The sequence below is a fragment of the Chiloscyllium plagiosum genome, unplaced genomic scaffold, assembly GCF_037043375.1.
Source record: "Chiloscyllium plagiosum isolate Xiang-an unplaced genomic scaffold, Cpla_swu_hap1 HiC_scaffold_50, whole genome shotgun sequence".
Taxonomy (NCBI): Eukaryota; Metazoa; Chordata; class Chondrichthyes; order Orectolobiformes; family Hemiscylliidae; genus Chiloscyllium; species Chiloscyllium plagiosum.
The window spans coordinates 35,162,442-35,450,799 of record NW_028270188.1 but is presented as its reverse complement, the minus strand read 5'-3'; positions in this window follow the sequence as shown (position 1 = coordinate 35,450,799).

Genomic DNA, 288,358 nt, shown 5'->3' with positions numbered 1-288,358 from the left:
ATTGGAGACGAGATGTGGGGAAGGTCCAAGATAATTAAGTTAAAAGAAGATGAAGGGGTTTTGAGGTGTCACTGAAATGAATTGTTTGGTCTTTTCTTGATCAATTATCTCTGCAACACAATCAGATTGGGAGTTTAATGTAGAGCGTCAGTGTGGCATGATTGGCATTTTGAATATTTAGATCAAAATGGCGGTTAGTAGAGGAAAGTTATGCAAAAACAATGTAAAAGATTTGATTCCAAATACATCATTGATTTTAAATATAGAAAGATTCAATTCGTTTAAAATGGATATATGAATAGGAAGGGTGAAGAGGGATATGGGCCAAGTTCTGGCAAATGGGATTAGATTAGGTTGGGATATCTGGTCGGCATGGATGTCTTGGATCGAAGGGTGTGTTTCCGTGTTGTTCATCTCCATGTGAAGAAAATAGGTAAAGGAGAGAAAATAAAAAAAAAATACGTCTGCCAGTTTGAACGTGTTTGATTGGATAGGCGTAGTGAAGATTATTCAATTTATAGGAGTTCATCATTACGAAGCATAAATACAAAGATTTAGAAGAGGTAATCGTTTATTCTAAAATATGCCAAAGAGTAAGAAAATCTCCATGGGATGAACACACAATCCTTAAATAATTATATAGGTTAAAGGTAGAATAAAACTTAAATGAAAATAATATAATGGAGGAAGATGAGAAGGTTGGACATAATGTTTTAAAAAATCGGAAAGACTGACCAAAAAATAATTTGGAGAGGAAAATTAGAGTATGAGTGAAAGGTAGTCAGAAATAAAAGAACAGAGCTTTAAAGTCATTCCATATATTGCTGTGGTTCTGTTCGCCGAGCTGGAAGTTTTTGTTGCAAACGTTTCGTCCCCTGGCTAGGCGACATCATCAGTGCTTGGGAGCCTCCTGCGAAGCGCTTCTTTGATGTTTCCTCCGGTGCTTATACTGGTCTGTCCCTGCCGCTTCCGGTTGTCAGTTTCAGCTGTCCGCTGTAGTGGTTGGTATATTGGGTCTAGGTCGATGTGTTTGTTGATGGAGTTTGTGGATGAATGCCATGCTTCTAGGAATTCCCTGGCTGTTCTCTGTCTGGCTTGCCCTATGATAGTAGTGTTGTCCCAGTCGAATTCATGTTGCTTGTTGTCTGCGTGTGTGGCTACTAAGGATAGCTGGTCGTGTCGTTTCGTGGCTAGTTGATCTGAGTTCATCTGAGTGGGATGTCTGGTTTGTTACTTGAAATTATAACAATTTTAGATAAATAGAAAAAACACACCGGATCATCAACGCCCCACTCACAGGAATCCGATTCACAAGAGAAGAAGAAAAGGATAGCCAACTCCCATTCCGAGATGTGATGGTACAGAGAACACCAGACGGAGAATTCACTACAAGAGTATACAGGAAAGCCACACACACAGACCAAGTCCTAAACTATGAAAGTAACCACCCCAATACACACAAACGAAGCTGCATCAGGACACTATTCAAAAGGGCCACAACACAGGGCAGTACACCAGAACTGCAAAAAGAAGAAGAGGAACACCTATACAAGGTATTCGCCAAAAACGGATACCCGCGCAACTTCATCAGCAGATGCCTAAGAGAAAGACCACGGACCGAGGACATACCACAACCAAAAGGACTATCCACACTACCATACATCAGGAGCATCTCGGAACTGACTGCCAGACTACTGAGATCCCGAGGACTCATAACGGCACACAAACCAACAGCCACGCTCAGACAACAACTCACCAGAACAAAGGACCCGATACCCAACATGAGCAAGACGAATGTAGTGTACAAAATACCATGCAAGGACTGCACTAAACACTATATAGGGCAAACAGGAAGACAGCAAACAATCCGCATACATGAACATCAACTAGCCAAGAAACGACACGACCAGCTATCCTTAGTAGCCACACACGCAGACAACAAGCAACATGAATTCGACTGGGACAACACTGCTATCATAGGGCAAGCCAGACAGAGAACAGCCAGGGAATTCCTAGAAGCATGGCATTCATCCACAAACTCCATCAACAAACACATCGACCTGGACCCAATATACCAACCACTACAGCGGACAGCTGAAACTGACAACCGGAAGCGGCAGGGACAGACCAGTATAAACACCGGAGGAAACATCAAAGAAGCGCTTCGCAGGAGGCTCCCAAGCACTGATGATGTCGCCTAGCCAGGGGACGAAACGTTTGCAACAAAAACTTCCAGCTCGGCGAACAGAACCACAGCAACGAGCACCCGAGCTACAAATCTTCGCACAAACTTTGATCATTCCATATATTTTAGAAAAGTTAATAAACTGAGTGTCTTTCCCATAGTAATTAAATGTGCCCATGTCATGACGGAAAATAAACAAAATCTATTAATTGGACAGAAATTTGACATTGCTCTTCATTCTAGAGGCTATTGCTAAAAAAATGTCATAAACCAGGAAGTGGCAGAAAAATTACAAAATTGTTGAATAGTTACTTCGTAAATTGTTGAAATTGCGGACTGCCAAATACCTGGTGTTGATAGACTTCATCCTCAGGTTTGAAATAGCAGCTAGTAGGATCCTTGATGTATTAGTTTTAATTTTCTGGCTTGTTTGATTGAGCGAAGATCTTAGTAGATTGGAAGATAGAAAACATAATTCCTCATTTCATCAGATGATGTGAGAATTTGTGCAGTTTAGCAGTAAATGGGAGAATTGGACTATTGGATGGGAGAATTAGAGAAGCGCACCCCTAAACGGGAGAATTGGGTTTGCGAACTCTGTCAGTTCTCAAACAATCTCGCAGCACTGATTCTTTGACAAGTCACTGCCTCAGGACGAAACCTCAGACAATAAGACTCTTCATCAATTCTGACCATCTGGCACTGAAACAATCCCTCAGTAATAAACCTCTGATAATGATGCAACATCACAGTACTGACCCTCTAATTAAGAAGCACTCCCTCAATTGTTGAATATGGGTCAGTTATGGCTAGCCCTAAGCCTAACTCTAACCCTCAATTCTGAACCCATTAAAAGAGGCACTGGCTGAGTATTTACTCGTTATTACTAATGCACTCCCTCTGTTCTGTGTGATTGTTTGAGTACCCAAGTCTGATTCTCTCATTTAGGAGTGGTCTACTCTAATTGTCCCATCCAATATCGTCCTTCACCAATTCTCCCATTTACTGCAAAACTGCACAAATTCTGACCCCATTGCAAAAAGGCAATTTCTGAGTATTGACCCGCTGTTCTTAATGCACTTCCGAAGCGCCTCCGTGGAATGAGGTCAGAATTCAGGGCTGCGTCATGATTAGAGGGTGAGGACAAAGGCATCTCTGAAGCACCGTCGGAGGGTTTATACTGAGGGAGTACTTCCTTTTCAGAGGGTCATAACTGAAGGAGTGCCTTATTGTCAGAGTTTCTGTCTGGCACTAGTGAAATAAGTGACATCCTCACAATTAAGTGATCAGTACTTTGGGTACTACAGCTTTACCATCGGGTCAGTCCTGAGGGAGTTCGGGAATAGCAGTACTGAAGTATTGCCTCTTTTAGGGAATCCCTCCAGTGTGGAAACAGGCCATTTGGCCCAAGAAATTCGCACCAACCCCCGAAATAATAACCCACCCAGCAAAGGTTCCCTATCCTATTAGTAAACATTTACCACTGACTAATGCACATAACCTATACATCCCTGAACACTATGCGCAAATTAAGAAAGTCAATTCACCTACACTGCATATAGTTGGATTGTGGAAGGATATCGTAACACGTGGAGGAAATCCAAAAACAGACACGGTGCAATTGTGCACGGTCCACGCAGACAGTCGCCTGAGGCTCCTTTTTTATGTTGGTCAATAATGAAGGGGTGCCTCAATGGCACAGAGTCAGTTTCGGCAGTGTCTCTTTTTTTACTGGTTTCGTAATTACCAAGTCTCTCGTTGTCACAGGGGGGAGAAATAAGGGATTGCATGAGAGACAGGGTGTCAATACTCACCCAGTCCCTCCTTGTAATGTAGTCAGAATTGTCAGATTCAGCACCAATGAATTGCAGCACTGTCAGAAGTTCGGTCCTGAGGGAGGGCCTCATTGTCAGCGTGTCAGACCCGAAGAAGTGCCTGATTAAAAGGGGGTCAGAACTGAGGAGATACCTCACCATTCTAGAATCAGCACGGAGGGACCTCCTCAGCTCCATCACAGGGTAGATTCTGAGTTTCTCGTTGTCAGAGGGTCAGTTACTAACAATTGATTACGTGTCTGAGTGTCAATAATAAGGCATTGTCTCAATGAAAGGGAGTCAGAATTGAGAGTGTCACACATGTAAAGCGTCAATTGTGAGGTACTGCAGCTCTGCCAGGAGGCCAGGATTCTGGTTGTACTGTACTGCCAGAGGGTCAGTACTGGGGACAATGCCTTAGGATCAGACAGTAAATACTGAGAAGCTGCATCATTGCCAGAGACTGAGTTCTCAGAGTACATCATATTTTCAAACTTTTTCGTCTGAGGGCGTGCCTCGATTTAATGGGGTCAGAATGGAAGGAGTGATGTATGATTATAGGCTTGAGGACTAAGGTAAAGCAGCACTGGCAGTGAGTCGGTTCTTGAGGGCGGGCCTGCTTATCTGCGTGGGTGCCCTGAGGAAATGAATCATTTTAAATGTGTATCAAATGAGAGTGTGTCTCGTGATTTGATCGTCAGTACTGGGAAGTTGCAGATCGATCAGAGGGTCAGTACTGAGGGGCTGCCTCTTTGTTCGAGGTTCACTTCTGAGGGAGAGCTTCATTATCAACATGGCAGTGTTGGGAAAGGGAGTACAGTATTGTCAGATGACCAGTGGGGTAATGAGGTCAGATTGATCTTGTGTCTCATGAATAAAGATCTGTACTGAGGTGCTGCAGCTCTGTCAGAGAGTCAGTTCTGAAGGAGAGCCTCATTGTCAGAGGATCACGTTGAGCCGGTGTCTCATTTGAATTGGGTCAGAATTGAGGGAATGCCACATGTTTCTCGGATTAGTCCTGAGGTCGTGCAGCACTGTCTGCCAGTCAGTCGTGAGGTAATGCCTCATTGTCAGAAGGCTGGTTTGAGGCAATGCTTCTTTGGCAGAGGTTGAGCACCTTTAGTGCTGACCCCCAGACAGTGCAGCACTAAATCAGAACTAACTCTCTGTCAATGAAACACTCCCTCAGTAATGAGTCTCTGACAGTTCAGCACTCCCTCATTATTGGCTCTCCATCAGTGCGGCTCTCCTCACAACTGACTTTTCGACAGTGCAGCACTCCCTCAATACTGAAACTCCGATAGTGCAGAACTCCTTCATTACTGAGTCAGACAGTGCAGCTCTCCTTCAGTGCTGAACCACCGACAGTGCAGCACTCCTTCATTACTAGCTCTGACAGTGCAGCACTCCCTCCGTACTGACTCCGGCAGTGCAGAACTCCCTCTGTGCTGACTCTCTGTGAGTGCAGCACTCCCTCAGTACCAATTCTCTTACAGTGCAGCACACCATTAGTACTGAGTCTCTGAAAATGCAGCATCTCCTCAGTGCTGACACCAGACCCTGTGCCACTGTCAGAGGAACAGAACAGTAGGAATGTTTTATTTCGAGCGGATACGTGCTGAGGAACTGCCTGATTGTTGAAGGGTCAATTCTAAGGTAGTTCCTGTTTTCCAGAGTGTCAGATCTGAGGTAGTGTAAAAGTCAGAGAATGTCAATAGCTTGGCTCAGTATTTAGCACTGCTGCCTCACAACGCCATGGACAGTATTTCAATTCCAGCCTCGGAAAACGATCGGTGTGGAATTTGTACCTTCTCGCCATGTCTGCGTGGGTTTCTTTAGGATTCTCATAATCCAAAGATGCACTTTTGGTGAATTGGCCACCCGAAATTCTCCATATTATTCGTGGTACTATGGGATATTTGCATTCTTCACGGTTAGAAATAGAGTAATAGCGAAGCGAAACGGTTCACGATGGGTTACTCTTCGGAGAGTCTGTGTGGACTTTGTTGGGCCTCATGGTCTGTTTCCACACTGAAAAGGATTCCATGAATATTGAGTCACTGCCTCATTCTAAGAGTGTCAGAGGGAGCTAAACAATTATAAGGTCCGCACAAGGGATCTATCTCATTGTCTGATTGTCAATACTGTGGCACTGCCTCTGTACTAGTGTCACACGGAGGCAATGTCATCGGGGACCCAGAGGATTTGGTGGAACTAGATTTCGAAAAGTCATTCGACAAGGTTTCAACGCGAGACTGCTGCAAAAGATACATATGCATGGTTCTAGGCGTAGAGTATTAGCGTGGATAGAAGATTGGTTTACTGACAGGAAGCAAAGAGTGGGATAATGTGTGCTATTCTGGCTGGCAATCTGTGACTAGTGCTGTGCCTCCGGGGTCAGTGCTGGGACCACAATTATTTACAAATTATATCGATGGTTTGGAATTGGGTATCACATGTAAAAAATTGCCATTGACACTAAGATGAGTGATAAGTAAAGTTTCCAGAAGACTGTGAATCTTTTCAGAGGAACATAGATACGTTGAGTGAGGAAGCAAATGGAATACAACTTTTGTAAAAGCGAATTCATACTTTTTGGTCGGAGTAACAGCAAAATAAGTTAGTACACGAATGGTAAATGTTGTAACATGCTGTTACGCAGAGGGACTTGGGTGTTATTGTTCATAACTCACAGGAGATTGTTCGGGAGGCGCAACAAGTAATTTGGAAGGCAAATACAATTTTGGCCTTCATTATGAGAGGGGTTGAGTTTAAAAGCAGAGAGGTAATCTTTAGCTGTACATTGTGCTGGTGAGGACGCAGCTGAAGTGGTGTGTGCTGATTTGGTCTACTTATTTATGAAAAAAGGTGGCACTTGTGGGGGTGCAAAGGAGGTGCACTAAGTTGATTCAGGAGTTGAGTGGTTTAGTTTATGAGGAGAGGCTGAGAAGATTGAGATTATGCTCATTGGAATTCAGGAGAATGAGGTGGAATCGTATAGAAGCATATAAAATTATGAAGGGAGTGGATAAAATTGAAATTGATAATAGGTTTCTACTGATGAGTGAAACTAGGACGAGAGGGCATAGCCTCACGATTAGAAGAAGCAGGTTTAGAACTGAACTGAGAAAGAACATCTTCACCTAGAGGATTGTTAATCTATCTAATTCCTTGCCCAGGAAATTAGTTACCACTACTGCGGTAATTACTTTTAAAGTAAGGTACGTACTTTGTTTGGAAAATAATGGAATTTAATGATATGGTAAAAAAAGAAACTCAGTTAGGTGGAGGTGAGTCCATAAAAATGATTAGCCATGACCTTATTGAGTGGCGAAACAGGGTTGAAGGGCCGGACCGCCTACTGCAGCTACTAGATCTTATGTTCTTATGTTTCAATTGGAGGGTCTGGACTGATTTGCTGCTTTTTAGTTCTGTCAGTTGGTCATTACTGAAGGATTTTCTCATTGCCAAGGCGCGAGCATTGAGTTATTGAAGCACTGTCAGAGCACCGGTACTCAGGCATTGCAACACAATCAGAGAATCAAAGCTGTAGCACTGCATAATTGCCAGAGATCAATACTGAGGCAATGCCACATTGCAAGAGTGTCAGCATTCACCGAGTGCCAAACGATAACGTGTTCAGTACTAGGATGTCACAGCACTATCAACAGGTCAATTGTAGGTCAATGCCTTGTCAATAGACAATAGACAATAGGTGCAGGAGTAGGCCATTCTGCCTTTCGAGCCTGTGCCACCATTCAATATGATCATCGCTGATCATCCTTAATCAGTATCCTGTTCCTGCCTTATCTCCATAACCCTTGATTCCACTAACCTTGAGAGCTCTATCCAACTCTTTCTTACATGAATCCAGAGACTGGGCTTCCACTGCCCTCTGGGGAAGATCATTCCACATAGCTACCACTCTCTGGGTGAAGAAGATTCTCCTCATCTCTGTCCTTATTTTTAAGCTGTGTCCTCTGGTTCGGCAATCACCCATCAGCGGAAATATGTTTCCTGCCGCCAGAGTGTGCAAACCTTTAATAATCTTATATGTCTCAATAAGATCCCCTCTCAGTCTTTTAAACTCAAGGGTATGCAAGCCCAGTCGCTCCAGTCTTTCAGTATAAGGTAACCCCGCCATTTCAGGAATTGACCTCATGAACCTACGCTGCACTCCCTCAATAGCCAGAAGGTCTTTCTTCAAATGTGGAGACCGGAACTGCACACAGTACTCCAGGTGAGGTCTCACCAGGGCGCTGTACAGCTGCAGAAGAACCTCTTTGATTCTATACTCAATCCCTCTTGTTATGAACACCAGCATTCTATTTGCCTTCTTCATTACCTGCTGTACCTGTATGCTTACCTTCATTGTCTGGTGTACAAGAACACCCAGATCACTCTGTACTGCCCCTTTACCTAAATTGATTCCATTTAGGTAGTAATCTGCGTTCCAGGTCTTGCCACCAAAGTGGATAACCATACATTTATCCGCATTGAACTGCATCTGCCATGCATATAACCACTCACCAAATTTGTCCAGGTCACCCTGTAATCTCCTAATATCCTCATCATATTTTACGCTGCCATCCAGATTAGTATCATCAGCAAATTTGCTAATGTTATTGCTCATACCATGTTCTATAGCATTAACATATATTGTAAAAAGCTGCGGTCCAAGTACTGATCCCTGCGGTGCCTCAATGGTCACTGCCTGCCATTTTGAAATGGAGCCGTTTGTCACTACTCTTTGTTTCCTATCAGCAAACCAACTTTCAATCCAAATTAGTACTTTGCCCCCAATACCATGCGCCTTAATTTTGCTCACTAACCTCCTATGTGGGACTTTATCAAAAGCTTTCTGAAAGTCGAGGTACACCACATGTACTGGATCTCCCTCGTCCATCTTCAGAGTAACATCCTCAAAAAATTCCAGAAGATTAGTCAAGCATGATTTCCCCTTCATAAATCCATGCTGACACTGACCTATCCTGCTACTAATATCTAGATTGTCGTAATTTAATCTTTTGTAATAGACTCCAGCATCTTCCCCAACACTGAGGTCAGACTAACTGGTCTATAATTTCCTGCTTTCTCTCTCCCACCTTTCTTAAAAAGTGGTATAACATTAGCCATCCTCGAATCCGCAGGAACTGATCCCGAATCTATCGAACTCTGGAAAATAATCACCAATGCATCCACGATTTCTCGAGCCACCTCGTTTATTACCCTGCGATGTAGACAATCAGTCCCTGTGGACTTATCAACATTCAGACCTAACAGTCTCTCCAACACCAATTCCTGGCAAATATAAATTCCCTTACGTTCGGGTCCTTTAGCCACTTATACCTCAGGGGGATTGCTTGTATCTTCCCCAGTGAACACAGATCTGAAGTACCAATTCAATTCTTCTGCCATTTCTTTTTTCCCGTAATATATTTTGCTGTTTCTGTCTTCAAGGGCCCAATTTCAGGCTTCACCCTTTTTTTGCTTTTCACATACCTAAAAAGGTGTTTACTATCCTCCTTTATATTATTGGCCAGTTTACCTTCGTACCTCATTTTTTTTCTCTGCGACTTTCCTTCTTAGTAATCCTCTGTTGTTCTTTTAAAGCTTCCCAGTCCTCCATTTTCCCACTTATCTTTGCTATGTTATACTTTTTCTCTTTTAACTTTATATGTTTCTTAACTTCCCTCGTCAGCCACGGCCACCCTTGCCTCCTCCTGGGATCTTTCTTCCTTGTTGGAATGAACTGATCCTGCAACTTCTGCATTATACGCAGAAATATCTGCCATTGTTCCACCGCTGTCATCCCTGCTAAGGTATTGCATCATTGAATTTGGCCAGCTCATCCCTCATTGTTCCATAGTTCCCTTTATTCAACAGAAATATTGTCACTTCCGATTGTACCCTCTCCCTCTCAAATTGCAGATTGAAGCTTATTGTATTATGGTCACTACTTCCCAATGGCTCTTTCACTTCGAGGTTCCTGACCAATTCTGATTCGTTGCACAATACCAGATCAAGAATGGCCTTCTCCCTGGTCGGCTCCAGCACCAGCTGTTCTAAGAATCCATCTCGGAGGCACTCCACAAAGTCTCTTTCTTGAGGTTCAATACCATCCTGATTCTCCCAGTCTCCCTGTATGTTGAAATCCCCCTTAACAACTGCGGTAACATCTTTGCGACAGGCCAATTTCAGCTCCTGATTCAACTTACATCCGACATCCAGACTACCGTTTGTGGGCCTGTCGATGACTCCCAAAAAGGTCTTTTTACCCTTAGTATTTCTCAGCTCTATCCACACTGACTCTACGTCCCCGCGCAAGGGACTGAATATCATCCCTTACCATCATGGCCACCCCACTCCCTCTGCCGGTCAGTCTGTCCTTACGATAGCACGTGTATCCTTGAATATTCATTTCCCAGGCCCTATCCAATTGACGCCACGTCTCAGTTATCCCTACAGTATCGTATCTGCCAATTTCCAAAAGAAACTCAAGCTCATCCATCTTATTTCTAATACTTCGTGCATTCATATATACTATTTTTAATTTGTTACTGCCCTCACGCTTTCCTTCAACTCCTATTTCACTCAACCTTACAGCATGGTCCATTTCTGAGTCTTCTGCCCCATTGATACAGTTGTCTTTCATGACTTCTCTTGTTCTAACTTTCCCTTCAATTTTCTTCTTAAACATCCAGTTTGTCCCCCCCGACCCCCACCGGCTACTTAGTTTAAACGTAGCTCTGTTGCAGTAGCAAACCTGCCTGCCAGAATGCTGGTCCCTAACCTATTAAGGGGCAAACCGTATCTCTTGTAGAATTTCTGCTTACCACAAAACATACCCCAGTGATCCAAGAATTTATATCCTGGCTTCCTGCACCAGTTCCCCAGCCACACGTTCATGTCTATTATCTCCATGTTTCTGGCCTTATCAGCCCGAGGAACTTGAAGCAAACCGGGAATAACCACCCTGGACGTCCTGCTTTTCAGTCTTCTTCCTAGTTCTCCGAAGTCCCGGCTGTAGTATGTGCCTCCTCCACTTCCCGACAAAATTTGTGCTGACATGTACCACAACCTCTGGCTCTTCACCTTCATCCTTGAGGATTTCCTGCACTCTGTCTGTGATGTCTTTAACACTGACACCAGGAAGGCAACACACCATCCTTAAGTGCCGTCTGCTGCCATAAAAACCACAGTCAGTTCCTCTCACTATGGAGTCCCCTATTATCACGGCTCTGTGCGATGTCCGACTCTTGCGGACTGCCTCTGTGCCAACTTTTGATTGACAGACCCGGCCGCCTCGTGGATTGGCAGTGTCATCTGTCTCAACTGTTTCCAAAATATTCAACTTGTTCCTGACAGGTGCTTCTCCTCTCTGCCTTCCCCATTCTAATAACAATCACTCACCTTCCCCACCTGCTTTGCGCTCTGCCTTCACTTCCGCCCAGCTCCCGCCGCTCTCTGATGCGAAAAGACCGTTAGCATCGAGGTAAGTTCATAAATAATGTCAGATGGTCATTACTAACAGTGCCTCTTTGTAGACTCACAATACTGATGTGTCACATGTTTTGAGCATTAGTCCTGCGGCAGACTGTCATGTCTGAAGAAGATCAAAACTGTGGGAGAAAGTTTACATCATCCCCTGCCAATGAAGCATTCCCTCAGAACTAAGTGAATGCAAGGCATTTCCTCAGGACTGAGCATCTGGCTAACTACTATTACGTAATGATCAGCGTGTCAATACTGAGAGAGTGCCTTATTGTTAGGTTTCTTCCCAAGGGAGTGCCTTATTTTCAGATGATCCGTTAAGTTGCATTGCCTCTGATATGGGGTCAGAAATGACGGAATGCTTCATGATGAAAGGACCAATACTGCGCTGTTGCAGCACTGTAAGGCAGTCAATTCTGAGGCACCTTAGTCCTGGTTGTCTAACTGTGCTGGACTATCAGTACTTGCCCATCCTCAATTCTGATCACCATGCAGTGAGGCACCACGTCAGAATTGACACTCTGACAAAAAGGCTTTGCCTCAGAGTAGACAAAGAGGAACTCCCTCAGTGCTGACTGTCTGATAGTTCTCCAAAATCTCGGCACTGACCCACTTACTGAACCACGAATTGTGGAGCACACTTTCAATGTAGACTTCTAAGTTTCGAGGCAGTGCCTCAAGATTGGTGCAGTGCAGCAGTAAACAGGTAAATTAGAAAATTGTTGCGGATTGCAGATTAATTAAACAATTGCAGCAGAGCACGTTGAATAGGAGAATAGGCACAAGGAACGCAGTGTACCAATACGTTCGTTTTGTGAGTTGATATAGGGCTCGCCAAAAAGAGAGAATTCTGTCAGCGGACTACTGCATGGTCGCATTGTTTCAGGGAAAAACTCAAGGGAAGAACTGGTGCACAGTCGAACTAAGTTATAGAATTGAGGCATGGCGCCAATTAAATGGAAGAATTAGAGGAGAGCACCCAGAAATGTAGATTTGGGCTAGGATATCATTAACTGTGAGAATGGTTGACAGGGTAACAGTGATTGGGAGAATTTTTGGGCATCAGTAACTATGAGATTTATTGCGCAGTACCAGTACATTATAAAATTGTTGCGGATTGCAGATTAATTAAACAATTGCAGCAGAGCTTGTTGAATAGGAGAATAGGCACAAGGAATCAGTTAAATAAAGAGAGAAATGTTGCAGCATCAGTAAAGAGGAAATTCGGTTCAGCTTACAACGAAATGAAACAAAAAGTGTTTCAAGCAACAACTAAATGGGAGGATTGATATGGGGTTCCAATTATTGGGAATTTTGTGCTGGGGCCACTAAATTAGAGAATTAATGCCTCTGCCACTAAATTAGAGAATTGGTGCACTAAGTAGGATAACAATGGCACGATAATGCATAGTTGGTGAGTTACTGTCAGAAGAAAGATTTGTGAATAATTGGCAATTGGGAGAATGGATGCAGGGAAGCAGAGCCCGAAATGGGAGAATTGTTGCAGGAACTAATAAATGGAATAACTGCACAGTAGAACTATCACAGAAAAATGCGGTATTGCACCTCTAAAACAAGGAATTACGAGTGGCACTCCCCAATTGGGGAGAATTGGGCTAGGGTATCAGTAAACATGACACTTGGTGCCGGGCAACATTGAGTGGAGAACTTACTCAGGGCATCGCCAAATGGGATATTTCTTATCAGACAACAACGAATTGAAAAATTGGCGCTGGGCATCAGTAAAAGGGACATTTCGAATGGGACAAAAATGAATTGGAAAATTGGTGCAGGACATCAGTAAAAGAGGGCATTTGTGCAGGGGGACAGCAGTTTAGCGGTTTCGAGCAGGGCATGTGTAAATGTGAGAACATGGGCAAGGAATCACGAAATAGGACAAATACTGTGATGGAGTAGTAAAGTGGAGATTCGCTGTAATGCACCACTAAATGAGCAATTGTTAGGGGGCAGCATTTTGGGGAAATGATTATCAGGGAACAACGAAATGGAAGAATTGGGGCAAAACAATTTTCACTGGGAGAGTTGGTGCAGTTCGCCACGAAAGGCAGAATTTTTGCAGGATTGGTAATTGGGAGTTTTGATGCAGGAAACACCAACATTAAAGAGTTCTGGCAGCAGACCACTAAGTGGGAGAATTGCTGCAGCGAAATACAACATCGAAAATCTAGTGCAGAGTGGAACTAAATGAGAGAGAGGGGGAATTAAAGTAGAGCACTTCTAAATGGGAGAACTGGGCTACAGCGTCAGTAAATGAAAAAAAAAATCAGTGCAGGATTATGAGTAAATAGTAGAATTTGTGAGCATCAGTAAATGGGAGATTTGGTGCACTGTGCCATTACATTTGAAAACACACGGCAGCAGTGCCAATTAATTAAAGAATTGAAGCAGAGCAGGTCTAAATGTAAGAATAGGCGTACAGAATCAATAAAAAGGAAAACATGTTGTCACAAACAATAAACTGGCGTTTTGGTTCAGCTCACTATTAAATGAACAAACGCAATTAGAGAACCAATATGTACAAGAAGTGCATCAGAGAACAGTTAAGTGGACATCAATAACTGTAGAATTGCAGGAGCATGTGAGAGATAGCTTGTGGGTACACAAATGAGAGAGTGTGTGTGCATGCACGAGTGAGAGCATGTGCATGCAGGACTCACACACTTAATAGTGGTGTCCTACGGAGTGTTGCCAAACAGAGATTTAAGGCGTGCAGGTACAAAGTTCTTTGAAACTGCCCTCACAGGTTAGCAGGATCGTGAAGCAGGCGTTTGAACGCTTGCCTTCATCGTTTAGAGCACTGTGTCCAGGAGTTTGGGCGTCATGTTACAGTTGCACAAGGCATTGCTGAGGTCGCATTTGGAGCACGACATACCATCCTGTTCGTAATGCTATACGAAGGATGTTATTCAACTGCAAAAAGGTGGAAAATAGGTTTACAAGGCTGTTTTCCAGACTGGAAAGCTTGAGTTCTAAGAAGAGGCTGGGACTCTTACTTTCCGAGAGCACAGTCTTGACCGGACAGACGGTTAGAAAATTATGAAGTGCATACGTTTATGATGAGATGGAAAAAATGTAAATGTGACCTGAGACGTAACTGTGCAACACAGAGCATGGTGTGAACATGGAAGGATCTGCCAGAGGAATTGACAGAGGTGAGTAGAATTACAAAGTTTAAAATACATTAGATATATGTGAGAGAGGAAAAGTGGAAATGGGAACTGGCTCAGGTTAGGAAAAGTGGTTGGCGTGGCCCTATTTCCACGATGTATTATCGAACGAGATGGAGGAATTGAGGGCATTCTGGCTAAGTTTACAGATGGTAGAAACATAGTTAGATGGACAGGTAGCACTGAGGAGGCAGGGATGCTGCAGAAAGATTTGACAGGTTATGAGAGGTAAGGGTTACGGTTCGGGTTAGGTTATGAGAGGGGGCGAAAAAGTGGCAGGTCGCGTAGAAAATGGAAAAAATGTGAGGTATGCACTTTTGTGTGAGGAATAGTAGCATGGACTATTTTGTAAATGAGCAGAATATTCAGAAGTCTGAAGTGCAAAGAGACTTGAGTGTTCCAGTTCTGGATTATCTCAAAGTAATCCTGCAACTTGGTTTTTGAGTTCGGAAGGCACGTATTTTGAAAGGGGTGAATTTCTAAGGCTGCAAACTGCTCTGGTCTGGCCACATTTGGAGTGCTGTGTACCATAACGGACGAAGGATGTGCTGGACCTGGAACGTGCTCAGAGGAGGTTCACAGGTGATGCCAGGAATGAAAAGCTTGACATATTAGGAATGTATTTGAACTCAGGGTCGACACTCGATGGAGCTTAGAAAATCTAATAGGAACTTATAGAATACTGAATGGCCTGGAAAGAGTAAGTGTTAGGAAAATCTTTCCATGGCAGGAGAGACTCGGACATGATGGCACAGACTTAGAGTAACGGGAAGACTTTGTTTTTTGAACAGAGGTAAGGAAAATCTTCTGAAGCCGGAAAGTAGTGAATGGATGGATTTCACTGCCACAAAAGACTGTGGAACCCACGTCACTGAGCATGTTGAAGATGGAGATAGATCTGTTGCTGATTGTAAACGGGATCAAGGTTTAATGGAGAAAGAGGGTGAATGGGATAAAGAAACCTATCAGACATGAATAAATGGTGAAGCAGATCCGATGGGTTGAATGGAAAATTTCTGCTTCTATCTCCTTCTCTCTGACGCCACATTCACCTCCAGAAGAAGGTTCCAAACTGGGACCTCGCCTTTTTATTTGTCGCAAATGAGTGATCGACAGCTAGTCTGACCAATGGAAGCTGGATACTGGGCTAAGACTCGCCCTAAGGATGGGGGCGGAGTCTGCAGGCAGCGAGGCCTTGCTCTGCACTCGGGCGTCATTTAATCCCAGAACCACCAGAATGTCCATGAATTTTCTGCGATATTTCAGCTGTCACGGAGGGAGTGTTTATTTTAAATACTTCCTGTGAAGTTAAGAGAACGGCTTCGAATTAATCAACAAAGTATTAATTTTCAGATACACTGAGAAGGCTCAATCTTGGCCTCCTCTGCAGTGAAATCAGACGGGGTGAGAAACAGGAAGTGGTTTGAAAGCTGTGTCCAAACTGCATTTGCAGGAATCCAGGCAAGTAGCTTCGGAATTTGACAGAAACTTTCACAGGGGTGTTATCCGAACCCAAGAACGAACTGAAGAATAGAATTAAGAGAGCGAGAAGTCGGTACGATAAAGCTTTTGGATTAAGGAAAACACGAAGGCGTTGTAAATTTACGTAAGGAAGTAGGGGGTGGCCAGAATGAGGATGGTACCAAACAAGGATAGCAGGGGGAACTTGCGGCTGGAGTCAGAGGAGGTAAGTGAGGTACTTAATAAATAATTTATTTCAGTATTCACTACTGAGAGAGACTTTTACATCTCTGAGGACAGCTTGAACAGACTTATTTACTAGAACAGGCTCTTTTAGGAAGAAGGATGTGCTGAAAATGTTGAAAACCATAAGAATAGATAAATTCCATAAGCCAGTTGGGATATAATCTTGATTACGAGAGGAAGCAAGGGAAGAGATTGTTTTGCCTTTGGCGAATATCTTTGCATCCTTCCTGTCCACTGGGTGATTGGAGAATAGAACTTGTCATTCCTTTGTAAATGAAAGTGAATATTTATAATCCTCAGGATTACAGACCAATCATTCTTTCGTCAGTAATGGACAAAATATTGGGGTTGTTTCTGAGAGACATGATGTATGATTATTTAGAAAATGATAGTTTGATTAAAGATAGTCAGCATGGTTGTGTTACGTGAAGGTCATGTCTCACAGACCTTATTGATTTCTTTGAGGATGAGACAAATTATGTTGACGGGCGAACAGTGGATGTGGTCTATATAGATTGCATGAAGGCACTTTACAAGGTTCCCCGTGGCATTTGTCTGTCTTGATACAGATTTGTTGGTCTACAGAATGCAGAGCGTGGCGGTAGGTGGAAAGTATTCATCCTGTAGCTCAGTGAACAGGGCTATAGCGCAGGGATCAGTTCTGGAACATCTATCTTTAAGATTTTTACAAATGACATGAATGAGAAAGTGGAAGAGTGGATTAGTAAGTTTACCAATGACACGAAGTTTGTTGGAGTTGTGCTTTTGTGTAGGGCTGTTGTGGGTTGTTGAGGGGCATTGGCAGTCTGCGGAACTGGGCTGATAAGTGGCAGATGGAGATCAACTTGGAAAAGTGTGAAGTCATTTTCCTTGCAAGGCCGAAATTCAATACACAATACTGCAGCTCTGCAGCACCTTGGTTAGACCACATTTAGAAAATGGTGCTCAGTTTTGTTTGCCTCATTACAGGAAAGTTGTGGAAGCTTTATCGAAGGTGCAGAGCAGACTTACCAGAATGCTGCCTGGAGGGGAGGGCATGTCTTGTAAAAAAAAGTTTGAAGGAGCGAGGGCCTTTCTCATTTGAGCGAAGAAGGATGAGAGATGACTCTGAGAGACATGGATAGAGTGGATAGCCAGAGATTTTATTTTTCCCAGGGTAGAAATGCCCATCACGAGGGGACATAATTTTAAGGTGATTGGAGGAAGATTGAGGGGAGATGTCAGAGGTTGGTTCTTTACACACAACTTGGTGAGTAGAATGCACGGCGGGCAGTTGTAGTCGAGTCAGATACCTTAGTGAACATTTAAGTGACTCTTGGATAGGCACATGGAAGATCGTACAAAGAAAGATAAGTAGGCGCGTCTCATGTTCTAGTTGGATAAAAGACCATGACAACATCAAGTGCTGAAGGGCTGGTACTATGCTTTACTGTTCTATGTTCTATTTAAACCGCTCACTCTGCTCCAGGTGTGCAATGACGTGAACCTTATACAGTTACAGTTAAACGTCTTGCCTCTTTAACTTCAAACCTTTTGAATTGAGAGCCCACGTTCCATGAGCCGCCTTAGTTAACTGTTAAGCCTGAATTGCAAGTTTGTGTGTGTGTTCCGCTTCCAAGACATTAGTTTGTAAGTTTCTGAAGTTTATCTCCGTTTAAATTGCAATCGTTTCTTCTGTTCTGCATTCCAAAATGAGCAACTTGTCTTTTTCCCACATCACACTCCATTTGACAGCTTTTTGCTCCATTATTTAACCTATCAATATCTTTCCGAACTGTGTTTATTTTTATCTCAAATTGCCTTTACACTTTGTTAAAATATGTCAATTTCCAGGACATTGGCTTTCTTCCTCCAAGGAGATATATAACTTGAAAAAGAACCCCTTAGCCCCACACTCTTCTTGCTGTCCAGTTCTCAATTCTCTTTTTATGCCAATATAATGTCATCAAAACTTTGTTCCCCATAACTGCCTCGATTCCATTTGAAAGAGTCCATATTCACTTCGGCCTTTCTATACAGAAAACCCCCTTTTTAAACTTATTCATTCACCCGTTGATGGCGTCACTGGCCAGGCCAGCATTTGTTACCCATCCCTTACGAACCAGTGGGCAGTTAAGCATCAACCACTGCTGTGGGTCTGGTATCAATGTTGGCAAGTCCAAGAGAGAAAGGTAGTTTCCTTCCCTAAAGGACATCGGTGAACCAGATGGCTTCTTTTAAGTCGTCAATCCACAGTTGTCATCATTAGGCTTTGAATTCCAGATTTTAGTTTTTAATTGAGCCCAAATTCCAACATACTCCAACAAATCATCAGAACACTAACTGGGTCTCTGGAGTTATAGTCCAGCGATGATATTCCTCACTAGTTTCACCATGTTATTTACTTTCTCTCTCTTTACCTTTATATCCCTCCTTCGCAGAATCGACTAGTTCTTAACTTTTAACTTAACCTTTTGTGAGGTAACTTGTCGAATGCAATCTGGAAGTCCAAATACAATATATATACCGCTAAGATTCTATCCAGTCCAGTTGAGACTTCCTGAAATTTATCAATTACTGCCACAGTTTTGTTATTCCACATTATCTTGAAAACACAGGCCAATGGGCCAACGAATAGCAGGTGAAGTTTGGATAAGTGCGAGGTGCTGCATTTTGATCCGGGAAAACAGGTCGGGACTTGTACAGTTAATAGTAGCGTTCTGGGAAGTGTTCCCGAAATGAGAAACCGAGAGGTGTATGTTCACATTTCCTTGAACGTTCAGTCGAGTGGAGAGGGTGCTGAAGGGTGCTGAGTCCAGAGTGAGATGCTGGAACTGCAGAGCAAGTCAGGAAGCATCTGAGTAGGAGGCGAAACGATGTTTTAGGCATAAGCACTTCATCAGGAATGAGACCTGTGTGCTGGGGGCTGAGAGATAACTCGGAGGAGTGGGTTGAGGGGGAATGCAGCTGAGAAAGCGCAGGGTAGATGAAGGTGAGAGAGGAGGTGATCGGTTGGAGAGGAGTCTGGAGCAGATAGATGGGAACAGTGATGGACATGTAAGGAGATTGTTTCTAAGTTAAAGACATGGGACAGGGATAATGTGAGTGGTGGCAAATGAGGAAACTGTTGAAATCCACATTCATCCCGTGTGGTCCCGAGACCGAATATGAAGCCCTCCTCCTCCGGGGTCGGGTAAAATCGCTTTGGCGATGAAGGACTTCCAGGACATGCAAGTCCTTGATGGAGTGGGACGAGGAGTTGAAGGCTTCAGCCATGGTCTGGTTGGGTGTGTGGGACCGATGTTCCAGAGAGGTTCTCTGAAATGACCTGCAAGAAGGTGCCCTGCCTCCCCGATAGGGAGGAGGCCACACGAGGTGCAAACGATGCAGTAGATGATATTGCTAGAGGGACACGTGAATTCCTGATGGATGTGGTAGAATCACGTGGGGCCTTGGACAGAGGTGAGGGGATTGGTGTGGGCGCAAGTTGTGCACTTCGTAAGAAGCAGGGAAAGGTGCCAGGAGTGCAGTGTGGGATTGTGGGGAGTGTGGACCTGACGAGGGAGTCAAGCAGGTTTTTTAGGAATTCTGGTAGGAGTGGGGATGGAAATATATCTCTGGCGGTGGGTTTCATTTGGAGTTGACAGAAGTGGCGAAGTATGCTTTCTCACATGTGGAGGTTGTTGAGGGAGGAGACAGTTGTTTGAGAAGACGTAATTATTGGGTCAGTGGTGACATCACGAGGGCGAGTGGTGTTTGTGACTCCGTTAGCAGAGGCAGAGGAGGCGTCATGAGCAGGAAGACAACATGACTCGTGGGTAGCTGGCTGCTGACATCGCCAGAAGCGCGTGACGTCAACGACAGAGAATACCAGTCATCACCGCCCTGCTAGTTGTCTCTATCATTGACGTCACTTCACCTGCCAGTGAGATCAGCCGCCAAGCAGCCAGCAATCATTGCCTTTCCTAACAAGACATCACTTCCGCCCCTGTAACCACAGCCATAAACACAACTTCCGCCACGTTTGTGAGTGTCACTTCCCTTGGTGACGTCACTACTGGCGCTATAACCGCACCCACTCAAGCAACTGTCTACACCCCCACCTCCAACTCCAGCCTGACTCCAGTTCCAAACTCTCATCACATCGCGAAGTCCAGCCCAACTGCAGGTCCATGCTCCCAACCCTGCTGTGTCATCACCATCCCCCCAGGCCTCCCGCTCACTGAGGACGAATGTTTGGTCTTCATTAAAGGCCTCACATTAATCCCGTTACGATCCTTGCTAAATGAGTTCGACACACACTGAAAACTTGAACGTTTCTTCCACCACTTCTGCCTCCGTGCCTTCTGTTTTAACCAAGACACCCGCTCACCCACCGACAATCACTTCGCCCGCCTCCGACGCACCACATCCACCTGTACAGCCCGTCCTGTCCTGCTACGCACTCTTGACATCTTCACTTCAAACTGCTGCTGTGATATTGAACACCTCAACGTGTCAAACTACCTCACCCACTCCAACATTTCGCCATCACAACGGGCCATCTTCCACTCCCTCTGCTCCAACCCCAACCCCACCATCAAACTGGAAAACTAGGGAGTGCAATAGCAGTCTGGCACACTGACCTGGACACTGCTGAAGCCTGGCGCCAACTCTCACATCCTTCCTCCTACTGTCCCCTTGATCACGACCTCACCTCTCATCACGAAATCATCAACTCATATACCATCCACAACCTCATCACCTCTGAGGATTTCCCATCAACAGCCTCCAAAATCATTGTTTATGATTCTAGCACTGCCCGATTCTACTTTATACCGAAGACTTATAAATTTACCTGACTGGTTGACCCATTGTCTCAGCCGACGAATGTTTCCCACCTAACTCTTCTCTTCAGTTCATCTTCCACAGTTACACCGGTACCATATCCAACCGTTACTCTGCTATCTCGGTGAGCTTATCGGTACTGCCTTTTGCTCCCACAAGGAGGGTGAATAGCTCATCAACTTTGCCAAGACATTCAAACCCGACCTCAAATTTACCTGGACCGTCTTGGACACCTCCCCCCACCCCCTTCCTGAACCTCTCCATCACCGTCTCCGGCAACGAATATCCATTGGCATATACTACAAGCCCACCGACTCCCAAAGCTACCAAGACACCATCTCATCCCTGCTTATCTCCTGGTAAAAACGCCATTCCTTATTCATATTTCCTCCAGCTCCACTGCATCCTTTCCCAGGATGGCCAATTCCACCTCAGAATATCCAGTTAGCCTCCTTATTCCACGTTCGCATCTTCCCTTCCCACTTGCTTTACCATGCCCTCCGTTGCATTGCTTCCACTTCATGCATCACTGCCCTTGAAACCTCCCCCTCACAACGCAGCAAAGAACAGAACTCACGAGTTCACACCTTCCACTCTACCAAACCTCGCTAACAATGCAACATCCTCTGCCACTTCCGCAACCTCCAAACGGATCCCACCACCAAAGATATATTTTCCTCCCTACCCCATCAGCGTTGCGAAAAGACCTTCGGCGACTCACACGGCAAGTCCACCACCCCCACTAGCCCACAACTCAAACCGGTCACATTACTCTGCCACTGAAGGAAGTGCAAAACCTGTGCTCACACCACTTCCCTCACCTCCATCCAAGGCCCCACGGGATCCTTCCACATTCATCAGAAATTCACCTCTACCTCTACCAAGGTCATTCATTACATTCTTTGCACCCGGTGTGGTCTCCTCTCCATCGGGAGACAGGACACGTTCTTGAGGATCGTTTCAGGGAACATGCATGGGACACTCTCACCCACCCACCCCACTGCCGCGTGACTGAAGACTTCAAATGCCCCTCACACTCCATCTAGGGTATGCAGGTCCTGTGCCTTCCCCTTTACAGCTAACATTGTTAGAGTAATTGGACATGAGGAATAAGATCAATAGCAGGCGATGACAACATTCCACCCAGGCAAGGTATTAAAAGTGTTGTAGGTGTGCCCTGTACCTTTCAGAGAAAGTGAAAGGCGGCAACAATTGAACAAGCACATAATGTGCCAACCAGTTTAAAACTGTAATAGTTGGCTGTGAAGCAAATAGCTGAAGCTTAGTTACTATGTTACAAAACAAATTCGCATTTCGTTTATCAGTTTAAACTATGCCACAAGATACCAAAATCGAATCGAATTTGAATGGTAATGCTTTGATTACATCAAATCAATGAGTCGATCCGACGTTTTGACATACAAAACAGGACATGTGGATTAGTCAGTAAGAGCAGCAAAGAGCAGGAACAAACACAGATGGCCCACAGAATCGCTCTCTTAAGGGTACATATTCATATGAGATCTGTGCAATCAGGGAACATGAGATGAGAATGTTCCAAGAATAGATCAGAACCAGAGAACATTGGACAAGAGTGTTCTAACAACTGATCAGAATCTGTGAACACCACACTGGAATGTTCGGACAATAGATCAGAATGTGAGTACAATAGACTGGAATGTCTCAGCAATGGATCAGAATCTGAGAACATTATGTTGGAATGTTACAACAATGGATTGGAATCTAAGAATATTAGAATGGAATGTTTGGGCGTTTCTATACTAATTACTCAAAACCTGCACCTCCATTCTAACTGATTAAAGATTTAAAAGCCAGCTTAGTTGCATACAATTCATGTGCATGAGTTGTACGATCCTCCGGAGGTTTCCTTTTAAATTCTGTGTCAATGTTCTTCCTCCCTTTCTTTAACACTTGGCAACGTAGCCGTTCCCTGAAAGCTAGTATTTTCAAATAAGTGAGTCGGAATGTAATCTGGTTTGTGTGATTTTTCATCTTTACGATCGCTGTTCATCACTGGTACCTCCACATCCTGGCTATTATTGGTTTGCTAACGCTGTCTCCAAGTAAATAAGTTTTTTTTTCCTACCGCCATGAACTCTTTTCTTGAATATGCAGAGAGATCTCTCTGTCCATGTATAGAGACCCCTGAGAGTTGCCACGCAGGTTGGTAAGGTTGTTAAGCAGGCAAACGTAGTGTTAGCTTTGGTCGTTGAGGGATTGAAATTCGGAGCGACAAAGTCATGCTGCAGCTGTACAAAACTCCAGTGTGGCCGCACTTGCAGTATTGTGTACAGTTCTGGTCAACGCATGAGATGACGGATGAACACTTGGAAAGTGTTCAGCGGAGTTTTTCGAGGATTTTGCCTGGTGTGCAGGGAAGAACTTATGGGAAAAGTCCGAGGAACTTGAGGCTGTTTTCGATGGAGAGAAAAAGATTGAGAGGTGACTTAATTGACACATATAAGGTGACCAGCGTTTTGCATATGTTGGATATTGAATGCCATTTTTCTCGGATGGTGATGGTTAGCACGAGGACACATAGCCTTACTTTGAAGTGTGACAGATATAGGACAGATGTCAGAGGTAGTTTCTTTACTCAGAGATTAGTAGGGGCGTGGAATGCATGGCATGCAACAATGGCAGGGCACCAAAATGATCAAATATATGAACGAAAATGTAACAGCGTAGGAGAGTAAGGCTTCAGATTGGTTCAACAGGTCGGCGAACATCAAAGGCTGAACGGCGTATTCTGCGCTGTAATGTTCTGTATTCCATGTTCTGCTGTTCCCATAGAACAGAGACAAGACTGAATTACCTCCTTATGATCACAGAAGGTATTAAAACGCTTCTGTACCCTTCTGTTCTTGTGCAACAGACTCAATGGGCTGAATGGTATTATCCTAGTGTGACAATTTCCAGTCATTTTTGGCCTAGTCCAGTTTTTGCGTTCCACCATTGTGAAGGCTGAATTGCCTCATGTTGATATTGAGCAACAGGATACACCATGGTCTATTGTGGGTCCTGTGTTGTAGTGTGTAGGGACTGATTGGCCTCTTCCTGAATCGGTGTATCAGGATCCAGAAAATAAACAGCCTCTTCCTCGTCTGCTACAAAAGGGCAAAGGAAACAAATTCTGCTGCTCCAGGTTCGAGAATTGGAACGGATTCTTGAATTTGCAGTGCAATTGCTCTCTGTTGCTGAGCCTTATAACAAGTTCCTCTGTCATTCCTGTAAACTTTAATCGGTATTGAATCAATCTGCTCATCCTTCCCCCATAAGTTAACGTGACACTCTTGTTTAGTTGGTTAAAATGCCTGCTTTGCAAACATGTCGATCGGCGGCTCAAAGCCGAGAAGTTCCTGTTCGTCACGTTAACCATTCCTTGTTTAAATTTCTCTGAAATGGCGTGTAGCTCTTCCATTGGGTTTTGATCCAATCTGGTGCTGTGGAAGGAGGCAAAACGTGATTGGTTGAACGGGATTCTCGTGTTCAAAGGAAACATTGCCTTCCACTCCTGTTGCCTGAGTTTTCCTCCTTTCAGAGAATGTTGAATGCAGTTAAGATAATGCCGCTCTGGTATTATCACTTCGCTATGCAGCTAGTGATGCAGTGATGTCCTCGGGAGCTGGATTCAAATTCTGTTCATGTGTTTAATTCAGTGTGGTAGCGTGGCTGAGCCCGCAACGGTGCTGGATTTAAGCTTCAGTATGAATTGACGTGTGGATTTGAATTCCACGACTGCCAGATGCGCTGATAGGTGTTATCCTGAATTTTGGTCTGAGTGACTTCGGTCTCAATTGAACACGTCAAAATGTGATCTGTTTCTTGCAAAGTGATCTATGATGAGTGACAGGACAGAACGTTCAGAGAGTCAGCGTTCACACTGTGTTTCTGCAGTATCGTGGTGATCACATTTCACCTCATATGTCAAAGGTCCCTGGGCAGAAACAAGGTGGTGCTGCTGCTTCATGCGGAAGGCGAGTTGTCATACTTACACTGGTTAGCTCAATGGTTCACACTGCTGCCTCACAGCACCAGCGATCAGGGTTCAATTCTAGCCTCAAGTGACTGTCTGCGTGGAGTTTGCACAATCTCCTAGTGTGGGCATGGATTTCCATCGGGAATCCAGTTTCTTCCAAAAGTCTCAAGATGTGCAGGATAGTTCTATTGGCTATGCTAAATTAACCATAATGTACGGGGATATGCAGTAGTCATGAAAATTCAGGATTACAGCGATTGGTTAGAGTTTGCGTAAGCTTTTGATGATCTTTGACTGATCAGTGTGGTGTTCATGGATCAAATGGCCTATTTCCACGCTGTAGGGTTTCCATGAGGAACAACTTCGTTGCACAAATCAGTTGATGGAACAAACACCAAGTTAGTTCCAAAATCCTGTCTTCACGGGCAGAGATTATATTTAAACACATTACTCCAGATGTGATCTCACAAAGGTTCTGTATAGCAACAGCAACACATTACCAGCTGCTGGAAGATTCCAACCCTGCTTACAACAGTCTCAGCTGTCGGGGGAATGCACTGCATTGTTGAAATATCATTGTCCTTCTCTATCTGTCAGCACAATAGGATATCTGGGGAAAATGTTATAATCATGCTTGAGAAAAACGGATAAGTTGTGGCGAGATAAAATTAATGTTGAGATATGCCTCGCCAAGCATCTCAGCCGATTCTACCCTTAATCTCCTCCGAGCCCACGTTGCTCATTTCCAGAGAACCTGTTAAGGTGGAGTTGAGAAACAACAAGGAGAAGGAAACATCGATGGGAGTGAAATTCCAAACACAAAGCTTCTACAAATGTTGGGGATGTCACAAAACAGGGAATTAGAAAGGAAAGATTGTGAATACGGCAGTAATGGTGGATAAAGTGAAATTGCATGAAAACTGTGATAATACGAATGAATGTTAATGCTGGGAAAATTGATTTCACGAGTGTGTATGAGCTGGCTTCCTTTAACCATATGTGAGCACCGAGCTTTCTGGTTAAAGGAAACTTTATGGTTAAAGGAGCTCACCGATCAGGCACTTTTTGAATTGGTGTTGTCTGATCAGAAGAGGGCATTGAAAACCTTGTGATAAATTAGCGTTTGTGAATACTGATCTTAATTTATTGATTTTTACATGATGTCATTAATAAATCAGTATATTTTTCTTCATTTTTCGTATATATTGGAGTCGTGGAAGCCCTGAAAGTATAAAGAACAAGGTGATTTCAGTGAATTTGGAAAGTACATGAACATGATTTAAAGGAAGACAGGCAGTATTTGCTATTCATACAAACACTAGAAGATGTAGATTATACGTACATCCTCCATTGTGCACACAGCAAAAGGTTAAGGTGACTCCACCATGGTTAAAAGAAGATAGAAAGTGGATTAGATCAAGGAATATGGCTCAGAGAAAATACAAAATATTGTCGATTCATTGGACCGAAGGAGGGCTAAGAAACTGGTAAGGAAATTAAAGTGAGATCAAGAATGCTAACTAACAAGAAACATAAAGACTTACGAAGACCTTTTATTAATATTTGAAAGAAAAATGAAAGCAAGGTCAAATGTGGATCAGTGAATGTGTGGAAAGGGTAAGTTATTGTTGAGAGCAGAGAAATGACGTGAAACTAATCAGTTACATTCTGACTGTCTTCATGGAGGAAGGTACAGAACATCTCCCAGAAATGTAAAGCGACCAAGGGACTTGTGTTATTGAATATTAAAGCTATTCATATTAGTGATGAGGTAGTGTTTGAAAACATAACCAAATTGAGGATTGATAATTCTGACAGACCAGATATACTTCACACTGAGATTTCAGAGAAAGCAGAAATGCAAATATTAATTGAACTGAGGAGCATTGTATTTGTCATTAATCAATTCGGAACTTTAAAAATGTATTCCAACGATTCAAACTGGGAAGAAGAGGAAGAATGGAGAACAACGGACCAGTTAACTCGTCATCCAAATAAGGGAAAATGTTGAAATGTATTATAACGAATATGGTATTTGTCATCTAGAACGTAATAAAAAAACTTCAATAGAATGATTCTGCATTAATGAAACAGATGTTATAATTTACAAACCTATCGGATGTAGGTTTGCTCGCTGAACTGAAAGGTTCATTCCCAGAAGTTTAATTACCATACTAGGATACATCTTCGGTAGACCTCACTCGAAGCAATGTTGAAACTTCCCGCTTTCTATTTACGTGTTCGGGTGTCTTGGTGTTGGTGACGTCATTTCCTTTGGTGATGTTATTTCCGGTGGTGAAGTTACTTCCTGTTCCTTTTCTCAGGGGGTGGTATATGAGGTCGAACTCGATGTGTTTGTTGATAGAGTTCTGTTTGGAATGCCATGCTTCTAGGAATTCTCGTGCATGTCTTTGTTTGGCTTGTGCCTTTCAGCTCAGCGAGCAAATCCACATCCAAAACCTCAACTTCACCTACAAATGTTCTCAAAACTCGTTACAAACTTATTGCTTGAAGATATCTCTGGTCGACATAAACAATGGAGAACCAATGAATGTGATACAGTTGGATAAGCAGGAGCTCTTTTTCTTAAGAATTCAGACAGTAAGGTATTTGGAAAAAATGCAACGTGTATTGGGAGGTACATGTGCAAATAGGAAGATAAAAGGCAGGTTTGTCTTCTTTGAAAGGGAATCGGAATGTAAATGGCGAAAATCATCCAGATTAGAAGCGTTAGCTTGCTCTCTCTCCATGGGTGTTGTCAGACTCGCTGTGATTTCCAGCATGCGTTGTACTGCAATAATTTACTTCTTCTAAAAGTCAATCTGTCCTGCACCACAATCACCAAATGTTAGTAAGATGGTACTTGGAGTATTGTGGACAGTTTTAGTGACCTGATCTAATGAAGAATATATTGACCACATATACTCAATGGACATTCTCTAGATTAATCCCTCATATTGCCAGAGTTTTGGTGGGTAGGAGAAAGTCAGATGGAGGAAAATCAGACAAGCTTGGAGGTTTTGTTGGGAAAATAACAGAAAGGAGAGAGTGAGGACTGCAGATGCTGGAAATCAGAGCTGAAAAATGTGTTGCAAGAAAAGCGCAGCAGGACAGGCAGCATCCAAGGAGCAGGAAAATCGACGTTTCGGGCATAAGACCTTCTTCACGAATAAGGAAGATGTGCCAACAGGCTAAGATAAAAGGAAGGGAGGACGGACTTGGGGGAGGGGCGTTGGGAATGCGATAGGTGGAAGGAGGTTAAGGTGAGGATGATAGGCCGGAGAGGGGGTGGGGCGGAGAGGTCGTGAAGAAGATTGCATGTCAAGAATTCGGTGCTGACTCCGAGGGGTGGGACTGAGATAAGGTGGGCGGAGAGGAAATGAGAAAGCTGGAGAAATCTGCATTCATCCCTTGTGGTTGGAGGGTTCCTCGGCGGAAGATGAGGTGCTCTTTCCCCAGACGTCCTGTTGCCATGGTCTGGCGATGGAGGGGTTCAAGAACCTGCATGTACTTGGTGGAATGGAAGGGGGAGTTGAAGTGTTCAGCCACAGGGCAGTTAGGTTGGTTGGTGCAGGTGTCCCAGAGGTGTTCTCTTGAACGTTCCACATGAAGGGCGGCCTGTCTCCCCAATGTAAAGGAGGCCACATCGGGTGCAGCGGATGCAGTAAATGATATGTGTAGAGGTGCAGGTGAATTTGTGACGGATATTGCACCTCCTCCCACCCTGCCCCCTGTAAAATCGCCATCCCACGTTCCCAATTCCTTCGTCTCCGCCGCATCTCCTCCCAGGAGGACCATTTCCAATACCGAACAACCCAGATGGCCTCCTTCTTCAAAAGTGCAATTTCCCCCCAGATGTTTTTGACGATGCTCTCCACCGCATCTCCTCCACTTGCCGCTCCTCTGCCCTTGAACCCCGCTCCTCCAATCGTGGCCAGGACAGAACCCCACTGGTCCTCACCTTCCACCCCACCAACTTCCAGGTACATATTATCATCTTTCGTCATTTCGGCCACATCCAAACAGACCCAACCACCAAGGATATATTTACCTCACTTCCCCTATGAGCGTTCCGGAAAGACCACTACCTCCGCGACTCCCTCGTCAGGTCCACACACCCCACCAACCCAACCTCCACCCTCGGCACCTTCCCCTGCAACTGCAAGAAATGCAAAACTTGTGCCCACACCATCCCCCTCACTTCCCTCCAAGGCCCCAAGGGAACCTTCCATATCCGTCGCAAATTCACCTGCACCTCCACACACATCATTTACTGCTTCTGCTGCACCCGATGTGGCCTCCTATACATTGGGGAGACAGGCCGCCGACTTGTGGAACTTTTCAGAGAACACGTCTGGGACACCCGGACCAACCAACCCAACCATCCCGTGGCTGAACATTGTATCTCCCCCTCTCTCTCCGCCAAGGACATGCAGGTCCTTGGCCTCCTCCATCGCCAGACCATGACAACACGACGCCTGGAGGAAGAGCGCCTCATCTTCCGCCTAGGAACCCTCCAACCACAAGGCATGAATGCAGATTTCTCCAGCTTTCTCATTTTCCCTCCGCCCACCTTATCTCAGTCCCAACCCTCGGACTCAGCACAGCCTTCTTGACCTGCAATCTTCTTCCCGATCTCTCCGCCCCACCCCCTCTCCGGCCTATCATCCTCACTTTAACCTCCTTCCACCTATCGCATTCCCAACGCCCCTCCCCCAAGTCCCTCCTCCGTTCCTTTCATCTTAACCTGCTTGGCGCACTCTCCTCCTTCCTGAAGAAGGTCTTATGCCCTAAACGTCGATTCTCCTACTCCTCGGATCCTGCCTGACCTGCTGAGTTTTTCCAGGAGCACATTTTCCAGTTCAAAATAACAGAAAGCCCAATGGAAGCTAGAAAGCTGAATCAGAGGTTGATTGAGGACGAAGTGCAAGGTCAGTCAAGTTTATTCAAATAAGCCCGGAGTAGCAGATAAAGAGATTACAATATTAAGGGAAAACGGATCCTCTCAATCTGTGATGCAGAAGGATGAGGAGATCTTTACTCCTGAGGGAATATTGCCTGAAATGGTACTGGTAACAAAAATTCATGGTAGGGAAATTGCTCAGCTGTATAACGTGAGGCTAGAATGTCCAGGGAAGAGGGGAGAATTTGTGGTTCGAGTCCTGGGCAAACTCTCTGTTCCAGTGATGCAATTTGTCCTTGCAAATGATGTACCTGATTAATCGGTAGGCATGCTGCCTACTGTATTTAACATGCCAGAACAGAGTCAGGCAACGGAAGCATTGCAGGAGCCTTATTGGGAAATCTTCCCAGATTGTGCCTTCACGATTTCACAGAGGCACAAGTTGAAGCAGAAGAGATCAAAGGATACAAACCAGAAAGCAGAAATTCCTTTGTTTGAGAATGCTTTGATCAGGAAAGAGGGACAGAGCAGGAGCAAATCGGTTAAGGTGCAAGTATCTTAACTGTGCTCCATCTGGCTTTCTCCTGCACCACCAACACTCTGATATTGTGCGGTCCGCGTTACAACAACAAAATCACCGGAGCTTTTGCTTTTTGTCCCCTTCAAGGATTTCTTTCTTACACTGTGGTAAGCTTATTTAAGACTAAATGGAATTATTTGAGGAGGTGACAGAGTTGAATGATGGCTACAGGGCTTCAGATGGACTTTAGAAGGCGTTTGATGAATTTCCCCATGGTAGGCTGATGGAGAAAGTGAAATTGCATGGGATCGAGGATGTTCAAGCAATTGGGATAAATAACATTTTGGGCAACAGGAAACAGAGTAGAAGTGGAAATGTGTTTCTCAAAATTGGGACCTATCACCAGTTGTGTTGCACAGGGATCCGTACTGGGACCACTACAGCGGAAATTTTCAGATAGCACTTAGACTGGTAGAGTAGCAGGTAGTGAAGGGGATTATCAGAGAATACAGCAGAATACAGAAGATGGGCAGTGAAAAAGCAGATGGAGTCCAATCATGGCAAATGCGAGTTAATGCATTTTGGAAGATCCAGTTCAGGAGCGAACTATACAGTAAATGGAAAGGTCCTGGTGAAAATTAACGTTCAGAGAGACATTGGTGTCCAAGTCTATTGTTCTCTGAAGGTGGCAATGCAGGTCAGTAAAGTGGTCAAGCCTTCCTACACTGAACAGGGCAATGAGTACAAGAGTTGGCAGATCTTGTTACAGTTTAATTGGATTTTGGTTCGGCCGGACTTGGAATACAATGTAGAGTTCCGGTTACCAGAAGGAAGTGCATGCTTCCAATACGGTGCAGAGGAGGTCCAGCGGGATGTTGCTTGTCGTGGAGGTCGCTAGCTATGAAGAGAGATTGAGTAGATTAAGATAATTCCCATTAGAATGATTGAAGTTGGGAGGACCTGATTAAGATCTTCACAATCATGAGAGGTCGAAACAACGTGGATGGCTAGAAGCGTTTATTTCCCCAGAGTGGGATCTCACCCATCGAGCAGGAACAGTCTGTAAGGCAGTGGAGTGGGGGAGGCCGAGTCCTTCTGAGGACTGTGGGCCCGGTTTGTCCAGGCGCTTATGAACTGTTCTTGAACTTGCAACAGTGTTCCTGTATTTTCCAGCTTTGTATCAAGATTCTGTACGTTGCGGGGGGTGTGAAGTGAGAGTGGAACTTGGTACATAAGATTGCATCACATGTGGCGACTTGTCTTCTTGCGAATACATGTGACAATAAAGCTAATAAATGGAATCCGTCCATTGTGGAACCACACATAAATGGCTGTTTGATTTGGAAGGCGTCATATTTTCGAACTAATTTATTTTTTGCCCTTAATCTACTTCTAGAATATCATTACATTTTCCTTAACTTTATCAGCCAAACCTATCTCATGCCCCCTTTTTGCCCTCATCATTTCCCCGGTATGTGTACTCCTATGCACTGTATGTTCGAGGGTTTCACTTGATTGAAGCTGCCTCTCCTCGTGCTAGCATTACTTTCCACACTGACAGGAAAATGCTCTTCCTGAACTCTATCTCGCTTTTGAAAGCCTCCCATTTGCCTGACGTCCTTTTACTTGCGACCAGCTTCTCCCAATCATGTTTTTAAAGTTCCTGCCTCGTAGCATCACAATGAATCTAACCCCAATTCATAACGTTTAATTTGTGGACCAGGATTATCCGTTTCCAGAACGAATAGATTTACGGTCACTGGTCCTAATGTGCCCTCACTCTAACAGCCCAGTCCCTTGCCCTGCCCTATTTCCCAAGAGGAAATAACGTTGCAGCCTCGATCACGTCAGCCATGGTCTTATTGATTGTAAATGCAGGCTTGAGGGGCCAAATGTCGCCAAATACCTGTATATTTCTTGGTGTGTGTGTGTGTGTGTGTGTGTGTGTTTGTGTGTGTGTGTGTCTGTTAGTGTATTACTGCAATGCGTGTAACTTTGCTTCTCTGAACATTTGCGATTCTGTTGTTTTGGGAGTAAATCCATTGAAGTGGGCAACCAAAATGTCCCTTCTCGCTCCCTCAATCTCTCTTTGTCTGTCTGTTCCGTCTGGCTTTTGAAGTGACGTAATTCCACCCTCTCCTGGACGACCATGGCACTGCAGCATTGTTTGGAAAAGGCATCAAAGACAGTCACTCTCATATGTTTCAATTGAATTGTCTTCATTGTCACGTGCATTCTAATGTGTGCAGTGAAAAGATTGCAATATTTTTTGTTTATGGCGCCAGGTCAAGTGCAAGAAATCTTGGTACAGATAGTATAGTATTGTATGCAAAATTGAATGAACCACAAATGAATGTCCAGCAGAAGGATAAAAAATGAACGAACTCGAAATACAGGCCTTTCGACCTCATTCTAGGCCAGCACTGAATCTCTGGAAAACACCAGGCCAAGTCTCCAGATCACGACAGGGCTAGTCTCCAGACTGTAGACGGCCCAGTCTCCAGACTGCACTGGGCCCTGTCTCCAGGCTGCGCTGTGCTCAGTTCCAGGCCGGGACAGGTCCAATCTCCAGGCTGTGCTGGGTCCAGTCTCCAGGTCGCTCCGGACCCGGTCTCGTGACCGTGGTGAGCCTAGTCCCCAGATTGCTCAAGACCCAGCCTCCAGATTGTACCGACCCCGGCCTCAGTCCGTACTGGGCCCAGTCTCCCGACAATGTCGGGCCCAGTCTCCAGGCTGCGCTGGGACCAGATGTCAGGCCACAACAGACTCAGCCTCCAGTCCATGTCGAGCCGAATCTCCGTGCTAGGCCCAATCTGCAGACCATGCTAGGCCCTGTCTTCACACCGTGCTGGACCTAGTCTCCAGATTGCACCAGTCCCAGTCTCCAGACTGTGATAGGCCCAAACTCCACTGCATGCCAGGCACTGTCTCCAGACAGTGCTGGGCCTAGTCTCCAGTTGTTGCCAGCCCAGACTTCATACCACACCAGGCCCAGTCTCCTAGCCAAGCTGGATCCAGTATCAAGGTCATGCCGAACCCAGTGTCCAGATCAGACCAAGCCCAGTTTCCAGACATCTCTGGTTCCTGTCTCCAGACCACACTGGGCTCAGGCAACAGACCACGCCCGGCTTCATCTCCAGACTGCACTGTGCTTTAAGTCTCGAGGCCTCGCCTCCAGTCTGAGACTTATCTCCTGCATTAAATGTTAAAAGTTTGCAAACAGAAAACCGAATGCAAATCAGATAAACGAAGTGTGGGCAGAAAAGGGAAGTTTCAGCTCGAACATTATGACTCTGCAAAAATCTTTCGGACAGCTCACGGCTGTTTCTTTCTTCAAAAAAAAAAAATGCCTTAGAGACTTAGAGTTGTTTTGTCCAATTTCTTGCAATGCTGTCCCTCAGTTACGAATAGAAGGAGATGAACACGGCCGTTGCTGACCCCTTTGCTGCCATTGAGTTTCATTCAGCATTGTACAATCCATTCTCACTGTAATTTGGAGCATGCATCCAAATCATTGAAAGTTAAGAAAAATGAAATAAACTTCACATGAACCTCTTACAGGGTGCGTCATTCAGAGTGGCCTGGATATAGTTGCACTGCTGGAGTCTGCATAGGTCCCAGTGTTGGACAGATATGTAATCCGAGTTTATAGTTCAATGCACTGCTGTGGTCTGCACTGTTCCCACTGCTGGATAGATATCTAGTCTGCCTTTATAGATCAATGCACTGCTGTGGTCTGAATAGCTCCCAGTGCTGGACAGATACCTAAGTCCGAGTTAAAGATAAATACCCTGCTGTTGTCTGCATTGATCCCCGTGCGAGTCAGATATCGATTTCGGGTTTAAAGATGAAAGTCCTACTGTGGTCTGTACAGCTTCTGGTGTTGGATAGATATCTCGTCCGTGTTTACAGAACAATGCACTGTTGTGGTGCTGGACCGACACGTAATCCGGATTTATGGATCAATGAACTGCTGTGGACTCCATATCTCCTCGCGCTAGACAGATATCTAGTCCGCGTTTTTAGCTCAATGCATGCTGTGGTCTGCATTGCTCCTGGTGCTGGACAGTCATCTGGTTCGGGTGTTTAGATCAATGCATTGCTGTGGTCTGCATAGCTCCCGCTGCTAGACAGATACCTAGTCCGTGTTCTTGATGAATGCACTGCTGTAATCTGCACAGGTAGCCGTGTTGGACAGCTGTCTTGTCCAGGTTTGTAGATTAACGCACTGCTGTGGTCTGCATCGTTTTCTGCACTCAGCAGATTTCTGGTTTGCATCCCGAAGAGCTTGATTCACAGTTTCTGAGCTGAAAGATATCTCCTCTGGGCTAATGGTTCTCTTTGCTGGATTGACAATGTGATATAATTAACCATATCAGCTGATCTGACAATGTGTTTTTTCTCATTCTTGTGAGTGGACCCTCTGTTTCTCACTGCATTAATATTACAGTGTAGCCATACACAGTACATCATGTTGGTGAATATTAACTGTCCTGGCAGCAGGCGCAGCCTCTTCATTCAGATCGTCTTCGGGTCGCGCCATGAAAGGAAATGATGCTGTTTCGGATAAATGCTATCCGCTTGAATCGCGACTAAAAACACATTACCAGTCCCCAGCGCCAAACAACCACATCAAAATCTCTCTCCATTGATGTAATATACAGCCTTTTTAGTGTTCCCGAAAAAAATCAAAATTTCACGGTTACCCACGTTATATTGCTGCTGCCAGGTTTTTGTTCATTGCTTGTCCAATTCGCGATTCTCGACTGTCTCTTGATTTCTTAGTTTACTGTCTAACATAGTGAGAATATATTTGTTCCATTTGTCTAAAACGTTGGTTTAGTTGCAAGTAACTGTGCTCCCAGCATTGCTCACTGTCTCACTGCAGTCGACGTTTTGTGTTAAACTTATAAATTTCTCCTTAATTTATCCCTGCTCCCGCCTCAGGCACCAATCCTCCACGTATTCCTATGTTGCAGATTAGAAAGGCTGAGAGAGCCCAACACTTTCCTATGGAACAGACATGAGAGATTGAAAGATCTGCACCAATTGCTGAGTAACAGTCCCCAATGGTTGAATGGCCACATTGTTTACCTGTTTAAAACTATTGATAGGTGGAATCAGTTAACAGCCGAATACTGACTTTATGATGGAATGAAGGCCATTGATGCTGCAGCTGCACACGGCCCAAAGTTCCTCATGGATGCCCACTTTGAATTTGATCGGTCCTTCAGAGGTTTGCCTTGATTCACAGGTGCTAGAAACACATAGTATAGTGGGCAGTATCTTAAATATGAGGATGAGACTTCCCTCTGCCAGGACTGTGTGCTGTCTGCTCCTGCAGATAATATTAGGGACAGATCTAGATATGACAAGTAGTTTGGTGAGAAAATTTCTCTCCTGTTGATTCCTCCTTTACTTCTCACAGTCCAGCTGCTGTGTATTTGAGGCCTTTCGATGCTGAGTCAGTGGAGACACAGTTGGTGATCGACCTTGAAGTCCCACACCCAGAGAGCGTTTTGTGTCCTTGTCACCCTCAAAGCGGACTTCGATTCATTTACAAAATCGAGGGGATCTGAGTTATTGCGAAGGATTGATATGGGAGGCAAGAGATGTCCATTAGCAGGTGATTTACTTGACTGTCTTTGAACTGTAACCGTGATATGTCTCAGGTTCTGGAAGCAATTTTGGGGATGCAGGGTATCTCCTTCCTTGACCGTATCCCCTGGTGTCCCCACCGTGGTGTCTATCCTGTTGTTGCAACAAGATGTAATCAGGAATAGTATTTAGTCTTCATGAAATCTCATCAATCAGATCTAATTATGTGTGTATGAAACTCCCATACTGTTTCCGGACTGGGAGTGTGGTGCAGGAGAAGCAAAGCAGTTCCGGCAGCATCCGAGGAGCAGGAGAATCGACCTTTCAAGCATGCACCCTCTGTCAGGAATGAGACTTGTGGGCGGGGTGCTGAGAGAAAAATGGGTGGGTATGGAACTGGGGAAGGTAGCTGATAATGCGAAGGTAGATGAGGAAGGGGAGAAGTGATTGGTTGGAGTGGAGGGTGGACTGCATAAGTAAGTTCGAGGCTTGGTCATGGGAGAAGGATGTGCAGGGGAAAGGAGGAAACTGGTGACACTCATATTAATCCAGTGTGGTGGCAGGGTCCCAAGGTGGAAGTTGAGATATTCTTTCTCCAGGCTTTGAGTCGTAAGAGTATGGTGATGTAGGAGGATCAAGACCTGAATGGCCTTGGTGGATTGGAAGGGGGAGTGCAACTGTTCAACCTAGCGTCGGTGGCGTTGGTTGGTGCATGTGCCCCAGAGATGTTCTCTGAAATGATCCGCAAGTTGGCGTCCTGTCTTTACGATGTACAGGAGACCACATTGGGAGCAATGGATACAGTAGATTACATTTGTGGAGGGAGAGATAAACTTCTGTTGGAAGTGGAACGTTCGTTTGGGGCATTTCACGGAGCTGAGTGAGAGGTGTTGGCGCAGATTTTGTACCTTCTGTGTGTCAGTGGAAGCTGCCAGGATTGGGGTGAGTTCTGGTGGGGCGCGTGCAACTGACATGGGAGTTGTAGGTGGAATGGTATCTCTGGAACACTGTTCGGAAGTGGGACGGAAAAGAATACCTCGTGTAGGGGTCTGTTTGTCGTTGGCTGAATTGGCGGAGGATAATGTGAAGTATACAGTGATAGTGGGTTGGAAGTTGAGGATGAGGGGAGTCTATCCTTGCTGCGTTTGGAAGGGTGGCATTCAAGGGTGGAGGTGCGGTAAGTGGAGAGGATGCACTGGAGGGAATCATCAACCATGTGCAGTGGAAAATTGCAATCCCTGTTAAAGGAGGCCATCTAGGATATTCTATGCCAGAAATGATAATCCTGGGAACAAATGCTGTGGACGTGGAGGAATTGGGTAAAAAGACATGGTGTTTTCAGAGGAGTTAGGATGGGAGGTGATGTCGTCCAGACAGCTTTAGATTACTTACAGTGTGGAAACAGGTCCTTCAGCCCAACAAGTCCACACCGACCCGCCGAAGCGCAACCCACCCATACCCCTACATGTACCCCTTTTTACCTAACACTACGGGCAATTTAGCATGGCCAATTCACCTGACCTGCACATCTTTGGACTGTGGCAGGAAACCGGAGCACCCGGAGGAAAACCACACAGACACGGGGAGAATGTGCAAACTCCAAACAGTCAGTCGCCTGAGTTGGGAATTGAACCCGGGTCTCTGGCGCTGTGAGGCAGCAGTGCTAACCACTGTGCCACCGTGCCGCCCATAAGCCTACTGACTCCAGCTGTGGAGTCAGTAGGCTTATATTGGGTGTCCGTCATTAGTCAGTGGCTAGAGATTGAGATGGAGTTGGAAAGGTCGAGGAAGGGGGGGTAATGTGTCCAGAATTGTCCAAGAAGGCGGTGAGCGGTCTGCGTTGGTCCAGGAAGGGGGCGGATGTGTCCAAAATTGCCCACGCAGTGGAATGAGATGTCCGAAATGGTCTGAGAAGGGTAAGGAGGTGTCCGAGATGGTCTTGGAAGGGAAAGGAGGTGTTAAAGATTGTCCAGGAAGGGCAGAGAGGTGTTGGAGATGATCCGTGAAGGTTAGTTTGGTGTCTAAAATCGTCTATGAAAGGGAAGGAGGCGTCCGAGATAGTACAGGAAGGGGAGGGAGGTGTCTGAGATGATCCATGCGAACCTGAGGTCGAGTGGAATGCGTTTGTGAAGTTGATTAACTGTTCAACCACCTCACGTTACGTGGGGCTTATACAGTCATCGATGTAGTGAAGGAAAAGGTGAGGAATGATGCCGGTGCAGCCGCGGAAGATTCCCCAAAACATTTTGTACCCAACATTCTATAACTGACATTCCGCGGAACATTCTGTACCCAACATTCATTGTCCGACATTCCCCAGAATGTTATATCCCAGACAATACCTGTGAACGGCCGACGTCAGTGAATTGTATAAGCGATTTGATCCCGAAGAAATAGATTCCGTTCGCGGGAGGTGGTGCCACTGTTCCGAAGTCCACTCAGGTAGTTAAAGAGACGAATGCATTTTCCCTGAATTTACATTTTTTTCACGACACTGGATAGACCACAATTGGGGAAAAAATATAGAAATTTCCAAACACTGTTTTTCTACAAGGAACTGGGAGATAATCCTTCAGGAGAGCAACTTTTCACGATCCGTATTAGGAAATGGGAAGAAGTGGCCTGTGTCTGCTCTCGAATGATCGAGTGTGTGTGAATGTTCTGAAAAACCATCTGTTCTTATAGATATGTCTCTCTGTGTTGGAGAGGAATGGATTATTTTTTTATGACATTTTGTTCAGTAAGTCAGACCTTCTCATTGATTACTTGAGCTCCAATTATTTTATTAAATCTCTGAATACAATGACATACTTGAAAATCTCACTGGGTCCTCAATCAAACTGGTCACTTTACCTCAAGGCTGAAGTGTATGATGTTCCTTTTCCTTCCTTACAGTTAACGTAATGACAATCTGTGTCCTGCTTTATAAAGATTGTGGATTGTCGCCATGTGTTAGACGTTACCTGGGGGCTATGGCAGTGGCGGATCTACTGGTCATAATCCTCGACCTGATAATGAGACACAGTCCCATTGTTTATAGGGAAGAGTTTTATTTCCTGAGGCGCTCCGTCCCCGTGTGTAATATCCACGCTGTTCTGCTTTATTCAGCCACTGACTGCTCTGTCTGGTTCACCGTCACTTTCACCTTTGATCGGTGTGTAGCCATTTGTTGCCAGAGGCTGAAAAGTAAATATTGCAATGAGAAAACAGCAGCTGTCGTTCTGGGAACAGTGACTGTGCTAAGATGTTTAAATAAAATTTTCTGGTATTTTATGGTCACAAGTCGATATATGCTGGGAAACACCCCCTTTTTCTGTGGTATCACATACGCTGTTCGATGCTCCCGTGTCTGGGCCGCAATCGAATTCCTCCATCACATTCCGACTCCGACTCTCCCATTTGTCCTGATTCTTCTACTCAACGTTTTCACTGTCAGACACATTTTAGTGACCAGCAGGGTCCGCAGAAGTCTCCGCGCTCACCTCAATGGAGACGCTCAATCTGACACAGAAATGAGAAACCGAAAAAAATCCATCATTTTAATGTTTGCGATCTCGGCCAATTTAATCCTGTTATGGTCAACGTTAATTGTGTTTTCTATATCGAAACGCATATGGGATATTGGGCATGGGTCTGTGTATCTAGATTACTTTGTGCGCGAACTGGGATTCATGCTGCAGCTCCTCAGTTGCTGCACAAACATAATATTTATGTGGTGACCCAGACTAAGTTCAGACAGCAGCTGGTGAATATACTGAAATATCCCTTTACCCAAATTCATCAATTAATAAAGTACACACATCAATCAATCCACCCAGGATTTTCTCATTTCAATTCAATGTTTCAGCGATGAAGCAGTCAGTCCCTTTGGTAACGGACTGAGGATAGCGCTGGTTTGTCCAACCTTATCCCATCGGAGTGTTATAGGGACACATTTCAATGTACCTCGCAACTCAGGGGCCAGTGACAAAAGGCACCATCCCATTCACTGTATCAATATCTTCCAATTGTTAAAAATAAAAATGTTCATTAAAAAATGCCACACAGCAGAGTGAACAAATATTGTTTGTCTTTGTGTTGAAGGAGATGAGCTGGAGAGACCAACTCAGCCCCAAGTCCGGGATTTCAAAGAAGGGCTGGGCACCGGGCCCAGAGGTCAGGAGTTGGGTTTAATTCCCTCTGTCCTTGCTTTCACCACTGGATGTCACTACTCCAAATTGTGCGGGGGAGTGAACGTGACGGTGGGGCAGTGTGTGGGTGACTCTGTGTGACAGTGTGGCACAGTGGAGGAATGTCATGGCAATGAGCATGAGTGTGGGGGAGAATGCGGGGGCATGAGCGTGACATTTGGAGAGTGTGGAGGGTAGTGAGAGCGACAGTGATTGAGGGAATGGGCGGGTGACAGTAACAGTAGGGTTTATTCAGCGGAGTGTCCATGATGGTGAGGGTTTGTGTGGGGCGCTGAGATTGACGGTGGAGGAGTATGTGTGACTGTGGGGAAGTGTGCGGTGGAGTGAGCATGACGGTAGTTCAGTTTGCATGGAGTGAGCAAGATTGCGGGGGAGTCTGCAGGACAGTGAGCATGAAAAAGAAGGACTGTGCGCTGCAGAGAGCGTCAGGAGGGTTAAGTGAGCAGGACAGTGAGTGTGACAGTGAGGGAGATTGCAGGGGAGTTAGCATTAAGTGGTGGAGTAGTGCAGTGGAGTGAGCCTGATGATGGGGTGGTGTGCAGTGTAGTTAGCCTGACAATGGGAAGTGTGCAGCGGAGTTAATGAGATAGTAGGGGAGTATGCAGAGGATTAAGCGTGAAAATGGAGGGAGTGAACGCGAAAGTGAACATAATGGTGAGGTGTGTGTGGGTGAGTCAACATGATGATGGGAAGTGTGTGGAGGTGTCCCTCGATTGTAGGCACTGTGCGGTGGAGTGAGTGTAACAGTGATGTGAGCATGATGATGGGAACTGTGCGAGAGTGAAATCATGGTAGGGGACTGTGCAGGGGTGTCAGCAAAACGGTGGCAGTGTGAAAAGCAGTCAGTCTGACGGTGAGGAGCGTGTGGGGTAGTGATTGTAACATTAGTGTGATGTGGGAGAGTGAGCACGGCAGCGTGGGAATGTGTGGAAGCATGAGTATGACAGTGAGAGTTTGCAAGGGAGTGAGCGTGTCGCTGGGGGAATGTGTGGGGGATGAGGACGAATTTGGAGATGTGTATGCGAGAGTGAATGTGACAGTAGGGTGATACGTGGGGACTGAGAATGATGTTCGTGCGGGCAGGCGTGCTATTATGATAGTGGGAGTGCGTGCAGGGGGGTGAGTGTGACAAGCAGGAGTGTGTGAGTGTCTGAATGTGACAGTGGGAGAGTGTGTGAGGGAGTGAACGTGATGGTGAAGGAGTGTGTGAACGTGTGAGCGTGACAGTGGGAGAGTGTGTGGTGTGAGCATGATAGTGAGTTGGTTGTGGGAAAGTGAGTGTGCTGGTGGGGAGAGTGCGGCCAGTGAGCATGTCGTTTCAATCGTGTGAAGCAGACGTGAGCAGGAGTCTGGAGGAGTGTGCAGGAGAATGAGTGTGACAGTGGGGTGGAGAGCAGCAGAGTGAACCGGATGTTGGTTGGTGTGCGAGAGAGTACTGGTGCGAATTGGGGAGTGTGCAGGAGATGTGTGTGACGGTGGAGGAGTGTGCAGTGGAGTGATTGTGACGGTGGGTTCGTATGTCGGGGAGTGAGTGTTTTGGTGCCCGAGTTTGTGAGCAGGTGAGATTTACCGTGGGTATTTGTGGATGCAAGTGAGTGCAATATTGAGCGAGTGGGTGAGACAGTGAGCGTGCCCGTGGGGAAATGTGCATGGGAGTAAGTATTACATTCCGGGAGTGCCTAGGAGAGTGGGCGTGATGGTGGGCTTCTGTGGGTGGGAGACATTGTGACAGTGAGTTGATGTGCGGGCAGTGAGCATGATGATGGGAAGGGTGGGGATTTCATGTGACAGTCTGGTCGTGCGCAGCGGAGTGAGTTCAGTGGTGTGTGTGACACTGAGGGACTGAGCAGCGAGTGAGATTGACGGTGGGGACGTGTGAGGGGAGTACATTTGTCAGTGTGGAGCGTTCAGGGGTGGGGGCATTACGGTGGGGGCATGTGCCAGGTACTGATCATGATGGTGTGAGAGCGTTCGAGGAGGTGTGTGTGACAGTGGGAGAGTGTGCAGGGAAGTCAGTCCGACATTGGGGGAGTGTGCGGCGGAACGAGAGTAACGGTGGGTATGTATATGATGGTGGGGAAGTGTGCAGAGTGTGAGAGTGACAGTGGTGGAGTGTGAAGGTGAGTGAGCATGAGTTTGAGGAAGTGATTGGTGGTATGAGATTGTCTGTGGTGAAGTGTGTGTGGGCTTGAGTGCAACACTGCCGGAGCGTGTTAGGGAGTGGGTGTGATGGCGGTGTGGATACGGGTGAGTGAGCATGAAGGTGGGGGAGTGTGATGGGTGAGTGTGTGGGTTTCTAGTGTGAGTGGGTGAGTGGGGTTGGTGCAGGGGACCAAACGAAATGGGGCAGGGAAGGTTTCATGACAGCGGGAGAGTATGCAGTCCTGTGAGCATGGCAAAGTAGTGAGAATGATGGTGGGGGATTGCGCGTGGTAATGAGTGTGACAGTGGGGAAAAGTGTGCGGGAGTGAGCGTGATGGTGTGGGAGTATGCACGCGACTGAGCACGAGAGTGGGGGAGTGGGAGCGTGACATTCAGTGAGTATGTTAGGGAGTCAGTGTGATGGTTGTGGAGTGTCCAGGAGTTTATTGTGACAGTGGGCGAGTGCGATGCGAGTGAGTCTGAGAGTGGGGAAGCGTGAAGGGGAGTTACTGAGACTATGTGGGAGTATGCGTGCAAATGTTAGTTAGAGTTGGGGAGAGTGTCGTGGAATGGGTTTGTCATTGGGCGAGTATCTAAGCAAGTGAACGTTACGGTGGGTCAGTGGACTCGGGAGTGAATACGACGTTGAGGTCTAATGTGGGCGAACGAGTGCAACAGTTAGAGTAAGTGCCCGGTGGAGTGGCGTGATGGTGGGTGTGCATGAGAGGAAGTATGACGGTGGGGAATTGAGCAGGGTAGTGAGTGAGATGGTGGGCGAGCATGCAGGGGAATGAGGGTGATTGTTGGGGATTGTGCAGGGGAATGAGGGTGACAGTTGTGCCGAGGAGGTAGTATGACGGTGGGAAAGGGTTTGGGTGATTGAACATGACGGTGGGGGAATGCGAGTTGAGTGTGTGAGGTAGTGGGCGAGAGTGCGAAGGGGTGAGCACGACTGTGATGAAATGACAGGAGAATTGAGACTGCCAGTAGTGGGCAGTGTGAAGAGGAAGTGTAATAATGGGGGAGTGTAAAGGGGATCAAGAGTAATGGTGGTGAGCATATTTGGGAGTATGAGCGATCGTGGGGTACTGTGATGGGGAGTGAGCGTGAGGCTAAGGGTGTCCGCGGAAGAGTGAGTGTCAAAGTGGGCGAGTATGCGGGGAGTGGGGCTGATATACTGGGACTGTGCAAGGGAGACAGTATAATAGTGGGCGAGTGTATGGGGGCTGAGAGTGATGACTGGGCATTGTGCATGGTAGTGAAAGTGACTATGGGGTATCGTGTATCGGACTGAGTATGATGGTGATGAGTGTGAGGGATGTTGTGGATGAGAGACTGCGGATGACGGTCTGATGGTGGGGGATAAGCACGGGAGTGAGCATAGTGGTGGGAGTTTGTGCAGGGGACATACCATGATGGTGGCAGAGTGTGTGAGGAAGTGAGATTGACGGTGGTGCAATCCGCAGGTAGTGACAGTGATGGTGGCAGAATGAGTTGGCAAGCGAGAGTGAGGGTGGGGAATGCAGGAGAGTGGAAGTAACAGTGGGGTTGAGTACGGGGGATGTAAGTTGACGATGCGTACTGTGTCAACGTGAGTGTGGTGGTGCAGAGTGAGCAGGGGAATGAGTGTGATTGTGTGGGACGGTGCGCGAGAGTGCGTTTGACAGTAGTGGTGTGCCTCGGGGATTGGGTGCTGCGGTGAGGAGCGCGTTGAGGAGTGACTGCCACATTGGGGTAATATACAGGTTTGTGAGAGTGACAGTTTGATGCAAGGCAGTAGGGGTGACAGTGTGTTAGTGGGATGTTGTGTGAGTATGATGGTGGGGCAGTGTGTGGGGGAGTGACTTTCACTGTGGGAAACTGTGTCCCGGTAATGTGTGATGGTGAGTGTGTGTGTCGGGAGTGAGTGTAGTGATGGGTAGTGTGCAGGGGAGTGAGTGCGATGGTCGGGGAGTGTGCGTGAGAGTGGGTGGAATGGAAGAGATGTGTCTGGGTTGTTGAGTGTCCCAATGGGGGAGCATGTTGAGGAGTGAGTGTTACATTGGGGTAGTTTACCGGTTTGCGAGAGTGACAGTATAATGCAGGGCAGTGGAGGTGATGGTGGGTGAGTGTGGGGATGAGCGGGTATGATGGTGGGCAGTGTGCAGGGGAGTGAGGTTCACTGTGGCAAACTGTGCGGCGGTAGTGAGTGTGATCGTGGGTGTGTGTATGTGGGAGTGAGAATAACAGTGGGGGAGTGAACATGAAGTTGGTGAATTGAGAGGCGGTGTGAACATAACGGTGGGGAGTGACTGCCACAGCGGGGGCTATGCGGGGGACTGGGCGTGATGGTGGGTAGTGAGCAGGAGATTGAGCATGTGTTTGAGGAAGTGAGTAGCAGTGTGAACGTGACAGTGGGGGAGTGCGTGTGGAAGTGAGTGTGACAGTGGGGGAGTGTGTGGGGTTGTGAGCATGATGGTAATGGAGTCAGTGGGGGATTGAGAGTGATGGTGACGAGTTTGTGGGTTAGTAAGCGTGATTGGGTGCACTGGGGGAATGTGTTGGGGAGTGTCCGTGACGCTGGAGTGTGTGTGGTGAAGAGGGAATGATTGTACGGGAACGTTCGTTGGAGTGAGCGTGACGATGGACAACGCAGATGGGGCGTCGGTGTGATGTTTGGTCGCGTGCGGGATTTAGAGGATGAGGGTGGAGTAGTATGCGGGATTGTGAGCCGTGACAGTAACAGAGTGTGCAGTGGACAGTTGGTGACGTTAGACGAGAGCCTGTGGAAATGAAGCTGACAGTGGGGGAGTGAGCAAGGGAGTGAGAGTAATTTGGGGGGATTGTGCTGGCGAGAGAGCGTGACAGTGGCAGAGTGTATGGGCAAGTGAAAGTGATAGTGGGGGTGTGCGTGGGGGAGTGACAGTGGCGGCAGTGGAGCGTGTGGTGGAACTGAGCATGACGGTGGCGAAGTATCTGGTGGAGTAACCGTGAGAGTTGGGGAGTGTGCATGGGAGTGAGAGTGACAGTGGGGAAGTGTGCAGGAGAGGTGAGAGTGACGTTGGGGGAGAGCGTGCAGGGCAGTGAGAGTGACAGAGACGTGGTGTGCGGGCACGTGAGCAAAATGGTAAGTATTTGTGCAGGGGAGTCAGCGCCATGGTGGCAGAGTCTATGGCACATTGAGTATGCCTGTGGCGGGGTTTGCAGGGCAGTGAGTGTGACAATGGTTTGGTATGTTAGAGAGTGAGCATGATGGTGTAAAAGAGAAGGGGGAAAGTGAGTGTGACAGTTGGGGAATGTATGGGGAGTGAAGGTAATGGTAGGGGAATATGAAGGGGAGTAAATGTGACAGAGAGGACTGTGCAGAGGTGTGTGCGTGTGCGTGTGTGATGACGGGCTGCGTGTGGGAGAGTGAATGTGACAGTGTCGCAGTGTGTGGGCGAGTGAGCATGACAGAAGGGAATACTGCACAGGAGTAAGAAAAATGGTGAGGGATGTGCGGGTAAGAGAACATGACAGAGGGGTGTGTGCGGAGTACTGAGAGTGACGATGGGGGTATGAGTGGGCGACTGAGAGTGATAGTGCGGGAGGGCGCGGGGCAAGTGAGTACGAAAGTGGGAGAGTGTATGGAGGAAGGAGTGTCATGTTGGAGAGTGTGTGGGGGACTGAGTATGATGGTGGCAGAGAGCACGGGGTTGTGAGATTGACAGTGTGGAGAGTACGGGGAAGTGAGTGTGACTATGAGGGATAGTGTAGTGAGCAGGTTTCAGTGCAGATGTGTGTGTGGGAGAGTGAGGATGATGGTGGTGAAGTCGGCTGGATAGTGAGAGTGACGGTCAGGGAGTGTGTGGGGTAGTAAGAGTGATGTTGTAGGAGAGCGTACGGAAAGCACGTGTGATAGTCGGCGAGTGCATGTGGGGGTGAGCGTGACGGTGGGGAAGAATGCGGAGCAGAAAAGATGACGGTGGGGGAGTGAGCGGGTGAGTGAGAGAGCCAAAGGGGATTGTGTTAAGGAGTGAGAGAGATGGTAGATGAGTGAATTGGGGTTTAAGCGTGACAGTTGGGGATTGGGCTGGGGAGTGAACGCGACAGTGGGTGAGTGTGCGTGGATGTGAGAGTGGTGGTCGGGTATTTGTGGGATAAGAGGGTGCGAAGGTGGGGGAATGTGCGGGGGGGAGAGTGTCATGATGGGGGAGTGTGTGGGGAGTGCACATGATTATGAGATTTCGTGTGGGAGAGTGAATGTAGCAGCTGTGGAGTGTGTGGGGAGTGAGAGTGAGAGTGGGAGATTGTGAAGGGGAGTGAGCGGAACAGAGGAGGAGTGTGCAGAGGAGTGCACATTATGGTGGGTGTGTGCGTGGGAGAGGAAGCATGATGGTGTGAGTGGGTGCGGGAGAGTGAGTGTGATAGTTGTGGGAGCATGCGGGAAAAGCGAGTGCGACGGTGGGGGACAATGTGGAGGCATGAGGTTGACAGTGATGCTGTGTGTGGTGGAGCGACAGTGACAGTGGCGATGTCGGCAGTGGAGGGGGAGTGATATTGGGGTTGTGTGTAGGGCAGTGAATCTGACAGAGGTTTGGTCTGTTGGGTGTGAGGATAATGGTGTGAGTGTGTGCAGGAGAGTGTGCATGATGGTGCATGAGTATGTGGCGGAGTGAGCAGGGTCGGGAGAAATGTGTGGGGGTGTAAGTGTAACACTGCGGGAGTGTGAAAGTCAGTGAGTGTGGCAGTAGTTTGGTACGTGGAGAGTGAGAATGATGGTGTGAGTGTCTGCAGCAGAGTGAGTGTGACGGTGGCCAGTGTGCAGGAAGGTGACCGTTTCAGAGGTGCAGAGTGCGGGGGAGTGAATGTGTCGGTGGGAGCGAGGTGGAGGAGCAAGTGGGACCGTGGGGGAGTGTGTTCGTCAGTGAGGGTGCAGGTGGTGGACTGTCTGTGGAGTGAATGCAATAGGGGGGAAGTGTGTCGGGGTGTAAGAGTGACGGTAGGGCAGAGTACACAGGGGTGTGAGTGATGGCTGTTGGAGTTTGCAGAGAGTAGACATGACAGTGGGGAAGTGGGCAAGTGTCCAGGGGAGTGAGCTCGCTTGTAGGTGGTGTCGGGGCAATGACATAAATGGTGTGGAGAGAGTGTGACAGTGGGGGATTGTCTGTGGTGGTGAGCGAGATGGTGGAATAGTGTGCCGTGGAGTGATATTGAGGGGAGTGGGCAGAAGAGCCAACATGACACAAAAGGATTGTGTGGAGGAGAATGCCTGTCTCTGGGGGAGTGTGCGGGTGAGTGAATGTGACAATGTGGCAGTGTATGGTGAAGGGAGCGGGCCAATGTTTGAGAGTGCAGAAGACTGAAGGTGATGCTCGTGGATGATGGCTGGGCGACACCGTGACAGAGGAGGAGTGTGCACGACAGTGGGGGCGTGTGCGGGAGAGTTAGTGTGGCATATGCAGGGAGGTAAGCATGACAGAGGACACGAGTGCTGTGGAGTGAGAGTGGCGGTGGATAAGTGCGTGGGGAAAGTGAATGTCATGCTGAGAGAGTCTGTGGGTGAATGAGCACGTCAGAGTCAGTGCGTGGGGCAATGAGATTCACGGTGGGGGACAGTGGAGGTCGGTGTACGTGACAGTGGGCGAGTGTGCAAGGAAGTGAGAGTGGCGTTGGGGCTGTGTGCAGCGCAGTAATTACGAGGGTGGGTGAGAATGTAGGGAAGTGAGCTTGATGGTGGCAACATGTGCAGTGCAGTGGGCATGACGGGGGGGTGAATGTGGGGGAGTGAGTGTGACATTGGGGGTGTCTGCAGGGCACTGAGTGTGACAGTGGTTTTATGCGGGAGAGTGAGAATGATGGTGTGAGTGTATGCCGGAGAGTGATCATGACAATTGGGAAGTTTGCAGGTGAGTGAGCGAGAGCGGGCCACGTGCAGAGAAGTCAGCGTTGTAGACGGGGATGTGCGGGGGAGTGTGCATAATGGTGTGTGTTTACGCAGGAGAGTGAGTGTCACATTGGTCAGTGTGTTGCGCAGTGAATGTGACAGAGGTGGTGAGAATACGGGAGTAAGGGTGACAGTCTGAGGTATGCAGAGGTGAAAACTTAACAGAAAGGAGATGTGTGGATGAGAGGTTCTGACCCTGTGGGAGTGTTTTGGGGAGTGAGCATGTCAGTAGGAGAGTGAGCGGGGGAGTGATTGTGACGGTGGGGCAGTATGCCGTGCTTGAGCGTGATGGTGCAGGAGTGAGTGGGTAGTGACCGTAACGGTTGGGGAGTCAGCAGTGAAGTGAGGGTGACGGTGGGGCAGCGTCCAGAGGTGTGTGGATGACGATGTTGGAGTTTGAAGGGAGAGCACGTGACCTTGAGGAGTGTTTGATTGAGAGAGTGAGAGAGTCAGAGATTGCGATGGTGGCAGAGCGTGCGGGGGAGTAGTTTTTACAGTGAGGAAGTGTCCCGTCGAGTGAGCGTGAAATTAGGGTAGCTTGTAAGGTGGTGACTGTGACGGTGAGTATTTTGGTTCCAGGGGAGTGAGCATGCCAGCGTGGGAGTGAGTGTGACAGTGGATTACTTTGCAGGGAATACCTGCGCCGGTGGGGAATTGTGTGGAGGAATGAGTGTGAGGTTGCTGGTGTGTACGGGCAGCGAGCCTGACTGAGGAGCAGGGTGCAGGTGAGAGATTCTAATTTCTGGAACAGTGAGTGTGACGGCGGGAGTGTCTGGAGAAGTGAGGGTGACACTGGAATAGTGTACAGGGGAGTGAGCGTGATGGTCCGACAGTGTGCACTGTTTGAGGACAGTGAGCGTGACAGTACTGTAATCTGTGTGAGAGGGTGCCTGATGGTGGGGAATGTGTGACAGAGTATGCGTGATGTTGGGGGTCTCTGTGGAGGAGTGAGAGTGATGGCAGGTGAGTTTACAGGGACGTGAGCCTGATAGTGGACAGTGAGCGGGGAGCGAGTGTGACATTGGAAGATTGTGTGAAGAAGGGAATTGACAGGGAAGAGTGTACGGGGGAGTGAGCAAAACAGCAAAACAATGAGCAAAACGGTGCAGAGAATGCAGTGGAGTGAGCGTGATGGTACGGAGTGATGATTGTGATTGTGGGGCTGTGTGCTTGAGAGCAACCATAACATTCGGGTATTGAACAGGGGAGGAGGTTGAAGTTGGAGGAATGGGTGGGGCAGTGAGCCTGGTGGTGGTCTAGTGTGCACGGGAGTGAGGGTGTTTGTGGTCTTGAGTGCAGGGAGTGAGCATGACGTTATGCGAATGTGGGGGGAATGAGCATGACAGCGAGGTACTGTCTGGGAAGAGAACATGGCAGTGGAGATTTTGTGGAGGAGTGAGTGTGACAGTGGTGCTTTGTGTTGGGAATGAGCGCGACGGTGGGCTATTATGGAGGAGTGAGAATGACAATGGTGCAGTGCGTGGGGTAGTGAAGCTGACGGTGGGGAATGTGTGACGGAGACTGTGTGATGTTGGGGGACTCGGCAGAGGAGTGGGAGTGACCGGAGGTGTGTTTGCAGGGGTATGAGCATGACTGTGTAGCAGCCTGCGGGGATTTGCGCATGATGGTGGAGTAGCGTGTGGGGGAGTGAGTGCGATGGTTGTTGTGTGCGGGGGAGTGCGTGAGGCAGTGGGGCAGTGCCTGTATCATTGGACAATTGTGCATTGGAGTGAATGTAGTAGTTGGGGGGGGTGTGAGCGAGAGAACGTGACAATGTAGGACTCTAGTGTGGAGAGAGCACGATGGAGGGGTAGTTTGCGAAGGAGGAGGAATGACGGTGGTTGAGTATGCTTTGGAGTGAGTATGCCGGTGTAGGTATGTGTGGGGGAATGAGCATGATGGTGGGGTGAGAGCAAGGGAGTTCGAGTGACGGTGGGGGAGTGTGCAGAAGTTGAATGTGTCAGTAGTGGAATATGTGGAAGAGTGAGCACAACATTGGGGGATTTCACGGCCAGTGTGAGTAACGGCGGGGGAGTGAGGTGTGGAGTAAGTGTGTCGGGATAAGTGTGCTGGGGAGTCAGAGTGACGGTGGGGAATAGTGAAGGGGATTCTGGATTAGTGGTGCTGGAAAAGCACAGCAGTTCAGGGAGCATCCGATGAGCAGTAAAATCGACGTTTTGGGCAAAAGCCCTTCATCAGGAATACAGATCCACCGTCACGTTTACACAGCCCCAAATCCATGACCATCACATTCAATCTCTTGCCCACTCCCACATTGTCAGGCAAACTTCCGTATACTCTCCCACACCACCTCGCACTCTCCCCAACACTATACCGCACCGTAATGTCCCCTTGCCCGCACTCTCCTTCACCATCTGACTCAAACACATGTGCAATCCCGCTCTGTCACGCTCAACTCACTCCTCTATCCACTTCTCTGTATTCCAGATGAAGGGCTTTTGCCCGAAACGTCGGTTTTACTGCTCCTCGAATGCTGCCTGAACTGCTGTGCTTTTCATGCACCACTAATCCAGAATCTGGTTTCCAGCATCTGCAGTCATTGTTTTTGACCCAATAATGTAGGGGAGTCAGCATGTTAGTTGGCGTGTGTACAGCGAAGTGAGCGTGTCACTGGGAGAGTGACTGTGATAGTTGTCCATTTTGGACGGGAAGGAGTGTTCGGATGGGGGAGTGTGCGTGTTGGTGGCGGAATGTGCGAGGGTAACTGTGGGGAGAAGTGTGGGGGACTGACCGTGATGGTGGGGAATGTGCAGGTGAGTGATCATGGCTTTTTAGGAGAGTGCACGGAAGACAGCGTGATAAAAGGGGATTGTGTCAGGGTTGTGAGGGCGATGATGGGGGAGTCTACGGGAGTGTAAAGGTAGCGATGGGAGAGTGTCTGGGAGAGTGATTATGACGGTGTGGGAGTTTTTGGGAAGTGAGCACGATGATGGAGGTTTGTGCAGTTGAGTGAGAATGATGGTGGCGGACTGTGTGTCTCAGTGGAGTGGTGTGAGTGTGACTGTAGCCCAGTGAGCGATAGAGTGACTGTAACAGTAAAGAGTGGACAGGGGAACGAGCGTGATTGTTGTGGTGTATGACGGGGAGTGAGCGTGATGGCAGGGAAGTGTGCAGAGGAATAAGTGTAATGATGTGCATGACGGTGGGGGACTGAGTGTGAGCTACCGAGGAAGCGTGACAGTATTGGAGTGTGCCAAGGAGTGACAGCGACGGTGAGAAAATGTGCCGAGGAGTGAGAGTGATGATGGTGGTATGTACGCAGGAGTGTGGGCGATTTGGATGGTGTGCATGGGTGTGTGAGTGTGCTGGAGTAATTCTGGTAATGGTGTGTATGTGAGAGATATGTGAATGTGATGTTCGCGGTGTGTGCAGGAAATTGAGCACGACGACGGTAGGGGAATGATTGGATGAGTGAGTATGATGATGGGGTTGTTCGGGATAGTGAACATTTCAGTGGGTGTGTGTGCAGAGGAAGTCGGCGTGAAGATGACTTCACGGGAGAGTGATCTAGATGTTGGTGGTACATGTGGGAGTATCGTCATGACGTGGGTGGGCATATGGGGGAGTGTTCATGACGGTGGCGAGTGTACAGTGATCGTGACAGTGGGGTTTTGTGCAGGAGAGTGAGCGTGCTGGTAGGGGAATATGCATAACATTAAGGATGACAGTGAGGGAGTCAGGGTAACAGTGCCCTTGACTTTGGAGGATTTTGTGCAGCGTGACTATGATGAAAGGGGAGTTGCACAGCGGAATGAGCATGACAGTGTCAGAGTGTGAGGGGTAGTGTGTATGATGGTGAGGGTCTGTATCTTGCAGTGCGTGTGAGGGCAGGCGAGTGAGTATAACAGTGGACCATTGCGCAAGGGAGAGAGCACAACAGTGGGAGATTTTCCGGGGAGTGAGCATGATGTTGTGAGATGCTGGGGGAGTATGCGTGGCAGTGCTGGTGTGTGCTGTGGAGTGAGTGTGAAGGTTGTGCAGTATGCAAGTATACGTGCGTTATGGTGAGGGTGTGTTGGGAAGTGAGCGAGAAAGTGAGGAAGTGTGTGGTGCAGTGAATATGATGTGGGAGAATGTATGGGGGAGTGAGCTTATCAGTGGCAGTGTAACCGGGGGAGTGAGCGTGATTCTGTGATGAGCGTGGGGGAGTGAGCATGGCGTTCGGAGAGAATACATGAGAGTTGGGGTGTGAATCTGATGGTTGTCCCTTGTGCGGTGAAGTGAGCGTGATAGCGGAGCAGTGAACAGGAGAGTGAGCGTTATGGTGGTGGATTGTGCAGGGGGTGAGCATGACATTCAGGGAGAGTGTGTGAAAGTTGCGTGACATTGTCGGATTGTGCTCTGGACCTTGACATTAGGGGAAGTGTGTGGAAGTGTGAGTGCCATCGTTGGGGAATTAGTGGGGGTGAGAGTGTGACAGGGGGAAAGTGTGTAAAGAATTAGTGTGATGGTGGTGGAGTGCGTGTGGGAGCGAGTGTGACATTAAGGGAGGCTGTGGGTGAGTGACTGTGCTGATGGGAGAGTATTTAGAAGAGTCAGTGTGTCGCTGGGAGCGTGTCCATGGGTGTTAGTGTGTTGTGGGAGGAGTCTGCAGCGTAGTGAGCATAATGGTGGTGGAACGTGCGGTGGTGTCAGCATGATTGTGGAGGAATTTATGGGGGAGTCAGTGTGAGGGTGAGGGAGTGGGTTGGGGTGTGAGAATGATGAAGGTGGAGTGTGCAGTGGAATAAGCGTGACCATTTTGGAGCTTGTGGGGAAGTGTGTGTGATGGTGAGGGACTGTGCACGGGAGTGAAAGTGACGGCAGGGAGTTGAGTCTGATGATGGAACAATGTGCAAGGGAGTGAGCATGATATTGGGGGAGTGTGCAGGGGAGTGGGCGTGACGTTGGGACAGTGTGGAGTGGATTATGCAGGAAGCTGCAGGAGTGTGTCGGGGAGTGTGTGTGACAGAGCAGGGTGTGTGCTGGGAATGTGTGTGATGGTTGTCCAGGGTACGGGTGTATGAGCGAGATGGTGAGAGTGTCTATGGGGAGTGAGAAATGCGGTGGGGGAATGTGTGGTGAGGTTTACATGATGTGGGGGCATATGGGTGGAGTGACAGTGTACACGTGGTAGAGAGCGAGATTTGGTCTTGTTCGCGCGTGAGTGAGCATGACGGTTGGAGAGTGTGTGTTTGGGTGGGAGTGTGATTACGATGGTGGTCCAGTGTGCAGGGGTGTCAGCGTGAGGGTGGTGGAGTGTATAGGGTTGTGAGCATGATGATAGTCGAGAGCGCAGGGGATGAGCATGATTGGTTGAGTGTGTGGGAGAGTGTGTATGACAATGGGATTTTGCCCTGTGGAGTGTGTGTGACAGTGGGGATGGAAGTGGAAGAGTTAGTGTGATGGTGGTGGAGTGTGCGTGGGGGCGAGTGTGACATTGAGGCAGTGTCCAGGAGTAAGCAAAATGGTAATGGTTCATGTGACCAAGTAAGTGCGATGTTATGGGAGGGTGTTGGGGAGTGAACGTCAAAGTGGGATAGGGTGTGGCAGACCGAGCGTGATGTTGGGAGAGTCTGGGTTTTGAGTATGATGGTGGGGGAGTGCGCAGGAGAGGCAGCACGATGGTGTGGGAGAGTGCGGGCCAATAGGCATGGTAGTGGTGTGTTTGTGGCACAGTGAGCTTGACTGTGGAGGAATGTTCGAGAGAGTGAGCGTGATAGTTGGGGCTTGTGCGCAGAAGTGAGCGTAACAATCGGGGAATGTGCGGATGAGAGAGCATGACCCTGTGGGAATGTACAGCGGAAAGTGTTAGATTGTGGGGGAGCTTGTGTTATTGGTCCTAGATTGCAGTTGACAGCGGGCAAGTGTGCTGGCGAGGGTAACTGTGATGGTGGGGTCTGCGCAGTTGAGTCAGCGTGGCGGTGGCGGGGTGTGGACCAGTGTGCATGATATGGTCTGACAAAGTAGGGGAATTAACGTGACGGTGGGGGATAAATCAGGGGATGAGTGTATCATTGGGGACTGGACGGGGGAGTGAAGTTGACAGTGGAGGACTGACAGCAATTGTAGTGAATTGTGCGCGTTAGTGAGCACGACGGTGGGGCAGTGTGAGGGGGAGTCAGCGTGATGGTGGGTTATAATGCAGGGGGTTAGCGTAACAATGGGGGAGAGCGCGGAGGAGTGAGCATGATGTGAAGGACTGAAGTTGATGGTGGGCTACTGTGTCGAGGAGAGAGCATGATGGTTGGGGAATGTGCGGTGGGGTGAGTGTGGCGGTGCGGGATAATGCAAGGCAGTTAGTGTAAGAGTGAGGGAGTTGGCAGGGAGTGAGCATGACGGTGTGGGAGTGTATAGGGGAATGAACGTGATGGTGTGTTGTGCGGCGGATTGTGCGCGATGATGTTGAGGTGTGCGGGAAATGTGATGGTGAAAGAAAATTCAAGTGAGTTAATGTTACGGTGGGGGAGTGGGAGGGGAGTGAGCATGATGTTAGGAGACTAAAGGTGGGGTCATGAAGATAATGATAGGATCGTGTGCAAGAAAGGGAGTGCAATGGTGGGGAAGTGTGCAGAGAATTGACTGCAATGGTGCAGGCTGCCTGGGGTAGTTTGCGTTATGGTATGGGGATGTGCGGGGGAATGATCGTGATGCAAGTGGTTAATACAGCGAAGTAAGTATGTTGATGGTTGAGTGGTGGGCGTGAGCTTGCTGGTAGGGGACTGATGGTGAATTTGGGAGAGTTTGCAGGAGAGTGATTGTGATTGCTGTTGAGTGAGCATGACGCTGCTGGAGTGTGTGGGGAAAGTGAGAGTGAAGATGGGGAGTGTGCGGGTGAGTGGGTGTGACAGTGGGATTATGCAGGGGAGTGACCGTGGTGGTCCTGTCACGTGTAGGGAGTCAGTGTGATGGTCGGAGATGTGCAGGGAGTCACTGCGAAGTGTGGGATCGTGCTGAGCAGTTTGTGGGTTATTGAGGGTGATCGTAAGTGAGCGTCTGGTAGTGTGCATAATCGTGGGGGTGTGTGTGGGACAGTGACTATGACATGAGGAAAGTATGTGAGTGGAGTGAGAATGAAGGTGAGGCAGATTCTGAAAGTAAGTAAAATGGCAGTGGTTCATGCAGCAAAATGCGTGCAACCTAATTGGAGTGTGTTGGGGAGTGAGCGTGATAGTGGACGAGTGCACAGTGGAGTGATCATGATATTGGGATATGTATGTGAGAACAAATAGGACAGTAGGGGTGCATGCTGGGGAGTAAGTATGATGGTAGGCGTGTGTGCAGGGCTTGACCACCATGCTGTGGAAGTATCCAGAAGTGTGAGTGACGTTGAGGAAGTGTGTGAGGGTATGAGGTTGACGGTGGGACTGTGTGCAGATGAGTATGTGGGGCACTCAAGTGTCTGTGCAAAGCGTGTGGTGGTGTGTTCCGGCAGAGATCGTGAGAGTGGGAGAGCGTGCGGGGATTGTAAGTGTGACAGTTGAGGAACGTGCAGAGGAGCAAGAGTGCTGATGGGGGAGTATTTGGCTGAGTGAGCATTATGGCGGGGGAATGTGGAAGATGGGTGTGTTAGTGGACTGGTATGTGGGGAAGTGAGAATGATGGTGGAAATATGTGCAGAAGAGTAAGTGCGACGTTTGGACATTTTACTGTGCAATGAGTTTGATGGTCGTGGAGTGTGCTGGTGAGTGAGCTTGACAGTGGTGGAGTTTGCGAGCGACAGAGCGTGACAATGTGTTATTTTGCGAGGGATTGAGTATGGTCTGGAGAGTGCGGGAGTGTGAGTGTAAATGTGAAGAAGTGTAGGAGTAGTTGATGTGACATTGGTGCAGTGTGTAAGCGAGTGAGCATGGCGAGTGGGCCTTTGTAGTGCAGCAAGCATGATGGCGGTGGAGTGTGCGTGACAGTGAGTAAATGTGAAAGGATGTGCTGAGATGTGTGCAAGGAATGAGTGTGTTGTAGTGGAGTGTGTGCAGTGGTGTTGGACTGTGCTGGAGAGTGAGTGCGATGGTGTGGCAATGTGAGTTAGAGTCAACATGACTTTCATGGAGAGTGCAGTGAAGTAAGCGATTTGAAGGGGGAGGGTGCGTGATGACGGGGTCCTGTCTGGGTGAGTAACTAGGATTAGATTCGATCCCATGCAGTGTGTAATCAGGCCCTTTTGCCCAACAAGTCCACACTGTACCTCCGAAGAGTAACCCACCCAGACCCATTTTCCTCTGACTAATGCACCTGACACTATGGGCAATTTCGACTGGCCAATTCGCCTGGCCTGCACATCTTTGTGAGGAAACCCACATAGACAATCACTGAAGGCTGGAATCGAACCTGGGTCCCCGGCGCTGTGACGCAGCAGTGCTACTCACTGAGCCAGCGTGCCGAATGATGGGGGAAAGTGTTGGGTGAGGGTGACGGTGCGTTTGTGAGAGATGAGTGACTGACGGAGTGACGTGCCCGGGAAATCGAATGTGAATGTGCAGGTGTGTGCGGATGAGTGTGTGGATGGAAGTGGTATGTGTGGGAGAGGTACTGACAGTGGGAGCTAATGCGGGAAGTGAGCATGACGGTGAGGGACTGCGAGTGATTGTGAGGTAGTGTGTGGGGCAATGACTGACAGTGGAGGAGTGTGTGGGAGACTGGGTGTGACTGCAGGATAGTGTGCGTGAAGATAGCAGGATGGTGGGGGATTCTGCGGGGAGTGAGCGTGATGGGTGAGGTTGCAGCGGAGTGAGCATGCGCTGGACGTGTGTGCAGGCAGTGAGTGCGACAGAAGGGGGGTGTGTGAGGAGTGACAGTGACGGTAGTGGACTGTGCAAGCGTGTGAGCATGCACTGGGGGAGTTTGTAGGATGTGAGTGCAGTGATGCATGCAGGTCTGAGAGCATGATCCTGGGGGAGTGTGTGGGTCGTGAGCATTATGATGACTGTGCGAGATAAGCGGCTGTCCGGCCCCATCTCCGGCACTTTTATTTCCCTTCCCAGGAACAAAGACACGGAGGAGTCTGTCCAAAACTTTTCATTCAACTTTGCAAAGTCGGGTGCTGTTCCCGCAGGTACACACACAAGCATAGTAATCTCCACGCATTATATACACGTATATGTGGGCTGGGGCTCCTACTGCTGTCTTGACCAATGAGTGCTAGGGTTCCCCACTGTTTTCCTTATTTGGGTTCTGGTGCCTGCGATTATTTTGTTATTCACTTGGCCAATTAGTGCTCGAGCTCCCCGTTCTTTCCTTATATGGATGATGTTGTACAACTGTGGTTAAGGGCGGTCTCTCAACTATCGAGGAAAGCTGTTACAATTGTTTCATTCATAAAAACGTGGGGAGGTCCGGCAACAGTTTCGACTGTCTGCTTGTGTTTACTATAAGGTAGAAAAGACTAAAATGCAGCTAACCGTTTAAAAATTACACTACCCCCTACATGACGTATTGTGTGTGGAGTGAGTGTGATAGTGCGCTTGTGTGTAGATGCATGAGCAAAACAACAGGGGTGCATGTGGGGCAATGAGCATGGCAGTGCGCTGGTGTACAGGGGTGAGCATGATGGTGAGGGTGTGTGCTGGAGCGTGGGCATGACGGTAGTGGAGGGTGTGGGGCAGAGTAAGTTTGATGGTGATGGATTCTGTGAGACAGTGAGCGTGACAGTGGAGGAGTGTGTGGGGGGGAGGGCATGCGGGGGTGAACTGTGCTGGGGTAAGTGTGACGATTGGGGAGTGTGCAGGAAATTGAGCGTGGTGGTGAGGCTGTGTGCGAGCGTGGACTGTGGAGGAGTGTGCTAGGGACTGAACACAATGGTGGCGGAGTGTACGTTTGAGTGAGCATGAGAAAAGGGGAGTGTGCAGGGGAGACTACGATGGTGAAGCAGTGCCTTGAGGAATCTGTGAGATGGTGGGGGAGTATGCATAACGGTGAGGGAGTGACGTTGACGGTCGGGAAGTGTGCGGGGGAGTAAGTGTAATGGTGTGTCAGTGTACTGTGCGTGAGTGTAACGGCGAGGGAGTGCCTGGGAGTTTGAGTGATGATGGATCACAGTGCGGGGAATTGAGCGTGATGGTAAGAGAGAATGTGGGGTATTGTGTATGACAGTGGGATAGTGAGCAGGGCAAAGATCTTGACGTTGGGAGAGTGTGCGGGGGAGTAAGTGTAATGGTAAGTATGCGTGTGTTGAAGTGAGCATGATGGTGTGAGAATGTCCGGGAATTTGCGTGGTCGTACTTAACTGTGTGCCAGAGCGAATGTGACCATGGTGGTGTGTATGTTGGGAGAGACTATAATGTTTCGGATGTGTTCTGGAGTGCGTGTGATGGCAGAGAAGTCTCTCGCCATGTGGGTGTGTGCGGCGGGAGTGAATGTGACAATGTGGCATTGTTCAGAGAGCAAGTTTCACGTTGGGAAATTGTGCATGTGAGTGTGTATGATGGTGGGGGAGTGTTAGGAACAGTGATCATGTTGGTGGGGAATCGTGTGGTGTTCTGAGCAAGTTGGTTCAGGAGTGTGCGGGGGAGTGAGTATGATGGTGCTGTAGTGTGCGCAGTAGAGTGGGTTGGGGACAGTGCGTGCAGTGAACATGATCAGGGGAGAGTGCTTGGGGAGTGAGCATGTGGGTGGGTGAACGTGCAGGAGAGTGAACGGGATGGTGGGAGCGAATGTGGGAGAGTGAGCGTGATGGTGGGGGAGAGTGCACAGTAGTGACCATTACAGTGGGGCAGTATTCAGCAGAGTGACAGTGAGGGTGGGTAGATTGCGAAAAGTGTGCACGACGATGGGGAAAGTTCTGAGGAGAGTGCGTGACAGAGTGGGAATGTATAGGGGAGTGAGAGTGATAGTGTGGAACTGTGCGGGGAGAGTGAGCATAAACGTGAGGGAATGTGTTGGGAAGAGCTTATTACAGTTTGGGCGTGTGTGGGTGAGTGTCCAGGAGATTAAGCATGACAGTGTGCGTGCGTGAGAGTGGGAGTGAGCGTCACAGTGCTGCGGATAGAGCAGGGTGTGAGCATGATGGCGGGGGAGGGTGACAGTGAGGTGGTGAGTGCGATAGAGACAAGGAGACGTTGACTGAGTGAGTGTGACAGCGTCAAGTTGGCAGTGATGACGTGAATGGGGGGATCAGGGTGGTGGTGAAGGAGTGAATGTTCGGAGGTCAGGATGACGGGGATGCAGTGAGGGTGATGGTGTCAGGATGACATTGATGGCGTGAGTGTAAGTATATCAGTGCGACGGTGACAGAGTGATTGTGAGGACGTGAGTGTAATAGTGATGGAGTGAGTGTGAGGAGGTCACTGTGATGGTAACGGACGGAGTGAGGGGATCAGGGTGTTGGTGACGGCTTGACTGTGAGGACATCAGTGTGACTTAGACCGAGTGAGTGTCAGGAGATCATGGTGATGGTAACAGAGTGAGTGTGAGGAGGTCAGTGAGACGGTGATGGAGGGAGTGTGAGGAGGTTAGTGTGAAAGTGATGGGGGATTGTGAGGGGGTCAGCATGACAGTCCCAGCATGTGTGTGAGTGTGTTAGTGTGACGGTGAAAGTATGAGTATGACGAGGTGCGGCTGACATTGAAGGAGTGATTGTGAGGAGGTGGTGAAGAAATTACTGGAGTGAATATGAGGAGGTCAGTGTAATGTTGAAACAGTGAGTGTGAGGGGGTCAGGTTGACGTTGACAGAGCCCGTCTGAGGGGAAGAGAATGACGGTGGTGGAATAAGGGCGAGTAGGTCAGGATTAAAGTGATGGAATGAGTGTGAGGTGTTAAGTTAATGGTGGCGGAGTGAGTGTGAGGATGTCAAGGTGACAGTGACGAAGGGAGAGTGAAACGCTCAGTGTGATGGTGATTAAAAGAGTTTGAGGTGGTCATGGTTGCAGTGGTGTAGTGAATGTGAAGTGGTCGGGCTGATGGTGACAGAGGAGCGTGAGGGTGTCAGGGTGACTGTGATGGATTGTGTGAGAGGCGTTCAGGGAAATGTGACGGAGTGAGTGCGGGGAGATCAGCATCACTGTGATGCAGTGAGTGTGAGGGCGACAGCATGATTGTGAAGGAGTGAATGTAAGTGTGCCAGTGTGACGATGATGGACTGAGAGTGAGGGGTCAGAATGATGGTGACAGAGGGAAAGTGAGGACGACAGTGATGGAGTGAGTGAGAGATGTTCAGGATGAATGTGATGAAGTGAGTGTGGTGAGGTCTGCGTCACCTTGACGGAGCGAGTGTGAGAAAGACAGGGCGATGGTCATGGAGTGAGCAAGAGGGGGTCAGGATGCGGTGATATATTGAGTGTGAGGGAGACAGAGTGATGGTGACAGAGGGAATGTGAGGTTGTCAGGGTGACAGTGATGGAGTGGGTGAGAGGTGTTGAGAATTTACGCGATGGAGTGAGTGTGGGGAGGTCCGTGTAATGGTGATGGAATGAGTGTGAGAGCATCAGAGTGATGGTGATGGAGTGAGTGAGTGAGCGTTAGGATGAACAGGAATAAGTTTAGTGAAGCTGTCAGGGTGCCGGTGACCGAGTGAGTTTGAGGCTGACAGGGTAACAGTGATGATTTATTGTGAACGGGTCAGGGTGATGATGAGTGTGTGAGTGTGTGGGAGTCAGGTTAATGGTGATGGAGTGAGTGTGAGGGAGTTAGGGAGACCATGACAGAGTGAGTGTGTGGGGGTCAGGTTGACAGTAACGGAGTGAGTGTAATGGGTTAGAGTAACGCTCACGGAGTGAGTGTGAGGGTGTCAGCGTGATTGTTATAGAGATAATGTAAGTGTGCCAGGGTGACCCTAAGGAAGCAAGTGTGAGAGGATCAGGGTGACATTGATGGAATGGATGTGAGGGTGGTCAGGGTGAGACTGACGAAACAGTGTGCGGGTGTCAGTCTGATGGTGAACGAGTGAGCGTTACAGAAGTAACTTGACCGAGACGGAGTGGGTGTGATGTTGTCAGGGTTGTGGTGCGTGAATGAGTGTGTGGGGGTCGGGGTGATGGTGATGGAGTGATGGTGAGTGGGTCAGGGTAACTGTTTTGGCGTGAGAGTGAGGGTGTCTGAGTGATGGTCATGGAGTAGTGTAAGGGTGCCTGGGTGACAGTGGCGGATTTTTGTGAGCGTGTCGGGGGTGATGCTCAGAGACGGATTGTGAGGACTGTCAGGGTGATGTTGATTGCGTGCGTGTGAGAAGGTTAGTGTCATGGTGAGGGTGAGAGTGGGAGTTCGGCAGGGTGACGGGATGAGGGGTTCAAGTTGTGGGTGACGGAGTGACTGTGATGGGTTCATGGTGATGGTGACTGCGTGTGAAAGGGTTTGGGTAATATTGATGGATTGAGTGTAAGAGGTCAGTTTAATGACTGTGGGGTGGTCAGTTTGACGGTGATGGAGAGAGGTTGAGAGAGTCATGTTTACAGTGCTTTAGTGACTGTGAAGGGGTCAGGCTGATGGTGACAGAGTGAGTGTGAGGACGTGAGGCTGATGGTGACAGACTGAGTGGGAGGAGCTCAGTGTGGTGGTGATGGAGGGAGTGTGAAGGGGACAGGGTGACGGTGATGGAATGACTGTGAAGACGTCAGTGTGACACTGATGGAGTGAATTTGAGGAGGTCAGGATGACGGTGATGGAGGAAGTATGAGGAGGTTTGTGTGACGGTGATGGAGAGATTATGAGGAGGTCAGTGTGATGGTAATGAGAGCGTGTGAGAGGGTCAGCATGATAGTCACTGACTGAGTGTAAGGGTGTCAGGGTGACGGTGATAGTAAGAGTATGAGGGGGTACGGTTGACGGTGAAGGTGTTAGTGTGAGGAGGTGATGAAGAAATTGCTGAAGTGAGCATGACGAGCTCAGTGTCATGTTGATACAGTAAGTGTGAGGGGGTCAGGCTGACGTTGACAGAGTCAGTCTGAGGGGTACAGAGTGACGGTGACGGAATAAGTGCGAGTAGGTCAGGGTGAAATTGATCGAGTGAGCGTGAGTGGTCAGGTTAATGGTGAGAGAGTGAGCATGAGAATGTCAGGGTGACAATGATGAAGAGAGTGTGAAACGATCTATGTAATGGTGATGGAAAGAGCTTAGATGGTCATGATTGCAAATGGTTTAGTGACTGTGAAGGGGTCAGGCTAACGGTGACAGGGGAGTGTGAGGGTTTCAGGGTTACAGTGATGGAGTGTGTGAGAGGCGTCCAGGGTTATTTGATGGAGTAAGTGTGGGGATTGCGAATGAGTGAATGTAAGTGCGCCAGTGTGACGGTGATGGAGTGAGATTGAGGGGGTCAGAGTGATGTTGAGAGAGGGAATGTGAGGGTGTCAGGATGACAGTGATGGAGAGTTGACGTCCACACAGTCACTCCATCACCGTTACAGTGATCCCCTCGCACTCCCTTATCACCACCACACTGATCTCCTCACACTCCTCTGTCACAATCAGCCTCATGTCCTCACACTCACTCTGTCACCATCAACCTGACCCCTTCACAGTCATTCACGACTGTAATCATGACCCTCTCAAACTCTCTCCATCATTGTCAAACTGACCGTCTCACACTCTATTCGTCACTCCCAGCCTGACACCCTCACACTGGCTCCATCATTTCCGCCCTGAACTACTCACACTAATTCCGTCACTGTCACTATGCGGTATACAGGGTTAACGGTAGGGTCCTTAGTGTGGTGGAGGAACAGAGGGATCTTGGGTCTATGTTCATAGGTCTTTGAAAGTTGTCACTCAGGTGGGTAGAGCTTGTAAGAAGGCCTATGGTGTATTAGCGTTCATTAGAAGAGGGATTGAATTCAAGAGTCGTGAAGTGATGTTGCAACTGTACAGGACATTGGTTAGGCCACATTTGGAGTACTGTGTGCATTTCTGGTCGCCTCACTTCAGGAAAGATGTGGAAACTTTGGAGAGGGTGCAGAGAAGATTTACCAGGATGTTGCCTGGAATGGAGAATAGGTCGTACGAGGATAGGTTGAGAGTGCTAGGCCTTTTCTCATTGGAATGGCGAAGGATGAGGGGTGACTTGATAGAGGTGTATAAGATGATCAGAGGAATAGATAGAGTAGACAGTCAGAAACTTTTTTCCCAGGGTACAACAGAGTGTTACAAGGGGACATAAATTTAAGGTGAAGGGTGGAAGGTATAGGGGAGATGTCAGGGGTGGGTTCTTTACCCAGACAGTGGTGGGGGCATGGAATGCGCTGCCTGTGGGAGTGGTAGAGTCAGAATCTTTAGTGACATTTAAGCGGCAATTGGATAGGTACATGGATGGGTGCTGAAGCTAGGACAAATGTTCGGCACAACATCGTGGGCCGAATGGACTGTTCTGTGATGTATTGTTCTATGTTCTATGACGCCCGCACACTCACGTCATCACAGTCACCCTGAACAACTGACACACGCTAACTGATCCCTTGCACTCAATGCATCAATGTCACCATTTCCCGATCACACGCAGGCACCATCACCATGAACCCATGACACTCACTGCGTCGCCCATAATTTGATTCCCTCAAACTTGCTCGCTGTCACCCTGCCCGTCTCCGACTCACACTCTCACCATGACCGTGACTTCTTCACACTCACGCCATCAGCACCACCCTGGTACTCCTCTCATTCAGTCTCTCAGCACCACCTCGACCCACTCACAAAAATCCGTCACTTTCACCCTGGCGTCCTCACACTCATTTCATCACTGTCATCCTGAACTCCTCACACTTACTTCCTCACGGTCAACGTTACACTCTCGCACTCACTCAGTCACCATCACTCTGACCCGCTTACTCTCACTCCATCATCGTCGCCCTGGCTCACTTACATTCACTCCATCACAATCACGCTGACACCCTCACACTCACTCCGTGACTGTTCCTCTAACCCAGTACACTCACCCCGTCACTGACAACCTCACCCCCTCACATTCACTCGGTCATGGTTACATTAACACTCTTTCACGCACACCATCGCCATCACCCTAACGCTCTCATACACACACCATCACCGTGACGCAGACCTCCCCACTCTCACTCCATCACATTTATCCTTCACGCCTCTCACCCACTGCATAAATGTCACTCTTACCCCCTCACATCCCCGCAGTCACCATCACACCGCCCACCTCACACTCCGTCGGAGAGGGTCAACCTATCTCCCTGTCAGTCGCTCCATCACCATCACTCTGACGCTCTCACACTCCCTCCATCACTGTCACAATGACCTCCTCACATTCAGTCCATCACTGCCACATTGACGTCCACACAGTCACCCTGTCATCATTACAGTGACCCCCTCACACTCCCCTATCACCACCACACTGTCCTTCTCACACTCACTCTGTCTCAATTAGATTCACGTCCTCAAATTCACTTTGTCGCCATTAGCCTTACCCCTTCACAGTCACTATTCCACTGAATTGATGACCCTGTCAAACTCTCTCCATCACTGTTATCCTGTTGATCTCATATTGTAATCGTCACTCGGTCATCGTCACCCTAACTCCCTCTCACTCACACCATCACCATCACCCTGACGCTCTCACACTCACTCCATCACCGTGACGCATACTTCCCCACGCTCACTCAGTCACATTCATCCTGAACGCCTCTGCCCCACGCAATAACTGCCATTCTGACACCCTCAGATTCACTCTGTCACCATCACTCTGACCACCTCACACTCACTCGGTCATGGTCACCGTAACTCCCTCTCACTCACACCATTACCATCACCTGATCCTCTTACACTCACTCCATCACATTGATGCAGAATTCCCCACTGTTACTCCATCACGTTCATCTTGAACTCCTCTCACCCACTCCATCACTGACACCCTCACATTTATCTGTCAGCATCTCGCTGAACCCCCTCACCCTCACTCCATCACCCTTACTCTGACGCTCTCACACTCACTCCATAACCGTGACTCTGACTTCCCCACACTCACTCCGTAATATTCACCCTGAATGCCTCCCACACACTCCATCACTGTCACCCTGACACCCTCAAACTACTCTGCCACCATCAGGCAGACGCCTTCACAGACAGTAAACCACTGTAACCATGACCATCTCAAACTGTTTTCATCATCATCACACTGACCGTTTCACACTCCCTTCGTTACTGTCACCCTGATATCCTTGCACTCACTCCCTCACCATTAAGCTGACCCCTCGCATTCACTCCATCACTTTCATTACGGTCATGCTGACTCCATCGCGCTCACTGATTCACCATCAAACTTACCCACTCACACATTTTTGTCACTCTCACCCTGACCCCCTCACACTCATTCCATCACTGTTACCCCTGTTCCCCTCACACTTACTTCATCGCGGTGACACTTACACTCTCACACTCACTCAGTCACCATCAACTCTGAACGAATCACACTCACTCCATTACATCACACTGACCCGCTCACTGTTACTCCATTATCACACATTACCAGCACACCGACCTCCTCTCACTCACTCTGTCACCATCAGCCTCACGTCCTCAAACTCACTCTGTCGGCATCAGCCTGACGCCTTCACAGTCACTACACCACTGAAACCATGACTGTCAAATTCTCTCCATCACCTACAAACTGAGGGTCTCATACTGTATTCGTCACTGCCACCCTGACACCCTCACATACACTCCTTCACCATTAACCTGATTTATCACATTCACTCCATCACTTTTATCCCGACCTACTTGCACTTACTTCATCACCGTCACTCTCTCACACTCAGAAGGATTCAGTCAACGTCACCATGACCCGCTCACACTTACTGCGTCTCCAATACACTGACCTCCTCATAGTCACTCCAGCAATTTCTTCATCACTTCCTCACATTCAGTCCCTCACCGTCAACCTCACCCCCACATACTGAAAATCTCAACGTCACCCTGACCCCCTCACTCTCACTTCGCGACTGTCTTGCTGACCAATCACACTCCTTCATCACTGTCACACTGACCTGCTCACACTCACTCTCACCATCACCCTTACGTCCTCACACTCACTCTTGCTTCCATCACACTGACCTCCTCACATTCATTTTCCCGGTGACAGAGTGACTGCATGGACGTCAGTGTGATACTGATGGAGTGAATGTGAGGAGGTCGTTGTGACAGTAACGGAGGGAGTATGAGAACGTCAGGGTGATGGTGATGGAGTGAGTGAGAGGGGTTAGGGTGCCCATGAGCGAGTGAGTGTGAGGTGGTGGAGCGTGAACAGGTCAGAGTGATGGTGATGGAGAGAGTGAGAGGTATTCAGAGTGATGAGGACTGAGGGAGTGTAAGAGTGTAAGGTTGACCGTGATGAAGTAACTGTAAGGGGATCAGGTTGACAGTGATGGAATGAATCTGAGTGGCCAGCCCGAAACTGACGAAAATGTGTGAGGGGGTCATTCTGATGGTGAAAGAGTGAGTGTGGTGAAGGCAGTCTGACCGTGATGGAGTGAGTGTGATGTGAGGGTTGTGGTGCGTGAATGAGTGCGAGTGGGTCAGGGTATCTGTTTTGGCGTGAGTGTGAGGGCGTCTGAGTGACGGTCATGGAGTAGTGTGAGGGTGCCAGGGTGACATTGACGGATTTTTGTGAGCGGATCGGGGTGATGCTAAAAGAGTGAGTGTGAGGAATGTCAGTGTGGTAGTGATGACGTGAGTGTGAGGAGATCAGGGTCATCGTTAGGGTGTGAGTGGGACAAGGGCGGGGTGGCAGCGAGAGAGTTTGAGGGGATCAAGTTGTGGGTGACGGAGTGAGTGTAATGGGTTCATGGTGATGGTGACTGGGTGTGTGATGGGGTAAGGGTGACATTGATGCATTGTGGGTAAGGTGTCAGTGTAATTGTTACGCATTGAGTGTGAGGTGATCAGAGAGACGGTGACAGTGTGAGTGTGCGGGGGTCATAGTGACAGTGACAAAGATAGTGGGAGGGAGTTGTGTTGATGGGGATGGAGTGTGTGTGAGCTGGTTAGGGTGACAGTGACGGAGTGAGTGTGAGATTGAGGATGTGAAAGTTACAGTAACGGAGTGAGTATGAGGGGGTCAAGATGACATCGATGGAGTGAGTGTGAGATGCTTAGGGTGACAGTGACAGACTGATGTGTTTAGCAATAATGGTGACGATGAAGGAGTGTGTGTGAGGGGGCCAGGGTGATGGTGACAGAGTGAGTGTGTGGGGGTCAGTGTGACAGTGATGGAGTGAATGTGAGGTATTCAAAGTGATTGTGATGGAGTGAGTGTGAGAGTGGAATGGTGACGGTGATGGAGTGAGCGTGAGAGTGTCACGTTGAAAAAGTGAGTGTGAGATTGAGGTTTCAAGATGACAGTGACGGACTGTGTACAAGGGGGTCAGTGTGACAGTGACGAGTGAGTGTGAGGGGGAATGGTGATGCCGATGGATTGATGGGTGACGGTGATAGTGTAAGTATGAGAGGGTCAGAGTGACGGTGATGGAGTGAGTGTGCAGCGATAAGGGTGACAGTGATGGAATTAATGTAATTGTGTCAGGGTGAAATTGATAGAGTTAGTGTAACGTAGTCAGGATAATGGTGGGGGAGTGAGTGTGAGTGGGTTAGACGAATGGTGTTTGTGTGAGTGTGAGGGGATCGGAGTGACTGTGGCGGAGTGAGCGTGAGTGTGTTGATAGTGAAGCATTTTTGTGAGCGAATCAGGGTGACCATGACAGTGTGAGTGCAAGGGGTGTCGGGGTGATGGCAATGGAGTGAGTCTGAGAAGGTCAGTGTGACAGTAAGGGAGTAAATATGAGTTCGTCAAGTGTGGTGAGCGGTTCAAGGAGATGGAGATGAAGTGAATGTGTGGTGTCTGGGTGAAGTTGACGGAATGAGTGTGAGGTGTTCGGGGTGAAGTTGATGGAGTGAGCATGATTGTTTCACAGTAACGGCGTTGGAGTGAGTGTGAAGTGTTCATACTGACGGTGATGGAGTGAGTGTGAAGCGGTCAGGGTGACAGTGTCGGAGTGAGTGTGAGAGTGAGTCTTCGTTTTGACAGTAACGGAGTGAGCATGAGGGGTTCAAGATGACATTTATGGAGTGAGTGTGAAAGGGTAAGGGTGACAGTGACAAACTGAGATGTGCTGGGGTCAGCGTGATGGTGATGGAGAGGTGTGAGGGGGTCATGTGGACGATGAAGGAGTGATTGTGAGGGGGTCAGGGTGATGGTGATGGAGTGTGCTATGGGTTCAGTGTCAGATTGAGTGTGAGATTAAGGGTGTCACAGTGACAGGAAAGAAGTGAGTATGAGGAGGTCAAATGACATTGATGGATTTAGAATGAGATGGTTAGGTTTACGCTGACAGACTGATGTGCGAGGTATTCAGAGTGATGTTGATGGATTGAGTGTAAGATGTAATGGTGATGGTTATGGAGAGACATTGAGGGCGTCAGTCTGACAGTGATGAGTGAGTGCGAGGGAATCAGGGTGAGAGTGATCGAAATTGTGACGGTGATGCAATGAGCGTGAGGGTGTCAGGGAGACCGTATTGGAATGAATGTGTAGTAGTCAGTGTGACAGCGACCAGTGAGTGTGAGGGAGTCAGTGTGAAAGGCTTTAGAAATGTGTGATGGTGATGCAGTGAATGTGAGTGCGTCAGTGTGATGGTGATGGAGTGAGAGTGAGCTGGTCAGGGAGATTTTGATTAAGTGAATGTAAGGTGTTCGGGGTGACGGTGACGGAGTGAGTGTGCGTGCTTCATTGTAATGATGTTGGAGTCAGTGCATGGGCCTCATAGTGACAGTAATGTTGTGAGCATGAGGGGATCGAGATGATATTGAGGGAGTGAGTGTAGGAGAGTTAGGGGACAATGACAGACTGATTTGTGAGGAGATCAGGGTGACAGTGATAGAGAGGTGTGAGGGGGTCATGGCGATGGAGAAGTAGTGAGTGTGAGGGGGTCCGTGTTACAGTGACGGAGTGAGTGTAAGATTGAGGCTGTGAGGATGACAGTTGCTTTCCAGCTTTCAGCTTTCTTTCTCTCTTAAAGGTACAGTACATGCCTTCCGCTTCATAACAGTGCTGGTTATATCGATGACCTGGTGAGTTTTAGTCACGCATGGAAGGAACATTTGCAACATTTGTCAGAATTGTTCAATTGACTTCGGGAGGCAGTCTTGAAAATAAACCTGGCTAAAAAAAATGACATTTCCATTTTCCAAAGCCCTTGTCTCCTTTATACGCCATGTTATTGGATATGAGTAAATGGCCTCACAGATTGCAAAAAGAAGGTAATTGGACAGTTTTACAACCCATCTACAAAAGGACTGGTGTCATTGTGCCTGGGATTGAGTGAATTTAATGAAAATTTTGGACCAAATTTTAATTCTGTGGATGCTCCACGCACTGAACTGCTGAAGAAAGGCAAGGCGCTTCGGTGAACAGTGGACTGTCAGAAGGTATTTGACAACCAAAAATCCATGAAAACCACTGTGCCTGTATTAGCCACACGTAATTAGTCAAAGCCAATGAAGTTGGCTAATGATGCGAGTGATATGTGTGTCGGGCTTGAGCTCGTGCAGGAAGCTCATGAGAAGATAAAAGACCCTTCGGGTATTTCTCAAGAAACTGAATATTCATCAACAAAAATATTCAACTGTAGAGAAGAAGACGTTGCGCTCGTTTTTGGCATTACAACAGTTCAATGCTTATGTAATCAATAATGTATCTTAGACAATTATATTCCCTGATCGTAAAACATTGAATTTTGTGGAGAGATTTAAGGACAACATTACCAGATTGTTTACGTTGTTACAGCAATTCAATCTGAAAATTATGAATGTAGCACAACGAGAAAACGTGATTGCTGACGTATTTTCGAGACTTGGATGAGAAATGGAAGCATTCGATGAAGGGAGTAAACCAGGCTGCAATAGAATGCATTGTGCATGTTTGTATGTTTATCGTCAATGTCATCTATATGGGTGTTGTAGTATACTGAAGAGTTCCGATTATTGAGTTCTAAAATGAAGCCATCTTTTGGTATACGGGTCATACTACAGAACATTGACTACCGGGTTATCAATGAAACCCTACAGAGTAGGAACAGGGTACTCGGCCCAACAATCCCAAGCAACGGTGGCATAGCAGTTAGCATTGGTGCTGCACAGCGCCAGAGACTCGGGTTCAACTCCCGCCTCAGGCAACTGTCTGTCTGCAGTTTGCACATTCTCCCCGTGTCTCCCACAGTCCAAAAATGTGCAGGTTAGATGAATTTGTCATGCTAAATTGCCTGTAGTATTAGGTGTAGAGGAATGGGTCTAGGTGGGTTACGCTTCGTCGGGTCAGTGTGGACTTGTTAGGCCGAAGGGCCTCTTCCCACACTGTAATTAATCTATAAAAAATAACTCGAGAGAGTTCCATCCTGACCTATCACCCTACCCTATTCCCATAACCCTGCATTTCCCATGCAATACACCTAACCTACACATCACTGAGCAGCTCAAGCGCAACGAGAAACAAGCAACAAGGCCAGCCAGCCATGGTCACACCCCATATTACATTAAAAGAAACGAGCTCACTGATGGTTTTCACTGTCCTCCGTATCAGTCCATGCACTCTGTGGGAAGACCAGAACAGAGTGATATTGCTTAATATTAAACAGCGCACAACACACCAGTCCTGTTGTGCACATAAGTACACACAAACACATAGAGATTCATGCACTCTCTCGCTTACAAATGCGCATAACCACAAAGACAGACATAACAATAGGCGCACAGATAAAAAGGAAAGCTAAAGCACTGACATGAATGCAGATATAGGGCGTCTCAGTATTTCCCTTGCATTGTATTGAGTTTTCCACTATTTCACTTCATTCATCAGATGTGTGTCACCGTTTCTGTTGCTCAGCTGGCAGCCTGTCATTATTTTTGGAAGTGTGTCAATAATTCAGTCTCTCTATGTGAAGTGGTTCAGTGCATAACATGCTCACACGGATGACTGCGCCAGGGTTCACTTATTGTGTGAGGAATGTATGTATTTTACAAAGCCAAATCATAGAGATGAGATCGAACCTGGAAGAATTGTCAAGTGTGTGGAGGGCAGTGTGGAACTCCAAAAGGACAGTGACAAGTTAATGCAATTTTCATATATATGGCAGATGAAGAACAATGCAGAGAAATGTGAGGCGATGCACTTTCTTAGGAAGAACTTTGAAAGATAATTGAAAAATGTCTGTACCATCATAAAGTGGCTAGATGAGCAGAGATCGCTGGGTGTATATGAGCACAGATTACTGAAGATTTTACAAGTGGGGAGAGCAGTAAATGTTTCAGGTTAGTTTCAAGACCTGAGCTGTTTACCGGAGGAAGTGTAGGGGGAGACTCTGTGCTCCTATCCTGGGAAGTGGTGGAAACGATGTGTTGTGGGCAAACCCTGCTGCCCACCCAGACCTTGGAGATTCCCTTTGTTCCAGCTCGACACATAAGGTAAATGGTATCAGGGCCATGGCTTCTAAGTTGTTCCAGTCTGCCAGTCGATTTAAAGTGAGAATTGTCCTTCTGATTACTCAGTTGGTGGAACGTGGCTGTTCCCTAACTCCAAACGAATCGTGCTGGTCAACTCCGACTCGTGCCAAGTTTCTTCCCATAAGAGGAGGGAGGGGTTTGACGGAACGGGTATCGGGCACTTCACCACCTGGATGAGCACTTGCTGTCCTATTCCCGGCTGTTTCTCCTGATTCAGAGAAAGGGAGGGAGACAGTGGGTGGCCCTGCTTTTAGTGCTGATGCCGTTGAGGAGAAGGGAAATGGTAAGGTGTCTGGAGGGAGACAATCCACTGTGTTGTATTTATGCAGTGTTATTCGTGTGGGGGTTATATAGCAGACAAGAGAGACAGAATGTGAGAGACAGAAGGTGTGACGCGCAGTAGTGATGTTGGAGATATCCAATGAGTGTGAGGCAGCAGAGACAATAGGGTGACACTTATCCTGAAAGAGTGGAGGAAGCTATAGATGCTTATCTTATATTGCTGGACATTTCTTCAGATCGCAAATACTGCACTGAGCACAGACCAAGCTTGATGGGACTGGTGGTGTGACCTCTTTTGTGAGGAGAATCGTCCACCTCTGTACAAGCCCATCCAACAAGCCCTCCATGCCCCTGTCGATACATGGTGTTTTAATTGTACCTTATTTGCTTTGTTCGGACTCAATTGTGCAGGGCAGCTCCAAACTGATAAAACTCAGCCGTGTGCCAACTGGCGTTTAAAAGAGAGTATCATTGCCCGGGATCACACAATATCAGGGGCTTTGGGGCGATGTTGAATACCTCCAGCTGTGATGGTGAGAGAATCAGTTGACACTGAATCAGAAGGACACCATGGTGTGAGGTGAGTCGTTCACGAGGTGAGTTTGATAAGATAGCACATGGAAACTAGCTCGGCCTCCGACAGACGATCCCTCTATCACCCTAAATGAAAATGAGACTGAGACATTTGTTCGATTCAGCTCAATGAGGCAAAGATTCTGCTGAACCCATTTCGAGTCTCAAAACTGCAGAATAAATGATTATCCAATGCTCTCCATTACCTGAACACACACCAAAATCCTATTTAACAATCATTCCTGGAAACACGGGCCCGTGTTGCAAGATGCTAACGAAATGTCTACATTTCAGCATTCTAAAACCCGTGATGCGTCCTTGCATGGCATTGTCTCTCAGTCTACCTTCTTCTGTCTACATCCCAAATCTATACCATTTGATGGTATTTAACCTGATTCCCACGACATCTCTCTTTGCCATTATTTTTCAAACCGACAGGACCCCTTCTTATGGAATAATGGAGGTATGAAGGTATAAATGGATGGGAGCTGCATGTTTTCCCACGCTGGCCAGCGATTGAAGATATTGTTACAGAACAATGCAATCGTGTGGCAGTGCTCACAGCTCTTTATTTTGCGAGGATAACTGCCTCTGAGCAATTATTCAGTTATAACATAAATATCAGTCCCTGTTGTTTTGGGCTCGAGCAGATCCACTCAAAACATATGAACAAGGGAGCCTCGGCCCACAGGTTTTCTTGTTTTGAAGATGAATGCGAGAATTGGTGTTCCAGATGCAATTCGATTGGTTACAGTACTCGTCGCTTAGCAAATACAACAAAAGATATCTCCACCTCCACACAGCTACACAGGGCAGGGAAAAAGGCTTTTGGAACGCCGGTCTTACTTATTCAATGCATTGTGTATTAAACTGGAAAGTTACATGGCAGTAGTACAGGATGTTGGTAAGGCCGCACTTGACATACTATTTTCAGTTTTGAGATGTTGCTAGAGGGAGGATGTTACTAAATTGGAAAGAGTGCCAAAAAAATTACAAAGACGATGCCAGGATCCAATTGTCTGCGTTGTAGGGAATGATATGTAAAGCTCCTTAATGTGTACGGCAGTAAGGGGGACATCTTAGAGAAATGTATAAAATTATGAGAGGCGTGGATACGGTGAATCCATTCACTACCTTGCACAGGGTTGGGGAATCGAGGACAGGAGGGTATCATTTTCAGGCTAGAGGGGAAAGAGCAAAAGGGATCCTGAGAAGCAAGCTTTTCGCACAGAACATGATGCACATATGGAATGAATTGCTAGCGGACGAGTGATGGTCAATAATGCATTAAGTAACAATTAAAGGACATTTGGACAAATATATGAATACGAAACATTTAGAATGATTTGGGCCAAATGCTGGGAAATGAGCTTCGCGTGGGTGGACTTTTCGCTCAGCATGGACCAGTTGGGGCCAAAGGGCCTTTGTCTGTGTTGTATAATTCTGTGGCTCTAAGTACATCTGGTCCGTCAGACTGATCAAGACCTGATGCAACTATGTTTTAAAATGCTACGTCGCTTCTGATATGAATAATTTTCCTCTATAGTTATGACAGTCCAATTGCCACTTAGTGTTTCTCAGAGAATTTCGGAATCTTCCACCACATTAAAAGCAGAGAAGTAACCTGCAGCTGTACTTTATGCTCGTGAGGCCACTCCTGGAATGCTGGGTGGTGTTTTGATGTCTTAATTTGAGAAAGGATACATTGCCACTAGACGGGGCTGCAGAGTAGGATCTTTAGGCAGTTCCGGAACTGAGGGGCTTGGCTTTTGGGGAGAGACTAAGTGGATTGGGGTTATCTTTGTTGGAATTCTGAAGAATGGGAAAGGGCGGGTCTTGAAGAAGCACATCAAATTTTAAAGGGAAGAGAAAGGATAGATGCAGGGAGAATGTTTCCGATCACAAGTAAAACGAGGGCAAGAAGATATATCCTCAATCATAGAGACAGCAGTTTTAAGCTGGAATTGTAGATCAACTTCTTCACCCAGCGGGTGGTCTATCTGTGGCGTTGCCGACCTCTGTAATCTTTTATAAGGCTAAAACAACTATTTTCTTGAAGAATAAAGGAATTAAGTAATACGGTGAGAGCTAGTTGGAGTGGCGTTCATGAAAAGATCAGTCATGAACTTATGGAATGTTTGAGCAGACATGAAGGGCCAGATGGCCTTCTCCTGCTTTTAGTTCTTTTGCTATTGTGTTACGAAGATACAAACAAAAAAGCTGATTCGTGTCGCTGCAATTCCTCAGTTCTGTAAAATAAATTATCCTGTTTGCCCATTCACCGTAACACATTTGAACTTGTGTTTAGTATTTATTTGTAAATATTAGCAGAATCTTTTCGGCAGGCGTTATATTTCTTGATAATTTGTGATTTGTTTTTTTTTGGTATTTTCATCAGTTTATTGGTTATCCTTTGCACGGTCCTAAGTGCCAAGTAATCTATGTCTCCCCACATTACCTAGCATTTTTTCTCAACTGCTGCCTTTGAACTCATGAAAAAAATATCTTATTTTGTTCACAATCGTTGAGTCAACTTTCCCTTTTGCTGTTTCCATCTTGGAGGGACATATGGACACAGGTCAACGAACAACTTTTCTATGACGAACAAACATTGCCCAAATTCCGTTAAATTTGTTTCAAGTATTTTACAGATTCACTGAAGCCAACTTGCCCCTCATGCCTTCATGTCTTGAATGACTCAGGCGTACACAGATAATTCTTTCAAACAAAACCGTTTTGTTTCAAAAAATCTTTTAAAATTCAACATTTTATGAACACGACTCTCAACATTTCCTTTCCAGCAAAATTTCAATTAGCACTCTGATTACAGAACACCAATTCTAAACCAACCTGATCTCTATACTAGTGTGCAACGTCCTATTAAATGAGAGAAACTATTTCCCCAGAATTAATATTCATTTGGATTAGCACAGTTTCGATGCAACATGAAATCGTCTACTTTTACTGCAGTACTCACAAGCCTGAATTTGGATTTCTTGTTTCATAGCATGTCAAACGTTTACATTGCAGTTTTCACTTTTATACATTAACTCAAATCGATGCTTGCTTCTCATTGTGGTTCCTAATCTCCATCTTACCGGATGCTGTGCACTCAGAAAAAATGGAAGGCCTTTGATGGGGAACCACAATGCGGGCTGCTCTGGATGGTAAAATAGCATAGAATCCGGTGCTGCTGGCAAATTGCTTACGCAATTTTCTTTATGGGAAGGAGCCAAGAGCAACAGTGGAAAATTCTTCTCGGACTGGAGGCCTTTGAGTCGTGGAGAGTCTCAGGGGCTGCTGTTGTGCCCATTACTGTTTGTTATCTATAACCAATGATTTGGACAAGAATGTACAAGTTATCATCAGTAAGTTTCATATGACACTAAAATAGAGATTGCAGTTTGTTTATTCTGGATCACGCTGATGTAAGGAGAGAAGACGTTTTGGGTCGGCTAAAGGATATTAAGTAAGACAAATGCCCAGGAACGGATGGGAGCTATCCCAGATTGGTATGGGAGGCGAAAGGGGAAATAGCTGGGGCCCTGAAAACATTTTGCAGCATCCTTAAACACAGGTCAACTGTCTGAGGACTGGAGGGTTGCTCATGTGGTCCCCCTGTACAAGAAGGGTAGTAGGGATATTCCAGGTAATGACAGACCAGTGAACCTGACATCAGTGGTGGGAAAGTTGCTGGGGAAGGTACTGGGGGATAAAATTTGTTAATGTTTAGAAAAGAATGGGCTTATCAGTAAAAGGCAATCGTGTTTTGTACGGGGGAGTCTGTGCCTTCCCAACTTCATAGTGTTCTTTGAGTACGTGACCAAGTTGATAGATGGAGGAAGTGCTGCAGATGTCATAAACATGGACTTTCATAAGGCGTATGGTAATGTTCTCGACGGCAAACTAATGGATGAAGTGAAGTCACATGGTTAACAGGATGTTCTAGCGAGGTGGATAAAGAACTAGTTGAGCAACAGGAAACAGCAAATTGCAACTGAAGGAAGTTTTTCGAAGTGTGGAAAAGTGAGCAGTGGTGTTCCACAGGGTTCAGTATTGGGGTCACTATTACTTGTGATGTATGTCAATTATCTGGAAGAGGGCATTGTTCGCAGTAAGTTCGCAGATGGACGAAGATTGTTGGATGAATACAAAGTATAGGGGACTGTCAAAGATTTCAAGTGTATATAGATAGACTGGAGAGTTTGATGGAGTTTAATCGAGGGAAATGTGAGGATATGTATTTTAAGAAGTGTTATTCTACAGCCACCTATACTGTCAGCGGATGAGCCTTGGGGAAAAAAACGTTGATGAGCGGATAGATCTGAGAGTTCAGGTTTATTCTGCACTGAAGATGGCTGCACAAATGGATAGAGCGGTCATGATGGCGTATGGTGTGCTTGCCTTCGTTGGCGAGGTATTGAATATAAGAGCTGCCAAGTCACGCTAAAATTGCAAGAGACTTTAGTCCGTTTGCACTTCGAATACTGTGTACAGTTCTGGTCGCCACGTTACCAAAATGATGTGGACGCTTTGGAGTGGTTTGGAGTCGATTTTTGAGAGTGCTGCCTGGCATAGAAGGTGCTCGCTATGAAGAGATTTAGAATATGTTAGGATTATTTTCATCAGAGAAAAATGAGATTGAGGTTGAACTTGAATGAAGCTTAAAAAATCATGAAAGGCATAGACAGGGTGAATAGACATAAGACTTTTTTTTTCCCAGGGGAGATGTTCAATAACGAGAGGTCACGCGTTCAATGTGACAGGTGAAAGGATTAAGGGAGATACACGCAGAACGTACTTTCCAAAGAGGGTGTAAGTGCCGGGAACGTGTTGCCATCATAGGCAGTCGTGGCAGGAATGCTAAATTACTTGAAAGGGCGATGTATAGATGGGGAGAAGAGGGATACAGATCCATAGAGTTTAGGTGATAGGTTTAGACAGTGAATCTGGATCGGCACAGGCTTGGAACGGTGAAGGATCTCTTCCTGGTTTGTAAATTTTCTTTGTTCTTCTTGGTTCTTAGGCGATATCATAGACAGTGTGGAATGTTATTAGAAACACAGCAGATCTTTCATCAGTTATAGCGATCTTGGGTGTTTTCAGTATGCAGATAGACTGAGAGAAAGAGTTCAGTAGTGGATTGCAGGAAAAGGAACCTGTGGATTGTGGACACGATGCTCTTTTGGGAGCAGCTTGTATTGGACCCCGCTGCGGAACAGGCGATATTAAATTTAGTGTTGTTAATTCAGGCAGATGTGATAAGGGGAGTCAACGTGAAAGAATGCTTCACGGCCATTGATCATAACATGATTGAACTTGCTGTGCAATTTGAAAGGCTGCAAGTAGAATCAGTGGTCATGGTATTACAGCTGAATAAAGGAAATTATTCGAAACATAATGGAGTAACTGTGTTAATATAAGTCGTAGACGAGCCTTGCAGGAAAATAAAACAGTGGAATAACAATGAAAGGAGTTTGTGGGCGTGATTCAGCAGACATGGCAGAGATTCACCCAGAGGAAAAATAAGCATGACTCAGGGAGTGTGAGGCAAGTATGGCTGACCCATTAAGCCAGGACAATGACTAAATCCAAAAAGCAAGTGTATAATGTTGGGAAAGCCGATAGAAAATGAGAGGTTTGGGAAGCCTGCAAAGAACAATAGACGGCAACAAATAAATAAAGAGGGAGAAGATTAAATATGAGAGTAAGCTAGCCAGTAATATAACAGGAGACTTCAAGAGTTTCATGATAGATATAAAGGGCAAGAGAGGCAGAAGTGGACATCGGGCCGCTGGAAATCAACGCTCGAGAGATCGTTGTGGGAAACAAGTAAATGTCTGAGGAACTGAAAAATAACTTCGTGTCAGTCTTCATTGTGGAAGACACGGGAAATATCCCAAAACTTCAACAGAGTGAGAGGACAGAGCTGAGTATCGTGGCCATAAACAATGAGCAGGAGCTAGAAAAGCTGAATGGCTGGAAGGTGGATAACGTACATGGGTTAGATTCACTACAGACCTGAGTCCTAATGGAAATTGCTGAATTGCTGAGACAGTGGAGACCTTCGTGGTTTTTTTGAGAAATCGATCAAATCAGGCAGGATCTCAGAGGACTGGAAAGTCGCTAACGAGACTCCTCTGATTTAAAAGTGAGTAAGGCAAAAGATAGAAAATGACAAACGGATTAGCCTAACCTAGGTCACAGAAGTGAAGAATGAAATTTTTCAATACTTGGTTTCATTAAGGGGAGGTGATGTCTCAAAGCTGGTATAATTCTTAGAAGAACCAACGAGCAGCTTAGACCAAGGGCAGTCAACGCTATACTTCAAGAAGTCTTTTGACAAAGACCTGCATGGAGCCTACTGAGTAAGCGGAAAGGCCCATGGTCATAGAGCCAAATTACGAGCCTGGATAGGCGATTGGCTGTCTGGCAGAGAGCAGAGAGTGGTGAGGAAAACTGTCTTCCTCAGAATGGCTGCAGCTAACAGGTGGTGTCCTGCAAGGTTCTGTGTCAGGACGACAACATTTCACTTGATACATTAACAAGTCATATGAAGTAGTGAAGGGCATTCTGGCTATGTTTGCAGATGATGCATCTTACAACCATTCAAATCGCCTTGGAGGGAGTTGCGTATTCGGACATCCCAGCTGGTAGACAAGAGATTTTCAATCCCACGTCCAATTTTTCACAAATGTACCTTTGAATCCTTGCTTTTTGAGATTAACCTTGGTTACTCATTCCAGCAGTAGCATCATCGCATTTAAAGTGAGACTTTCTCTTGTTTGGTTTGATTAATGTCGCAGTAATACATTGAAAAATCAACACCCACCACCAGAAGTAGTGTCATTTGACATTTTGCGTGGCATAACGTGTACTGTTAGCTATTTTGGGAACAACAGCTGGATTTTTGTTTGGACTCAAAAAGGAAATGGAACTCTGTAGTGGTTATAAAGTTACATAATGAGCTAAAATTAAAATAATTAGCAAAAATTGACACGGGAGTCTGAGGCAAAACCAGAAGACAACGTACACTGATTTATTTAAAATGTTCAAGTAGATTAGCGCTGCACATGATCAACTTCAAGATATTGAAATTAAACAGATATGTACTGTGATAAAACACATGCAGGAACAATTATCTTTTGTTTTATAATCCGAGCAATCTGCCACATTATATTTGATGATGAACGGAAGATCTACCATTTGGTATTCATAACGATATAATATGACGAACAAGAGAACGGAGGCAATGGGTAACTTTGGTAAGGAATGTATTTACCAATTTAATAACGTCACACTCCGTCCATAGTTACAGAAAAGCAAATTAATACAATACGATTCGATCGTTCAAGGGCTGCATCTAAACCCAACGTGCTGCTGAACGTCTGCTATCTACAAAATAGTAAAACAATGTGCAGGTGTAATGTTGAAATGTGGAGAGAACATACGCAGAAAGATGAATGACAGCAGAGAGATGATCAAAATTTTCGTTTACAAATGTTAAAAATTATGGCATGAGGAGAGACCGATGGATCTGGAGAATGATCATCAGACTGTCTGAACATGTTGCGTAAGTCTGTTTCCAACCCCAATCAAGAACTTATCTCTCCCTTCCACGAAGTAAGGAGAGCGGGATCTCATCTTCCATGTTGGGTCTTTGCTAAAGCCGGCCATCCTACTGAGGCACAAGGAGGTGTGATGAACTCTAACGCAACTATTTTGGTAGCGAAGAAGAGACTCACCAGCTTAGAAGAATCACAAACAACTGAATTGCTCAGAATTATCACAATTTCTAAACTAAACTGATGAGGTCTCACATATTCTTGATTAGCCAGTAGGATAGCAAAGATTGAAGGATAAAATACCAAATATTGACAGAGAAACAATAACTCCTGGAATAAAATTAGAGAACGATACAGACTATGGAGAGAAAGCAGGCACAGATTTAAGTCCAGTGACCCTTCTTAAATCTTGCACTCCAATTCCCTCTGCCATACAGCCATACGTGTTCAATTATCTGCGGCTCTGTTAAGTCACATGTAGGCTCTCAGCCGAAACTTACGACCTAGAATAAACATTATCAACAAATAACGAATCCGCCAATAGCCAAGAAGGACAATGTTCAGCAGTTCCATTGGTGTGGCCATGGTGAAATTTCTCACAGGAGGAGAAAATGTTGTGAACTCTGCATTGACAGTGAAGGTCTCCCAAGAAAGCACGCCGTAAGCTGTAACTAATGTAATATATCCCTTTTAGAGTCTAGAAATACGAAGAAGGTTTAAAATCTGCCTTACCCAAAACTACCAGATGCGTGTGCAACTCTTACACTTTTTCACGATTGTGCAATAGGTGTCTGCATCAGATGCTGAACACGGAGAGACATGAAATTGTTTTGGCGTGGAGTTTATAGCTAGGACTAAAGATACTGACTTCAGTATTCCCGATTTTTACTGGTTAAATTATGGAAATTTAGCAGTGGAAGTCACACACTTCAGTTAAGTGTGTGACTTGAAAGTGAATTTGGTAACAACGTTATTAACATACACCTGCTCGCCAGGATAATTAAAGCAGATTCAGGATGTGTTTCTAAAATCCCTCTTTGGAACCCAACATAACCATAATCTCTCCCAATATCTCTCTCTTTCGCTCCTCTAATCAACACCACAGCAAATATTATCCTTCCTTCCTTGAAAGATGTTTGTGGACAAATCAAACAGCTTTCAGGCAGAGCTCAAATGGAATTTTCTGTTTTGGCGGACATCTCTCATGCACTTCTTTCTCATTTCAGTCACGTTCACAGGATCTTGGAAGTGGAGAATTTAACATTAGGAAATGCAAATCAAATATCACATCAGAATCTCATAGTGTTACACATGTCTGGAATCCTGAATGTTTTGGATTTTGAAAAGAAAAGTTAAAATCACCATTTACAGTGGGCCGAAACCATTATTTTGTCCCCTAGGTGGCAAGATTCTGTCGATGGCCAGACACAAGTGCAGTCATATCAGAAAGTGTGGTGATGAAAAAGCAAACAGGTCAGGCAGCATCCGAGAAACAGAAGAATCGAAACTTGCGGCATATGCCCTTCATCAAGAAGGGTTTGTGCCCGACAATTCGATTTCCCTGTTCCTCGGAAGCTGTCTGACCAGCTACGTTTTTCCAACATGCTTCACTCGACGCTGATCTCCAAATCTGCAGTGCTCACTTGCTCTACTGTCATATTCGGGTGAAACTGTGTAAATATGTTGGTTGTGGAAAGCGAATCAATACCCATCTGACCTGGACACATATCGGCGCAGTCACACTGTAGAGAGGCGGTTCACCTGCGCAGAACATGAGAAGGGATTCACTAAGTTATCCCACCTGACGGCAAATCAGACAGTTTCCACTGAGAACAGATCATTCACTCAATCAGAGTGTGGGAAAAAAAGTACTCAAGCAACACACTCACTAAAACAACAGCGAGTTCACATTGTGGAGAGATCATTCATGTTTTCCGAATGTGGAAAGGGATTGACTCAGCCATTCTACCAACTGAAACACGAACAGGTTCACAGTAATGCAAAACAACTTTAACTGCTGTATTTCGGGAATTGATTTAAATATTCGGCGGAACTTGTAAGCCGTTTGGATGCTTCCACTGGTACTGGTTCACCAGCAAGTTCACACCATGTAGATGCCAATCAGCCGCCCCAAATGCAGAAAACATTACTTTTTTTTCTAATCTGCTAAAGCACCAGCATATTCTCATTGAGGAGAGACATTTCGCCTGCTGCAAGTGTGGGGATTGTTACTCTCAGTCATCAAATATTCAGGCATGAGCAAGTACCCAAATAATTACCATGATTGAATGTTGTTGTCACTGGCAGCCTGGATTGAACCTTGTTAACCAGGATCTATCTCTGCTGATTATTACTGCCTCTAGGCGAGCTATTTGTGTTAACATTATGGACAATGAGAAATCAGTCTGCTTTGTTTTAAAATAATGCAGATGATAGAGGCCTGAATGAAAAATAAACAGCTTGCCGGAAAAGCTCAACAGGTCTGATATCATCAGTGGAGAGATAAACGTATTAAATGTTTTATGTCTGATCCGACTCTGCTTTTGCACTGAAGTGGAGTGGAAATTATTATGGTGTAGCAAAGGAGGAGGTAGAGAACGTGAAATATTGTAAATGTGCCGAGAAAGCTAGTGGTTGTATTGGGATGTATAAATTGATAGTCACTGTGAGAGGTCAGTTTACAGAAAGAAAATAGGTTAGTTCTGCTGAGAGCAAACGTAATATCCATGACACTGGGTAGCTCGCAGGTTGAGTGTCGAGAGGGGGTATCAGTAGAGGGAAGTTGCCGAGAGGGAGCGTTGAAAGAGAGGTGAGTGGTAACTCAAACAGGGTAATTCAGAGTGGAGGACAGAGTTCCTAGTATTTAGTTTTTGAACTCAGTGTTGAATCCTGAAGACTGTTCCTCCAGCTTGCGTGTTAACTGTAGACGATGCCGAGTTTTTTTTTGGTATCTCAGATGGCAGGTTGTCTTTTTGAATTGCTCGCCTTGTCTCCTCCATCGTCACTTCCAGCAACAAGAGCGAGGAGCTCATGGAGCTTTGCTGACAGTGAAATGGAAGCGATCTGATCAGCTGCTTCCCTCCAACCACCCATCATTGGACAATGTCCCTAAATTACCTTTTAAATGTACGAAGTCCTGAGAAAGACACCAGGTCCCACAGTATCTGTAATGTAACATAATTCTAAAGAAATGTCATGCTCAGCACAAAATAATCACTCTGTTTCTCTCATCAGAGATTCTGCCACACCGAATTTCTCCAGTATCAGTGTTTCTAGTTTAGATTTCCATTATCGGCAGCATTTTGCTTTCATTTGAGTCTCTGGAATTTCATAAAAGACCTGCACATGTAACTTGATCCAGCAATGTCAGAGCTCATCTTGAACAAATTTACTGATTTGCTTCTTTCCACGACACTGCTAGGAAGTGGAGGAGGCTGGTACAATTGCAACATTTAAGAGGCATTTGGATGCATATATGAATAGAAAGGGTTTGGAGGGATATAGGCCGTGTGCTGGCAGATGGGACTAGATTATGTTGGGATATCTAGGCGGCATGGACGGGTTGCACGGAAGGGTGTGTTTCCATGCTGTACATCTCTATGACTCTATGTCTCTGTGATCCAATTCCCCCATGTTCACTGATATTGTAATTGTCCTCTCTCTGTCTTCTGGTACAGTCCTTCCCTCTTCGAGATTCACAGTCAACATCCATCCTCAGAAATAACCGCGTTCTCTCTCGTCCACACAGAGTACTGACACATCTGCGACCTCCCTTTCCACTACTTGTACATGGTGTCGCCAAGGATTAAGCCTTTGTTTGTCCTATTCCTCATTAACACGCTTCAACTGTTTGAATCACACCATGCGCTGCTCGTTTTCACATTACCACTGAAATGACGTAGATATACCTCACCATGCCCCATCTCCATTCTGGCACTTTATGAATATCGTCCACTTAAAACTCAGCGAAGCAAAGCTGTCTTCTTTGTTTGCCGCTGAATGTTCCTTTCGCTAATGTCCAAGCCTTCTCCCATCCTGGAAACTGTCTAAAGACGAATCAATTTGTTCACAATCTCGCTGTTGTATTTGCCACCAGGATCAGTCTGTGATAATGGTTCCAAAGGAAGAAAATGAGGACTGCAGATGCTGGAGATCACAGTTGAGAATGTGGTGTTGGAAAATCACAACGGTGCAGGCAGCATCTGAGGAGCAAGAAGGGCTGATGCCCGAAACGTCGATACTCCTTCTCCTTTGATGCTGCCTGACCTGCTGCGCTTTTCCAGCAACACATTTATAAGCTCTGATCCCCAGCATCTGCAGTCCTCACTTTCTGCTAGGACTATAAGGTTTCAGGTATAAGCCTGCATTTCTGGTAAAGGGCTGATTCCCGAAACATCGACTCTGCTGCTCCGTGTTGTGATTTTCCAACGCCACACTCTCGATAATCTGACCGATAGTAGACACAGCTCAGAGTACCTTCTCTCTCAAAGAAACTCTGGCTCCATTATCTTATATCCTCTTGATGTGGAGAACAGTGGGGTTAGTGCAGGACAAGCAAGTTCCCCCATACAGTCACCCGTTCCTATCCCTATGATGTGAGGAATAGAGGAGTGAATACACACCATGCAGCATCATCCCATGGTCCCATCTCTCCCTATCCCCGTGATGTGGGGAATGAGGGATAAATTGTCTTTCTGTAACATGAGCCATGGACGAATTTCAATGACAGCACGCACGAAATTTGAAGCAAATTGTGCATCAAATCAAGGACTGAGGGGTAGGGAGCCGATGCGGTTTCCACATGTTTTTGAGGTTTAACTTGGTTTCAAATATTGTATCAGCATGCCAAACATAAACTGGACAGGGAAGAATCGTATCAAGGGTCTTAGATTGGAGTTAATTTTCTGTTGAAACTTCCCGAGTTGGCGTAGTGGGCAGATAGGACGCAGAAGATGTCCAATGCAGTATAATATGAAGACTGAAAGGTAATGTAAAATATGATGTACAATTCCAACGATGGTGTAGGAGTGCAAGGACGTGGATGTCTACATGCCTCACTAAAGTTGACAGGACAGTTAGAGAGTGATACATTAATGAAACATCCAGTGTGTTCAGCTTTATCACAGTGGCACAGAATACAAGAGCATGGAGATAACGTTGAATTTGTTCACTTTGCTATTCATATAATTCATGCCTCACATGATTTTATAAACCCCTGTATGGTGACCCCTTAGCATCGTACATTCACAACCAGAACAAAAAAAATAACGCAGCATATTCAGGCTTCCCTTGTCGCTCAATCCTGCCTTTCCCGCCAAAACTCTTGTAAATCTTTTCTGCAACCTCTCAACTGTAGGAGAATCTTATGTGCAACAGGGAGAACATCACGAAATGCAATATTCTGACCATGACACCCAAACTTTCATACTCTATGTGATGACCAATGCAGCGAAGCGTGCCAATTGCTGACTTCACAACGCTGTCCACCTGCAACTCCAATTTCTCGGAAATATGTACCAGCGCTCCAAAATCCCTTTTTTGGTAATATATCCCATGTTCCAACCATTATCTGTAAATGTCCTGTCCTGATTTCACTTACCAAAATATAGCACCTCACATTCATAACAATTAAATTGCATCTGTCACTCCTCGGTCCATTTGCCCATGTGATCGTATTCCGTTGTTCTCTCAGATCACCTTCCTCGCTGTTCACTGCACCACTTATTTTGATGTCAATTGTAAACTTAATATCGATTCCTCTTATCTTCTGATCCAAATCATTTATATTAATTCCGAAAAGCGATGGATCCTGCACTATCCTTATAGCATAGGACTGGTTCCAGGCCGGGAGACCAAATCCCAATCCTCTACCACCACCATCTCCATTCTGCCTTCAAGCTAATTGTGAATCCAATTTGATTGGTCCCTCTGGACCTCATCAAGTCTGAGGTAACTAACCAGTCAACCATGCAGATCCTTCCTGGTCATTTGCTGAAATCAATAGATAATATTTACAATTATGCCCTTTAAATCAAAAGTTTTACCTTTTCAAAGACGTCAGTCCTGGCAATAACTTCTTAAGGGCAAAGCTATGCTGGCTATCTTTCATCAGTCTTTGCCTTTCAAAATGCATGAAATTCCTATGTCCCAGAAATCTCTCCGATAATTTACCCACCACTCATGTTCGGCTCAGCGGTTGAAGTTTCAGTGGTTCTTCCTTACTACCTATCCTAAAGAATGGCATCATATTAGCCAAATTTCAAGCTTCTGGACGCACAGCCGTGTCTATTGAAGATACAAATCTCTCACAAAACTCGCAACCATCTGTGAGCTTGAACTTGAAGAACTGAGAGACACTTTATCAGATAAATTAGTTAGAAGCTTGAACTGTTCTTCCCCAACAGAATTTAAAGTCTACTCAATGATAATTGAACATCTGGTGCTGAAGGACCTTTGCTAACTTATGGTATTCGGGGACATGGGGCACAGATGAACCTGACAGCTCGAGATTTCCAGATCTCAACAACTCTCTGTTTTGGTCCAGAAACATCTGAGTTCAATGTTGAGTCCAAAGTTGTAAAATGCTCGATAAAACTATGAGCTGCTGTTCTGACAGCTCCGACTTAGGTTTATTGGTATAATATCTGGAGATCGTGGATACACAGGTCAGAGTGAGAGTGGCAGAGAATTAAACGACAAGGGAACAGAAGCTAAAGCTGATTCCTGACGAAGTGCTTATACCTGGAACGTCGATTGTGCTGCTCCTGGGTAGCTGCCTGTTCTGCTACGCTTTTCCAGCACCACAATCGCAACTCTGATGTCCAGCATCTGCAGTCCTCACTTTCTCCTAATTGATTTCAAACTGACTGCGAAGCCTCTTCCAAGGATGCCGACCGTGAAGATATTCTCCTCCTCTCTCCACAAGCAGATTCATAATGAAGGGCTAATGCTCGAAACATCGATTCGCCTTGTCCGTCGAATTTCCCTGACATGCTGTGTTTTTTCTAGCACCACTCTCTCGACCAGAAACTAAGAGTCAGCCGACAGAATAAATGTAACTTTTCCACAAAGTGATCACCCAACCCCTATTTGATCTTCCGAAGGCAGATCATAAGAATTAGGGAGGAGAAAGTGAGGTCTGCAGATGCTGGAGATCAGAGCTGAAAATGTGTTGCTGGAAAAGCGCAGCAGGTCAGGCAGCATCCAGGGAACAGGAGAATCGACGTTTCGGGCATAAGCCCTTCTTCAGGAATCCTGAAGAAGGGCTTATGCCCGAAACGTCGATTCTCCTGTTCCTTGGATGCTGCCTACCTGCTGCGCTTTTCCAGCAACACATATTCAGATCATAAGAATTAATACAGGTCAATAAATTACAAGAATTACAGACAAATCACGCATTTCTTTCAACTCCAAACTTTTGGTAAAATGCCCTAGAAAAAGTCCTTTATTGGCTGTGTGGGTTATATAATCATGTTATGATTTGTTAGGCTATAGGATTAATATCATACGAGGTAAAGAAAAAAAAATGCTGAATTGGTGAGTTCTATGCCAGTTAGTTTTGTTTTAGTATTAGCAGAATTTAACGTGAATCTCTCAATGAAAACTTGATTCAGTCCTAGAAATGATTGATAGGAAAATCCCATCATGCAGTCATAGCAGATCACCACTGATTTCTCCGTGAGGCGGATGTTTGACGAAACTATTTCGCAAATGCTCTGAGCAAGCGAAGAGCCTCTCTGCAATGTGAATCGTTTGTAAATATCATGGGAATTATGGTTTTTCCCATGGACCAGTTGCTGTTGTCCTTCTGGCAGTTGGGGATTTGGGAGAAGGAGAGGCGATAATGAGCAATCCAATCTACTGACACATCACTGCATTCACACTGGGGAGAAGCTGTTTTCTGTTCCATATGCAGAAATGGATTTCCTCGGTCATCCCAATTTCAGACACATCAATCCGTTTATACGGTATAGGCACCTTTTCAGTGCTCTGACTGTGAGAAGATATTTATTTTTTTTAAATCAGCTGATATCATAGATCTGACACTGGACAGAAACAATGCTACTGTTCTGTGCATAGGAAGTTTTTCACATAGTTACCCAGCTGCCTGATAAACCAGCGATTGGACAAGTGATCACAGGTGTTTGCTGCAGTGGCTTTTGTCACTGATCATCACGGTAAGTATTGAATCCTTTCATTCTCACAGGTTAGGTTCATATCTAATGACTTTGAAATAGAAATACGAGTTGCTGCTTAATATTGTGGTTTACTGCCAAACAGAATGTCACCATTATTTCAAACACATTGATGCAATTTTGTAATTCTTCCACCCGAGTGTTTGACACCATCAGGAGTGAGATCAGAAAAGACAAACTGGCGGAACGATCATACACTAAGAACAGAAATTCAACCATGTCACGTTCTTTCAGTGGAACACTGAGAGCGACAAGCAGCATTTTATGTGGATAAAATGTTGGATAGCCGATATGTCCAATACGTTCTGGCGTTGTTGAAGGTCAATTTGTATGATGTGAAAGGGCAGAATGGCTACAACAGTTATTCCAGATCCTTTGTGAATCAGTGTCTGGTTTCTGTTCAGTAACCATCATACCATTCCAATCTCCACGACACAGCTGTATTTCTAGGCAAGGAGAATGGATACAATCTGTGAAATCAGAGATTGGTGCAAATCTGTGCTTTGTTCTTCACGAGAAGTCCATAAGTTATATGAGCAGGGTGACGCCATTTGGCCACCATGTCTGATCCACCATTTAATGGTCGTTGATATGTTTCCCAAACCCATTCATCTTCTTTCTTATCATGACTCTTAATTTCCATTCCAATCCACAATTACCTGTTGGTGCACTGATCACGCTGAATGAATTGATGTCGAAACGTTTCTCTCGCAGTCAGTTCCACTGATCAATCACCCTCTGACTTTCTTGTTAAGTATCATCTGCTGCTTTGCAAAGCTTACCAATCCTCTCGCCTCCACTGACTTTCACCACCTATTATGCTTCAGCTTTTGTTTTGCCCCTGACTTTCATTGTCATGGTTGCTTCATCCTCCCGTTATATATTTTCCTTCTGTGGAATGGATGTCTGTTGTGTGTCTTCAATTATCGCAGCAACTCCTGCCATTGGCGCTATATTCTCTTCCGTGTTAGGCGCCCATTACAATCAACGCGAGTCAACTCCTCTTTCATGTATAACCATTACGACTGATTCAGTTGTTTCTCCCAAACTGCAAGGTGAATTCTGTCATCTTGTGGCAACTGCCCCGCCGGGCCTCCTGCAACTTCAGTGCCCAATTCAAACCAGTTCGTGATCACCAAATCCGGAATTGCCAGTTCCCTTATGAGCTCGATCGTAAGATGCTCTGAAAATAACATCTTGTGCAAATTCCACAAATTCGCTTTCCTGAGAACTGATAAAAACGTAATTTCCCCAATTCACCTCCATTTTGAAGACGGTCATAATTATTGGAAAGGTGAATGTTCTGAATTGCAAAAATTAGATTTGCAGCTTTAACATGGCAGTGATGACTTTTGTGAAGACTCTAACATGTTTTTGTGACCCTCCAGAGCAACCATTTTTGACAACCATCAAAAACTACTAACATTGCACTTTTATTATCCAGTAATAACTCGTCAGAGGCTGAAAATTCCTCAATGAGCGACTCATCTCCAAACCTGTAACATCGACCTTTCGGAAGGACAATCGCATAAGATGCATGCAAACGCAGCACCTATATGTTGCACTGCAAGAATTCACCATCGTGAGTTAGAAGGTATGTTGCCATTTCTTTGTTGTTGCTATGTCGAAATCCCTGGAACTCACTTCCCGTCAGCATTGTGAGTGTCAATATACTTCATGGACTTCTGAAAAGCAACATATTGTCACAGTTTGCAGACCAATTATGAATGGACGATAAAAATGGCTGAGCCAGGATGTCGACATCTGATGAATGAATAAGAAAACGTGACGAACTAATGCACTTAAATCGCAACCCGAAGAGTTCAGAGGATCTGGTAGCTGTTGGTACAAGTACAACAACTGTTTGATGTGCAAATAAAACAGGATCTGCAGCGTGTTATGAGGAATCCCCCGTTTTATTGATGTGTGCATGTCAGTTATCATATAGTCGCAGTAGTCCTTCGTTACCTGTCAATTTGATCATCAGTCCATAAAGAACTAAAGCAACTGACGACTTCCTCATGTCTTCTTCAGTCAGCAAATGTTTCCAAGACTAAATGAGCTATTGTAACATAATTTGTTAAAGTTAAGTTTCTATTTGCAGTTTAGTGTCAGTCTGTTTCAAGATTTCAAATTGCAGTTCAGATTTCTAATACCCAAGCTCTTGTAAATTATTAAGAACAGTAGGTTCAGGCTTACACCTCGGAGAACATCACTTGCTAACATTTGGCTGTCTTGTCTAGCTGAGCTTAATTGCTACACACTGATTTATGTATTGTATCACACTTGCCATCCATCACTGTCTGGCTAATCCGCAGGCTAAACGTAGTCAGGCTATGTCAACTGAACAGGCAGACAGCAGATTGTGTGGAAAGCTCAATACAAAATCACAGAATTATTTCGCTGCTGAAAGAGGCCTTTTGGACCGTTGCATCTGTCTCGCTTTCCAAATGAGGAATATAACTTAATTTCATTCTCATGCCTTCACACCTCGCCCTGCATATTGCTCCTGTTATCATGACTATCTGATCCAGTCTTGAACATCTTAGTTACAAATTCTACCACCACACGTCCAGGCAGCATTATTCCAAATATTTGCTGTCACAAAGTTTAACCAACTTACATGTTTTCCTTTCTTTGTATTTTAGTCTGAAGTCATTCTCTTTGGTTCTCGAGCAACATATGTACAGAAAACGACCCCCAACCTCCTGAGTGTAGACGTTCATAGTTTTGAAAACTTCAAAACCACCTCCTTTCAGCCATCTCTTCTGTAATGAAAACGGTCGCAGTTTCTTCACATTATCCGTATTAGAAATTCCTCCCCCTTCGAATCATTCCTGTAAAAAAAAATCACTCTCTCTAATGAGTTATCATTCGTCCTGTATATGGTGGAGAAAGTGAGGTCTGCAGATGCTGGAGATCAAAGTTGAAACTTTATTGCTGGAACAGCACAGCAGGTCAGGCAGCATCCAGGGAACAGGAGATTCGACGTTTCGGGCACAGGCCCTTCTTCAGGAATGAGCAGAGAGTGTTCAGCAGGAGAAGATAAAAGGTAGGGAGGAGGGACGTGGAGGAGGGGCGTTGGAAATGTGATAGGTGGAAAGAGGTCAAGGTGAGGGTGATAGGTCGGAGTAGGATGGAGGCGGAGAGGTCAAGAAGAAGACTGCAGGTCAGGAAGGCGGTGCCGGGCTGGAGGGATTCGGCTGAGACAAGGTGGGGGGAGGGGGGATGAAGAAACTGGTGAAGTCCAAGTTCATCCCCTGTGGTTGGAGGGTTCCCAGTCGGAAGATAAGACGCTCCTCCTCCGACCGTCGCGTTGTTGTGGTTTGGCGGTGGATGAGTCCAATGACCTGCATATCCTCGGTGGAGTGGGAGGGGGAGTTGAAATGCTGTGCTACAGGGTGGTTGGGTTGGTTCGTCCGGGTGGCCCAGAGGTGCTCTCTGAATCGCTCCGCAAGTAGGCGGCCTGTCTCCCCAATATAGAGGAGGCCACACCGGCTGCAGCGGATGCAGTAGATGATGTGGGTGGAGGTGCAGGTGAATCTGTGGCGGATATGGAAGTTTCCGTTGGGGCCTTGGAGAGAAGTGAGGGGGGAGGTGTGGGCGCAAGTGTTGCACCTCCTGCGGTTGCAAGGGAAGGTGCCGGGAGTGGAGGTTGGGTCGGTGGGGGGTGTGGATCTGACAAGGGAGTCGCGGAGGGAGTGGTCTCTACGGAAAGCTGATAGGGGAGGGGAGGGAAATATATCCTTGGTGCTGGGGTCTGTTTGGAGGTGGCGGAAGTGACGGCGGATGATGCGCTGTACATGGAGATTAGTGGGGTGGTAGGTGAGGACCAGTGGGGTTCTGTCCTGGTGGCGGTTGGAGGGGCGGGGCTCAAGGGCGGAGGAGCGGGAAGTGGAGAAGATGCGGTGGAGGGCACCGTCGACCACGTCGGGGGGAAAATTGCGGTCCTTGAAGAAGGAGGCCATCTGTGTTGTACGTATTTTGAACTGGTCCTCCTGGGAGCAGATGCGGCGGAGACGAAGGAATTGGGAGAATGGGATGGCGTTTTTACAGGGGGCAGGATGGGAGGAGGTGTAGTCCAGGTAGCTGTGGGAGTCGGTTGGTTTGTAGTAGATGTCCGTGTTGACGACCGAATCAGCAGGTCATTGGACTCATCCACCGCCAAACCACAACAACGCGACGGTCGGAGGAGGAGCGTCTTATCTTCCGACTGGGAACCCTCCAAACACAGGGGATGAACTTGGACTTCACCAGTTTCTTCATCCCCCCTCCCCCCACCTTGTCTCAGCCGAATCCCTCCAGCCCCGCACCGCCTTCCTGACCTGCAGTCTTCTTCTTGACCTCTCCGCCTCCATCCTACTCCGACCTATCACCCTCACCTTGACCTCTTTCCACCTATCACATTTCCAACGCCCCTCCTCCAAGTCCCTCCTCCCTACCTTTTATCTTCTCCTGCTGAACACTCTCTGCTCATTCCTGAAGAAGGGCCTGTGCCCGAAACGTCGAATCTCCTGTTCCCTGGATGCTGCCTGACCTGCTGTGCTGTTCCAGTAATAAAGTTTCAACTCCTGATATATGGTACCGAGAACAGAAAAAGATATCCAGCTAAAGTTTCATTTATGACTTACAGAAGCTCAGCATAACTCTTCTATGCCACTAATAGCAAAGTCTCGAATTCTGTGGGCTTCACCAATGACTCTCTCTACCTGTCCTGCTGCCTTTCATAGCTTGTGCACATCTACATCCATGTCGCTCTGCTCAAGCTATCTCTACAGTAGTCGTGCTTTATTTTATACTTTTCATGTTCTTTCTGCACTTTATCTGTTATCTATCCGATTACTTATCCAACTTGTCAGTGTCGTCACAGCTTAAGCAGTAAAATATTATAAAGAAGCATAGAAGTGGAGGCTTTGACGCAACCAGTCTATTTTGACAATGTTCCCATACTGATTGAGTCCGACCTGCCTCTCCAGTCCGTACCTATCCATGGATTTATCGACATTTCTACAAAACATTGTCACTTTACCCCCATCCAACACTTTCTCTTGAAACTGTGCCTTGGCCTGGAAGTTCTACATTATTCTGGGAAACTGAGATCGTTTTACCAATTCCTGTGTTACCGCAGTAATTTATCAACACAAAACATTGACCTGATTGAGGTCCCTGTGCAGAATAGCAAAATTTAACCTGATGTTCCTAACGTACTGTGCACAGATCCAGTGAGCAATTGCAAAACACAGAATTACTGAAGTACAGAAACGGGCCATGCCATTTTTAAAATGGACTTTCCGACGTTTCTCCATTCACCTGACTTTTCCTTGCAACCTTGCAATTTTTAAATCTCAAATAAATGACTCATGACCTTGGTAAAACCTACCAAATTCACAGTTCCCTGATTTTTATTCTAGATGTATCTGCTTAATTTGTGAAGCCTTTTTCTCTCCTCACATTTCCGTCTCTGTAATTTCGTTGAAACTTACCTTTTATGCTTTTAATACTGTGAACAATTTCACACTGTCCACCTTGTACAGAACATTTCTGATTTTGAAAGCTTCTTTTAAAATTCCTTTTCGCCTTCTCTATTTTAACTTTACTGCTGAAATTTCCCCACTGCTAGAGTCACTTATATAAAGATGGTTTCTCCAACCTTCCTCGTGTTCACTTTTTTGGCTCCTCTCCCGCTGAAATTAACTTCAACCCGGAATAATATATTTTCTGCTTCCTGACTGTCTTTGTGCTGAACAGTTAATTTCAATTAAACAGTGGAAAGAATTGAGCCAAATTTTCCAGTCCATGCTCCAATCTGAATTCCTAATCATTTCCTCCATCCTACTCTCTTGTGACTTTTTGAGATTCAGCTATGCTGCCCAGAATTTGGTGCTGAATTTGATACCGATGGTAGCTTCTGATCTCCTTTGTATGTTAACACGAAGACCCCCTGGATCCACGTCTGTTATTGGGCGGCACGGTGGCTCAGTAGTTAATACTGCTGCCTCACAGAATCAGGGATCCAGGTTCGATTCCCGCCTTGGGCCACTGCCTGTGTGGAGTTTGCACAATCTTCCCGTGTCTTCCTTGGGGCTTCATCCACGTGTTCCAGTTTCCGCCCGTAGTCCAAAGATATGCAGATCAGGTGAATTGGTCATTCTAAATTGCCCACAGGGTTAGGTGGATTAGTAATTGGGAAATGCAACTGGGCAGGTTATTCTTCGGAACGTTGGTGTGGCCTTACTCGGCCGAAGGGCCTGTTTCCACAGTGTAGGTGATCTAATCCAATCTAATCTCATTTCAGCCTGTCTCTCTCTCTCAGTGCATCTGCTGCTGCAACACACATTCATTTGTTTCTTACCTCTAGGCTCGATAGCTGAAATTCCGTGCTCAAAGATAGTCCATATTGTTCTCTCCAAACTTGATATAATCTAAAACTTTGCAGTTATTACATTCCAACAGTTCTCAATCCTCGATAACTACCCTGCAGACTGATTACACTAAATCCAATTCAAGCAACATCGAGATTTTAGAACGCTCAGCGTTGTTATCAAATTACTCCATGGATCCTCCACACTTTATCTCTGTAATATTTATTTCCGATAAATGTGGTATTTTCCCATGCTGGCCTTTTGCACATCCCGTACTTTCATTGTTGCATAATTGGTGACTGCACCTTAAGTTGCCTCAGCCCCAAGATCTGGAATTCTCCCTCTCATTCTCACTTTCGTCTTTCACACATAGTTCTTTTCCAATGTGTTTGTTCAACTACCCTGCTGTGACCTCATGTAGGCTCCATGAAAGAAGTCGTTTTACCTTCTCCCTCTGAAATGTGTGAGAATTTTGATTCAGATCACAGGTGCAATGCAATTAGAGAAGTTGCGAAATTCAACCGTGGCCTCCTGCTTCATTTTCCCACACACTATTTGTTGCTTATTTTTCTAGTCTGTTCTTCAACCGGGTTTGTTAACACCTTGAAGACGAAAGTTGTGCTGGCACGCTATAGGACTGTGCCCTCACCACAAAGCTGGTTGCAGACAAAAACAAAACACTGCAAATGCTGGAGCTGAAAGAGACAGGCAGGAGGCTGGAACAACACAGCAAGCCCGCCAGCATTAGGAGGTGGAGAACTCGACGTGTCAGTTGAAAACCTACGTTGGTGTTGAGCAAGTGGCATATAGAGGGGTGTGGCTTGGGCAGGGTGGTGAATTGCAGATAGTTGAAGACAGATTGAGGTTACGATCTGATCTGTCATTTAGAGGAATGAATCCATTGGTGGTAAGGAGCAGTGGAATGAAAGAAGACGGAGTCGGAGAGTGAGGAAAGCGATTATGTGAATTTGGAGTTCTCCGAGCTGCAGGCTACAAGGGCGAAGATGAGTTGTTGTTCCACTAATTTGCACTGTCGTTCGTTTTTGGGAATGGCAGAGAAAAACTGTTGTCATATCAGAAGGGAATGGTGGGGAACAGCATTGGACGATGACTGGGACGTCGATTGGCTCCTGTGGAGCTGGCTGCAATGCTCGTTGAACTGTTCACAATGCTTACATACGGTCCCTCCATATAGAGAAGGACTCACTAGAGCACCTGATGCAATAACTAGTTTGAAATAGAGCCAGATGAATGATTACCTCACTTGTAAGGACTGTTTACGGCGCTGAATTGAGGTGAGGGTGTATACATAGCGGGTTTCACATCTTTTCCATTTGCAGGGGTAGGTACATGGGTGTTCTGGAAATTCAATGGGGAGACCTGCGCAAAACAAGGAGTGTCAAATCAAATGGTCGTTGTGGAATGAAATTATTGGTGGGGGAGTGCAGGATGATCTTGTTGGTGGGTTTAAGGTGGAGTTGGTGAATGTGTGGAATGATGATGCATTGGTTGCAGGGACCTTTGGAGTGCTAGTTGAGGACCGGGGTCTCTATCTTTGTTGTGTTGAGAAAGGAGAGCATCAGAGCAGTGGAACGGGGAATGGAGGTGGTGTAGCAAATGGCTATCTGGATGACGGGGTGAAGGAAAAACACGTCGCTCAAAATAGGTGAACGTCTAGCAGGCGCGGCAGAGGCAGACGAATTGGGAGAATCAGATGGAGCTCTTGAGGAAAATAGTGTGCGAGGAGGTGTAACCCAGGTAGTTATGTGAGTATGCATGTATGTCGTAAACGTCCATCTGGAGACTGTGGCCGGAGAGAGAAACGATAAGATCAACAAAGCGGACGGATGTCTCTGAGACGGACCAAGTGAATTTGAATGTGGGGTGAAAGTTGTCAGTGGAATCAAAGAACTGCTCCAATTCAGCCTCAGTACAGGATGTGGCACCGATGCATTCACCGACTGCTCCATCTCACTCTTCAGGGAGGAGAAAGTGAGGTCTGCAGATGCTGGAGATCAGAAGGTTATTGGAAGAAGGGCTTATGCCCGAAACGTCGATTCTCCTGTTCCCTGGATGCTGCCTGACCTGCTGCGCTTTTCCAGCAACATATTTTCAGCTCATCTCACTCTTCACTCCAGTAATGTGTGTCTCTGCCACCGTGAGCACCGTGTCTCACTTCAGTTATATACAATGCAAGATCAGCTCTCTCTTAATTGACGCAATTCTGACCAATAGGAAAAGACAGTCAAATTGAAAGTCCATAAAGCAAAGGCTGGTGCTTCAATTAATAAGAATTATTGGATGGCGAGCCTGAGGCCTGTTGATGGTTTGAACTGGTTAGAGAGACGTTTCACTCTGTCCTCATTCAGAACAAAACAGACTGGAAAACAATTCGTCCCAAAGACTGCATCTGTGAGGTGTGAGGTGGAGCGAGTCCAACATAAACAGTGCGATAGATTTCCAATAACCTTCAGGGAGATTGTGAGATGATTATCCAGGTACTGAAGCTATGAATTGATACCACTTTCTGTGTGTCGTAGCTGTCGATGAGTCAAAATTGGTCTCCTCGTTCGATCGCCCGCATCGCAGCAGGAACAGAGTACTTGGCTCGTTGAGCCTGCTCTGTCACTGATATGATGAGGAATAATCATTCTACTTCTTTCCCTTTTCCCACTTTCGCCCCACCCAATCGGTTCCCGTCCAGCTGCAAAATTTCCATTGATACAGCAAATTAAACAAAAAGTTGTCCAGCTCTGTTGTATCCAAAAAAAGCATGACACTTATATTACTTCCAGTTATCATCCTTTCTTTCTACTCTCTTAATCACTGATGGCAGTGAAAACAACCGTACCATCAACCGTACTCACTCGGCAATAACCAGCTCACGGATGCTGTGTGTTCCACCAGGGCCACACAGCTATTAACCTCATTACTCCATTCAACTAACATGGGCACAGCGCTGAAGTCGGGTGACATCATGAGATAACCGTTTTTTTTTTAGCAAGGCAGCATTTGTCTGCTTAATTCAGACCTAGGAGCTCTTGCTAAAATTTCAGTCTGTAGCAATCAAAGGAAACCTTTCCATTGGAGATTGCACGATCTGATGTTGAGGATGATGCGTCGATGTGTGGTAAGGGTAACTGAAGCTATGTAAAAATGTGTAAGACTGAATCAGAAACGTTTACGACATTACAGGAATGGAAAAGATGGTATGGGGTTTGCGGTGGTTTTGAGCTGGATCAAGTTAATGAATGTATGAAAGCGCACATTGTGGCTTTATATGATATCACCTAGCGCTAGGATCCAGATGAGAATAGAAAGGGCCAGGGACAGATTTTTGGAAGACACCATGTTCCAGCCGTTTGGAGAGGAAAACGAGTTCATAGATGATTTCAAGATTGGTGTGCAAAAGAAGGATTTCAAGTTAGAGGGCCCATCACTTGGAAATCATGAACGACTAACAACTTCAGTGACCAGACATCTCCTCAAGGCCATGAGAATCATTCACCCTGTTTTGATTGAAATCTGCGAGTTCCTGACCCTCAACAGGATGTCATCTTGCAGCCTAAAAGACTTTGGTTAGGCCACGCTTAGAATATGGCATTCAGTTCTGGTCACCACAGTACAGGTAGGATATGGAGGGCTTGGTGTCTACCTGGATTGAAGTGTATGAACTTGTTGTTGTCACCTGAGCAGCGGAGGCTATGGGGAGACATGACAGAAGTATATAAAGTTATGAGATGCCCAAATAGGATTGGCAGTCGTAATCATTTTCTCAGAGTTGAAATATCTCAAAACTAGTGGACATACATTTAAAGTGTGAGTTAAATGGAGATGTGAGGGCCAATTTCTTTTTTACACAGAGGGTGGTAGGAGTGTGGAATGCGCTGGCAAGGTTGGTGGCGGAGACAGATACAGAAATGACGCTTAGAAACATTAAATAAGCACATGATTATGCCTGAAATGGGAAAAAAATGAAACAAAGACAGGCAAAAGTCACTAGATAAATTAGCGTCAGGTTTGGCAAAACCTTTTGGGTTGAAGAGTCCGTTTCTCACCTGTATTATTCTGTGTTCGATATCTTCAGTCCCCATCGCTCTGAATGATGATATCCTTTCATTTTCGAAATCCAAAGATATTCAGGCTGCAAATAAACTGTGCGACTCTGTCAGATGTTGAAGTTATATCTGCTTTCTCGTCTTCAGACTGAAAACCTTATTGCTTTATTGTCCTGTGAAATTGGTTGAAAATAGACAAAGGAGAGTGAGAGAGAAACCAACATAAACAGGGCAATATGTATGCAATACCATTCATTAAGCGTGGTCTCGCCATTCAATGAAATCAGGGCTTAGATGGTAAGACACGACTTCCATTTCCTCTCCTATCCCCAAACCTTTCATTACCCTACTGATTCAAAATATGTTGACCTCAGCGTTGTATATACTGAAGAGCCAGTCTCTAACGTTCTCTGCGGTTAATAATCTCACGGAATCAAAGCCCCAAAGAAGAAGTTGTTCGGAATTTCAATCGTAGAGAGGTGAACACTGAGTTTGGTCCTCGCCTCTGAAACAGTGAAAAACAATTAGCATGAATCTATCCAGTCAAGCCCCCAAGAACATGTTATCATTTAATGTGTTTTCCTTTCATCCAATCAGGATATGTTTCCATATTCTGCACCATTACCATTAACTTTCTTTGAACCATCTTGCCCAAAATTGGGGACTAAAGCTGTCCTGAGATTTCGAGGTGCGATCTGACTGGTATTTGCACACTTTTCGCAAGATTTCCTTATGTTTACGCTCTATCCCTTGAAGTGATGAATATTAGAACATTTGACTTTCTTGTGAACTTCTGAACGTGGACTCTTTCATTTTGTCTTTCAGACACGACTATCCACAATTCTCTCTGTGATTTGGATTTCTGTATTTTTCTCCACAGTTACAAGATATTCATCTCTTCGATCATTCCGCGAAAATGCATAAACCTCCATCTTTCTCACGTTATTTTCCGGCTGCAGAGTCTTTGTCCACTTGTTTAAGATACCTTTTTAACAGCAGGCTCATGTTAGCATCCTCATGACTCGGCTCCCCATCAGTATTTCCCATCGCCAAACTCAGCAACATTACATACACTGGTAATTAATGATATTCGTAAGGATTGTAAATAGAGTCAGACAGATGTCCTCGAAGAAAGTCGACTCTCCATTCCAACTCAAGCCTGCCAATCAGATATTCTAAATTAATCTAATTCCATTTGCCACCATTTGAATCATATCAATTTAAACCTTTCCTGTTCATGCATCCGTCCGGAAGCCTTGTGAACGTTGTTCTTGTACCAGCCTCCACGACTACATCTTGCTGCTCATTCGATAAATGCATCAGTCTGCCTGAAAATGTTGCCTCTTTGGTTCCGCTTAAATTTTTCCTCTCTAACTTTAAACCTATGACATATAATGTTGGACTCCCTTATGTGGGGAAAACATCTTGGCTATTCTATCTTTCCAAGCCCTTGTTAATCTTATGAACCTTTATAATGTCACCAAACAGCCTTTGAAACAACAGAGAAAAGAGTCCGAGCCTATTCAGTGTTTAACTGTAGCTCACACCCTCTAATCCTCACAATATTGCTGTAAACATTTTCTGCACCCCTGGACGTTTCACAACATATTTCCTATAGCTCAGGAATGAGAATTGAATGCAATATTCCAAAGGTTGTCTCACTAATCTTCTATATCATAGCTGCATGATGCCCCAACTCCGAGATGCAGTGCACTGACCAATAAAAGCAAGTGTCCCAAATGTCGACGAAACGACTCTTTCTACATACGATTCTACAGTTCAGGAAAAATAAACATGTAAACGAATACTTTTTTGCTTCGTATCTTTCCCCAGGCTTATTTCATTTCGTGTATAAATTCTGCCATGAGTTACTTTATCAAAATGCAACACCTCAAACTAAATGAAAATCCATCTGACACTAATCGGCCTACCTGATCAAGGTGCAATGTTTTCTTTTGAGATAACACTGTCCACCACACTGCCAATTTTACTATAATCTAGAATTGAACTGACTAGACAATCAATATTCGCATTTGAATTATTAATATAAATGACAGAAGCAGTGAACCCAATGATGATCACTGCATTGTATTGCTGTTCCCTGGACTACAGTCTGAAAAGCAACACTCCCCTTTCACACGCTGTTTTCCATGTCAAGCCAATTCTGTAAATGGTGGCGAACGCTCCCTGGATTCCATGTGATCTAACCTTTCTTCAGTTTACTATGCGGAAACCTATTGAACGCCTCGCTGACATCTATGTATTTCACGTCAACAGCTCTGTTCAAGCACCAAGATTAGATTAGATTACTTACAGAGTGGAAACAGGCCCTTCGACCCAACAAGTCCACACCGACCTGTCGAAGTGCAACCTACCCAGACCCATTCCCCGACATTTACCCCTTCGCCAAACATTACGGGCAATTTAGCATGGCCAGTTAATCTAACCTGCACATTTTTGGACTGTGGGAGGAAACCGGAGCGCCTGGAGAATGTGCAGACACGGGGAGAATGTGCAAATTCCACACAATCAGTAGCCTGAGGCACAGAATTGAACCCGGGTATCTGGCGCTGGGAGGCAGCAGTGCTAACCACTGTGCCACCGTGCCGCCCACTTTTCATCAGATCTTCACAAAAAATCTAATCAGTGAGATAAGATTTATGATGTTGACTATCAGTAATGAGTTCTTTCCTTTCCAAAAATATGAATATGCAGTTCCTCAGAATCCCCAAAATATATGCACCATCTATGTCACATTCACTGGTCAAGAGGTATCTGAATTTTCCTTACCACGTCTTCTTATGAAAAAAAAGGCACACTTCCGTCTTCCAATACCTCGCTCGTGACTATCAATGACACAACTGTCTCACCAAGGTGCCCAGCATTCACTTCCCTTGTTTTGCACAATGTTCTCGGAAACACCTGGTCAGGGTCTGAGTATTTATTCGATTTTGAAGGCATCCCGCGCCTCCTCCTCTCTAATGTGAACACCTATCAAGTTTGCACTATTTAGTTCTCCAAGTTCCCTTGCTTCCATAGCATTCGGCACAATAATTACTGACACAAAATGTGAGTTTACAATCTCATCAATCTCATGTGTTTCGATGCTTAGAGAGCCGTTTTTGATTTTTAGGGGCCCTATTCTGTCAAGTTACATTTTTGCACTTAATGCAATTCTATAATCCCGTTAAATTATTTTGAATGCTATTTTCCAAAGATATCTCATGTCCCATTTTTTCTCGCTTACTGACCCTATTATCCTTGAGCGATTCAATCAATCCCGCTGGCCACAGCAAAAACAGGCCTCCTTCATTTTCTTGACCTCAATTTCAGTCGTCATCCAGTACAGTGAGTGCTGATAAGAGGGGAAGAGAAAGGGGAGAGTGGCGTGGAGAAGAGGGATGGAGACCTCACCTAAATACAGACCAAGTGAGTTACATTTTCCCTGGGTGAACCCGCTAGTTTCTCTTCAGATCACTGGAACATTGATCTGCCTCTCTGCGGTGTGAACTCACTGGTCTTTCAGCAGGTTGTAGAGCAGGGAAATGGGCTTTCTCCGATCTGAAATTGCAAGTGTTAAGTGAATTTGAATGGAGTGTGGAACCAACTGTAGTTGTGGCTACTCGTTCTTTAACACATTATTTCCCAGGAACGTTTTAAATATTTCCCACACTCTGGGGTTTTGAAAATTCTCTCATCCACGTAACCACGCTGATGTTTCAATAGGATGAGTGGCATAATAAAATCTCCCACACTCCAGGCAGGGGAACAACACTGGCTTCTCAGTTGGGAATGTATATGAATTCCTACAATCCGCACAATTCCAAGCTTTAGTGTGGCTGTCAATGCAATGATGTTCTGATAGAACAACTGACTGATTGAAGCCTCTTGCACACACACAGCATGTACATGTTTTCTCCCCAGAGGGAGTGGTGCCCTTTCCTGCCAGGATCACAAACTGAGTGCCCAGCTTACAGTAGATTGGGCGATTCATTAATATAATGCAATGTTTCTTGAATGGAAATTGCTCACTGCACCTCCAAGACACAAGTCAACAGTGTGATGGTTAATACCACAATTTTCTGGATGAGGGTAGCTACAGTAACACTCAAGAATCTTGACAAAATCCAGGTCAAATCAGCCCGCTTAGTTTGCATACATCCACACGCATCCACTCCCTCCATCATGGACGTTCAGCAGCAGCAGTGTGTACCATCTACAAGATGTTCTGACGAAATTCATCTAAAGTCTCCAGAGAGCGCCTTGAAAACGCACAACCACGACCATCGAGAAGGACGAAGGAAGCAGATACAGGGGTACACCATCACATTCAATTTCCTTTCCAAGCCACTCACCATCTTTACTTATACATATGCTGCCATTCCTTCACTACCGCTGCGTCAAAATCCCGGAATCACCTTGACAATGGATTGAAAACACGGTTAAAAAACTTTTTTTTTTCCTGCAACATAGCGACAGTAGTAAGGGAAATAATTCCCAGAGCAGCGCGAGTGTAAGCTTTGCCCGTACCAGCACAATCTGAAACGAGGTGAAGTGAGCAATTGCCATTCCAGAAACATTGCATATTATTAACGATCAGCGCGAGGAGAAGTGAGTTCAGTAGTAGTGCAACTTACCTTGGTGCAGCTGAATACCTGGCTGAACTGACTGGAGGCATGGAGTGGAGCGAATCTGTTGTTGGCCTTGGACTTGGTGTGGGCGGTCAGACCACCTGGTCTCTGTGCTTGGACAATGCAGTTGTAATAATATCAATCTGGAACTATTTACTGGTCTGCAATGTCGATTATTCAACATTGATATGATGATTGTACCTTACTTCTAACCTATTTTAAACTCTGTAAGTAATGCTACTTTTTAAAATTTGTATCCCTCTTTTGTATCTGAGATGCGCACCTGTAAATTTACCACTTCCAAATTGATATGCAGTACTCTTTTGAAACGTCTGATGAAAGCCAATGACACAGCTATCCCCCAGGCAATGCATTTTACTCTTAACATCTTTCTAAATAAAGACGTTCTTCCACATCTTACTCATCATTCTCTTGCTGGCAATCTTGTAACTGAAATTCAAATATCCACTTGTCCTGGATTGGCATCAGTGTTGTTGCACAGGGTACAGGACATTCAGCTACTCTCAGTGTGGGAGGAGATTTGCTCGGTCGCCCATGAACTGGAATATCAGTGCATTCTCATTGCGAAGAAACCTTTTAAACGTCATAATAAAGGAAAGTCATTCAAAAGGTCTAGGGACCTGATATGCCATCAAAGTTTTCACATGATCATAAAACCTTTAAATGTAGAGACTTTAGGATATTCTATAAACATTCAAGTGAACTGATGTCTTGTCAATGTGGTCACACTGACAAGAGGATGTTCAGGTTTCTGTGTGTTGGACTCAGTACACGCCATCAATCCAACGTGCAGTTCACCAGCGAGTTCAGACAAGGGAGAAGACAGTCATGTCTTCTTTGCAAGTTAAGATACTCATTCAAACAATGATCCTGCTGAAACGTTACCGCGTACACACTGACAACACATTATTCAACTGCTCCAAATACAAAAAGCGATCCGTCTTCCAAACCATTGGCCAGGTTTCTTGGGGTGGAGACGGTTCACCTGCTCTGAATGTGGTAAAAGATTCGTGCAATTTCCCAACCGATCTGCAACGACTTCACGCTGGAAAGTGGCCTTTCATCTATTCTGAGGCCTCCCACCATCTGAAACATGAGCGAATTCACATTGGCCAGAGAGCATTCACCTGCTCCGAGTATGAGACAAGATTTATTGAATCATGCATCAATAATGTCTGACTGGAGAGTAACCATTTGTCTGTTTGAAATGTGTGATAGCACTTACATAGCCAAACCAATGACCATTCTTTTACTTTCTCCACTTCAGTATTGAATTTGAAAGGGGGTTCCAAGCCAGGTCGGTAAGATGGTAAGCCGTTGTGAGGATCAAATTCTTCGATGATCCACTGTAATAATAATATGTGGATGGCGTCACGAAGAAAGGTGTGGAATCTGTCTTGATGGCAGTTTTCTGTTTGATATGAGCTCTGTATTCCGAAATTGATGACATGTTAATTCAGGAAATTCAGAAACAATGACCGTGCATTACTATTCTAAATTCGATAATGAAGCCTGTTTGTTTTTCTTCACTTCTATGGAATCCAGTGGATTTATTCTCTTAACAGATGCTCAAGATCTGAACTTTTCGTATACTTTAAAAAAAAACTGGAAATCAGAATGAAGTACTCAAAAGAGTTTTCCTGAATAAAACTACAATGTTTGAATCAGTTCAACTTTCTGACACGGCCATCATGGAAAGGTAAAACCGTAAATTTGTTTCCAAAGTAATTACCACTGCCCCAATTACAAATTCTTCAGTGCATCTTATCAGTCTCAGTGCATGCTTAGCATTAAATGATAAGATTCTATCCAACACCGCTCCCCTATCAATGTTGAATTCTTTTTGTGACTGAGTTCCACTTTATAGTCACAGAGATGCACAGCCTGGAAACAGACCCTTCGGTCCAAACCGTCCATGCTCAACAGATATCCCTACCCAATCGAGTCCCACCTGCCAGCCCCCAGCCAATATCCTTCCAAACCGTTCCTATTCATATACCCATCCAAATGCCTCTGAAATGTTGAAATTGTACCAGCCGCCACCACTTCCTCTGGCAGTTCATTCCATACACATAGCACCCTGTACGTGAAAACGTTGCCCCTTAGGTCTCTTTTATATCTTTCCCTTCTTACCATAAACCTAGGCCCTCTAGTTCTGGACTCCCTGACCCCAGGGAAAAAAAAGTCTTTGCCAACTTACCCTATCCATGCCTCTCATGATTTTGTAAACCTCTATCAAGACACTCCTCAGACTCCAACACTCCAGTGAAAACAGCCCCAGCCTGTTCAACTGCTTCCTGTAGCTTAAATCCTCCAACACTGGCAACATCTATGCAAATCTTTTCTGAACTCTTTCAAGTTTCACAATATCTTTCCGTTAGAAAGGAGACTAGAATTGCACGAAATGTGCCAACAGTGGCCTAACCAATGTCGTGTACAGCCGCAACATGACCTCCCAACTCCTGTACTCTATACACTGACCAATAAAGAAAAGCATACCAAACGCCTTCTGATATGTCCTATCTACCTTCGACTCCATTTTCAAGGAGCTATGAACCTGCACTCCAAGTTTTCTTTGTTCAGTAACATTCCCGAGCACCTTATCATTAAGTGTATAAGTCCTGCTAAGATTTGCTTTCCTAAAATGCAGTACCTCGCATTTCTCTGAATTAAACTTCATCTGCCACTTCTCAGCCCATTGGCCCATCTGGTCCAGATCCTGTTGTAATCTAAGGTCCCTCTTCGCTTTCCACTACACCTCCAATTTTCGTGTCATCTGCAACGTTACAAACTGTACCTCTTCTGCTCCCATTCAAATCATTTACGTAAATGACCAAAAGTAGAGGACCCAGCAGCGATCTTTGTTGCACTCCACCGGTCACAGGCCTGCAGTCTGAAAAACAACCCTCCACCACCACTCTCTGTCTTTTATGTTTAAGCCAGTTCTGCATCTAAATGCCTAGTTCTCCACGTATTCCATAAGATCTAACCATGCTAATGAGTCTCCCGTGGGGAACCTTGTCGAACAGATTACTGAAGTCCATATAGATCACATCCACTGCTCTGCCCTCATCAATTCTCTTTGTTACTTCTTCAAAAAACTCAATCAAGTTTGTGAGACATGATATCCCACGCACAAAGCCACGTTGACTATCCCTAATGAATCCTTGCCTTTCCAAATACATGCACGTCCTGTACCTCAGGATTCCCCCCAATAACTTTCCCACCACCGAGGTCAGGCTCATCGGAAGATAGTTCCCTGGTTTGTCTTTACCGCAATTCTTAATATTTATTTTATGGTGGACTCTTTCGACTCTGTAGAATTTCTCTCGTTTGTTAAAGAAATTTGGTAAAGGACACCCATGCTCTTACCACTGGCACCAGATGGACGTTATCATGACTGGAGGCTCCCACCTAAGGAACGTCATCACGATGCACTCTTTTCGGAGTGCCAACTGCGACACAGATCAATCTCTAGTCTGTCACAAGGTCAGAAGTTGGCCAACCAAAATGCACTACGCCAAGAATCCAAGAAAAAAAAGAAGTTCATCGATACCAGTAAGATCAAACACCCAGAAAATACGAAGGGGTACATCACGTCAATGGAAGATCCATTCCTTGCAGAACCATGCGAAGGAGATTCTCAGCAGAGATGGGAGTGTCTCAGGAACATTATCCACAACACGTGTTGCAGGTGGCCTTTGAGATTTCATACCTTGGCTTCACCATCACAGACAGTCTCTCCCTAGACTGAACAGACGGCTCGTAATTGCAACCTCAACATTTGGCAAACTAACAAAGAGAGCCTGGGAGAACAGAAAGGTGATGACGCATACCAAGATTGCATTCAACTGGTCCTGCGTCATCAGCACACTGTTTTATGGCAGCGATAACTGGAGCCTGTACTCCAGACAAGAGTGGCGTCTCATAGCCTTCCACCGTTGCAGCCTGAGACGCATCCTCGATTTACTGAGTCACCAACACTGAGTTCCTGGCCCGAGTCCAGATACAGCAATTTTACCCTGCTCCAACAACATCGTCTCCGATGGCAGGGCCACTTAATCTGCATGTCAGAGAGGAGGATGCTGAAAGACCTGCTGTAAGGGGAACTGGCCTCCAGCAAAAGAGTACAAGGGCGGCCATATCTTCATTTTAAAGATGTCAGCAAGAGAGACATGAAGTCATTGAACATGAACTTAGAGAGGTAGGACGACATTAAAAGCGATCTCCCTCGCTGGAGGCTGGAATTATGCAGCAATCTAAAAAGAAGAAAAGTGGAGCTGAGGACTGTTGCGGAAGAAAACTGGACCGGCCAAAATGGAACATCACCATGACAACAGCGGAGAACACGGCTTTGAAATCCAGACGCTGCACGTGAGAATGCCATTCCCGCGTGGGCTCCCATAGTCACAACAATGCTCAACAATGATTGGAGCAAGAGTCCCAAGGCACAGATCCATGGTCTTGCGAGAATAACCGATGTCACCAAGTGACAGCGCAAAATATTAAATGAACACCACACACACGTTCCTTTTCTGCAGGACTAAATTCACTATTTGCTTTCTTATCTGTGTGACTACTCTACTAACAGCCGTTTGCCATTGAACGGTGGTAGACGTTTTTGAGATATCCCTTTCCATTAGTTTTCAAACTTTTTCCCATAAATGCTCTTTGCTGCATGTATCTGATTTTTCGCTTCCCGTCGCAACATTAGACATTGTCTTCAGGGCTCAATTTTGGAGTCGAAGACGTCATCAATCTCTGTCACTGCGGTTTTGACTTTGGGACACTGCGGTACATTGTTCAGCATGGTGCGGTTCGAGGGTTAGGGTTCGGGGATGGGTAATACTGTCACATAATATTTTTACAGAAAGAATAGTATGGGAATTTGTGGAAGCTCGTGAAGTCGACAGGAAAGACAAGACCAAAAAGCAACGAAGATTCAGGGCTGTCACTTGATTACCAGTCCTCGGCCGCGTTTGCCTCTGGTAAATGTGAGCTACATTGGCGAATATTTTTCTGTGAATCATGAATATAATCTGGAATCGGAAGTGGCTGCAATTCATAATCTGAGAAAATGCATTTGTTTTTTTTTGTAGGAGTTCCTAGAATCTACGTGTGAGCAAGGCAAATATATAACAAATACAGGCCAACGCCTAGCAACATCCTGTGTACCCTTTTGCGTGTGTCTGAAGCCTCACAATCTACCTTTCATGCTGCATCCAGAACTGGACGCAACTGTTCAATCGTGGACTAAATTAAGATTTCTAAGAGCTGTAAGTCGAATTCCTAAGTTTTATGCTGAGTGTGTTATTTGGTGAATGCAGTCATGACATATACCTTTTTGAACACCGTATTCACTTCTGTTGACACTTTTAGAGAGCAACTGACATGCACCTCAATATCCTTTGCCTATTACTGCAACTCAGGGTTCTGCCATTTCCAGTACATATTTTATTTTTGCACTAGGTCTCCCAAAATACATCACCACATACATGGAATCACAGAAATGTAGTGTGGAAGAAGACCATTCAACCATCGAAGTCCACAAGGACAATCCAATAAGCATCTTAAACAAACCTCTGTCATTAAGGTATCCTTGCATTCCTATCTTTCTCATGGCTAATCCACCATGCGTTTACATATTTGGACTATGAGAGACAGCCTGAGCAACCAAAGACTCCCCACTCAGACTTGTGGACTATTATGCAAACTCCAAACAGACGGTCGCTCGAGGGGGTAATAGAATCCTGGTCTCTGGCACTGAGGCCAAAATGATAACCATTTCGCTTGTTCAAACTGTAACTACAATTTTCCCCCCATCTTACAAACTGATCGGTATCCCATTACATCCTTTGACAAGTCTCCTCACAATTGACTGCTGTTCATAGAATCATGGAATACCGGCAGTGTGAAAGCAAACAATTCAGCCATCCAGTCCACACCGACATTTCTAAGAATATTTTATTCAGTACCACATACTTATCCTATTGCTGTACCATTGCATTTCGCATGGTTAAAGAACGTAACCTCTGCATCCCCTGCTCCCCTTATTAAGCTAGGCATCGACAACTTCACTCCATGTACGTCCCCGAATTCTTCTAACTTCATGTTAAAAGTATTTGGGCTGGGGGAGGGAGAGGTTGCACTTGAAGTAGACGGGCACGTGGTGTTTTGGAGGTGGAGTTTAAAGGGGGGCGTGGATGTTTAGCGCAGGCGGTGAAGGGTTTCTTTGTAGGAGAACAACTATGAGTTGGTGAGGGGGAATTCGGTCAGTATAATGTTATTGATTGACTGGGACTTGCTACTACTTACTATGAATGTTTCCAGTGTGATTTCAGGAGTTTTCTGAGAGTGGTGGGTCGGAAATAAATGCTCAGCATCTTCCTTGCAACGATTAAACGACCAGAACCGGTCACTCAGGTTCTCCGCAATCAGTTTGAGTGGATAACTTTCTCTGCTGTATAGACGCAGGGCTTTAGATCTCTGATAGAATTTCACAGAGATGCCACCTGAAGACCAACCGATACATGAGAGTTAACTAGTTAATTTCACTGCCACTAAACGTTCCCCTGTGCGTTTATCCGGTTGTCTTCAAATTTCTATTTGAAACTATTTCCATTGCCTTGGGACCTGACGTATTGGATTCCAGATTTTTGTACGTCATGTTGCACATCACTGCGCAGAAGAAAAATGTTTCTTCATCTTATCTCTGATACTTTAGACAATTGTCTTAACCTTACAGCAACGAAAATGCTTCCTCCCTTTTCATACTATCCAAACCCATTCTGACGTTGAACATCTTGATTTAAAATTCTGCTTCTCCTTCTCTGTTTTGAAGAGAACAAGCCAAACGTCACCATTCTCTCCAAGTTCCTCCCATCATTGGAGGAAATATTGTGCGCAACCACTGCAAGCTATGATCATTCTTGCTGTACGATAATGCTGAGAATTGACTGACTAATCCACCAAAAGTCCAGCTCGTGCTTTTTAAGATTTGACATAACGTGTTTAGTTTTGTGTTGTATATTTTCTGTTATGATTTCAGGGATGCTGCTGGAGAATCATGAGCTACTGGTTGAGCATGTCCCAAACTCTTCAATGGTTCATGTGAACACCCTAACCCAAAAATCTATCTCTCATTATCAATCGCACTTTCATATCCAGCAATAGATGAATTGGGAGTTGAAAGAGACTTTAAGTATTACTGCGTAATATACCTGCAATAAATGTTGTTTGTTGCGAATCATATCAGATCTAATGGACCGGTTGGAAAGACAATGAGGAATTTGCAACAGCAACAGTATGTGATGGATGACAGTTCTAGGAAGGGAGGGAAAGTCTAAGATAAAGTCTCATAGATGGGTTAGCTCGAGGCAAGTTAAGCGAGGTAGGCAACTGGTGCATCAGTTTTCTGTGGCTATCCCCATTTCAAACAAGTATGCTGATTTGGGAAGAGTAGGGGGTGATCGATTCACAGGGAACAGAGCACAAACACTCAAGTTTTGGGCATTGAGACTGTATCTAATGCAACGAGGGGCACATCGGCTTCCAAGAGATCAATTGTGTTATCGGTTCTCTAGTTGGAGGTACAGACAGACGTTCCTGTGGCCAGCAGCAAAAATAAAAGATCAAAATGGTGTTTTGCTTCCATGGGGCCAGGGTCAAGGATATCTCAGAGTGGATGCAGAACGTTCTCAATGGGGAGAGGGGCCAGCATGAAGTCATTTTTCACATTGGAATCAACAACATAGGAAGGGAAAAGGTTGAGGTGCTGAAGGGAGATTACAGAGAGTTAGACAGGAATTTTAGAAGGAGCCTTGAGAGTAGAAATATCTGGATTACTCCCAGTGTTACGAGCGAGTGAGGGCAGGAATAGAAAGATAGGGCAGGTGAATTGCTGACTGAGGAGATGGTGTATGGGAGAAGGATACACGGTTTTGGATCATTGGAATCGGTTTTATTGTGGAAGTGACCTGTTTAAGGAGGACGAATTGGACCTAAATTGGCTGGGGAATAATATGCTGACAGGGAGATTTGCTCGAGCTGCTCGGGAGGATTGATATTAGTATGGTGGGAGGGTGGGAGCCAGGGAGATAGTGAGGAAAGAGAGCAACCTGAGACTGGTACAGTTGAGAACAGAAGCGAGTCAAACTGTCAGGGCAGGCAGGGACAAGATAGGACTAATGAATTGAACTGCATTTATTTCAATGCAAGTGTCCTAACAGGGAATGCAGATGAACTGAGGGCATTGTTAGCAACACAGGACTAGAATATCACAGCAGTTACAGAACCATTGGTCAGGGCTAGGAAGGACTGGCAGCTTAATGTTACTGGATACAAATGCTGCAGGAAGACGAGTAAGAGGCAAGAGAGGAGAGGAAATGGCGTCTTTAGCATTCTACTTGCATTGAGGCAGGATATTCGTGGAAAATACATCCAGTGAAGTTAATAGGGTGGAACTGAGAAATAAGAAAGGGATGATCCCCTTATTGAGACTGTATTACATACACTCTAACAGTCGGAGGGTAATGAGAAACAAACTTGTAAGTAGATCCCATGTGACTGTAAGAATAATAGAGTGGTTATGTTGGGGGATTTTAACTTTCCAAACATAGACTGGTACTGAATAGTGTTAAGGGTTTAGATGAGAGGTTTAGAAGAAAGTTTTATGTATCAGAAAGTGGATGTACCTACATGAGAAGGCGCAATAATTGAACTACGTTTGGGAAGTAAGGCAGGGTAGGTGTCAGTGGGAGGGTACATTGGGGCCATCGACCATAATTGAATCAAATTTAAAACAGTGAAGGCAAATGATAGACCAGACCTAAAAGTGGAAGTTCTAAATTGGAGAAAGGCCAATTTTGACGGTATAAGGCAAGAATTTTCAAAAGTTGCTTGAGGGCGGATGCTCACAGGTAAATGGACGGTTGGAAAATGGGAAGCCTTTAGAAATGAGATAACGAGAATCCAGCGACTATATATTCCTGTTCGGGTGAAAAGAAAGACTGATAGCTTTAGATAATGCTGCATGACTAAAGAAAGTGAAGATTGAGTCAAGAAAAAGGCAGAAGCATATGTAAGATATAGACAGGACAGGTCAAGTGAATCCTTCGAAGTGTATAAATGCAGTAGAAGTGTACCTAAGAGGAAAATCAGGCTGGCAAAAAGGGGACATGAGATTGCTTTGGCAAATATAATTGAGGAGAATCCAAAGCATTTTTGCAAATACATTACGAGCAACTATGTGCAACTAGGGAGAGAATAGTGTCCCTCAAAGATCAGCAAGGCGGACTTTGTGTGCAGCTCCTGAAAATGGGGGTTATGCTAAGGAGTATTTTGCATCAGTATTTACTGTGGTAAAGAATATGGAAGATATAGAATGTAGGAAAATAGTTGGCGACACCTTGCAAAATGTCCATATCACAGAGGAGGAAGTGCTGCATGTCCAGAAACACATAAAGGTGGATACGTTCCCAGGACCTGATCTGGTATAACTTAGAACCCTGTGGGAAGCGAGAGAAGTGTTGGCTGGGAGTCTTGCTGAGATAATTGTGTCATCGGTAGTCACAGGTGAGGTACCGGAAGACTGGAGGTTGGGTAACGTGTTGCCACTGTTTACGAAGGGTGGTGAGGACAAGCCAGGGAACTATGGAACATAGAACATAGAATATTACAGCGCAGAACAGTCCCTCAGCCCTCGATGTTGCGCCGACCTGTGCACTTTTCTCAGCTCGTCCCCCTGCACTCTCCCAAAATCATCCATGAGTTTATCTAAGGATTGCTTCAATCACCCGAATGTGGCTGAGTTGACTACCTTAGCAGGTCGGGCATTCCATGTTCTTACCACTCTCTGTGGAAAGAACTTGCCTGTGACAGCAGTCTTAAATCTATCACCCCTCAAGATGTAGTTGTGCCCTCTCGTACAAGCTGACGTCATCTTCCCATGGAAAAGAAAAGTATTTCTCTGTCTACCCTATCTAACCCTCTGATCATCTTGTATGTCTATCAAGTTCCCCCTTAGCGTTCTTCTTTCCAATGAGAAAAGATCCAAGTCTCTCAGCCTTTCCTCATAAGACCTTCCCTCCAGACCAGGCAACATCCTGGTAAATCTCCTCTGCAATGTTTCCACCGTTTCCATATCCTTTTTGTAATGGGGAGACCAGAACTGTACACAATATTGCAAGTGTGGCCGTACCATCGTTTTGTATAGTTGCAGCATAATATTGCGGTTCCGGAAGTCAATCCCTTTACCAATGAATCCTAACACACCATATGTTTTCTTAAAAGCAGTATCCACCTGGGTGGTAACTTTCAGGGATCTATGCACATGGACTCCAAGATCCCTTTGCACATCCACACCACCAAGTTCTCTGCAGTCCTCTTATTCTTCCAAAAGTGCATCATCTCACATGTAGCTGCATTGAACTCCATTTGCCACCTCAGTCCAATTCTGCAGTTCATCCAAATCCCCATGCAAACTGTAACATTCAGTGAGCCTGACGTTGATGTTGGGCAAGTTGTTGTAGGGAATCCTGCGGGACAGGATTTAATATATATGGAAATGCAAGGACTGATGAGGGAAAGTCAACATGGCTTTATGTGTGGGAAATTATGTCTCACAAACTTGATTGAGTTTTTAGAAGAAGTAACAAAGAAGATTGATGAGGGCAGAGCGGTAGATGTGATCGATATGGACTTCAGTAAGGCGTTAGACAAGGTTCCCCATTGGAGATTGGTTAGCATGGTTTGATTTCAAGGAATACAGGGAGAACCAGCCATTTGGGTACAGAACTGGGTCAAAGGTAGAAGGCAGAGGGAGGTGGTGAGGGTTGCTTTTCAGACTGGAGATCTGTGACCAGTGGAGTGTCACAAGAAACGTTGCTTGGTCCTCTACTTTTTCTCATTTATATAAATGATTTGAATGCGTGCGTAACGGGTATGGTTAGTAAGTTTGCAGATGAGACCAAAATTGTAGGTGTAGTGGATAGCGAAGAAAGTTACTTCAGATTGCAACAGGATCTTGATCAGATGGGCCAACGGGCTAAGGAATGACAGGTGGAGAATAATTCAGATAAATGGGAGGTGCTGTATTTTGGGAAAGCAGGACTTCCACACTTAATGGTAAGTGCCCAGGGAGTGTTGCTGAACAAAGAGACCTTGAAATGCAGGTTCAAAACTCCTTGAAAGTGGAGTCGCAAAGAGAGAGGATAGTTATGAAGGCGTTTGATTTAATTTCCTCTATTGGTCAGAATATTGAGTACACGAAATGGGAGGTCATGTTGCGGCTGCACAGGACAATGGGTAAGGCGTCTGCTGGAATATTGCATGCAATTCTCATCTCGTTCATATCGGAAAGATGTTGGGAAACTTGAAAGAGTTCAGAAAAGACTTACATAGATGATGTCAGGGTTGGAGGAATTGAGATATAGGGAGATGCTGAACAGGTTGGGGCTATTCTCCCTGGAGCGTCGGAGGCTGAGGGGTGACCTTATAGAGGATTACAAAATTATGAGTTGCATGGATAGGATAAATAAACGAAATATTTTCCCTGGGATGGTGGAGTCCAGAACTAGAGGGCATGGGTTTAGGGTGAGAAAGGAAATATATAAAAGACACTGACGGGGCAACATTTTCACGCAGGTGGTGGTACCTGTATGGAATGAGCTGCCAGAGGAAGTGGTGGAGGTTGGTGCAATTGCAACATTTAAGAGGCATTTGGATGGGTCTATGAATAGAAAGGGTTTTAAGGGATATTGGCTAGGTGCTGGCAGGTGGGACCAGATTGAGTTGGGATATCTTGCCGTCATGGATGGGTTAGACTGAAGGGTCTGTTTCCATTCTGTACATCTCTATCGCTCTATGACGTCCTCTAATGTTATCACATCGTTCCTGCAGAGTAGAGAGCGAACCTGCACACAGCCACAGACTGATTAACGCCATGCAAAACACCAAAAACTCCTCCTTTTCCTTACGCAATGACACAATTTATTAAGTCAAGTATGGCTTCTCCCTCATTAACTATCATATCCACGTCCTCTGCTGACTTCAGGAAAATGTGAATAATTAACCGAAGATCCCTGTATCCCTTCAAGCTTCCCAGCGTCCTGCCTTGCATTAAATTCTACGGCATCGTTATTTCCTTAACAAGGCTTCAAAGCATCTGCGATTGGCCTACCAATCTGATCAACACTTCTATGCTATGGTTCGTATTTTCGCAGATGACACCAAAATACGTGGTGTTGTTTCCAGTGAAGAAGATTACCTCTGAATGCAACGGTACTTTGAGCCAGATCGGCCACTGTGTGGTGGAGTGTTTAAATATAGCTTATCTTAATTACATGTTAGGTAATGTATTTGGAAAGTCAAAACACCCAGACATATACACTTCGTGATGAAGGGCTTTGCCCGAAATGTCGATTTCCCTGCTCCTCGGATGCTGCCTGACCTGATATGCTTTTCCATCGCCACACTCTTGACTCTGATCTTCAGCATCTGAAGTGCTCAGTTTTCTCTGTAGACTTAATGGTAGGGCCTGGGATGCGTTATTCTGTAAAAAGACCTTGGAGTGCAGTTTCATAGTTCCTTGAAAGTGCAGTCGTAGGTAGATAGGATAGTACAGAAGGTGATTTGTAACTCTGATTTTGTTTGGCAGCGCATTGATGAGAAGATTGTGAGGTTGCAGGTGTGCAAGACTTTGGTGAGGCCATTTAAAAATAACGTGTTCGAAAATGATCTCTTTGCTATCGAAAGGATAGCATGAAATTTCAGAAAAGGTTGCCTGGAATGCTGAATTTGGAGGCGTCAGGGTCTCTGAAGCGCAACAGGATGACGGGTTTACCTTTCGAAATTTATAAGTCATGATGATCATGGGAAGGGGGTGTAACTCAGGTCTTCTTCTCACTGCAGGAGAGTACAAACCCTGAGAGCAGAAGATTAATGTGAGAGCAGAAAGAAATAAAACGGAAAAGAAGGAATGTTTTCTCCCAAGTAGTGATGCACGTACAGGAGAATTATTGGAGGCGGGTACAATTCCAACATCTGAAAGGCATCTGGATGGCTTTCATGAATTGGAAGCGCTGACAGAGATATAACCGAGTTCTGGCAAATAGGAGATCAGTTTAGGATATCTGGTTGTCATGGCCTCATTCAGTTAAGCTTTTTTTTTTTTCCATGCTTTTTTAAGGCTATGACTCAATGATGGATTGACTCTCATACTCCGTCCTTCTGGTCACCTCAGTGGATTTATTAATTTGAAGTTATAACTTGCCGGACAAAGTCGGACATCAGAGTGAAATCCACTTCGTGGTTCAAAATATTTATTTTTGCTCATCGTTTTATGCGTGGGCTGCTGCCTTAACATATTAGCCAGGTGCTATGAATGCACTTTGTGAAAAAAGAGAGATTATTTTAATGTAATCGAAAAAGGTATCATACCTGCATAGTCAGTTGGCATTTACTGGAGTGAATTTTGTGTGAACATCAGAAAGGAAAAGATAATGTATTTTTTCAATCGATAGCCCTTCCGAAACTCAGAAGCCATTACGATTTCTCGTTATCGATGTGTCAAGTATCGTTGACAGTTCGCAAGACTGCAATCTACCACGCATTGTAAACTTATTCGGAAATAGCTACCCGATTATTAAAACAACTTCATACTCAAATCAATCTCACTGATCATTGGTCAGAAATGATCAGCTCCATGTACCTCCACTGCAAAGCCAGCATTCAGACATGAGAAGATTAACGATCAAAACTTCATAAAAGAAGGGGAGCTTTAACTCTCTGCTGAAACATGTAAGATGTGAAATTCTGTGGACGCCCGTCCGAATTCTTTGTCATGTTGAGCTGAGCATACGATATCAGTGCAAATATTTAAAAATCACATGACACCAGGTTATTATCCAACAAATTGAATGGAAAGCACTAGATTTCGGAGCGCTGATCCTTCATCAGGTTGTTGGGGACTATAAGTTCTTAAGACATATAATTTATGACAAGGTTTAAGACTGATACAATTGAAATGATATATTGATAAAGATCTGGATTATTTGTTAACTCTTAGCTTTTCGAATGCCGATGTGGCTTACAGTTCTTTCATATGTAAAATCGCAGAAAATGTTTTAAAGTTACATTCTCAAATGAACTTTAACAATAGGTGCCATGTCAGCGAATAAAATGCATCAAAGGTTTGAGGTGCCCTATGTGAAGCTAGCTGAGTCCCAATGTTAATACTGAATCTAATCATCAAAAGGGGTTCACAGGATCTTATATGGATTCATGCTGTTTTTGAGCAAAATAAAATATGATTCTGCAAGTACAAACTCGCCTCACAAATTAATGTGTGCGTGTGAAAATGTGGCTACGTACGTTGGGGGGTAGCATGACTGTCTGTGAAAGAGTGTGTGTATGTTTATATGAGTGAGTGTGAGTGTCAAGGGGTATACGTGCGTGAGAGATTTCAGTGTGGGTGTAAGTATGGGAGGATATGTGTGAGGGTATGAGTGAGGGTCTGCGTGAGTGTGTGTGTCTCAGTGTGTGTGTGTCTGTGTGAGAGAGACAGAGGGACAAAGACAGTGTGTGTGAGTGTATGTGTGCAGTGAAATGGGGTCACCTATTGTGTATCATGAACCCAAGGTCCTGGTTGAGGCCATCCCCATCAGTACTGAACTTGGTTAATAGTCACTCTCCATTGTAAGCGATGATTTGGCGATGCCGTCACACAACACCAGGTTATTGTCCAACAGGTTTAAGTGGAAGCACTTGATTTCAGACCGCTGCTCCTTCATCAGGTGGTTGTGGAGTAAACGTTTGCAATACACAAAATTTTAGCAATATTTTGCAGTGTGATAAAATTGGAATTATATATTGACAAAAAAGCTGGATTATTTTTTAAGTCTCTTTTCTGCTAGAATGACCATGTTGCTTTAAGTTCTTACACATGTAAATCGCAATACGTTTTTTTAAAAGTTACATGCTCAAGTGAACTGTAACAATTGGTGTCATGACACGGTGAACACTGCTGCCACACAGCACCAGGGACCCAGGCTCGATTCTGACCTCGGGCGACTGTCTATATGGAGTTTGCACACTCTCCCCACGTCTGCGTGGGTTTCCTCCGTGTACTCGGGTTTCCCCCCATAGTCCAAAGATGTGCAGGCCAGTTTAATTGGTCTTCCTAAATTGTCCATAGAGTTAGGTACATTAGTCAGAGTGAAATTGGTCTGGCTGGGCTACTCTTCGGAGGGTCGGTGCGGAGTTGGTGGACCGAAAGTCCTGTTTCCAATCTGGAGGGAATCTAATCTAATATCTAAAAAAACGATGGCCCATGTAATGTATTAAAGGTATGAGTTTCCTTGTGTAAGGCCATCTGTGCCACATTGGTCAGACTGATTCTAAACTAAAAAGGGGATTTACGGAATCTTACATGGAATCATACAGTTTTTGAGCAAAGTAAAATGTAATTCTGCAGTCCAAATAAACCCCACAAATGTATTTGTGTATGTGTATGTGTGGTGGAGTGTGATTTTTATGTATCAGTGAGAGGGATTATGTGTTTGTGTTTGATTGTGAGTGTAAATGGGTATAACTCTGTGAGAGGGTGCGTGTTTGAGTGTAGGAGTGTATGTGGATGAGAGAAGGTCTGCGTGAGTATGTGTATCTGTAGCTGGGTTTCAAATTGATTTTGCCTTAAATTTAATGGAAATTTTTCAGTCCAGAATTGTATCGTGTGAATAAAAGATAGTTTAAGGAGAAAGGAGTTGTAAATAGTTGTTGGTTTTATTATTCTTTGTGGGCGTGCAGAATAAAAAAAAGTTACTTTTTACTTTAAGTTGTGCCTTCTTGGATGATTCTTTTTCTCTTCAAATTTAACAGATTTCGGTGAAAGGTGAGGTTCTTTGTGTGCCTTTTTTAAAAGATAACAGAGGGTTTGTAGAGTGGACGTTCTCGCCTGTGATTTCGAAGGGTTTATGCAGATCCAGTCTGAGATTTGGAAATGATTTGGAAATGCCGGTGTTGGACTGGGGTGTACAAAGTTAAAAATCACACAACACCAGGTTATAGTCCAACATGTGTAATTGGAAGCACACGAGCTTTCGGAGCGAAGCTCCTTCATCAGGTGATTGTGGAGGGCTCGATCGTAACACTGAATTTACAGCAAAAAATTACAGTTTGATTTAACTGAAATTATACATTGAAAAATTGATTGTCTGTTAAGCCTTTCATCTGTTAGAATACAGTGAGAGTTTCACTTCTTTCATGTTCAACATATTGTCTAGCTATCACCATTGTTAACAGCTAACCCGAGAATGCAACTTTTCAAAAACGGGTTTTGTGATTTACACATGAAAGAAGTAAAACTATCACTGTATTCTAACAGATGAAAGGCTTAACAGACAATCAATTTTTCAATGTATATTGTCAGTTACATCGCACTGCAAATTTTTGCTATTAATTCTGTGTTACGATCGAGCCCTCCACAATCACCTGATGAAGGAGCGTCGCTCCGAAAGCTAGTGTGCTTCCAATTAAACCTGTTGGACTATAACCCGGTGTTGTGTGATTTTTAACTGAGATTTGGAACGATTTCAATAGATGTGGGGTTCGATAAAAACACCAGTAGATAAGGCATTTGCATGTTAGTGACCTGGATATTTAAAAAAAAAGCTTAGTTGGGACAATTTGTATCATTTTGTTTACATATGATTGGTTAAAAAAAAGTGAGAGAAATGTTTGTTAAATTGGTAAAGGTTATATGAGGTTTGAACACGATTCCAAGATTGCCAAGAACGTTTGGAAAGAAAAGAAAAATAAAAGGAAATAGTCTTAGAACTACAAACAGAGGTTAGAATTTGGTTAACCAAAGACAAAAGTAAAGCTGAAATTATCAAGGAATTTACTCAAAAACTTAGATATCAGTGAAGCAGACATGGGCAGACTGCTTAGAAAAACCTGAAATTACAATTGAGGGAAATTTTGTTAGACGATAAAGAAAACAGGATGAGAGAAAGAGAGAAGACAGGGGGAGAGAAAGAGAGAGAGCAAAGCGTGAGAGAAAGAGACAGGAAATTTTCACTGAGCAAAAAGACAGAGAATTGGACTTGCCAAATTGCAACTTCATCATCAGAGTCAAGTTAACAGGATGGAGATTAGAAGAGAAGTTCGTGATGTAAACAAATATTTCAAACATCAGCCATATTTTGATGAGAGAGGTATCGAAAGCCTTCTTTAACTCATTTGAAAAATTGGCGAGGCAGATGCCGTGGTCCAAATATTTATGGATCTTATTTGTTTTGACTAAACTGTTAGGATGGACTAGTGACGTATTTGCTGCTCTGTCAGATAAGAGATCAAGAGATTCTAAATAGGTCAAACAGGATATTTTAAGCGCTTGTGAATTGATACCAGAAGCGCATAAACAGCTTTGTAGAAGCATTAAGATGGAATTAGGACAGAGGCATGTTGAGTTTGAAGGAATTAAACACAGTCATTTTAACTAATGGATGCATTAAAGATAGATAAGATTTATGAGGTTCAAAGAGAGATTATTCTGCTGGAGTAGTTGAAAATTCATATGGAGTATTCCTGTGGAGTAACAGAAATTTCAGAATTTTCCTACAGCATAACGTCGAACACAGTTTCCAAGAAGAAGGAATATACTCCTGAGGGTAACTATTAGAAAGGTAGAAGCTTGAGACAGAAATGGAGACCATGTTAGGGGAGGGCAAAACAGAAATGAGCCCAAATGCAGTAGATTGTGTAGTCTGTGTATTACAGAGCGGAATTATTAGAGGTAGAATATGAAATAAAATGTAGGTGTCCAACATAGTGTATGAAAGACTGAGGATTAGGTATAAGATCATTTTTATTTGCCTGGACTGCACGAGGATGTTGTTAAACTTCGCCAAATTGGCAGGTAAATTACGGGCGGAAATAAAACCAGGATCTTTGTTACCAATTCCCGCATGAACGTTTCACACAGGTTACAAATGATTGTTTCGGACACATGCCGCGAAATAAAAGTGGGAAACTGTTTTCGTTTACTATAATAGTTGTGTCTACCAGATTTCAAGAGTCAATTCCATCATGCGAATTCAGGCAAAATGAGTGGTAGAGGTGTTCGTCGCTTTATTCACGTGGTATGGGCTACCCAGAGAGATTTATTTGAATCAAGGTACTAATTTTACTGCGAGTCTTTTTATGGATTCGGATTTTAAATCAAATACGTATCACCCTGAATCTCAGAGAACTTTAGAATGCTGGCATTAGACAATGAAGACCATTTTGAGAGCATACTGTCAGGATTACCCGAATGATGAAGATAAAAGTATCCAATCGTATTGTGTCCCATCACAGATGCGCCAAATGAATCTAATCAGCTTACTTCCTTCGAGTTAATATTCGGACATGAAGATGACGCCTCACGAAATTATTTAAAGAAAAATTGACGACACCAAAGCCCACGACCTCACAGTTAGATTATGCATCTGGTGAAAGGAAGAAATTAAGTCCATTAGGTAATTTAGCTAAAACGTACCAAAAGGGCCCACAGCATACAATGAAGCAGATGCAGATGAAAACACAGACTCGGCCGTTGCCTTGAGGTTATGAGGATATAATTTAAAGCCAGGTTTAATAGCAACGGATAAATTTGGAAAAAGTTGAGTTCGGTGAACTACTTCATAAACTTGTTTACATGTTGAAATCGTATTATACTGGAAAGAAAGAACTCAAGAACCAGATGTTAGTTACTGCACAGCAGAGGAGGAATCAAATCCAGATGTTTAACACTAAGAAGGACTTGAGTAGTGGGAACAGGTTAATACACTATCTTCGTCAGGAGCAAATATCACAGTTGAAAGTATTTTACTGTATAATATGGACATAAGTATCAATCAGAACAATGGGAAGAATGCGATTGTACATGAAGTAGAAGTAGGGACTGCTGTTCCGATAAAGAAACACCCCCATTAGCTTCACACTTCCAAAGCCAGCAAGGTCAAGAAGGGGGTGGAAGCCAAATTCAACAAGGATGGCCTTGAACTGAAGCGCATGACGTTCAATGATGTTCTCAATTACCAATTCCCGCATGTGAAGAATGTTTCACACGGTTTTTGAATCATTGTGACAGACCCTTGCCAGGAAATGAATGTGGGAAACAGCCATAATGGTTGTGTCTACCAGATTTCAAGAGTCAGTTCCACTCACGAGAATTAAGGCAAACAGAGCGGACTCAAGACCAGACAGGACTCAACGATTCTGGGTGGATTATCGGAAGGTCCACACCGTTGCAACATCGGTCCCGCATCCAATTCCGAGATTGGAGGTCTGTATGGAGAAACTTTGACTAGAAGCCATATCATTAACTTGGACTTACTGTGTGGTTATGGCAAGTACCTTTATCAGAGACAGTGAAAGAAATTTCTGCGCTTCCAAACCTAAATGAGCTATATCAAATCAAAGTGATGCCCTTTGGAATGAATAACACACCGGCCACATTTCAAAACCTCACACAAGATTGTGGATCAGGTAACAAACAGTGCAGTCTGTTTGGGCAATGTAATGATGTTTCTTAAGCCCTAGTACGATCTTCTTGTGCAGTTGGTAAAGCTGTTTGAACGACTACGAGATGCAAAATTGGCAATAACATTAAATAATACAGAAGACACGAAAGCAGAGGTGACCTTCTTGGCTCATAGCACTGCACCTGGAAAGCTGACCCCACGGAACGCAAAGATGAAGGCCATCGAGGAAATTCTACTGGATAAAGTAGAGATAAGTTTGGTATTTGTTCAATTATTAAATATATTTATCTGGCAAGAAGTTAATGTGAACATAGATTAAAGTCATACACATGTCGTGGTAATGCTGTTTAGGCAAAGAAGAAATGGAGCCACTTTTTTCATTATGATGGTCCTCTTTTTCTTCGGGGAAGGTGTCATGAAGGTTTATGTGTGTACAGTATTTTCAAAGGAGAGAAGAAGTTAGCGCGGACATAAATAGAAGCACACAGTGAACAGAAAGACCTAATATGTAACATTTGGTGGCCACAAATACTTTGCACAGTGTTGCAATATAACTAATAAATTCAAACTCGCCCAATCAGTTTCAGTCATACTTGTGCTAACAAAAAAACAATCGATTTTGAATTTTACTGTTGGGGATAACATCAAACCAATGAAATGAGACCATGTGTTGGGGAATAGAATCAAACATTTTGAAGAGATCAGTAGAGAATAGCCACGACACCAACAAAAAAACTGATAGCTATATACCTCTCTGAACGTTACGTGTCTAAAAACAAATTTGTGCAGAAGAACACGAAATTCGAACTAGAGAAATCTACAAAGAAAGGTCGACATCTGGAGATGATAATGCATTTCAAATTGATTTTCCCGTAAATTGCTGAGTGAATTTATCGGACCATTATTGCTGAGTGATAGTTTAAAAATAGTTTTAAGCGAAAGTAATAAATAGTTTTTGGTTTTAGTATTCTCCTTCAGACGTAAATAAGGTTTTCTAAAATTTTTACTTGAAATGTAGACTTTTTGCATGATTGTTTGCCTCTCGAAATTGTACACTTTGCAGCATGTGGTGAGGTTCTCTTTGTGTCAGTTTTAGAATTAACCTGTGTCATAACAAATACTTCAAACACAGGGAAGAAATATTCATTGAGAACCACTTCCATTTCCTTCAGTTCCACAAAAATATATACTAACACTCTTACTCTCGCGAGGCCACATTCTTTCTGTAATTATTCTTTTCCTTTCATGTACGGAAGGAATTTCGGAGATCTCATCCTATTTCTCTGAGCCAAAGGTACCTAGGACCTCTTTTCCCTCTCCTGATTGCCTTCATCAATAAACTCCTTTTTCCACTGTAAACCTCGAGGGACTCCCTTGATCATAACCGCCTTGACGTGGGACATAACGCCTTTATTCGTTTATTGTTGATCTTCTGTTCAAGAGAGTAAATAACGATATTTAAGAAGACTAAACAACAGTCAGCTTTGTATTGGCATTTGGAAAGCTGTTGGAGAGAATTCTTATGGACCAGACTTTTGACGTTTCAAACCGCCTGGTCTCATTCGACACAGTTAGCATGCCTTTGTACAGGCAAGGTTATGTCTTACTAACATGATTGAATGTTTCGAGGAGGTGATGATACAGTTCGTTAACGGTAGAGATGTGGATAATATCGACATGGATTTTACTGAGGTTTTCAACAAGGGCCCTCATGATAGAGTCATTCAGAGATTTAAATGCATTGGGTTTCAAGGTGATTGTGTCGTATGAATTCTGAATTGGTTTTGCCGATACTAGGCAGAGGAACGTGGTGGAATGGCGGCTTCATTTTTTCTGAATGGAAGTCCATGGCAAGTAGTGGTCCATAGTAATCCTTACTGCCAACTCTGCTTTTTCTGGTTTGCATTATGGACATGGATGAAAATTCAGATGGGTGAGTTTGTAAGTTCACAAATAAGATAAGTTTCAGTGGAGTCTGGGATAGTAAAAAAAGTTGTCAAAGTATAGAGAAGGATGTAAATCAGTTCCAGGAATGCATGGAGACTTTGCAGATGGTGTTTAATCCAGTGCAGCATTGGGCAGATCAAGTGTTAAGAAGATGTATACATATGTAGGAACCTGAATAACCTTTATTTGAAAAGGGATCTTGGTTTCCAGCCCAATGCTCCCTGGAAATGGCCACGCAAATCGATAGGGCGGTAGAACAGGTGTCTGACATGCTTATCTTTATTGTTCGGCGAATTGTGAGTAACAGTCAGAATATCATGCTGCAGCTTGATAATACATTAGTTCGGCCAGAATTAGAGATCAGTTCTGTTTGACATGCGACGGTAAGGATGAGGGGGCTTTGGAGAAGGTGCAGCAGAGTTTTCCAGGATGCTACCAGCATTTGAGGATTTGAGCGATAAGGAAATGCAATAAAAAAATCTCGGGTTGTTTTCACAGGAGAGGTGGAGGATGAGGTGAGACTTTACAAAAGGCTATAAAAGTGTGGAATTAATGGATCGTGTTATTGGCCTGAGTCGGTTCCCCACAGTGAAGTATCTAACATTAAAGTGCATGCATTTCAGCTGAGCGTGGCTAAGTTTAAGGGAGATGTGAAGGACACGTTAATTTAATGCAGTGAGTGTCTGGAGTCTGGAACGTACTGTCGGGATGTCAGAAGTGGCGCTTAGGAAACATTTAGGTATGCACATGTGAATGTAAGTCATGTAGGAATATGGAGAAAAGGCAGGCAGAATGAATTAGTTCAATTTGGAATCATGTTCAGGGCAACATCTTCAGTCGAAATGGACGTTTCTGTTCTGTCCAGGTCCAAGTTCGATGTTCCAAGATCCCGAAGTTATGAACTTTTGTATCTAAGATGACCCGACATCGAGGGAAGAGTAAAGTTTTAACAACATGCATGTGAGTACCTGTGACAATTGATCTAACTCAATTGAAGTCAATTCAATCATTACTTCTACTCCTTTTCTTCAGAGCGCTGCTTTACCCATGTTGTTTTATGGGAAGATGTGTGTTTTCCTTTTTTTGTGCGAAATCGACAATGATCAATTAATGACCTAAATAAATATGGATGTCGTAATAAGCTGTCTGGTGTCAAAGAGTAAAGCGATTGTTCTATAATGAAAGGACATGGCTTCCATAAAGCCTTGCAACAAGTTTCAGACAACTATTTGAATTTCTGTGATCGTCCTTCTGCAGTGCTTGTTTATCTCCTCTCCAGGTGTGCATCAAATTGTCCCTGCACTCTGAGGCAAATCATTCCATTTTTCAAACACTTAGCTTCAGGAAATGCCTATATTGTATGTTTCATTCAAGCATATTAGCCATCTGTACTCTAACGAAACCTCCCATAAATGATAAGAAGTCTGAAACATGGACACTTAACTCTTTGTACTTCAGTTTCATTAGATTGTTGATTTTCCTTCCTTTAATTTGGGTATAAATGCAATCATAGAACAAATAACATAGAACATTACAGCACATGACAGGCCTTTCAGCCCTCGATGTTTCCACGACCTGTGAAACTGAGCTGAAGCCTATTCAGCCGACACTATTCAATTTTCATCCATCTGTTTACTAAATGATTATTTTAATGCCCTTAAATTTAGCGGGTCTACTAATGTTGCACAGTTCCCGCGTCCTTACTGTAATGCAGTTACCAGAACTGCACACAATACGCCAAGTATGACCGCACAAGAATTTTATTTCGCTGAAACATAACGTCATGGCTGTGAACATAAACTCCTCTACCAAGAAAAGCCAGTACTGCATATGCTTTCTTAACAGCCCTATCAACCTGAGTGGCAATTTTCAGAGATCTATGCCCATGGACACCAACATTTCTCTTTTTATTTGAACTATCAAGAATCTTTCATCTAGCCCACCACTCAGTATTCTTGTTGCTCTTTCCAGAGTGAATCGCCTCACACGTTTCCACTGTAAACTCGATTTCTCACCTCCTCTGTAGCGTGTCTATGTCACATTGTAACCTGCAACATCGTTTTTTGGCTATCCACCACTCCACCAACTTTAGTGTCATTGGCAATTTTCCTATCCAATTCTTCTACGCTGTCATCCAGGTCCTGTATAAAGATGACACAATGGAGTGGCCGAAAACAGATCCATTCATTACACTGCTAGTAACTGAACTCCAGGATGTTCGCCTTCCATTAACCACAAACCTCTGTCTTCTTTCAGCTAGCCGATTTCTGATGCACACCCCAAATCACCCTCAATCCCATGCCTCTTAATTTTTGTTAAATAGCCTCCGTTGAAGAATTGTTTAGAACAACTGCTTGGAATCAAAAACTTCACGCTTATACACTGGTTGTTCGCCTTCTGAAAGAACTCAATAAGGTTTTTGAGATACGATACACACAACACAAAACCGTGTTCCACGTCTCCAATCAACTTCTGCCTTTCTCGATGATTATAAATCAATCACTTATAACCTTTTCCAACACTCTACCCACAACTGAAGCATGGTTCACTGGTCTATATGTTCCAGTGGTGCCTCTACTCTCCATCTTGAACAATATGAAAAACATTTTCTCTCCTCCTGTCTTCTGTCGCTGTTCCTGTCGAAAATGAGCCATAAAGATTAAAGCCAAATGCTCTCCAATTTCAATTCGCAATTGTGATGTCGATGACAAAATGAGTAATGCAAAGAGTCGGGTAATCTCCTATGGTACTGCGCTTTATTCCCACCAAATGTTTAATGATGGCCATATCTCTATAGTTATTAAAATTGCGTTAAATCTGTCTTGGACTGGACCTCATGCGAAATAAAGCACCTCGCTTGATTGGCAGTGCATTTGCTCCCTGCAACATTGAGGGCTAATTAAAGCACTTGACACGATCTACGAAATACACTTTAGAAAAATCACAGTATTTACGAGGAATCACCTACTTTTCTGAAGAAGTACCACCTTCTGTTTTCACGACCATTACCACGCATGGAACAGGGCAGAAAGAAGAACACCTCCCTCTGAAATATCCTCTGTGCACCACTCAGCACCTGATTGATCATTTGTCAAAGTTCCTTCGCTGGGAAGAATTCTGGAATACAGGGTGAGTTTCCCAACAGCACAAGGACAGCAGCAGTTCATTTTTATTTTCACCAGGACAATTATGGATAACTAAAGAAAACGCTGAATGAGCAATAAAACTACACATTACTGATTCGTTTTTGTAAAATATGTGACAAATACTGACTAAAGCTTCTCTGAGCCGACCAACCATTAATTTCGTATCGTATCATTGCCTATTTCAACAATGCAGCCAGTGCAGGTCGACTGAACTGAGACCGAATAATCCCATGTAACAGGCATAACGGACACAGAAATACCTTTTCTGGACAAACTGTTCGAGCAGACTGCGGTTCTCCTTTTTAACATATGCAATAGCTTTTGGAAACTCCTTCCATTTGAGTGCGATGTGCTAAAGTGTACTAATGGACGTGCCTGCTATGTCATTTCAGTTTCTAAACAATAAATCAATGTGTTACCTTGGATGCTTCTTGAAACGTGCCAAGCATTTAGATCAGATGTGTTCTAAATTCAGCACGAAATTTTATGCATGTGCTTATATATTCTCAAATTATCTTTCAGGTATTAGTCCAACTGAATCAATTAAAATCCTTGCAAACGCTTTCTTAAATGCAGAAAAGTGAATTATAAATACTGGTTTTATTGTTGCCTCAATTTTTCCAATTGCCTGACACGTATGACATTTCTGGCAAAATTTAAACACATCTTCATGCACTCAAAACAGTCTTTCTTTTTACATTAGCATGAGTTTTTCTCCTACTGGTAATTGATATATTACCTACAACACCTCCTTTCAGTGAACCATTTGCAATACGCCTTTTTGAACTTCAGCCCATCTCTCATCTATTTAAGATGGCCTCTATTTTCTCATCAAGATTTTTTTAAGATGGTCGCATGCCGAAATACATACAGTTTCTTCTTCTGTGTACGCATTTAGATACAATTATTTCAGTTCTCCATCTTATGTTGTAACTTCGTTGATTTTTCTGAATGAAAAGTATTATCTTTGTCCTCCACCTGTTCATGAGATCGCTCAAACATCCCACCAAACACGATTACACACAAATCTACTTTGACATTTTTATCTTCATTGTTTGATTTCTCATCTTTTTTTTCAACGGTGATATTTTGACCTTGTTATCACATTGTTCGGAAAAATCATATGGTTGACCTTCTGTAATAACGCATTATTACAGAATTCTGCTTCTCCACTGCTTGACCACAGTAGGCAGCAAACCTGCCTGTGGCCCAGGTATATTGTTATGAAGCATCAATTGTACTTCAGGTGCCGAGAGTTTCTCCAGTATTCCTATCAATACTTCTCCACTTTTCCTTTCATACTCCAAGCTCACTACATATATGGAGCATTTCTCGGATCACTCGAATTCCACGTGCTAGCACGTTTTCCACTAATATTATTTCCGCGTTGCATGTCTCTTTATTCCGTCAACATTTCAGATTGATCTGTTCCCGTATCTCTGAATACTAAATCTTTAGGTATTTATCCCAGTCTATGCGAAGGAATCAAATTTTCGCGAGTAAATAGTTGATGAAGAAGTACCACCTGCTTCTCAATTAAAATACATCTGGGAAGTACATTCTGGTGCAACATTTTCGCATCCATCATGATTAATTTTGCAATTTTAACAAAATTCCCTGGTTTATGCTGTTTTCCGATATCTAATTCCTCGTGCTTTTACTGAACCACAAACACTGTGAAATCATGCGACCTATTTTCTTGCAGTGAAAGGACGTCAGCCTTTTAAGTTCTCTACCCCCTACATGGGTTTCCTTTTTACCCTGTGGTAAACTATCTTTATTAACTTCAATAACATCTAGTGTTCCCTTACCAGCTGAGGATTTCTCTTGAACATTATTTCAATCTCGCATGAATTGAAATTAATGTCGGTAGCTAAGTTTTATCCTTTTAAATTCAATATAGGTTCGTATGGCGTCCATTCTTAGATTGTCGGTGATCTTCGGGTAGAATATCATATGCACTTAAGCATCGCTTCCTTCACCTCGTCACCTCCCCAACTGCCTCTTTTGGTAGTGATGTTGATACACTCGTAGCTCTGCTTACCAAATGTCTTTGCTTTAGTAAAACCCGTATCGTGAGTGGCCACTTAATTTGTTTAACCTGTTTCTGGAATAAAATGAAAAAGGCTCTGGCACTCCTCTCATCAAATGTATATACTGTCTGGATACATTTGAACCGACTTCCACCAGGACTTTCGCTACGATGAATTTGCTCAACATCACTAACTTCTTAACTAAGTCTAGTTTTCAACTTCACCTTCACCTATTTACGTGAACTTTCCCTCCAAAGTGCCAAATTGTGAAGAGCAAACTCAATCCCTTTCTCCCCATTCTTTCTCTCTCTGTTCTCTTTCTTCTGTGAGGGCACTCTTCTCTTCTTTTCTTTTTCTGTGTGAGTGATTCGGTCCTTTTACTTTTTCTCCTGCCTTGAACTTAATGCTAACTATTTCAGTTCAGGTACATGTTCAAGCTTCTTCATATGCAAGTGAATTCTCGTCAATTCCAAAGTTTCCAGCAAATTTATATTTTTGGCTATTGCTGTAATTACCTCTCCTTTTCTCACAGACGAATGTAAAAACATTCCACCTTGTCTGTCCATTGCAGTCAGCCAGTTTCGATACCTTTAATTTTATCTTCACCTTCTGTAAAATCACCAAATCACTTCATTCTCCCCGCAGAAAATTCTCACTGACAGAAAGAGCCATTCCAGTGCAAAGCACTATTTACACTCCGCGCATTGAAAACGCAGATCAAAACAAACCGTCATCTACCACTCGCCTTTGAGGCCAACTACTCGAAAACCAAATTGCAATTAACAAAACATCGCAACAAAACCACCCAAGTGCAATGCACCATGCTTGACCCCCTCGAAGATCTTTTAGAAGATGGTCCTGACTCATTTTTTATATAGGTTGATGCGAAGTGGTTGTTTCAATCTGATTCAAGTCTTCAAAGCACTCGATATTAAGAAAAAAGAAGTCATTTAAACATAACAGTTGAAGCCCAAACAAAGGGAAACTTAATTTCGAATAACTTAACTGTTGAAAAACTTCACCAATCCGCTCCAACAGGTATGAGTAATTAACTGTTCTAATACTTTAGCAGCCCATAAACATGCCCAAAATCTTCAATAGAAAGTCTGAAAAATCCTTTCATGAAGTTTACAACTTCCCTGCAAACCACCATCCTGTGTCTGCTGCAGCTGAAACAAAGTTGGAAAAAAAAGGCATGAACTGAGAGAACCGGCCACTCCTTTTCCAGTGTTAAACTGAATGCTAATGCATCCAAATAAATCTATTGGACTATAACCTGGTGTTGTAGTCCAACAGCAACCCCTCCAAATCATTCTCAAACCTGACACTGCGACATCTCTGCCTTTCTGACCACTTTAGAAAAAAAGACAGAATATCATTTATAAAGTGACTGCATTGTCACCAGCACAATACGTTTTTTTTCTGATTCTGCTTCTCTCCCAATGGTATTGATATTTAATTCCAACCCCATATACTTTATCATAGATAGGTTGCTTGAAGATTGTAGAACCCATGTACGTTTTCAGAAAGGAATGTTGATATTCTTTCAGTGCTCTGTGTCCACTCCCAGGCCTTCAGATGTGCCATAGTAAATTTTCAGCTGGTGTGGAATGTGCTACTGGCGACGAGCATGGCATTCATCACATTTGATGCATGAAACAAATCTCCAATATGGTAAGTCAATCTCTTCGTGTTCATTTTTCCTCTATTCGTCACTAAGTATGCAATTTCAAAAACTGGAGAAATGTTCGAATTTGATGAGCTACAATTTACAGTTTCGGGCTGAACCCTCACCCTGAACCCCCACACATATTCTGTAACTGTAGCTCAGCACGTAAAGATTCAGCGATTGGCAGCTTGGAAGAGCAGAGTACAATTGATAAAAGTGCTAATAACAAAAGACTCAGGAGGCAGTGTTATTTTTCACAAAATACATCTGTCTATATTCTGCAATAATTTGATATACATGACATATGGCGTCCAATGCATAGAGAATACAACGAAAGTGAAGTCAGGAATGTCAGGGCCAGATATTACTTTGTTTCGTTTTGTTATGCAAAACAAAAACATTCTCAATGAGCGGAACTAATGTAAGTGATGATTGACGTAATTTACTCACTGGACGTCTGATGAGTGCATAAATACAGGTTACCCTTTTCATATGTTGGTCATACAACAGTCATCGAACTTCAACACGTACAGCGGTCATTCATTTTCAGAAATGAGGAAACCACCGGTTTTGCTGTTGAAAGAGATTTGCTCTCCACTTCTTGCAGCTGTTAGTTTTCCAGGTAAGCCCTTGATCTTGTTTCTTTCTGGTTGATTTTGTAAGTGTCGAATACTCTAATTTTCCACGGTCAGTGTTCACAGAAGATTATCAAACTAGTGTCTGAACACCTTCGGCTTCTTCATTTTATATGGAAGCATAACTAGTGTAACAACAATTGTCCCCGAAGTGCCTCCTGCAAAGAGTCCTGTTGTTCTTCAGACAGTCTGATAATACCAAACAAAATGATGACTACAGCAACATATTAGACATTTGCGTCAATTTCACGTTTTGTAAATCACTCAGAATGTTTTCACTTCTTCATAAATATCTTCACCTCTATTTCAATCATGCATTACAATATTGCCGACACTGTCTCTTATATATTTCTCTATTGCAGCTAACATGATGACTGTTTTCATTCTTTTATGAGGAAACTGTGGTCTGTCCAAATGCATCTCTGCTTATATAGTGGCCATGGCGACATCGGATCTATTCGTCGTTATCAATAATGTCGTATTATATCGCGTTTTCAGTTATCACTTTCCATTTTCCTTCTTTTCCCAGACGCCTGTTTGCACTCTCATTCTATACATGACTGCCATCAGTCTCGATTTAACTGTTTGGTTCACTGTGTCCTTCACATTTGACAGGTTTGTGATGATCTGCTGCCAGAGGTTTAAAACATTATATTGTAACGAAAAAAGTGCAACTACTGTATTAATAATCATTTCGGTCTTGATCTTGTCAAAGAATATTCCACTCTTGTTTGCATATGAGCCACAACAAATCATTAATAAAATCCATTGGGGCTGCCGATCAAATGTAAATTCAACTGCATGGATAGCGTTTATCTGGTTTTATAGCGTCTGGATTGGTTGGCTTCCATTTCTTTTAATTTTCTCGTTTAATCCTCTCACCATCCGTCGTATTGTGATGGCGAATAGAACTCGTGTTAGACTCCGTGGTCACAGAAAGAACAATGAAAGCAATGCAGAGACGGAGTACCGGAGGAAGTTCAGCGTTTTATTATTCTCAGTATCTGTCAGTTTCATGTTGCTTTGGTTGATATATTCTGCCACTTTGGTCATTACCAGACTGTCAAACCCAAATTATTACAGAGGTGACTTTAACGACTCTGAATATATCACAACAGAAACAGGAAATATCCTCAAGTTATTGAGTTGTTTCCTGAATCGCTGTATTTATGCCACAACCCAGAAAAAAATGAGAGCTGAACTGAAGAATACTTTGGAACCAGCTCTCAGATTATTTATAAAAACTTCCGACAGGAGAAACATATTTTAATGGAATCCCTTTGTAGCTGAGGATGGATTTCACCCTGTATTCCGCAATGGGACACCCTTACTTCCCCGGGCAGTTCAAAATGTTTTTCATTGTTATTTCTTAGATTTTCAATCAGACATTTGATGTGTGCTAATTTCTGTTTTGTCGGATTTTTGTTTGAAATATACAGATTGCATATCCATTGAAAAGTGGACTCAAGAGTCAATGTTCTAAAACATCTCTTGAGCAGTGATAATTTACACATAATTACATGAAAATAAAATGGGCACAGTAATCAAATACGTCATTTTAAAATCGTACTCATGTTTACTGATGTCAGTCGAAATAATCAAAGATATTGTTGCTTCAAATTTGAAACTGGCTATTTTTGTTTAAATTTTGCAAGAAAGAGAATTGATATTCTGAAAAAATCACACATTGTAAGGCCATCGGCGACCACATCAAACAGATAAAAAGACATAAAGGAAATGTTCGTTCATGTGGTCGTGGCTCTTGTGTGATACAGAACGGAGTATGAACTCATTCAACAGACGGAGCAGATAACCTTTGTCAATCAGTTCACTTTGTACACAGGAATGGTGCCGATAACACTCAGTGATGAGTACACTAACGTCGAATCATGGAGATATCGAAATTAAGGGAGATCATCCCTCTCAAGTCTACTTTAGTCTGTGCATTCATAAGCATCCCTGAAGCTCTCAGAAATACGCATTGCTATTTCTTTAATATATTTAATGAAATGACCACAGCCGGTCTCTGGGACAGAGAACTCCACAGTCTCAGTTTGAAACTTCGCTCTACATCCAGGGTGGCACGGTGGCAGAGTGGTTATTACTGCTGCCTCACAGTGTTCATGTCCCGCCTAAGGTGACTCTGTGTGCAGTTTGCACATTTCCCCGTGTCTGCGCGAGTTTGCTCCAGCTTCCTCCCACAATCCAAAAAATGTGCAGGTTAGAATAATTGGACATGCTAAATTGCCCATAGTGTCAGGTGAAGGGGTAAATGTATGGGTCTGGGTGGGTAGTGCTTCGGTGTGGACTTGTTGGGCCAAAGGGCCTGTTTCCACACTGCAAGTAACCTAATCCCAGTCGTGAATATTCTACGTCATCTTCTGAGACTGTGTCACAAGGCTCCAGCTCGCAGTAGGGTTGTGGAATCTGATGGACCCTCCTTTTTTTGTTCTCAAACATAAAGAAAGGGTATCTGATGCAAACCCTTACACTTGATATTTTAGTCAATTATGTGAATTTCCAATCACTGTCTAAGACAAATGTAATTTCTCACGTTTTTAGCCTGCCTCAAAGTATATTGTACTTTCTTCTTTTACTTCTGAAATTGTTATGGGAATATCAAATATGCTAATGCAGGGTCTTCAGGTGGAGGAAAGGCATTTAGCATTATTTCCCTTTATCTTTAAATGCAGATAAAAATATCAATGAACGGTTGCTCTCAGACCATGACAACATGATCACATAAATAATGCATAGTATCAGTCATATCGCACAAACGCACAATCGTTCATCCAGCCAATTCATGCCAACCGTAATCAAAACTAAACTAGTACAACTTGACTATGCTTGGCCCATCTACCTTCAAACAATTGTTATTATCATACTGACATAAATGACGTTCAAAAGTCGTCACTAGACGTCCAACTCTACATGTCGAAGTTCATTCCACAAACGAACCACTCTTTGTGTAAAGAAACACCAGCATGTAATTTCACATTTTACTCCTCTCACCTTAAAAATATGCGACGTTGTCTTAAACTTCCCCACATGATGGAAAACACACCTGAAATTCTCCTCATCTATGCACCTCATGTTTTTATAAACCTCTCTAATGTCATCTCTCAACGGCACAAACTTGATTGAAAATATCCCTGCATATCCCGTGAATACCGAACAGTTAAACCCTTCATTTCCAGTAACATCCCAGTTAATCCCTTCTGCCCACTCTGCAGCTGAGCTACTAATCATACGCGGGGGCTTTGACTGGCTGAAACTGAGTACTCATCCTCTCAACATAATAGGCGTGGTAGACTTGTCAAACGAAGATTGTGAACTAATCGGTGCCCAATTTCACGCGATGTACGTTGGCAGGACCAACCTAGACCCTCCTGAAAATAAGGTAAGGGGTCTAATCTGCTGTAATTCTAGTCAGCATTAACGGATCATCTCCAGTTGTAAATTTTAACACATCCAGTGCTACATTGTTAACCAATCGCATGATGATTTCGGGGAGATGACAGTTCAGTTCCTCATTCATTGATGGAACTTTCGATGATGGATTGGGAATTGGTTCCCCATATCCTAACTTCTAAAGAAAGGGGTATCCCAAGTATTGATTGGACATGAATACTCCTTCTTTTGACGAAAACGCTATCAATGTTGAAAGAGACTGAGTAATGTTTCCTGATTTCTTTCTGTCATTTGTGATGAAACTGCAATTCCTTACTTTCATACCTGACTCCTCATCGATCAATCACTTCTCTCCGCAGTGAGAGGAGATGCTGAAGGATCATCTCCCTTGCAAGAAACTGTTGCGAAAACCCCACAAAAAACAGGAAGCAGAACGGTATTGGCCAATAAACTGAATAATATTGAGTGTTTGGTAGGCTATCAGAATTGGATCAATGAAAAGTGTGTTGTTGAGGTACGTTACTGGTGGTGTAGGGTCGTGGAAATTGTTTGGTTGAAGTTATTTTCTGTGTTGGCGAAAGGGTTTTCATGTTATGTGGAGGGTGAAATATCGCTTTTAATATTGCATAAGTTATGGGTTATTATATTGGTGAAGGGGCATGTGTCATGGCGTAGGGACAAGGGTCTGTCCTGTTCGTTTGAGTACTTTGCATAACACACTTTTGCAGCAGAAGGAGGGAGATGTGAATAGGGCAAAACTCGGGATCTCAAAGAAGATCAAAGCAAATTTTCGACAGAGAACAAGGAAATCACAAGGTGCTGCCTTCATAAATAAAAAAAAACGCCGAATTCTTGATTCATTCTGTCAATGGATAAGGCCGAGGAATGGACGAATTCGTCTTTGTCAAATTATTTTGGAAACATATTATAATATGGGTCGAGTGGCAGGTTATTTTGAAGAAATGATAGGGAATATATTTAATGTCGTTCTCCAGAGGAAGATTCTCTTGCCTCGTCTTTCAACTAAAACAGGAATAAAATGTATTTTTATAACTGTTTTGAAGGCATGAAACTCAACAGAGAATTCAGAGAGGATTTTATCCTATAGGAGCTCACTGAGACTGTGAGGTTGGTAGACTGCAGAGGGAATAAATTTGATATATCTGTATTAGAATGTTGCCAGTATGTTGGAGGGAATACAATTGGAACAAGGGCCTGCATCATGAAGATTATAGCATATTAGTGCATAACTGGAAAAGGGGGCTCAGGATGAAGTCTGAATAAGCTCGTGTTTCTTGCCATGGAGCAACTTGGTGGAGAAATAACTGTCTATGAGAGGCATTGTCATGGTGATAAGGAAGTCGCTGACTCCTTTCGATCGAAGGACAACACAAAGGGGGCACAGTTATCTTGGAAAACAGAATGTTTACCGGGAAATTGATGGCTAATCATTTAAACCCAGAAGTTCTGGTATTCTGGAAATGATTGCCTTGGAGTTTATTTCAGAATGGTATCATTTAAACTTTTAGGAATACTTACGTGAATACTTACAGTGCCATGACGTCCATGCCTGTTGACCACGTCCGTAAGTTGGATATCTGTAGGTATGTCACAGTTAAGGTACAGTAGAATCGATGGTCCAAAGTGACTCTTCTGCACTTTGTTATTGCAAAATTCCATAAAAGAGTTTGGGAGACATGGGATTGTGCATGAGCAAGGACTCACATGATATCAACACAGGTTGGAACATATTTGAGGAAATTGTTGTTGTAAATTAAAAGATTTTGAAGAGGTAATACAATACAAAACCAAGAGTTTGAATAAGCAAATAAACAAAATATCTTCTGTACCACAGAAAATGACATAAAGTATTCGGCACACAGATATTAAATGTTATCATAAAAAACGTTGCACAGAGCAGCCACGTGCAAATTGCTCGAAAATTCAATTCAACATTTCATTTGTTACAAGCTAGACTCTGGAAATGAAAACATCGCTAATCAGAAAAAAAATGCATTTTTATAGTTGCTGAAATACCACAAGGGCAAAGGAATTTGACAATTCATTCTGAAAGGCAATCCTAATTGTTCATACGCTGTGTCAATACTTTTAACTGTATCCTTAACATTATCTTTACTAAAAAAAAAATTCAACAAATTGACAAAATCCTTCCATACTTTGGAAAATGTAATGTGGAATTGGTAATTTTGATGAACATCTTTAACATTTCTCTCAAAGTGACATGAACACTAATCGAAAGATAATGAACTAAAAATGCAAATTTCATATAGATTTATGGATTTTTGGTTGTTTGCGTGGTTTGTTTATTTTGATGAATAGATTAATGAAGTCTCATGTTCAGTTCAGCAACTAACTTTGTATTGAAGCCATATTACTTAGAGATGATGTGCATGAAACTTAGCAAGGCGTTTACTAATGTTTACCATGGCAGGCTCATTCAGAAATTACGAGGCATTGGAAACAGGGAAAGCTGTCTGCCTGGATGCCGAATTGGATGGCCAATAAAAGACAAAAGGCAGATTTATACGTAAAGTATACTGGCTGGAGCTCGTTAACCAGTGGTGTTCCACAGGCTTCGGTTCAGGATCCTCTATTGTTTCTGATTTTATTCATGACTTGGATGAGGAACTGGAAGGAATGATTAGTTCATTTGCCCATAACACGAAGATTCGTGGAATTGTGGGTAGTGTGAAGGGCTGCAGTAGGTAGTACGAGAACATGAACAGACTGCAGAACTGTGCTGATCAGTGGCAGGTGGAGTGCAACGTAGAAAAGTCTGAAGTTTTTCACACTGGAAGGTCGAATTTGAATTCAGAATACATGGTTGAATGCAACATTCTTGACAGTGTGGAGTTAACAGAGGGATCTTAGGTCCATATTCATACATCCCTAAAAGTTGTTACTCATGTTAATTGGATTGATAGGACGACATATAGGGTGCTGGCATTGATTCGCAAGGGGGATTATGATGCAGATCTGTAGAGTTTAGTTTGACCACACTTAGAATACTGTGTTCAGTTGTGGTCATCTCATTCCAGGAAAGATGTCGAAGCTTTCGGCAGGTGCAGAGGAGATATAATGTTATGCTGCCTGGACTGGATGACATGTCTTATGAAGAAAGGTTGAGCGAAAGAGGACTATTCTCATCGGAGCGAGGGGGGGATGAGAGATGATTGGATAGAGGTGTATAAGACGTTGAAAATCATAGATGCAATAGATAGATCTTGGGACTGTTTCCCAAGATAGGCATATCTATCAAGAGGGGGAATACTTATCAGGCATTTCAACACAAGGAAATACTTCATCCAGATGATGACCTTGAGACCATTGCCGATTTTCAGGATAAAAAGAAACCAATTAAATCCCATTGACTGTTGTCCTTTAGGAAGGCATTAGCTGCTCTTGCCTGCAGGTTATACAAGATCATTAACACTTTACTTAATTCTAAACACATCTATTGGCAAAAAGACTCTGGCAATCACTTCTGGAATAGGCAGCGACACACATGTCCGAGCAATAAGTAACAAGAAAAAGTAAACCATGGAGTGAGAATTCATGTAAGAGGCACGGCAGCACACCAGATGGGTACTATTGAAGTGACATGAATTCTTCACTCGTCCCATCAGCTCCAATGTTATCGCATGTAAAGAAATCATACTAATATTTTCAATCAATGTCAGGTTTGCACATCTGCGATCCGGTTGGCAATGCATTCCAAACACCTATGATACTCTGTGTGAAAGGTACTTTTCTTCAAAGCCCCTTCAAATCTCCTGCCATATTAAATGATGTCCCCTTGCTAAGCTCTCTTCAAATAAGATGAACAGCTGCGTCTCATGCACTCTGCCGTTGCACCTCATAATATTATATTGTTGTATCAGGTCTTCACACTCTCAACTTCGCTGTTCCATAGAAGGTTATCTCGTGCCATCTCTGACGATGAATGACCTGTGCAACACATGGATGAATTTGGTGTACACTAACTCCAGTGCAATTACATCCTTCCCGTCATGTTGTTATCAGAAATGCATGAAATACTCCAGTTGTTGTCTATTCAAAGTCAGATGCAACTCAAATATAATCTCTCTGCTGAAAGTCTATGTCACATCTGAGTATGCAGAAAAGGTATCAACTGTATAAGATTGGAGGAATTGAGTTATAAGAAGATGCAGGATAGGTGAGGATAGCTTTCCCTTGGGGAGTAGAGACGAAGGGAGGGTTTTACAGATTCGGAGAAATGATTAGATTTTTAAATGGCCAAGATTTTTAAATTAATTATGGCATTCTTATCATAGATGTCGCAGAATTAAGGGGAGAGAGGAGAAAATTAAGATACCTTAGGGACCAAGACGGTGGTCTGTATGCGGAGCGAACTGACAAAGGAAGTGATAAATGCGAGTAGAATAACACCATCTATGGAAAACAGCTATACACTTACTTGGATACGAAAAGCTGAGAAGAATATTGGCCAAATGCAGACAAGGCTCGGTGTGGAGTTCTTGGGGCGAAGGGCCTGATCCTACTCTGTATGTAATCTAATCTAACCTAATCAAAGTACAAATATTTCAGTTGAGATAGCCTGGAAAATCTTGTCTGAAAAATCTGTTTCCAAGTTGTATGAATCTGGGACTGTACTATTCTGAATGTACATGCAAGTTATAGCTGACAGCAAGCTAGACATGCGACCAAGTAAGATGGCACTCATGAGCACAACTGTTATACATTTTCTAATTCAATACACGCATAGTGGCTGTCAAAGTACTGCATTGTCTATTAGAGTCATACAGTGACAGAGATATACAGCATGGAAATATATTAATGACATTGACAGCAGTCACAAGGTGTACCTGACGAATATGATTGACATGATTTGGACATGCCGGTGTTGGACTGGGGTGTACAAAGTTAAAACTCACACAACACCAGGTAAAAGTCCAACAGGTTTATTGGACGCACACTAGCTTTCGGAGCGACGCTCCTTCATCAGGTGATTGTGGAGGGCTCGATCGTAACACAGAATTTATAGCAAAAATTTGCAGTGCGATGTAAATGAAATTATACATTGAAAACATGATTGTCTGTTAAGCCTTTCATCTGTTAGAATACAGTGATATTTTCACTTCTTTCATGTGTAAATCACAAAACCCTTTTTTTAAAAGTTGCATTCTCGGATTAGCTGTTAACAATGGTGATTGCTAGACAATATGTTGAAGGTGTTAGCCCCCTGTGTTCTCTGTCGATTACCTGATGTTTAGATTAATTCTAATCTAAAAAGTGAGATAACAGAGTTTTACATAAATTCATGCAGTTTTTGAGCTCCTCCATCGTCAGGATCTGTTATCTCCAGCTATGACTGCATCAGTTCTTTGTTGTCTGTTTTGGTGGTCATGCTGCTGGGAGTATAGAATAAAGCATTGAACATAGCTGCTGATAAACCGAACCAGGCAGTACAGAGATGTAATTTAAAACATTGTTTCCGGTGTCCCATGTCTGATATTTATTTTTGCATTGATTATAGAAATGAAAACTATGCACGCTAACTGAAAAAGGAAAAACGACAGAGAATTAACAATGACATTTGTAAATTAGATTAGCATCTGAATTAGACAGTAGAACAGCTGATGAATCAAAGTGTGAAATTTCATCAAAGCAACTTAATAATAATATTGTATTTGGACACAGAAACCTGTTTGCGTGCGATCAAAAAAACGTGGAAATGGCATAGGAAATTTCATGGAGGTTACATTTGGGACAAAGATTGTGGAGAAGCGATACATTTTCCAGATTTAAAGTTAGCACTAGAAAAGGAACAAAATTTAACAAGCCTCGTGTTTTTAAGAGTTTGGAAAATGAGTAAGACCACACACAAAGCAGGATACAGAATTCAGAAGCAAGAAAGCCATGCACAAAATATACATCCCCCTATCATAGCAGTCGGACGTCGAAGCGCAACCCACCCAGACCCATTCCCCAACATTTACCCCTGCGCCTAACACTACCGCAATTTAGCATGGCCAATTCACCTGACCTGCACATCTTTGGACTGTGGGAGGAAACCCACACAGACACGGGGAGAATGTGCAAACTCCACATAGTCAGTCGCCTGAGGCAAGAATTGAAGCCAGGTCTCTGGTGTTCGGAGGCAACAGTGCTAACCACTGTGCCACGGTCTTCTAACGCCTCGCTGGCTCAACCGTGACACATCTATTCTGCACCAATATCTCATAGTGCATGAATCAAATTGGAAAGACTAATTTTATTTCCTTGCATCTGAAAAGTGAAGTACTCTGTCCTTTCTGCTCATGTTATAGTCCATCGTTGATTGTAAACATATATTACCATAAGCGTACAATTTGTAAGGGTTGTGGAATGTTCATTTAATTCATATTCTGCAAGTACGTCATAGACATCATTGACATTTACAGCAAAATCAAAACCGAGATGTGTGAATGACCCAGCAACTAGTCGATGTGACTTTTTGAATGCGATTTATAATTATGATACAAACTAAGATCACAGGACACCTTTGCAAGTATGGTAAGCTATATCCCCATAAAAACAACAGATACTCTTATAAGCCTGTTAAACTATGTTCACATAATTAGACGGACTTTGTATCACTTGTTTCAGAACATAGAGTTTTGCTGCGGTTTACTTGATAATAACATCCAACTCATTTCCAGCGATTCCATTGGGAACACTATTTCATGACAGCCTCTTTACACTTTCTGATTTCTCATCCTGATCTTTTATGACATCCCTTATAAAATGAGTGCAATATTCGTTTTAATAGTATATTGTAATAAATTTTAAATGAACATTTCTCATTAGATATTCCCTTTTAACTTACTTTGGGTGCATTTTCAATTTGAACTTTGCGACCACCATGTACAGGGTTACTCCCTTCTGCATTTTGTATGCACTCGCAAGTTCTCCACCTATTAATCAGAATTGGAAATTGTTGAGTATTACTTCCATAATTGGCAGTATTCATTGAGAAAATCATCTAATTAGATTTCACACGTAGGTGGCACATGTTGCATTTTACAACAGAAGTGAAATTTAGTGAATGCACGAGTTATAAACTAATTTACTGGCCTCAAGAAAACATGTTGCAATTAACCTTGTAGCATTCCACTTAAGTCACGTAATGTATTACTCTTACATTTGTGGACAATTCTTGCAATAATATCTCACATTGTGTCGTGTCAGTTATCAGCTCCTGGGATTTGGTGGTATTGAGACCTGAGAGCCATAAACTGAGACGTTTACACGAGGGGTCAGAGTTCGACACTTTAATTCGAGTTCCAAGGAAATATACTGGAGTGTATCCTGTTTGTCCGATTATGTTTGTGGAGGTTGGTTGGCGCGAGAAGTTGGCATTGAGTTTGCTCGTCTGATCATCCTTTTTTTTCATCATTACACTCTCGCTGTTTTTGGCGTCCACGGTAAGTCTCAGTACCGGGTTCAAAACCTCAAGAGCTGCCATGCATGACATGTAGTTGCTCTTTGCTCGACTATTCCTGTGTCTGCTGAATGCACAAATCAGTTCTTGAGTATCTGAGGCAGCCAAGTTCTGCAAAAGGGCGTGATACCGAAACGTAACCTTGTGTGGTATCCTCTAAATCGGGGAGCCAGGATGCCTTCATGCGGATTCAGAGAACCTCAATGGCACTCCCGCAACTAGCAACCCGACTGCCCCGAGATGGAGCACTTGAACTCCCCCTTCCACTCCGTCAATGACATGCAGGTGACGGCTTCCTCCACCGCCAAACCATTACCATCCGAGGCCTGGAAGAAGAACGCCTCAAATTTGGCCTTGGGACCCTACAACCACACGAATAAATGTGGATTTCAACAGCTTCCTCACTTCCCGACTCCCGACATTATCCCAGTCTCAAGTATCGAAATCGGCACCACTCTCCCGACCAGTCCATCACTCCCCATCTGACCTCACCTTCACCAACCAATCGCTTTTGCATCTACCTTCCCGTAACACCACACCCTCCCAGTTATCTCTCAGTCCTGAACCAAAAGCCTCCTTCCTGATGAAGTGCTTATTGCCGAAACATCCATTCTCCTGTTGGCCGATGTTGGCCGAGCTGCCATGCTTTGCCTGAACTACCTTCTCGATTGTGATCTCCAGCATCTGCCGTCCTCACTTCCTCCCAAGACCTAAGTCCACCTTCCTTACTACCCTTAGCAACACCCCAACCAACTGCTAATTGCAATTCTGTCAAACTCCTCCTTCTAATTTCTCAATACTGCACAAGCCACCTCAATATGCTCCGGTGAATTCCGCAATTTTACAACCATTTTGGAACGGCAATTCATCCTCACCTTAGTTTTCAGGCTGCCATCCTCCTTCATTTTTTTCACATGAGGAAATGACTATTCCATGTTTACGTTATGTACTGGCAGGCAGACTGAAAGTATTTAATGGTTTCCTTAAGGTGTTCACAAAATGCATGCAAGGAGAAACGTGCAAACTTGTGAGGTTCTATGTCCTCGTCAATCCTTGAAAGATTCTGTAAGTTCCACTTTAGAAGCAGAACCAGTCTGACTCAAGATTTGGATACAGACAAACAATAACTTCACACAGACAGAATATAACCCGTTCTACTCTGATGGGTTACAGTTTACCATGGACCCTCAGATTGTGATCTCTGTGTTTTTGACACACACACACACAACGCCGGTAGCATCCTCCCTGTGTAGATCCTGTCTAGTTCTGGTAGAATTTTACAACTCGGTAAGAGATTCCCCCCCCCCCCCCCCCCTCATTCGTTTGAACCTTTGTGAAACAATCCTAACCAAACAATCTCTCCTCACACATCAGTGCCAGCCTCCCTGGAAACAAACTGGCAAACATTCATTGCACTCCTTTGACAGCCACTCTATTGAGACCAAGATATGTGCAGTATTACTGTTTCTTTGCACTTAAAGACCATTTTGAATATTCTATGTTGCAGAAATCAAGGTGCGACTAACTCCAGTTGGTTCTGTGAAAAGTACAGAAAAGAAAAACTTCGATGGATTATCAAAATTATACAGTTGCACTTGCTTCCCCAACCACACCTTATTGAAAACAGAATGTTTTATTTCTTCCAGCTGTTCTACTTTTGTGAATTTTCCACTTCGTATTAAATATTCATTGTCATGCCCATTAACCCTTATTGTTCTGGTTACCAGACATGAAGTCAATACACACTATGAACTATGCTAACTCCTTTAGCACATTAATCATCTCAATTATACGTTCTCTCATTCTTCAAAACTCAAGAGTGTATGGGCCTAAAATATTTAATTACTTGACAATAAGATTCGTTCCTCAGCTCTGGAGTTAGATCAGAGAACCTTCAGCAGCATATCACACAGCTTCAGAATAACGATCCAGAATTACCATACATTTTAATTTTTCTACTATTTATATTTATAAAAAATCCTGAATGTTTCATTTTATCTTTTTTTCAATATGATCAGCCGTATGACAGACAAAGACTCTGATCTCCAGCATCTGCAGTATTCACTTCCTCCTATATGCCTGGCTTCCACATTCCCCAACCCAACCTTATCTCAGTCCCAACCCTCGGATTCAGCACCGCCCTCTTGACCTTCAGTCTTCTTCCCGACCTCTCCGCCCTCACCCCCGCTCCGGCCTATCACCCTCACCCTCACCTCCTTCCACCTATCGTATTCTCAGCGCCCATCCCCCAAATTCCCTCCCCACCTATCTTTTATCTCAGCCCACTTGGCACACCAGCCTCATTCCTGAAGAAGAGCTTATGTCCGAAACGTCGATTCTCCTGCTCCTCGGATGCTGCCTGGACAGCTTTGTTTTTCCAGCACCACATGTTTCAACGTTTGGTGCCAATTTCAATTATCAATGGACAAGGACCCCGAGTTACCTTTGTTACTCAAAGCTTTCTAACGTCCTGCCATTTATTGAGCAACTGCTTCTCGTGTTACATCTTGCAAAGTATATTATCTCACAGTTTTCATGGCAAATGTCGATCGCCTACAGATCTACCCATTTGAACAAACCGGGAAATTTTCTTTTCTCTGAAACTCCAAGAGACGTTCGGGGGATGTTAAACAAGAATCTTTCAAGGTTTTATGCTGCATCGATAGCAAGGAATTGCTCTTATTAGAGGAACAAGTCCAAAAATCGTTTAGAAGATTGCCGACTTACTGAGAGACTGACCATCTTCTGCACGAGTTTTCTTCCATCTTTCATCATCTGTCATTTCCTTGAAATAAGGTCTTGTCTGGACGCAATTCTTGCTTAGGTCTTTTGTACAGGAAACAATTCGCGTTGGACGTAAAGCATGAACACCCAAATAGGCAAAAGCATGTTTGGTCTCTGTTCCTTTTAAGAGTTGCTGTTGTACATAGTCCAAACCGATCTTTAGCTTACTCTGTAGAGTTATCAGCTGCAAACCAAAATTGATTTTAAAAAGGCCAATGAGTTCTCCAAAAGTATGTTTGTTTCCATTTCTGTTTCAACATGGCTCTCTTTTCCTGTGAGTGGATGTATATTTTTGTGAATGTGTGTTCCTGTTGCTGAGCATTGCCCGTTTTCTGTCTGTGAATCTTTGACGCTGATTTCGAGTGTGTGTTAATGTGTGTGCAATTACATGGATCTTCATCGTGCTCTCTCTGTGTATGCATCTGGTCTGTCTGAATGTGGGAGTGTGTAAGTTTGTGAATGAATCTGTGTCTCCATATCTGCCAGTGTCTGTGCCATGAGAGATAATGGGGATGATGGAAGAACACAAGCGAGACAGCATCAGCAGGTGGATAATTCAACTTTCCGAGAGTAAACTTTCTTCTGGACAGGCTGTGGGTGAAACGGGCGCTGCACATAACGGGTTTGGGGTGGGCAGGATGATGAATTGGGGATGGGTGAACACGGGTAGAGGGCATGACATCTTTGGCCGCTTAGAGAAAGAATCAGGTTGGTACATGGAAGGGAGAACCGATAAGACGAATGAAAGTGAGGAGGAAGAAGCCCCGATGGGTGTTGGTTTATGGCGAAGGACAATATTTGAAATTGGAAAACTCAGCTGTGTGTAATCCTGACTGCATAATGCCTAGGTGGAAGATGAGGTGTTGTTCTCCCACGTTGCGGTTTGATTCGTTGTGGCAATGGACCAGGTCAAGGATGGTCATGTGGGAAGATAAACTATACTGGGCCTGACTTGGAGATCATGTCGGCCCGTGCAGGCCTGGCTGAGACATTTGGTGAAACTTTCCGATAGTTTACATTTTGTCCACCAACAGAGAGAAGACTACATCGGGAGCGCCTGATGCAGTAAATTAGACGAGAAGAGATGCAGGTGAACCTTTGTCTAAATTGGAATGGCAGTATCGTCTCTGGATGAAGCAAATGGGTGTAGTGTGCTGTCTAACCATGCCTTACTGTCTATGGTAGTGGACAGCAATGGTTCAGAGACACTTTCCTGGTAAAATGTGATAGCTCTAAAACAGTCAGGCGAGAGGAGGGACACGCATTAGCAAAGTACATGCGGGACGAATGTTGGATGGTGAATCAGACTGGAAGTTTCTAAAGCAATATAAAGCATCTGAGCAATTGTAGATTTATCACAGAGGAACTCCTTCTCCCAAAGTATCAGAGATCTGTGGAATTCGCTGCATCAAAGTGCGATGGATGCTGGAACAGTGAGTCAATTAAAGGACGATTTAGACGTGTTGTGACATGGTAATGGATTGAATTAATATGGAGAGAATGCAGAAAAATAAGAGTGGTGACGATATCAGCCATGATCCAATGGCGGAGCAGACTGGATGGGCCGAATGGCCTAATTCTTCTACTCTATCTTCTGAACTTATGCACTTATGTGAGAAGGGATGAGAAAAAATGGAAATATCGAGTGAAAGCCTGTCAAAATGGACTTTTCTTTTCGAAAGGGGATGAACAGATGGGAAAATACATTAATTTTAAAAAAAAATGTCCCTGTATACCGTTCTCACCATGGCTACACAATTAAATGTTGGAAAGTACAAATCCCTTACTTTCACAAACCATTTAGCTTTAACATTTGCCTCAAATTTGACAACAGATCTATTCTTCCATTTCCCCCGGGCTGTTGTGGATGTTTGTAATACATTCCATGCAATGTGATTGCTGTTTCCTTTTTTTTCAAACATTTATGTATATGATTTCAGTTGAGGAAATTTCAAAGATTCATCCCTTTGCTTTGCTGACATAAATTGTCTGATCAAGTTGACGTCACCTCATCAGATACTTAACGACATATTCTCACAGCTTTTAACCTAATGGCGGTTCAGTGGTGAGCACTGCTGCCTCATAGCATCACGTTCGATTCCAGACTCGGGTGACTCTCTGTGTGAAGTTTGCACATGCTCCCCCTAACTGCGGGAGTTTCCTCTGCTTTCCTCCCACAGTCCAAAGATGTGCAGGTCAGGTGAATTGGCCATGCTAAGTTGCCCGTAGTGCTACGTGCATCACTCATAGGGAAATGGGTCTGGATTGGATACCGTTCGGAGGTTCGGTGTGGACAGATTGTGCAGAAGGGTCTGCTTCCACACTGGAGGGAATCCAGCCGAAGTGGACTTGGACAGTGCGAAACAAAAGAGTTGACATCTAGCAGCTCGTGTCTGAAAGGGAAGTGGATTATTTAAATGCATGTGGGGAGTTTCTCAAAGCACATATACAACAAATGCAAGCAGTCGTAAGTTCTTTACACAATATACAGTTGTACCGCCCATTCAGAAACATAGACGGAATTATAGAATCCCCAGAGCATGCAAATCGGCCATTCAGCCCCAAAATCCACACCCACCATCCGGACAGCATCACACCTATTAACATTCCCACACTTCATCACAGTAAAGCTGCATTTCCAATGGCTGTAGTACCTAATCTACACAGCCATGAACACTATTACCAACTTTGCATGGCTAATTCAACTAACTTTAAACTCTTTGGACTGTGGGAGTAAAGTGGAACTTCCATTCAATCTGCTTATGACTCTCCCTGGTGAACGCATTTTGCAACTGCAACTTGAAAAATTAAACCTGGCTATTGAGGAGCCTTAAACACCTCAGCATTTGACGACACTCCTGATATTAACGGATAAACTGAAATATTTCCATACGGGATCACAAAGCCGATCTGAAGGCCGACATTTCTCACCAGCTATCCTGAAACTTTAGTCCCCATGTGTCTGAAATTGAAAGCACATCCATAACCTCACGAATGTGACGTAGATGGACGAAAATCTTCAACAGAAGCCCGAATTAACTTGGTTTTGTATTTATAACGCGCAAAGACGCCGCCACATATCCCCCTTCCCCCGCAAAATCTGCCTGATCAACCACCCTGAAATTAGATGTTCATTGTCTTATTTCCCTTCTGTCTGGCCAGTTTACCAAAGTTGAAAGTGTCATTCTTTGTGTTGTTAATTTCTTGCTCTCAGACATCTGTCTTAATTGAATATTTAAGATGCAAGCAAAGAACGCTCTGTTCCCAGGAGCCTGTTCCACGACTCAATATGATTATGGCTGTTTAACCAATACGTGAGATATTCATACATATAAGACCTGATTGAATTGTAGAACTGGACAAAATGTTTCCTATTCTAAGGACAAAAGGTTCCATGAGCACTTGCTTTAAATGGTGCGACCATTTAAGATAGAAAAAAAGGCATGTCCTGGTTGTTATATCATAGGCCTGTGAGTCTTCATGTTTTTTCTTTCTCAAAGGTGATTGGATGTAGGTAATTTCAATATTTTGTTGTATGCTTATTCAATACTGAATGGATGAAAGACTACCAGAGGAATTTTGACCTGAGGTTAAAATCAGATCCGGGGAAAACATTGAATTGTTCAACAGGCTCAATTGACATCCTGGTTTGTTCGCGAGTTTGTTAAAATGGCCATCCACGTTCAAATGCGGCACATGATGTGGAAAACATACACAACAGTAGAATAATTAAGAACTTTAGTATTCAAAAGCAGAACACAATACTAATTGTTTGCTCTGATTCGGTCGGAAGTGTCAAGGCAAATCCAATGATGACAACTCTGTGATTATCGTGGCAAGGTGATTCCCGGGTTTCAGGGACTCATGAATACGCTCAGTTTACTTCAGGTTCTGAAGCGAACACAGCCAAGCAATATGTTTCATCATGGACCAATTCCATATCGCGAGCGGATCGCTCATTGGTAAACTACTTAAGCTGCAGTGTACAGTGAAAAACAACGGAGATGAAGCAGAGTCCGAGATACGGTCAAAAGGAGACGGGGGTCGGGAGGGGAAGAACGGAGGTTGTGAAGCTGAAAGTGTGATCTTGTATGACAGACTGAGGCAAGGAGTGCAGAAGAAAGAGAGGCAACGGCAGGATTTCGTAAAATCAGTGATTAGCCAAGAAACCTGCTTGAGAAACATACAGAAGTGGTGAGCGTGACCATAAATATAAGAGAAATAGAACACAAGAGTTGACGGGGGATTTAAAATATCAAAACAAAAGAAAAAAATGAATGACATTCAGCTCTCCTCTCGATTCTGCTGCATACGAAAAGTGCTGGTGCATGCAGCCATATCAACGTCTTCAGCCTTAAGGAGGACCTTCGAACCCTCGAAGGACAGTGCCTCTTTTGCTCAATCAATGTTTGGATCCGTGTGACGCAAACGTACGAGATGTTTATAATTGCTGAGCCCCTGCCACCAAACAGTGATTGTGTACTGTGGTTGGTGGGAGTGTGGGAGTGCCACCTTGTGGGGTGGCACTGGGTGAGTTAAATCTGTGCTGCACTCTTTGTTTGTGGAATCTCTTGCATTCATCATCGCGAATTTCTTCAGTACTTTAATGTCAATCTCTGCCTCCGAGGTGATCACCACATTAAACCACTGATGTGGAGTACCTAAATGCAATATTTACAACGTCAAACTAATCACACACACACACACACACACACACACACACACACACACACACACACACACACACACACACACACACACACACACACACACACACACACACACACACACACACACACACACACACACACACACACACACACACACACACACACACAGCTCAGGTCAGGGAATAGCGCTGATTTAAACGAAAGTTCCTCATCTGATTGGATTCTCTTTTATCCTGCTCGGGAATTGTTTCTTCTCTCTGTATATCTGTATATTGTTACTTTGGCTTCCGTTCAATATTCTTATCTCCTCCTCTCTAATCTCTCAATTACTATTCTTCACTCTATGCTTCTAATAGGCTACTTTTCATTGCTTAAATTTCACAAGCATTTTATTTCCATCTGTACAATTCCTGACTTCAGTTTTTCCCCTCGTCTCGTGTTTGGAGTGATCAATAAAAGACACATGGGGCAATGGAGACACAGTTGGAGAGAGAAATATAAAGATGGGAAGACAAAATACAGAGGATTTCTAAAAAAAGGACAGAACGTGGCTTTTGAAATTAAAGACAAAGCTTCGTGCACTGTTTTTAACGTTCTACAATAACCGTTCCACACTGCAGTATGTGCCCCAGTCAATATCTTTGATTCTATACGCTCGTAAAGGAACTGGATGCATTGCATTGATGTTCCAGCAGTCATTGCAAAGATACAGATGATACAAGTGAATCAATGATTGTCAGAATGCAACCTCAGTCACTCCACCCTGGTACATTGGTGAATGTTCAAGAAACCAATTAAAGGAGCAAATCATCGGCATGAAAAAAACACTGGTGATCCACTTACAGGTTAATTCAAAGATATCACGATGAAGCGAATAACCAGGGAATGATCAGTTCCGAATTTGGAACAAATTGTCAACATTTGCGACAACGCGGCACATACCGGAAGGGTGTTAAATGAGACACAATTTTTGAATATGCAAGTCCGCATAACCTTGCGAGCTGGAAGTCATGGCTAAGAAACCTGGTTAATTATTTTCAGTAGGAAACCAAGTGTTTGGCAGGTAATCGATTAATCGGCATTTCAGCAATAAATCTGATACAATCCCAAATGTAAGAAAGGCAAGAAGCAAAAGTCGCAGAGGATCCAGAGGTCTTTGGGAATATAGATTTAAAAAAACTCAGAATCAGACGCGATGGTTTGATAAAGGGCAGTTTATGAAACTGGCATTAATGGATACCACAGTGGTCATTTTTGTGTCACTTAATCTTCGTGATATTCACAAATAACTGACATGTGGAGATGAGAACTTCGGAGTTGGATTACAATGCCATGCAAATTAAGCCTGCAGAGTATACAAAGATTAGCCAAGTAGGTGACAATTAATATACTTAAAAAATTATTAGATGAATCGATTTTGCCTGTTTGAATTTAAACCTGATACACAATGACGAATGAACAGAATAGGCATAATGTATTGAATGGCAAGACAACTGGTTTCAGAGAGGCGAAAATTCATCTTGGTGCTCTTGAACACAGATCGAAGAATATGACAGGAGAGTTGAAGAGGGTAATTGAGAAGGAGTATTATATTCTTGCCATTTTGAGGCGTGCCACTGTTAGAACAACACGTTGGTCAATTTGGAGCTGCAGAAACGTTTGCTTAGGTCATTGCTGAAGTTTGTGTGCAGATTTGGAAGCTGTGGTTATACGAGAGGGGGTGAAAAGAATATGTTTCAGGAATATGTTGCCTTTGATGAAACTACATATGGATAATGACATGTTTTTCTTTGAGCGTCGGTGGTTAAATGGGGACCACGGGGAGGTGGATGAGCGTAGCACAGGCATGAACAAGGTGAAGTCAAGGACGCTGTTTCTCTTCGTCGAAATATCAACATGAAGCTAAATAAATTTTAAAGTGTGAGGCAGAAGGTTGATCGAAACCTAAATATATCTATTGGTATGCCAGGAATTAAAGAATGACTCATGTAGGAATATGGCCAGCCAAAGACAGAATTAGGGAGTTGTGTGTTGTCACTGTGGAGATCACAGAGCTGCTAAGCATATATTTCTCATCAGATTTCATCCAGGAAAAGGAGCATATGGTAGAAGACAAGATTGTGATACGTGCTATTGGACTACAAATGATTGAGGTTAGTAAGGAGGACGTGTTACCGATGCTAGAAGATGTAAAAGTGCGTAAGTTCACTGGGCTGTAAGGGATTTTTCCGAGGATTCTCTGAGAAGCTGGGGAGGAGATGACGGAGCCTTTAACCTTGATATTTGTGTCGTCATCTTCTGCAGGTTTAGAGGACTGAATAACTGCAAATGTTGTGACCTTGCACAAGAAGGATGGAGAGATGGCCCAGGCTATTATAGAACAGTGAGCATTACTTCTGTTGTCGTAAAAATGTTGGGAAGAATTATAAAAGATAGGATTCGTAATCATCGAACAAGCATCAATTTGATTGGATATAGTCAACATGGTTTCGTCACGGGCGGGTCGTGTCTCACAAACCTCATTGAGATTTCTCAGGAGGTGACCGAGTATATGGATGAGGGTAGGGTAGTTCATGTGCTGAACATGGACTTCAATAAAGTCTTTTATATGGTTCCACATGATAGGCTTCTGGAGAAAATGCGAAACCATGCAATCGAGTGTTATTTAGCAGTTTGGATTAGAAACTGGCTTTCCGCAAGAAGGCAGCAAGTGGTAGTTGATTGAAAATATTCATTCTGGATTCCGGTTACGAGCAGTGTGCCACAAGGATCTGTTTTGGGCCCAATGCTGTCTGTCATTTGTTTGTAAATGACATGGCCGCTGGCCTACGTGGATGGATTAGTAAATGTTGCAGATGACACGAAAGTCCATGGAGTAATGGACAGTGTGGAAGAATGTGGCAAGTTCAAATGCAGATAAATGTGAGGTGATTCACTCTTAGAAGGACAACAGGAAGAGAGATACTGGGTCAATGGAAAGATTATTGGGAGTCTAGATATGCAGACGGATTTTATTGTCTATGTACAGAGATCTCTGAAAGTTGCCAACCAGATTGACAGTGCTCTTAAAAGGCATACGATGAGTTAGGTTTTGTTAGGAGAGAGATTGAGGTCATGCTGCAACTGTACAAAATGCTAATGCGGCTTGCCCTCGAATATTACATCCAGTTCTGGGAGGCCCATTACAGGAAGGATGCGCAAGCATCGGAAAAAGAGTAGAGGTGATTTGCCTAGTCTGGAGAGAAGGTCTTCTGAGTAATGTCTGGAGAGAAGAAGGCTAAGAGGGGATTTAATAGAGACATACAAGATTATCGAAGGATTCGTTAGGGCGGAATATGAAATACGTCGGATGATGACGTCGGTTTGTACAAGGCGAAATAGGTACAAACTAAGGGATGAAAGATTTGCGACAGATGTCAGAGGCAGGTTCTTTACTTACATAGTGGTAAGAACGTGGAACGGCATATCTGTCAGTTCAGATAACTCAGAAACATTAGGGGTGTTTAAACAGTCCTTGGATAAGCATATGAATGACGATGGGGCAGGGTAGGGAGATGGACTAAGTTTCGTTCAAAGGTCGGCGCAACCTCGCCGGTTAAAGGGCGGGTTCTGCGTTGTATTGTTCTCTGTTCTCTGTTCTGTTTTCCATGTTCGAGGATTAAGACGGAATATAGTTTTCAACAGAGTGTCATTGCCGTTTTGATTGCACTGTCAGCGAAGATAGTACTAGTGGGAAACGTAACAATCATTCGAAAGTACTTAGAGGATCCCTGAAAGTGTCAAGTGATTCAATACTATGCGCCTAGTGTTGGAACTTTGCACTTGTGAAGTTGGTATTATTACTATTGTCAGTACCGATTTGAAGTGTCAAATAATCTTTCATTCCCGTCTCCACTACTCTGAATCATTACTTTCTACACGCTTCAAATAATACGTTCCAAACTGCTCAGTCATTAAATCGAACTGCACTTAGTCACTACATCCTCCTTCCCTCAGTCACTATCCAATCACCTTACTCACAACTTTTCAAGTCAGTTCAGCCAGTCAAGGAATCACTCTGGTAAAGTCACTGGCACTGCCTTTACAGCAAGTCCATCCTTTATCAGTTACGTAGACCAAAACTGCATGCAGTATTCATTCGTGATCTCTTTTAAGCCCTATGCATTTGGCGCAAGATGTCGCTGACACTGCATTCGGTACTGTTTGCTCTGAAAGCCAACGTTTCATTTTCCTTCTTCTTGTCCTACCTGCATGCTTTGCTTTTGCAACAAGGACAAGTAAGTCTCTTTGGACATCACACTTTCTCAATTTATCGCCATTTTGATTTAAAACTGTCTTCCCCCGATTTGTTACCACAATGGATTTCATTCTGTATTCTTTTGTCCAATCATTCAACTTGTGCATATGGTACGAAAGCTCTCTGCATCTTTTCCACAGGTCTTCGCGCCTCACAGCTTTGGTGTTCAGGTACATTCCCTGAATTTTTACATAATCCAAAATTTCCTCAACTTGCTCAGAATCAATCTGAAGATTATGTGCTTCTGCTGTGTTAGGTTGAGGAGTAAACGATTTCAAAGTCAAAGTCTCAGATGCTGTACAGACAGTCGAGGCAATGTCAATCAAAAATGTTGTCAATATGTCCTCGGATCCTGAGTTCGGAATGGGAATATTTGGCGTCGCCAGTTTGGCGCCGATCATTTGGTCCCGCCGTTTTGCCTCTGAACTGTTTTCGCGCTCTTTACTTTGGCGCAGAGCTGTTTTGGCGCCAATACATTTGGATAACGATCATGTAAAAATATTGGTTTGTCTCTCTTGCTTAGAATGTTTTCAATGTTAATACAGATGAGCTTAAGAATCGTCAAGGCAGTAGATGACTACTAACAATTATTAAACGAGAAAATGATTAAAAAATGAGACTTGAATCTACTACGGGCCATTACAGCTTTGACGATCATCTCTTGCAATTTGAGAAAATCGCATCGGGTCTCTTCTTTAATCAAACAAGACGTTTTTTAATTCTGAATTGGCGCCAAAGTAATGAGCGCCCAAAAGAGTTTACAGCCAGAACGGCGGGGCAAAATGATCGGCGCCAAAAGGGCAGAGCCAAAACATACCCGACCCCCTAAGTTGTCCTTGTCTCTGCAATGGAAATAAATGAATGTGGCATATCAGCTTTAAAAAAGGGTACAGTGTACGATTTTAGAGGAACACAAAACGATTATGTACTGCATTAATTTCTCAAATAATGCATCGTGTGTCTCATTAATGCACTGTCTGTGGGCGGTGTGATAGAATCTGATGAGTCAGCACAAGAGCACAAGTTGACAAGAAGTTCCCGGAAGCAAATGAACGCCGAATCAATTAAACGCTCGATAGATAAGTAAGTAAAGAACTTACAGGGTGAGGCAAATGGATAGAATAACGCTGACGGGTAGCATTAAGGAGAATATTCACGTATTTTACGATTATATCAATAGGATCATTCAGGTAGGATTTGGTCCTGCTGAGTTCTAAGAGCGCAATTGCTGCTTCAACTGAAGCACATTTATAAAATGTGAAAACATTACTTCGTAGATGACTTTATTTCCAAGAAGAACAGCAGGTCAGGCAGCATCCGTGGAGAAGGAAAATCGATAATTCGGGCCAGAGCCATTCATCAGGTTTTCTTTATAGAGAGAGAAGGAGAACTTCTTCAAGGTAGGCATCCTTGGAAGAGGCTTGGCAGTCAGGTTGAAATCGACTCGGAGACGATGGGGTCTGCAGATGCGAGAGATCAGGGTTCAGAGTGTGTCGCTGGAGAAGCACAGCAGGTCAGGCAGCATTCGAGGACCAGGAACATCGACCTTACGGGCCGGAGCCCTTCATCAGGAATATCAGCCCGAAAAGTCGATTTTTTTGATACTTGGATGCTGCCTGACCGGTTGTGCTTTTCCAGCAACGGACTCTTAACTGTAATCTCCAGCATCGCCAGACCACACTGTCTCCTCCTTTATTCTGGATAAGTACGATGCAAGCAGAGAATGTTGTTAAATGGACTTCCCAGTTATTGATCAGATTTATGATAAGATTGCGGAGGTCCAACGTTTGGCCAAGTAACTACAGTGACGGGCAAGCTATTTGGTGACAAGTGGATACAAATGATTTCTCAGAGGGACGGTTGTGTACCAGACGAAATGTTACACAGATATGTGTGTAATGATACAATTTCGAAGAACGAAGAATGAATGCCTGGAAATTCGAAATCAGAGAGGAACTGAAATGTCTTGCTGTGTGTAGACACAGATTCGTGAATGTGTCAAGGCAGGTTCAGAAGGCAATTGATGAAGCACTTCGAATGGTTCCATTTTCCATGTGTCCTTTTCACTCAAAAACGCAGGGAGATCAAGTTTCTTCTGCAAATAACTTTGCTTAGGACATTGCTGGAGTTCTCAGAACAGCCTGGTCAATGCGCAACAGAAAGATTTGACAACACTGGCGGGAGAATATTTACCACGAATTTGCCTGAAATGGAGCTTTGAAGGAGGGTGGGAATTGTTCGAGTCGTCTTGTCTGGAGAGGAAGATATTGCTTGTCGGCCTGGCAGTGGAATAGAAATTAGAAAGAGCATGGACATGCTGAAAGATTTAAAAAAACCTGTTTCTGTTGATCGAAAGTAATATAACAAAAAACGCAATTTTGAAGGGAAAGATAGGAGTCTCATGAGGCTTTTCGAGTAAAGCATATTTGCAGAAGCGGTATTGGTGTTTGTGCTGCATTGGCTGGGAGGACAGTTCAGGTGGGAAACATTTCAAACAGTAAAATGTAGTGAAGCAACACTTGAAGTATCATAATATCGAAGACTATGGGTTTATTTGGAGAAAGTGAAATTTACGAAAGTGGTAGTATACCGTTGGTCGAATGGCCTCTGCATTACGACTGGAATCGAAAACTCTGTGTTCTCTCTCTTGAGTCATTACATTCAATTCACCTTTTTCACTGCATCCCGATCACCTCAGTCATTAAGTTCCACTCCATTGGGACACTACATCGCATTTCTCTCAGATGTGACTTTCCACCATTGCCCACTCAGTTAAGTTTGCTCGCTGAGCTGGTAGGTTTGTTCTCAGAAGTTTCGTCACCATTTGAGGGAACATCATCACTGAGCTCAGTTGAAGCGCTGGTGTTCTATCCTATCTTCTATTTATTTATCTTCGTCTGTTATGTTGGGTGATATCTTTTCCGGTTCTTTTTCTCAGAACTTGTAAAATTGGATCCATTCAGATGTATTAAATGATGGAGTTCCGGTTTGAATGCAAGAGCTCAGAGAATTCCCATGCGTGTCACTGTTTAGCCCGTCCGAGGATGGATGTGATGTCGCAGTTGAAGGAATGTCTTTCTTCGTCTGCGTATATGGATACTAGTGATAGCTAGTCATATCTTCTCGTGGCTAGTTGGTGTTAATGTATCCTTGAGTTTTGATGTCTGACTGTTTCTCCAAAGTCATGGTTCATGCAGTCCCTACAGTGCTTTTTGTAAATGGTATTCGTTTTGCTCGTTGTTGCTCAAGGGTGCTTTCGGTTCATCAGGAGCAGTTTCATTAAATTAGTAGATTTGTCGCTACCAGCACGCTATCGGACAGGCGGGAAACTAGCCACCAGGATACATGAACACGAAGTCGCAATCAAAACGCATGATCAGCTATCACTACTTTCCCGAAACAGAGATGAAGTAGGACATCACTACGATTTGACATCACATCCCATTCGGGGACAGGCTAAATAGAGACATGCACGGGAGTGCCTAATGGGCATGGCATTCAAACAGCAACACCATCAATAAACACATCGATTTGGATCCCCATTTACCAACCTCTGAATAAAAGAAAACGAAGCGGAACTCGTATCACTCACATTAGCAGTCCAAGCGACAGAAATAAATAGCGCAGGTTAACACGAGCGTATCACCTGAGGGTCACTGATGATGTTACCTAACATTGTGACGAAACGTCTGTGGACAAAGCCACCCTTTCAGCGAGCAAGTTACAACCTTATACTTTTTCTCTGCTGTAATCTGTCGGGTGCCTCGGAGATGAAGTGTGAGTGACGTGGAGAACAAATTATTTCCTCCGGAAAGTAGGACTAGGTTCATATCGTGACTAATCTCATTTTTGTGTGCTCATATGCAGGATGAAGTGTGTATGTTATATTGCAATGGCAACACGTGATATCTCAGAATCATAGTGTGGGCGAATAATTTGATACGATGTGCTTGCAAAATATCGAACATTACAGAAAGTTGTCGGCTTCAACTCACACACAAAGGAAGTGGAACAGTTCTTAATGATGATGTGAGAGACAGAGCTCATAGTATAATAAACTTCAGTCAAAATCTGAAGCAGCGAATTTTATTAAAACCTTCTTGCAAGAAGGGGTGACCAGTGGGTACACACATTCAGGGATTGCTTTACAATTTACTCAGTTTTAGTTTTTGGTACTCCCTCTTTACCTCATAGGTCTTCATAGATATCAATCTCCCTTATTGTGTTTTGCCACGACACAGCTGCGCACCGCACTTATTACTTCCCCTTCTCCAAGTTAGCGATCCTCCCCTCTGTAAGTGCTGACATAAGGGAGAGTTTGCTCAACTTGGATCTTGATGTTCTTTTCACTTTGTCTGTTTGCTTCTAACATCTTCCATTGTTCATAGATACATTGCATCCGTGAATATACATTTTAACAATGTGTCTTTTCTTGCCTCGTTTATGCGTTTCAGTTTTCTCAGCTAATTTGCTGAGACTGTAAATTATTTAAACTATTATGGTGAAAGACATTATTTGCGAGAATAATTATGCACTAAAGTTAGTACCCAATTATCCACAGTTTTACACGAAAGTTAGTAAATATTTACCTATATCCCACAATTTCCCCCTTGCTTTTTTATTATCTTTTGTTATCTTCTGCATCGTTGTTTTAATATGTTGTTTCCAAACTGACCCACAAATTTTCCCGAAATTTCATTTATTCTGGAATTCTTCCCAGGGTCACTTATTCCTTCATTGTTCAACAGGTAGAGCCCTTCCACCCGATTGTTCTTTAAAGGCATTCGTGTGGCTAAAATTGTTTCAATCAACCTTAGAATTAACCCCCGTGCGCAGGGTACGATACAGCACACTAGTGCGATTAGTACTCCCACCACTACGATCAAAGAGGCAAAGAGGTAAGGACTGAAACCACCACACCCTTCCATTTTCCAAACAACGATTCCAGCCACCCAGTGAATGATGTGCTCACTCCTGAATTTTCAGCTAGTTCTTCGGCTAGTGTTGTCGGACATTGCAGGGCTCGAGTAATCGATCCATCTGGGGCTGCGTTATTTGTAATATAAGTACAACAGCTCCCTCCTAACATTACACTTTTTCTGCTAGGAAGATATCAAGGGCCATTCTATTCTCCCATGCCATTCGTCTGGTTGCATCAAGTTGTTCAGCTATTCATTCAATTGCATCTCTCGTGTGATTGATAAACCTTTGCTGATTATAGAAAATATAATTTATCCAATCCACATTTTTGTTAACCGTTACCCACCAAAAGAAAACTGATTCAAAGCCTGCTGTGATCTGGTTATGAGCCTTGAACTCATCAGGTAAACCTCTTGGAATCCTATAGTGTCTGGATATACCTGATCATCAAACAAAGTACCCAATAGTGAGCTCTTACTTCGTCCCCCTCCCTTTGCTATCTCTTCCTTTTCAAATGACAGGGTGAATGGAATTGCCAATTGTACAATTGCACACATGCCCCTCCAATCTGGAAGTAGGGTGGGTCTCAATATTAGGTGAAAACAATGACTGCGGATGCTGGAAACCAGATTCTGGATTAGTGGTACTGGAAGAGCACATCAGTTCAGGCAGCATCCAAGGAGCAGTAAAATCGACGTTTCGGGCAAAAGCCCTGCATTAGGTCTCAATGTTATCCCTCCGCAGTCCCAACACAGATCCGCTCAGGTAATCCTTAATGCTGAGTAGTTCCCTGCCTTTTCCGTCACGTACTCATTCTTGGTACCTGATTTTAACTCCGCCAAATATCTGGATCGGTCGGTTCCTCGCCTGTTTACACACGATGTGTGATTTCCGACCATGGCGGAAAGCATGGGGTGAGGCCTCTTCAAGACTTGCTTCTTTAGAGGAAGGAACATTAATAAAAGGGGTATGCAATCTTTATTACTCCATGTAGTTTCATCCTGATAAGGGCGATCATGCATGTCATGCCCCTCCTTTCTCGCTTCAACCCGAGCGGAAAGGGGACCACTTGGGCCATTGGTCTCCCAGAGGCACATGCAAAACAATTGATTTTATTCAAACTTTTCACAGTGTACTTTACCCATTGAATCCAGACATTTGTATCCCCATATCATGTTTCTACTTCAATGGTCTGCTTTAAGTCCTATACCTCTACAATTTTTATCACCTTTAGGTCAGAGTGAGGGACTTTACTATTCCTTTCTTCTACTCGGTTTCTGTCTTTCACCTGTATTTTCAAACAACATCCCAGGAAATTCTTCCCGTCTGCTTTCATCTCTATCCCAAATATTTGGTCTAATTGGACCTAATGGGTTTCTCCCATAAAACTGTTTCATTCCATGAGGTTTTGTTTATTGTTAAATATATTGGATTATACTTTTAATCGGAACAGTCAAGAGCTGGTCGGAAGAGTCCTCGGTGTACTGTAACGAATGGATTATTTCTGAGATCTTCCTGCCTCTGCCATTCTTTACATTCTTAATTCCAAAGATATCCCTTACACTTCTCTCTCCGGGACACTTTCATCCTGTTAGTTATATCCCAGGCACACCAACCCCCACCTTTTGGGACCTTTTTCATAGATCCTGAGATGTATCTCTGAGTTACTGTGGTCCCTTTGATTTCTTTTCTACATCTCCACAATCCACCAGGCTGCAGGAATCTGTTTCTATGACGTGCATTTGTACTTTGTGGAAAAGTTATCACTAAGTATTACGACCACACTATGGCCTGACCGAATCCAACCACTAGAAAAACGAATATAGTGTCCGTAAACATTCTTCCCATTTTACAGTGGTATTGAAGCACCGAGAGACTTAGCATACAATAGTACAGAAAGTATCCCGCGCTCGCACCGCTACTGTATAATCAGTTATTTAAAGTCTTTTCAAATTAAGTTTAAGTGGCTCTTCTGTCGATTCAGTTGTCCAGACTTCTGTCTCCACTGAAGATTCCACTGGCCCTTTGATCCGAGTGTAGTGAGTCCAGCCTTTCTCTGTCGTTCTTATCGATGGTGAAGAGTTCGTGGTGCGGCCTCTCCCATTCCGGTTGCAATTTGGTCTCAGTCCATGATTTGACTAGGACTCAATCCCCAGGTTGGATTAGATGGATGGCAAGTCCAGGGGGTGGAGTCTGTGCCAGCGAACACGGTTTTCTGAGGAAAGATAAGGAGAAGGACAAGCCCAGTATATACTTCTTCATGAACAGATCTTTAGTCTCCAGAGTCGGCAGTTCCCCTTTTTTTCCCAGATAGGGCAGGCTACATAATTTTTCATAAGGGAACAGCCTCATATCTTTCCTTGGGGCCGTTCATACTTGCAAAATTGCTGTAGGCAAACACTTAGTCCAAGGGAGTCTGGTTTCTATTAGTAATTTCTTTATCTGTTTCTTGAGTGTCTGGTTCATTCTGTCAACCTTTCCTGATGAAGTGCCAAGGAGTGTGGAACTTCCAGGAGATTCCTTATCCCATCATTTTCCCCTGGAGTATCCTGGAAGTAATATGAGTTCCCTGATCTGAATCCATACATTCCATTATACCGTATCTAGGGATTAATTGTTCGAGTATTATCTTGGACTCCCAACTTGCGGTGGCAGTGGCTAACCGGTATTCTTCCACCCATCCAGATAGGAGATCAACCATCACCAGCATATACCTCAGTCTTCCCACTCGGGATATTTCGGTATAATCTGCTCGAATGCTCTGAAATGGTCTGAGCTCAGGTTCTCTCCATCCTGGGACTTGTATCCTTAACACCTCGTTGTTGTTTTTTAACGTTATACATCCCTCACATATCCGTTTGGCTATCGGATATATCCCGTTGCATCCATATTTCCTTAAGACTAAATCACACATTGCTTTCACTCTCCAGTGACTCCTATGTTGTGGGACAGCCATAATCTCTTGCATCATCATTATATTCAACATTTCCCTCCCGTCGGGTTACATCCAGCGTCAATCCGCTATCTTTGCAGCTCCTAAATCTTTTAGTTCCTTTTCGTCCTTTGCAGTAAACATCAGGGTACCCTGAAGATCTGGAATTGCAGGAATGAGGGAGTATATCACTGCTCCCTGTGAATTCAGGACCGCTTCTTTAGCTACCTCACCGGCCAGTCTATTTCCCCTTACTTCCGGTTCATTCCCTTTCTGGTGTCTGTTGGTAGGAACTACCGCTATTTCTGTCGGGAGTAACAGAGGTTCCAGCATTTGTTTTATCAATTCCTCATGTGCTAATTATTTTCCTCTGCTATTTATCAGTCCTCTATCTTGCCAATTTTTTCTGTCGATATGTCCCACTCCAGATGCATAATTGGAGTCTGTATATATCGTTCCTATTTTTGTTTCCTAAGGTTCTGAGAGCGCTTTCTAGGCCAGAGCGTTCACAATTTTGGGCTGACCAGTCGTCAGGTAGTATTCAGCCTCAATAACGCTTTCCTCTATCCCATCTACTCCAGCATGTCCATTGTGCCTTTTCCCCTCAATCACCCACGAGCACCCGTCGATAAACAACCAAGCTCACGCATGCAACGGTACGTCTCTTAAGTCCATTCACACTTTAGTCTGATATTCAATAATACCAAAGGCAGTCGTGTTCTGGATTGTCAAAGGCCACCCCCTCTCCCCGAAACAGAAATGCTGTTGGATTCAAGCAACTGGCTGTGACTAGCACAAGGTCATCCTGTTCTATTAATATTGCATCATATTTCAAGATCCTAGAGACTGTGAGCCATCTTCCTGCTTTCTGATTTCATATGATCCGTACCTGATGTGGGGTGCTGAATACTAAGGCACCCCAAAAGTAAGTTGCCGACTCAACACTACCAATAAGACTGTTGCTGCCACGGCCTGCACACATTCTGACCTGGAATGTAGCTTTCCATTCTTTAATTAACAGTGAATTAAAGCAGTTAATGTTTTAAATTAACCATGAATCAATATGACAGGTCACTGAGAATGTGTGAAAGAATCCTGCCAATTAATATTGATTCAGGGTAATACAATTGATTTATTATGCATATTAATTAGCAATTATATATATTAAATAATTCATGGTGGAAACGCAACAAGTGAGCAAAACATTTTAAAAACTGTAATTGCGCAGTTCTGTTTGTTTACCAGTCACTTGCGACTTCTCATTCTGTTTCTGTAATCGTTTTGCTCAAGCACATTCATTTTTAAGTAACTCAACAGATTTCATAGCACCATTTGCAGTTAATTCAATTCCCAATTTGGTGGCAGTGTCTTGCCATGAGCGCAAAACTCATTCTTCGTGCTGCTCATCACAAAACTGTCACCATAATCCAATTAACTTTTTCGTTCCCGCTCCCTTGGGCTAAAAATTTAAGGATTACATTGCTGCCCCCGTATCGATTAGGAAAATTACATGCTCTTTGTAAGGTCCCACCTTTAAACTTATCAAGCGTTCCTGGTGAGTCCCCCGGGGGCAGGAACCTCTGACACACCTATTCTAACCAAGGTTAATGAACGGCACTGCCTTTCCTTCCTTTTTCAGATCTGGGCACTCTCTCTTTAAGTTACCTGTCCTTCCAAAGTAATAATATCCCGCCTGTGGGGATTTCCACTTTGATCCATATTTCTGTCTACCAGACCCCTTAACATCTCCTCCACGATCTGTTCTCCTCCCTTTATTTTCAACATGTTGCCCACAACCATTCCGGTTTCCTTCTCCTTTTAGTTTTATCCTTTCCTTTATTACCTCATCAACCATGGCTATATTTATTTTTGCCTTCTGTTTCTGCTTCTCATGTTACGTTGCTAGATCAATTGCTGAGCCTATTTGACCAATTGAACAGCTTTAGGACCACCTAATGGCCATTCCCTATCACCCAATGTTTTATTTAGCCTTTGATGTTTTATAAAAGAAATATTGCAATATTTCTTGCTCCCTGTAACCTCAAATACGACGAGCCTCTTTCCCCTTGTAATCTCACATACAATTTTTCAATTTATGCTTGTCTAACTTTAACGCATCTTCCTAACTATACATTTTGGAATTTTACTTGCAAACATATATTTATATATTATGCATTTATTTATTCAATGTTTAATATTTAAAATGTAAAATGCACACAGTTCCCAACTTTGAAATCCACCATAATTGCCCGGTTTTAGTCCCTTGATTTAAATCCAAAACTTGTATTCTTAAGTCGACCTGACTGGTCATTGATCAATTGCAATGCTATAAGTCGTGAAATAACCAGAGCTGCCTTAAAAAGGATTTCTCTATTCAAGCTAAAGAAATTTATAATGCATAAATAATGGCCGAATCCAAGATCACCGATATTAACCATAGGATTTTTGTTTTGACTTATTACAATCTAATGTTGAACTAAGACTTCAACTGTCTTCCATAAATCGCTTTTATGTGAGGATAAAATAGATTAGTTAGAAACTGATATTAAGGCAGTCATGACCTGTTAAAAGAACAGGAACTAAAATTTTATTTCATAATCTGCAAAATCCTTAACGTTAAAAGAAATCGTGTTAAAATTTCCATAATAGAAATCAGATACAAAATAGTCCCGGATCTCAAGCTCCAGGGAACAAAGCACAAACATTCAATCACCAACAAACAAATGTGCATTCAAACCGAATCACAAAGGGTTAAACTTTCTTTTAGCTGTACAGCTCTTTCTCCCTCTCTCTCGCTCTCTCTCTCACGCACACACACACACACACACACACACAGACACCGTATCTCACAGACACTTTGAGTTTCCCACAACGACTCCTCTAGCTTTTGAATATTTTTCTGAATGTCTGGCCAGAAGTTAATTGCGAAGTATACACTCAGTAGCCCTTCAGCTACTAGCCCTTCTGAAACGAAGCATAATCTTATTCCACCAGACTGCAGGGTTGTTTTCCATTGACACACAAATTCATATATCTATAAACCCAGTCTTCATCTGACCCGTACTTTGGCCAGAAGACGTAAGGACCAAGAATGGATTGCTCAGTGTATACAAAGCAACAATATTTAATCATCTTTTTCCTATCTTTTCCCCTTGTAAAAGTACTATTTTTTTCCAATTCCACAATATCCTGCCCAACGGACTTTCTGGTGGTTTGTTGTCAGCGACCGTATCCATTTTCTTTTTCTTGGAGGCTTTTTCCTTACCCACGGCACAGCCCATATTGAGTTCCTTCGTTAGTCCCTTATTAACTACTAGAACTCAATCCCAGCCACCAAGGCAGTACTTAAAAGTCAATTTTCTTGCAGAGTTGTCTGGCTCACTATGCCGACTTACAACCTTTCGCCTGGTTCACACAGACACTCATCGGATCTCGATCAGTCAACCAGAAGGGGGAGCCCACTGCCGAGGAACACGGGACCATTCTAAAAGGAATGGGACGCGTCTTCCCAGCCGTCAATGGTGCTTTATTCTGCCGGTGATGAAGGACATATCGGACGAAGCCCCCAAATTGTGAGAAGCAGAGCTCACTGTATAATAACTTTCAGTCCGAGTCAAAATCTGAAGCAGCAAATTTTATTGAAACCTTCTTGCAAGAAGGGGTGACCAGTGGGCACACACATTCACACAAATTGCTTTACAGTTGTTTCAGTTTTAATTTTTGGTACTCCCCGTTTACCTCATAGATCTTCATACCTATCAATCTCCCTTATTGTGTTCTGCCATTACCCAGCTGCGCTCCGCCATTATGACTTCCCCCCTTCTCCAATGGCGACCCTCCCCTCTGAAAGCGCTGACATAAGGGAGAGTTTGCTGAACTTGGATCTTGATGTTCTTTTCACTTTATCTGTTTGCTTGTAACATCTTCCATTGTTCATAGGTACATTTCATTCCTGAATATACATTTTAACAATGTGTTTTTTTCTTGCCTAGTTTATGCGTGTCAGCTATCTCAGCTATTTTGCTGAGACTGTAAGTTATTTAAACTATCATGATGAAAGAAATTGTTTCCTGGGATAATTATACACTAAAGTCATTACCCCGTTATCCACAATTATACACAAAAGTTAGTAATTCTTTACCTTATTCCCACAATTATACACTAAAGTTAGTACTCAATTATACTTGCAGAAGTAATACTGTTTACCTATATCCCACAATTTTGTATTGGTTGTTATAACAGTTATGCTGATTCCAATTAAACCAAAAGTTCCTGCTGACCTACTCTTCAGTCACACAGGGGTGATGGCTTGCAAAACAAGGCAAGGAAATGATGGAAAGTGCTCAATGGAGAACTGCATATGATAGTTTAATATGTCCTTAAGCCATTTAACAAGCTTGTTCTCCATTTGTAGTAGTGATCAATTAGGATAACATTCTTTGGAATCATCCATCCACCAAAACTGAGATAAACATCACAGAGTCAGCTCCTGACATGATCACATATGCTACTTGATTAATAGAATTGCCGAGAGATCCAAAATCTGTGCCCCTTTTGTGTATGTCCACGCAGTGTGAAATAATGCCCTACATTCCGGGTATCTCTTGCTCGTTCTTGTCCCAGTTTCAAATATTTTCAGGATTCTACGGAGCATTTAGTGCATAGAAAGTGGTCATTCCTTCCACTGACTTTTTTCAACTGTTTATACTCACAGGAGCTTTCAAACATGAACTAAAAATGTCCACTCATCGGTATTAATCTATCATCTTCTATTCTCAAATATTTATCGAGCTTTATCCAATTAAACACATTGGAGAGATTCACGTCAATATCCGTCCATGTGGTTGTGATGCCAATATTCATTAATTCATTTGATAGAGAAGTCTGTCGAGATTAATACATTGCCTCATGATTAACTCTCTCACATCGAATGTCTCATTCACGTTTGGCTGAATCACTTTGAAATAGGACACTGTCCTATTCGTGTTAATTAATAGAATAACGCGAATACCAGAGTAGAGCACAGTGCTCCACGTTTGCATAATCAGAGTGACAAATGGTTGTGCTGCAAATGCGGATTATTATTGATGAATAGTCACCAGATTGACACAAATATTTAAAACCAGAAAACAAATATCTGCATCGATTGAAAAATAATGACATTCCAAAATACAGATGAATTCTTCTCCCCAGCTATTGGCTGGTATCAGGAATGTTGGCCCAGTCGTCTGATGTTGGCAAAGTCAATTCAGGTATTCGAGGTGGAATTGGATTCGTATCGGAACAGGAAGGAGGTGAATGGTTATGAAGTGATTGCAGAAAATTGATACCTGGCGAACGACACAATCTGAGCAGAGTAGAGTCAAAGTGTGTTTGTTGGCCTCCTCCTCTTCGAAAACGATTCTGTTGGCACCTGTTCACAGGATGCATATGAATCTGCGAACAACATTTTTTTAATTGATTTGTTTCATTCAGAAAGGCCACTATTGTGGCCTTTCTGAAATAATCGAAGTCTTTGTGTGAACGGTGATCCACAAGGGAAATCATTTGATAGAGTTGTGCCCATTCCGTATATTACGCCTGTTTATTTTTCTCTCTGTTAGAATATATCTTGCAGACACTGCAAATAGAATAGCCTTTTGAATAAAGTCACAAAAGCACCACGGGTGGTGTTTCTGAGTGATTAAAATAGCTAAAATAGGATGAATACTGAATGAATGTCAAGGGATGTACTCATAAAACTGACATCCAGCAGTGGAGTCCACATGCCACTGTGCGATATTCTGGAACTGGGAGAGAGAATTACTATTAGAAAGCGCCGATAGAAGAGGGGAATGATATAAGATAAATTAAGAATTAGCCATCCTTGGACATTAATGATGTTGAGTGTGTTCCCGCACTGGAACAACTGCAGAAACAATAAGATGCTCCTCTATATCTGACGTGGACTTCCACAGACTGCGTGTGATGGAACTTTTTTATGACTGTTATCATCAACGGAGTTATCACCAACTCTCTGACAGCATAAAGTCTGCGTATGCACATCCTTACATCTTCCATCTTATGTGTACAAATGTCGTTTTTTTCACGGTAATTGTTTTCCGAACATCGCATAATTATAAGAACCCCAACTGACTTGAATGTTATGCTCTGAATAGTCAAACAGCTCCTTCTCTTGCATCATTATCTGGTAATCCGTGAGAACAGGTCCAATTGCTCAGACCTCAAACAGGATAGGGCAAACAGTTCACCCATAACCAAATCAAACGAACATAAGTGACACATTTCTGCGCTTCTTGACAAATTCCTCTAGTTCCTCCACGCTTACCTGTCGCTTTGAAGTCGGTCTCGCTCTCGTCTATTCCAGTTGAGCTGCTACCTTTCTCGGCTCATCTAAACTCCTCTATGCGTTGCGCCAGTTGACCACATGCTCGCACAACATCGTCATGAAACTCTGAACAAAGTGATGGTTTGATGCATAATTTTCATTCATCAATACTATAAATTGTAGCAAAATCAGTACAAGTTTAATATTTTCCATGAAATAGCAGACAGAAAGAGAAAAAGGAAACACCTTTCGTGGCGTTTGGAACTGGTTTAATGGCTGTGGCTGGTTGATCGCATTTTTTTGAAATGGTCCCTGCACTTCGCAACACCCACACTCCACACAACCTTCCACAAATGGTGCAGGAATATTAGTATTGGCAGAGTATATGACCATGCCGTACATGGCAATGTCAACGCATCCTGGATTTAGTGGCTCCTATTCTGGCACTTACAACGGATTTATAGCTCCAGCAGCAGACTTGTATACTTGCTGCCTTTGAGAGACCAGGGGCCTGACAAGGCCGACCAGGCAGTATACTGGTGATCAGTCAATAAACACTGCAGCCCGGGCCCATGATGTTGTAAAGGCCAACATCACATTCGTTCCATGTTCACTGTTAGACTCGGAGATGGTCTTCATCAATGTCACGTTGTCAAGTCCAATGAGGTTCTCAAATGGTGATAGCGTCTGAATAAGCATAATAGTACTATTCGTGTCAAGTTGCAAAATAGTGTTAGAGGGCGCTTCCCGTTTAAGGACTTTATAATTTTCAGGAAATATGTTATTACACGGTTATATATTAATTGAAGGATGGTATAAATTTCAGGCTCTGTCCTCGAAGCAGGGTCGTTACAGATTCTGAAAATATGTTGCTGGAAAAGCACAGCCGGTCAGGCAGCATCCAACCTGCTGCACTTTTCCAGCAACACATTTTCAGCTCTGATCTCCAGCATCTGCAGTCCTCACTTTCTACTCGATACATATTCTCTACGTTTCAGCACCTGTCTCTGGTTTAGGGTCGTTGTCATTTTCACAGTCAACATTTGTGTAAGTTGTACTTTAATTGAAAAGCTTGCATTATCTCTTGGCTTTGTATCAATTTTAAAGCCCGTATTAATTCTGAGTCTGGATCAGTTTCAGCGTCAGTAGGATTTTTACAGGATCCACATTATTTTCTGTACCTGCATCAGTTTCAGGGACGCATTCCTTTCAGGACTGTCGGAGTATCAGAATCTACATTTGGAAGCGTATAGGATTTAATATGTGCATTAGTTTCAGAGTCTGTATCAGATACAACGTCTAAATGTGAATCAGGGACCATGTCAGTTTCACGATTTGTTCTCTATACAAGGCCTGACTTGCTTTTAGAGTGTTTACAGGGTTTACATCACTTTCAAGTTTTGTATTAGTTTCTGTTTTAGGTTGTGCATTAGTTTCAAGACCTGTGCCACTTACGTTGTAAGTTTCAGTTGTTATTCGATTCAGTAATGTATCAAGTTCAGCTAATTTAATTGTGTCAGGATCAGTAATATATTTATATCTGTATCAGTTTCAAGTTTTGGATTCGATCAGGCTGTTCCTTAATTTCAGGAACCGTATGACTTTCAGGTTCCCTTATCGGGAAAGGACCTGCATTACGTTCAAGGCATATATCCGCCTCATCGTATATATCAATTCGACTGGCTGATTTCGATTCATCTATATTAGTTTCATGCTAGGTAACGTGCTGCCAATTAAGCTCCACTCCTCGAACCACTCCACACGAAAGTGTAACGTAATCCTTCATATCCTCTCCGTTTGTTACACAGCAAGTTTTAATTTAAATATGCTCACAGTTTTTCGAGACTTTATATTTTCAATGTTACTCAATGCAGTGCAGTCAGTATTTTTGGCTTTGCGTTCTGTTCACGATTACCACAAACCTGCATGTTCTGAAAAAATCAGACACAAGAGCAGCTCTTTCATTCTCTGCTCTTTTATTTGCGTTTGTTGCTGAATGTGTTTTCTGCAATCCTTTATTCATTAATACCATATCAATTCACAATTGTTCTCATTCTATCAATATTCCCTGACCAAACTAAATTCCAATATTTACTGAGCAAGTGTGTCTTTAAATCCTGAGCTCCCCAATCAAAGAAGATTACCCCTCTTACCTATCTTTACTTTCAGAGTGTTTATTGCTTTCAGTGTTTCAGTTTTAGGGTCTGCATCACGTTCATGAAATGCAAGTTTCCAAGATTTTCCTTACATTTACGTTTTGTATTATTTTCTCTTTTAGGGCCTGTCCTAGTTTCAATACCTGTGTCACTGACTCTGCAAGTTGCGCAATACCTATTGAACTCAGGAGTTGCATTACTTTGAACAACTGCATAGGTTTCAGAATCAGTAACAATATCAAGCAGAGAAGTTCCAAATTCTCTATTAGATTAAAAAGCTGCATTAGTTTCATGGAATAGATTAATTTCAATGCGGACATCAATTTCACTGTCTGATAGACCTTTACTATCCGCAGGAGTTTCCTGTTCTGGATAGTTTCGCCGTCTCTGTTAGAATTGTGGAGATTTATAGTTTCGGAGTGTGTATCAGTACTAGGGTCACCACAAGTTAGGAACTGCGCTTTTAATTTAGCCTCGGTCCTCTATGCACTCAACACCCGAACTGAAATTTAAAATTCCATTAATTATTCGTTGGTGACACAGTGAGTTTTGATAAATAAAATGACCGCTTCACAAGACATTTTATTCCCAGTATTATTCAGTGCACACCAATCAGTGTGTTGGTTTGTGCATTTTGCTCAGGAGTTCCACAATTTCACATGTTCTGAACAAGTAATCTTCGAGCTCTTTCGCTTTCTCTTCTTTTACTTACACTTGTGCGTATTACGTTTTGTAAACTCCCTCAGTTCAGAATTCCATGTCAATTGAAAATTGTTCTCGAATTCTCAATATTCTGCCATGATAAATAAAAAGGCAAAACCCAAACTGTACACAGCAATCACATGGTTAAATCCTGAGCTTCGAGATCAAGGAAGGTCAACTTTCTTCTTTTTTGCCTTTTTACTTAAAATCTTTTCGGCTAATTTCTACACTTCAAAACAAAGAAGAAATACGGAGCCTGCGACGATTGTAACATGTCTTCGGACTATTTGAATACGTTCTTTTGAAGTCTGTGCTCTGCTATCTCTTCCCACTTCCAAACAACGCCTGTCCCTCAAACGGAGCAACTTTAGATTTGAATAAAAATAACAGCATCTCATTTGTTACACAATGGCCCGGAGGGGCTACTTATTTGCATGTTTCTCCGAGCTCTATCTCTCTGCAGCTTCGAATTTGCACGAGTGCGACTCATTCCGACTTTCAGTCATGTTGCCTGTCAAAAATTCAATAACGTGGATAGTGATGGAAGCATTGTACCTGATCTTGACTGTGATGGTTACACAGGCATGTGTACCCGGATGGGCCCCAGCTACGCCTGCCTCTTTGTTGGCCAGATCGAACAGTCCCGCTTCAGCTCTTGGACAAGCACGGCACCTCAACGTTTCCAACGTTAAATCGATGACTTGAAGTTGCAGCGTCCTGCACACAGTCTGAACTGGAGCATTTCATCGATTTCACCTACATCTCCCTCAGCACCCTCAAATTCTCGGAAACCTCCTACCAATTTCCTGACTTCACCATTCACATCACTGGCGAGAGAATTCAAACGGACATCTACTGCAGACTACCTGAACATTTCCTCCTTCCACCCCGTATCCTGCAAGAACTGCATCCCATTCTCCTAATTGCACCGCCTCCGCTGCTTCCGCTTGGACGAGGTGCAATTCCACTCGGAATCATCCCAGCAGTCAACCTATTTTGAACATCGTGCTATTGCTCACTCCATCATTCGTCCAGCCGTTCTCCGCACCGATTCTATTCCCGTTCGACCACTCTGAATGCACGCACTCCCTACGTAATAAGGTGAGAGTCCCCCTTGTCGTCCTATCACTCCACCAGTCTTTGCATGCAACGCATCATCCTCGAACACTTCCACGAACCCCAAATGAACCTCACCAACAAGAACATGTCCCGACCCCTGTCATATTTCCGCAAGGCCTGTTCCCTCTGTCGTGCCTCCGTTAACGGCACCCCCGCCACTGTGCCTTCACCTGCAACCAGAAAAATGCTTAAAATAAAAGTATAAAACCAACAGCAGGTTCATCCAGGACCCAAAACCTACTTTCCAGGTGGAGACAAACGTTCATCTGGCTCTCTCCCAATATAGATTAATGCATCTGGAGCTCCCAGCGTGATCTCAACACTGGAGAGACAGAAGCAAAATTAGTGAATGGCTCACCAAGCATCGCAGCAGAGTTCACAGGGGAGTATCAGACCTCATGGTTACCCCCCATTTCAATTCCCCAAAACCACTCCATTTCTGACATGACTTTGGCTTCCTCCATTGCCAAAAACAAACCAAAGCGACTGTTGGAGTTAAAAAAAACGCTTTATCTTCAGCTTCAGCACTCTATAGACCGGAGGACTCTACTTTGAGTTCTTCAATTTCAAATAACTTCGCTCGCCATCGTCCACTCTCTGCCCTGTCCCTCGCACTTCCTGACAATTGTCCCTGCCAACTATTGTATTAATTCATCCCATTGACCAACCAGGTCGCAACCTCCAACATTCTTGCCCTCTCCCCAAATCACCACTCTGACCCTGCCTATTCCTTCATTTGCTGCTCTTCCAAACCCACACCCAGTCCTGATGAATGGTCACACCCGAAACATCGATGTCTCCACCTCTGTGGCTGCCTGGCTTGCTGTGTTCTTCCAGATTCCTGCCTGTCTACTTTGGATTCCTGAATTTGCAGAGTTTTGTTTTTCTTCTCTTGACTGCGAGAACCAAACATTCGACCCAGAAATGAGGAGGGAGAAATTTAATTGAATACACTGTCCCTCAGACTCGAAACTTGGACGAATATCACTGAAACATACGCTCAGTCAGATGCTTTTGGTACTGAAGTAAAATGCCAGCAATGTTACATTCTTGAGACAGACCCAACAGAGTTGAAAGAATAGACAAATTCAGACAGAAGGAAGGTGTCTGTGAATCTTCAACGTGGATTCTCTACAGTTAAAAAGTCTAAGGTCATCAGGTGAACAGGAATGTATCTGAGCTATCTAATTGCCATCAATTGCCAACACCTTCATACATCTGTCTCAATGGTAGTTCAGTTAGGATCAATGTCCTTGCTCCGACCGTGTGTGTTATTTGTAATCAAGTTCTACCCAAATGAAGAAAAGTTGAGAAGTAAGGCTAAGGATGATGAAACGATTGTTGTGTCGCTAAACAATGAGAAGGTTAATTTGAGATCACAAGAGGACGCAGACAACGGGTCAGAATGTCTGTTCCATGGCAAATAAAACTCAAGCCGAGCAAGCGTGACATGATGCACCTGGGCAGAAAAACAAGGAAAGGGATTGCATGACGAATAGAAGACCTGTGGAAAGTATGCCCACCCATCCACGGTGTCCACGGGCAGGAAGGAAAGTGGTGAAGCAGGCATATAGGACAATTGTGATTAACAATTTTAAAATTATGAGGGACATAGACAGATTTGACACGATTAAAGATTTCCTTTGGCATAGAGATCAATGACGAAAGCGTCCAAATTTATAAAACGAGTAGAAGGTTACAAGGCAATCGCAGAACACTTTTTTTTTAAAAAAAAGCAGATGCTGATCGGAATCCAGAACTCTCTGTCGCTAATTCTGGACGAGACAGGCTACCTAGGAACACTGAACACAAAGTAAATGTGTACTTATAATGCAAATGCATGCAAGACAATGTGCCAAATGCTGGACATTCGGCCAGAATAATTTGATGGTTGATGTTTATCAGCTTCGATTCAATAAGCCGAAAGGCCACCTGCTGTTTTCTTCACATCTCTGAAGTTTTGACACTTTAATCCCAAATACTGACTGACAAATCAATTTTCCTGCAGGTTTAACCTTACAGGATAGAATATCCACCACATATCGCCTCAGTGAGAGAATCCAGTCTGTATAAATGTTGAGTTTATATTTTTTGCACGGAGACTAATTGTGTCCTGTTGAAGTTAGAATAACGAACTAAAGAAAAAAATATCTAAATGGTCATTGCAGAATGAGATTGCTGATTGAAAGGCAACTTATGTGATCGAGACTTTGAAATCGAGAATGCAATAGCTGTTGAAACATACTTAATTTCCCCAATTACTTTAAAATTTAAACAAGAAGCCAAACTCATTAATGCTACTTATGTAAAAATCTCTGTTAACGTTATGGTCTTAATTACAGTCAGAATATGCATTAACGTCGGCTTTTATGTTAAAATCAGAATATCTAACAGTTTCAGAACGTTCCGTTGTGCGACAATTTCTGGAAGTATCCAAATTTCTGTTTGAATCAGTGCCTCTGTGGTCTGAGCCTCGATGGGCGTCAGTATGTGAATTCAATGTTATGTATACTATTGTGGCTAGACTCTGTAGCAGCTTCAGCATTTTGTTGGCTGTACCTTATTATTCTTCAGTCAAATTCTGAGTCTTATCAGTGACTACTGAAAGAAAATGCCAGGCAACAGTTTTTGCAGTTGTCTAATTACTGTGCCACTTGATCTTCCAGTAACAGCAACGTGAAGTTCCGCAAGGTTAATTTCATGGTGCACAAATGCTTTAGCTTTGAATGTTTGTTGGCCATTGTGGGCGCATGGTTTAACTTAGAACTGATTCTCCCGGTTCGAAGTCTAAGAGCCAAATGTCTTTTTGCCGGAATGCAGATACTTAGTCAATGTCAAAAAACAGTGTTATAATTTACTCTTTTCACAATCTCTTGTCACAAACCGATTTGCTGATATCCACTTTTTATGAAACTCTATCCCGTTCCGTTCTTTTCTGCTTCACCTACATCCCCATGCTCATATGAGTCTTCACATATTCTCTTTGGATTTGTAAAGTTCATTTCACTAGAACTCGGTTCCGACATCTTTTTTCTCTCCTTGGAGCCCGGCTGCAAACCTATGGATATGATTGGACTGGACACTGATCCCAGCATGGTTCCAGTTGCTTTTAATTGATGCTTGGGATGTGGGTTTTCCAATTGACCAGCATTCATTGGCCGTCCCTAGCTGCACCTGAACTAAGTGAATTTCTAGGCCATTTCAGAAGGTAGTTGAGAGGGAACTACATTCCTGCGAATCTGGAGACATATGGGCAGACGAGCTGCCTATAACATATTTACTTTCTTAAAGGATATTAGTTAGTCAGGTGTGTATCTGAGAATGTAGCATTAGTGTCTGGATTAATCATCTAGTAAGAACAACATCAGGCCATCACCTGCCCCACTCATAGCTCACTCAACCCTAAGTACTGATGACAGCGCACCATGATTCAAACCCTTTCCTCCGAACAATTATTTGATCCTGATACCTGCACGCACTCTGGTGATATCACTCGGATAGTCTTCACTGTGTATGTCGAAATGCTGCCACTGACTGCATCTTTTGTAGTTACTCCAGATCCAGAGCCAATACAATTGTACACTTCAGAGCTATGAGGCAGCACAGGCCACATTTAAAGACTGGGAATGTCCAGATCTCGGTGGGACACAATGCCATTCTACATCTGTCCCACTCATTGCACCAGTCTATTTTGAGTTTGTCTCCTGTGGGCATTCAGGAATTTCCTGAAGCAGCAGTATTCCTAACTACTGTCCCGTCCATCATCACATTGAAGATAGTTTAGCAGCCACAGAGAAAAGGGCAGGGAGATGTGGAGTCTTCAATAAATCCTGCAGCGTGATATGATCGCTCACAGATAACAGAACACAGAGCATTTAAAGGACTGGTTAATTCAGCCCTCAAGACATGACATAGATATCGTGCTGAAGGGTGAACACAGAGCGTAAACATCCCAGGCTGAAATGCTACCCTCTTGTAAAAGGATTGTTCTACAGTTTGTGATACTGATCCTTCCTGAGACAGCATAGGAAGCTCACGGTTATCAATCCAGGCATGTGCTGTCTTAGTGTGGATCAAGAAAGAGAGGTAAATAAATGCTTCCATTTAGAATGTGGTAGAAAACATTAGATCTTGCTGCTCTCTATTCCATCTTCAGGACTCTCTGTGTTCATGTCACAGAGTCACACAGCAAGGAAAAAGACCTTTCGCTCCACCTCATCTGCTCCAACTCCCTGGACAATCCCTCTCTCTTTAACCTCCTTTCCCCACAGTCCCTCCGTATATATGAAACGTACTCCAATGCTATTTGTACTCCCTGGCTCTGTAAATTACTCCAGTCTCAAAAACATGCACAACCTCAAAAACCTTATACTTCAGTCACTACTATAATCGCTATTTCTCTACATTTTTCCAATATGTCGAGGCCACTGTTTCTCTGCTACATCCTCCAGCCCGCACCAACCTGCCCACGTGTGCCCTTGCAGAAGTCCCTCGAGAACATGGTATCACTGAAACGTTCTCCAGGCGCTATAGCTGTCTGCTGTCCTACAGAATTGTGATTTCCTCGAATTCCAGGAGCTGCAATTACTGTTTTATATGCTGTTGCATTATTTTGGAAATTTGGGGAAAAGAAGTCAAAACACCAGCAGTTTTAAACAGGAGAAGAACAGACAAAGGAAGCATATGCAGAGGTCAGTGCAGGAGAGAGAGTGAGAAGGAGATAGAAAGAAACTGACACCACAATGAACCTGCACAGATACTGCCTTTGCTGTTTGAATTCATTTATCGCTGGACATCGCAGTGCATCTGGGAAAATTAAGAAACAGTGAAAGTTTCAACTGATCTTGTCGGAACAGTTTGGGCGAAGTTTACAGCACAAAATCAGATAAGTTAATTGTTTTAACTGGCCGACAGAAAGCTTGCTGTAGTGAGTAGAGTTGATTCTTTCTTAATTATATCTTTTTTATATATGTTTCTTGATTAAACTTAAAATAAAAGCCATAACTATTAATTTAACCTGGGGCATTTGTAGATGAATAAGATGGTGTTATTTTTTGGGTCAGTAAACTGTGAAGGATCAAAAGTGTTCTTTAGTGGAGTGATATGTACTTCTTGTGAGACGTGGGAGTGTAAAGAGAGTTTAAGGTTTACTGCGGATTATATCTCCAATAAATGTTGTTGGTTGCGAATCTTATCAGATCTAATGGATCGGTTAGAGAGACAGTTAGAAACAATGAGGAATGTGCAACAGCAACAGTATGTGATGCATGGCAATTATACGAAGTGTGTGGGGGTAAGTCCCAGATACAGTCACATAAATGGGTTAACTCCAGAAAAGGTAAGAGAGGTAGGCACCTCGTGTGGGAGCCTACTGTGGCTATATGCATTCCAAACTAGCATGCTGCTTTTTGTAAAACATACGAGGTGATAGATTCTCATGACAGCGTAGCAGGAACAGTCAAGTTCCTGTTATTGACTATGGCTCTAATGCAACGAAAAGTACGTCGTGTTCCAGGAGATCAATTGTGTTGGGGGATTCTCTAGCCTTAGGTACTTACAGACGTTTCTTTGGTTAGCAGCGAAAAACTGGAAGGTGTTAGCTTCCCTGGTGCCAGGAGCAAGGATGTTTCAGAGAGAGTGCAGAATGATCTCACGGGGAAGAGGGTACAGCAAGAGGTAATTGTCCATATTGGAACTAACGACATATGAAGGAAAGAGGTTGAGATTCTGAAGGGTGATTACAGACAGTTAGGCAGGAATTTAAAAAGGAGGTCCTCGAGATTAGTAATATCTGGATTACTCCCGGTGCTGCGAGCTAATGAGGGCAGATTAGGAGGATACAGCAGATGAGTGTATTGCTGAGGAGCTGCTGCACGGGAGGAGGATTCACATGTTTCGATCATTGGAATCTCTTTTGGGGTAGAAGTAATCTGTAGAAGAAGGGTGGATTGCCCCTAAATTGGAAGGAGCGAATATATTGGCAGGGATATTTGCTGGAGCTGAATGGGAGATTTTAAACTAGTAAGGTGGGCAGAGGAGCGGTGGGACCCAGGGAGCTAGTGAGGAAATAGATCGAGCCTTCAGAAATGAGATAATAAGAATCCAGAGAAAGGACAAGCCATTAGTTAAAGGAAATGCTGGATGACTAAGAAATTGATGTTTTGGTTCAGAAAAAGAAGGAAACATATGTAAGGCATCATCTGGATAGATCGTGTGAATCCTTCGAAGACTATAAAGGCAGTAAGAGGTTGCTTCAGAGGGAAATAAGGAGGGGAAAAGGGGACATGAGATGACTTCGGCCAATATAATTGAGGAGAATGCAATACGTTTTTACAAATACATTAAGGACAAAATGATAACTAGGGAGAGAATATCAAACATCTGGCAAGCGGCCTTGGTGTGGAGCCACAGAAAATGGGGGAGATACGAAACGCATATTTTGCATCAGTATTTACTGTGGAACAGGAGATGGAAGATATAGAAAGTAGGGAAATAAATGATGACACCTTGCAACATGCCCATATTACAGAGGAGGAAGTGCTGAATGTCTTGAAACGCATAAAGTTTGATAAATCCCCAGGGCCAGATCAGGTATATACTACAACTCTGTGTGAAGCTAGTGAAGTGATTGATAGGCCTCTTGCTGAGATATTTTTATCATCGATAGTCACAGGTGAGGTGCCAGTGGACTGGAGGTTGGCTAACGTGGTGCCACTGTTGAATAAGGGTGGCCGGGACAAGCCACGGATTTATAGACCATTAACCCTGACGTCGGCGGTGAGAGGTTGTTGCAGCGAATCCTGAGGGACAGGATGTACATGTAATTGGAAAGGCAAGGACTGATGAGGGATCGTCAACATGGCTTTGTGTGTGGGAAGTCATGCCTCACAAACTTGATTGAGCATTTTGAAGAAGTAGCAAAGAAGATTGATGAGGACAGAGCGATAGATGTGATCGATATGGACTCTAGTAAGGCGTTCAACAAGGTTCCTCATGGGAGCCTGGTTAGCAAGGTTTGATCTCACGGAATACAGGGAAATCTAACGATTTGGATGCAGAGCTGGCTCAAAGGTAGAAGACAGAGGGTGGTGGTGGAGGGTTTCCTTCAGTCTGGTGGCCTGTGACCAGTGGAATGCCACAAGGATCGTTGCTGGGTCCTCGACGTTTTGTCATTTACATAAAGGAATTGGAAGTGAGCATGTATGTATAGTTAGTACGTTTGCAGATTACATCACATTTGGAGGTATAGTGGACAGCGAAGATGGTTACCTCAGATTAAAACAGGATCTTGATCAGATGGTCCAATAGGGTGACAAGTGGCAGATGGAGTTTAATTCAGAAAAATATGAGGCGCTGCATTTTGGAAAGACAAATCTTAGCAGGATTTATACATTTAATGGTAAGGTGTTCGTGAGCTTTGCTGAACAAAGAGAACTTGGAGTGCAGGTTCATAGCTCCTTGGTCGTGCAGTCTCAGGTAGATAGGATAATGATAAAGGCGTTTGGTATGCTTTCTTTTATTGGTTAATGTATTGAGTACAGGAGTTGGGAGGTCATGCTATGGCTGTAGAGGGCATTGATCAGGCAAATGGTGGAATATTGCGTGCAATTCTGGTCTATTTCTGATGGGAAAGATGTTGTGAAACTTGAAAAGGTTCAGAAAAGATTTCCAAGTACGTTGCGAGGGTTGGAGGATTTGCACAAGAGGGGGAGGCTGAAAAATCTGGGTCTGTTTTTCCTGAAGTGTCAGAGGCTGATGGGTGACCTTATAGAGATTTACAAAATCATGCCGGACATAGATAGGATAAATAGGCAAGGTCTTTTTCTTGCGCTTTGGAAGTCCAAAACGTAGAGGGCTTAGGGTTCGGGTGAGAGGGAAATTATATAAAAGAGACCTAAGACGCAACCTTTTCACGCAGAGGGTGGCACATGTATGGAATGAGCTGCCCGAGGAAGTGGTGGAGGCTGGTAAAATTGAAGCATTTAAAAGGTATTTGAATGAGTATGTGAATAGAAAGTGTTTGGAGGAATATGGGCCGGGTGCTGGCAGGTGGGGCTAGATTGGTTTGGGATATCTGGTCGACATGGACGCGTTGGACAGACGGGTCTGTTTCTATGACGTACATCTATATGGCTCTATAACTACACGACCTCTCTAACCATCTCCCATTCCTACCGACTTCTCTATCTGTATAAACTCATCTCATCCCTTTCCCAGCCACAACGACACTCCACATTTCTGTTTGATCCTCCATGCCCTGTAGCTCACCCAAAACCTCAAAGGTTCTCTCCTTGTGAACGTTTGCATCTCTCCCTTTGCCCCTCAAGGTATTCCTCTGTCCATAAACAGTTGCAAACCATTCAAACTTCCCTATCTCCGTAAACTCCTACAGCCCCAATATCCCTGCTTATTTATGTTGCCTCTTCCAGTTCTGAAACTCTCTCAAAGTGTGAAGACTCGACAATGGATCCCATCTGTGTAAAGCTTTCTGTAGCCTGCAGCACTCCAGACCTGAAGCACCCACTCCAATGCCTTTGACTCTCCCGTTTCAGTTCCGACAAACTCACAATTTACTTAACATCCTCCGTGTGCTATCACTAATCCTGTTAATGTCAGCACCTACAGTATCCTCATCCATCTGCTCACCTCTATAACCTTCTCCAGCTTTTATACCTCGATTTGTGTAAACCTCATGAGCCCCTAACGATTCATTCCGCAGGAAACTCCTCCAGTTTTTGCAATGCTCCATATCAGTGTAATTTTCTCCAGCCGCAATTGCTGTTGCTGTGTCGATCAGCTCTGCCAGACTCTCCCACCTTCCGCTCTGTGCAACCTTCAGAATGTAAACATCCGATGTCAGCAAATTCAATCATTAACTGCAAATTCCATATTCCTGATAGTCCCTCAATACTATACAGCCCTCCACATCTCTGAAATTCTTCAATCCATAAACTATTCCATGTCTGTGTAAAGGTCACCCATCCGAAACAACAGGGCCTCACTGCCGTTTTGATCAGCTGCAATCCCTTCAGATATCCCTGTATCCTCCCTAACACCATTGGAACAGCTTCTTTCATGTTACAATTCTTCTCCCTCATGTCAGTCGCCACCTTTGTGATATTCTTCAGTCACTGCGATTCTCGTTTACTCACTCCAGACCTTCCAATCTGTCTGACTGATGTCAGGCTATTTATCCCTTTCAGCATTTTACTTCCTGTTGCGATCTCCAACCCTCCAACCCACCCTGTCTCTGCAACCTCCACAACTACTATAGCTCACGGTGTATTAATATTTGGCAACATCTGCAAAAGTCTCGATTTCCATAACTCCACCCTCCAACAGCACTTCACATCCGGCAAGACTGATAGCAATGCAGCAGACATGACTTCACAGCCCTCACGAACAGTCTGAATTCCTGCAGTCCAACAACCCTCAGACTCTCAGGCTCCTCCAATCCGCACACCTCTTCCTGGCTGTGTGAACTGATTCAGTCTTTTGGAAACTCACTACCACAGTAAATACCTGCAACTCCACCAACCACCCCATCTTTGTAATCTCCAGCCTCGACAACCCACTCTATCTCTGCAACTCTAACGACAATCACTCTCTATGAACTATCCAATCCGTCCAATCCTCCCTGTCTCTAATTCCTGAAATTCCGCTTACCATCCCTGCCTGTGAGCTCTTCAGTCCTTACAAATTTCGCTATCTCTTCACCTCTAAATACCACCCCATCTGTGTAATGTCCAGTAACTTTAAAACTCTATTTCTTTGTACGTCCTTGAGAACTGCGAACCCTGTACCTCTACGTGACGTATATCATCCTCGCAACTTATGTCATCTCCGTCCACCAACAGTCATCTCAAAAAAACCCGATCTTCCCCCGCTCTCTACAATCCATCTATTCTATGTAACTTTCTCTAATGGCTTCAGTCCCTTTATCTCCGATTATAGATCCTTGTTCTGACGAACAATTGTCGTATCACCGATCCTGTAAGAAGACATGGATCTTCGGTGTATCAGTAAACTTGCCTCATCTTCTAAGTTCTAATGACTTCAAGTTCAATTTTTCCACGTCTTCAATTCAATATCAAGGCATTGAGAATCAGTCTGGTGAGTTTTTTTTTCTCTGCTGCCTTCAAAACAATCATATTTTCCCGCTAGTAAGATGACCAATCCTGTTGACAGTATTTCGGTTTGGGCAGACTGGAGCCCTCTCAATTATTACAAACGTTCCCAATTTTATTCTCCTTTCCATTTGTAATCAATGTCAGCATTCCAGTTACCATCTTTATGACCGTCTTTCTGAGATTTATTCACATGGTTTTGAAGTTACTTTATGGTGTGTCTTTGGCAGTTGATCGGAAACCAAGAGGTGACAGTAAAAATCAAGAACATGTCGGAATGAGTCATACGTGATACGCCAGAAACAAAAATGCACACTAATAAACCAATGAAATAAGCAAAAACCATAAGATCATAATTGTTTCAACAAAGCAGTGTGGTGGCTGGGGGGGGTTAGTACTGCTTACTCACAACGTCAAGGACGCGGGGTCGATTGTCTGAGTACATTCTCCCCATGTCTGCGTGGGTTTCCTCTTAGTGTTCTCTTTTCTCGCCACAGGTAGATGATTTGGCGAAGGGGATGGAACTTTGCTAAATTACCCATAATGTTCAGGATATCTGTGCGTGGACACATTCGTCGGTGAAATATACAGTAATAGCGTGAGGGAATGGGTCTGTGTGGTATGCTCTACGGACAGTCAGTAAGGACCTGATTCTGTGATGCTATGGTCAGATATTGGAGTAGGTCATTTGGACCATCGAGTCAACTCCGCCATTCGATTATTGTTAAACTTTTTTCTCAATATCATTTCTCACTCGCTCTGTCTAAATTTTGATCTCCTAATCGTCAACAGTCCATCTATCTCTGAGATAAATACATTGAATTAATCAGCATTTAGTTGCTAGCTGGTATTGTTGAATGCGGATTGGTAATTGTCTACCTGTTTGTTTCGCTACCTTGAAAAAAATCTCGGAACGGACAGACAGAATTCTCTGACCACTGGAACTCATGAAAGCCCATTAACCGACAGACACCCTCAGGCAAAAGCACAACAGGTAAAAAAAAATCCTATAACGATCATGTGTGAGAAACTCAGAACATACAAGATTCCATGGAAAGATATCATATAATACTACATGGGACAAACAGGGAGACACCTCGTCATCCGAGTCCACCACTAAACACCAGGACAAGCTGTCCCTCGTCGCCATTTGCACAGATGACAGGGACCACAAATTCGCCTAGGGAAACACAACGATCATAGGACAAGATAAACAGGGACAGCGAGAGAAGGTCTAGATGCCTGGCACTAACCCACAGTTCTATCAACGAACACATTGACCTGGACACAATATCAGCCATTACAGTAAACAATCGGAACCAGACAGTGGAAGGAGCAGTAACGTAAGCAAATAAAATCCAGAACACACAGTACAGGAGCGCTTCACAGATGGCTCCTAAGTACAGCAGATGTTACCGAGACTGGGATGAAACTTCCCAGCTCAGCAAACATAACCACAAACATGTCAACTAGCTCCCGTGCCACAATATTTGCCCAAACCATGAACAGAGAAAGAATTTGGAATTTGCCTGATTGTTTCTGTGTTTCAAGATGGATAAAAAAAGCATTTGAGATGCAAACACATTAGCCCATGATCGAGCCTGGTATCTGGTTGTTTCGGCTTCGGGGCTCAGTATCTCCACAGGCTGAGGAGAGAGTCCATGATCTTCCTGGTCAGATTTGGAGCACAGTTCTAGGATAGATGAGAGCAGCTGATCATGTCCCGGCAAGAGAGAGAGCCTGGGATCTTACAGATCTCCATGTGGGTGTGTTTTCCAGACTGGATGTGCGAAGCTGCAAATATCTAATTTACTGGTGCTTGTTCAGTTGTGAATGTATTTACGAGTCATTTCATTCTGAAATGAAACTGTTACACAGGCAGGAATGAATGCAGCAACAACTCCAAGATATGAATTCCAGACCAGTGTTTTGCTTAACAGAGCTTCTGATCAGAATATTTTTTTCACTCCCTGAAATGTTACATTTGAAAAGCTAAGTTATTTCAGCTGATTAGAATTGAATGTGCATCAATGACCATAATCTGTAAATATAGACAGTTCACATTTCCAGTCAGATTGTGGGATACATCTACACGCTTCATGTACCTGTTTGCCCTCCCACTGCCTCCCATTTTATATCTTCTGTAGATAAATACAGGGAACAAAGTCACACGGCATATTGTCCCGGTATCATGTTAATTAAGCGTTTCTGTTTAAAATGTTCTTATTCACAGAATATTCATGTGGCTGGTCCAGCTCCTTTTTCACTTCAAACAAAACGTAAAATCCTTGTCGCTGTAATCCCCTTCAGCCCAGACAACAAGCCCTATCCTGTAATATCCTCAAGCCTTAACGCACATTCATATCTCTCTCAGCTCCGCTGGACCCTACCGCCATCCCCATCTCTTGCACTTGCTGCGATCATTCAATTCCTTCCTAATTTTTCAATAATGTAAACGAATTGATAGCTTTAACAGGAGAAACCAGGTCAACTGCAGCTGTAATTTTGGAGATGTGTCTGCAGTGTGACCAAGACTGAGCACTGAATACTCAAGGGTTTTCACCATTTATGCAGGAAGGACAAATGGTCCAACACAGTGAAGTAGTATAGCATAAAAAGGATGGGATCAGTATTGTTTTGATGTTAATCAATTTACACACTGCTCCGCTCTGCACTCTCCGCTCTGCCCTGCATATTGATGCAAACGGATATTGGCAACATTTGAAAAATCAGAATATAGCAAATACAGAGGAAATCATCCTGAACACTGCCTGCATTGGACAAAACATACTGCCGTTTTCAAACCCTGGTTGTGCCACCCTCGAGACTACTGGAGTTCTGTGCAGATTTCGGCACCTTTTTAATATGATTTGAGAGTTTCTGCCTCTACTTCGCATCCATGCGTTACTTCCATGTCATTACTATACACTGGGCGAAATAACAACTTGCCTCACCACATCTCCAACATTTCAATCAATTACATGAAACGTTTGCCGCTGGTAACTGAGTCCTCCAACATTAATAATGTATTCACTCCCTCTCTACCCCGGCACCTGACAACATGTACACCCCAATTAATACACCTCTCAGCAACTTCCAATCAAATCTTTCCATGTAACTGCACTTTCAATTTTGCAGGGTAATGAATCTCCTCTGTACATTCTCCGGTCCAATTTCATTCTTCCACGTGATGGGGTGACCAGATATGCACACAATACACAAGCTGTGACTGAACTCGTTATTTATATGGCTCCAGCATAAGCGTCCTGCGCTTATATTCGGACATTAGCAGATATATGTAACGAGATTATTGGTGTGTCCGACTACCATCAGGCATCTGAGCACACTGAACGTAATTTCATTTATTTTGCATTTCTCTCGGCTGTTGATGTCACCAAATGCCTTGCCTTGCATTTTTCTGCGTTTCATGCTACATTCACCTGTACCCTGTAGATTCTGCTTTTAAAATATATGTCATGTGATCTATTGTTAAATCCAAGAAAGTCACATTAAGTTACAAGTTACTGCCTTAATCCATCTGAGTCAGATTAATTACAAACGATCTTCGTTGAACAAATAAAGATACACTGTACTGGAATCCCCGAAACCTCCTCACTGACTGTTTTCCTGTGTCTCAGAATTGCAGCCTCAATCAATTCAGTAACTTGCTGTTCCATATTAAACAAAGCTCCGGTGTTTGCCATTCTCAGTTCCTCCAGCACCATCCCTGTATCCATTAAAGAAACGATAATGATGGACTGTTATCTGAGACTCCCGTTGACTCACTGTGCAGGGAAACCTGACTGACTCGGAGCAATTATATCAAGCTTCCTGGCTTTGTGGCTGTGCTAAATCACAAGGCAATACAGCAGTTGGATGAGCATGGTGGCTGTGGCTAATTGGAAATAATGCTAAAAGCAGAGTAAGACAAGGCAAAAATTCCGTGAGCATTCAAGTGAGTGTGCAGATTACAGGTGTAATCCAGGAGCCTGGTGTATATGCCTTAGCACAGTGTTCTTTCAGCAGCATTACAAAAGAGTTGTCAGTGAACCCTGAGCTGCAGCATTGAAGTACCGAAGCGTAATCTCAATGGGTCGGAGCTGTGCTGCGATGGCATGGCGAGGCTACCGTATGACAGATGCCAGCATTGGTGAGTGTAGAGAACCCGCCGCTTCTATCTGTGCAGTATCCCCCGAGACATTGGTGTCCAAGATAGAAGTCTGCAGGAGCGATGGGCGAGATGGAGTCACCAGTTACCAGCTCTGACTTTCAAGTTAAATTCTCAATATTGAGTTTCCTCACAGTGGGAGGGATGATTTCAAGCTACAAATTGATGAGGAGATATCTACATTCATGCGTCTGTTGATAATCAGTAATGAATCAGTCAGCAGCTGACCACTATCTTGCTGAAATCCTGTCAGAAAGAACAGTACAGCACAAGGACTGGCCATGCGGCCCACCAAGATGTCAACTGACATATGATGCCTTCCGGAACGTATAAAAAGACCTATCATTTTATTCCTTTTTACTGCTGTTGTTGTCAAGACATCTCTTCGCCATTGCTATTGTATCTTCTTCTACAACCTCCATTATCAGTGCATTTCAGGCTCTTTCACATTCTGTCTGGAACAGAAAAAAAAACTTACTTCTCATATATCCGTCAAACTTTCCCACTTTTACGTACAAACTATGCCCCCGAGTAATTGTCAAATTTAATCTGAACAACGTCTCCCACTGTCTATTCTATCCATACCTCTCAGGGTTTTGTGAACCTCCAGCAGGTGGCCCTTAGCCACTGATATCCAATTGAAAACAAGCCAATTTTGTTCAGTTTCTCCCAGGACGAATATCCTCCCAATTACAGAACATCTTAGTAAACGCTTTTTTAAAAACCTTCTCCAACACCTCTACATCCTTTTGCTGATCTTGTTACCAGTATTCTACATAATATCCCAAAACTAGCCGTAATAAACTCCCATCCAGCTGCAACATGACATTCCAATTTTGATATTCTATGGTATGACTGATGTATGCAAGCATGTGATAGATCTTCTTAACCACACTGTTCATTTGTGTTGCCACATTCAGGGAAATGTGGACCTGCATGCCCAGATCCCTTCGGATGTTGAAGGTACTTAGGGTTCTTTCATTTACTGTATTAGGTTATCCTGCAGCAGACCTTCTAAACTGCATCACGACGCAGTTGTCCAGGTTAAATTCTATTTGCATTTTCCGAAACAAGTCTCCAGCCTATTTAGATCCTATTACATTCTCTGCCAATCATCTTCACAATCCACAAATCCGCAATCTATTTAAACGTTTACAGTTAGAAAAAAACACCCTTACATCACTCCTTCTTTGATCTAACAGTTCTGGATCCACTTTACCAACGGACCGCTGATTCAATTTTAATTCGCTTTATGTATGAGCCTGCCATAGGAATCGTATCAATGGACTTGAAAAGTCCATATGGCGAACATCCAGCTCTATGCCCTCATTAATTACCTTTGTCACTTTCGCAAAATATACAATGTATTTTGTGAGGCACGATCTTCCCCAGACAAGCCATGTTGCCTTTCGCGAGTCAGTCAATGCTTTTCGCAATGTGAGTCAGTCCTATCTCCATGAATCTTCAATAATGTTCCTAACACTGACGCAAGTCTCATGACCTGAAATTTATTCGCTTAACCCTTTTGCCCTTCTTCAACTAAGGAAAGAAGATTAGCTATTCTCCAGTTCTTTGCAACATTTCCTGTCACTGAAGAGCATATAAACAGTGCACACAAGGCCCCAGCAATTCACTCGCTTGCTTACCGCAGTATCCTTCAATTTATTGCGTCACATTCTGGAGACTTGACTACTTCAATGCTTTTTTCGAAACGGACAGCATATCCGTTTTTAAATGTCGAAAGGCTCTGGAATGTCAGCACATCCTTCTCTAGACTTACCATCCAACCTGTCCTTCTTCCTTTTTGAAAACCGGTGCAAAGTACTTCACCTTCTTTCTCCACGCATTCATTTCCTCATTTATCCATCAGACGGTTTGCACATTCCTTGGCTACCCTCTTAAGCCCGATAAACCGGTTTAGGATTTTCCTTAATCCTGTTTGCCAAAGATATATTATGTTGCCTTTTCGCCCTCCTAACCCCTTGTTTACGTATTTTCTATTTTTATTTCTATTTTTGAGGCCTTCAATTGTCTTCTGCTTCCAAACGTTTAGATGTGCTTCCTTTCTCTATTGACTGAGCTCATCGTTTCTCTAAAGTCCTGGTGTTTTTCAATCTTGTCATCGTTACCACTATGTCTCAGTGACTAGATGTATATCGGAAACGCAGTAATATCACGGATGTTCTGATGGGCATCTCAATCAACTCTCCCAGACTCATCACGACAGCCCACATTGGTGAAGTCCCTTTAATGTTCAATTCAAATTCAGAATCATATACAAACCTTCTGCATCTACAGGTAGCTTCTGTTGTTTGCCTTTTATGTTCCTTCCTCTACTTATTTTAGTTTTCCGCATTGAAAATAAATCTGCGAAAGATTGTTTCATGTACCTTGCCTACATCATTTCACACACACTATTTGCTTCCTAATTTCTTTTTGAATGTTACCCCGCCACATTCCACACTCCTCTCGACTTTCTGCAGTATTGAGTTCCCACTGTCTGATAGAAGTTCTCCTGTTCTGTTTGCTTGTGTCCAAACTTCAGGGGAGCTCTGCATTTAACAGCCTACCATTTCATATGTGAGAACACATTTTCTCGGAACGACTTTAATCTCCCTTCATAATACCAGCCATGTCTCTTATTCTGTTTAATCTTCTCGTTCTTGTTTCCTGTTCACTTGAATGAAATCTTTTCTCAGTTAAATAAAATGGAATTCGGTCATACAAAGACTCCAGCTTTTATCTAAATATGTCCTTGACATACTTATGTTTCAATGAAATGAATGATGACCACTATTCCCCACTTACTGCCCGTTTTCTTCCAGGTGGCAGTGGGAATGAGTGTGATTGGTCCCCTGTGAGAAGTTCCATGGTCATCACACCTGCGGGTTAGTGTCGTTAGTGGACGGAGGGCGTGATTATGGACGGGGCCCATTTAAGTTGTGTGCTTAATCTTTAATTCCGTCAAACTGTTTGAGCACTATTGGAGTTGCATTCATTCAGTTATTCTAACGTATTCCGAACTTGGTGATATTGGACAGGCTTTGGCAAGACAGTAGAAAATTTGCGAGCAACAGGATTCCCAACTTCTGTTCTCATGTTTTCACCATAGCAGTGACATGGTCTTGGATATACCTGAGAATGTTAGTGCCAATGAATTTAGGAATGGTACTATCTTTGAATGTTGAATAGCGATGATGAGATGCTTTATTATGGTCATTGTTGGCGTTTGAGTCGCACAAATGTTAATTGTCACTTGTCAACCCAAACCTGGCGGTTGTTCGAGTATTTCTGCATTTGGACAGAATTTGTGATCTGAGGAGTTGAAAGTTACAAACACATGAGGAAACCTCATCACATCTGACAATGCGAAGGAGCTAGCTTGCTGATACCTGGTGTTCCACAGTGCCTGATGCCCTTGTTCCTCAAGATGGCAGTGTTTTCAGAAGGTGCTATCTCATAAGTTGTGGTGCAGTGAATATTGCAGATGATACGTACTGATACGACTGAGCGTCAGTGGTCGAGGGCACGGTATGTCGTGGAATTGATAGCAATTAAATGGGCTCATTTTGTCCTGGATTAGTCCTAGGATGTAAACCATCAAAGGCTTTGGCGAGTCAGCAGGTGAATTACTCACTGCAGAATTACTGGCTTCTGACCTGCTCTTGAGGACAGTGTTATTTGTATGCCAAGTGCAGGACAATTTCTGGTCAATGATATCATCCAGAATTCTGATGCTGATGCTGATAAATACAACAGTGATGTTAATGCCATTGAAAATCAAAGAAGGAATGGTTTGCTTCTTTATTATCTTATTTGTCTGATATTTATACGGAGTGATCATTACTTGCCATTTGTAAGACTAAATCTGAATATTTTCCATGTCTTGTTGTATTTGACATGGACAGTTTCAGAAATTGTATAATCAATGAACATTCCCACGTCTGATCTTATGATGGAGAGAGGGTCATTGCAGCAGCTGAAAATGGTTGAGCTTCAGACAATCACTTCCCTGAGGAATGGCTGCCGAGTTGTCATGGAGTTCCTATTCCTGATACTGACAACAATCATTTTCTTTTGCTCATGAAAATTCCACCCCCCAGATTCTGATTAAGTATAATGTTACCCCGTTTCCTATTGTTACACACTGTTGAATGGTATTTTGGTGTTAAGAGTAATTACTCTCACTGCTCCGTCAGAGATCCATTTTGTTGAACAAAACTTGCAATTGGGTCAGATGCTGAGTGAGCCTGATGGGACAATAACTGAATGACACTGCTCAGGTTATTGCTGTTTCGTCACATTATTGCTGACATCCTCCTTCATATTTACATGGTAGACTGTACACCAATGGTTCATTGACTGGCTGCAATGCAAGTGCCCTGCTTAATTGTTTAAATGACATACTTGGGCATGATATCACATTGTTGGTTGACGTGAGCGTTCTTGCTGAAATGGAACTGCTTGGCTTGAGATGTGGTAATCTCTGGAGTTAAATCACAATTTTCAGTGCCTCCAGCGACTGATATTGACATCGTGTGGAGTGAATCTAATTGTCTGAAGACTGAGGTCTGTGACGCTGCGGCCTACTGAGGGAGGCGGAAATGGATCCTCGGAACAGCCCTTCTGGCTAAAGATTGTTACAAATGAAGCAGCTTTATTTTCTTTTTCCCTGATGTGCCACAGTCCCCCATAACTGGGGATTCCATTGCTGGAGAGCAGCCTGCTCTTCCAATGGTGACTTTCATTGCCCATTAACTTTTATGACTAAATGTGGCAGGACCACACCGATAGATCTGAACCATTATCTGGGTGATCACTGAACTCTGTCCATGTCCTGCTGCAGAGCTTTCTCGCAACCACAGGATGCATAATCAATGCCGACTGCTATATCTACTACATATCATGGAGCTGACCCCTCTGCCTGGCTGTGTCGTGTCAGTGGGACAGAAACTACTAGAGAATGTGTGGCGTTGCCTGGGAAATAGTCCTTTCCACAGAATCCTGCTTTGGAGACAGTGGCTGACTGATGATTGATGAGTCAATAGAAAATACATGTTAGATTCCTTCACATTACATACCTTTCGCAAAACGAAGATTTAATACCACTTTATTTCTTACACAGTTTAAAATAAACAAAACATAATTGTTTTTCAGTTGAAACAATTGTAGCGATCAACAGTTAAATTATCAGAGTACAAATCTAGCTGTTGCGCAGTTCAGTGACTGCAATAAGCACTGAGTCACGTTCAAATCGGTGAACGCAAGCTGTTGAAATTACTTTGAAAAACAACCCTGAATTCAGATACAGTGCTACTGGGCCTCACCTCGACCTTCAAAATCTGTCCAGGCAGCTTTCAAACTGGAGCTGGATAGTTATTCACACAATCTCTCAAAACAAACCACTCAGAAACATACCTGACGAACATGGAAATGTGTGGGGCAGACTGTACAATGGACAGACACAGGACTCTGTGCTGGCCGTAAAGCAGCTCAACATTCAATAATCACTTGACAATAAGTATATCCTGCAGGCTTGTCTATTCTTTTGTGCCACCTAAACACTGCAATTCTACACCTTGAGCAAAATCCTGAATTAAAGTGTTATTAAGGAGATGGACTCCTGCAGTCCATGGCGTCTGACATTGAATCCATCATTCACCATATCCGGTGCACGCGAACTCCACAACATCACTATCCAAACAGAATTATGCAGCTCCATTAATGGCCAGCACATTCCCAGCCCAGCGTCATTTTTACATGGCTCAGGATACAAATTTCTGTGTAAAAGCTTTCAACATTGTTCAGACCATTAACATTAAAGGCATTCTTTGCTTATATACACTTTTTGATTTTCCAATAAGCTCAAAATCCACTGATGTTTTCAGTTCATTATAATGCAACAATATAATGAAAACAGAGCACAAATAATGTAAAGTTCTTTGAAAAGATTATTCTTATTACCACAGCCCAAACCATATTATTGTCAAATGCAAGTGATTGGAAAATATGCAATTATTTTCGCTTTTACTAATGTAGCATGCTAATATTCACACAATCGTTTAGATAGCAACAATATTACCGAGCGTCTCAGCATTCTCCAGTCAGATATGAGTACATTTTCAATTGCTTCTGTCTGTCTCACAGCTCAGTAATGTGATATGTGAATATGAGTGTCTGTGTGAAACTAGGTGTGCAAGTGATGCCTCTGACAGACTGACAGATTGCTTCAAATAACGAACCCTTCAACTGTTCACAACAAGCAAGGCACTGACTGGACCCAATCAGCCTGTGCTCACAAAACCCAAAACTCTGTGCCCAATTTTCGTCATGCAAAGACAATATTGTTCGTTGTAATTTATTCATAGAATGTGATTGGGTCAGAATTCATTGTCCATCCCTTGTTGCCCTGCACTTCTTCCTATCTCTCTCTCGCCTGCTTCAACCTCTCCACCCCTCCCTGTCCCTATGACCGCATCCAGCCGTGCCATTCCTCCTTTTATCTGTCACCTCTTCCAGGCCCTCCAAACCTCCCTCTCTCTCTCTGACATCCTCCAGCCTCTGCGACATTCCCTATCTCTGTAACATATCTCCAGCCGTAACATCCTTCCCAATCACTGTAACTTCCAGCTGCTACACCTCACCACAATCCTGTGAATGAATAAAAACAATCTCAGTGGCGTGCTCCAACACGCGCATTCCTTGATGTTTCTGAAACATCCTCCAGTCAAAATCAACGATTACCTCCTCAAGATCCCATTCCACTTTGTCTCTGTAAAACTCTCCAGCATCTACATCGCTCCTCAATGCTTTCTTCATCCCTACTCCGTTCTAATCATCTCCCAGGAAAATCCTCTCGCATTTACTTCGCTTTGTGTCACTTCCAACCTCCATATCCATCCCTATTTCTGTAATATCCCTAAGCCTCCACAAACCTCCTTATCTCTGTACAGTCTTCCAGACACGACACAACACGCTGCCTATATTGTCTCACCCAAATCAATGTGCCGCCTTATTTTTGTAATCTCCTCCAGTCCCACACACCTCCCTATCTCTAAAACCTCCAGCCCCATGCACCCCTTCCTATTTCTCTGACTTCCTTCAACACCTTTACCCTTCCCTGTCTCCCTGTCTCCAGAATCTCTACCTGTCCCTCCACCTCTCCTGATATGTCGGATCTCCTCCAGCCTTTAAAACAATTCGTATATATCTAAAAGCCAGAACAGACAATGTTCCAGATCAATCTCAACTCTTTTAGACCCACACCTCTTCCGATCTTTTCAACATACTCCAGCCTCTACACCCCTCTCTATCTCTCCAATGTCCAGCCCCTACCCTCTCCTTCTATCTGGTGCAGAGCAACAGAGGAGATCAGTCACTCATCAAATCAATCACGTATAGTTTGGTATGGATTGGACAATACTCATGAAAAATAGGCCTCGGTACAAAAGATTCCCCTCCTTTCAATTTACAGAGGTTCCCCTCTCTGAAACTTCTGCTTCATCAAATGGCATTGTTGCAGACCCAGATTCACTGTCAGTACAGACCCCACTTCTCACCCAGAGATGGCTCACGAAATCCTCCGGTCCCCCTGACTGCAATGCTTCCCAGGAGAAAGTGAGGACTGCAGATGCTGGAGATCAGAGCTGCAAATGTGTTGCTTGAAAGGCGCAGCAGGTCAGGCAGCATCCAAGGAGCAGGAGAATCGACGGTTTGGCCATAAACCCTTCTTCCTGTTTGCCCAAAACGTATTCTGAACTTGATAGTTATTCTGCACAAACATTCTGTTGGCAATGGGATTTCCTCCTGGAACCTATGGATTGGCCGGATTTACTTTGATTCAGACAGTGGGGAATTTCCACTGAATCATCAATAGGAATCCTCTACTTGTGGTAAGGAACATGAAAAGTTTTCAGTTCCCCCAATTTGGTGTGAGGAGGAACAAGGAACGACAGAGCGAGCAGTAGACCATTCCCTCTCAGGCAGGTTCAATTTTCACACTCTTTGAGCTGAAACATACAATAATGTTACTCAACCCCCAAATTGGTACATGTTGAGGAAAGCGGGGGGAGCTATTACTGCGCCACAGTTTAGAATGTTTGACTGGCTTCGTCCCTTGCTTTGTAATTACGTAAAGAGCTGAATGGCTTCCTTCTATCCTATGTAACTCCTGTGGAACAGAATTGTCGTCTCCTGTCTCCTGACTGGTTGAATGAGATCTTCCTCTCACTGCGCAACAGTGTTGAGGGCTTGAGTGAGAGAGAAACGCATAGAGTTGGCCATTTGGCTCCGTGAGTCTGTTGCCCATTCAGAATGTTCATTTTTGATATGATTATGTCTGAACATTATTTGCCCAGTAATTATTGATTACAACGCCCAAAGGTTATTTGAGATCAGCCTTGAATATCTACAAAGACCCAGTTTTCACTGTTCCTTGTGGATGAGCGCACTACAGACAGCACAGTGCAGAAGAGAAAGGGACATCCTTATGTCAATCGGGGATACATTATGGTAAAAGTGTGTTGAACTTACACTAACGGACGAACTATTTTGACACTCACAAACAACAATTAGAAACAGATATACACAATTCAAGCCCATAAACCTATCCCACATTACCATTGCATCCCCAATGAAATATTCCACGGCCTTAATTGACTCTGGATTCTGAGGACACCTTTTAAGATCCCATTATACCATAAGAACATAAAAAGGAACAGAATGCGGCCATTTGTACCACTACGTCCGCTCTGCTGCCCGATAATGGTTGTGATGTTTCTCAGCACCGTTCTCCTGCCTTCTCCCCATAACGCTTGATCCCTTATAAATGAGAAACTACTTTATTTCCGTATTTAAAAAAATACTGTTTCTGTATGACTCTGTGATAAGGGTTTTGTGTATGTGTGTCTGTATCTGTGTTCTTCTGTGTCATTGTGTGTGTACCTGTTCCATATGCCGCCTTAATTATCTGCTGCACCTGCAAACCAACTTATTGTGATTAATGCACAAGGACATTCAGGAACCTCCGCACTGCAGCATGCTGCAATGTTTTTACGATTTAAATAAGAGTCCAATCTGCTGTTTGTTATGAAGGTGTACGTGCGTACTGTACACTTAAGAGAGCGTGAAACCTCGCAAGCAAAGACTGAAATCACAGAGTGTGCTGAACAATTAAAAAATGCAACATTTGGTTTTGAAAATAATAACTTGAGCTGCGTTGCCATCGTACACATCGAATTCCAATTTGAACAATAAGTTTATATTATGCCTCAACATACTAAATTTAAACTAATTTGGATTTTAATATTTTGATGATATCAAACCAATTAGACGATTTGATGTTTTGGGGTATAATATCAGGCACTTTAATCAGTTGCGTGAACGACAAAGAACAGCGAAGTATCAGCCGACTGCTAACAGAATAGCTCTTTGAAAGGTATGTGCCTATTAGAAATGTGTGCGGCTGAAGGCCGAAGAATAGATGACGCAGGAAAATCGGCGAAGAAAATCGGCTGAGGAAAATACACGCAGGAAAAATGAGAGAGGAAAATCGACAGAGGAAAGTCGACATCGAGAATCGAAAAAGCTGGCGAGCTATGAAATGTGTTCTTTTTTTATTGTAAGTCACTTACAGTGTTTTAACAAACCAGTATTGTGGAGTGGAAAGTAAATGATAGGTTTAAGGGAAAGATTTGCAAATAGTCGTTGTCTCATATTCTCTTTTGAACTTAAAGAATGAAATTGTTGGTTTTGTTGTCTTCAAGTGGTGAAATTTAGGATAGTTCTTTGCCTCTCCAAATTTAACAGATTACAGTGCGAGGTGAGCTTTTCTGTCTGCCTGATTTCAATTAGCAGAGGGATTTACCCCGCATCGTAACATATTATTCAGAACTAAATGGATGACCTCACGTTTACAATATTGTCCTACAGATTGCAGCACAAAACGTTGGAAGTTAGAGAAAGTGCAATAAAATTCATCTCCAACTTCGGAAATACTTCACTCCGAGTGTGCTGGATGCAATCGCAGTGGAAATGCACTTTAATGTGCAAATTTGTGTTGGGAATACAGTCCAAGTACAGAACATTTTCAAGTTGCAGGTCATGCATAATCATTACTCTACATATGAATATTCCACTCGGAGGGTCTTCAGTAGAATTAGATTCTTCACAAAATAAGCCTGTTGTGTAATTGGATGTATGCTTGTGAACTGATGGTGCTGTCAGTTTAATTTGAGCTGTGCACTGCTGTCCTCCCCCATCCCTCTATGTTTGAGCACTTGATGGTTTTCAACCTCTGACACCACGTGTTCTGGAGGGTCGGAGGGCCAGCAGAGAGAGACATTGCATCTCCTTAAACAGTGACTGCCAAACCTTCAATTTACTCTCACACATAAAGACACTGGCACGTATATAGAAATGGGGAGTCTGTCGGAATTACACTTGATCCGTGATTAGTTTGTCAATGCTTCATTCACTCACTTATTTGTGTCAGGAAATCTGTTATTTGGTTATCAGTGCGTCACTATTAACTGGCTATGTGGAAGTTTTATCCTTGCTAATACATTTGAGTGTGTCAGCATATCAGTTGTTCGATGTGAAGTCCGACTCTAGTACAATTTCTATGCTTGCACACAACAATCCTTGAAGAATGGCAACGTTTTTGATGGACAGTTTGGAATGGTAACAGTACAGTGACAAGTTGGTGCATTGTTCAGGAATATGGCACATAAGGATCAATGAAGACCTGTGTGTGATGACGTACGTTGAAGATAAAATCAATAGGCTGGACAGTTATAAAACGAGTGCAGAAACAGAGAGCCCTCGGTGTGTATCATCGCAGGTTATTAAAGCTGTCAAGATAAGTGTGGAGAGCAGTAAATATCACAGTTTAGTTTCAGGAGCTGAGCTTTTTACAGAAGGAGGTGTAGGAGGGAGCCTCTGTACTCCATTCCTGGCAGGTGGCTCGTGTCAGGGTCCTCTCCACATGGTGGGGGAAGGGCATCTGACGAACAGCCATTTGGCATTCCAGCACTGTCGCTCCTATTACAAGCAGTTTCTCCTGGAATGGGAAAAAGGGAGGCAGGAAAAATTGAGGGTGGCATTGCTGTTAAATGCCGGTGTAGGTGGGGCGGAAATGGTGAGGTGTCCGGAGGGAATCAGTCCACAGGGTTGTATCCACGTTGTATCAATGTTCTGGGTGTATAGTGGAAGAGAGAGAAAGAGAGTGAATGAGAGAGCGAGGGAGAGAGAGAGAGAGAGAGAGAGAGAGAGAGAGAGAATTTGCTGCACGCAGGACTGAAAGTGGTGGAGCATGAGCCTTGTTCAGGGGGAGTTGCCATTCCAGATATACAGTGAGTATCAGGGAGCATAGCGGATATGGTGACACTTATCCTGGCAGAGCGGGGAAGGTTATTGATGCTTGTACAGTATTTCTAGACATGTCTTCAGACCGCAAATAACACACAACGCTGCGTAGTTAACTCAGACAATGCTTGGTGGAAAAGGTGGTGTATCCCCTTCTGTGAAGAGAATGACCCTCCTCTGTACTAGCCCATCCACCGGGACCACCGTGCCCCTATCGAAAAATCGTGGTGTCATTGTTCCCATCTGCCATGATCGGGTAAACCGCACGGCAGCTGCAAACTGAGAAAGCTCAACCGTTTGCCCATTTGCCTTTTAAAGATGGCACCACTGCCAGGGATCACGTCAAATTCAGGGGTATCTGGACGATGGTGTGTACCTCCAGCCATGATAGGTGGGAGAATCGACCTGGCATTGAATGAGGGGTACCCCATAGGTTGGGGTAGGTAAAAATGAGTTAAGTTGAACAAGATAGCGCCAGGAAACTAGCTCAACGTCGTGCAGATTATCTCTCCTTCACACCCAATGATACTGACACTGAGATATATTATTATTAGATTCAGCTCAATGAGTCGACGATCGTGCCGACCCCACACCCAGTTAGGAAGCTGAAGAATAAATGCTGATCCAAAACTTTCCATCATCTGAACTCACACCCAAGTCCCATTCACCCATTATTCCTGGGAATACTGGCGCATGATGCCGGATGCAATCACAATGCCTTCATTTCAGCATTCTGCAACCTTCAAACACATCCTTCCATGATACTGTCTCAGAGTCTCCCCATTTCTCTCTATTTCCCAAATCACTCCCATTTGTTGATGTTGCTGAATTCGGGGTGGGATCTTATCTCACGAAGATCCTGTACATTTGCAGCAGCACTTTACCAGCCTGTTATAAGGTTCCCACCCAGGTTAGAGCAGTCTCATCTCTCTGGGGCAACACAGAGCAATGCTGAAAGATCATTGTCCTTCTCTACTCCACCAGCATAACGGGAGATCTGGAGAAAATCTCACAATGCCGCTTGAGAAGAACGGGTAAGATGTGGTGAGATAATATTCATGTTGAGATATGCCTCGCCAAACATCTCGCCTGAATCGACCATTAACCTCGCCAGAGCCCACGTCACTCAGATTCCACAGAATCTGTTGAGGAGTTCTTAGGAACAGCAAGGAGAAGCAAACATTCAGGAGAGTTACGTATCAAATTGAAAGCTGCAATACAGATGTTGGCTATGTTATAAAACAGGAAATTAGACATACATGTTTGTGGTTACTGCAGTAATAATGGACTGCTTCAAGTTACATCTAACCAGTGTTTCCCCAAGTGAATGTTAATGTTGAGAGTGTATGAGCCGGGTTGCTTTTGTAGTATGTTGAGCACCGAGCTGTTGATCAGAAAATTTTGGAATTAGTGTGTGATCCGAAGAGCAAATTGAATACTTTGCTCTTGAGGATTTTTGGGGAATAGTGATCTTAATATATTGAATTTTACATGACGTCTGAATGCAAGCAGTTCTTTTTCTTATATTACGGGTATATACCTGAGTCGTGCAAGCCATTAAGATACAAGAGTAAAGTTGGTTTTAATGAATTTGGAAAGTACATTAAAATGACTTAATGAAAGACAGGCAGTATCTGTTATTTACAGAAGCATTGGAAGGTCTGTAATATACCGAGATCCCTCCAAAGCATAATTCGCAAAAGTCAAAGGTGACTCAACAATGGTGAACAAAAGAAGTTAAAAATTACATTAGATCGAAGGAAGTGCCTTAGGAAAGGGTCATATATTGTGCATTCATTGAAATTTTGGATGCAACAAAAGAGGACTGATAAACTGATAAGTAAAGTATAAAGAGAACAGCAATATAACTAACCAGAAACAAAAGGAGTGACGAAAAACCTCTATGAATATTTGAAAATAAAATAAAAACAAGTTCAAATGTGGAACAGTGAATGTGTGGACAGGATAATTTTTTGCGAGAACAGAAAAATGATAGGGAAACTAAACAGTAATTTTATATCTGCCTTCACGGAGAAAGGTCCAGAATATCTCCCAGAAATACCAAGTGACCATTGGACTTGTGTAACTAAAGACTAAAATCAGTGACGAGGTAGCATTTGAAAACATAACTGCATTGATAAGCCTGACAGACCAAATGTACTTCATACCAGAATTTCAGAGAAAGCAGAAATGGAGATAATAATTGCATTGGGAATCATTCTATTTTTCCGTATTCAATTTGGAAAGTTATAAATGCATTCTAAGGATTTACAAAGTGAAGAAGAGGGAGAATGGTGAACTACAGACCAGTTAACTTATTGTTCACAGTGGGGAATCTGTCGGAATTTATTATAAAGAATGTGATATTGGACACTTGGAATGTTATTGCATAGTCTAGAGAATGATGCTAGATTTCTGAAAGGGAATGCAGCATTTACCAGTTTTTTGCATGAAGATGGCTCTTGTCGATATAAACAATGGAGAACCAGTGGATGTGGTCTATTTGTTTATCAGGAGGATTTTTAAAGAATTCATATAGTAAGTTAGCCCTAAAACAAGAAAGAAAATTGTATTGGGAGAAACATACGCAAATGGGGGAAGGTAAAAGTTAAGTTTCCCTTTGTTTGAAGGGAATCAGAATATAGGCGATGAAGGGCTCTGTGTTCTCTCTCCACGCATGATGTCTGAGTCACTGCGATCTCCAGCATGTGTTGGTTTCAGTACAGATTCCAGCTTCTGAAGTGATTTGCACCGACTCGGAGTAAAAATGTTCTGCACCAGTGACACAGAATGTTGGTGAGTCTGTACCTGGAGTATTGAGTACAGCTTTGATTTCCTGATCCAAGTGAATCATACTGATCTCATATACTGAATGGACATTTTCCAGATTAATCCCTCGGATGGCAAGATTGTCCAATGAGGGAACTCTGCCTGTATGCTGTAGAGTTTCAGAGAATGAAAGGTGATCGAAATGAAACTTTCAAAATATCACTCAGAGGGGAGTGACGAACATAGGGGCATTGAAAAGTGTGAGCAAGATTAGCGAGGATTTCAGATATTCCACAAGAACATCAAGCAGAACAGAATAACCAGCGAACAATCAGGGCCCATTAGAAACCAAGGGGGCAATCTGTGTGTGAAGCTGGAAAACATTGATGGATTGTGACATGAGAGCTTCCCATCTGTTTTACTTGGGAGAATGAGGGGGCAGATACATAGTTCAAGAAGATGGACTGGGAAGTTCTTAAACAGATGGATATAAGAAGCGAGCAGGGATTGATGGTTTTGGCTGGTATAAAATTGGACAAGTCCTCAGGTCTGGATGAGTTGTTTCACAGGCTGCTGTTGGAGGCAAGGAGGAGAGGCACTGATTCAAATGTTTAAGTAGGATCCTGTCACATAGGAGGTGCTAGAGGACTGGAGCCTTTACAGAAGTGCGGGTGGAGGTAGACCAGGGAACTGTAGATCAGTATCAGATCAGTGTCAAGGAAACTACTGGGTAAAATAGGGAAGGAGAAAATTGACCTTCATTTAGAGAGGCAATGTTTGATCAGGATCACCAGCATGAAGATATCAGAGGGAAGTCGTACCGAACGAATTTTATTGATTTTCTTTTGAAGAGGTCATTTATATGGTTTTTCAGCAAGACCTTTGTCAAAGCCCCGCATGGGAAACTAAAGAACAACTTACAATGTCATTCTGTCAAGTCTAATTTAGTAAGTTATATTCAAATTGTCGAACTGACAGGAGACAGAGAGTAGAAAATTGTTTGTGCGACTCGAGACCAGTCTCCCCTGGCGTACCACAGGGTTCAGTGCTGTGTCCCTTATTATTTGTGGTAGTCAGAAATGATTTAGATGTAAATGTGGAGGGGAGGTTGGGTAGAGTGTGTTAAGTAAGTTTGCGTTTAGCACAAAGATTGTCCGGGTGGTTGTCAGTGAGGAGAATGGTTTTATGTTACAGCAAGATACAGACGGAATGATCAGATGTGCAGAGCAATGGCAGATGGAATGTAACCCTGATAAATATGAGGTGATGCACCTTGGAAGAAGAAATCAGACAGGGGAGGACTCAATGAATGACAGCACACTAGGAAGCTCAGAGAGTGCTTCTCGACACATCCCTAAATGTCACTAGGTAGGGTAATAGGTTAGTTCAGAAGTCACATGCGCCTGTCGGCATAACCATTATTCATCGAGACATAGATTGTAAGAACTTTACAAAATTTTGATTCAGCCACAGATGCAATACTGTGTGGAGTTCTAGGAGTCACATTATGGAAGTATGCGATTGCAGTGGAGGGGTTGCAGAGGAGATTCATCAGGATGTTCCCTGGGATGGTGCATATCAGCTACGGAGAGAGGCTGGATAAGATTGGGTTGTTTACCTTGGAGCAGAGAAGGCTGACGGGACGTGATTCAGAAGGATGGGATTCCAAGAGGCATGGACAGGGTAGATAGACAGCAACTGTTCCATTTTGTAAAAAGGGACAAGAACAAGGGAGCACACTTTTAAAGTGAAGGGGTGTTGGGTCAGTAGTAAACTTCCTGAGAGGATAGTTGTGATGAGTAACCTCACAACCGTTAAAATGTACTTGAAGTATCATAACATTTATGGCTACAGATCTAATGTAAAAGTGCGATTAATGTCGATCGTATTGCTTTTCTGACAGTACAGATTATATGCTTCTGTGATTGTTTGATTATGGACTGTGAAAGTAGTTAAGAAGATAAGTGGTGCGTTGACTATCATTTCAGGGGGACTTGAGTACAGGACTAATGGCGTCTTACTGCAGCTGCACAGAGCCTTGGTGAGACCCCAGCTCAAACATTGTGCTGTATTGTCTGCAGTTTTAGTGTCCTTACCTAATAAAGGACAAACTGACATTGAGGGGGAGCAGTGAAGGATAACTAGACCAATCTCTGGTATGACAGGCTTGTTGTGGGAGCAGAGTTTGAGGTGACTGGGCCTGTATTCCATGAGCTTTAGGAAAACGAGTGAAATATATAAAACTCTGACAGGGGGAGACAGTATCGAAGCAGGGATGATGATTTCCCAGTCTGGGGCGTCTAAAACAAGGGCCCACAGTATTAGGTACAGGCAGGCCACTCTGCATTGAGATGAGAATAAATGTCTGCATTCAGAGACTGCTGAACCTGGGGAATTCTCTCCCAGATCAGGCTGTGGAAGACAAGGCACTGAATATAAATAATGATTTTTAGACAGGAAATGGATGGGAAGAGAGCAGGAGAATGGTGTGGCGATAGAGGGCTTGCAATCATTACAGCTTGTTCTCTGATAACGCGGCAGCTGTGTTCCTGTGTAACACCGAATTATAGGAAGCAGTGCAATATAAATAATGGGGGCTATGGGGAAAAGCGGGTATGGAGTGAACGCCCAATAATGTCAGGAAAAATCAAAACAAAAATGATAGTCAACGTAACACAAACAACAGTCTATGTAAATTTTTAAACCATATATTGTAATGTAATTGTGCTGTAAATGTACCACTTTCACACTACAGTTACTGACTACAGCACTGTACCTTTCATAGAGGTCTTCACCAGAAAGCACGCGAGCTGACTGACCACGTGATGCTGCTGCGGGTTTACAGTGAGAGTATTTCCCGATAGTATGTAAAAGGCCCTTCGGCCCAACAAGTCCACATCACCCTCCGAAGAGTAACCCGCACAGACCCATTTCTCGACCCTATATTCACTCGTCACTAACGCTATGGCCAATTTAGCATGACCAATTCACCTGAGCAGCACATCTTTGTGGGAGGAAACTGGAGCACCCGGAGGAAACCCACACAGACACAGGGAGAACGTGCAAACTGCACACAGACAGTCACCCAATGAGGAAATTGAACCCGCGTCCCTGGTGATAATCACGAAGCCACTCTGCTGTCCCAAGATTTCTCCCCAAGATTTTTCCCCTGGTTTGAAATAAGGTTTCTTCTCAATGTTGACTACAATTCCCAGTCTGGATGCAGGTTTGCTCGCTGGAAGGTTCACACATGGAGAACCTCAACCTGTGCCACATATCTTCTCAAAACTCGATAACAATTCCCAGTTTCAGTCTCAGTTTCAAGGCTTGCAGAACGGATTACATTCCTGGATTAGCTGAACATATCGAGGGTGTATTTGGCAGACAGAGGATCCTGAGGCTGGGTTTTGCTGTTCAGCTGGGGCCGGGAATGGAATCACGTCACAGTGAACAGGAGCTCGCTTTATAAAGAAAGGTGCACAATTCATAATTGTATTGCAGCCAAATCGTTTTTAACAAACCCACATTATTGGAGAACGGCCTGTATATTAAATGGAGGAGCAAAATTGATGGACCGACGGGACTACAGTAATTCTTATTGTATATGTCCCGATGTTTAAACATACTAAGGGTTATGAACACTGTGTGGGGAAAACTGCATTGAGAACATTTTCACCATGAACGAGAATGGAGAAAGCTCAATGTGTCTAAAGACCTCCTCCTTTCCCGATGTTTCTGTGCAGTCTGTGGGAAAGCTCGAAAACTGTTGTCACAAGATCTCAGATGTTAGGAAGGAGATCTCTGCAGGATGACTGGACTGTGTTTCCCATTCCCTTTTCCAATGCCGAGGCTGGTACTCGGTGTTCTGTCCGGTTTTATCCTTTAAGACCCGGAACAGTTTGATACAATTGAGGGTCTTGCTTGGCCGATTCAGAGACCATTGAAGAGTTTCTCTCTTGCCTGTGTGTCTGGAGTCACTTTTCGGCCAGACCAGGAAAGCACAGGAGATTCACTTCTTGAAAGTACATTGGGGAATCGACAATGGCTTCAAGGTCACTGTTACTGATGCCAGATTTTATATCGCGATACGTTATTAATTGTTATTAATTTCCACCAGCTGCCAGAGCATTATCCTGCTCTGGATTTGTAATCCAGTGACAATTCCACAACAGCACGATTTCCTCATGTGGACCTGTCAGAAACCACACTGAGCAGGTTATTTTTATGCTACTGGACAGCTCTGTCAAAAATAACTCCCACCAATGTGACTATCACGACGGGACTGAGGGCATGGTAAATGGTCAGAATGTAGTCATTCCCTTGTTATGGGACTGGATATAGTTGAGAAATTTTCCACGTGGCCAGGCAGATGTCAGAGTTGGAGCTGGAATGAAACAGCTTCCCCAAGGACACGGCTTGTTGTGCAGCACAAGTCTTCAGTCCTATTACATTGCCTTTGTTGTAGCTACTGTGTTCAGCTGTTTCTTCATGTCACGTGCAGCAAATAGAATCGGTTGAAGACTGGCATCTATGAATCTGTGAGAATCATGAGGAGGATGGGGTGGATAATCGACTCAACACTTCTGGCAAAGGATGGTGCAGAGACTGCATCCTTGTCTTTTACACTGATGTACAGGGCCATTCCGATATTTAGGATGGGGATATTTGTAGAGTCCCCTGCTCCAGTATGTTGTTTAATAGTCCATGGACACTGATGACTGAATGTGACAGGACTGCAGAGCTTCGATCTTACCTGTTAGTCATGGGATCATTTCCCCCTCTCCATCAGATGGTAATTCACCTGTTTGGAATGTAACCAGTCAAGTGCGGTAGCTTATTGCGTTGTCATTAGATTTAGATACACATGGTTCTGACTCTGGCAAGTTCACCCAAACGCGCCACTGAACCATCACTTGACTTGATGGTATAGATAGACTGATGGATTATCCTGGGGGATAAGTTATGGATTGTGATTATCCATGATTCACCTGTCTATGTACAATCAGATTAAGCCAGCCTCAAAATAATTAATGATTCAGCCCTTCCAAACTTCTGGGAAACGGAATTCCCACTTGAATGAATTCCCACTTTGCGAATTTCTCCTCACGCCGGTTCTGACTGAGGTTGGAGGGTGCCACTGTTTCCCTTTCTGGTCCCACTCCTCTACTGTTCACAGCAGATTTTAAATGTAACCAGGTTGGTAATATGGCCAATGCTAAAGGTCTAAGAAAGGTTCAGTTATCAGAACAACTCAGTTAGATTTCTTTAGTTAGCTACAGGTAATTAATAGAACCTACTGAGGAGAATGATGGATATGTGGTTAGCACTGCTGCCCCAGGTCACGAAGGAGCTGGGTTCAGTTCCAAACCTCAGGTGACCCTCTATGTGGACTTTGAACATTCACCACAGATCTATATGGATTCCCCCCACTTCTCCAGTTTCCTTCCAGAGTACAAAGATATGCAGTTTAGAGTGGATTGGCCATGCTAGATTGCCCATTGTTGAGAGAGCGTCCGCTTCATGGTAACCTCTGTCAGTGTGGGGAATTGAATCTGCTCTGCTGGACTCCCTCTGCATCACAAATCAGCCGTCCAGCAAACTGAGTGGGAGACAGTTTTACTGTTACAGAGAGAAACAGTCACAGACAAAGGGCAAAAGAAACGTCCATAACAAGGAAAGTGGTACAATTCAGATAACAGTCAAGATAACAGCTGAGGATAAAAACGTTTTCTGCTTAAAATTGTATTTCATCACGGGACAAGTGTTTGGAAGCAGTGTTTGGCTGAATACAATAATATGAGACAGGGTGAGCCAGAATTACTAATTGTGTTTGAATATAACATAAGTGGAGAGAGAGAGGGAGAGAGAGCGAGAGAGATGAAATATTGTTGTATTAATTCCCCTTATCCGCCATGAGTCGCTCCAAAGTGAGAAAGTTCAACGGTTTGAAAGATGGCACCAATAGCAGTGATCACGGAATATCCAGGGGCATCAGTGAGATGGTAAGTCCCTCCAGCCATGTTGGATTGGAGAATTGGGCTGGAATTGAATGAGTGGAACACTATGAGATTGAGTGGGTAGTTAATGAGGTGAGTTTGACACGACAGCAGCAAGAAACTAGCTCAGCCTCGTACAGACAATCCCCTGTCACACTCAATAAAAATGTCACTGAGACAAATTATTGTTAGATTCAGCCCAATAAGTCGAAGACTCTGCTGACCTCACTCTCAGATACAAATTTGCAAAACAAATGCTCATCCAAAACTCTCCATCATCTTTACTAACACCAATGTCTCCTTCATCTATCTTTACAGGAAATACATGCTCATGTTGCAGAATGCTGTCGGAATGTCTTCATTTCAGCATTCTTAATTCTGTGCTCTTGCATGAAATTGTCTCTCAATCTCTCCTTCTCTACTTTCCAAAAATCCTTTTTGACTGTTGGTAGTTGAACTGATTTCCTCGCCAACTCACTCTGGCAGGGACTAGGGAATACGGATTAGGGAATAAGGACTCTGTATCAGAGTGATAATGTAATTGGACGGGTAATTCAGAGGCACGGGCTGTGACTCCAAAGCAGTGTTTAAAATCCCACCACAGCCCATATCAGAACTTAAATTCGAATGACAAAACTGAGAATGAAACCTAATTTCACTCATGGAAACCAGAAACCGTCAGGGTTTATTTTTATTGTTTGACTGATAGTCTTTGGTGAAGAAACTCAACATTATTGCCCAGTCTGAAATTAGTGTGACTTCAGACCCACAACAAAATTGTTGGCTCCATTTTGTCTTGACAAATGGCTGCGTGGTCAAGGACAATTAGCGATGGACAACAAATGTTGCCTTTGCCCGTGATGCTGGCATCCCGTGAAACAACAGCATTAAAGGTGAAATAAACCAAGGAACGGTGGGTGCGAGAGATCTAAAATAAAATTCTCCAGCGTCGGAAATTGTTGGAGAATCTCAGCAGGAATGGCAGCCTCTGTCAGGAGCAATGCAGATAACGGTTGGAGTCCAGTGACCCTGCTTCACAGTTGAAAGCAAACTGGGAAATAATATTCTTAATCCTGGCATCAGGAATGGTTAGGTTGGAGAGTGAGGTGGGGGCCAGGTTTAAATTGAATGGATGGAAAAATTGCCAGAAAAAGAGAGGAAAATAAATGAAAAGTGAGCAAAGGGATTGCTGATGATGAACTGAAAGGAAAACAAAATGGCAAGTTATTCTCACATTTCCCCATTTCCCATATTGCTGAATATCACGTCCATTTAGATATTTCCCTGTTTTAAGTGAGCTAGGTTCCTCTATCTCTCTTCTCTGAGTGTCATGATCAAATCCATTGGCAATACTGGTGCTGCCCTTATCGTTGCTGACATACAGAGAAAGGTAATGTTACACTGTAAAATGCTTCTTTGAGGAGAGAAACGTTTACTGTGGGACTGTGCAGAGATGCAAAGGCTTTCTCAACCAGGAAGAGAAACTCAGGAGTGGAACTAGTTTTCAAAACTGAATGCGTGCACCATGCATGTCGGGAATTGACTTGTTCCTGACTTTGGAAAATCAGTGGAGTTTCTGTGGACGTTTATCTCGGGTTTGTTTTGTCAGCCGCTGGGTCTGGTGACCCCACTCTGTACACTGCATTTACAGAGTGTCTGGGTCCATGGTGAACAAATGGAGATGAAACTCCACAGAAGGGAAACTCTATAAATAGAAAGGAGCAGAACAGTGCACTATTCTCCCTGTGATTTCCCGGGATATTTGTCTAAGCTGGGCCAAGTGTAAGGTATGAAACCAGTTTGTTTCAAATTTGAGGTGGTCACTGAGCTTTGTCCCCTCGTTCAGTATACTATGTAGCTTCACACCAGTGACAGGCCTTTGCTGATGCTGACCATGAATTAAACTAGATTAATTCTGGAACTTCTGGCAGGAGCGAATAACATATCCATCATCACCGAATGCAGTCCTCTGATGTATTGACTGGCTGACAGAAGCCAACTTTCCGCTGAGAGCAATATACTGAGTCCCTCTCCCTGAGGAAGGTACAAGAACCACCTTCCAGAGATACAAGGGAACATAGTGAATGGTGAAAATGAGTGACAGCAGGAAATTAGAATTAATAAAATGGTATTTCTTTGAAAATCTAATTGAATTGAAGGTTGGTATGTTGCTGCATCTGATGAGCTACATCCCAGAGTATTGAGGAGGTGGCAGTAGAGCGAGTGAAGGAATTATTGATTATTCTTCAAAGCTGGTTCGATTCTGGAAAGTATCCTGCAGACTGGAAAGCAACTATTATACACCTAAACATTTAAAACAGGACGGAGAGGGCAAACAGATAACTAAATAGTGGTTAGCTCGATATCAGCTGTGAGAAAAAGCATTGTAACCTTTTGTGAGGACTGTGACAACTAGTCACTTGGCAAATAATGACATGATTCGGTAGATTCTGCCTAGATTTAGTAAGGGGAAATGATCTTTGATAAACCTGCTGTGTTTTGTGGAGGTTGTCTGTTGTGACATCGACAATTGAGAACCAATGGGAATGGAGTGTTTGCATTTTAAGCAGATATTTGACATGGTTGAAAACAGGTGAGGTCTGAATGTTAGAGTACGTGGGTATGTTGGGGTGGAATACGCCGAATGCATTAAAAGTTGGATAATCGAGGGAATGAAGAGAGTAGTTTTTTTTATCTGGAGTGAACACTTTGGGGTATCAGTCGGATCAGTGTTTGGGCAATAGCTCTTCGCAAAACATAAAATGTTTCAGACAGGAACAACAAATATCATCTTTCACATTTGTATTCATTAAATAGTGAGAAGTTGGGAAGTGCTGTTGTTGAAACAGACCTGGATGCATTTGCTCTTAAATCACTGTCAGATTGTTTACGCATCAGCAAGTAAATGATATATGGCTCTTAAATCAAAATGATTAAAGTACCAGAGTAAATGCATCTTTCCCAATGGTAGTGTTTTGTTTGGAGACTATTTGGGATATTGTGTACTGGCAGAATCTGAAAAATAAATAATGATCTTGTCAGCGATACAGTCCAAAGAGATTTCACCAGCCTAAACCCTGGGATGATGTTACTATAAGGAGAAAGTGAAGAAACTCATGTTTAATACGTAGCAATATGAGGCAATAAGAAGTTGAAACTTGATGGTTATAGTTGGACACTCATTATGTCCCAAGCAATTGAATAGGGTGAAAATTCCATGCTTCTCATTGGATGCTTGTTTCCCGGTAGTATCCATGCCTCTGCAGATCCCCATGTCTAAAGGCAGAGAAGTACAGACTCTGAATTAACTTTAATGTCCAGTTACTGTGTGACCCTGCACTGAATGTTACATTGTCAGCAGTAACAATACCTTCATTCTGAAACAGTTAGCCATTCCCCACCAGCTTCTGACCTACATAGAGACCATGGGTCTAACTTCCTGGAATGGACAACACTTTGGTGAATGGGTAAAAATGTTGTCTTCATTGCCACTGCCAGAAAACCATGTTAAAGTAACACATATGTAGTATGAGTAGTGAAACAATATGGAACAAATTAGAGCAGTCTATGCACCATTTGTTTGTGATATTGGAGCATCTCTGACACCTCCCTCTTCCTGTGTCAGTGACCTAAGAAGCTAAATAACCACTTCTTGTAGCTTTGTAAATGGCTCCAGATGTGAAATGGTCTCTTTCTGACCCGTGTAAATGATGCATAGGAGTGAGCAGTTTCCTTGTCTTCCCATGGCATAGGCAGGAGGGACTGATTGGGCTATCCCTCTTCTTGCCCAGTTTTGATGGGGTGAATTTCTTCCCCATATTCTTGTGATCCCACATTGAGGTATTGAATGAGCTTTTCCTTTTTCTGGGGAAATGCGCAGTGTCTGACAATGCTGTTACATGAATGTGACCAAACTTTAACAGCAAAAGTTTGAATGTCCTCTAGGTCTTGTCGCACATGGTCATAAATGGCTTCAGAAGCTGAGGGCTGAATTTTTTTCTGAACATTGCGTAGTCTTCAGTGAATATCCCCACTTCGGATCCGTGTGAACTCAATGGGCTAAATGGTCTGCTTCCACACTGCAGGGATTCCCCGTTGGCCAACTGCAGATGCCTGGGCTGAGGGACATACCCTGAGAATCTCCTGCAGAGATACCCCACGACTGAGATGATTGATGTCCACCGATAATAATCAACTTCCCTTGTGCTGTGAATAACTCCGAGCGGTGGAGATTCTCATTAATGCGATTTTGCTCAGGCTCCTTGATGCCATCCTCAGTCTAGAACTGCCTTGACTTCGGGGCCAGTCTCTCTTACTTGAGCGTCTGTGGTCCCTCTTTTGTTCATTTCAGTAGGACATGGTGGAGAAGCAGCGAATGTTTTCTTCAGAGGGAAATGAATATCAGGAATTCTCTTACACAGAGAGTTAAAGGAGCTATATCACTGAAAGGGACCAGTGGTGTTATGCAGGGAACGGTTGTACGACCACTGCTTGTTGTTAATTTTATAAATGACTTGGATGAGGAAGTGGAAGAGTGGGTTAGTAAGTGTACCGATTACACGGAAGTTTGTGGACAGCGTATAGGGCTGCTGTCGGTTGCAATGGGGCATTCACAGGATGCAGAACTGGGCTGATAAGTGGCAGATGGAGTTTAAGCTGGAAAAGTATGAAATGATTCTGTTTGCAAGGTCGAATGTGAATGCAGAATACAGGGTTAGCGTCAGGATTGTTGGCAGTGTGGAGATAAAGAGAGATCTTGGGGTCCATGTCCACAGATTCATTAAGTTTGCTACCCAAATTGTGATAGGGTTGTTAAGAAGGCGCATAGTATGTTAGCTTTGATTAGCAGGAAGATTGAGTTTAAGAGCTGCGAGGTGATGCTGCAGATCTGTAGTGACCTGGGTAGACCACACTTGGAAAATTTTGTTTAGTTCTGGTCACCTCATTCTAGGAAGAATGAGGAAGTTTTAGAGAGGGTGCAGAGGGAAGTTTCCAGGATGCTGACTGGACTGGAGAGCAGGTCTGATGAAGAAAGGTTGAGGGAGCTAGGGCTTTTCTCAATGGAGTGAAGCAGGATGAAGGGTGACTGAATAGAGATGTACAATATGATAGGCATAGATAGAGTGAATAGCCAGAGACCTTTTCCTCGGCAGAAATGTATATAACGAGGGTACATAATTTTAACGTGATGGAGGAAGGTTTTGGGGAGATGTTAGAGTTCGGTTCCTTACACAGAGAGTGTTGGGTGCGTGAAATGCACTGTCAGCAAAGCTGGTCGAGTCAGATACCTGCGGGACATTTAAGTGTTGCTTGGATAGGCAACTGAAGGATAATGCACGTAAGTATGTCGATGAGTCTTATCTTAGAGTAAGATAAAAGATCAGCACAACATGGAGGAACGAAGGGCCTGTACTGTGCTGTACTGTCCTATGTTCTCTGTTCCACGAAAGTATGTAAAGAGGCATTAGATGGATTTTGACCTGTCAGAGAGTTGAGTGCTAAGAAGAATTAGACATGAAAGAGGACTTGAGACCGAGAGAAGATCAGCCATGATCTTACTGAAGGCCAAGACAATCTTGAAGGTGGGAATAGGGAGCGAATTACTTGCTTCTGTTTCTATGTTTTCACATTCTATTATTGGAATGTTAGTGGGTGTTATTTTCCTGTAAGTTCTGATATTGAATGTTACAGTCAGGGAGTCCAGAGGATTTTCTGAGCCATCTCTGGGTGAAGTACCCGAGCTGTGTTCACAGTGAAATTGTTCGATAACGTGACCAACAAATGGAACATATTTTGCAGAATGGGGAAGTTCTGGAAAAAGAGATGAGGGCCTCTTTCATAGCCAGCCTGGGTTTTCCAATTACATTTTCCAAATCACCCAAACCGTGTGGGAAAGTATTGAAGGAGAGAATGCTCTCCTCTGTTTCTGTGCACGAGGTGATAGCAGTAAATGGCCTCCAACTGCTCCTGTATTGCAGGTTTGAGAGGCTGAATGGAACACAGAAACATGGGACTGAGGAGCAGGAGTGGGTCATTGTACACTGTGAGCCTTATCCACCAGGCACGAAGATTGTGGCTGATCTGGTAGGGGTCTCAGCGCCACTGTCCTGTACTTATCCCATTATTCATGACTCACTTCACTGTCAAATATTTAACTAGTTAACATCTTTGAATAAATGTAAACAAAGAAGCACCACAATCATTTGGGGAAGAGAATCTCCATTCTAAAGGCCTTTTGGAACGTTTCCTCATTCCTCTGATCGAATCAGAGGGTGACACTGCATGGAAACAGACAATTTTGACCAAATTATCTGCGCCGACCAGACATCTTAATCTGATCTAGTCTCATTTGCCAGCATTTTGCCAATATACCTCTGAACCATTCTTATTTATGTACCTATCCAGATATATTTTAAATGTGTGATTATATCCGCTTTCATGGTTGCTGTTGTATTCTGAGGTAATCTTCCTCACTATCCACTGCACCAGATTTTGCTGTTATCTATATAGAAATGATGAAAAGGAGCGAGCTCAACACTGATTCTTTCAGTGCACCACTGGCCATAGGCCTCAAGTCTGGAAAATAATCTGTTACCTTTAAGACAATTTTTGCATCCAATTGGTTAACTTTCCCTGGATTCCATGGGAGCTAACTGCTTTAAATGTTCATTTTTGTGTTGTAACTCAATTAGTTTAGCTGAACTAAACATATTTCCATGGTCACCTATTCACTCCTGTTTTGTCTCAACTATCTGATGGAACAATGTCTCTGACAATGCCACTTCTGTTTCCTTATTTTTGCATTTTTGATCTCTCCTGTTACAGCTGGTGACATTGTGAACTTGTTGCCCCACAATCAGGAAAGATTCCAGGATGCGTCATCTGCACTGCTTCAGTTGCCTATGTCTCCACTGGCTTTTCAACCAGAGCGGGCAGTATTTCTACCGGTGAATCAGCTAGATACTTTGCAAGGACAAGTTGTATTCCAGGAGCTGAAAATTTGTCCAATACTCCTACCACAACATATACACACTTTACTGGACATTCTTCCCCGCTTTACATAATTGTGCGATTTTTGTCTCACATGCATTCGCTTCAGCAGTACCTTTTCTGGAAATAGTCCTTTAGGAGTACATACCTTCGTATCTTTCAGCATCACAGACTGAGAGCATCCTGTGTCCCTTAATATTGCTTCCTCTTTATCTGCTACTTCTGACCTTTGTGAATCCATTTACCCTTTGCAGGTATGTTTTATACGCAGATCCGGCACTTCCTCCTTAAACCAACCTCCAATCAGCTTGTACTCTCTGATGCAGCTTTCTACCCTCCACTGTGCTTTATGTTACCACTCCAATAAAACCCCCAGGATTATTCTGTTTTCCGACATCTGTTTTTTTTTTATCGATAACCCACCAACACAGTGATTTCCTGTGACCTAATGTATTGCAACGAAAACACCGGAGCTTTTTATCTTTGTCCCCTTCAAGGGTTTCATTTTTAGCCTGTGGTAATTTATCCTTCTGATCTTCCCTGAGATCTACATATCCTTTCCGCGTGAGGATATCTCTTTGCCCCAATTCCTATCCCTCGTGGACTGAAATTGATTCTGGAAGCCAAAATATGTTTTATGAAACAATTCATAATCATCATGCTCTTCAGCTGTTAACCTTGCTGTTTTAACTCTCTGCTCGTCCGCAAGAGCTTGCACTACTTCAGGCAATGAATCTTTGAATTCCTCCAAAATAGTTATCTCTCTAAGTGCATCATAGATTTGCTCGATTTTTAAAGTTCTCACCCAATTATCAAAATTACTTTCTTTGACCCTTTAAAACTCAATATCGGTTTGACCAGGGTCACTACTTAGATTCCTGAGCTCTTGTCTATAGGCTTCTGGCACAAGCTCATTTCACTTTCTTCATCTCCTCATACTCCCCAGATCCTTCCTCTAATATTGTTGCGGATACCTCATTAGCTCTACCTACAAGTTGCGTTTGGATCAACAAAACCCACATGGTCACTGGCCACTGCAATTGTTTAGCCACTTTTCCAAATGAAATGAAAAAGATTTCCATATCCTACTCATCAAATTGAGGTAAGGCGTGAATATACTTAAAAAGAATCTCACCAGGCTTTTCACTACGATGGGTTTGCTCATCCTCACTCTGTTGCAAACTAAGCTTACCTCCAGCCTTCATCACCATCGTTTTCAGCTGACTTTCCACTCTCAGTGTCCATCTCTGAAGCTCGAATGCTCTCTCTTTTTGTTTCTCTCCTGCTAAAGCCATTCGGTTTTTTTCACTTTTCTGGATAAAACCAATTCATTTTCTTTGTTTCTCTTAATTTTAGTCGTAACGCAAACTGCTTCATTTTTGCTTCAAACTCAAGCTGCTTTATTTGTGATTGAAGTTTAGCCATTTCTACAGACCCCAGTGGAGTTTCCAGCAAATTGGAATGCTGAGCTACTGCTGCAATCATCACATCTTTCCTCACATTAGGAGGTAGCTTCAACTCCAGCTTGTCTACTAATTCCCGCAGCTTGGACTTATGTGCATTTTGTAAAACTCCCAAGGTCGATTCTCCCGTTTCCAAAACACTGGTAAGTACCTCCATCTCTATCCATTTACTAATCCCATAAACCATGGCGAACTTCCTTGTATTTCTGTTACAATCGACTATGGTATTTGGCAAAGGCGGCAAATGTTGTCTTCAATTTCAAATGCAAATTCCATTCATTATCCACAAATTTCAGAACCGTCCACACTCGCGCCCTCACAAACACCTGAGAGCAAGTTTGTTCACAATCCCGAAGAACATTTTTACCCGGAATTCATTTATGTCTCAGTATTCTGTCCATCATCAAACCTATCCACGATCAGCTCGATAATATCCTCAGTCACCATCTTGGAATCAATGCTGACGCTTAGTAAACCATTATTCATGCCTTAATGGTTACAGGTCTCCTCGAAGCATGATTTCAGTTGCAAATATATCGATCACTACCTTGTTCTGGTCTCTAAAGTAACCTCATGATAGGGACGCTGTGTCAGTGTAATACTGTTGCAAGAAATGTAACTCAGAGGCACATGTTATTGCAGATAAAGGCACCGTTTCACATCCGACCACAAATTATGTCAGAACCTAAATTCAAATGTCAGGAGTCGGAAATAAATTTAATTTTCAATAATTATAACCAGAGCAACATCAGCATTTAGTCTATAAGTTTATCTATTTCACTGATGTCGTTTGGAAAAGAAATCTGGCTTAAGACTGACATCAGACCGACATAATGTGCTTCGCTCTGTACTACCTTCGGGAATAAGTTCACAGTAAAGGGTCAACAAATACTGCCCCTGTCAGCGATACAGACATCGCATATAATAACAACAGTAAAGGTTAAATAAATCAAAGAATGATGCAAGAGATCAGAATCAAAAAGAACGAGAAAGTGCCAGAGAAACTGAGCAGATTTGGCAGCCTCAGATCGAGAGAAAAAAAGAATTGGCATTTTGAGTCCAACAACCAGACATCAGAAGTGAACGCTGCTGAAAAATAGTGTGATTGATGTTGGTGACAGGGACGTCTGTTGTAAAGGGGAGAAGGACTGAGTAGAATAGATAGAGAAAGGGAAAGATAGAGGGAAAGAAGCAAACAAACGGATTTTTGATAATTAGCTGGATGGAAAACAAACCTTATTTATTTTTAACCTTATTTATTTTTCTCCTGTTACCATATTACTGAAAACTGTGATCATGTAAGGTATAAATCAGAGATATGTCGCTTTGTCTCTCTTCCCTGAGTGTAAACATATTATTTTATTCATTAATGGGATGCTGGTCCAATTTTTAATTCCCTTTCACCATAATCCTTGAGAACGTGTTTGTAAGCTGCCTTGCTGACCAGTACAGTATGTGGGCAATAAGTCGTCAGTGCTTAGTTCTGTCCGGTTTCATTTCTTTGAGACTTTATAGTGACTGGTATAACTGAATGGCTGGTTTGGCTATTTCAAACTGCAACTGAGAGTTAACCACATTAATGTGGGTCTGGTGTCACACGTCAGCCCGATCAGGTGAAGATGTTGGATTTCATTCCCTGAAGGGCATGGGGGTGTCAGGCGGGACAATCGACAATGGTTTCATTGTTTTATTTGATTCTTAATTCCTGATATTTTATTGAATTCAAGTTCCAACATTTGCCGAGGTGGAATTCCAATCTAGTGTCTGGGTCATTACCTGGGTCCCTGAAGTAATATTCCAGAGATCATACAGCTAGGCCATTGCCTCCTCAGCATCTCCAGCCATCTCCAATGTCAATAGTGATGATGCTGTTTGAGTCGCTCTGCTTCATTAGGCAAAGGAATGATTTGGCAAAATATACCATTTTTTCATTTTGTATTTATGAGAAGACGAGATATTGGGAAGTGCTCCTGTCGAAAATGAGCTGAATGCCCTTGGTTATGAGTCACTGACAGTAAGTTCATTGCAAAATTATTAAAGTGTAAGAGTGAAGCCATCTTCTTGCATTTTTGGAGTGTTCCTGAGATAGTACGTGGGACACTGTGAACAGATTTTCTCTCCATTATAATGAATGATTTCCTTGCTACATAGAGACAGAATAAAGGAATTTCGACAGACTAATCCCTGCAGTGATATCACCATGAGAAGAGTGTAAAGGAAATTAGTGTTTAATCTGTAACGCTACAAAAAGAATAAAAACTGATTGCATTAAAACTTGAGCGTTATGGACTAACACTCATTATTTCCAAAACAAAACGTTGACAGCGTGAAATATAATGTGTTTTCTGCAATACACGTCTTCACATTTGGACAAATATATCGATAGGCAACATTGAGAACGATATGGGCCAAGTGCAGGGAAATGAGCTGAGCATGGAGGAACATTTTGGTCAGCATGACCCAGTTTGGGCTGAAGGCCTGTGCTTTCGGACTCTATAACTCTGTGATAATGTACATAGCTCTGTGGACACCCACCCACACCCCCCCATTTTGGTTGAGAGAGAGGTCCAGTTTCTGAATGAACTCTCATCATCTCAATGTGCCTGCACTGAACGTTATGTTTTTCACAAATCTGTCAGCAGTCGAATCCTGATAGAGTTCGCCATTCCTGCCAGCTACTGACCCCCATACAGAACACTGGCCTTTTCTTCTGGCGCAAAGCTAGTCCTTTTTTTGTTTAAAAGCTGTTCCTCAGCTCAAGGAGATCCTGTCTTTGATGATTATCAGTGGGGCAATAAAACAAAGCCTGAACCCGATCAATCTCGTCTGGTACTAAGATGAAAAGGAATTCCAGAGGCCTTTTGCTGATATGTAAACAGATGAGACTTCTGCCCTTCAACTTTAACCCGAAAGCATGTGCTCCATTTGTACTGGTCTTTAAACGGAGTTTGCTTTATTGGGACTGTTGCGTATATTTGGACCAGCATAATTAAGTCTATCTGCATAGGTTAAGTTCTGTAGGGTTATTTTATTTTGTTCTTTGTATTTCGTTGTGTAATTTTTTGTCTTTTTGAATACAGTTTTTGTCTGCTTTAAAATCTAGTAGACAACCTTGTTAACTTAGGCAGCATCCGAGGAAAGGCAAAATCGACGTTTCGGGCAAAAGCCCTTGATCAGGAATAAAGGCAGAGAGCCTGAAGCGTGGAGAGATAAGCTAGAGGAGGGTGGGGGTGGGTATAGAGTAGCATAGAGTACAATAGGTCAGTTGGGAAGGAGATGAAGGTGATAGGTCAGGGAGGAGAGGGTGGAGTGGATAGGTGGAAAAGGAGCTGGGCAGGTCGGACAAGTTTGGACAAGTCAGGGGATCGTGTTGCTGGAGGTTAGAAACTAGGATGAGGTGGGGGAATGGGAAATGATGAAACTGTTGAAATCCACATTGATGCCCTGGGGTTGAAGTGTTCCGAGGCGGAAGATGAGGCGTTCTTCTTCCATGCGTCTGGTAGTGAGTGGACGGCGGTGGAGGAGGCCCAGCACCTCCATATCCTCGGCAGAGTGGGAGGGGGAGTTGAAATGTTGAGCCACAGGGCGATTTGGTTGATTGGTGCGGGTGTCTCGGAGATGTTCCCTAAAGCGCTCTGCTAGGAGGCGCCCAGTCTCCCCAATGTAGAGGAGACCGCATCGGGAGCAACGGATACAATAAATTATATTAGTGGATGTGCAGGTAGAACTTTGATGGATGTGGAAGGCTCCTTTAGGGCCTTGGATGGAGGTGAGGGAGGAGGTGTGGGCACAGGTTTTACAGTTCCTGCGGTGGCAGAGGATTGTGCCAGGATGGGAGGGGGTATCGTAGGGGGGCGTGGACCAGACCAGGTAGTCACGGAGGGAACGGTCTTTGCGGAAGGCGGAGAGGGGTGGGGAGGGAAATATATCCCTGGTGGTGGGGTCTGTTTGGAGGTGGCGGAAATGTCGGCGGATGATTTGGTTGATGCGAAGGTTGGTAGGGTGGAAGGTGAGCACCAGAGGCGTTCTGTCCTTGTTGCGGTTGGAGGGGTTGGGTCTGAGGGCGGAGGTGCGGGATGTGGACGACATGCGTTGGAGGGCATCTTTAACCACGTGGGAAGGGAAATTGCGGTCTCTAAAGAATTGCTGTGCTCTTCCAGCACCACTGATCCAGAATCTGGTTTCCAGCATCTGCATTCATTGTTGTTACCTCTTTTACAACCTTGCTAACTTAGCCCGGGTAATTTAGGTTGTGCACTTACCGAAACAAGTTGCAATGTTATGCTCTGGGCGGTCTACTTAAGAATGCTTTGAGTGGTCTAGCCGAGTCCATAACAGACTGGGGGCTCTTTGCTGGAGTTCACACAGCGAGTGTGAGGTGCTCGTGTCTTTATTTCGGGTGTTGGGTTTGTTGGGCAGACAAAGCTTTGGACAGCAATAGCGGTTTCAGGCGCCAAATGTTTTCTGGGTGTTAATGCAATGTCTTTTGAAGGTTTGAAAAAAGTGAATAAGACCAAGCTGCAGGAATTAGCAGTGAAGCTGGAATTGCACCTGCCTGCTTCTGTGAGGAAAGGAGAGATACTTACAGCAGTAGCTCGTCAATTAAACTTGCTGGAGAAACCATCAGAATCTACCGAGCTGGCAAGAATTCAATTGCAAATGAGGCAGCTTGAGTTAGCGGCGAGATATAAGGAAAGGGTAGCAGATATGAAACAGTTAGAGTTACGTTTAAAAGCAGAAGAGAGGGAAAAAACAGCAGCAGAAGAGATGGAAAAAGAGAGAGCAGCAGAGGAGAAAGAAGGAGAGAGCTTTTGAACAACAAAAACTGACACTTTAAAAAGGAAAATTTAGCGTAAAGGACTGGAGATACAGGCTGAGGGTAGGGTTAGTAAGGAAATGAGTGAGGATGAGCAAACCCCTGGTAGTCAGAAGCCGATCCTCGTCCAAGCATTGCCTAGGTTTGATGAGAAGGATATGGAAGGCTTTTTCAACTCATTTGAAAAGGTGGCTAGACAAATGCAATGGCCAGAGTCAATGTGGGTTTTGTTAATCCAAACGGAACTTTTAGGTAGGGCTAGTGAGGCATTCGCATCCCTATCAGAGGACGGATCTGGTGTCTGGAATCTAATGAGGGATCCTGGTCAAAACTACGTTGAGTTTGAAAGGACCAAACAGAGTAATTTTGATAGATGAATATGAGCTTGAAAAAAGCGAGCAATCCTATGTTGCACTTAGAGCGGTAAGTAATTTGGAGAAATTCAAAAATTCACTGCTTGAAGCAGTGCGACCTCATGTGGATAAAAAAGTGTTAAACCAGCAACGTTAACAGCTAAAGTGTCTGATGATTTTCAGCTGGTCCATAAACTGAGTTTGGCTTCCAGAATCTATTTCAGTCCTTGCGGGATAGAAATTGGAGCAAAGAGATAAGGAAAGGAAAATGTAGATCTCAGTGAAGACAATAAGGATAATTTACCACAGGTTAAAAAAGTAACCCTTGAGAGGGACAAAAACGTAATGGCTTCCAATTCCTCATTAATACCTCATTTGTTAAGTAGGAACAGATAGGATTGCATTCACTCCCCTTGCTTGCTAAATGCCCCCGGTGTATTCATTGTAATAAATTGGGCCACACAAAATCACAGTGTTGGTGGGCTAGGAAAACCAGATGGAGGAAAACCAGACAACCCTGGAAGATTTATTGGACCAGTAACAAAAAGCATAAGGGAAGTTAGACCACTGCCTCAGAGTGTAAAAGATGATCAGAAGTTGATCAAGGAATACGTGCCAAATATGCTTAAAATATACATACAAGGGTAAAGTTTATTCACATAGACCAGGAGTCATCGGTAAGGCGGTTCCAATATTGAAGGAGACAGGATCTTCTCAGTCTGCAGTATTGAGGTATGAGAAGATATGCACGCCTGAGAGACTATTACAAGAAAATGTGCTGGTAACAAGAATTCATGGTGAGACAAAAAGTGCTCAGTTATGTAAAGGGAGAACAGTGGATAATGTGTGATAGGAGTACTGGAACCCAAACTCTCAGCTCCAGGAATAAAATTTGTCCTTGCAAATGATATAGCTGATTCGCTGGTAGGCGTGCTGCCTACTCTAGTTGAAAATCCAGTGGAGATGCAGGTAACGGAAGACCTGGAGAATGTTTATCCAGGAATTTCCCCTGACTGTGTGATCACAGATCACAATGTTCAGGTTGAAGCAGGAGGGATCAAAAGGAAGCTGATGTAGAGTTATCCGAATATTATTTGGATCAGATAAGTAGAACAGAGAAGGAGCAAGGAGGAGAACTTGCAAGTATTTTTAGCTCTGCTAAATTGATTGACTTGCAGCAGAAAGATGAGGAATTAAAACAGTTATATCAAAAGGCATTTAGCAAGCAAGAAAGAAAGCATTCCTGTCAGTTATTACTGAACAAATTATGTCTTAATGAATAAATGGAGACCACCATACTTTCAATCAGATGAGACATGGGCAGAAATTCATCAAATTGTTTTGCCAGTTGTGTACAGAAAGGAGGTGCCACGATTGGCACTTGAGCTACCAGTTGGGTTCATTTTGGCGTGAGATAAAATAAAAGGATTTGTTTACAGGGCTGGACTAGACAACGATGTAGCTGAAGTTTGCCAGACGTGTCAAACATATCACGCAGACAGTAATGAAATTGCTTTAATACCTATTCCAGCATATGAAGACACTTTCACAAGAGTCTTGATTGATTGCATAGGTCCCCTAACACAAACAAAAGGTGGGAATAAGTATTTATTAACAATAATGGATGTGCCGATTAGATATCCAGAGGCAATCTCATTATGCAGCATCACAGCTAAAAAGGTTGTAGAAAAAAATAATATTTTTCCTAGATACGGACGACCAATAGTGATGCAGTCAGATCAATGATCAAAATTCACAACCAAACTATTCAAGGAGGCGATGGATAACTTGGGAATAAAACAATTCAAATCTTCTGCTCACTATCCAGAGTCACAGAGAGCATGAGAGAGATGGCATCAATAACTGAAGACCATATTGAGCGTTTATGGTCAGGATTATACAGATGTTTGCGATAAGGAAATTCCTTTTGAACTTTTTGCGATCAGAGGTGCATCGAATGAATCGACCAAATTCAGTCCATTTGAATTAATTTTTGGACAAGAACTAGGAGGAGTATTAAAATTGATGAAGGAGAAATTAATAAGTCAGAATTCAGAGACCACCCATTTGGACAATGTGTCAAATTATAGGGAACGATTAAATAGAGCTGGAGAGTTGGCTAGAAACATTTAAATGTATCACAACATACAATGAAACAGGAAGCGGATAAAAAATCACAAATTTACAATATTGCAATTGGGAATAATGGCATTGGTGTTCCTTCCAGTAACAGGTGAGCTTTTAAAAACAAGGTTTTGCGTACCTTATCAAATTGAAAAAAATTTAGTGAGATGAATTACTTGCTAAGGACCCCAAACAGGAAGAAATCTCAAAAGTGTGTCATGTGAATGTGCTCAAAAGATAGCTTGATGGTGAAAGAAAGCAAGACGAAAAGGTGTTCATGATTACAACACAGAAGGAAGAACCAAGTTCAGAGGATTCTGAGTTGGAAATTCCTCAAATCAGATTGAACAATGAGAACGTTTTCAAAAATTAGGAAACATTATTGAGTTACCTTCCACAAGAAAATCGAAATGACCTAAAAGATTTATTACTATCACTTTGGGATATATACGGAAGTAAACTGGGAAGTACTAGCATAATTGTGCATGATGTAGATATAGGAGATGCTGTTCCGATTAACCAACATCCTTATCGGTATAACCCTCCAAAGTTGGCACTGGTTCAGAAAGAGATAGAGTGAATGCTCCAAGGTGGCATAATCGAAGTGAGTTGCACTGACTGGTAGTCATGATGCCAAAGCCAGATGGTACCCCACAGTCATGTGGGGACTATGACAAAGTCAACACTGTTACAAACATAGCTAAAAGTGAATTTACAAGAGGCCAAGTCACGTTCCTAGGCCATGTTATTGGACATGGACCAATTGCCCCATGAGATACAAAAACGTAAGTCGTGGGAAAATTCCCACACCATCGACAAAAAACAATATTACGTTTCCTGGGATTGACTGGATTTTACTGAATGTGTGTGCCAAACTTTAGCAGTGTAGCTGCTCCACTCACCAAATTATTAAAAAAGGCCAAGAACTCTCAGTGGATAGCAAAGTGTCAAAAGGCATTTGCCAGCCTAAAAACTGTATTAACCATTGCCCCCAGTATGAGCCACACCGGATTACACAATGCCTTTCAAGGTGGCCAGTGATGTGGGTGTCGGTGCGGTGCTCCTGCAGGAAGATGACGAGGGAATCAAAAGATCCATCTGATATTTTTCCAGGAAGTTGAACTTCATCAACAGAAATATTCAACGGTGGATAAAGAGTCTTTAAGCTTGGTGTTGGCATGACAACATTTCAGTGTTTATATCACCAGCGATGCATCTGAGACAATTGTATACGCTGATCACAACACATCGATATTTGTGGAAAAAATTAAAGACAAAAATGCCAGACTGTTTCGATGGAGCTTGTTGTTGCAGCCATTCATTCTGACAATTGTGCATGTGGCACGTTGTGAAAACATTATTGTCGATGCGTTTCTGAAACTTGAATGAGATCTGGAGGCGTTTGGTTGTGGGTGTACTGCGGCCTGAATTTGCATGGGGTTGTGCATGTTTGCATGTTTACAGTTGCTATAGTGCATATGTGCGTTGTTAGACTACCAACTGGGTTTGAATGGTTAAAAATGCAGCCATATTTTGGTATTGATGGTTTATCTTTTAAGGGGGAGGCGTCACAAAGCTAGTCCGTTTTTTGTCAAGAAGCTTTTTTTTGGCTCAGGTGGACTCTGTCCTTGATTTTTTTCAGAGGGACAACAAAACGGAGCCTGATTCTGGTCAGTCTGGCTTGGTACAGAGACTAAAAGCATTTTCAGTGGCCTTTTGTTTACCTGTAAACAGATGTGACTTAAGGCCAAAGTGTTGGGCTTTAGATGTGACTTGTATAATGAAAGGGGAGTGGTGAGCTCTTTTAGCTGAACTAACTGAGCTGAGCTGAGCAGCTTTCAGTTGAGTCAAGAACTGGGATGTTCAACAGGGAGCTGTGTAGAAACTCTCTCTCTTTTTAGCCCTTCCACTTCAAACTGTCAGCTTGTGTTCCATTTATACTGTTTTTTCAAGCGAGTGTGCTTATTGGGACTGTTATGTGCATTCGGAACAGCATAATTAAGTCTAGCTGGATAGGTTGAGTTCTGTAGGGGTTCTTTATTCTGTTCTTTGTGTTTCATTGTGTACTTTTGTGAATAAAGTTTTTGTCGGTTTTAAAATCCAGTTGTCAACTTAGATAAACGATACCACGTAATTTTCATTGTACACTTAATGAAACAAATTGTAAAGTTATGCTCTGGGCTGTTTGCTTAAAAATGTTTTGAGTGATCCAGACTCGTCAATACCATCTCGGTGATGTAAGATGCCTCCTTGGAACTTGATACAAACCATTGACTTGCCCTCCTCACGATCAGCAAACGATGTTAACTTAACGTGTGTACCATTAGCAATGGAGCCAGGAGGGACAACATGGATCATTCAGTCTCTGCAGTCTCTGTTTCATTAGTTTGTCATGTTGCAGCATCAAAGACATCCTCCTGTTTCAGTACCACAGTTTAGAGGGCCTGAATGGCCTTTTCTGTTTGATGTGTCAGTGTCTCGAGTGTCTCGAAAACACTGAGTTCTCCAATTTCAACTAACGTCCATTCCAGTCTGCTGACCCCCTTTCGAATTCCTCCCACTCTCTTCCCATCACATCCCCCTCCCTTCCCAGCCCTTCCACCTCCCTTCCATTCCTCTGATCCACCCTTCTTCCAGCTTCCAACTTGATTCATTCCTGCAATCGACTAATCCGGTGGTACCCTCAACCAGTGTTAATCTATCCCCAACTCACCACACCACTTCCTCCTCCCCACGCCGCTTCTTTATCTGTAAACCTCCTAACGTCCATCCCTACTCCTTAAGAAATGTTGCACCCAAGGTGCTAACTACTGCACCTCCTGATGCTGCTTGGCTTTGTGTGGTCTTCCAGCCTCCTAGTTTTCAATTTTTACCTTTTTTAAAAAAGCTCTTCAGGTGTAATTGGCAGGACAGAGTGAATCGGCTGTGACCCTGCTTGTCCAATAGTTTCGATGGGTTGAATGGCTTTCTCACATTCTTGTGAAACCAGCTTGACATGCTGAAAGAGCTCCTCTTTTTATCCTGTGGAAATGTTCAGGGTTGTGCAGTGCTGTTACATGAATGTTACTTACTCGTTAACAACATGAGCTTGAATGTTGTTCGGGTTTTCAAGTTTTATGTGATTTCTACAGAACACCTTCACTTCTGATAGAATGACGTAGGGAAAGACATTGATGAAGCAGCTGAAGGTGTTTGTGCCGAGGAAGCTATCCTGAGGATTGCCCACAGAGATATCCAGGGACTACGAGGATAGCTGTCCATCAACCACATTGTTTTCTGAATGACCAGTGGGGAGTTTACACCTGCTCCAATTCAGTTCAAACTTATTCAGACTCCTTGACACCTTGCACCATCAAGTCCTGCCATAATGTCATGGCCAGCCACTCTGACGCTGAGTTCGTATCTTTTGTTCATGTCACTAGGCCAAGGTATATGTGTGGGGAGTGATGCCTTCTCTCAGAGGGTAGAGAATGTTGGGGACTCCATGTCTCACACAGCTGCATAACAGAAATGATTGGGAGGGGTGGGAGTGGGTGTCAATGGATTTTGACACGTTAGAGATTCAAGGGCTACAAGGAATTGGGCATGAAAGAGAAATTGCAGGCGAGACCAGATCAGTCCTGATGTTACTGAAGGGAAGGGCAAGCTTAAGGAGCTAAATGGCCTCGTGTTATTCCAGCATAACCCAGAGTCCAGTCAGTTTGTGGTCTCTTCGATTTCCTGTGTTACGGAATTCAAGTAACTGAACAGACTGATCCTGTTGCTGTGTATGAGGATACTGGTGCTGCGTGATCTACTCTGGGTACAGTTTTATAGGCTGGAGGGCTGATTAGTCTCCTCCTGTAACTGTGTATCAGTGTCCAGGGGCTGAAAACATTCACCCTGTTCTGTTGTAACTGAAATCCATACGGACTAACTCTACCGTCCGAGGAGAAAGTGAGCACTGCAGATGCTGGAGATCAGAGCGAAAAACGTATGGCACTGGAAAAGGACGACAGGTCAGGCAGCATCTGAGAAGCAGGAGAATCGATGTTTGGACATTCCAGATGAAGGGATTATATCTGAAATATCGATTCTCCTGTCCCTTGAATGCTGTCCCTGGTCTGGTGTGCATTTCCAGCACCATACGTTTCGACGTCTAACACACAGCCAAAGTCAACCTTCCGGGTCGCATCCTCAATTAAGTTTAAAACGGTGTTTGGCATAAACCTCCGGGCACAACGCCATGCTTACTATTCCTAATCAGACCCTGCCTTTCAAAATGCATGGACATCTTATTCCTTGGTGTGTTCTCAAGTAATGTACCTACCAATGATGTTAAACGTACTGGTCTAGAGTTCCCAGACATTTCTTTTACAGATCTTTTTGAATAAAGGCACACCATTTGTTATCCTCCAGTCTTCCAGAATCTCAAATTTGGTTAATGGTGATAAAACCTTTCACCAGCATCCCCACACGTTCTTCTCTAGCTCCTTGCAGTGTTCATGGATATACTTGTTAAGGACCGTGAGATTAATCCACTGTCAAACATCCTTGTGCGCCCAATACCTCCTCTACTGTGATATGGACTGACCCTAAGATATTATCACTAACTTCCTCAAGTTCGTAAGTATTTATGTCTTTCTCCACGGTACATACAGTGAATAAATATTTGTTGAGGACCTCGTCCATCTCTTATGGTTCTACACATATAGGTCCAGTTTGGAATTTGAGGGGTCCTATTCTCTCACTTAGTTATTACTTTCCTTTCATACTCTTAAAACACCTCTTTGGATTCATCCTAATTTTCTCAGCCAAGGTTCTTTCGCACCTTTGTCCCTTTCTTGATTTCCATCAGAGGTAGACTCCTATATCCCTTATATGCCGCCAGGGATTCCCTTGATCCCAGTTGCCTGTACTTGAGCCACGCAATCCCCTTTTTCAGTCAAAGCCTAAATATCTCTTGTCATGCTGAGTTCCCCATTCCTGCCAACCTTGCCCTTCACTGTCACAGGAACATAAAAACCTTTGAACTCTAGCTATCTCATGTTTAAAGGCCTCCCACTAGCCAGGGGAGCATTCACCTGCAAACATACTACTCCAGTTGACCCCTGCAAGCTTCTGTCTAATCCCATCAACATTCACCTTGTCCCAATTTAGAACTTGAGCCTCTCCATAGTTTTGTCCATCTCCATAGCTATTTGAAAATTAATAGAACGATGGTCACTGGTCCCAAAGTGCTCCCCCACTGTCACCTCAGTCACCTGTCCTGCTCTGTTTCTCAAGAGTTGTTCCAGTTTTGACCCTTCCCAAGTAGGACCCTCTACATACTGCTTGAGGAAACTTTCCTGAACTCACTTATCGTATTCCACTCCATCAAATTCCTTAACGCTCCTGCAGTCTGAGTCTGCTACAAAAATTAAAATCCACTGTTATGACAACCACATTGCTGCTGCATGTCTCTCTTCTCCATGCATATTTGTTACTCGAATTCACGTTGGCTATTTGGAGGCCTATAGCACAACCCGGTGACATCATCATCCACTTCCTACTTCTTAGCTCCACCCACAAAGCCTCACTGGTGATTGGTCAGTTATTTTATCTCTGATTACTGCTTTGATCATCCCCTTAATCAGAAATTCAACTCCTCTTCCCCTCCTTCCAGCATCCCTGTTCCGCCTAAAGCACCTGTACGTTAAGCAGCCAGTACTGTCCCTCGCTTAGCTATGTTTCTATAAAGGCTGTATTATCCCAATCACACCTTCCTTTCCTCGCCCTTAGTTTATTGGTCTTACCTGCCAGCACTCTTGCATCGAAATAAATCAGTTTAATCCAACAGGCACTCCTTGCTCCCTGTCGTTTTCCAGCCTAACCTGTCTCTTCACTTTACTGTTTCTGATTACTGTATCTCCTTGCAGCCTCGCACTTGTCTCCATGATCATGAGAATACCCTCCTCGCCAATATAGTTTAAACCCTCCCTTGTAGCACTAGCAAAATTCGCCAACAAGATATTGGTCTCCACCCCATTGCATGTGCCACCTGTATCTCCTGATCAGGTCAACCATGTCACAGAAAAGACCCCAATGATCTAAACATTTGAGTTTCTCTGCCCCCCCACCTCCGCACCAATTCTTTAGTTACTTATTTATCTGCCATATCGTCCTGTTCTTACTATCATTAGCTCAGCCCACTGGAAGTAATCAGCAGATTACCACCTTCAAGGTCCTAATTTTTTACCTTTCCTCCTAGCTCTCAGTAATCACTCTGTAGGACCTCATTCCTATATCTACCTGTGTCATTTCTGCTAACGTGAACAATGATTTCTTGCTGATCCCCCTCCCCCTTGAGAATGTTCTGCAGCCACTCGGAGACATCGTGACACCTGGGAGGTAACACGCCATCCTGGATTCCCATTTGAGGCCACGGAATCTCCGATCTGTCGCTCTAACAATCGACTCTCCTATCTCTAAGGTACTGTTTACCGTTACCCTTTCCTACTGTGCCCCAGAGTCAATGGTAATGCCACTAACATGGCTACTGCTGCTTTTCCCTGGACCGTCATTCCCCTGATCAGTATCCAGAACGGTGTGCTTGTTTTCGACGGGAATGGTCACGGGAATTTCCTGCACTTTCTGCCTACTCCGTTCGCCATTCCAGGTCGTCGACCAACTCCTCTCTGTCTTGAACACAACAGGAAGCAAGGACTGTCGGTTGGATTAAATTGCCTTTATTTAAATGCAACAGGATTGACAGGTAAGCCTGATGAACTCATGGCATGAATCTTAACGTGGAACTGGGATATTATAGTCATTGCAGAAACATGATTGGTGCGTATCTTGGCTGTGACCACAGCAAGAAAGCTCTTATCTATGAAGTTCTTAGTATCTCGGATGATCCTGAATACATTCAGCTCCAGCTCCCGAACACGGTCTCCCAGGAGTTGCAGCTGGGTTCACTTTCCACACGTGTAGTCTTTAGGAATGGTGGAAATTTACCTGAGATCCCACATACCGTAGGAGGAACGTGCAACTGTCTTAACTGCTATCACCACTGCTGCAACACTAAAGTTGAATGGACTTTACTTGAGCTTCTCTGTAGGTTTTGCTGAGCTGTTGCTTTGCAAATCATCTTGAACCAAACATTACTCCTTACTCTACTACCAAAAGCGCGTCTCTCGACCCCTTCGCACTTAATTTTGATTAGGGAAAGATGGAGACACTGCAATGATGTAGCACTTGAGCTTTAAGCACTCCTTGACACATGGCCACAGACGACCTGCTCTCCAGCCAAGATCACTGTTTGGTCTTGGAGGGTCTTCCTTTTGGTAGTGCTGACTGCGCTGATGCTAATCTTCATCCCGACAGGCAATCCGCATTGTCACAATCCCTTGGTCCTTTCTGTCGATAGTACTGCATTTATGAATTCCTGGAATCCGTCGACTGCATTCCAAACTGTGTCTCACTCCATAGCGAGAGAGGTTGACGTTCCAGTGAATACAAGGCTATTGTAAAAATGATACAATTCGACATAGGGACAACAGTATGTCTATCCGCTCACTGAGTCTGCTTTTCCACTCAATTAGGTGAGATCTTTTTTGTTAATCCCCCATTCCACTTCTCTGCATTTTCCCCATAACCCTTGTATAAAAATCAGTCTGCCTCAACCCTGAATATATTTAATGAGCCAGCCTCAACAGCCCACAGAATCTTCTACAATTTTTCCCTCTCACTGATATGCGACATGGTGGTCTTTAACCCCATGCGGTATTTCTCGCACTCTGTTTGAAAGTTGTACCAATATTAGATATTATCCTGTCCTATCACATCTTCTCTGTGGCCAGAGGCAAAACAAAAATGAAAGGTTAAGAGACTGTAATCTCCTCACTCGTCTTCCACGTCAGCCTAAGATACAGCTCATTCTGATCTGTGGGTTTTTCCAATCTCTATCCCGCATAAACTTCTAATTCTTCGTCAGCTTCTGTATCAATTCACTCAAGGATCACACGGTCTCTCTCCATGAATGCAGGAACTCCTTCCTCAAACTGAAGACCGAAAGAAAGTCCCTGTTTAACATATTATCTGGCTCTGTGCACCCGCTAGATCCATAATACTCCCACTTCTCTCCCGCGTTATCCTCTTCCCCTTAAAAAACCGAAAGAATGTCTTTGAATTCTTGGTAATTTTACTCTCGAATGTTTTAACTCCCCGCCTCCACTTCTGCTCTTCTACTGACTTTTTAAGTTTAGCCCTTCACGTTCTATATTCTTTTTGGACCTCCATTGATCTGCTCACTTTGAAAACTGCTTTAGGCTTCACTATCCTTTTTAATTCAATTCGAAATTTGTGTCGACATCTGAGGTACTCTGGGCTTGTTTTCCTAAATTGTATCTGCGGTGCAACATGCTGGGCCGACGCTGTCATCAATTCCATTTTGATCAAGGGATCCCCAATCCCCCGCCCCACGCTGTTCTGCTACAGTTTCACCCAGAAGCAACAGCACTTTGGCCAGAAGCTGTCATATGTTTTTCTAAAATTCGTCTCCCAAATCCAAAAAAGCTTTCATTTTTCAAACATGTTTGGGTCTTTTCCTTAGCAAACTCAAAACATATGAGTCACGGCCACTAGTCCTTTCATGCTCTCCCAATCTTGCCTGCAACATCTGACTGGCTTCTTTCCCCACGGTGAGGCCCAGCACAGCCCCGCCCATTGTTGTAACTGCTACACGTTGATATAAGGAGTTCTGTTGAATAATTTTCGAGGCATCTGTCCCCTCTAAAAAAAGTTATCACTGCCTGAATGAATGTTTGGAATTGAAATGCCTGAATATGATGATCCTATTGTTATATTAACGCACCACAGGAAATTGGATTTATATCAGCTCCTGTACTTTCTTTTATCTGGGAGTCTACAATAAATCCCCAACGGTGTGTCTGTCATGGTTTTGATCCTGAGCCCTAACCACCAAGCCTCATCAGAAGAACCTTCTTACTGCAGTAACTGACTCCATAATTAATAATGTAACAACACTTCCTTTTTTACCACCTCTCCTGTCGTGCCTATAGTTCTTGTACCACTGGATATTGTGTTGTCAGCCCTGACCTCCCTCAAACACATCTCTGTAATGGTAAAAATGTCACAATTCCCCATTTCACTTTGTTCCCTTATCATATCTGTCTGTCGGATAATATTCCCAGCATTGAGGTAAATGATATCCAGCCTGGAATATAACACCTGGAATACTCTACAACGCGGAGTTATTCTGTCATTCATTGTTTGTTCGCAAGCTGCCCAATTCATGAACAAAACTGTTAATCTGGTAAAGAATAAATATTTGTTGAATTGTAATTTCTCTTTTAATAAATATATTCATCAAATGCAACTTTCCAGAACTAAACAATCAGCTTCACATGCAATGAGTTTCTGCTGATTAATTCTCTGTTCCGTGTGCAGAGGGGACAGCTCTAAGTAATGGAGAAAGTGCGAACTGACGGTCCTGGGGATCAAAATCGAAACGTGTGGCGCTGGTAAAACACAGCCAGTGGGTCAGCATCTGAGGAACAGGAGAGTCAAAGCTTTGGGCATCTGCCCTTCATCAGGAAGGCATTGGGACCTTCCCATGTTTTCCATTTCACGATTGACAGGATATTGTGAACCATACGTGTTCCAGAAGGCAGCACTGCATATAGTCCTGAAATGGAAAGCAGTAAATCATTTGTTTGGACAGGGAGTAGACATTTTGAGGTGAAGTGCAGATTGAATTCAAGTACAAACACAAGAATTGATAAATCCCTTGAGCCAAACGGACAAAACCCTAGGTGACTACAGGAAGACAGTAAAGAGATTCCTGCACCCTTGGCGATGATCTTTACATCCTCACTGTCGACTGGAGTAGTGCCAGATGATTCGAGGGCGGTAAATGTTACTCCTTGTTCAAGGAAGGTACTAGGGATTATCCTGAGAATTACAGACCAGTCAGTCTTACATCAGTATTGGGCAAAATATTGGAGGGTTTCTGAGAGACAGAATTTATGATTACTTGGAAAATCATAGATTGATGAGAAATAGTCAGCATGGCTTTGTGAGGGGCAGGTCATGCCTCACAAAACTTTTTAAAATCTTTGATGATGGGATCAAACACATTGAAGAAGGTGGAGCAGTGGATGTGGAGTGCATGGATTTTAACAAGGCGTTTGATGCTATTCCCCAAGGCAGGTTCATTCAGAAAGGAAGGAGGGATGGGATACAAGGAAACCTGTCTGTCTGGATACAGAACTGGCTGGCACACAGAAGACACAAAGTGGTGGTAAATGGGAAGTATTCAGTCTGGAGCTCAGTGATCAGTGGTATTCGGTTGGGATCAGTTCTGAGACCTCTGCCGTTTGTGATTTTTTATAACTGACTTCGATGAGAAAGTGGAAGGGCAGGTTTCTAAGTCTGTCTATATAACAAATATTGTTGAAGTTGTGGATTGTGTGGAGAGATGTTGTAGTTTGCAATGGGACATTGACAGGATGCAGAACGGGGCTGATCGGGGCAGATGGAGTTCAATCTGGAAATGTGTGAAGCAATTCATTTTGGAAGGTCGAATTTGAATGCAGAAAAAAAACAGGATTCTTGCATTGTGAAGGAACAGGGTGATCTTGTGGTTCATGTCATAGCTCCCTCAGAGTTGCCACCCAGTTTGATAAGGTGGTTAAGAAGGCGTATGATGTTATCATTTGCATAGGGATAGGGTTTAAGAGCTGCGAGGTTATGCTGCAGCTCTATGGAACCCTGGTGAGATCACACTTAGAATATTGTGATCAGTTCCGGTCGCCTCATTGGAGGAAGGATGTGGAAAATTGAATGAGAGTGCTGAGGAGATTTATCAGGATGCTAACAAAGAAGAGTTCAGGGCTTTTCTCATTGGAGCAAAGAAGGATGAGAGATGACTTGATAGATGTGTACAAAATGATGAGAGTCAAAGATAGAGTGGATAGCCAGAGACTTTTTCCCATGGTGGAAATATCTATCACGAGGGTGAAATACTTTAATGTAATTGGAGGAAGGTTTCGTGGAGATGTCAGAGATAGGTTCTTTATACAGAGAATGGTGCATGGGTGGAATGTACTGCTGGCAACTGTAGTAGAGTCAGCTGCATTGGGGATATATTAAGCGACTATTGGATTGGCAAATGAATGATAGCATAATGAAGGGTATGTAGGTTAATCTGATCTTAGAGTAGGATAAAAGGTTGGCTGGACGTCAAGGGCCGAAAGGTCTGCACTGTGCTGTACAGTTCTGTGTTTCATGCTTCAAACAGCTTGAGGATTCTTAACAATTGTTGAATGTGTAAGGGAGTGAAGTGTGTGAGATCAGAAGCTTTGTACGGGCGTTAGGCCAAGACGTTTACTTATGGTGTGCATTCTTACAGTCACGTGAGTACCAGTACAATATGTGTGTGACGACCTACACCAGACAGAATCCGTCAAGTTCAGTTATTGATGTGATGCTGGACTTGCCATTTGCTGCTGTTTCCTTCAGATAAATTCTTTTGGGTGACCCATGTATTAATTTTTGTCCATCAACAGAGATGTACAGTTTCATTTTGATACTGGTGAATGTGAAGGTGAAATTTGAGGTTTTAGAGGTTTCATTGCAAGACACAATGTGCTGCAGAATACTGTCAACTTGATAACGTCTTCGCCCAGTGCCTGGTCCAGGTAGCAGATGTTTGGAGTCTGGGGGGCAGCCAGATGCCATCACCATAAGTAACTTGTGCGATGTGATTCTGACACTCCATGTACATTCATCTGCCTCCGAGCAAGGCTCAGACCGAAGATGGAGTCGAACTATTTTTTTGTGAACTAATGATTGAATGACTGCCCTGACCCAGGTGTAAGCTCTCTGCATTCATTTAAGAGCAGAACAATGTCTTACCCAGTATCACACGCATCTGTGACTGAATTCAAATCTTTCAAAATCTTTTTTTCAATGTAGCTTATGATTGCAATCTGATCTGAAAAAATCAGATATTTGCTATGTTTGTGAATTGTGATTCACAAAAATGTGAATTTTCATTATTCAACCGAACAATTCTCTGAAAACAATTAGGTTGATATTATGTTTATGTAAATGAAATATACTCTCCTGCCAACATTTTATGATACAAAAATAAAGAATGTATATTTTATTTAATATCGAGCAAAGAACATGTTATCTGACTATCGTGCTGATCACAATTACATACTTTTGGATACATGAACACAAACTAACCACAAAAGGACATCATCCTCTCTCACTGGTATCCTCATGTACGGACGAGGAAGGACACCACTTCGAATGGGACAACACATCCATCCAAGGACAAACCAAATAGAGGCACGCACGAGAATTCCTAGAAGCATGGCATTCCAACCAGAACTCTAACCACAAACTCATGGAGTTAGACCTCAACTACCACCCCTGAGAAAAGAAACAGGACGTGACTTCACCACAGGAAATAACATAACAGCAGGAAATTACATCACCAATCCAAAGAAACCCAAACATATAAATCGAAAGCAGGAATTTTCAGCATTGATTCGCCTGAGGCCCACTGAAGACGAAGATGGTTAAAAGTCTGGAAATGAAACTCCCAACTCAACGAGCAAGCCTACATCCAAAACCTCAACCTGAGCTACAAATATTCTCAAAACTCGCAACAATTACATACTCATTGTCAGTATTCAAAAGAATACATCGTCGCTCCAATACGTGGAAATTCGTTTGCATTTGAATGATTGTATTTTTAGAGTGAGAAAACGATTGAACTATCATATAGAAATAGCATTCTTACAAATTTATATGTAATCAATCAGTTGAATTTCTCACTAAATGTGCAAGCTTCAGCTCTTTACCAACAAATGAAAAATGACAATAATTCAACATGAACAGAGAATATTAGTTTAAATAAATTATTTGTGTTATTAAATTGAAGTGGACAATCATTTGAAACCTTGCAATTTTTAGAATGAATGATATTTAATGTGAAATGTGAAAAAGAACGATGAACATACATCCGTGTGAGTGAACAGTCAGACATTTTCAAAGAATTTTCTGGGAAGGCAAAGGAAATATTTGTTTGATGTGTAGGGATACATGATTTAAAATAGTTTGCTGAGTACTAATTAGACTTCACAATCAAGCTGACCTTGCAATATTTGCATTTTATATGGTTATGCTGCAGTAAATTGATCAGACATTTGCCAACATTTACAACTGGAAATAATCTGATACTGGCTTTGACTTGCATCTGTACATGATAGAGTACAGAACTTTAATGTACACAAGGAGGCTACTTGGCCACTGTGTATGCATCAGCTTGTGAAGTGTCTTCCCAAATCCTCCCATTTGCCACCTCTATCACTGTTGCCCTTTAATTTCTGAACTTTCAAGTATATATCCAGTTCCCTCTTGAATCTTCATGCACAAATCTCCCAGGCAGGGCATTCCAAATCCTAACAACTCTCTCAATAAATAACTTTTGCCTTATCTCACTCCGAGGTCTTCTGCTGACGATCTTGATGCTGTAATGCCAGCGAACAGAAACTGATTATTGTTATTTTACCCTGTTTATCTTTTCATATGTGTGTGTGTGTGTGTGTGTGTGTGTATGAGGGAGAGAGAGAGGGAGAGAGAGAGAGACAGAGAACACAATTTTCTGTAATGTCTGAATTACACCCAATGCCTCGTGTAAAAGGAGTAGGGATTAGGTAACGATTAACATATGGTAAAAGAGCTAGCTCAGGGGCAAGGGTTTCAGATTGCTGGATCATTGGGCCCTCTTCCAGGACTGGTGGGGGCTTTAAGAAATGGACAGATTGCATCTTAACTGGACGAGCACCAACATCCTGGTGGGGACGTTTTCTAGTGCAAATTGGGTGGAGTTAAACTAATAAACCAGGAGGCTGGGAAACAAAGTTTCAGGTCAGGTAAGTAAGACATCAGGCACGACCAGTCTCATGACCATGCTGCGAGAAGGAATCAATTCAATCCAAAATGTGAGTTGGAGGTTGGAATAAATGACAGCGATGTTTATCAGAGATTAACAAATGAAGATGGAATGTATGGGGGACGTGAAGTAGTGACGTGTGTGAGATCAGGAAGCTTGTACTCAAGAAGACATTAAAGTGGAATACCAAATCAAAGAAGTTATTTAAAATCCTTTGGCCTAAAAGCACACAGCATTTGGAATAAAATTGATGAGCTGGCAGTAAATACAGAGATAAATGGGTATGACCTGGTAAGGATGATTGAAACATAGTTACAGGCAGATCAGGACTGGACAGTGAACTGTCCATGGGTACGTGGTATTCCGAAAGGATAGACATGAAGGTAAAGGATATGGAATTGGTGTATTGGTTAAGGATGATATCAAGGCTATATTAAGAAATGATATTGGCACGAGGGAACAAAATGAAAATTAGTCCAGGTGCAAATAAAAAGCAACTGAAGAAACCTCTTTGGAAGAGTATTTTTCAGCCATCGTCTCCCCAAAGTACTTCTGAGGTCGGAAATAATGAGGGTTCGTGACAAGTTAACAACGGTGGGATGAACGTGCATATTGAATCAATTAATCAATTAATCAACTTGGCAAAGGGTAGGCTCCAAGTACAAATCGTAGAGTATATGAAGGAAAGTTTCTGAGAACACATGCCATGGAAGCACCCAGAGAGCAGGGTACTTTAGATTTGATATAAGGAAGGAATGAAAAACGATCGTGTAGTTAAGGATCGTCTTGGAAAGAATGATCACAACATACTGTAGTTTCAAATTCAGATTGAAAGAGTGAGAACAGAGTCACATACGAGAGCCTTAGTGTTGGGTAATGATACTTACAGTGGCCTAAGGGAGGTGTTGATAGGCGGTGGGGGGTAGGGGATCAATCAAAGGCAGGACAGATGACAAATTTGGCAAATACTTAAGGGAATACTAAATACCTCTCAATTAAAGTATATTGTTCAGAGAAGAGGAATTGCATGACAGAGAGAAATTATCCATGTCTAGATAAGGAAGTCATTGACAGCATGAGGGCAAAAACTAGGACAAATAATGCTGCACAAGTTAGTCACACTCTGCGGGATTGGGTAAGGCAGTGGCCTAGTGCATTATAACTGACCTGTTCATCGAGAGACCCAAATAATTTTCTGGGGAGCTGGATTCGAATCCTGCCATGGCAGATGGTGGAGTTTGAATTCAAATTTGGGATTAACAAACTGATGGTGAACATGAATAGATTGTCAGGAGAAGCTCACCTGTTTCACCAATGTCCCATTGGGAAGGAAACTGCTAGCCTTACCTGGTCTGACCGATATGTGACTCCAGACCCAAACAATGCAGATAACTCCTAACTGCCCCCTGGGAAATCAAGGATGGGCAATAAATGCTGGCCTATGCAGCAATGCCCACTTCCTGTGAATTAATGAAAACAAAAATATCGTCAAAGGGTTAACACACAACATTAAAAGAAGCTATGACAGGAAATGAGTGGAAACATTAATAGAGACAGAGAGTGGGTAAGATGTCCGGCCGTGAAGGAGGCAAGAAGAAACCACTGAAACAGCAATAAAAAATCACTAGTACATAAAAAGAATCGCAGAGTGAAACTAAGTGATGAAACTGACAAGGTAACGATGAGAAACTCGAAAATGGCAAAGGCACAAAAACAATTATTTCTGTTTTCACAGACTACACCACAAACTGTAGTTCCTACAGAGGATCTTGTTGGGATTACTGCTGTTTGTCATTTTTATAAATTACCTCGATGAAGGCATAAAATGATGTGTAAGTAAATGTAATGATGATACTAAGGTTGGTGAAGTGTGGATAGTGCTGAAGGATGTTGCTGGTTACAGAGGGACATAGATAAGCTGCAGAGTTGGGTTGACAAGTGGCAATTTGAGTTTAATGTGCGAGGTGATTCATTTTGGAAGGAGCAAAACGAATAAAGAGTACTGGGCCAATGGTAAGTTTCTTGGCAGTGTCCATGTGCAGTGAGATCTCGGTGTCAATGTATGTAGGTCACAGAAAGTTGCCAATCTGGTTAATAAGCTTGTTAAGAAGGCGTACAGTATGTTAGCTTTTATTGGAAGAGGGATAGAATTTTGGAGCCACGCGATCATATCGCACTTGGAGTACTGTATATTTCTGCTTTCTACATTACAGGAAGGACGTGGAGCGTTTGGAAAAGGTTCAAAAGAGATTTACGAGGATGTTGCCTGATTTGGAGGGAAGGTCTTATAAGGAAAGTCTGAGGTAGTTGTCGCTGTTTTCATTCGAGCGAAGAAGGTTGAGAGCTGTCTGAATTGATCCAGAAAAGATAATCAGAGGGTTAGATAGGGTGGACAGTGTTATGAATTTTTAAGTGTACTGTACCTTCAAGAGAGTTGAAAGGCTGGCCAGAGTACTGGAAAAATTAAAAATGCAATATTTGGTCAAACAGCTAGCAGTTTCTGGGTTGCTATGAGACAAATTCAAATTTAAATTCAGCCAATCAGTTTAAATAATGTGCCAAGATGCCAAACGCTAATCAAGTTTGTATTTAGTGTTTTGACAATATTAAAACCTATGAAACAATCCGATATTTTGGCGTATAAATATCAAACATTTTGAACAGTTGGCGAGAGCGGCAAAGAGCAGCAAGCCGCCAACAAGTCCAGCCAGGTAGCAGAAAGATCTGCTCTCTGACCTTTATCAACCAAAGACCTGGGAAGCAGAATCCCCAAGAATAAGAAAAGAAGACATGAATATGGAGAAGAATCGACAGCTGCCTGGTTTTGAAATAAGATTTTTTTAAAAATCGTAATCAGGATTCTTTGATCGGACTATTATTGTAGAGGTGGAGGTATCAGTGTGCATATTAGTCTTTTGGGACGTAAAAACGGCGAACTTGCAAAATTTTGGGCAATACCATGATGACCTTTGAAAAGGTAAGGTGTTTTTCGGTGATTAAACAGAAGAATGAATGTCTGTGGGTAAGCAGGTTGCAGGTGCCCAAATTGACAGAATCGATCAAACCCGTTCAGTTAGCAGGCCCAAGCAGCATTTTTATCCAGGCAATAGTTCAAATTAACTTAAAACGACACTTGGAGATGAAGGATCCGTTTTCGTGCTAACAATATGAAACCAATCATACAATGGGAATTTCTTTTGTCAAGGAGATGTATATAACAGAGAGGCAATTGGACAGAGGTGGAGATGACAGGGAAGTGTCATCTGCGAAAGAAATATTGGGGTCTCACAAAAATTCTCCATACTCTGCCTAAAAAGCTCTATCCATCAATAAAGGTGCACAACACGCTGAGCAAATATTCTTGAAACCAGAAAACAACTGAGAAGGCATTTCAGACAGAGAAAGACGAGGGAATAAGATACAGAAATTTCAAGAGAGTCCATTCTGGATGAACTTTGAGTAACTAAGTTTAATTTTGTTTTTACTAATAATGGATTTATGAGTAGAATCTGCATTAGTGAAACCACGTATCAGGAAAATCTTGTTTTATTCCAGAATAAGTAATTAGTTACAGAGAGAATGTTCAGTTTGTTAGTGGTTTGTTCACTGTTAAAGTTAGAATCATAGAATACCTAGAGTAGGGAAACAGGCCCTTCAGACGAACAAGGACCACACTGACCCTCCAAAGAGTAAACAACTCAGATGCAGTCCTCTACCCTATTAACTATAGTTACCCCGGACTAATGCACCTAACTTACACATCCGTGAACACTATGGGCAATTTAGCATGCCCAAATTAAGTAACCTGCACATCTTTGGATTGTGAGAGGAAACAGGAACACGTGTTTGAAGCCCACGCAGACACGAGTAAAATGTGATAACTCCACATCGAGTTTGGAATCGAACCTGGGTCTTTAGCGTTGTGAGGCAGCAGTGCTAGACCATGAGCCACGATGTCACCCCTAGACAGGCAAATAGTAATTGTTAATTACAGAATGTGTGAAATGACTCCATTTCATTGAACCACTCTTTTATAACAAACTGGGTGTCAAAAAGCAGGTGGGTTACATCACTTGTCACACTCCCTTACCACATTATAAGGCGAGGAGATCTTCGCTGGGTGCATTGCTTTTAATAATCAGATTGATGTTCACCTCCACTTCATAATATTATAGAGAGTTCGAAGTGGGTCAAGTGAAAGATATATTGGTATATGCGGCTTAGCAGGAAAAATATGTCTGTGTTTGAATAGATTGGTGTTTTGAATGGAAAAACAGTGCATTAATCCAATGGAGAGATTGCTAATTTGAGGCACAGAGGAATCAGGCACCAGGATCGCAAAAAAAAAAACACGTTGCGTGCACATCATAGGGAGGCAATATAAATTTTCAAACCTCTTGAAAGAGAATACATTCACGAGTAGGGAAGATTTCCTACAGTTTTGCAGGGTACGGGGAGACTACTTCAGGAGAGCTGAGGGCCCAATGACATGAAAAGCAGTCCAGAGAAGATTCACTGAACTGATTCCTGTAAGAAGCATTTATCTCTGGAGGAAACATTGTCAGATTGGTTCAGTTGGAGTTTAGGCAAATGACGCATGATCCCATTTAAGTAGTCTATAATATTCTGAGTAGTCTATTCAAGTTAACTGCTGAAACAATATTTCAATTTGTGCGAGAGATTTCCGCAAATGCATGGGCCCCTGGAAACTGGAGAATATCCCAGTGAAGGAGTTGGTGATTGTTTTAACCATCTCAAAGGGTTCTGCGTCTGTGGGACTTTCCCACCCAGAGTGTGATGGAAGGTGAGACATTGAATATTCTTAAGACACAGTCAGACAGTTTATCGGCTATGAATTATGAATTAAAGTTATAGGACATAGCAGAATGTGTGTTTCTGGCCACAATCAGATCATCCATGATCTTATCACATGGCAGACTTGGTTCAAGTTGTCCAATCACTTATTCCTGATCTTAGTTTCTCCGTTGCTATTGCCTTTACCTACTGACAAATAATGAAAGCGTTCTCAAGCGCACAAAGGCTCTCCCTTTCAGAATGATGAGCACAACTTGCAAATGTGATTTTTAATCAGCACTGCGAAAGCACTTGTGGAAGTTTCATGGAGTTACGGAAAGATCAGATGCTTACATCAAAGTAAAAATCACATTAAAACTGCGTTAGGAATCAGATAAGTTAGAATGGATGCCTTTAATAAAGCAGATTCCTGTCAGTTGTTCTTGTAAGGTGAATTCCGTTAGCAAGACCAGCATTTATTGCCTATGTCTAATTTCCATTCAGAATATGGTGGTGAACCCCAGTGATCCTCGTGGTGCAGGGACACTAACTGATATGTTTCAAAGAGAGCCACAGCATTATGAACAAGTGACAGTGAAGGGACAGTGATATTGATTCAAGTCAGGATGCTGTGTAACTTGGAGATTGTGTTCCTCACCACATGATGCTCACAGCGATGGAAATAGTGGGACAGTCTCTTGCTGTTCTTATTTTGGGGAATTTACAGAGTGATGTAGTTAAGGTCTTTTATGAAGGAGCCTGAAATGGCATTTTGAACACAGAGCTGAACTCTCTTTTTACGTACTTTCTGCCACCTCTGCATGTTTTATTTATAAAGCTTGTGAATAATTTAGAATGGACCAGGATTTGGCATCTTGTACTGGAACATTTATATTTTCCGTGACACTGAAGTATGTCCTTTGTAACATTCCCAACAATCGAGCGAGCTGAAAAAGAAAATCTGCAGAATTTATGGATTCATTCATTGTTTGTTTGAAAGAGTGAGTGTGATGAGGATAAAGATTCAATTAAATTGCACATAATGGTCACACTGCCGGAGTTTAAATCATAATCTCACGTTTTCCTTGAATTGGAAGCAAATTATTAGAACAAACGCCCATTGTTGCACATACTGTAAAAAAAAAGTTTAAGAAATCTTGAGACGCCACACGAGGCGAGAAAATACATGCCGTCTGCACTTGATGGAGATACAGAAATTCAAAATAGCTGCACAATCTGAACAAGAATCAAGTGACAGAAAAAAACATATGACAAGTCTTTTCTTAGACCATGACCCCCAGCATGGCACATCAGGCCATTGTATCAACTGCGATAACTGATCTAATTTCTCCTGGTGATCCCCTCCTCCCCCCCAACACTGCCCTCCCAAACACCAGGCAATGACACCAAGCTGATGGCCCTCTGATAGCACAGGTCATTTCCATCTCCTGCAGACATCCACAAACAGGGTGGCCCAGGCAGACACATTGCTTCAGTCTGCACCTGCTACAAACAACTCATCTCTTCCTACTTTGACTCAGTAATTCCTCCTGGTCCAGTCCCTGCCCACGTACATCCGTGATTCATCTGACACTTTACACCAATTTAGAATTTCCATTTTGCAGGTTTCATCCATCTCCTCTTTTCCATGGACGTACCATCCCATGACACATCCACCAAAACCTTCCCCACCACCCACCCCATTAGGATGGTCTCAGGACTCTCCGCTTCTTCCTGGAACAAAGGCCTGAGCTGCACCCAAACACCACCACCATCCTCCAACTGGCTGAGCCCGTCCTCACTCTCAACAACCTTTCTTTTTAACATCCCCATGATTACTCTAACTTTGCCTTTCCACACATCTTTGCTCTCTTCTGGTGTATCTTGTGCCTCCGCTCCTGACTATTGTTTGGAGGCCTGTACAAGACTCCAATTACGTTTTTCATTTCACCTTTTCGATACCTCAATTCTACCCACACAGATTCCCCATCATCTGACCCTACTTAATTTCTTACTATTGATTTAGTTTTATTTCTTACCAATAAGGCAACCCCACCTCCTCCGCCCACCTGCCTATCTTTTCAACAAGATGTATATCCTTGAATATTCAGCTCCCAAACCTGATACCCTTACAGCCATGTCTTCGTGATGCCTGCGACGTCATACATGCCAATTCTGATCTGCGCCACAAGCTCATTTACACGATTCCTTCCACTGCATACATTCAGATATAACACCTCCAGCCCTGTATTAACCGTTCCTCTTCACGTTGTCACTCGTTTGTCCAGTGTGCTTGAAGTTTGATTGCTAACACTCTCCATACACTCAGTCATAGTTATGTCTGTGTTGGAGATTTTAATAATTTCTCCTGAGTTCAGCACTCTTACCTCCTCCTTTAACTCGGGTTTTCTAATTCCTTCAATATCTGACCTTGCCCTCCCTCGCCCTATTTAGTTTAAAGCCCTGTCTACAGCCCTGGATGTGCGATCCCCGAGTACTCTGATCCAAGCACGGTTTGGATGAGGACCACGCCATTGGATGCCATTCAGCCCGTTTACTCTGCTTTGCTATTCAACTGAATTGTAGTTATTCTGTTCCTTTCAATGGCAGGGTCTTTACCCAGCATCCCTAGTGAGTCACAAAGTGCACAGTGTCTTTGGGTACACAATCCTGCTTAGGGAGCATCCAATGCCAGGCGATCAGTTCTAAGGGGTCTCAGGAGTGGTTTGAGGAAAGGCTGCATGCAGTAATGGATGGACTGAGTGACTGAGAGGGATAGCTTGGGAACCAGTGACACTGCACTCACACAAGTGGCCAGGCAAGTCTCCTGAACGCCCAGGGCAGCCTGAACACCAGGGTCTCTTTTACGAAAACTGGTTGCATTTGCCGCATTTCTTCCTCGACCTGAAGCAGAAATACTGCCGATGGCATAAACACAGAGTTAGACAATGGAGAAACGAAAGGAGTTAATGCTCCTAATGCAAACATGGGGAGATTGTACAAACGCCACACAGATAGGCTCCAGAGATTGGAATTGAACCCAAGTCCCTGGCACTGTGAGGCAGGAGAGCTGTGTCATCATGCCACCCAATGATGGCTAACAGGATTAGCGTAGTTACATGTTGCCTTCTGCAGTCAATTCCCTGGAATGCTCTCCCTCAGTCTCGGTAAGACTGGGAAGCCTTTCTATAGCAGCAGAGGATAATTCAAAAGAAACAATGAGGTGGGGAATATGGAACGTATAAGCTAGCTTCCCATAGGAAAGCAGACTGCAAGAGTTTAGGTAAGATTTATAACAGGAAGAGATGCAAGAGTGAACATTGGGCAACTTGAAAACGAGGCAGCCACAGAAAAGCGGAGACGAAAATAATTGGAGAATGAAATGAATAGGTGCTTTGCATCAGTCCTCACAATGTTTGAGAACTAGAAGCATTCCAGAACTTCAAGACAGCCAAGGGCGAGAGATGAGTGTAGTGATCGGTGATGATGAGAATGTGCTGTGGAAGCTGCAATGTTTGAAGATGGATAAATCGCACAGACTGGAAGGCTAACAACCCAAAGTTCTGAAGGAAATAGAGAAGAAGATTGTGGAGGCAGTGGTGGTGGATTTTCAGAAATAAATATCCTCAGGGAGCGTCACAGAGACTTGGAAAATCGGAATGTAAATCTCTGTGCAAGGAAAGAAGGGAAGCAAAAGACAAGAAATCATCAGGCAGTTAGCCTAACATCGGTCATTAATCGGGTTTTCGAGCCCGCTATTAACAAAGAGGCCGCAGAGTAGAGTCATAGAGATGGACATCACGGAAACAGACCCTTCGGTTCATCTCGTCCATGCCGAACCAGTTATTCCAATCTCATATCGTCCCATTTGCCAGCATCCAGCCCATATCCCTCTAAACCCTTTTTAATCATATACTCATCCTGATGCATTTTAAATGTTGCAATTGTACCAGCCTCATTAGCCATGGTTGATTTATCTCTTCAATTAGATTTTTATGCATTTGAAGAATGTGCATGTGTTACAAATGATGTATCTTTTCAAATCCTAGCTATTTCCTGTCTCCTGACAAAGAATTTAGTGTTTCAGTGGTCTCCTCTTGGAGTTAATAAACTCACACTTAAGTGTTTCTTGTCAAGTCTGTCCATTGTAAAGAAAAAAAGTCTTGCTGGAGTTGTGCTGAAATGATATTTAAATTTTGGTGTGACAAGACTATTCCACGTGCCAATGAGGTGAGGAATAGGATGATAGTAGAGTTAAATACATTGACAAAGAACTGGTAGAGGAGGCAGCACTTCCGATATGTGCATCATTGGGATTCCCGAGTTCCTCTCTCAAACAAATCTCTATAATATTAACTTAGCAGTTATGTATACTCACCCAAGCTCCAAGTTCATCCGTCTTGCCTGTCATACTCCTCACATTATAATCAGCGCACTTCAGACTGTCAGGCCCATTCTGTTCAGTAACCTCTGCCTGTTTGTTGTTGGTCTTAGCTGTACTGGGATTAGTCGCCAACCCCGCCTCAGTCGTGTACATGTGGATCTACTGCTCTGGTTTCCAATGTGCCCCCCCCCCACCGCCCTCAACGGCCACACTTGTTTAAACCCTCCTGAGTGACAACAGCGAACCTGCCTGCCAGGAGATTGCTGCCAGTTCAGTTCCATCCCGTCCTTCTTGTGAACATCCTATCGAACTGCAAATCCCAATGATCCACATATCGGAGATTGCTGCCAATTAAGATTCATCCCGTCCTTCTTGTGTATATCCTATCGACTCAGGATCTGATGGCATTGGGCGGAAGTGTGTTTATGTCAAAGCAATGATTATTATGGGTAAGGCAGATGAGCTTACAGCCTGATTCAATACATGGGACCATGATGTTGCAGCCATTACAGGCACTTAGTTTGGAGAAGGACAGGACTGGGCGTTCACCGTTCCAGAGTTTTGTTGTGTTAGACGAAATACAGAGGAAGGTAAAAGAGGTGGAGGAGCTGTATTACTAATCAGGGATAATGTTGCATTTGCACTCAGCGAGGTCGTACTGGAGGGCTCATCCACTGAGGCAATATGAGTACAGCACAAAAATAAAATTGATGAAATTACTGAGTTCGGATTATACTATAGTCCTTTCAACAGCCACCGAGACATTGAGAACAAAAGTATGAGCCAGTTATGGAAAGGTGTAATAAAAACAGAGTTGTCATAGTGATTGACTTCAACATCTCCAATATTGACTGGGACTCCCTGAGAGCAAGTGGCTTAGACGGGACAGAATTTGTTTTGTTTACTTGAAATGGTATGTGGATAGTCCACTACAGGAAGGGTCATACTGGACCTCGTGTTGGCTAATGAGCCTGGACAGTTGACTGACATTTCAGGGGGACAGCATTGTAGAATCATTTTGGAAACTCCTTCAGTTTTAAGATAGCTAAGAACATGGATAAGTCAGGACCTTTTGAGAAGCTATGTAATTGGAGTAAGGAAATTTACGTCAGTATCAGGCAGGAGCTAGGGAATGTTAATTGGGAGGAGTAGCTATCAGGCAAATCCACATTTTGTGTGTGGCAACTGTTTATTAAATTCTGATTGCAATATTACCTTGTGAACGTCCTCCCGACTGTTCGAATTTCAATCAATTTTATTTGAACAGATATTTCGAAGTCGCTGTATACCAGAGAACAGCAAGAGATAATGGATGATTGTGCCCTGTGTCCTTCACTGAACCAGCTTGTCTCTACAGGCACCTAACGTTTTTATTGTGGGTCAGAGAACCACAGAATTAATAGAGCACAGACGGAAGCCATTCAGTCCTTCGTACACCCACGAGCTCTCCAACTACACAATCTGAAAGCAGAGAGAGTTATTGGAGATAGACAGAGAGAGAGAGAGAGGGAGAGAGAGAGAGAGAGAGAGAAAGAGAGAGAGAGAATGAAATAGAAAGAAAGAATGTGAAGGGAGATAAACCTTGAGGAGAGAAAACGGAGTGACAGAGTGAGTGAGAAATGAAGAGGTATGAAACGGGGATGAAATTAGATCGATCAGGAGACAGCATGAGGAGAAATAGACAGAACATGGGAGTTTTATTGAAAAATTCCCCTGAACCGCAAGCTCTTTGTTTGGGAGCCATACCCTGTGAGCACCATGCTGATACTAGTTGTGATCCTAGATCATCTATCTCCTATATTATCACAGAGTTGATTGGCTGACAGCTAAACAGAAACCAAGAGACCAATTGACGGGCTCCAGAGAGAAATGGATTAATTTAAATGGATTGTGCCAATAGTAGCAGGAACCAAAAACCTCCTGAGACACTGTGCGAGAGACTGGGTCAGAGAATCACAGTGAGGGGATCACTGTCAGAGGGCAAATCAGCATCTCAGCTGCGGATCAAGTAATTACTGAAAAAGTTTGTAAACCACTTCCATGGTTTAGTAATCCACATTTTACTTCATATAGCTCGATATCAAGAGTGTATTTTAACAATCTCATCTCTTTGTACATTTTATATTTTGGTTTGTCTGGAAAATCATTTTGTCCCTGTATTTTGTGTTGAATAAACACATTTCATTTCTGTGGAAGAAAGGACCTGTTCTGATGCTTTGGAGATGCCGGTGTTGGACTGGGGTGTAAAAAGTTTAAAATCACACAACACCAGGTTATAGTCCAACAGGTTTAATTGGAAGAACTCTAGCTTTCGGAGCGACGCTCCTTCATCAGGTGATAGTGGACGGCTCAATCGTAACACAGAATTTATAGCAAAAATTTACAGTGTGGCTGTAACTGAAACCGGACATTGATTGTCTGTTAAGCCTTTCATCTGTTAGAATACAGTGATAGTTTCGTTTGTTTCAAGTGTAAATCACAAAACCTTTTTTTTTAAGTTGCATTCTCGGGTTAGCTGTTAACAATGGTGATAACGAGACAATATGTTGAAGGTTTTGCCCCCCTGTGTTCTCTGTCTATGCCACAATGCTTAGATTGATTCTAATCTAAAAAGTGAGATAACGAAGTTTTACATAAATTCATGCAGTTTTTGAGCTCAGAGTTCGACATGAATCTATGCAGTTTTTGAGCAAAGTACAATGTAACCCTGCAAGGAGAAATTCACCCCACTTATGTGTGCATGTGGGTCTTTGTCTGTCTGTGTGTGTGTCTAACTGGGTTGGGGGTTGTGAGTGTGAGAAAGTATATGTGTGTGTGTAGTGAGTGCAGAATGTCTTAAGTCTGTGAGGGGGTGCGTGTGGGAGTGTGTGTGTCTGTAAGGGTGTGTGTGGGTGTCTGTTTGCGTGACTGTGTGTACGTGTATCCGTGTGCATGTGTGTGTGTGTGTGTGTGTGTGTGTGTGTGTGTGTGTGTGTGTGTGTGTGTGTGTGTGTGTGTGCAGGAGTACAGCGTAATGGTGGTCACCTGCAATGTGACATGAACCCAAGGTCCCGGTTGAGGCCCTCCCTATGGGTACCGAACTTAGCTATCAGCCTCTGAACTCGGCAACTATTATCTGCTGCCTGTCCCGAAGTCCACCTAGGAGGATGGTCACCCGAAGTTCTGAGGCTGAATGTCCTGGACCACTGAAGTGTTCCCCAACTGGGAGTGAACCCTGCTGTCTATTGATTGTTGTACGGTGCCCATTCTTCCGTTGTCGTAGCCTTTGCTCAGTTTCCCCAATGTACCATGCCTCCGGGCATCCATGCCTGCAACCTATAAGATAGACAACTTTGGCTGAGTCACATGAGTACCTTCCATGTCCAAGTAGGAGGTGTCCCCACGCGTAATGGTGGTACCTATGTCCACACTCTGATCCGTCTTGCAGCGTCCACCGTGACAGGGTTGTATGGAGTTGTCCTGAGAGCCGGGCATCTTGCTACGAACAACGGTCTGTTTGAGGTATGGCGGTGTTTAAAGGCAAGTAGTGGAGGTGTGGGGAAGGTCTTGGTGAGGAGCTCATCCTCATTGATAATGTGTTGCAGGTCACGAAGAACATGACGTAATTTTTCAGCTCCTGGGAAGGACTGAACAACGAAGTTGCAGCAAGTGTCTGTCTCCTGAGGAGGTCATTACGGTTCCTTCCTGTGGCACATCGGAACTGTCAGTCAATGAGTTGAGCGGCGTACCCCGTTCTTGTGAGGGCATCCTTGAGTACTTCCAGTTGTCCGTCACGTTCCTCCTCATCTGAGCAGATCCGGTGTATGCATACGGCTTGTCCTTCGGGATGGCTGTTTTAATATACTTTGGGTGGATGCTGGAGAAGTGTAGCATTGTGAGGTTGTCTGCAGGTTTTCGGTAGATGTTCTGATGGGACAGCCTTTATCGGATCCATGCTGGTACCAGAGTCTGAATGAATCGCATAACTAGAGCGGGAGAGAGGGATGTAAATGAAATGGGAGTGGTGGTGGGGCTGGGGGTGGAAGAACGGGAATCAGTTAGGGGGTAATTAGAAACCTGATAAAAAGAGGAGGTAAAAGTGCAGAATTCAGGATAGATTATTAAAATCTCCATAACAGACATAAATAGGATAAAGTATCTAGAAATGATTAACAAACAAACTTTGAGCACACTGGAAGACGAATGACAATGAGAGGAGGGATGGTTAATAGAGGACTGACAGTGTTATGTCTGAATGCATGCAGTATAAGGAATAGGGTAAATGAATTCGTGACCCAGATCGAAATTGGCACGTATGACGTGATGGGCATCACGGAAACATGACAGCAAGGGGATCACGATTGGGAGCTAAATATTCAAGGGTATGCACCCTATCCAAAAGCTACGCAGGTGGGCTGACGAGGCGAGGTTGCCTTATTAGTAAGAAATGAAATTAAATCAATAGCAAGAAATAACATAGGGTCAGATGGTGTAGAATCTGCATGAGTAAAATTGAGGAAGCATAATGGTAAAGCAACCACAGTTGGAGTCTTATACAGGCCGACAAACAGGAGTGAGGAGCTGGGCCATCGGATACATCAGAAGATAGAAAAGATGTGTAGGAAAGGCAATGTTATAGTGATCATGGGCGATTTCAATATGCAGGGGGACTGGAAAATCAGATTGGTAGTGGATTGTAAGAAAGTCAATTCATGGAATGTCTAAAAGATGCTTTTTTTATTAGCTTATGGTGCAGTCCTCGAGGGAACAGGCAATACTGGTTTTCGTGTTGTGCAACGAGGTAGACTAGATAAGGGAGCTTAAATTGAAGGAAGCCGTCGGAAGCAGCGATCATAACGTGGTTGAATTTATACTTCAATTTGAGAGGCAGAAGATAGAAACAGAGGCAACAGTACTTCAGCTGAATACAGGCAACTGCAGAGGCATAAGGGAGAAGGTGGGTAGGATTGACGGGGACAGTAGCCTAGCAGAAAAGACAGGAGAACAGCAACGGCAGGAGACTCTAAGAGTAACTTAGGAGACACAGTAGAGATTCATTGCAAGGAGAAAGAGGCATGGTACAGGGAGGATGAGGCAACCATGGCTGACGAGGGAAGTCAGGGGTAGCATCAAAGCAAAAGAGAGAAGTATATAATGTGGTGAGGGACAGTGTGAAACCAGAGTATTGGGAAGCTTACAAAGACCAACAGAGGGCGACAAAAATGTATAAGGAGGGAAAACATTAAATAAGGTGTAAGCTAGCCACTTAGATATATAAAGTGCAAAAAAGAGGCAAAAGTAGATAATGGAAATGATGCCAGAGAGGTAGTGGTGGGGGACAAAGGAATGGCTGAGGAACTTTGCGTCAGTCTTCACAGTGGAAGACATGATTAATTTCCCAAACATTCAACAGAGTGAGGGGAAGAACGGAGTGCGGTGGTCATCACCAAAGAGAACGGGTTAGAAAACTGAATGGACAGAATGCAGATAAATTATTTGGACCAGATGGACTACACACAAGCCTTGTAAGGGAGATAGCTGAAGATGTAGTGCAAGCGTTAGTTGTGATCTTTCAGGAATAACTAGAATCAGGAAAGGGCAAAGTGGACTGGAAAATTGTTAACGTGACACCCAATTTAACAAGTGATTAAGGCAGAAAACAGAAAATTACAGACTGATTAACCTAACCTCAGTTGTGGGTAAGATCCTGATATACATCATGAAGGATGCGATTTCTGAATACTTGGATGTAGATGGTAAAGTAGGGCAGAGTAAGCATGGTTTCCTCAAGGGGCGGTCATGCCTGAGAAACCCACTAGTATGTTTTGAGGAAGTACTGAGCATGTTAGGAGAACCAATGCTTATTATCTACCTGCACCTCAAGACGTCCTTTGACAAATTGCTACACTGGAGGTTATTGAGAAAGGGGACCCATGGGGACAGATGCAACGTGTCAGCATCGATTGAAGCTAGCAGAGAGTAAGGGTAAAATGTGCCTTCCCACAATAGCAGTCAGTGACAAGCATTGTTCCACAAGGCTCAGTGTTGGGAGCACCAAATTTCACATTATACATTTAACGATCTAGATGAAGGAACTGAGGGCACTTTGGCTGACTTTTAGTATTAAAATAACCAGAATGTGGAAACAGGCCTTTTGGCAAAATAACACCACACCAACCCTCCGAAGAGTAACCCAAGCAGACCCATTTTCTGCTGACTAATAACGTAATTTATGGGCAATTGAGCATACCCATTTCACCTAATCTGCGCATGTTTGGACTGCAGCAGGAAACGAGAACATCCGGAGTGAGCCCATGCAGATATGGGGAGAATGTGCAAACTCCAAACTGGCAGTCACCCGAAGTGAGAATCGAACCTGGTTTCCTGGCACTGTAATAACCACTAAGCTACCGTGACAGCCACAGCCTGATGTTCAGACAGTACAAAGCTATGGAGAGAGTCAGATATCATTGAAGAGGAGGAGAGCTTGCAGAAAGGTGCTCCACCGATTTTCCTCAACTTCCCACACCTCTGTACGTTAATACCACCCTTCCTACCACAACAAGGATAGACCGCCATGGTCCTCAACTTTCACCCCACCAATCTCCAGATACAAGTCATCATCCCCCACTATTTCTGCCAACTCTAGTCAGACACCACCACCAGAGATATATTTCCCTCCCCACCCCTATTCGCATTCTGCGGAGACCATTCCCTCCACGACTCCCTCATTCGGTCCCGCCCCCATCCTCCACCAAGCCATCATCCACTCCTGGCATCTTCCCTTGCCATCCCAAGTTGTGTAAAACGCGTGCCTACATCTCCCCCTCACCTCCATCTAAGGCCCCAAAGGACCGTTCCACACACCGTAGACATTGTATTGTGTCCATTGTTCCCTGTCTCCTGTACATTGAGGAGGTAGGATGTCAGATTTTGGAACGTTTCAGGGAACATCTCTGACACACACACACACACACACACACACACACACACACACACACACACACACACACACACACACACTCACACTCACACACACACAATGACCCCACCACCCAATGGCCGAATACTTCAACTCTCCCTCCCAATCCGCCAAAGACATGCGAGTCCTGGGGCTGCTCCACTGCCAAACCCAAGTCACCCAACACCTGGAGGAACAACATCTCGTCTTTCACCTTGGGACCGTGCAACCACACGGTATCAATGTCAATTTCGCCAGTTTCCTCAACTCACCTTCCCCCACCTTATCTCAGATCTAACACTCCAACCTCGCACTGCCCCTTTGAACTGTCCAATCTGAGCATCTTCTCTGACCTTCACGACACAACACAGAACACACCTTCGTTTAACTATCGCCTTCCACGCTACCATTCCCCCAGCCTCACCCTTTCCTATTTATCTTTCAGCCCCCTTCCGCCCACCCTCCTCAATCCTGACGAAGAGCTTATTCCTGAAATGTCGCACCTCCTGCTCCTCGGATGTTGCCTGACAGGCTGTGCTATTCTAGCACCACACCTTTGGGGGTACATTGATCTCTTGCATCTTCAGTGCTCACTTTCGCCTGCAGAAGGGTGTAGGCAGTTTGGGAGAATGGGGAAAGACCTGCTCGATAGAGTATAGCGTGCGAAAGTGTGTGGTCGTGCTCTTTACCAGAAAGACAAGAGGCATGGACTATTTTCAATATTAAGTGTAAAGTCAGAAGTCTGAAGTGCAAAGAAACTTGGTAGTTCTAGTCTAGGAGTCTCTCAAGGTAGACTTGCAGGTTGTCAGTAGTTAGGAAGGCAAATACAATAATGCCATTCATTTCAAAAGGGTTTGAATATAAAAGCAGGGATATACTTCTGAGGTTGTTTCAGGTTCTGGTCAGACTACATTTAGAGCATTGTGTGCAGTTTTGGACCCCGTTTCTCAGGAAGGATGCACAGGCACTGGAGGATGTTCATAGATGATTTAAAGGAATGGATCCAGGAATGAAAAGCTTAACATATGTTGAACATTTGAGGATTCTGGGTCAATATTTGATGGAGTTTAGAATGATCTCGGGTATCTAATTGAAACTTACTAAATACTGAATGACGTGGACAGAGAGGATGTTGGAAAGATGTTTCTATTCATTGGAGAGACTAGGACTCGGCCCAGCACAAAGGGAAGATCTTTTAGAACAGAGATAAGGAGAAACTTTTTCAACCAGAGAGTCGGGGATCTATGTAATTCACGGCCAAAGAAGCTGTAGAGACCAGGTCATTAGGTATATTTAAGACTGAGATCGATAGATTCTTGATTGTCAAGGGGATCAATGGTTATGGTGAGAAAGCGGGGTGTGATGTTGAGAAGCTTAACAGCTATGATCAAATGGCGGAGCAGACTCAATGGGCTGAAAGGCCAAATTTCTGATCCTATGTCTTCTGGTCTTATGGTTAATGTTGCTTGTCCTCGTCCCTCACTATAGATGCGTCCTGATTCTGACCTTATGATTTATAAATAGACCCGTTCCAATACTGATGACTGGCAATATAATTATCTCTCCCTCCAGTCGCAGCAGCCATTTCCTACAATTCCTCTGTCTCCTCCCCAATGTCATAATTACACAGTAATGAAAGTGCAATAAATGATACTTCATCATAGTTCATTGACATTAATAACATCAACAGCATGACCCTCACTTGCCCCTTCTGATCCTCAAATAACAATCTGAATTGTATTTGTCACATACAATGCTCTGTAACATATCCGTGCAGTTTGCCTGTTATAATGCATGTTTATTAAGCACATTTTCCCATCAGAGTATGGCTGAAAAATTCACTCTTCAATAGAATCACGGATCAATAATTTCAGGCTGTAAGTTTCCATTTATAAATGGAGAAACTGGTTTATGTTCCAACACTCCTCTATCATTACTGTCATATCCAAGGCAGATTGAATGATTACACACAAACAATCTGCCATCTCCAACATCCCTTCTCCCAGTCACTCCCACATATCCCATGCTGAATGTGTAAATGTTAAACGTTATTTTGAATTTTAATAAAATTAATATTGAATTGAAAGGGGTTAACTGGAGCTATTTGTTCACCGACTGTGATTATTGTCAATCACTGTGGATTCTAATTGTCCCAGTGGAGGGTTTCCATCGTTAAACGATAAATGGGCTCTGTCAATGCATTACCCCATAGTGTGAGAGGGAGTATCACCGACAGCACTAACAGGGATCAGCAGCTCCAAAGGGAAGGGAGGAGAGATTAGAATCTGAGAACATTACACTCGAATGTTCCAACAATGGAACAGAATCTGTGAACATTCGATTTGAATGTTCCAACTACGGACAGGAGTTTATCCTTGGGTCTTTACTTTCTTTCTCAGCCTTGGATATCATTAGCATAGCGGATCCAGGAAATCCTTTGGATTATTCAAGGTGGTTACTATCCCATCCTCACTGTAGATGGTACTCCTAATAAGTCTTTCTCTTTGACTGTTACACTGGGTTGAACTGAATTTCCGCTCATGATATGTAAATTTTAGAAAATGGAAATCAATGTCTTCGGTTCCAATCAAAAGTTCCTTTGCTTATAAAGTATATAAAACAACTTACTATTTACAAATTATTCACTGATACGCGAGAAGGAGCCAGACTGTTCTCAAGCTCCATAATCCTTTCTGTCCTGCACAGATGTACATTATCATATCCTCCCCACCCACCAATCCTGTCCAATACCACCATTATGATATCCCAGTCGCCTCCTCAGCCTCAGTGCAATTCCTAAATGAACCATCGTTTGTGCTTTTGTTAAATCCGATACAGCTGTTTCTTCAAGTCTCTTCAAACCACGCGTCAATTACAAAATATTTGCACTTGAGATGTTTAACTTGTTCTCTGCACAGAATCTGTCATATGTAAGACAGTGTATAGTACTCAAGTCATTGACTCTTAACCTACTGCCATCGAATAACAATCCATTGATATCTCATGAAGGAAGTTGATATAATTAAAATGAACCCATTATCATTTGTGAAAAAAAGACCATCTGCTTGCCTCATGTCCTTTAGAGAAGGCAATGGGTCATCCTTGCCTGGTCAGGTCTCCATGTGACTGCCATCTCACAGCAATGTGGTTTACTCTTTACTGTCCCGTGGAACAGCTGAAGCAGCCACTCAGTTTTTGATCTGTATAACATGCTGGCCTGCCCAGGGCTGCACACATCCCGTGAGGGAACAACAAAGGAAACATAGCTCCTGCCTCTGCCTGTTTATCATATTCCGACAGCTCATTTCCATTCAGGTAGGTGACCATTCCTTGTTTTAGGTGTATTGTATATCTTTGAAGTTCTTCACAAGAGTGATATTTACCTCCATGTTTGGTATTGGCTTTATTGATGTTGATGTAGAGACGTAAGCAACTTGTAAATTTCACGTCAGTCTCAGGGCATAGAGAAGGAATGCCATTTTCACACCACAGGAAGGAAAGAGACGGCAAATGGAGGGAATTGAATTATTGTGATCATCTCTGAGAATGTTGTTGAGGCAGTATTTTAGGTATTGTGGGCAGATTTTCTCTCCTTTATAAGGAATGATCTCCTCGTCACAGAGAGAGTGAGAAAGAGTGTCAACAGACAAATCACTGGGATCATGGTACCATGAGGAGTGAGTGAAGATTAATCTGTAGCGCTGTGAGAGAACAAGAGGTGATTGCATTGAAACTTGAGGGGAATGGACAATCACTCATTTGTTGGAAACAGACACGATGAACATGAGAAATTCCATTGTTTGGTTTTTTACTGGGATTACAATTCTCGATAGTTTAAGTGCCTCTGAGAACGTTTCCCCTACTTCAGCCCCACTCTCCATGTCGATTGACAGAGACAGGTTCAGGCTTTGCATACAGTCTCCCCATATTAATACAGTGCATTCGGTGTGTGTGATTTTGCACAGAACGTCATGTTAACCACAATCCCGACAGCAGCCACAATACCTTCACTCTAAAACGGTAAACTATTCCCAACAGCTTCTGTCCTCAATGGAGAACATGGGTCTGTCTTCTCGGAGGTGGAAGATGCCTCCTTGAGATATCGCACAAAATATTTGGCTTCTCTCCTCACTATCAGGACACCATGTTAAAATAGCACACGTTCCACATGCGATGGGGCCATGAGGAACATCATGGAGCCGTCTCTGAGTGCAGTCTCTGCTCCATTGGTTTGTCACTTTGGAGCATCAATTACACCCTCCCATTCCCACATAAGCCCTTGAGGAGTTGAATGTTCTCGCCCTGGTCGCATGGAACACGTTCAAGGGTCTTATTGGACTTTCCATGTCCCTGTTTAGCAATTAGATGCACTGACCAGACTGCTTCATGTCCTGTGGAACAGGCAGAAGGGTTAAATTGTTTGTCCCTCTTCTTATTCATTCGTTTTGATGGACTGAATGACTCCCACATACCCATTTGCAACCACCTTGAGATGCTGAATGAGCTCCTCTTTGAACTGTGGAAATGTGCAGTGTCTGGCCGTGCTGTTCCATGAATGTTACCGACACTTTAACAGCACAAGCCTGAATGTTGTCCGGGTCTTGCTGCATATGGACATAGACTAGTTCAGGAGCTGATAGTGGACAAAATCTTCTGAAAATTGCCTGATCTTCAGTGACCATCACAACTTCTGATCTTATGGTCGAGGAAAGGATTGATGCAGCAGCTGGAGCTGTTTGTGCGAAGGAAGCTCCCCTCAGGATCTCCGGAAGTGATGTCCTGGGACTGAAAGGATTGATGTCTACAAACCATGCATATCTTCCGTTGTGCTACGTATTACCCCAACTAAACTTAATATAGTCAGCGTTTCTTGATACCATCCTGAGCCAACTCCTGCCTTAATGTCAGGGTCTGTCACTCTTAGCTGGGCTCCTGTGTTCACCTCTTTTGAATATATCAATATATTATTGAGTCGATGTGGGGAGTGTTTTCTTCTCACAGCGGGTAGTGAATGTCAGGAACTATCTGGACGAAAGGGTCCAGGGAGCTAGATCGCTGAAAGTAGGAGGTTGATCGTTTTTTGACCACTATGATTGAGTTGAAGGGTGTGAAGAATTGGGAATTGAATGGAGTTGATGCCGACAGTGGATCAGCCATGATGGTATACAATGGCACAGCAAGATTGACTGCCCCAATTACCTCATCCTGTTCCTTATGTGCTCATATCGTGTAACTGGAAAGTTAATGGTTGTAATTCTCCTGAATGTGTCAGTCAGTGAGCGCAAAGTATTTTGTGTATCATCTCTGAGCGATGTCTGTGGGCCGTATTCACAGTGAATCTGGGTCCACTACATGACCAACAAATCAAGCACAAGTTGCAGAGAGGAGGCTCTCTGTAAAGAGACCAGAGACGTCTTTCGAACCTCGAACATTTTCCAAACCACACCAAACTGTGTGCGTCAGTCTGGAGGGACTGAATGATATTCTATGTAAATGTGGACCAGGTATTTGGAGCAAGTGGCCTCCATCTGCTCCTGTGCTGGGCTGAATAGAACATTGGAACATTTCAGTGAGGAGCAGAAGTGGGTTATTAACTACTTTGCCACTTCTCTACCAGGCACTAAGTTCGTGGCTGATCTGGTTGTGGTCTTAGAAGCACTTTTATGCATGCACCATTTTCCTTCATTCAATTCTCTGTTCAATGCAAACACCGAGGCATCACGAACTTCTGGGAAAAGGAATTCCCACTTGTACAGCACTTTCAGAATTTCTCATTCTTGTTCCATCCAATGTTACAGGGTCACCGATTCCTTTTGCAGTCACACACCTCCACTGGTTAAAACAAATTTCAAAGTTTAGTGATAAGGCCATTAATATAAGTGTCAGCTTGTCTCATCTTCTAGAAAAATGTCACAAACACACAAACGTGCAGCTGCATGCACACATGCACACACACATTTTAAGACAAAACAGAAAAATGAAAACTTTCCAGACTTTCATAATGGCTGAACTCGTAACAAATGGAAAGATGACAGAATGTCCCAAATGTTATTCTGTCCTCTGAAGTTCTTCCGCTCACACAAGTTGCTGGTAATGGGATATCTCCCCGGAACTGTTGGATTTGGTTCAATTCGCTTTGCGTCAGATAGTGGAAAGATGCCAAAGAATCTTTCATCAGGAAACCTCCACGATTGGTAAAGAAGACGCAGGATTTTTTCTCTTGTCAGGCGGAACAAAACGAGAGAGAGAGAGAGAGAGAGAGAGAGGGCACTAGGCTGCTGCTTCTGAGGCAGGTAACATTTTTCTCCCTCCCTGTGCTAAAATATGCAATAATGCCAACTGAACACCAGAAAGAAACATGTGTGATTTCCTTGAACATTCTCTGCAATTGATGATAAGGTGCTATATGCAAATGCATCATTACTGTTGTTGTACATAGTGCCTTTCCTTAGCAACAAAATAAAACGAAATCCCAGCTGTATAATTTGATGGCATGTTTACATGTGTCTGCATAATTTTAAGAAATCGGTTGAAGTCTTCATTACATCTGCGTTAAAAATCAATGTTATGACAGAGTGTTAAGCCCTTCGTTGTGGATCTGTTCGCCGAGCTGGGAATTTGTGTTGCAGACATTTCGTCCCCTGTCTAGGTGAGATCCTCAGTGCTTGGGAGCCTCCTGTGAAACGCTTCTGTGATGTTTCCTCCGACATTTATAGTGATTTTGCAAATCCCATGCAAGAACTGCAAAAAACACTACATAGGACAAACAGGAAGAAAGCATCCATGAACACCAACTAGCCACGAAACGACACGACCAGCTATCCTTAGTAGCCACACACGCAGATGACAAGCAACATGAGTTCAACTGGGACAACACTACTATTATAGGACAAGCCAAACAGAGAACAGCCAGGGAATTCGTAGTGGCATGGCACTCATCCACAAATTCAATCAATAAGCACATCGACCTGGACCCAATATACCGACCACTGCAACGGACAGCTGGAACTGACAACCGGAAGCGACAGATACAAACCACTACAAATGCCGGAGGAAAGATCACAGAAGCGCTTCACAGGAGGCTCCCAAGCACTGAGGATGTCACCTAGACAGGGGACGAAACGACTGCAACACAAATTCCCAGCTCGGCGAACAGAACCACAACAACAAATCTTCTCGAAAACTTTGAAGCCCTTCTGCTAATTTAAACCAGACACACAGAAAAAATCACCTCGATTCATAGTCGGTAAAAGTGTGAGTGACAAAGAACGATCAAATCCCACTGTTTAAAGAAAACAATAAAAGTTTATTCCTTAACTCTGAGAAAGAAAGAGAACGTCGATTTTCCTGTGAATCTTCCTGTGTAGATTTTCCTGGGTCTTTTCTTCGGTCTTCTGCTGCACAGATGTGTTGGACATTTTGAACAACTTGAGGATAGATAAGGCCCCCGGGCCTGACGGGATATATCCTAGGATTATGTGGGAAGCAAGAGGGGAAATTGCAGTACCGTTGGCAATGATCTTTTCGTCTTCACTGTCAACGGGGGTGGTGCCAGGGGACTGGAGAGTGGTGAATGTTGTGCCCCTGTTCAAAAAAGGGAATAGGGATAACCCCGGGAATTACAGGCCAGTTAGTCTTCCTTCGATGGTAGGCAAAGTAATGGAAAGGGTACTGAGGGATAGGATTTATGAGTATCTGGAAAGACATTACTTGATTAGGGACAGCCAGCACGGATTTGTGAAGGGTAGGTCTTGCCTTACAAGTCTTATTGAATTCTTTGAGGAGGTGACCAAGCATGAGGATGAGGGTAGAACAGTGGGTGTAGTATACATGGATTTTAGTAAGGCACTTGATAAGGTTCCCCATGGTAGGCTGAAGCGAAAGTCAGGATGCAGGGGATAGAGGGAAATTTGGCCAATTGTATAGAAAACTGGCAAACCGGTTCTATCCCTCAGTACCCTTTCCATTACTTTGCCTACCATCGAGAGAGTGGTGGTAGATGCTAAAAATTCAGTCTGGAGCCCAGTTACAAGTGGAGTTCCGCAGGGATCAGTTCTGGGTCCTCTGCTGTTTGTAACTTTAATTAATGACTTGGATGAGGGAGCCGAAGGGTGGGTCAGTAAATTTGCAGATGATACGAAGATTGGTGGAGTTGTGGATAGTGAGGAGGGCTGTTGTCGGTTGCAAAGGGACTTAGATATGATGCAGAGCTGGGCTGAGGAGAGGCAGATGGAGTTCAACCCTGCCAAGTGTGAGGTTGTCCATTTTGGAAAGACAATTAAGAATGCAGTATACAGGGTTAACGGTAGGGTTCTTAGTGAGGTGGAGGAACAGAGGGATCTTGGGGTCTATGTTCATAGATCTTTGAAAGTTGCCACTCAGGTGGATAGAGCTTGTAAGAAGGCCTATGGTGTATTAGCGTTCATTAGCAGAGGGATTGAATTCAAGAGTCGTGAAGTGATGTTGCAACTGTATAGGACTTTGGTTAGGCCACATTTGGAGTACTGTGTGCAGTTCTGGTCGCCTCACTTTAGGAAAGATGTGGAAGCTTTGGAGAGGGTGCAGAGAAGATTTACCAGGATGTTGCCTGGAATGCAGAATATGTCGTACGAGGATAGGTTGAGAGTGCTAGGCCTTTTCTTGTTGGAACGGCGAAGGATGAGGGGTGACTTGATAGAGGTTTATAAGATGATCAGAGAAATAGAGTAGACAGTCAGAAACCTTTTCCCCGGGGACAACAGAGTGTTTCAAGGGGACATAAATTTAAGGTGAAGGGTGGAAGGTAGAGGGGAGATGTCATTGGTGGGTTCTTTACGCAGAGAGTGGTGGGGGCATGGAATGCGCTCCCTGTGGGAGTGGTAGAGTCAGAATCTTTGGTGACCTTTAAGCGGCAATTGGATCGGTACATGGATGGATGCTTAAGCTAGGACAAATGTTCGGCACAACATCATGGGCCGAAGGTCCTGTTCTGTGCTGTATTGTTCTATGTTCTATGTTCTATGTAGAAGTGTGTATCAGGTAGCTTGAAGAGTATGTTGTGATCCAAACTAGAGACAAGGTTAGTTTGGATTTGGTGATGTGTGCTCAGAAGGACTAATTAAGAACCTTGTTCTGAGGAAAAGTGACATTAATATGTTGCATTTTACACGGCATCTGCATATAATATCGACTGGTGAACATGATGGTCAAACATAATGGAAGCTTGGAGGCTGGAGGGTCATGTTCGCTCCAGTGAATTGGGAAAATACAATATGGCATTCAGTGGGAGACAAGCAATGGTTGTTAGCGTCATAGAGTCCTAAAGCACAGAGGCAGACCCTTTGTTCCAAACCGGTCCATTCCAACCAAACTGTGCATTCACAGTAACCTCATCTCCCTGCCATTGCCCCCGTTTCAATCTAATCCTTTCCTATCCATGTATCTGTCCAAATTCCTTTTAAATGTTGTTAATGTAACCCCCTCAACCACTGGCTGCTCATTCCAAATGTGTACCAGCCTCTGTGTAAAAAACATTGCCCCTCAGGTTCCCTTTAACTCTTTCCCCTCTGACCTTAAACGGATGCCCTTTCGTCTATGATTCACACCACTGGGAAAAAGATTGAGTGCATTCGCCCTATCCATGTCTCTCATGATCTTATATACTTCTGTAATATATCATCTCAGTCTTGTACACTCTAAAGAAAAATTACCTAACCTGTCCAAACTCTCCCTATAACCCAACTATTGATTCCTGGCGATATCCTTGTGAATTTCTCCTGCACTTTTTCCAATTTCATCATATCCTTCCTGGAGCAAATTGAAAAAAACCGAACACAGTATTCCAAGCGCAGCCTCACCAACATCCTGTATAACTGCAACGTAACTCCCCAACTTCGATGTTCAATTCCCTGACTAATGAAAGCCAGTGTGCCAAAAGCATTCTTCACTGTCGTCTACCTGTGACTCTACTTTGAGAGATCCGTGCACCTGAATTCCATGGACCTTCTGTTCCACTGCACTCCTTAAGGCCTAACCATTCATCATGAAACTCCTCCATTGATTTGATTTTCCAAAATGCAAAACCTCGCATTAATCTATAGTAAACTCCATTTGCCATTTCTCGACCCCAGCTGATCAAGTCCGGCTGCAATACTGACAACCTTCCTCACTGTCCACGATACCGCTTATTTTATTGTCATCAGCAAAATTACTAATCGTGCCTTGTACATTCTCAACAAAATCATTGATAGAGATAACAGCAATGGTCCCAGCACAGACCCCTGAGGCATTCCACTTGCCACAGGCCTCCAGTCCGACAAGCATCCTTCCACTATTACACTCTGCTACCTACCATCAAACCAATTGTGTGTTGAGTTTTCCAGCTCCCTCTGAATTCTATGTGATCGAACAGTTCAGAGGAGCCTATCAAGTGGAACCTTGGGGCGACGCCGTGGCTGAGTGGTTAGGACTGCTGCCTCACAGCGCCAGGAACCTAGCTTCAAATCCAGCCTCAGGCAACTGATTGTGTGGAACATAGAACATAGAACATAGAAGAATACAGCGCAGTACAGGCCCTTCGGCCCTCGATGTTGCGCCGATTAAGCCCACCTAACCTACACTAGCCCACTATCCTCCATATGCCTATCCAATGCCCGCTTAAATGCCCATAATGAGGGAGAGTCCACCACTGCTACTGGCAGGGCATTCCATGAACTCACGACTCGCTGAGTAAAGAACCTACACCTAACATCTGTCCTATCCCTACCCCCCCTTAATTTAAAGCTATGCCCCCTTGTAATAGCTGACTCCATACGTGGAAAAAGATTCTCACTGTCGACCCTATCTAAACCCCTAATCATCTTATACACCTCTATCAAGTCACCCCTAAACCTTCTTTTCTCCAATGAAAACAATCCCAAGTGCCTCAGCCTTTCCTCATACGATCTTTCTACCATACCAGGCAACATCCTGGTAAACCTCCTCTGCACCCGTTCCAGTGCCTCCACATCCTTCCTATAGTATGGCGACCAAAACTGCACACAATACTCCAGATGTGGCCGCACCAGAGTCTTATACAACTGCAACATGACCTCAGTACGCCGGAACTCAATTCCTCTACCAATAAAAGCCAGTACGCCATATGCCTTCTTAACCGCACTATTTACCTGGGTGGCAACTTTCAAAGATTTGTGTACATGGACACCAAGATCCCTCTGCTCATCCACACGACCAAGTATCCGACCGTTAGCCCAGTACCCCATCTTTTTATTACTCTTACCAAAGTGAATCACCTCACACTTAGCTACATTGAACTCCATTTGCCACCTTTCTGCCCAGTTCTGCAGCTTATCTATATCCCGCTGTAACCTGCCACATCCTTCCTCACTGTCTACAACTCCTCCAACTTTCGTATCATCCGCAAACTTGCTCACCCAACCTTCTAACCCCTCCTCCAGGTCATTTATAAAAATGACAAACAGCAATGTTCCCAAAACAGATCCTTGCGGAACACCGCTAGTGACGGCACTCCAAGATGTACATTTGCCATCAACTACTACCCTCTGTCTTCTTCCAGCCAGCCAACTCCTAATCCAAACCTCCAACTCACCCTCAATGCCATACCTGCGTATTTTTTGCAGTAGTCTACCATGGGGAACCTTATCAAACGCCTTACTAAAATCCATATACACCACATCTACTGCTTTCCCCTCGTCCACCTCCTTAGTCACCTTCTCAAAGAATTCAATAAGGTTTGTGAGGCACGACCTGCCCTTCACAAAACCATGCTGACTATCCTTGATCACATTATTCCTATCCAGATGTTCATAAATTCTATCCCTTACAATTCTCTCTAAGATTTTGCCCACAACAGAAGTGAGACTCACCGGCCTATAGTTACTAGGGTTATCCCTACTCCCCTTCTTGAACAAGGTAACCACATTTGCTAGCCTCCAATCTTCTGGCACTACTCCTGTAGACAACGAGGACATAAAAATCAAGGCCAATGGCTCTGCAATCTCCTCCCTTGCTTCCCAGAGAATCCTAGGATAAATGCCATCAGGCCCAGGGGACTTATCTATTTTCACCCTTTCCAGAATTTCCAACACCGCTTCTCTACATACCTCAAAGCCATCCATTCTACTTAATTGTGACTCAGTACTCACATTGACAACAATGTCCTGTTCCTGATTGAATACTGACGAAAAGTATTCATTCAGTGTCTCCCCAATCTCTTCAGCCTCCACACGCAACTTCCCACTCCTATCCTTGACTGGACCTATTCCTACCCTTGTCATTCTTTTATTCCTGACATACCTATAGAAAGCCTTAGGGTTTTCCCTCATCCTACCAACTAAGGACCTTTCATGTCCCCTCCTTGCTGCTCTTAGCTCTCTCTTCAGGTCGTTACTGGCTACCTTATAACTCTCAATCGCCCCAATTGAACCTTCACGCCTCATCTTTACATAGGCCGCCCTCTTCCATTTAACAAGGGATTCCAATTCCTTATTAAACCACGGCTCCCTCACACGACCCTTTCCTCCCTGCCTGACGGGCACATACTTATCAAGGACACTCAATAGTTGCTCCTTGAACAAGATCCACATATCAATTGCACCCTTGCCTTGAAGCTTATTTTTCCAGGCCACACATCCTAAGTCATGCCTCACAGCATCATAATTTCCCTGCCCCCATCTATAACTCTTGTCCTGTAGTGCACACTTATCCCTCTCCATCACTAGAGTAAAAGTCAACGAATTGTGGTCACTGTCCCCAAAGTGCTCACCTACCTCTAATTCTAACACCTGGCCTGGTTCATTACCCAGAACCAAATCCAGAATGGCCTCACCTCTTGTTGGCCTATCTACATATTGTGTCAGGAAACCCTCCTGCACACATTGGACAAACACTGACCCATCTAACGAACTTGAGCTATCGCTTTCCCAATTAATATCAGGAAAGTTAAAGTTTGCACATTCTCCCCGTGTCTGCGTGGGTTTCCTCCGGGTGTTCTGGTTTCCTCCCACAGTCCAAAGATTTACAGGTGACGTGAATTGGTCATGCGAAATTGCCCGTAGTGTTAGGTACATTAGTCAGGGTGGGTTGCTCTTCGGAGGGGTGGTGTGGATTTGTTGGGCCGGCGGGCATGTTCTCACACTGTAGGGAATCTAATCTAATCTAAAGGACTTTCTGAAATCTATATAGACTGCGTTTGTCAGCCTACCCTCGTCAACATTCCTGGTCAGTTCATCAAAGAACGCTGAAAATTAGTAAATTGTGATCGTCCATGCACAAAGCTGTGCTGACTGCTCGGTGTCTTTCCAAATGTATGTATATCTTATCTCAGAGCCTTCTCAATTAACATACCTATCACAGTTGTGAAGCTAACAGGTTTATAGTTCCTATGTTCTTCGTTGCAGCTCTTCTTGAATAAGGGCACAACATTCGCTCCCCACCAGCCTTCGGTGACTTCACCTGAGGCTAACGATGATGCAAAATTATCAGCCAGGGCTCCCGCAATTTCTTCTCTCCCCGATTGCTGTGTTATTGGATATATCTGCTCAGGACCAGGACATCTATAGAAATATTGCATAGTCTGAAAAATACGTCTATTTTTTAAGGTACAATTACCAAACACAGGGGAAGTGACTTAATGATGGTTAACATAAGAAATTAAAAATTATATTAATCATAGGAAGTGACTTCAGAAGAATTTCAGACATTGTGAAAACGTGAGAATACTCAGAAAGTTGTCTGTGTGGAGTTTCCAATGCTCCCCCTGTCTCTGTTAGTTTCCTCTGGGTGCTTCGGTTTCCTCCCACAATCCAAAGATCTGCAGGTTAGGTGTATTGGCCATGCTAAATTGCTCCATAGTGTTCAGGGATGTGTACATTAGGTGCATTAGTCTGGCCTAAACGTCGAATCGTATGGAAATGGGTCTGCATGGGTTCTTCTTCGAAGGGGCAGTGTGGAACTGCTGGGCCCAAGGGCCGTTTTCACAATGGAGAGAGCACAAAATCGGCATAAATCTACAATCTGTATTTCAAATAAAACAAAATAAAGCAAGGTCAAATAGGAAATTGTGTAATCGGGAGAGGAGAATATATTGTTGGAAACAGGGAAATGGCCGGGAGATCAACCAGTTACTTTGCATCTGTCTTCATGGAGGAAGAGCCAGAAAACCACCCAGAATTATCAAATGATCATATGGAACTTTTGACACTAAAGACCTAAAGTCAATTTATGTCAGTAACAAGGTAGGACCTGAACCTGTAGCTGGATTGCGCATTTCTAAGTTTGACAAACCACATGTACTTCACATCAAAATATTAGCAATATATCAGCAGAGAAGTATTAACTGTGCTGTCGATGACGGTGTTTTATTTTCCTGCACTTTGTGCAGAGGCCTGAAGCCATTGTAGATAAATGGAAGAAAGTAAACGTGTTCCAAGAATTGTAGGTAAATGAAATGGATCCGACCATCTGCAACGGAAGAGGAGACAGTGTGGAGAATTGCAGACCAATTAACTTGACGTCTGGAAGAAAACCGTTGGAATCTACTGCGTATCACATTATGTTCGATATTTAGAAATTAACAGCAACATTTGAGAGTATCAGCATGTGTTTCTGACAGAGAAATCATACTTGACAAACTTCGGAATTATTTGAAATTGTTTCTTACAGCATAGATAATGGGGAACCAGTAGAATTGGCATATTTGGATTTTCAGAAGGCTTTCGGTAAGAACTCTTACAGTGAGTTCGTAAAAAAAATGTGAAAGGGGTTTTGAGGAATATATGTAAGTTGAAAGTTAAAGTTATGTTCACCTTCATTTCAGGGAATCAGAATATAGATGGAAGGACATGTTAAAGCAGTTTCACAGCATGTTGGTGAGACTGTATTTGGAGTATTGTGTACAGTGTTGGTGACTCAATCTGAGAAAGAATATGCTGACGGCAAAGGAAGTGCAATGGACATTCTCCAGATTAATCCCTCAAACGGCGTGATTGAGAGGTGACCGCAGTGAAATTTAGAAAATTCACTGAACATATGACAAGTTGGAAATAAACAAACTGTTACTCTGGCTGTCTAAACTACGTTTAAGGCAAATAATGGCAGGATAAGTGGCAAGCCATTTAAAATAGAAAGAAGAAGCAAATCAATCACTTGAAGGGGACTGGCTAAAACAGGGGCATGGAAACTTGCTGGCAGGGTAAGATTAGGAAGAATCCCCAGGTATTCTGCAGGTACCTCAAGCGGCACAGTGATTCAGTGGCTAGCATTGCTGCCTCACAGCACCAGGGTCCCAGGTAGAATTCGCTCCTTGGACGACTGTCTGTGTGGAGTTTGCCAGTTCTCCCTGTGTCTGCGTGGTTTCCTCCGGGTGCTCCCGTTTCCTCTCACAGTCCAAAGATGTGCAGGTCAGGTGAATTGGCCATGCTAAATTGCCCATAGCGTTAGGTGCATTCGCCAGAGGGAAATGGGTCTGGATGGGCTACTCTTTGTGGACTGATTGGGCCGAAGGGCCTGTTTCCACACTGTAGGGGATCTTATCTTATTAAAAAGGGAACAATTCTCACTCATCAAGGACTTGCCATATTGCATCCAAGTCAATTTAGTGTTAGCATACGGAGCATGGTGTTAGAAGGCTGTTTGTGTGACTGGAGATTGATGTCCAAAAGTGCACCACAGGGATGCTGCCGTGGAATTCCAGTACTCCCCGAAATTCTCCCCCAGTTTGAAATGGTGTTTCTTCGAAACGTAGACTACAATTCCCAGTGTGAGGCTCAGTTTCAAGGCTTGCAGAGCGGATTGCATCCCTGTTTTAGTTGAACACACTGAGTGTGCATTTTGCAGATAGAGGATCACGAGCTTGTGTTTTGCTGTTCAGCCAACGTTGGGATGGAATCGCGTAACAGTGAACACGAGCTTGCTTTATTTTAAAAGAAAAACACACAATTCATGAACGGCCATGCAGCCAAATCATGATTAATAGGCATGTGTCACCACAGAACGGTCGGGATATTGATTGGAGGCGCAAAATTGATTGACAATAGTGACGACAGCAGTTCCTATTACATATTTCACGATGTTTAAGCATATTAAGGGATACGAAACACTGTGTAAGGAAAACTGCACTGAGGAAATGTTCTCCATTAGCTAGAATGGGGAAGCCTCAATGTGTTGAATGCCCTCCTCCTTTCCTGATGTTTCTGTGCAGTCTGTGGGAAAGCTCTGTAAATGTTGTCAATAGCTCTTACATGTTCAGAAGGAAATCTCTTCAGGGTCGACAGGACTGTGTCTCCCGTTCCCTTTTCTGATACCGAGTCTAGTGTTGGGCATTGGGTATGGTTTTACCCTTGAAGTACTCGAAGCAGTTTGATACAATTGAGTGTCTTGCTTGGCCGTTTCAGAGACCATTGAAGAGCTTATCACATGTCTGTGTGTCTGGAGTCCCTTTTAGGCCAGACAAAGAAAGCACGGGAGATTCACTTCCTGAAAGTACATTGGTGAAAGAAATAGATGCTTGCAATCGACAATGGCTTTAGGGTCACCATTACTGACACCAGATTTTAGATATTTATATGTTATTAATTGTTTTTAACTTCCACCAGCTGACAGAGCATTTGCCTGGTCTGGATTAGTAATCCAGTGTCTTTTCCACAACAGCACTATCTCCACATTGGGACCTATCAGAAACCACACTGAGCAGGTTATTTCTGTGCTGCTTGACAACTCTGTCAGAAAGAACTCCCACCAGTTTGAGTATCCAGATGGGACTGATGGGGTGGTGATTTGTCAGATTGTAATTATTCTCCTCTTTGCGGACTGGACATAATTGAGTAATTTTCCGCATTGCCAGGGGGATGTCAGAGTTGGAGCTGGAATGAAACAGCTTCCCCAGGGACACGGCTTGTTGTGAAGCACAAGTCTTCAGTCCTATTACAGGAATGGTGTCACGGCTCATTGCCTTTGTCGTATCTACTGTGTTCAGCTGTTTGTTCATCTCACGTGCAGCGAATTGAATTGATTGAAGACTGGCATCTGTGATTCCATGTGCATCATGGCGAGGGTGATCTGCATCATCCAAACAACACTTCTGGCTGAGGATGGTGCATACACTGTATTGTTGTCTTTTACACTGCTGTACAGGGTTGATCCATTATTTAGGATGGTGATATATCTGGAGTCCTCTCCTCCAGTAAGTTTTTGAATGGTCCGTTGATATTTATGACTGGATGTGGCAGGACTGCAAATCTTAGATCTGATCTGTTCGTCTGGGGATAATATCTCCCTCTCTCCCAGATGTTAGCCCTGATGTTTGGAATCCTAACAGTCAAGTGTGGTAGCTTTAACGGGTAATCATTACGTTTAGATACACATGATTCTGACTCTGGCACGTTCACCCCTCATTCAGTGACGAATAATTGTCCACAGCATCACATGATAGAACCAGTTCGAACTGCAATATCTGCGATTCCATTCTCCTGACCGTCCCGCAGATCATATCGAGACCCATTCACCCATCAGCCCTGTACTCAGTGACCTAAACCGGTTTCTGATGTGGTAAAACTTCCATTTTCATATCCTCATTCTGCTGAGGGTTTCTCACGGGTGTCACACCTCCAACTTGTTACATTACTCAAACACTTTAACGTATTCATCTGAATCTTTTCCTTTCCCGCAATGCCATCTTCTGTGTTTGAAGTGAATGTGTTTCCCTCTGTTTCTCTCCCTGACCATGATTAAGAGCTCTGTAGTATCAGTGATGCCAAACGTATGGAACCAAGGAATTTGTGCACCTTGTGTTATCGTTCACTTCCTTGTGTATGGAAGTCCATGCTGAACAGGGCGTATGAGCAGCTTTGACACATAATTTTGGAACTTGTTCAAAAAAAGCAATTGCTGAACAAACTATGCAGGTCTGGCAGCATATTCTGGAGTGAATTCAGAGTTAATCTTTTGGCTAAGTATCCGTTCTACAAAGCTCCCAGATCCTCCAGCAATTTTTATATTTTTATTTCCAATATCCATAGTCGTTTATTTAATTGAAAATTTGAGCTGTGCCTATTCTGGAGAAACTGAGCAGGTCTGACAGCATTTGGAGAGACATAGGAACAGAGTTAGCGTTTCAAGTCCAGTGTGACACTTGTTCGAAATTGAAATGAATGGAAAATGGGCTTTTTATTCGCTTGTCAGAGATGGGGGATGGATGACAGTGTAAACAGGGTGTGGCATAAGATAAATCGGGCTTTTATCAGCGGTGAACGAGAAGATGATGTAAAATGGGTTTAAATTAAGATGTGAGTTGGGAAAGGAGTTCTTTATGTTGACTGCAAGATAAAGAAGGCGCAACCACACAGGGAGACCAGGAAGAAGAATGTTGACTATGTGGCATTACATAGCTTTGGGCAGAGATACGTTTTCACTGCAGAGATCTTCGCCCCCTTCAGACAAAGGAATTCAGGTGTTTGACTTCTTATTGGCACTAGTAAGAGTTTCATGCTGCCTTAGTCATGTAATATGGAGTAAAACAAATCACAGTATGAAGTTTTGGGCTGGGTTTTGTTTACCATTCACTTTTAATATTGTTTCAAGTTTGCAGTAATCATTTTTAAATGCTTGGTCTTAAAATTAATATCAGATGGATTGTAGGAGGTTGAGGGGTGAAATTATAGAAGTGTATAAAATCATGAGAGACATGGATAGGTTGCATAGCCAATGCCTTTTCGACAGGTTAGTGAATTTCATACATGGAGGACACAGCTTTAAGGTGAAAGGGGAAGATTTAAAAGGAACGAAGAAGCAAATCTTTATGCAGAGTGTAACGTGTGCATGGAATGAGCTGCCAGAGGAAAAGTGGTAGATACAGCTACAATATTGAAAAGACAGTTGGACAAACATATTAATGGGAAACATACAGAGGCATTTGGGCCAAGTGCAAACAGGTGGAACTAGTTTAGTTTGGGAAACCTGGTCAGAATGGACAAGTTGGACCAAAGGGTCTGTTTGTGGGTGATATGGCTGCATGAGCTCTTCTGTGTTTATAACAAAAAATGTCAGGATGAGTGCGTGACGTTTTGTGGAAATGAAGTCAGGAAAATATATTGAGGATATTTGGAGGGTGTGACGGGGCAATTGCCCAGAGGCAATTTGCAGGTAATTTGCACCAATATTTTACATTGGTCCTCACAACGTGAGGCACTGTAAATATTTCAATGCTATAAACAAAATGGTATTACTAGGGATGTTCTAACAAAAGGAATATGTTTTTTTTTAAAAAACAAATAGAGAAGTGCAAGGGGGCGGGGGTCAGGTCAGCAGAAATTCATAGCTGTTTTAAAGGAAGTGAATACAGAGTGACTGGTGGCACCGTGTAAAATATTCCATAACTCTGTGGCTTACAGGACTGTTCCAGCGAATGTGGCGTCTGTCTTCAAGAAATGAACGAGACTGAAAGCAGGAACCATTTAGCTTCACCATTATTGCTGGGAATCTGCGAGAGTTTGTTATTAAGGAGGGAATTGCAGAACATTTAGAAAAGCTTCACGCAGAATCAGTGTGGTTTTATGCAAGGGGATCGATAAAAACTCATGCAAGGTTTATCTGGATACCACTGAGAATATAACAAGCGGACTTGGTGAAAGGGAACTGATAGATATGAGGCTTTCCAGAGATTAACAGATTAATAGGTTATTTAATTACTAAATAGTAACTGCTCCAATATGGTAACATCCTAGAAACTCACACTTGTCCAAAAGCCAATTCAGGAAACATAGTGTCTGACATGCAGTTCTCCAATCCAGGAGGAATGAACATCAAAAGCCAATTCTGAGAGAAATCTCAGAGCGTGTAGCAGCTGGGAGAGTTTTTTCTGGCTTCCACCCCTGCTTAGACCCCAGCAATAACTGGTGAAAGGTAAAACAAATAATCCTGGTTCAGTAAGAATTTGACCATCACTCTACAGGACCAGGCCGCAGCTGCAAGGACAACAAGCAATGGACTGTATCTACACCGTCTATACGAATGTAGTAGGTCTCTCAGAAATGCCTAACCCCACCTAAGCCGTGCAATGTTGGTAAGATAAATGTCAAAGTTAAATACAAATAAATAAAGCCAAAGGATGCAGCAGGCCTGGTAATCAGACACAACCTCAAGAGCCCAGCAATTCCGACCCTGCCAACAGAGAGGAGAGTCACTAAGCTGGTGAAGAGAAAGCATCATCTCTCTGCCTCACCTCTAACTTTACAATTCGTGATGTGCCATTAGCCCGATAGTCAGCGATGTCAATATCTCAGGAAGACCAAGTATTATTGTTATTTGTCAGGGTTGTTGTGAAAGCGTCAATTGAGCTGTTTGTTCGGTGACTGTGATTGATGTCAGTCACCATGGATCCTAACTGTATCCCTGGAGATTTTTCTCTTCGATTAATAAGGGGCTTTCTTCAACCTGTTATGTCATATTATCAGCGGCAGTGTCATCCTCAACATGATTGGGATCAGCGGCTACAGAGAAAGGGAGAGGAAGACAATCTTAGAACAATAGACTGGAATGTTCCAACAATTGATCAGAATCTGAGAACATTACACGAAAATGTTACAACAATGGATCAGAATCTGAGAGTATTCAACTGGAATGTTCCAACAATGGATCATAACCTGTATGTTTTAGACTGGAATATTCCAACAAGGGACAGGAGTTTATCTGTGAGTCTTTACTGGCTTTCTCAGGATTGGGCATGGTTCGACTTGTGGATAGAAGCTGTACTGAGAATTATTCAAGCTGGGTACTATCCAATCCTCGCTATTACTGGTGTTCCTCGTAATCCAATCTCTGCCCATTCTATAAACAAGGGTGAAAGTTATTGCTATTTCGTTTATTTATATTTTAAAAATGCATAAACTTTTATCTTCAGTCTCCCTTTTGCCCTGAACTGTTTTATGTCTCTGTATTCTCTCTATCATCAAACCTGCCTACAACTACCTTTATAAAATCCGCAGTCTCCAACTCTGCCTCAGTGCTGTTGCTGAATTAGCCATCATCTGCCTCCTTCATAACTTCATATTTACGGCTCCAGTTCTTTTCTGACCACTATTCCAGTTACAAATATTTTGACCACAGACTTTTTCTTGTCTCTCCAGTTATTTCATAATAGGGACCTCATATCAGAGTAACAATGTCACTGGCCGTGTAATTCAGATGCGATTCACAGGCACAAGTTATGACTTTAAAAACATTGTTTCAAATCCTACCACAGCCGATGTTAGAAATTAAATTTGAATGGCAACAATTGGAATGAACCCTCATTTTACAAACGGCAACCATAAATAATCAGGATTTCTCTTATTCTTTCACGGACAGCCTTTGGTAAAGAAACTAAGTGTGACAAAACAAGATCAGCTACATATTGTCTTGACAAATGGTCTCGCAGTCAACGACAATTAGTGATGAATGACAAATGCTGCCCTTGCCAGTGATGCTGACATTCTGTGAAGCAACAGCATTAAAGGTGAAATAATCGAAGGAACTGTAAATGATGTACATCTGAAATAAAATGCTCCAGTGTCTGAAAATGTTGGAGAATCTCAGCAAGTATGGCAGCGTCAGTCAGGAGAAAAACAGATAAAGTGTCGAATCTAGTGACCCTACATCACAACTGAAAGCAACTGGGAAATAATATTATTTCTATCAGGGATGGTCGGATGTGTGATGGGGAGTTTAGTTGAATGGATGGAGAAATGTCCAGAGAGAGAGAGAGAGAGACAGACAGAAATGAAAAGCGAACAAAGGGACTGCTGATGTTGAACCAGAAGGAAAATAAAATGAGAGCTTATTCTAAAATTTCCTCTTTTCCCATATTCCTGACTATCATGTTAATTTTGATGTGTCCCTGTTTAAAATGAGTTATATTCCCTCTGTCCTTCTTCTCTAAGTATGGTGATCTACTCCATCAGCAATACAAGTGCTGCCATTATCGTTGCTGAGATACAGAGAAAGGTAATGTTACATTGTCAACTGCTTCTTTAGAGAGAGGAACTGTAAGTGTGGAACTGTGCAAAGATGCAAGGGCTTTTTTTCCGCTCAGAAGAGAAACATTTTCAACACTTAATGCGTGCACCGCGTGTGTGGGTATTTGACTTGCTCCTGTCATTACAGAGAAAAGATATGTTCTATGGACGCTTTTGTCGGGTTTGTGTTTTCAACTGCTGCGTCCATTCAGAGAAACCCAAAACGTATGGTGATCCCCTAAACATCGTGGCATAGAGAGAGAACACAGGGGGCCAAAACCTTCATCGTATTGTCTAGCTATCACCGTTGTTAACAGCTAACCCGAGAATGCAGTTTAAAAAAAAATGTTTTGTGATTTACACTTGAAAGAAGTGAAACTATCACGGTATTCTAACAGATGAAAGGCTTAGCAGACAATCAATTTTTCAATGTATAATTTCAGTTCCATCTGTATGTTAGGATTGAGCCCTCCACTACCACCTGATGAAGGAGCGCCGCTCCGAAAGCTAGTGTTTTTCCTACTAAACCTGTTGGACTATAACCTGGTGTTGTGTGTTTTTTAACCAAATATTTAAAACAGGATGGAGAGGGCAAACAGGCAACTATATCGCTCTACATTAGCTGTGAGAAACACATTGTAACATTTTATAAGGAACGTGACAACTAGACGCTTCGAGAATAATGATATGACTTTGTAGTCAGACGACATTCCAGAAATGGGAAATTATATTTGATAAACCTGCTGGAGTTGGTGGAGATTGTCCGTTGTGAAATCGACAACTGAGAATCAATGGAGTAAAATATTTGAATTTTCACAAAAGTTTTGGCACGGTTGAATACTGGTGAGTGGGGAATGGAATACACCAAATGGATCAAAAATTGGATAATGGGCAAAATGAAGATAGTAGCGTTTTTCTCTGGGTGGAAGACTTATGGGGCATCAGAAGGATCAGTGCTTGGGAAATAGCTGTCCGCTTCGCATAAAATGATTCAGATGGGTACAACAACTATTATGATTCTCATTTATATTTATTAAATGGTGAGAGGTTGGGAAGTTCTGTTGTTGAAAGGGACCTGAATGTCCTTGGTTATAAATCAGTAACAGAATTCATACGGGGCAGGAAGTAAATGATATGTGGCTCTTCGTACAAAATGATTGAAGTACCAGAGTTAATATATCTTTCCCTAATGGTGTGTTTTGTTGAGAGAGTAGTTTATTGCATTGTGTGCAGATTTGGTCAGCTTTATCAATAATGATCTCTTTGTCACCAAGGCAATGCAAAGGAGTTTCAACGGACTAAACTCTGGCATGATGGCACCATGAGGAAAGAGGGCATTACTCTGTGTTTAATATGTAGCACTGTGAGAGAATGAGGAGTCGAAACGTGATGGCTACAGACGAATACTCATTACATCCGAAACAGCTGAATAGGGTGAAAAATCCGTATTTTTAACTGGATGATTGATTCCCGATAGTTTACATGCCTTTGCAGAACCCTCATGTCCATTGACAGAGAGATACGGGCTCTGAATGAACTCTGACATTTTAATGCACAGTTACTGTGTGACACTGAATTGAATGTCACTTTGGACACAATCCTGTCAGTAGTCATCAATCTGAAAGAGTTAACAATTCCTTCTGACCTCCATGGAGACCATCTTGGAGATGCAAGACACCTTGGTGAATGATTAAAAAAAGTTTTCTTCATTCCGATTGCCAGAAAACCATGTTAAAGTTGCACATATGTACTATGAGTAATTAAGCCACGAGGAACAAGATGGTGCAGTCTATCTGTTTAGTCCTTGCGCCATTTGTTTGTGAAGTTGGAGCATCTCTGTCACTTTCTGTTCCTGGGTTAGTGATTGAGAAGCTGAATGATCGCGTTTTGTCCCTCAGTTATTAACTCCAGATACAAAACACTCTCCTTCTGATCCCGTGTAAGTGAGGGAGTGAGCTGATTCCTTCTCTTACTGTGTATTTGGCAGGATGGACTGAATGAGCCATCACAGATCTTCTCCAATAGTTTGATGGGTTGAATGACTTCCACATATTCCTGTGAACACAGATTGAGGTGCGGAATGAGCTGTACCTTTTACTGTGTCTATCAATGTTGTGACATGAATGTTACCCAGACTTTAACAGCACGACCTTGAATGGTGTCCAGTTCTTGTTGCACATGGACACAGACTGCTTCAAGAGCTGAGGAGTGTCGCCTTGTTCTGAAAACTATGTAAACGTCAGTGAATATCCCCGATTCTGCTCAGTTTGGACTCAATGGGCTGAATGGCCTCCTTCCACGCTGTAAGGATTCTATGATGATGGGGATGCCTGGGCCGAGGGAGCTACCCTTAGAATCTCTTGCAGTGATGCCCCACGGCTGAGATGTTTGATGTCCACTGATGATAAACAACTTCCCTTGTGCTGTGAATGATTTCAAACAGTATAGAGGCCGTAATCAATTCTCATTAAGTGCGATGTTCCACAGACTCCTTGATGTCAACCTCAGTCTAATACTGCCTTGAGTTCTGTCTAATCACTCGTGTTTCCTCTTTTGTTCATATCAATTGGTCATGGTGTAGAAGCAGAGAATGTTTTCTTCAAACAGAGGATAGTGAATGTCAGGAATTCTCTTACACGGAGAGTTAGGGGAGCTAGATCACTGAAAGCGACCAGTGGCTTCCCGCAGGAATCAGTTCTGGAACTTCTTCTCTTTGTGATTTTTCCAACTGACTTGGATGAGGAAGTGGAAGGGTGGGTTAGTAAGTTTGTTGATGACACGAAGGTGTGTAAAGTGGTACATGGGTGTTTGCAGGGCTTATTTTATGTTGAAACAGGACATTCAGATAATGCAGAGCCCTGCCATGAAGTGTCAGATGGAATTCAAGCCGGAAAAGCGTGAAGTAATTCCATTTGAAAGCTCAAAATTGCTGAATATAGGGTTATAGGCAGGGTTCTTGGCAGTGAGGAAGAACAGAGGTATTTTGGCGTCCATGTCCATAGATACCTCAAAGTTGCTACCTCAATTGATAGGGTTGTTAAGGAGGCGAATGGTGTGTTAGCTTTCATTAGAAGGAAGATTGAGTTTAAGAGCCCTGTGGTTATGCTGCAGCTCTGTAGAGCCCTGATTAGACCGCACCTGGAGTATTTTGTTCACTTCTGGTCACCCCATTATAGGAAGGATGAGGAAGCTTTAGAATGGGTGCAGAGTAAATTTACCAGAATGCTGCCTGGACTGGAGGGCAGGTCTTATTAAGAAAGGTTGAGGGAGCTAGGGCTTTTCTCATTTGCGTTAAGAAGAATGAGAGGTGACTTGATAGAGTTGTAAAAGGTGATGAGTGGCAACGAGAGAGTGAGTAGCCAGAGACCTTTCACCAGGGCAGAAATGTCTATCACCCGTGTCATACTTTTAAGGTAATTAAAGAAAGGTTTAGTGGAGATGTCAGCGGTAGGTGTTTTCACACAGAGTGATGGGTGTAGAGTCAAATACGTGAGGGTAACTTGGGAGACTTTTGGATAGGTACATGGAAGAAAGTGCACGAAATAATTAGGTGAGTCTGATCTTAGAGTAGGATAAACGGATGGCACAACATCAAGGATTGACGGCCTCTACTTTGCTGTACTGTTCAATGTTCTGTGTTCGATGAAAGTGTTTGTAGAAGCTGGAGATGGATTTTGACCTCTCAGAGAGTTGAGAGTTATGAAGATTTGGACTTTAAAGAAGATTTGAGACTAAGAGCAGATCAGCCACGATCTTAGTGAAGGGCAAGGCAGGCTTGGGGGTGAACAACATGCTCTTGTTTCTGATGTTCTCACATTCTGTTACTGGAAGGTTCGTTGGTGTTAATTTCCTGGAAGGTCTGTTTCAATGTTGTGACCTCGGAGACCAGAGAATTTTGGGAGCCATCTCTAGGTGAGGTATTTGGACTGTATTCAGAATGAATCTGAGTCGGCAGCATGAGCTCTGTCAGGAGAGATGGGGTTCTCTTTCATAATCATCCTGGGATTTCCAATTACATTTTCCAAATCACCCCAAACTGTATGTGACAGCATTAAGGGACTGAATGGTAGCCTCTGTTTCTGGCATCAGTTTATAGCAGCAAGTGGTCTCCAACTGCTCTTTTCTAGCAGGTTTTAGGGGCTGAATGGAACACAGAAACATGGGACTGAGGAGCAGGAGTGGGTCATGGGATACTTCGAGCAATGTCCACCAGGCACTAAGATTGTGGCTGATGAAGTTGTACTGTCAGCCCGACTTTAATGTCTGTATTTCATTATCCGTGACTCACTGCTCTGTCAAATCTTTAACTAACTCAGCTTTGAATTCTTGTAATCAGAGAAGCACCTCGTACTTTTGGGGAAGAGCATTTTCACTTGAAAGGCCCTTTTTAGAATTTTTCCTCATCCATCTAATTCAATCAGTGAGTCATACAGCGTGAAAACAGATCCTTTATTCCAGCTTGTCCGTGCTGACCAGATATCACAATCCCACTTGCCAGCATTTAGCTCATATCGCTCTGAACCATTCTATTGATGCACCTGTCCAGATACATTTAAACAAGTAATTGTACCCGTTTCCATCACTTTCTTTGATGGCACTTTCCGTACATGCACCACTCTCTGCGTGAAAAAAGTTATCTCTGTAAGAAATAGGGAAGTGCGTTGTTTTTGCAGATATAGAAAAACAAGAGTGTGTATGTGCAGAAAAGGGGTACAAAAATATATCAGCTAAGCAAGCATTAGGGAATCCTCAATGTATAATTGTGGATAATTGAATACTAACTTTACTGCAGAATTATTAAAGTAAATCATTTCTTCATAACGTTTGAAATAATAGTCTCAGCAAAATAGTTGAGCGAGCTGAAACGCAAAGACTAAACACTAAAATATAGTTTCTTAATAAGTATGTTCAGGAATGGAATGTACCTACGGACAATGGAAGATGTTACACATAAAGTGAAGAAGGAACATCAAGATACAAACTTAGCCTTTTGTCAGCACTTCCAGAGGGAAAGGTTGCAAACTTACAGAAAAGGGGGCAATAAGTGTGGAGCATAGCTGGGCAGTGGCAGAATACTAAGAAAGATTGGGTAATATAGGAATGGGGACAGATGACCTCACGCAACTCAAAGGTATGAATGTGTAGTAATTTGAATTCTTTTTGGTCATTTGCTTCTGCAATTGATGCCCTTACTTGCAAGTTCATAATAAATTGTCTTTTTTTCAGTTTTGGTGGTCTCGTCGAAATTTTATTGATTTTGTTTCTAACAGATTTGGGTGCTCGTCCTGGGATCCCAAGCTCTGGTCGCTCGGCATATTTGGGGAACAATACGGAGAAGGTGCACCTCGCCGATTTCGGCCATCTCTAGCTTCCGCCATTGCCGCAGCGGCTGGGGCAAACGAGATCCGGACTGGGAGACCCTGGAAACAAGATGGGCATACGTGGAAGGTTCGGTTGGGTGACTCTTGTGCACAAGACCCGGGTAAGAAAGGTCTTAAAAGATTTATCCGAGCGACCGGGGTTGGCAGTGGTATTTGCTGCCAGTTGTATATATCCGGGAAACCGGGGAACCGGGATTCCGGACGACCAGGGTAGGCAGCCGTGGTTGCTGCCAAGTGGATATATCCGGGAATTGCCGCCGGACAGGGCGTGCTGATACGCGGCGAGTTCAGTCAGGTAACTCTTTTGTACATAAGAACTGGATATAGGCAACGGTAGTGGTTGTCAGGTATTGCCACGGGACGGGGCGCGTTGTTTCGACTAACTCTTGTGCACAGACCAAGGTAAGAAAATTAACCTTTAAGTATTGCCTTGGTGGTCGGGGACGTACGAGAAGTACGCAGAATTGGCAACATGTAAGATAAAGTATTTAATTGGCTAGATTAATCTGACGAGTAAGGTGTCTACCTTATTCGATCACCCAGCCTTAGACCGGTTGTGAAGAGGGGAAATCCCCCACGTGAAGGTCCGGACCCTGAAGTGGGTGTGGAAAAAGGTGACACCTGACCTCAGTAAGGTTTATTAAATTACATAAAGAAACGGCTGAGTATTAAAATGGGGAAAAATAGTGATTTAAGTTTAGAAGGATACATTAGAAGGACGTCTGAGGACCACATCCCAACGGACAGTCCTTTAGGAAAAATGTTAAGAAATTGGAAGTACAATCGGACGCAAGGAAAGGATAAAAAAGAAATGATAAAATTCTTTTATTTTGTCTGGACGAAGGAAAGCATTAAAACTTCAAGCATATTTTGACAAAATTTGGGTCAGACGAAGATTGGCTATGTCAAGATTTAAATATATATGTAAATAAGACACAAAAATACTCCCGTAAAGAATCTGACTCCGCCGCCTGTTGGATAGGGAGTCCGAAAATCCTTGTTTTGAAAAAGTCAGAAGAGGGTGATGAGGAAACGAAGGTTTCCCGTTGGGATCCTTTGACAAGTTTACCACCGCCCCCCCCCCCCCCCTCCCTTAGGACAAGGACAGTCATGATCCGTTGTCGTCTTTCCCCTCTCCTGCAGCGCCCTCCCCAGTCCAAGAACTTGAAAAGGTCTGGGGGAAGACCTCCCCCCGAGAACGATTAAAACGAGATCAGCAATGAAAAGAAGGGAAGAGGTTGACATAGGCGTGGCAGCGGCACAAATATATCCCGTTAGAGAAGTACCCTTTGGTAACGGCGAAATCGGTTATGTCAATGCACCACTAACTAGCAGTGACGTTAGATCCTTTACAAAAGAAATGAAAAGTTTGATTGAAGACCCAGTAGGATTGGCGGAACATTTGGACCAATTTTGGGGGCCGAACTTGTACACATGAGGTGAACTAATGAGCATTCTGGGGACGATATTTTCAGGGGAAGAAAGGAGTATGATCAGAAGAGCTGCCCTGAAGGAATGGGAAAAGAGACACCCGCTGGGTGAAGGAGTAATACCAGCCGAAAACAAATTCCCCAATGTGGATCCCTGTTGGCAAGGCATGGATGAACAGAGAGTAAAAGAGGCCACTAGAAAATATTCGGGAATGAATCCCGATGATCCGGTAGCACAGGGACTCTTAATGGTCCGGTTTGTGGCTAAATTATGGCCGGACATACAAAAGAAGTTACAAAAATTAGAAGAGTGGAGTGAAAATCATGTGGAAGATTTGTTACATGACGCATAGAACGTGTAAGTGAAAAGAGAAGTCGAGAAACAAAAACAGAAAGCTCAAATAATGGTTGCAGCGGTTGAGGAAATTACGAGAGAAAGTTAGAATCAGAGAACAACAGGGGAGGACAAGAGTGACAGAGAACAGATGGTAGGGGAAGAAGACAACAGGCAGCATTCTATTACTGCGGAAAAACAGGACATTTTAAAAGGGAATATCCAAAGTTAGGACGACAAAGAGAAGCAGTATCATTGATGATTTTAATGAAGAATAGAGGAGTCAGGATTCCTTCCTCCTGAGACCCACCTGGAACGCTTGATAAATCTAAAGGTGGGACCTGAAGGAGAGGAGGCAGTTTTTTTGGTGGATACGGGAGCGGCACGGTCATCCCTAAGTTTTAGACCTAGCGGTGTTAAATTAACTAATAAGAGTCTCAGAGTTTCTGGGGTAAAAGGCGAAAGATTCTTAGTGCCCATTTTCGAGCCGACCCTAATAAGGGGAAATAACGAACAAGTGATGGGACAACGATTATATATTCCTGATATTGGAAGCAATCTCTTGGGTAGGGATTTAATAATTTTGTTAAGCTTGAAGATTGGAGTTGAGAATCGTTCAATAACTGTAACAATAAATAAACTAACGACTAGTGATGAAGTACAGATAAATCCTAACGTGTGGGCTAGAACCGTGAACATGGGTCATTTAAACGTTAATCCCATCGTAATTACACTGTCACAAGAGAATAAAACAGTAAGGCTTAAACATTATCCAGTTTCATTAGAGGGGCACAAGGTTTTACAACCAGTAATAGGTTCTCTAGTAAAAGAAGGGCTATTAGAACCATGCATGTCACCCTTTAAAACCACAATACTACCCGTCCGGAAACCAAATGGATCTTCGCGACTGGTACAAAATCTCAGATCAGTGAACCGACTGGTCCGGACACAGCACCCAGTGTTGCCCAATCCATACACCATTTTTAGTAAGATACCGTGTAACCACCGCTGGTTTAGTGTAATAGATTTAAAATATGTATTTTCTGGGCTTGTCCTTTAGCCTCAGAGAGCCGCGACATGTTCGCTTTTGAATGGTAAAACCCATACACTGGCAGAACACAACAGTTCCAATGGACGGTACTTCCCCAGGGATTCACAGAATCACCTAACGTATTCACCTAAGTACTGGAACAAGTCCTAGAACAATACAACATGCGCCGGAAGACCTCACTGTAGCAATATGTGGATGATCAACTTGTGTCAGGGCAAAAGATAAATGATGTAAGTTCGGCCACCAATGGATTGTTGAATTTCCTAGAGCAACAGGGTTTAAGAGTATCTAGAAATAAATTGCAATATGCAGAAAAAGAGGTGAAATACTTAGGATACCTTATTAGCGAGGGAACTAGATGCATTAACCCCGAAAGCATTCGAGGGATAGTAGAACTGCCTCTCCAGAACACCAAATCTGAATTACGAAAATTGTTGGGGCTGATGGGTTTTTGCAGATTATGGATAGAAGTCTATGCCCAAAAAACGAAGGGGTTATTTTACAAACTGACAGAATCAGAACACGAAACACTGTACTGGACAGAAAAGGAAAAGGAAGAGTTACGTGAGTTGAAGCGTAGTCTAACACAAGCTCCAGTCTTGGCCCTTCCTTCCCGAGAGAAACCATTTCACCTTTCAGTGACAATAAACGATGGAGCAGCCTCAGGAGTGTTAACACAGAAAGGAGGGGGGAAAGAAATAGCCCATATCCTTCTTGTCCAAAATCCTGGACCCTGTTTCAAGGGGATGGCCTGAATGCATAGAGGCAGTTGCAGCAACAGCCATATTGGTAGAAGAAAGCCGGAAACTTACTTTTGGAGGAGAGCTAGAAGTTAACACACCCCATCAAAGTGAGAACTGTGTTTAACCAAAAGGCAGGAAGATGGTTGACAGATTCACGAATTCTAAAATACGAGGCCATCCTGATGGATAAAGATGACCTTGTGTTAGCAACAGACACCTGTCTAAACCCAGATAGCTTTCTTTGGAAGGGAGATCCTCTGGACAAACGAGAATTAGAACATGACTGTTTAGATATCATACAATATCAAACCAAACTTAGACAGGACGTGAGAGATCTGCCTTTACGTGACGGAGATAGAATGTTTATAGATGGGTCATCGAGAGTAGTGGAAGGAAAAATACACAATGGATATGCAGTAGTGGACGGTAACAAAAAACAAACAGTGGAGGCCAACCGGCTGCCTATCACATGGTCAGCCCAGACCTGTGAATTGTACGCATTAAAACAAGCTTTAAAGCACTTAGAGAAACGGGATTGGACAATTTACACTGACTCTAAGTATGCCTAAGGGGTATTCCATACCTTCTGAAAGATATGGCAAGAACGGGGACTAATCAATAGTCGAGGAAGGGAATTAGTACATGAAGAGTTAATAGGACAAGTATTGAAAAGTTTGAAATTGATTTGGTGGTCTCGTCTAAATTTTAGTAACTTTGTTTAAAACACCCATTACACTTACTGCGTCACTATCAGCCTGACCCATCACACACTTACTGGGTCACTATCAGTCTGACTTCCTCACACTTACAGCGTCACTATCACCCTGACACCATCACACTATGTCACGATCACCCTGACCCTCTCACACCGACTGCGTCACTGTCACCCTGACCCTCTCACACTTACTATGTCACTATCACCCTGACCACCTCATACTTCCTGCAACACTATCACCCTAACACCCCCACACTCACTGTGTCACTATCAGCGTGACGCCCTCACACTTACTGCGTCACTGCCAGCCTCGCTCTCTCACACATAATGTGTCATGGTCACCCTGAACCCCTCACTCTTCCCACATCACTCTCGACTGACCACTCACACTTACTGCGTCACTATCATACTGAACCTACACACTTACTGCATCACGATCTAACTTACCTCCTCACACTTACTGCGTCACTATCAGCCGGACCCCTCACACTTACTGCATTACTATCAACATGATCCCATCACACTTACTGCATCGCTCTCACCCTGAACCACTCACACTTACTGCGTCACTGCCAGCCTCTCTCTCTCACGCAATTACTGTGTCACTATCGCCCTGACCCCTCACACTTACTGCATCACTGTCACCCTGACCCCTCACACTTACCGTGTCAATCTCAACTTGACCCCCTCACACTGACTGCGTCAATCTCAACTTGACCCCCTCACACTTACTGCGTCACTATCGCTCTGACCCCCTCACACTTACTGCATCCTTGTCACCCTGACCCCCTTACACTTACTGTGTCACTATCACACTGACCCCCTCACAGTTACTGCGTCACTATCACCTTGAACCCCCTGACACTTACTGCTTCACAATCACCCTGACCCACATACGCTTACTGCGTCACTATCACACTGGCCCCCCCACGCTGACTGCATCACTATCGCCCTAATCCCCCTCACATTTACTGCATCCTTGTCACCCTGACCCACGCTTACTGTGTCACTATCACCCTGACCCCCTCACGCTGACTGCGTTACTATCACCCTGCGCTCCCTCACACTTACTGCGTCATTACCACCCTGAGCACAACATACTTACTGTGTCACTACCACCCTGACACCCTCACACTTACTGCATCACTATCTCCCTGACACCCACACGCTTACCGTGTCACTATCACCCTGACTCCTCACAATTACCACATCAGTATCTCTCTGACCAACTCACACTTACTGTGTCACAATCCCCTGACCCCTCACACTTACTGCATCACTATCATCCTGACCCCCTCACACTTACTGCGTCACTATCACCATGACCCCTCACACATACTGTGTCACTATCAGCCTGACACCCCACACTTACTGTTTCACTGTCACCCTGACCCTCTCAAACTTACTGCGTCACTATCACACTAATCCATTCACAGTTACGACGTCACTATCAGACTGACCCCACACGCTTCCGGCATCGCGATCAACCTTACCCCTCACACTTACTGCGTCACTATCAGCCAGACTCCCTCACACTTATTGCGTCAATTTCACCCTGAAAACATCACACTGTGTCACTATCATCCTGACCCCCTCACACTTACTGCGTCAGTATCAATATGACCCCCTCACACTTACTGCATCACTGTCACCCTCACCCTGTCACACTTACTGCGACACTATCACCCACATCCTCTCACACTGACTGCGACATTATCACCCTAACACCCCCACACTGACTGTGTCACTATCAGCCTGACCCCCTCACACTTGATGCGTCACTGTTAGCCTCTCTCTCACACACTTACTGCGCCACGGTCACCCTGAACCGCTGACTCTTACTGCATTACTATAGACTGACCACTCACACTGCATCACGATCAACCTTACCCCCTCACACTTAATGCGTCACTATCAGCCTGACCCCTCACACTTACTTCGTCACTATCAGCCTTTACCCTCACACTGACTGTGTCACTATCACCATGACCTTCTCACATTTAATGCGTCACTATCACCCTGACCCCTATATGCTTACTGTGTCACTATCACCCTGACCCCTCACAATTAAAACATCACTATCTCTCTAACCCCCTCACAATTAGTGCATCACTATCGCCCTGACCCCCTCACACTTACTGCGTCACTATCGCCCTGACACCCTCACACTGACTGCGTCACTATCACAATGACCCTCTCACACTCACTGCGTCACTATCACAATGATCCTCTCACACTGACTGCGTCACTATCGCCCTGAGCCCCTGACACTTACTGCTTCACTATCATCCTGACACACATACACTTACGTGTCACTGTCACCTAGAGCACCTCACACTGACTGCGTCACAATCACACTGCACCCCCTCACACTGACTGTGTCACTATCACCCTGACCCCCTCAAACTTACTGCGTCACTATCACCCTGATCCCTCACAATTACCACGTCACTATCGCACTGCGCCCCCTCACAATTACTGCATCACTATCGCCCTGATCCCCGAACACTTAATGTAATCACTGTCACCCTGACCCACTCACACTTACTGCGTCACTATCGCCCTGACACCCTCACACTGACTGCGTGACTATCACCCTGAGCCCCCTGACACTTTCTGCTTCACTATCATCCTGACCCCCATACACCTACTGTGTCACTATCACCCTGAGCACCTCGCAATGACTGCGTCACAATCACACTGCACCCCCTCACACTGACTGTGTCACTATCACTCTGACCCCCTCAACCTTACTGCGTCACTATCACTCTGACCCCCACAGAATTACTGTGTCACGATCACCCTGATCCCTCACAATTACCACGTCACTATCGCACTGCGCCCCCTCGCAATTACTGCATCACTATCGCCCTGAACCCCGAACACTTAATGCATCACTGTCACCCTGACACCCTCACACTTAATGCGTCACTATTACCCTTACCCCCTCACACTTACTGCGTCGCTATCACCTCACACAGACTGCGTCACTGACACGCTAACACCCTCACACTGACTGCGTCACTATCACCCTGAACGCCTCATGCTCACTGCGTCACTGTCACCCTGATCTCTCACAATGACTGCATCTCTGACACCCTAACGGCCTCACACTGACTACGTCATTGTCACCCTGACCACCTCAAAC